The sequence below is a fragment of the Eschrichtius robustus genome, chromosome 14 (assembly GCF_028021215.1).
Source record: "Eschrichtius robustus isolate mEscRob2 chromosome 14, mEscRob2.pri, whole genome shotgun sequence".
Taxonomy (NCBI): domain Eukaryota; kingdom Metazoa; phylum Chordata; class Mammalia; order Artiodactyla; family Eschrichtiidae; genus Eschrichtius; species Eschrichtius robustus.
Genome location: NC_090837.1, coordinates 17,951,897 through 18,210,725, shown reverse-complemented (window position 1 = coordinate 18,210,725; position 258,829 = coordinate 17,951,897). Strand labels below are relative to the sequence as shown.

The window sequence follows — 258,829 nt, the reverse complement described above, 5'->3', positions numbered from 1 at the left end:
TCTTTGCACCAAGGAGAAAATTTCTGTTGGAGCTAAAGGGTCTTAAACATCTCCCAAGCATCTGTCAATCTCCTCTTTTTAAAAGACAGGGAGCCTTGAGCAAGCAATGGAGTCTAGTGAGATTTTGGGGATGCAGTTGAATTTTCCTTGTATTTGTTGTGGTGTTTTTGTTCTATTTTTTGGCATGATACTGGTTATCCATTTTAAATTAAAATCTATTTTAAGGAGAAAGAGAGTTGATTTCAAGTCCGTCTTACCAAAATAATAATAGAGGTTGGATGAGGAGGCTGAGGCAGGATGGTGGTTTGCTAATAGCCAACATTGTCACTGATGGTCAGAAGTGAGGCCCAGAAGGGCTGAGGCAGCCTAAGGGCGCCCAGGGTCAAAAGCAGCTGAGCCAGCCAAGGGCACCTACACAGACTTTCCAGGACTTCAACCTTGGGTTTCACTTTGGGACTCTAAGCCCAGCCAGCACTTTAAACGTGGCCGGAATCCTGGGCTTGGCGGCCAGCCAGTCCTTCTACCACTTCCCAGCTGTGTGACCTGGAGCAAGTTACCCCATTGCTCTGGGCCTCAGTTTCTCCATCTGTAAAAGCAGATTCTAAATCCCAGGGGGCATGTAGTGTTGGGTTCAATCACTGAGCAGGATGATGTGGTAGAAAGAAGCACACAAACCATGTTTCCCCCATATGACCTTGGGGAGGTCACCTCGTCTCTCTGGAAACGGGGGTAGGGGTGTTGTGAAGGTTCTAGGGGGTCAGATGCAGGTGTGTTGCAGGGAGAGGGGCTGAGCTAAGCCTGGGAAGGTAGGTCAGGGTAAGGTGGCACAGACATTTTATTCCCAGGATTAGAAAAACCTCATGGCAGCTAGCCAGCAAATGAGACACGGCCCCTTGAGGAAGGGAGGATAGATTTTTGTCCTGCGCCAAAATCAGCCTCAACTTTGGGGTTGGCAGGATCCCGAGGGGTGTAATTCCAGCCAGGAAGCTGGGGAGCCCAGAGCTGACTGAGGCCCGTGATTTTGCCTCTCTCTGGCTGCCCCAGTGCCTCTCCGGGCGTTTCTGACCTTGAAAGAAGTTTTGTTCTCCAGATAATGTGCTCAGTGTCACCTGGGAAAATCACACCAACCGTCCAGGTGCCCAGAAACTTAAATGAGGCATTATAACCCGAAACCACATCCGTCCAGGCTTCAATTACCTGGAATCCACCTAAGGGAAACTTGAAAGGGATGGAATATTTTCTCCTCCAGCTCAGTGCTTAGCTGTTAACGGCAGTTGACAATTCCTGAGCACTCATCAAGCCCCATTCTAAACTCTTTCAGTGCCTCATTCAGTTTAAGCCTGTGGCCCCTCTATGATAGGGTGGGTAGTACTGTTATCTGAGTTCCCATTTTACAGATGACAAAACAAAGCCTCAGGAAATGAGTGGTAGACTAGGGACTCAAACGCAGGGAATCAGGCTCCTGACTCTGGGACCTAAACCCAAAGTGATATTAAGGAATTAGTTTAAAAGTCAAATACCCCAGCGTTTTTTAGGAGCCACCCAGGGTTAGAATTTGGTCAACCCTCCCACCTGCTCCAGCCAGTGAGCATAGATGGCCAGGGTAGCCGTAGTCAGCCATGGCAGGGGGGGGGAACAGGGATTTGGGTATTTAGAGGTGGCTGCCAGAGCCTTGGTATGTCCCCACAGCCAAATGCCTTCCTCATCCTGGTGTCCATGTCCTCATCTGTGAACTGGAAGGGATTGGTCATTCATTCATTCAACTTTTATGTGCCCAGCCCTATGTGACCTTCACAGATACAGTGGTGAACAGAACATAGTGCCTGCCCTCAAGGAGCTTAGGGTTTCGTGGGCAAGGCAGACAAACAGGATGAAAGAATATGGTCCATCATCCATCCATCCAGTCAACAAATATTTATTGAGCATCTACTATGTTCCAAGAACTGTTCTAGGTGCTGGGGATTTAGTAGTGAGGAAAACAGACAAAACCACTGTCCTCACGGAGCTTGCACTCTAGTGGGAGAGAGAGACAATAAGGAAATAATATATAAGATGCTTGATGTAAATAAGTGCCACAGAGGAAAATGAAGCTGGGAAGGGAGATGGTGAGTGACTGGGGGATGGTCAGGAAAGCCCCATGAGAAGGTGACCTTTGAGTAAGAGCTGAGGGAGGAAGCCATGTGGATTTATGGGGGAGGAAATTCCAGGCAGAGGAGGTGCAGGTGCAAAGGCCCTGTGGTAAGTGTGCACTTGGCATGTTGGCAGAAGCAAAGAGGACCCGGTAACTGGAAGGAATGAGGAAAGGGGGAGAGTGGTGGGCCTTGTAGGCAATGACAGATCTTTGGCTTTTACGTTCTGAGTGAGATGGGGAGTCTGTGGGTGGTCTCGAGCAGAGATGTGACATCACCTGTCCCAGTGTTTTAAAAAGATCACTCTGGCTTCTGCATGGAGGAGAGGCAGAAGGAAGGGCGAGGGAGAAGCAGCCAGAGGCAACTTCAGTCGGTCAGGTGAGAGACATCAGTGGATCCGAGAGAGAGGAGAGAGGGTGGGTGGGGGCAGATTCTGGATCTTTGTTGAAGGAAAAAGGCAGGTCCGGCCAACCGGCTTTGCTTATGGATTGGACTTCGAGTGTGAGGGACCAAGAGGAGGCAAGGATGCCTCCAGGGCTTTTGACCTTGGCACCTGGAATGGAGGAGCTGCCCTTACTTGAGATAGGGAAGCTGCAGGAGGGACCGGTTTGTTAGGAGAGGTGGAGATATCTGAGTGTGGTGTAGCCTAAATGAAGTCTGAGATGTGTATTTCGCCAACCCATCGATCAACAGATGCAAACAGACACAGCATCACACCAAGAGAAAGCCCAGGGCGATGTTGGGGCAGGCACAGAGGAGGGGCACCTGATCCAGCCTGGGTGCCAGGTGACATCCAGGCTGAGATCTGAAGATAGGCAAGTCGGGTTTAGGGGAGGACTTTGACCCGCATCCCTTGTCTCATTCTCCTAGCTGCACAGCCAGGTCAGCCCGACTTCTGGTGCTTTTCCAGCTCCATTACAAGTTGGCTGTGTGAGCTGGTCAAATTATGTTGTAATGTAATGGCTCCAAGCCTCTGTTTCCCCATTGCAGTGGACTGAGTGTTCGTGTGCCCCCCAAAATCACATGTTGAAATTCTAACCCCAGTGGTGATGGTATTGAGAGATGGGCATTTGGGAAGTGATGAGGTCATGAGGGTGGACTTATGAATGGCATTCGTGCCCTTATAAAGAGACCCCAGGGAGCACCCTTGCCCCTTCTGCCATGGGAAGACATAGCAAGAAGACAGCCATCTATATACCAGGAAGTGTGCTCTCACTAGACACCAAATCTACCTGATCTTGGAATTCCTAGCCTCCAGAACTGAGAGAAATAAATTTCTGTTGGTTATAAGCCACTTAGTGGCACTAAGTGTGTGGCACTTTGTTATAGCAGCCTGAGTAGACTAGAACACCCACCTGCAGAAGGATGGCCATGTCCTAGACCAGTGGGACTTAACCTTTTGGAGGTGATGAATTCCTTTGAAAATAGGATTTAAAAGCATGGATGCATCCTTCATGCAGACTTACTTGTACACACACACCCACAACCCCCCCCCACACACACACACACAGTATTGTAATTTCAGGGGCTCATGGACCCTTAAAGCCCATTATGGCTCCTGGACAATACTTTCCTCTCTCCCAATCCTGACCTCACATCCTTCTTCCCTCCAGACTCACCACACTTCAGGTCAAGACCCTCCAACGTGGCCACTTCTTCTCAGGCTCCAGCTTTGACCGTACGTCTGCGACCTCATAACAGGTGTCCTTCCGTTTGAAGGAAACATTCAGGCTGCTGAACAAAGTCCAAGCGTGTGATAAGCTGGCCTGAGGGGTGTGTGTGTGTGTGTGTGTGTGTGTGTGTGTGTGTATGTGTGTATTTTCCTTCCCAGTTCCTTAAATCGACAGGCTTTCACTGGGCTGCTGGGTGGGCTGGGCAAAGAGGGAAAAGCCAGCCCCAAATCAGGATATGGTGAGGGTATGGGGGTTCCTGGGTAGGAGAAGACATGAATAGGGATTAACCGATCTACGATTAAACACCAGGTGTTGAAGTTCTTGCCACTGTGCTCTCTACCTTTCTGCCTTGGTAATTCTAGTTGAGGGATATTTCTCTGGGATCTGGATATCTACCCTGCAGGCTGTGAACTTGCGGAGAGTAGGCACTGGATCTGAAAAATCTTTGTCCCCCATATTCAGCATAAAACTTGGCACAGAATAGGCGCTTGTCTTGTCTTTGCGGTAAGTGATGGAAGTACAACTCCAACTGGCTCAGTTAGAAACGAGAAATGCATTGGCTTACATAACTGAAAATTCTGTGGGACAGCTTCAGGCACAGCTGGCTCCAGGTGAACAAGCAATGGACCTCTCTTTCTCTCTCCATCTCTCAGCTCCATTTTCCGCTGAGTTAGGTTCGCTCTCAGGCAGATTCTCTCTCACAGTGTTGACTTCTGGTGCCTCCAGGCTTAGCAACCCCAGAGAAAAGAAAGCTCCTCTTTGCACATAGTTGCCGCAATTGCTGTGATTAACGCTCACTGGACAAGCTTGGGTCCCATCATTGTGGCCAGGGAAATGGGATGCTCTGATTGGCCAGACCTAGGACCTGGGCTCAAGGATTAGGGATTGAGGGCTGGAGAATGGGGATTAGAGTAAGCATGTCATGAGGCTCACCGCACTAGAACTACATGGACTAAAGCTGGGGGATGGGGTGGTTTCTAGGAGGAAAACCAAGGTGCTGTTAGCAGAGGATGGGCCGTGGATGCTGGGAAAGTGAGAACAAGAGGCGTCACTCTGATGCTATAAATGCTGACACGACAAATAAGACACATCAGTTGGTGCTGTCAGAAGCAGGAAGGTTCAGTGATGCCTGAGACCGAGGCTCAAGTCCCAGCTCTGCCACCCACACTCAGTGTGGCCTTGGTCAGGGCATCTCTGCTTTACTGGGCCTCAGTCTTTACACTGTAAAATGAGAGCCTCTGAAATACACCAGGGTTTTGAAGAGATGGTTGCCAGCGTTTTTTTCCCACTCATTTGGTCACGTATTCTTTTTTTTTCTTTCAATCAGTATTTGTGGAAGGGCTTTGGAGTTAGTCTGAACTGGATCTGAATCCCAGTGTGATATCTCTCAGGCTTGATCGATGCACCTTCTCAGGCGTGCTTAGCTGTGTCCTTCCCGGCCACCCAGAGGCACTGGATGCCATCAGCCTCCGCTCACCTGCCCCTGCAGGCGGCCTGGGTCAGTTGCTGCAGCCACTTGGCCAGCTCAGCCTGCGGTGATGAGGCCTGAGTCGTGGCTTGGTCTTCCAACGACCCCAGCTGTGGTCCAGTCCGACCTGACTGGATCCTTGGCTGGGGGTTGGGAATAGGGTTCTGCTGCCTCCTCTTCTAGACTCAGGTGAAGCTCTGGGTGTAGAACTGGCTTCCCTCATGGCTGCCTGGAGGTGTAGGTAACACAGCCCAGACATGAGTAGCAGTTGGGCCCAATGGTCACTAATGGCAGACAGGAAAGGGGACGGGCCAGCAGATGAAGTTCTTGCCCTTCATCCCTGCATGTTTCACGTGGCTTCTCCAGAGATGCCCTGAGTGGTGGAACTCCCGGCCGTATTTTCTTGGAAAGCTGTGGCCAACTTAGTAAGACACGTCTTATATTTGCTCTCCCTCCTTCTCAGTCTCACAGTCCCTTTTCCTTAACTCTTGTAAAGCTGGGATTTCATCCCTAATAAGGCATTAGCTTATAAATCTTGCCTCAGGCTCTGTTTTCTAGGGAACCCAGGCTGTGATCCTAGCTGTGTGACCTTGAATGATTTACTTAAACTCTCTGAGCTTCAGATCACTCACCTGTGAAAAGGAGATAATATAGCATCTCTTATAGGATTGTTGTGGCGTTTAATGAGACAGCTCAATAAATTACAGCTTTCATTAGTATCACTACTGTGAATGAGGCATTGGATTGTATCATGTGAAAACATTTATTCAACGTTGAACTCCATGAATATTTATTGGGGGTCAGCTCTGATTCAGGTATTATGTTAGTCTCTGCTCCCAAGGAGCTCACAGTCTAGAAAGTGAGACAGAGAAGTAATTTACAGTGTCATCAGTGTCTAGTTGGGGCTAGAAGACTCAGAAGCTTCGGCATGGGGGTCAGGGATGGTAGTCAGGGATGGCTTCTTGGAGGAGTTGACTTTAAAACTAGGATCTGAAGGACACATAGTTGTTACAGATGATGGAGGGCAAAGTGTTCCAGACAGAGGCCATGGCATGGGCAAAGGCCTGGTGTTGAGAGGAAACATTTCAAAGAACGTACTGGCTCTCCCCCTCAAGGAGCAGGTAAATTACAGGAGAAACAAAATGAATAAATATACATCAATGAAAATGTGTGAATATGCTCTTTGCCAAGGAGTGTGTGAGTTCTAGAGCTGTCCTGTTCAATACAGTAGCTGTAGCCACGTGTGGTTATTTAAGTTAATTAAAATGAAATAAAATAAAAAATTCAGCTCCTTGGACACACTGGCCGAATTTCAAGTGCTCAGTAGTCATCTGCGGCTGATGTTGGACAGTGCAGATATAGAACATCTCTGTCATTGCAGAAAGTTCTACTGGACAGAGCTGCCAGAGAGTCTGAGAACAGAGCTGCCGGATCAGGACAAACTTTCTGGAGGAGGGGGCAAACAATGGCAGAGAAGGGGTTCTGGGAGAGTCCCTGGGCGGCACTGTCCTCTCTCCTCAGGAAGAGAAAAGCCAGGGCTGGGAGTGGTGAGTGGGGTGTTGGCTCTGAAAACAATGTACAACCTGACACCTCTTTGGTCAGGGTGTAATCTCTGGGTGTGTGCTGGCTGGCAGCCTCTCACCTGGGAGGGAAGACACAGGAATGCAGACAGAATCAGCTAAGGTGGGGCTGAGCCAGGAAGTCCCGCCCCTTCTGGGGCCAGGAGGGCTCCGGGAGTTGTAGTTTGGCACGTCTGGGATTTCCCCTCAAAGCTTGATGTGGGTAGAAGAACTGACACTGGGCATGGGATGGGCATTTCTTGGGGTGTAGAGTTGGGGGTGAGCTGGCTAGGGCTGGGGACACATCTGAGTTTGGGGTTTCTGTGATAGGTGGCAGAAAAAGGACTGTCTTCTCCCTTCCCCTGCTTAAGTTCTGGGATAGAGAGGAGAGGCCAAGATGGAGGACTAAGCTGGATGGGGAGCTGAGAGACATCCAGTTCAACAGAATCCTCAGCCCACACGTTCTGGTTCATTGAGATTTGCCTGGGAGAGACAGGAAGTTCTGATAAGGTTAGGGAGGAGAGATAGCAGAGGGTATCCTATCAGCTGTTGGTCATTCATGCATTTAACCCAATATTTATTAAGCGCAGTATTTATTGAGCACTTACTATGTACCAAGCCCTGCTCTAGGCACTAAGAATAAGGAGTGAACTAAAGAGATAAAAGCCCCTGCCTCCAGAAGTTCTAGAGAGGGCAGCAGACGATAAACAGTGATTTGCCTTTGCTCATACAATATACACGTAATGCAAAAGTCCTGCTTAAAGGTTGATTTTGAGGCATTTTAACTTTCAATCCAACCATTCTCTGTCCCCCACCACGAAGACTCCGCCCTGGGAGTGGCAGACGTATTTAAAAGCCACTCAGTTGGGTCCTACTGATGGCTGTTCTCAAGACATCCAGATACAGGAGATTATTCTAAGATGTAAGACGTTGGGACTTCCCTGGTGGCACAGTGGTTAAGAGTCCGCCTGCCAATGCGAAGGACACGGGTTCGATCCCTGGTCCGGGAAGATCCCACATACCGCAGAGCAACTAAGCCTGTGTGCCACAACTACTGAGCCTGTGCTCTAGAGCCCACAAGCCACAACTACTGAAGCCTGTGCACCTAGAGCCCGTGCTCCGCAACAAGAGAAGCCACCACAATGAGATGCCCGCGTGCAGCAACGAAGACCCAACGCAGCCATGGGCGTCATGGGGCCACTGCCTCACCACTTCTGGGTTCCATCACTGTGGGCAAGTCTCAGGCTGCTGCTTGATAAAATGGTGATACTTACTCCAAAAGTGCAGATTAAAAGAAACAAGAGATATGATGTGTGTATCTCCTGTAACAGGGGTGCCTTCTTACACACACACACACAAATTGAGAGAAAGACAGGTAAGAGAGATCCCTGCCAATTCTCCTGAAGCCACACAGCGTGATGTTCTTTTTCCTCTCTTTGACTTTATTGAGGTCTAACTGACGTACAATAAATTCATGTATGATTTTAGGTCCTTCAGTTATTAACTCTCCGTACATTTCCTTCCTAAGGAAGGAAGTACGAGTCACAAATACAATTCAATTTATTCGTGCAAATATTGCTTACAATGTCTGTAAGCTCCACGAGAGCCTGTATATTGCCAGATGCTTCACCACGGGGTCCCTGACATCCAGCATACTGCAGGTGCTTAATAAAGACCTATGGAATGAAATGAGTAAAGGAGAGCAAAACAGGCATTTTCCCATTCAGGAGCAGCTTCCTTCGATTCTCTCAACTTGTCCAAAAAGTCTCTATATGCCTCACACCTCAACCCCCACCTCAACACAATGGCAGCAGGCGTGGCATACAGTAGGCGCCCCAGCGGAGTGAACAACCTCCTGCCAGGCCCCTGGTCCTGCGGTCCCGGGTGCAATTCCCCTGATTGCCGCGAGGCGGCGCGAGCGCTTCGCGCAGACACCCCCCCCCCCCGCCCCCCCAAAGCCGGCGCCCGCAGCCCAAGAGATTCAATGGGCGAGGCTCTACCGTGCGCCTCCTGAGTTCCCGGGCTGCATTAGACTCTCGGGGGCGCAGACCCGGCGGCCGGTCGGTGTCCATTGCGGGGGATCCCAGCCAGAGCCGGGGGCTGACCCCGGGAATGCGGGCGGGGATCATGAACAACGTTCTGAGTCCGGCGCGGCGGGATCGAGGCTCGAGGGCCGGGACCGCTTCCGGGAGGAGTGTCGGGGCAAACTCGCGACCTCTGACCTGTCTGACCATCCCCCGGCCCTGGCGCCGGCCGAGAGCACGGGTCCGCTGGCAGCGCTCCGCCCCGGGGCCCTCCGCGCAGGCGCCGCCGGCCACGGTTCCCATGGCGACGGGGGCGCTTCCCCGCCCGAGGCCCCGCCCCCAGCAGGCTAGGCTGCGCTGGGCCGCGGGCGGCGCGGGCAGGTGCCACGGGCTGCGGGCAGGTGGAGGCGCGGCGGGCAGGCGGCGGCGGCTCTAGGGTAGGTTGAGCGGCGGCCGCGGTAGATGGGGGCAGGCCATCCTCCCCCTGTCCCCGGCCTGCGAGGGGGCTGGGGAGGCGGCGGCCGGCGATGGTCGCCAAGTTTCTGCTCGGCTGAGGCCCCGGGAGAAAAGTTGGCAAAGTTGGCCGGGGAAGAGGTGGGGACCCGGTGGATCTCCCGGGGCTTTGGGTCTGCGGGGAGGGGGCATCTCGATTTGGGAGCCGGGAGGTCTGTCTCTCGAGACTTGGGAGTGGATCCCGCGGGAAGATCCCTCACTGGGCAGCCAATGGACCCCACGCCACCCAGTTGAAGACTTGGGAGTCGATCCCAGGAGTGGATTGGGCGCTGGTGGCCTGGGGTCCCATTCGATCCCCAGCCTGGGGGTGACTGTGGACGGTGATTGGAAACTGGGAGCTAGTTGATCCCTCTCCTCTGACCCCCACTGGTCCGAGCCTTGGGAGTGATTCCGAGAGGAGATCTGGTGGCCGGGAGCTGGGGTATCGCTGGAGATCCGTACCCAGCCTGGAACTGCTAAGATCCGGACGTCCGTGCAGGTTGGAGGCCCAGGAGGTGGACACTGGGAAGCGGGGGTGCTGATCGAGGCGGAGCCCGGGCCGAAGGGATCCTGCGGGCACCTGGGGCGGTGGAGAGAACAGCGCGCGGGGCCCCACGGGCTCCGGGGCTCCGGACGCGCCCTCCACGCAGGGCCTGCGCACCCCTCCGCGCGCCTTCTCAGGGCAGAGGCGCCCTGATGGGATTAAGGCTCAATCCCCCTGCTCCCGGTAGGCTCGGGTGGCCCCCACCCCGCTGGCGGCGCTGCCTAGGGCTACAGGCGGGACCCAGGGGAAGGGAAGCGGCCCGTTGACCCCCGAGCCGGGCCCGACCTTTCCACACCCTCCTAGCACACACTCGGCACGGAGCCGCGGCGCCGCGCCCTGAAACCCTGCTTCTCCGCTGGTCGGTAGCCGGTCGGTAGTGGGGCTGCCGTGTGACCTCCGCGCGCCGCCTAGGTGGCCAGCGCTTCCTGCCCGCGGGACTGAACTTTCTCCAAACAGGAGCTGCCATTACCTTTTGGAAAGGAAAGGGCTATACCTGTTGCACAAAGAAAGTGCTTTTTCTTTGCAGCTTCTTTGTGACCTTGGACAAAACACTTAACCTCTCTGAGCCCAGGTCTCCCTTTCGGGCAAAATGGAGTGGGGGTGGGGGTCACAGTCCTCCCTCGCCTGGGTGACTGGCAGGATTAATAGGTAAAAAAGGTGTGAAACAGGTACAGGTTCTGTAAATATTAGTGGGCCCTCGTTCTGTGGTCTCTCCTTTCCCTTGTCTCATCCCCGGCCGCTTCCCCTCGGGTATCTGAAGGAAGGCTCCAGAAACCCAACTTGCTGTCTTTTTAAACTGCAGGATTAGGCAGATATTTAACTTAGTCTTTCTTCCAAAGGGGTTTAATTGCCCCTCTGATCCCCCTTGCAGAGAGGAGCTCTAGGGTTTGGCTAATCAGTAACCAGGGCATTTGGACAAGACTTCTCCCTTGGCCCAGCTTTCCCTTTGCTAATCCATCGAAGCTCCTGGACAAACATGCATTCACCCCCAGACACCGGTGTCTCATCCTTGGGACAGTTCCAGAGGGAGTTGTGCATCCACTAGCCACGGTCCTGGTGGTTTTATGGGGAATCCTTTTTAAAGGATTTGCATGCTTGACAAGGGTGCAATTATCCTAGAGAAGTACAGGGTTTCATTCAGTACAGTGTCTGGACATGTGAGAAGCTCATTCGGTCACCCAGTGTGTGTATTGAGCACGTACTATGTGGCAGACACTAGAAATGGTGGACCCAGGGCAATATAGGATCTGTCCTCCTGGCTTGCGATCTAGCTGTGAGCAATCAGCTTGCCCTGCAGTCCAGTGAGGCAGCTGTACTGATTCTTGATGTTGGGGGTATAACCCTCACTCCAGATTCTGAGTCTGGAGGTGCCCCACCCCGCCTTGGAGGTCCTGGGGGCTGGCTTTTATTCAGAGCTCACCTTGGCAGGAGAATGGAACAGCCCACTATCTGGCCATGAGCCTTTCTCCCCTCTCAGCATCACCAGAATACATCTCTGACCATCTCAGAAAAAGAGCCCCAGAGGAATGTTTTAAATGTGCATTCATTAATTAATTCATTCAACAAATCTTTCAAGACACCATGTCAAAGAGGAGGCACACCCTTAAGGGGTAAATTCTTTGTGAAAAGAGGCAGTTGTCCAGAAGGAGAGAGCTGTGATAATGGGAAGAGGAGCTGATGACTTCTGACCTGGAGTGGGGGATGGTGGGCAGGGGGTTTGTTTCTTGGAGATCGTGCCCATGGGGAGAGGATGGCGTTATGTGCTGGAAAGAGGGAACAGAAAGGCCTGGGCACCTGGACAGAGGAGGGAGCATAGGGTGTTGGCTGGAGATCCTGACAGGGGCCAGGTCAACCATTCCCAGGGGTTTGGACTTTATACCGGGGCAGTGGGGCACTGTGGGAGTTTCTCTGGGGGAGAGGGATGGAGTCAGATGTGTGTTTTGGGAAGCTTGCCCATCTCTTGAGGAGGCTGGATGGGAGATGGTGTGCCAGGAGGCTGGAGACTGCTCGAAAAATCCAGGTGAGAGGTGATGACGGAACTGCACTTAGATAGAGACGGTGGTCAGTGTTGTGTTTCAAGAGCCACGCAGTTGAAGGTCCCTTTCTGGAGGCATGGCAGTCAATCTGGAGAAGGAAATCCCCAGTGAAGGTGGCCTGAATATTTTAAGTGTCAGTATTTCATTCAATTCAGCAAACCTTCCTGAGCATCTGTTGTCACCTGCCCTGGGAGGGTCATAAACATCTGAGGGGACTTTACCTTGGAACCCTCACCACCTTCCTGTGTGAGGGGGTGGGGCTCATCATTCCCATTTTACAGATTCAGGACTCAGTGTTGTGGCAGTGAGGTCTTTGTCAGCCGCCAGTGGCAGAGCAGGGATTTGAACTTGCTTCCAGTTTGCAAATCGCGGATGTTTGGAGTTAGGGAAGTTGAGTAGAGAAGCCACAAATGTTGGTGAGGTTGGGTCAGGGTGCATCAGGGGTAAACCCAGGGAGGCTTCCAGGAGGAGGCAGGGATAGAAAGGAGGGAGTCGGCCAGGGAGACTTGGGGGCAAACCCTGGCGCTGCCCCTTCCTGGCTGTGGTCTGAGGCCATGGTATTTGGTTTGAGACTCAGTGTCCTCATCTGTAACATGGGCTCATGATAGAATACTCCCCTCCCTCAAAGGGCTGTTATACAAGTTGAGAGAAGCAGTGCATGGACATTACCAGGCGTAGTGTCTGCACTGGTCTGTGCCCACTAAGTAGTGGGTATGATTATTATAATAGATGTCATCACGGCGTGTCATTTTATATATATATATATATATATATATATATATATATACTATATATATGTATATATACACACACTATATATATATATACACTATATATATATACACACACTATATATATGTGTGTGTGTATATATATATATATATATATACACACACACAATAGTGTTTCAGGTGGTGCCTGCCTCTCCCAACCTGGTCTGTTTGGTGGTGGTGGTGGGGGGGGGCGGGGGGGATGTTGGATGACCATGGGTGACACTTGAGCTGAGTCTTAAAGGAGGAGAGGGCAAGGATGAGGACATTGCCGGCAGCAGGAGCAGCACAGGCAAAGCCAGGACCATTAGGAGAACTGCGTGCTCATTAGTATACCCAGAGTACAGGGTGTGTTGAAGGAATAAAAGTTAGACCATTGGCAACAAAAATTCTCTTTACACCCCCTGCCACTCCCTAAATACCCAAACAGGAAGGCTTTGGCAGGTTTGGGATTGAGAGGAGGGCAGGGGGAAATCTCTGTCCAGGAGTTTCACATTTCTTCCCCGACTCACCCATCCAGATTATAGGAGTGTGACCCCAGACAAGCCATTCCCCTCCTGGGACCTCAGTTTCTTCCTCTGTAAAATGGGAGGATTGGAGAGAATGTAGAGAAAGCACATAACACGTCAGAACAACTGCTTTTCACTGAACCCTTTACATGTGCTGGGTTCTGGGCGAAGCTCTTTTGTTCTTTTTTTATTCTTCACAACAAACACAGGTGATGCCTGCTTTGGGGACCCTTGATTCTGCAGTTTATAAAACTGAGGCTTTGAGGGGTCCTTCTGCCCAAGACCACTACTGAAACTCCTGTCATTTACAAAGAAGCTAACAAACTTTGAATTGAGAGATACACACACATGCACACACAAATTTTTTTTTCCTTCAATGTGATGGATATTTTATTGAGCATCTTCTATGGGCAATTCAAAAGAGCCTCTGCCCTTAGGAATTCACTCCACAGAAATCTGGTCAATTGGATGGGAGGAAGGGAGGGGGAAGGCAAAGTGAGACAAATATGGAAATGATTATGGATTGACTTCTGGGAAGCAGTTATCACTGCCACATTTGCTAATTGCTCAGTTGAATGACCTTTGAAATGCTGTATAGCCTTGTCTCCACTGAGAATATAAAATACATCCCCAAAGGCTGATCTTTGGATATTTACATCACTGAGTCAGAAGAGATACACACGCACACACACACACACACACTCACACACACACAGTGTAATAATAACATATATATATATTATTGTGAAAATAACATGTAACACACCAAACACTTCAAAGACGGCAAAATGATTTTATGTTAAGTGAAAAGTAAAATCCCACCCAAGACCCCCGATCCCACTCCTCAGATATAATGCAGTCAGCAGTTTCCCTCGACCCTCCAGAAACTTTCCACATACATATGCTCTGTTTACTTCTTTCCAAGCCCTTATCACACTCTGCTATCTTAAGTTGTTGTTGTTGTTGTCTTGTCCACTCTGGAACCAGATGGAAAGAGTTGCATCTTGGTTCTGCCACTTATTGGCTGTGTGACCTTGGGCAGGTGACTTAACCTCTCTGAGCCGCAGTTTCCTCATTGGTAAATGGAGATAATAACAGGTCTTACCTCTGAGGGTTGCTGTGAGGAGGAAATGAAAAGGGACTGGCACATGGTCAGTGCTCGGTGTGTGTTGATTGTTATTATTATTCTTGTGCCTTGTGGTGGTTGTAGTGGAGGTGGTATTGCTTCCTCCCCCTCTAGATGATGCTCCAAGAAGGCAGAAACCCTATTTGTCTTCACTGCTGTTTCCTTAGGAAACAGTTGTGGAATAAAGAAATGAATCAGTATATGTGGACATACGCTTTGAACAACAACAATCATAAGACAAAGAATTTCAAGCAGAAATTAAAAATAGATGTGGACCCATTTTAGACTGTGTTAACTTACTGCACTCTTTTAGAAAACTGAACAATACTTCAATGCATGAAGGTGCTATTAGTTATTGAGCACATGCCCTGTCTAGACAAGCTAGACAATACTAGGGCATTGAGTGGTTTGTTTTCTTGCTATGACACACAGTGTCACGGTGACATCCCTGCTCGTGTGTCTTTGCATACTTGTTGAAGTCGATGGGAGGACACATTCCAAGGTGGGGAACAGTTGGGATAAAGGGTGTTTAAAATGTTGATCTCACCTGCTCAGTTTCCCTCCAGAGTGGCTGTACCTTTCCTACTCCCTCCAAGGCTGGAAACACATAGTCCTTTGTGTCAGTCAGGTTTCTCCATGATAATACTGTGTAACAAACGTCTCCCAAATCGCAGTGAATTTTCTTTTGTCTGCGTTGGGTCTTTGTTGCTGTGCACGGGCTTTCTCTAGTTGCGGCGAGCGGGGGCTACTCTTCGTTGTGGTGCGTGGGCTTCTCGTCGTGGTGGCTTCTCGTTGCGGAGCACGGGCTCTAGGCGTGTGGGCTTCAGTAATTGTGGCACATGGGCTCAGTAGTTGTGGCTCGCAGGCTCTAAAGCGCAGGCTCAGTAGTTGTGGCGCACGGGCTTAGTTGCTCCACGGTATGTGGGATCTTCCCGGACCAGGGCTCGAACCCGTGTCCCCTGTATTGGCAGGTGGATTTAACCACTGCGCCACCAGGGAAGTCCTTGCAGTGACTTTTAACAGCAAACATTTGTTTCATACTTGGGGATCATCAGATGGCTTGGCTGACCTTGGCTGGGCTTGGCAGGGAGGCTGGATTCCAGGCTTTGGGTTGGGTTCCCGTCTGCCCTGTGTATCTTCATCTTGGTCCCCAGGCTGACAGGCAGCAGCCAGCCAGGACACGCTCTTCTGTGGTGGACAACAGATGCTCAGGAGCTCACTGGGAACCTGCAGAGCCTCTGAAAGCCTCCCCTTGGAACTAAGAAGGTGTCATTTGTGCCCTCATTCTCTTGGCCAAAGCAAGTCACATGGCCAAACTCAAATCAATGAGATGGAAGTATGATCCTCTCATGGAGGCTGAGAGGGAGCTCGTATATATCTTCTGAGCAGGAATACAGTCTGCCACATGGGGCAAGGAGGTCCTTGCCAAGGTGGAGGGTCCGCCCAAGAGGTGGCGGTGAGCATCGTGGCTCATGATTTGTGGGGGACACATCAGAACAGGGGTCTGGGTAAGGAGACCTGGTTTGAGTTTATAGCCCAGAACAGGCAGTTCACCTCTCTGAGCCTCAGTTTCCTCATCTGGAAAATGGGAATAATGCGTCTTCTCTGGCAGAGCTGCTGTGAAGCTTGAAACAGTGTTAAATAAGGAGGTGCTTTCTGTGACATGAGGTGCGAAGGTGAGGGATAATCGTCTTGATGATGGTTTTTGCTCTGGACTTTGTTCCTCAAGCTCTGGTACCTGTAGCCAGTGGACTGGGAGATCACAGTGAGACCAAGGGGAGGCTGTGGTGATCAATCTGGCTTCAAATCCCAGCTCTGCCCCTTATGGTCCTCGTGACCCTCAACCAGTCTCATCACCTCTCGGAACCTCAGTTTTCCTGTTTGTAAAATGGACACAGCGTGCTTGTGACCATTAGCAAGAAGGACTGTGGAACACTTGGCATGAAGTAGATGACAAATAAATGGTCCTGTGACTGCGGAGCTGGGATGGGGGTGGGGGTTCCTGATTGGGGTGGAGTGAGGAATTCTGCAAAACTGGATATTGGTTCTGCAGAATTGGTTATAGAATTAGATATTCCCAACATCCCTTGGGAATAATGCAGAGAATCTGGATCCAGAGTGCCTGTGTTCAGACCCCAGCTCCACTACTTTCCAGCTGTGTGACCTTAGGCAAGACAGTTAGTCTCTCTGTGCCTCAGTTTCCTCCTCTGTAAAATGGGAGTAACAATGGTGCCTGCCTCCTGAGGTGGATGAGCAGTAAATGAGTTAATACATAGTGCCCTATAATGAGTGTACATGTGTCATTTTTTAAAATTAATTAATTTATTTATTTTTGGCTGCGTGGGCCTTCATTGCTGTGCACGGGCTTTCTCTAGTGGCAGCGAGCAGGGGCTACTCTTTGTTGCGGCGTGTGGGCTTCTCATTTCAGTGGCTTCTCTTGTTGCGGAGCACGGGCTCTAGGCACGTGGGCTTCAGTAGTTGTGGCATGCGGGCTCAGTAGTTGTGGCTCGTGGGCTCTAGAGCGCAGGCTCAGTAGTTGTGGCACACAGGCTTAGTTGCTCTGCAGTATGTGGGATCTTCCTGGACCAGGGCTTGAACCCGTGTCCCCTGCATTGGCAGGTGAATTCTTAACCACTGCGCCACCAGGGAAGTCCCTACATGTGTCATTTTTACAATAATACTATTGTCATTATTACTAGTATCATTATTGTCTGTGAAGGTCTGGTGAGGTTGCTTCTGGTCCTTGGAGCACCAGGGCCCTGGGGAAAGGAGTGACTTAGGACCCCTGCTTCCCAGCAAGTGTTTTTCCCCTTCTGCTGTAGCTGGAGGGCTGTCAGTGAATGATCACTGTTTACATGACTTTCTGTCCCCAAGGGGAGCCTTGACTATCCACTCAGCCCCATTCCGGCCAGGGAGGGGTCTTGGATGCTCTGCGTTTAAGGAATGTTCACACCGCCCCATGTGGAAGCAATCAGCAGGTTTCAGGGAGCCCATGGTTATGAGTATCGGCTGGAGGCCACCTGAGCTAGGTGCGGGGTTAGAAGTCACACTTACTCCTTCATTCCGTGAAGATTTATCCTGTATCTATCACTTGGCAAACCCCATGCTGGCCATGGGGAAAATGGGATCTGCTTGATGTCAGGGCTGGATTTTTGGAGAAAAGTCGGGTGGCGCCGGCATGGGATACCTGTGTGACCCTGTGTAGGTCGCTTCACCTCTGTGAGCATTTCCGCATTGGTGAAGTGAGTCTCAGATGGGCCAAGGTGTCAGTGAAGGTGAGAGAGGACAGCCTTTGACCTGTGTGTACCTGATGGTCTCTGCCCTGGCTCCTGTGCCTTCAGAAGTTTGGGGAGATGACTGAGTCTGCTGTTCCTCCATCTGCTGAGACCTGGCTTTTGAGAACACTAAATGTTATTTAGAGTGAAATAAAATAATAAGTAGGGAGTTTTTATTCTGTCCCAGGCACTGTGCGCATCATTGTTTTATTTGATTCTTATGTCCCCATTTTACAGATGAGAAAACTGAGGCTCAGAGAGGGAGTCCCATGCCCAGGGCCTCTACTAGGAAGGGGGAATGCTGATCCTTGCAGCCTGACTCAGCCCCTGTGCCCTGAATCCCTCCTTTGCTGCCTCCCTGGCAGTAAAGCAGGCCAAGCTAGACAATCCTAGTGTTCCATCCCATCTGTACTGTCATTGCTGTGTGGCTCTGGGCAAGTGACTTTGCCTCTCTGAGCCTCAGTCCTCATCTGCAGAAAGAAGATGCTAGGATTTTCCCTGTGGGGTGGTTGTGGGGTTAGGTGAGGTAACCGTGCACATAGTAGGCACTTTAAAAATGGGAGCCCTGCCCCATAAAAAGATCAGTTTAGTATTCTTAAAAACTGTCTGTAAGTTATGCCAAGGAATGACTTTATGAATCACTATATAAATCTTCCTTGTTTGTAGTAGCAGAAGTAGTCATAGTAGCAGTAATTCAAAATAATAATTAGCTTTGATGGACTGCTTCTTGTACTCTAGTTCCTTGTGCATTATTATATCCAATCTTTTCTCGGTGCTAGTGTTGTTCCCATTTTACAGATGAGGAAACTGAGTCCCGGTGTGGTGAACCTCCTTGCCCAGAGCTACCAGCTAGTGGCAGCCCTCTTGTATGTGAATCTCCTTGGTGGAGACACAGCTGCACTTTCAAAGGCTCCAGGTCAGGGCTGTGGCTCTGTGTTGACGTTTCTTTTTGTTTTGCTTCCTCAGTGAAGAAAGCCCTTTCTGGGTGCCATCCTGTTTACCTGAGGCGTGGTGAGGCACCGCTGTGGGAAGGAAGCCCAGGGTGTGCGGGGCCCACCGGCAGTGGGAGGCCAGCGGGCACGTTGGGTACACCGAGGTCACTCCGTGAATTCCTGCCACCCCGCCTGCCCAGACATGGAGCCTGGGCCTTAGTGGGCACAGTGCCTGCCAAGCCCTGCCCAGTGCCCTGGGCTGGGCTGGGGAGTGACTCGTTGGGGAACTCCCAGGGCCCTTTGGCCTGGGAAGCTGCCCAAGTTTGTCTCTCCCTTTCATTTTAGGCCCCAGCCCTGGAAAGCTCATGTCTTTGTTTCTAGAATGGATTACCTGCCTGCCAGGGACTTGCTTGGCATGAGAAGGGGTCCGAGGCCATGGGAGAGAATGCAGAGTATATTAGAATGAGTTCTGGGCCACTAGTCAGGACCCCTGAGTACCCACTTCTCTGCTGTGTGTCCTTGGGTAAGCCCCTTCCCCTCTCTGGGCCTTTTTCACAGGGGGAGGGGCAACTGGATGAGTAGATCCCAGAGCCTCTTATTCCTGCTGCGCTTCTGGGAAGAATCAAAACCAGACCTTTGAAAGGTAGGGCCCAGGAAAAAACCAAAAACAACAACAACAAAATCCCACCATTTGTTGAAGACCTACTGTGTACCAACTGCCTTGTTAGGGAGGTATTACATCTACGTCTTCTGTCAGTCCTCAGAATGACTTGGACAGGTGGTATTACTAACCCGTTTTACAGATGAGAAAACTGAGCCTCAGAGACCTGAAGCCTTCCTCAAGGTCTCTTAGCTTGAGTCAAGAAGTGGCAGAGGCTGGATCTGAACTCAGGTCTGCCACCTGGAAAACTGCCAACCCCTATGGTAATAACTCAACGCAGTGGGTCCTCCCACCTCCCCATGACCATGCTGAAAATACCATCTCTCCCCTCAGAACTTCCCGGGAAGTGTATCCCTGTCCTCTTTTGGGATAGTTGGTCATTTTCATCTTTGTTATTAATTAAGCACCTATTGTGTACCAGGGCCTGGGCTGGGCCCTGGGTCTCAGAGCTGCCTGGGATATAGCTCCTGCCCTCCCAGAGGGTACAGATGAGGGGTTACAGGGCAGCGTGCCCAGGGCTGTGATGGCGGGTGTGGGGCCCATGGGGGCACCTGGGTGGGGACCCTGTTCTCCTGGCCCCGCCTCCTGGCAGCCTTGAAGCAAAACCATTTCCCTTGACACGCTCAGACTTGGATGAGATGGGAAGCTGTGGCAACCAGCATTCCAGCTCCTTCTTGGAGAGGTGAGGTGTGCCGGGTTACTGTCGGATTTAACTACAGGGAGGAGATGATAAGACGTCCAAGTGTCGCCTTTATCCAGATGCCTTCATCACAGCCCCTCTGCCGTCCTCCTTTTCCTTCATTAAAGGGGGGGATGGGGTGGAGGGGGGCAGCAAAAAGCTCTGGAGGAATTTTTGGAATGCCCAGAATGCTGGCTGACCCAGCAGAGCAAGTGTGAGCCATCTGCCCTGGCTTTAGTGGGCTCGGCTGGGCGACCTCAGGGGCTTTCTGGGTGTCGCCCAGTTCCTGTGCCAAGGCCCGGGTCACCCCCGGGAAGGTGGCTCTTCTGTGGACCGTGGCAGCGGCCCACCATGATGACACTGCTCGGTTGGGAGCCATGCAGCCCTGGGGTCACCTCATGCCTCTGTTTTGTCCCCAGCCATGGGCGTGGCTTCTTCTTCTCTGCATGGGTGTCCGTGCCATGGAGCGCGGGCGCTGATGCCCATCTTTCAGCCCGGCCGGGAGCTCCCGGCGAGGTCACGTAGGTGAATGTTGGGGTGAATGGCCAGTTGATGTTCGTGCTGGTCTACTGGGGTGGGTGGTGATGTTAAGTAAAGCCCCCACTGTGCGCATGCATCCTTCTGCAGTACCACGGGGTTTCTATAACCTTTACTATTTACACCTGGCCAGCCCTTCTGCCTTAAGGTGGTGGCAGGAGATAACTGTTCAGTGCTCTAACAGTTGATTCTCAGTTCATTTTCCAAATTAATAATTTTTATTCTCTTTTTATCCTTAGTACAATATGTTTACATCATGCTACAGTACATGTTCATTGTCAAACATTTACAAATACAGATAAACAAAAAGGAGGAGGTAAAACTCATACAATCCCACAATCGAAAGATAACCAGGGCTCATGTTTTGCAGTGTGAGTTTTAGACTTGTGCACAGTACATGTGATGGAGAGATGTCAGCACTGCATTCTGCGGTTTAGAGTGTGGGCTTTATTCTCAGGTGGCTTGAATCCAAATCCTGGCTCTGGAATGTCCTAGCTGTGTGACCTTGGGCAGGTCACTTTCCCTCTCTGAGCCTCAGTTTCTCCTCCGTGAAATAAGGTGGCTGTGAGGATTAAATGAGTCGATGTCTGTGAAGTGCTTAGAGAGATGTCTGGGATACAGCAAATGCTTCATGTTTACGAGCTACCGTTTTACACGTATGCATATTTTTTCTTGTTTTGAGTGCTGCGCCCCTTTCTAGCAGTGCTGTAATCTACAACTGGCGGGTTTGGACATTAGGCTGGGGGTACACCCTGACCACCTCATGGCAGGGCCAGGGCCAGCAGTGGGGGCTGCTGAGAACGGGGGTCGGGCCAGCTGGTTTGGCTGACACAAAGCACTCCGGGCACGCTCACAAGCCGGTCCTGATCTTTATCGCTCAGGGATGCTTCCTGTCCCCACTGAGTCCTGGGCGTTTGTCCAAATTAAAGCCGCTGGCTGGTCCCAGCAGCTGGAGGTGGCCCCTGTAAATGAGCTCACCGAGAACCTTTCTTCTTCCTCCCTTGGCGGCCGCAGTGGCTTCAGAAGGATGGGCTCAGCCACAGCTGGGAAGAGGGACAGGGTCGGCTGGCCACCTCTAAGCAGGTCTGAAAGTAGGAAGTCACCTGGCACCAATGGGGACCCTCAGAGAGAGGGAAGGGGTTTGGGGAGCCATCGGGCAGGACAGTTAATGGAGCCTGGCTTTCAGAAGTGAATTTGGGGTTGGCGACATCCATGGGGGGCAAGCGATGGCGTGCTTTACCAGCCCAGTGACCACGGGCGAGTTAAACAACCTCATCCGCCCTCAGTCTTCTTCTCTGTAAAATGGGGCTAATAGTAGGTCTCACCTTATAGGGTTGTTGTACTATGATATGTAAAGGTCCTAGCACAACTGGACCCATAGTCAGCACCTCCTCCTCCTCCTCCTCGTCATCATTTGTACATTTAAAACAGCACGGACTGAGCCAGACACTATGCTAGGTGCTCGCTATGCATTATTTCCTAGTCATGAATTGCCGTTGCTGTTATTAACACTGTTGTCCTGCTGTCTGATTCCACACTGCTTGGGAGTATGTTTAACCACGGCTTCACACCTTTGAGCGTGTGAAGAAACACTCAGCACACAGTCAGTGATCGATAAAAGGCAACCACAGCGGTTATTATTATTAGGTTTGCTGGCACTACACACAGCTGTTGGACAAGAGGCAGCTCCCTCACCAACCCAACGTCTGTAATTGGGAGCGCCTGCCCCGTGAGTGTTCTTCTGGGGCTGACCTTGAAATCCAGGTTTGGGACTTCCCTGGCGGTCCAGTGGTTAAGATTCCACGCTTCCAATGCAGGGGACGTGGGTTCAATCCCTGGTTGGGGGACCAAGATCCCGCATGCCGCATGGCACAGCCAAAAAAAAAAGAAAACCAGGTTTTCCTTGTCCATTTCAGTGCCATGCCCCTGCCCCCATCGGCAGTCCTCCTGGCTGTTTATCCACTTCAGCTGCTCTGAAGGATGGTCGCCGCATCCTGGGGGTACCCCCGGGATCCTCCAGAGTGAATGTTGTACCCACGACACGGTACATCCCAAACGTCTCTCCCAAATTTGGGCGTGATTAATCTGGCTGTTGTTGTGGAGGATGGTACAAAATTTGCCCCCGGAAGCTGTATTTTTAGGGGGTGGATCGTGGAGGCAGGATGTTGGGAGGATGACTGCTCTTGCGGGCTGCCGGCTCGGGCTCTGGCTGCAGTCTTCATCTTCTGCTGGCTTGGAGTGCGGGTGGGGGGTGTCCCTCTAACTGTGCTTCCAGAGGCCGACCGATGCTGGGAAATCTTCAGTTCCAGCGTGTGTCTACTGTGAGGGGGCGGGGTAGGCGGCTGGAACAGGCCGGGACCCCAGCTGGGTTTCCCTTCTATCTGAAATCTAAGATCATACTAGAGAAAGATGCTAAGTACTAAATATAATTCTTTGGGTAGTTCTTAGTACCGAAACAAGACAGAATCATTATAGAACACAAGCAAAAAATTAAAATACAAGATAAAAATCAACCAAAATGTTACCACCCAGGCAGATATCACAGTGATAACAATGAAAATAATAAGTTAATGTCTATTGAGCACTTGCTAAATGCTTTACATGCTTTATCTCACTTCACCTACTCAGAAAAAGGTATTTCTGAGAGATTTGAATTCGGGACCCTGTGCTCATGAACGTGTGGTCAGAACCACCCAAAGGATCTGGTCCCCCATTGATCCTTCCGTCGACCCCCTAGGATGTGCCAGACACGTGCTAACTCACTTCATTCTCACGGTGACTCAGAGAGGCAGGAACTCTTCTTGTTCCCATTTTCCAGACGAGGAAACTGAGGTCCAGAGAGGTGAAGTCCCTAGCCCATGGTCACTCAGGAGGTGGGATGTGAACCCATGTAGAGCCTCTGTTTTGAGGATTTAATGCATCAACTCTGTGTTTCCCAAACTCCAGTCATTCCTGTATCACCTTGAAAATTTTTCATATTTATGTACCACCTGGGACTGTTCCTCAGTTAACGTTTTTCTTGAACTTGACTCACTTTTTAAAGTAACAGCTTTATTGAAATACAATTCACTTACCATATGATTCATTCATTTAAAGCGTACAATTCAAATTACAGTTAAAAATAGAACTACCATATGATCCAGCAATTCCAGTTCTGGGTATTTATCCAAAGAAAATGAAAACACTATCTTGAAAAGACATCTGCACCCCCGTGTTCATTGTAGCATTATTCATAATTGCCAAGATATGAAAGCAACCTAAGTGTCCATCGATGAATGAATGGATAAAGAAGGTGTGGCATATATATACAATGGAATATTATTCAGCCATAAAAAGGAGTGAAATCTTGCCATTTGTGGCAACATGGGTGGACCTCAAGAGGATTAAGCTAAGTGAAATAAGTCAGATAGAGGAAGACAAATACCAGATGATCTCATTTATATGTGTAATCTAAAAAAAACCCAAACAAACCCAAAACAAAAACAAGACCTCCAGTACATAGATACAAAGAACAGATTGGTGGTTGCCAAGGGGGGGCGGTGGGCCTGGGGGTTGAAATGGGTGATCAAAAGGTACAAACTTGCAGTTATGCAATAAGTCCTGGGGATGTAATGTACAGCATGATGACTCTAAGTTAATAATATTGTATTGCATATTTGAAAGCTGCTAAGAGAGTAGATCTTAAAAGTTTCATCACAAGAAAAAAACTTTTTGTAATTATGTGTGGTGATGGATGTTAACTAGACTTATTGTGGTGATCATTTTGCAACATATACACTTGAAACTAATATAATGTGTGTCAATTATACCTTAATAAAAATTTTTTTAATAAAAAGAATTAAGAAAGTATATAGTTCAGTGGTTTTTAGTATATTCACAATTTTAGGACATTTTTATGACCACAAAAAGAAATTTTGTATTCATTAGCAGTCATTCCCCACTTCCTTCCAATTCCCCCAGCCCCTGGTAACCATTAATCTACTTTCTGTCTCTCGGATTTGCCTATTTTGGACATTTCATATAAATGGAATCATACTGTATGTAGTTTTTATTCTGGCTTCTTTCACTCAGCATAATGTTTTCAGGGTTCAGCCGTGTTGTCAAGTGTATCAGGACTCCATTCCTTTTTATGGCCGAATAATACTCCATTGTATGGCTCGATGACATTTTGACTCATTTTTTAAAAACTTAAAAATATTAAAAAAGATGTTCAACATGCTGGTTATATTTGATCTAAAGCATGGGGAAATACATCACTTAAAACCTTTTTTTAAAACTATAACTGGAGATTTATTATATTCTAATACAGATCATTTATAAATGCAATTTCTTTATTCAAAAGTTCCCTCTCTTTTTATCTGTGTACAATTTGCAAAACTATTCTGAAAGCGGAATATATGTGCACGAGTCTGCAAAGACTGCAAATTCAGAATATGGTAAATGCTTTACAAGTTACTTTCAAAAAACTATCTGCTGTATAACTGATTCACTTTGTTATAAAGCAGAAGCTGACATACCATTGTAAAGCAATTATACTCTAATAAAGATGTTAAAAAAAAATTTAATAAAAAAACTATCTGCCACAACTGGGCCTTTACAGTGCCTTTTTCTCTTTTCTTTTTTTTTTTTTTTTTTTTTGATAAAAATATTTCAATGCCAGCCTTCCTTCCGCTGCGTTATCACTGTGGTACATACACACTCCATGCCCTGATGTACTTGGGACCGTACATTGTAAACTCTTAACAGGCCACCCACAAAGTGAGCTGTTTTATCGTGTCGTGTCATTGTTATATTTGGGGGAGGGGGGTGTGATGAGATATTTTCCATTTTGTCCCATGAATGAGAAAAACACAGTCTTCTGCTAGAACAGAGGAGAGATTTAAATTTCAGCGTTGATTGCTCGCATGCTGTACGCTGCCCCCATCCACATATTGGGTTGAACGTATGAAAGTGCCATTTTTGTAGCCCAACAATGGTGGAATATTGTAATTTCATGTGGTACAACCTGAGGATGACCCCACCAGGTCAGCAATATTGGTCCCTGTTTGCAGATGAGAAAACTGAGCCTCAAGAGGGAGGTGACTCAGCAAACACAGCCAGGACGGGCAGAACTGGGAGCCAAAGTCCCTACTCATTTCATATGGCCTCCCTTGGCTCTTGCAATGACACTGCTGACTCACCGGTGGTGGATGGGAGCTTTGGCTTATTTTTTCAGCAGCAGGGACGGGTTTCCCTGCACCATCCACGCTCCCCTCCGTTCCGCGTGGGCTGGCCACGTGCCTACTGCATGCCCTGCGGGAGGCCGCTGGCTGGGAACCGAACAAGTCTACCCATCTCTGGTCTCCAAGGCCCCTGACAACCTGGTCCTTCCTCTCCCCATCCTGAGCCAGCGACTCGGGGCTCTTGGCCCCGCTGCAGCCGGGAACGCTGAGCCCTGCGCATCCCTCCCTGGAGGATTGGTCCATATTTGGCAACTCCCTGTCTACAGAGCAGGATGGCAGAATCCCCAGGGGCGGGCATTGGATCCGGGCCCTAACCAGGCTGTCTGGATTTTTGTGCCTTTCCTTTGGAAGCCTTCCTTTCTAGGGGAGGGAACAAAAGGCCTCGAGTGTGTGTTTCTCTCAAGGTCACAGAGCCAGCTGGGAGCTGCTGCGCAGGGACAAGGTGTCAGGATTCCTGCCACCTAATTCCTGCTTCTTCCCCCCCCGACACCCTCCCGGCCCCCTTGAGCCCCCCTGCTGTTGGAGGCACCCATCCTTGCTGCCCCCCACAGCAGGTGTGAGCTGGCTGGGGGTGCCACACAGCCCTCGAGCTGTCTGCGTGGAGCTCCAGCACCCACTGGCCACCCGCCAGGTGACTTGGGGAGCCCACCGGGCCGGTCACGGCTTGAAGATAGTCCAGCACCCAGCACCCCAGCAGGCGGAGGAATGGGTTTGGCCCTTTCCTCACCCATCCCCCGCATGCTGGGGCCCACCCCTGGCTCAGCCCATGGGCCACCTGCCCCTGGCTGCGCCTGAGTGTGCCGGGCTTTGCAGGAGAAATGCTGCCTCGGTCCTCCCCGCCCCAGGAGGACAAAGCCTTCCAGGGACCCTGCCAGTGGGGAGGGGAAGGGGGAGACAGAGGTGGGGTAACTGGACCAGCAGAGTCACAGCCCAGTGTGGATGACCACGGTTCCACAAAGAGACAGACCCCAGTTCCAGTCTTGCCTCTGGACAAGTCACATCACCTGCCTCTACTTCCGTTTCCTCATCTGCCAGATGGGTGTGATAGGCCTGCTTCAAAGGACTGATAAGGGTTGGGCCTCAGTAAATGGCCATGTAATGGAGGAGGGGGTAGATGGAGCTGAGCAGGCAGGCTCTTGTGTCCAGGAAGCCTGGGCTCAAGTCTTTGGCTTCACCACTTGCTGCTTGTGTGACTCCAGGCAAGTTGAGTCCCCAGCCTCAGTTTCCCTGTCTGTACAATGGGAATGACAGGAGAACCAATTTGAATGTGCTGTTATGAGGATTGATTGAGATGCTGCCTGTGAAGTTCTTATTAGCTGGGCATGTCTTTGGAAGCTGTTATTATTATTATTAATATAATAATAATAATGTTTCCACAGTATCAGCATCGGATGCATCTGAGTGTGTTTATTGGATGACCTTGCAACCTTGGGGCTGTGTTTCTTTGAAAAGGGGGAAACCAAAGGGTGATGGAGGCAGGGGGATGGATGATGTGAACCCTCAGAGGCCCTTCCTGTCCAGAGATTCTGGATAAAATGTTTGTCCAAGGCCAGGGACTCTGTGTTCTGCTGTCTGGGCCCTTGACAAATGGGGTCATTGGCCTTGGTGAGGCGAATGGGTGGATGGTAGGCAGGATCCACCCCCAACTTCCTGCTGGGGTGTGAGTCAGAAACAGAAAGGCCTGAGTGTGTCCGAGTCCCTCTAACCCTGTGGTCACTTGGGGGCACCCACCTTCCCCCCCTTCCCTCCCCCGGGGTTCTGGTGGGGCCCAGGGGTCTGATGTGCTCACAGGTTGTTCTCTGGACTGGTTTCTCACCCTTAGATTCGCAGCGGGGTGGGGTGGGAGAGCTGGGGCTGCTGAAGCCCAGAGAGGGCAGGGTCTTTGACCTGTGTCACCCAGCAAGCCGAGGGCAGAGGGCTCTTGACTCTGGGCTCCGGGCAGGGACATTTTATTGCTGCATTGGCCTCTGTCCTCACTGAGTTTAATTTCTCCACTTTCTCACCTGCAGTACATAGTCTTTATTCCTTACTCATAAGTGGCACCTGGTATTAACCAAACCACGAGGCCAAAAATACCCTCCCCTGGACCTACACATTTTTCATGTGGGTGTCCTCCAAAAGCTCAGAGGGGGGATGGTAATAACAGCCACCACCATCATATAGCTGTTAACACACTGAACACATGCTGTGAACCAGGCACGCTGCTCTGCACTTTATAACGATTAATTCATTTCATCCTCCCAGTGGCCCCATGAGGCAGGGATTGTTATTTTTATACTCATTTTACAGATGTGGTAACTAAGGTACAGAAAGGCAAAATAACTTGCCCAAGGCCACCATGGTAGAACTGGGATTTGAACCCCGGCAGCAAAATCTGGCACCAGATTTTAAAAATAAAAATTATATTAAAATTGTGGTGAAGTACACATAATGTAAATTTAGCATCTTAACCATTTTTAGGTGTACCGTTCAGCAGCATTAAATATGCTACCGTCATCACCATCCATCTCCAGAATTCTTTTCATTTTGCAAAACTGAAACTCTGCACCCATTAAACACTAGCTCCCCATTCCCAGCTTCCCGCATCTCCTGATAACTGTTACTCCACTTTCTGTCTCTGTGAATTTGACTAGTCTAGATACCTTACGTAAGTGGGCTCATGCAATATTTGTCCTTTTGTGTCTGGCTTATTTCACTGAGCATAATGTCCTCAAGGTTCACCCATGTTGTAGCCTGTGTCAGAATTTCCTTCCTTTTTAAGGCTGAATAATATTCCATTGTACATAAACACCACACTTTGTTTATCCATTCCTCAGTCGTGTACCTGGACACTTGGGTTACTTCCACATTTTAGCTATTGTGAAGAATGCTGCTATTAACATGGGTGTACAAATATCTCTTTGAGATCCTCCTTTCAATTATTTTAGGTAGTTACCCAGAACTAGGATTGATGGATGGTATGATAATTGTATTTTTAATTATTTGGGGAACCACCATACTGTTTTCCACAGCAGCTGCACCATTTTACATTCCCACCAGCAACGTACAACCGCATCCCACCAACACCTGTTATTTTCTGTTTGATTTTTTTTTAAACACCAGCCATCCTAATAGGTGTGGCTGGCACCTGATTTTTGTGGGAGATTCTTAGAAGCTGTATTTGTGAGGCCTCAGTTCCTGTTAGAATGCCTGCTGCATCATGGGATGCGTTTTCTGGAAATATTTCGGCCTCTCCCACCCGACTGGGAGCTTTCTTAGGATGAGCCCCAGGGCCGCCACAGGGGTGCTGGCCTGGGTTAGGTGCTGAGGAAACACTAAAGAACTCGATTCTCACTGACCCAGGGCACACCCTGGCATGTGTCTTTTTTAAGGAGAAACGCTTAAGGCCCGGATCTTATTCTTCCAGGATGTTCTCTGGGCACCGTAGTCCCAGCTTCTGGGTCACTGGGGAGGAAGCAGCGGCTGAATACCTGGCACTTGGCTGTTCAGAAGAAATACCCTCCCACCCCCGGCAGCTTTAAGAAAATACAGGTGCTGGGACCACCATTTGGAGGCTCATACTCCGTGGGTCAGGGGTGGGGCCCGAGCATCTGTTTTAAAAAAGAAATCTACCCAGGTGATTCTTACGGGCATCTGGCCCAAGAGGCACGCCCATATAACATGTCACTCGACTCTGGCTAAAGCTGCGGAATTTCTCACAAAAATACCCGAGGGAAATGTGTGTGTCTGCGTCTTCGCTAGAGTGAGTGAGTTAATGAATGAATGAGTGCTGAGTTCCCCAAGTTCTGTCATCCCCACACCATCTTCATAATTTTTGCCCCGTCTCTACAGGCATACCTCGGAGATATTGCGAGTTCGGTTCCAGACCACCACAAGAAAGCCAATACGATAAAAAAGCGAGTCACGTGAATTTTTGGATTCCCAATGCACACAAAAGTTATGTTTACACTATACTGTAGTCTGTTAAGGGTGCAATAGCATGATGTCTAAAAAGACAATGTACATACCTTAATTAAAAAATACTTCATTGCTCAGAAATGCTGATCACCATCTGAGCCTTCAGCTAATCGTAACCTTTTTGCTGGTGGAGGGTTTGAAATATCGCCAGAGTTACCAAAATGTGACACAGAGTCAGGAAGTGAGCAAAGGCTGTTGGGAAATGGCACCTGTAGACTTGCGCAACGCAGGGTAGCCACAGACCTTCAATTTGTGAAAAACGTAGTATCTTCGAAGGGCCAAAAAACGAGGTATGCCTGTATACTTTCTATGTTATTAGTCACCTAATACTTTCGAGCCACCCCACCTAGGTGTACTTAAAAAATCTATGTAAAAATTGGAAAAGCCAGTATCTCTGGCCATAAACAGAAGTTTACTTTCAAGGTTCCAAGGCAATCAAACCGTGTCAGCAGATTTCAACTAAACTCAGTCTCCCTCGGTATCTGCGGGGGGTTGGTCCTAAGAGCCACCCGGGTACCCAGATCCGCGGATGCTTAAGTCCAGTCTAGGACAGGCGGCCTTCCGTATCCGTGGCTTCCTCATCCTCGGATGCAACCAACTGCGGGTGGTAAACACAGTACACGGTGCGCGGTCTGTTGAATCAGTGGATGCGGAAACCGCGGATGCAGAAAGTGCGTAGGCGGAGGCCAGACTGTAAATGCTGCAACCCCCAAGGGTTTTGAGCCAGAGGCCTTGCTCTCTTTAGTAAAAAGTGTAATTAGCTAGTGTTACATAAGTGTTAAGGACAGGCTAGCACCCAGTGGAGATGTTCTCCTGCCTGGAACTACTTTTCCTTCATGAGTCAGTGCTATTTATTGTCCAGACCTTGGACTATGTGGCCTCCCATGCTTCATAGCTGCAGAGTCAGGCAATGAGGGCGTGAGGGAGGAGCCGGGGTGATAGGGAGAGTGGATTCCCGTGGGCGAGGCCCGTGGGCGAGGCCCACCGTCTTGAGTGGCCATCGCCCCGAACTGCCGTGTGGGCGTGGGATTAACCCAGAGCCCAGGGCATCCCTTGCCCCACGGCTGTCCCAGGACTGAAGAGGCTTTTATCTACAGGTTCATTGAGTTGAGACGGGTCCCTGCCAAGGAGGTCAGGTCCTGGGTCGGGCACAGAGCCCAGAGGGCACAGACCTCGTAGCTGGGAGTCAGGAGGGAGAAGAGGCCTGTCCTGCAGGGCTGGAGTCCCTGTGGGGTGGACGTAGGCATCCCGGCTCCTCGGATCACCGGTGTGGAGGCCAGCGGTCTGCCTCCTCCTGGAGTGTGACCTTGGGTGAGTCCCTTGACCTCTCTGAGCTTCCCTTGGTGCATCTGTCAAATTAATTCATTTGGAAACTACTATTGGATGCCTGCCGGGGCCAGGCTCTGAGCTGGTTGCCGCAGGAAACCCGGCAGCTGAGACCCCTTCTCCCTGGGAGTTTATGGGCTGGCGGGGAGGCGGACATGGCAGGGAGGGGAAGAGGAGCAGGAGGCTTTGAAGATAGTCTGGGGGAGGTGCTTTAGCTGAGGGGTCGGCTCACATTTTTCTGAGGCTGGTGTAACAAGTAACCACAATCTGTTGTTACTTAGAACAACAGAAATGTATTCTCTTACAGTCTGGAGGCTAGAAGTCCAAAATCAAGGTGTCAGCAAGGCCACACTCCCTCAAAGGCTCTAAGGGGAACCCTTTCTTTCTTCTTCCAGTTTCTGGTGGCTTCCGGCAGTCCTTAGTGTTTCTTGGCTTGTGTCTGTATATCTGCATTTTCTTTTCTTATGAGGACACCAGTCATTGGATCAGGGCCCACCCTAATGCAATATGACTTCATTGAGACATCATTATGTCTGCAAAGACCAAATAAAGTCACATTCCAAGATTCCAGATGGACATGAATTTTAGGAGGGCACTATTCAACCCACTATGCTGAGGAAGGGCCATTAAAGCTGAGACCAAACATGTGTGTGTGGTCAGGGAGGGTGGGGAGTTGGGGGGAGGGGGTCATTCAGGCAGAGGGAACAGCATGTGCGAAGGCTTTCCGGTGGGAGGGCAGCTGAGGCAAGTGTGATGGGGGCAGGGTAAACAAGGGGAGCTGTCGGGGCTGAGGGCAGAGAGACTGGGGGGCTGCAGCACGGAGCCCCGGAAAAGGGATGGATTTCATCCTAAGCGCCTCTGACGAGTTTAAACAGGGGCATAACGTGATTGGATTCACTTTTTGGAAAACGGTCATCTTTTTTTTTCTAATTGAAGTACAGTTGACTTAACAATGTTGTGTTAATTTCTGTCGTGCAGCAGAGTGACTCAGTTATACATATACATACGTTCTTTTTTATATTCTTTTCCATTCATGGTTTATCACAGGATATTGAATACAGTTCCCTATTTTGTTTTTTTTTAAAACAAGGTCATTCTAACTATAGACGGGGAAGGGGCATGGCAGTGACCAACAGTATACATGCTTTAAGGTTTACCCCAGCACATTTGCTTCCCACGAGTGCTTTAATCTTCAGAGCCCTGGCAGGGAGGTAGGGCAGTGCTAATATCCCTTGAGGAAACGAAGGCCCAGAGAGGGTAAGCAGTTTTCCTAGGATCACACAGCTAGGACGAAGAGCACTCGGGACACTCACCAATGTCTTCTGTCTTGTGAATGCTCAGGCACCTGGAGGTGAAGGTCCTTGGACCTTGAAGGCCCATTTTCAGAGACAGCTGGGATTCCGGGGCAGGGGAAATGCATTGATTTTACACCTGTTGCTGCCTGTGCTGTGTCATTTGCTCAGCCCATGGAAGGTTTAGCTATGCGATGGGGATAAGGTAGCTTTGGCAACTTAGTGTGGAGTTAATTCCCTTACATCTGTGAGCTGCTAGGATCCTCCCCTTCAGAGCAGAGCTCCAGAAGAGAAAAAGCAGGCCAAGGGCAATAAACACTGCCCTGTTCACCAAAGAGCATTTTGGAGGGTTGTGATAAAATCTTGGGCCAAGGCCCAAAGGAAATGGCAGGATAGTTAAGACTGTCCCAGAACCTTTGAGCTGATGTTTCTGTGACATTTGGGGTGTCTATTCACATGGAAAAGAACTCTCTTCTTCTTGAGAAGTAAAAATTCGTATCTATTCAGATGAAACATTCCAAAGTGTGAACATGTTCATTTAACCCGTCCTGGGATTGAAAACATAAATTAAGTGCCATCTCCCAGGTACTGAGGGCGCTAATATCCTACTATGAAACAGGCTTATTTGCTGGATCTGAAATTCCCAGTGTGGTGCAAGGTCATTATTTCCTGTTCGGGTCTCTTGTTTCTTTAGTTCTCTCTTTGTCTCGGTGCTGGGGTCGGGGGTGGGGGGGCGGGGGAGGGAGACGGAGGGTTTGCTCTGGAATGCCCCCCTTCTGATGAGGATTTTTCTCCAACTGTGTTTGGAGAGAGCTGTGGGCTGCTCCCTGGGGAGAAAGCTGAGCCAGACACCGCTGACTCCCTCCCCAAGCCTCGCTGCTGGGATGGACTCCTTACCCAGCAAGGTTGAGAGATGCTGTGTGTGTGTGTGTGTGTATACGTGTTTTATGTGTGTGTGTGTGTGGCGGAGAGGAGTTAAACTTGGTTCGGGATCTGAGGGCTGGTTTCCTTCCTCTCCTGGTGAAAGGCCCTGTCGAATGAATCACATCCTCTCTTTAGCGTTCTGGGCCCACAGAATGTCAAGGCCAGCCTGGTGTTGTCAGAGGGACGCCCACCCAGGGGATGTCAGACTCTGGTTTGGGACTCCATGGAGGGACTTTGGGCCACCCCAAGGGATGATGCCTATAGCTTCCCTTTGAGGCATGTATATTTCATTCATTCATCCATCCATCCATGTGTCCATCCCTCCATCTGTCCTTCCACCCATCCACTCATTGCAAATCTGGGTGACGCTCAACCCCTTGCTGGAGACAGGTCCTTGGGTTAATCATCCACCCTTTGTTATTCCAACACCTGCCTCGGCCTGGCCCTATGCAGCCCCCAGGGACTCACCTATGGAAGAGACAGACAAGCTCCCGCACCCTGGTCTGCCAGCTTCTCCTATAAAGGACCAGATAGTAACTATTTTCAGCTCTTCAGACCATAAGACCCCCATCACAACTGCTGACCGCCAGAGACAATATGTAGCCAAGTGCATGCCGCTGTGCTCCAATCAGATTTTATTCAGGGACACCGAAACGTGGTTTTCCTATAATTTTCATGTGTCACGAAATATTATTTTTTCGATTTTTTTCCCCAACGGTTTAAAAATGTGAAAACCATCCTTAGCTCACAGGCCCTACAAAAACAGATTTGGCCCATGGGTTTCTAGACAGAATCAAAGTGAGTAAACCAACAGAAAGATCATTTTGGTCGGTGAGAAGGGTGGTACAGAGGATACAGCAGTGAGACGGGGGCGCTCCTGTCTGGTGTTCAGGGAAAGCCCCTTTGAAGAAATGACATTTAAGTGGAGAACTGAGTGGAGGGAGAGACAGCCCCTCTTCCAGGCAGTGGGAAGAGCGGGAGCAAAGGTCTGAGGTGTAGGGAGGAGTTGGCGAAGGGGAGGGTGGCACAAGGACAAGGAACAGAAAAGTGTGCATGGCCCAAGCCAAAGGGTGAAGGGGAGAGATGGGTAGTGGGGTCCCAGAGATGAGAGCTCAGCCATTGTAGATTTTGATGAGGACGTTGCACCTTAGATGTTTCCCCGAGGGATGGGAGAGCTGGGGTATTTATACTCCAGCTCCTGGGGCGTCAACTCCTGGCTACTTCCGGCCGTCTTGCACCCAGGCCCCCAGAGCAGGGGAAAGCCCTTAGGCAGAGACTGCAGGGCTTTTGAAAATTGTGGGAGCGTTCAGGGTTGCAGATAGGACACTGACAGCATCCACTGCACTGGGATTTAGTGCCTTTTTCAAGACCTAGCTCAGGTGTCTCCCCTGCAGGAAGTCTTCTCCACTCCCCCCCCACACCCCCGGCAGCCCCTGGTCCTCCTTCCTCTGATCCCCCTCAGCCCCGAGGTCAACCCCCATCCTAGTGCTTCAGGGCTTGATGCTGTGATTCCTCCTTGGTCTGGGTTGGGGCCACACCTTGTTCCCAGATACAGGGTTTGGAAATACCTGGCGATGATGAGTTCAGGGCAGTAAGGCGGGACCCCTACCCTGGAGCGCTCACAGCCCTGGGGGGAGGCGGACAAGTGACAGGTGGCTATGTTTCAGGGGACGAGGACTGGGGAGGCTGTGTCTGAAAAGTGGCTGTTTTTTGAGCTCCTCCTGCTCCCAGACCCTGTGCTTCTCACCCCTGGACGATCCCTGGCGTCCCTCTGGGAGTTCCATAAAAATAGCCATGCCCAGGCTCCACCTGCGGAAATTCTAACTTGGCCCAGGACTGCATCTGGCTATAAGTCTTGATCCAGTCCTTTGGGCTTGGAGTGCCAAACGCCTCTGTATTTGTTTCTTGTGGCTGCTCTAACAAATTATTATAAACCTTAAAGGCTTAAAACAACAGACGTTTATTCTCTTCTGGTTCTGGAATCAGTTTCACTGAGCAGGAACCGAGGTGTCGCTCCCTCCAGGGGCTGTTGGGGAGAATCCTTGCCTTTTCCAGCTTCTACAGGCTGCCGCATTCCGAGTTCCCTTCCTGAATCTCCAGAGCCACAGCTGAGCATCCATCGTCAAGTGTTTCTCTGCTGAGACTGTCACGTGGCCTTTTCTCTTCCCTAGGCAAATTCTCCCTCTGCCTCCCTTTTATAAGGACACATGTGATTGCATTTAGGGCCCACCCGGGTAATCTAGGCTAATCCTCCCATCTCAAGATCCTGAACGAAAGTACATCTGCAAAGACCCTTTTTCTATGTACGGTAACAGGGATCCTGCTTCCAGGGCTTAGGACCTGGATATTTTTTGGAGCCATTAATTCAGCATCGTGCTCTTGGTCCTGAGAACGCACCTCCTGAGTCCCCAGCCCGGGCAGGCGCCTCCCCCGACAGCTAATCTTATGGACTTTTGCAAGGTTGGGCTCCTTATTTCTGCTTTCCAAGTGGGGAACCCGAGGCTTGCGGGGGGGAGAGTGATTTTCTGAAACCAAGCTTGCATTTGAGTCTGACCTCGCATCCTTTGCGCCCTGAATCGTGTTAGCCTTCATTCCTCGTGCTCCAGGGAGGGGGCAGCGACCGAAGTGCTGTAGCTAGAGGGGGTCCTGCTGAGCTCCCTCTTTGGGTCGCAGGATTCTAGAGACTACCGCCTTGGGGCTGGGAGCCTGCTTGTTATGTTTAGGGTGTCTCTGTTCTGACCCCCCTCAGTGGGAAGAATTCCCATTTCTTCTTCACGTGATCCTTTGGGGAGAAAGTCACTATTGATGTTAGTTCTTTAAAAGTGGGCTTTGGGGTGATTTAACTCACCTGAGGATCGCAGTGGGCGTCAGCCTCAAAGACAGGGGAGGAAAGGGAACTGCTCTGTCCCAGTTGCTGCCCTGGGGCCCTCCGTGCCCATTCGGGCTCTGCATCACTATCCCCATTTCACAGGTGAGGAAACCCAGGCTTGGGCAGGGGGATTGCCGTGTCCAAGGTCATGCAACCAGTAAGTGGTGGAGCCAGGATTTGAACCCAGGTCTCCCTGACTCTGCCCTTTGCGCTACTGGTGAATCACCAGGCCCAGCATGCTCCCTGCTTCTGAGTGGTGGGAGGGTTTTTTGCTTTTTTTAAAAAAATTTATTGAAGTATAGCTGGTTTACAGTGTTGTGCTAATTTCTGTTGTACAGCAAAGTGATTCCATTATACATATATACTTTTTCATATTCTTTTCAATTATGGTTTATCATAGGATATTGAATCTACTTCCCTGTGCTATACAGTAGAACCTTGTTGTTTCTCCATCCTATATGTAATAGTTTACACCTGCTAATCCCAAACTCCCAATCCTTCCCTCCCCCACACTCGGCAACCACAAGTCTGTTTTCTGTGTCTGTGAGTCTGTTTCGTAGATATGTTCATTCGTGTCATATTTTAGATGCCACATATAAGTGATGTCCTATGATATTTGTCTTTCTCTGTCTGGCTTACTTCGCTTAGTATGATAATCCCTAGGTCCATCCATGTTACTGCAAATGGCGTTATTTCGTTCTTTATTATGGCTGAGTAGTATTCCATCGTATATATATACCACATCTTCTTTATCCATTCATCTGTTGATGGACATTTAGGTTGTTTCCACGTCTTGGCTATTGTAAATAGCACTGCTGTGAACGTTGGGGTGTATGTATCTTTTTGAATTATAGTTTTGTCTGGGTATATGCCCAGGAGTGGGATTGCTAGATCATATGGCAACTCTATTTTTAGTTTTTTGAGGACCCTCCATACTGTTTTCCATAGTGGCTGCACCAGTTTGCATTCATGGTGGGAGTTCTGAATTGAACTTTTTCGGTCCCTTCTGGTTTCCCTGCTTCATGTCGGGAGGGGGTTCACGCTCTTCCTCTCACCCTCACATGCAGTCCTTCAGCCGGTCCCTTCATCTGTTTTTAAAGCCACAACGTCTCTTCTCTCCGTCCCACTGTCACTGAACCCGCCCAGGCCGCCCTCCTCTCACACCTGGGAGGCAGCAGGGGCCTCCACTCTTGTCCTCGGCAGTTTATTCTCCTCTGGGTGCCCGGAGTGAGCTTCCAGACGGTTCACAGCCCTGCTAAAGCCCACGTCGGAGTGGATTCCCACTCCTTCCCACAGAGGCTCTGCCTGACCCCCCCATCCATCCTGCCCCTCCAGACGACCTCATCCTCCCCCTTCCCCCCTGCCTGCCTCTGGCCTTCCTTTTGGAGGCTCTTTCCTGAGCTGTTTGCATGGCAGGCCCCTCCCCTTCCCTTGGGTCTCAGCTCAGATGCCAGTCACCTCCTCAGAGCCCTCCCCATCCCCCCAGGGTAGAGTTGCTCCTCGCCACCCCGACTCTTATCACACAACCCTGCTTTATTGCCTTCGCAGCCCTGGTCGGCTCCTAAACGATTTCATCCTTTCCTTTTGTCTACTGAAAGCTGTACCGTCTAGAGCAGAGCCCTTGACACTTTGCTTTGAGGCTGCATCCCCCATGCACATAGTCGGTGCTGAATTAATGGATATTTGTTGAGTGAACGGCCCTGGTGAGGAGTTCCAGGTTCCAGTGTGGACCTTGCCTGGGCTTCCTGGATGTCCTTGGGCAACTTTCTTCCCCCTCGGGCTCTCCTCGCCGGTATAAACAAGAAGCTTGGGCTGCGTAGTCTTGAAGATGGAAGACACTGGCCTTCCAGGCCCCAGGAATTCAGGGCTGGTCAGGGCTCTGGGGGGATGGGCTGGCCCGAGGGAAGATGTGGGAGGAAGGCAGACCCTGAGCCACAGGAAAGGGAGAGTCCCTGGGTGGGGAAGAAACTATTTGGGACGAGTTCACTAGGTTTAACCAGAGCTCACGAGCCCCCCTCTCCACGGCCCCCCAAGAAAACACTGGCTGTTGTCTTAGCTGCTATGTTGGTGCCGGGAGGGTGTGCGGGGCGAGTTCCCCGCTCCCCCGCCCCCCCCCCCCCCCCCCCCCCCGCCGGGACCTCTGCCCAGCAGGCTTTGTTTGAGATTTGAACAGAAAAGAAGGCTATCCTCTTTAAAACGCAGCTCCAGAAACCTCTCTGGGCTTTGGGGATCTGGGCAGAAGATGGCAGGGAGCTTTTTTCTCACTCTTTGTTAAACATTAAAAATTTTTTTCTAATGGAACATTATACGTGCCAAACACCAGGAAGAAAAAATATCCTCCGGAAGTAAGCCCACCACCATTGGATAATCACCGTGAACTTTTGGCATGGGGAGTTTTGTATTTTTGAGGGTGCCATGATTACAATTTTTTTTCAAAACCCCAGATGTGTACAGCTTTGAAGCTTCCTTTTTTTCCAGTTAAATCATGCTATTAACTAGTTTCTCCCATTACCCATCTTGGTAAACTTCATTTCGGACAAGTGCATAAAATTTCCAAAGAATACCATAGTCTGTTTAACCAAACCCCAGTCATAGGACATTTAGATTGTTTCACATTCCTTGGTCCATCTCTCCAGCCTCGAGTACCTGGTGTTCTCTGGCCCTGGAAAACCCTGTGCTTTTGGTTCCCTGAAAGGGTCTCCTGCCTTAGGACCTTTGCACCGGCTGTTCTGCTGCCTCTCCCTCTGTTGTACCTTCCTGGTGTGCCCCCTTTACTTTCCTCACAGTTTGTATGGAAACCTTTCTTGGGTTTCTCTTTGAGTTCTGCTCGCCTCCCCTCACCCCTGACTGTGAGCTGCCTGAGAGCAGGGATGTTGCTGACTCTGGAGGGGTTATGGGGATTGTTAGTTTCATGCCCCCTAGATGTTTATTCTTGAGTTGTAAAAATGGGGCCTTGGCTTCCTTTGTGTCTTAACTAGTTGAGTGGCTGGCAGGGTGGGGGGGGGGTGAATAAGTTTTATGATGGGGTAGGGGATACATTTTTATTTTATTTTATTTTTTGGCTGCTCTGCTTGGCATGCAGGGCCTTAGTTCCCCAACCAGGGACCGAACCTGCACCCCCTGCAGTGGAAGCGTGGAGTCTTAACCACTGGACCGCCAGGGAGGTCCTAATACATTTTTATTTTAGCCCCCAAAGCATGAGGCAAAGATGAAAATGACCCCCACAGATGCATGACACCCCATCTAGTTCCTCCACTGACATATTCCACGTATGTGGACCCACATGGCAATGGCGGTTACCATGGATATCCACAGGTGTCATTGTCACCATGATAAATAGTAAGAGCTGCTCTTTCTTGAACACTTAGTTTAATTAATTAGTTTAATTCAGTTACTTCTCACAGCCAGCCCCCGAGAGAGGCTCTCCCATATTACAGATGAGGAAACTGAGGCTTGGAGAGGTGTTGTAATTTGCCCAGGATCACACAGACTAGAAGTGGCTGAGGCAGTATACAAACCCAGGTGGGGTGGTTCCAGAGTCTGAGCTTCTAACAACAGCCCTGGCCCACCACACACACACACACACACACACACACACACACACACGTGCCAGACGTGAGCACACGCCAGCAGCTGCCCTGGGTGCTGGTATTGGCTTTGGGCTACAGAACCACTGCCTCCAGCCCGGCCCCAATGTGAACAGGTCACCTCTGGGTGTCAACAGGATGGCCCAGCAGGCGCTGGCTCATGCCCTGGCCTTGCCCGTCCTTGAGGGGTGGAGTCATGGTGGCCCCATGGTGACCTGGACTTGCAGGTGGGCAGCTTCAAGGATGCTGGCCTTGGACTCCTGCCGTAGCCTGAGCGGCTGATCTTCCCGCCACACCTGTGGGAAGGGCCTGGGGCTTGATGGGTGTGCCCGGCCCTCTTGCCCAGTAGGGGAACTGAGGCTCAGGACGCACAGCCAAAGTCACAAGCCCCAACCAAAGGCCTCCCCTTGACCGCTCAGCCCCTCTGTCCTGCTGAGGGCCTGGCCCAGGCAATGCCTGTCACTCGGGCCAGCTTTGGGGACCCACCCTTCCGTACTTTTAAGATTGTCCCCTGTCTTCATTCCTGCCAATCCAGGAGAGGGATTCAGCCTTTTGGGTCTGAAGTTTGACAAGATGAGTGACCTTGGACTAGGCTTTTAATTTCCTTAAGCTTTAGTTTCCTCCTTTCTTAAGTGGGAAAAATAATGAAACCTGTAGTCATGGGGTAATGGGAGGAATCAAGGAGATAATCTCTATCCAGAGTTTATTTTAGAGCTGGGGACATGCACAGCAGGCATGGGGTGAATGCTTGTTCTGTGGTTGGGCTTGTTATTTCCACCAGCATGGGGAGGTCCGGGACCTGGGCTTGCCCTGTCCATGCTTGTCCCCTTGTGTCCCCTCCTTCCTCGGCGTGGCCACACCGTATCAGCATTTGCAGACATGGGTCTGGGGACCCCTCCCCCTCCTCTACAGAGCAGGACGTGACTCAATGCCTGTGCTGGCGGACACCGCCCTTGGCATAACTGACCACACCCGCAACTGATCTCCTGAGAGGTTGTCTCTGGGGTTTAGGGATGTTGCCAGCGGGTGGGGGTAGGGACCAGGGCTTGGACCCTGCCAGAACTGAGACTGACCCCTGAAGAGCTGGATTCTTTAAGGATGCCCATGCCCGGGTCTCTGCCAGGAAACCAGAGTCTTAACTTGCCATGTTGTGGCTGTAGGCTCTGGGCTTTTAGTGGAGGACATGGTCTCAGATGGAGAGAACACACCTACTATGTGCTTGTAAAATCCTGTCTGTAATTACCGACTTGTGTGAACATTACATGTGTCCCCTGCCACCCCCAAGCTGGCCCTGTCTTGTTCACAGGTGCATCCTGGCTCCTGGTACGGTGCCTGGCACATAGTAGGAGACCAGTAAAAAGGGAGTCAATAAATAAGCAGTGCCAAGCACTTTTACGTCCTTAGCAAACCTCTCAGCTACTTTTGGAACTGGATAGGATCATAAACCCACTCAACAGGCGAGGAGACTGAGGCTAAGGAAGATAAGGAGCCCAAGTGCACAAAGACAGGATTTGAGTTCGATTCTGCATGCTGTGAGCTGCTACCTGAAGCTCTCTTCTGACTCAGACGCGCACTTGCCAGGTGCCGATCTCAAAGCAGCTCTCTCTGCCTCTCCCTCTACCTGCCTTGAAGCCAGCAGTTCTCACCTGGAGGATGCTGACATGTGAGACGCCCTCCCCCGGGAGTGGGGGAGTGGGGGACTCAGCGAGGCTCCTGGCAGGCAGGCGGTAACTCCACCCTCTCCCACTCAGGAAAGCAGATCAGGATGCGAGGGAGGCAGGGAGAGGAAGGTGTTTCTGGGAGAACCCCAAGTGCACTCTCATAGGTGGCCTCAGATCTGCTCATTGTCCCTTGTCCAGATTCAGCCCTTGCCACTTTTTGCCACTTCAGCCCAGCCAGGTTAGCAGAAATTGCCTTTCCCTCAATGCCCTGAGCTCTTTTCCAACTCTAGACCTCATGGTCTTCCCTTGGCTGGCTCCCTCTGATCCTTTAGGTTATGCAGCGGAAATGTCACCTCCTCCAAGAAGTCTTCCTTGATCACCCAATCCATGGGGCTCAACCATGATTCACTTCACAGACCTCATTCCCTTCACCTCCCTTGTCACATGCTGCCATCTTTGTCCTGGCATGTTGGCTTATCCATTCCCCGTCTTTCCCACTTCCCAACTCTAAACTCTGTGTAAACAGGGACCTCGAGTTTTGAGTTCATCAGTATCTCCCCATCACCGAACATGGGGCCTGGCACATAGTGGGTCAATAAATCTTTTGAATGATTGGTAAAAGAGCAACTTGAAAACATTTGGCCAGTGCATACGTTGGCACCTCCCACCATCTTGGTCATCGGTGGGTTGTGGACCATTTCACAATGGGGTATGCCTCACCATCACATCACGAGACCCTAGGGGAGAATGGGTGTTCTGAGCAAGTCCATCTCTTGTGAGTCAGTGATTTTGGGAAAAGACGGGTATCTTAGGTTGGGGTCCCCCAGAAGCAGAGCCTGAGTCAGGGGTGCCAGGGCAAGTGATTTATTTGGGTGGTGGGACACCATTAGGCTTTGCTAACAATCAGGATACCTCTGGGGGCAGCTGGGGCATGAAGTATGCTGGGAACCTCAGGGAGACTATGAAACACACCTCTAAATTGTCCCACCGGCAGTAGAAAGTTGTCTACCAGTGCCAAGGAGGTTTGGGTGGGGCTCTGACAGCATCTGCTACAGCAGGCAGGCTCTTACTCAGTGGCTGGCATGCACGGCCTGGCAAGCTCTGGCGGAGACCTGCCCGCTCCAGCAGACAGAGGGGGATGGTGGCTCTGGTGAACCCGAGCATGAGCCCAGAGGCTGTGACCAGGGAGAGGTTGGTTACTTGTTCCTGTTTCTGCCCGAGATCTGGGGCTATTTGCACATAGTTGCCACTTTGGGCGTAAAAGGATCTCCGAGCGCAGGGAGGTCATTTTCTTGGGTTCATCTTCTGAGGAGGAGTTTTATCATAAGCAGAACTCCTGCATACTGAGCGCCTGCTATATACACTTCCCAAGCCTCTTTGGTTCCTTGTGTTGTTGGAGATGCCGGACGAAGTCTGTCTGTCCCTCCCCACAGCTCGCCACATCTTTCCTGCGCTTGTACAGGAGGCAACAGGTCTAGCCCCGCAGGCCCCCTCCTCGTCCCAGTCTCTCTAAATGGTTAATAATAGTACTATTGATGAGGACAATGATGTGTGTGGCGCCCACAGGCGTTGTCCGAAGCACTTTGCATGTGTGATCTCCTTTAATCCTCACAAAAGCACATGAAATACCTACCCATGATTCCATTTTATACTTGAGGAAGCCAAGGCTCAAAGAGGTGGAGTTACTTGCCCAAGGTCACACAGCTGGTGAGGTCAAGACAGGACTGGACGCCCAGCTGGTTGACTCTGGAAGTCCACGCTCTGCTCCGTCCTACAGAGGGACACGAACAGGGCGAGGAGGATGGGGGGCTCCTGGCTGCCAATCCTGCATGTGTTCCCCCAAGCATGTCGTCCTCTGTGCTCTTAGTAACTGCTGATTACCCTGGGCAAAATTAAGGTCTGGAAGAACTGAGTGCAGGTGGTTTTTAATCCGAATTTAGGAGATTGTAGTGTTTTCTGTCACCAGATCAGGTAGATTGCCTTTAGGGGAGGGTCTTGAAATGACTCATCAGGGAACAGACCCCGTCTGCCCAGGTGGCTCTTCTCAGAGCCCGTGGTTGGGAGGGGTGGCTCGGGGGAGGGCCCTCTCTGCGCTCGGAGGGATGTTTCTTAGCTTCATTGCCGGTGGCTGAAAGCAAGAAGGTTTTGATGGGGGTCCTTCTGTATATCTTTTAGAGATAAAAGTGAAAGGACTCGGGAGCAGAGGGTAGACCCTCCCCCAACACACATGCATGCATGCGCACGCGCAGACACACACACACACACACACACACACACACACACACACACACACACACACACACACACACACACACACACACACACACACACACACACACACTGTGGACATTGCCTCCCCTTACAGCTGGGCTCCTGGTCCATCCTCAGTCTGTCATTGTCATTCACTTTAGACTTACCAGTGGGAGGCAATGCGTCTTCCCGGAGTCCAGGCCGGTGGAGACCCTGGAGTCTGTCTTAGGTAGGGTTTGGTTCCCGAGAACCAAGCTTGATATGGAAAGCATTGATTGGATGGGGGAGGGGTGCTCTCAGGAGTGGGGGAGTGAGGGAAAGAGGAGCGGGCAGGGGAAGGGATGTGGTCTCACCCAAGTTTAGCTTCAGCCTGAACCCCTGGGGGGCTCTGGAGCCACAGAATGAATCCTGCCTTGATGCAAGGGTAAGTGGCCTTTTGTATCCCATATATGTTAGTCACTGGCTATGGATGCCCTGGTTGGTAGGGGGTTTGCAGGGAGGGTTGGAGGTCTTGGCCTGTTGGAGGACAGCTCTCCTGGAAAAGTATGTATCTGTGAACAGACAACCCTCATAGCAGCTGTGGGGAGGGTGCAGCACCAGGGAAGGGGATCTGGTGGAAGGAGAAGGCAACAGTGTCTTCTGGTGGTTCTAGGCTACATTTGTCCCTAATTGGCTGTGTGACCTTAGGCAAGTCACTTACCCTCTCTGGGCCCAGATTTCACCTTCTATACCTGGAGAGAGTTGCGTAGAATCATCTTGGCCCCATCCCATTTTTAACCTCCATCAAACGACTCATTTTCTCCTTCAAACATTCATTTGTTTCAGCAAATGTTTATTGTGTACCTACTATGTGCCAGGTGACTTGCTAGGCTCTGATGATGAGAGAGGGGAGGGAACAGGACAGAGAGGGTCTCAGCCCTCAGGGGGTAAGACAATCAATTCAACAGACTTAAAACAGTAGGATCAGTGTCACAAAGAAGCAGAGAGCTGTGGGGATGAAAGCCTCCCTGGGGTGGGGGCAGAGGTCTGGGAAGGCTTCCTGGAGGAGAAGCATTTCATCAGAGAGCTGTTGCTGCATGAACGCACATGGGTACTGACATCACTCGGGAGAAACAGAAATGACCGGCATTTCCTTGCAGGTCTCTTTCCCATCTGAGGGTGGAATTCTTACAGATCCTGACTCCCTCCAGGTCAAAGCAAACTGAGATCTCCAGGCTGGGTGGAGCTGGGGGAAAGGGAGGGGGCACTTGGTAGGAGATGAGGTGCTGGGGTGGGTGGGAGGCACATCAGGCAGGGCTATGGTGAGGGGCATGGCTTCATTTCATAAGCACCTGGAGGCCACTGGAAGTTTGAGGGCTTGTTTTCTTAGGCATAACTTACAGTAAAGTACACGAATCTTATGTGTAAACTGGACACACGTTTGCATATGAACACAGCACGTAACCACCACTCATATCAAGATATAGAACATTTCTAGGCCCCTAGAAAGCTTCATTATACCCATCCTAGTCAATACTCCCCAAATTGACCTGCCTTCTATCACCATTGACTAGTTTTGCCTATTTCCTGAACTTCAGGTTAGTGCAGTTTTACTGTACGAGTGCTTTTGGGTCCTGCTTGTTTGCTCATCGTAATGTCTATGAATTTATCCACGTGTTTGCATGTTGCAATAGTTTGGTTTTTTTCATTGCTGTATTATATCCCATCATATGAATATGCTGCAATTTATCCAGGCTACCGTGGATGGACACTTAGGTGGTTTCTAGGTTTTGGCTATGACCAATGAAGCTGCTGTGGACATTCGTGTACACGTCTCTTGTGGACCTGAGCACTCATTTCTTTCAGGTAAATACTCAGGAGAGGAATTGCTGGGTCGTAAGTTAGATGCAGGTCAGCTTGAGTAGGTTCTGCCCAACGGTTTTCTAAAGTGTGCCAGTGTAAAAACGGTTCCACTTCCCCCCGGTCAACACATCAGTCTCTGTTGTTTTGGCCATTGTGGTAGATGTCGGGTAGTATCTCATTGTGATTTTAATTTGTGTTTTCCGGATGACCAGTGAAGTTGAGCATCTTTTCATGTGCTTATTGCTCATTTGGAGATTTTTTTCTGTGTGTGTGCAGTGCCCATTCAAGTCTCTTGTCCTTAAAAAAAAAAGCAAACAATAAGCCAGATTGTCTTTTTCGTATTGGTTTAGAGTTCTTTATGTATTCTGGATAGAGTCCTTTGTGAAGTATACATGTCTGTGTGTATACACATGTGCACATGTATAAATATGATATAATATTTTAAATTATATTTATAAACATAATATAGATGAAATACTATATATCATACCATTTGTATACATAATATTTTATCCCAGTCCATGTCTTCCCTTTTCATTCTCTCCATGGTGTCTTCTTTTTATTTATTTATTTATTTATTTATTTTTGGTTGCATTGGGTCTTCATTGCTGCGCACCAGCTTTCTCCAGTTGCCGCCTGCGGGGGCTACTCTTCCTTGCGGTGCGCAGGCTTCTCACTGCAGTGGCTTCTCTTGTTGCAGAGCACGGGCTCTAGGCGCGCGGGCTTCAGTAGTTGTGGCACGAGGGCTTAGTAGTTGTGGTTTGCGGGCTCTAGAGCGCAGGCTCAGTAGTTGTAGCGCATGGGCTTATTTGCTCCACGGCATGTGGGATCTTCCCAGACCCGGGCTTGAACCCGTGTCCCCTGCATTGGCAGACGGATTCTTAACCACTGCGCCACCAGGGAAGTCCACATACCTAGCATTTTTAAAACGTTTCTTTTTTTTCTATCATGAGCACATTTATTTGATCAGAAGTCAGCGCAGCAGAGGAGTCCAGACGGTGGGCTTCGTGGTCTTGGTGTCTCTGAGCCTCAGTTTCCTCATCTATAAAATGGGAGTAAAATACTACTACCTGCCTCAGAGGTAGCCGGGAGAAGTGAGGCTTTGCCTATAAAGTGTTTTACCTGGAAACTGGCTACACATTCAATAAATAGAAACTGTTTTTGTTGTGATTAGTATTGTATAAAATTAAGAAATTATAAATAAGCAAAAAAAAAAAAAAAAGATTAAAATCCCCTGTAGTCTCATCTCCCTCCCACTTAGAGTCACCCTCTCTGAACATTTCTTATATATTCTTCTAACACTTTCTGTAAGCATCCTTGTATTCATATTTATATACCCATCCATGTGCATCTATATAAAACAAGAAATGGGATCTTCATGGTCCATATCTTACCTAAATGTTTTACAGTTTAACTTTTACTTATTTATTTGGTCAGGTAATACATTCACGAGGCTCAAAATGCAAAGTTACCAGAGTGCAGACAGTGAGAAATCTCCCTCCCATTTCTGGCCCTCAATTCACCCATTTCCCTGCCTGCCACCGCCAGGGAATGAACTTAAAATTTATTTTTAATTGTATTCCCCCCTGCACCCCGAAACTCTTTGTAACTGCCTCTGTTGGGCAAGGAGCCCCTTATATCCTTGTAAGTGGCAAAGGTTACCCTAGAAATTGAACCATGTTAGCCTTGTGTGTTGATGGTGTAATTCTGGCCCTGTAGATAGAGGTTTTCTTAGCGCTGTATGCCAGTTGATAAAGATGATGGATTTGGGGGTCAAAAGGACACTGGCTGATCTCTCAAACACGTGACACTCCTCAGTTTAAACCACAAATGCTCTGTGCCCGTAATGAGTGGCTGGAACCTCTGTTAACCAGAACCTTTCATTAACCAAGGCCTCTCCTCTGCCTCCCTCGCCTCTCACCCTGTGTTTAAGGCAGAGAGAGAAAGAGGTCAAAATAAACAGTTCTCGGTGATGCTAAAGGTCATGACTCCGGACAGTGGGTGAATAATTCATGGTTCAGTTAAATAAGGTTGGGCCTGGGGTTGAGGCAGCCAGCCCTGTGGCCCAGGCCTCCTCTGTGTTAAGAAGGCTGAGGATGAAATTAGAAGATCCAGGGACTGAGTGCCAGCTTGTCCCTTCCCGCCCCTGTGACTCTGAGCCTCAGTTTCACATCTGTGTATTGGGAATGTATAGCGCAGTCCAATAGGACTTTCTGCACTGCCCAGTAAGGCACCCAGCCTCCCGTGCCTACGGAGCCCTTCAAATGGGGCTGGTGTGACCAAGGCACTGAATTTAAAATTGTATTTAATTTTAATCAGTTGACATTTAAATTTTAGTAGCTACATGGAAAAGTGCAGTGCCAGGACCTACCTTGTAGGATTTGATACTGTCAAGGTCCAAACAAGCAGGAATGGGGGGGTTAAGAATTTTGGTGGCTCTGGGGGGGCTAACCCAAAGGACTTCACAAAGGCTTGAGCTTTGGGGTTATTTAGGTAGCCATTCAGCTCCGTGCCACCTCCTCCAGACAGTCCTCCCTTTCCTTTCTCCCCAGCCAACTTAAGCTCTGTATGAGTTTCCTATTGCTGCTGTAACAAATTACCACAGTTTACTGGCTTCAACAATGCAAGTTTATTACCTTATAGTTCTGGAGGTCAGAAGTCTAATGAAGGTTGGCTGGGGTGTGTTCCTTCCAGAGGCTCTAGGGGAGCATCCATTTCCCTGCCTTTTCCAGCTTCCAGAGGCTGCTGCATCCCTTGGCTTGTGGCCCCGCATGGCTCTAATCCCTGTTTCCTTCATCACATTTTCTCTCTCTGACTCTGACCCACTTGCCTCTTTTCCATAAGGAACCTTGTGATGACATCGGGCCCACGCAGCTAATCCAGGATAATTTTCCTATCTCAAGAGACTTCCCTTGGTCACATCTGCAAAGATAACAGAGTCACAAATTTTGGGGACCAGGACGTGGACATCGTTGGGGGGCATTATTCTGTCTACTCTAAGCTCTTCCTCCCGAGGGCCTCAGTCTCACCTCCCTGCTGTGGTCACTGTCTGTGGCCATGTCTGCAGCCGTGTCTGCCTCCCAGCTAGACTGTGCTTTGAGCACAAAGATGTTCTGTCCCAAAACTTGCCTGAATACCCAGTCTGAGCTGGACAGGTCCCGTGAAGGATAAAATGGCAAAGTGCATACACTGTGGAGTCAAACAGCCTGAATGGAATCCCAGATCTGCTAACTTACTAAGCAGTTGACCTCAGCCAATCACTTTGTCTTTTGAAACCTCAGTTTACCTATCTGTAGAATGGGGATAATAATAGCATCAGCCCCAGAAGATCATTGAAGAGATTAACAGGGCCCAGTACAGGGGTAGAGGTGGAGGTGGTGGTGGGGGGGGAGTTTGGCATGGGGAGAGGAGGGGATGCCAGCACTTAACCCAGCAACTGTTGGCTGCTGCGAGGATGAACTGGGTGGGATTGAACTGGGTGGGATTGGGAGGGAGGCTGCCTGAGTTCAAATCCCAGCTCCACCCCGTGGGCAAATTGCTAAACCTCCCTTGGCATCATTGTCCTCATCCATCAAGTGGGCCTAATCATGCGACCCACCCCAGAAGGTGGATTAAGTGGGGAAATTCATTTAATGTGCCATCTGGCACAAAATGAGTGCCCAATTAGTGTTAGTGATCTGATGATGGTAATTATTAACACCAAGCTTTCCCAGGGCCCAGCACTTAATAGGTTGGAGGACAAAGCAATTGAATAAACTTGGGATTGTTCATTGGGTTCTCTTTTTGGCAGCCAGGCCAGGTATATTTCTTCAGCTCCACTGAGGCCTGGGTTCTGTGCCAGGAGGGCCTGTCTGTCGTGCCCCAAGGCTGGCAGCGCCAGGCCCTGACAGGTTTACAGGGGTGCTGGGAAGCTGGTCCCAGAGGACGAGGAGGAAGAGTCAGTTGGTTGCCTGAAGGGTATCGGAGGCACAGTTACCCTCCTGGGAAAACCAGGAGAGGACATGTCGGCCATCACTGCAGGTTCATTGCCATGGGCGTAGCCCGGATGAGAACGGCTGGTGGAGGTGGGGTGGGGTGGGGTGGGTGCAGCAGCCGGGGATGGACCTGGGACTGTTTACATCCCTGGGATGCCAGTTCGGTCTTGACCGTCTTTTCAGGCTTTTCTTGCACCTGGTTTTGGGAGGGATGCTCTTTGGTGCCTACATTCTTCGGTGCTTCCCCCTGATTTTAATCAAGGCTTGTGTAGATGACAGGCTGGTATTGGATCGTAGGCCAGCCTTGAGAAAAGTATCCGCTTACCCAGTCCCTGAATCACTATCTCTCCCAAATTCCTTCATCAGAGAGCTATTCCTTTAAATCTAGCTAAAAAACTCCCACCAACCCACACATCCCTCCATCAGGCTTGATGTTCTGTTTGTTTATTTGCTCATTTATTTATCATGCATTTGCAGAAACCTACTATGTATGTGCCAAGTATACTGATGGTGTTTTACATGCACCATCTCCTTTAATCCTCGGAATCCTTGAGGTAGGTATCATTGAACTTAATTTACCCATGAAGAAACTGAGCTTTCAGGGGTGAAGTGGCTTGTCAAAAGCACTACTACATTCACTGTGTTTACTTACAAGACATTTGTCCACTTAACCAATTTGTACCCAAACTCCCTGTGTCCGTTAAGAATGCTTTTGCCTTCATGTAACAGAAACCTTAACAATGGCTTAAATAGTACATTGTTATTTTTCACATAGCAATAACAACAACAAAAATCCAGAGGAGAACGGTTCAGTTAGTTTAGTAACTCAGCTATGTCATCAAGGTCTTTTCCATGTCACTATCCTTAAAGTATCACTTGTGATCCCATGGTCCCAAAATGGTTGCCTTGGTTCCAGGCATCACATCTTTGTTCCAGGCAGGATGATGGGGAGGGAGCACCACAAGATGCATCTGCCTGTTTTTGACTCCAATGCCATGATCTTTCCACTTTACTGGTGAATTCCAGTCACATGGGCTTTAAAAAAAAAAAAAAAATTGATTTATTTTTGGCTGTGTTGGGTCTTTGTTGCTGCGTGGGGGCTTTCTTTAGTTGTGGCGAGCGGGGGCTACTCTTCATTGTGGTGCGTGGGCTTCTCATTGCGGTTGCTTCTCTTGTTGCGGAGCACGGGCTCTAGTCGCGTGGACTTCAGTAGTTGTGGCTCACGGGCTTAGTTGCTCCATGGCATGTGGGATCTTCCTGGACCAGGGCTCGAACCCGTGTCCCCTGCCTTGGCAGGCGATTCTTAACCACTGTGCTACCAGGGATAGCCCCTGTCACATGGGCTTTTGCCATTTCTACATAACCCCTGTATCATCATTTTATTTTTAAACTTTCACTTTTCCGAAAGTTAAATAAAATTTTAAAGGAACCGTTACAAACATCTCTACTGTAAATAGCAAACCAGTGTCACTTGTCTTAAATTGAAAACAACAGTAAAATTAAATACAATGAAAATAAAATTATATTTTAAAATCTGCTGCTGCAGCTGATGGTCTGAGCTTGGAGCTGTGTCTTCTTTCTTAAACCTGGGAGATTAGCAGATAGTGTAGGTGTTAAAGTCATGGTGGCACCAAGCAGAGATGGACTCAGGAACTTCATGAGAAGGCACCCATGAGAATCAGAAAGGAAACAGTTTGCACAGAATGTCATTCACAGAAGCTTCATGCTGTGCCTGGATGTCAAAGCATCCTAAGTGTTACCAAAGACCATCTTGTGTCCCGCATGGGCTGCCTCCCACTGCTGGGGAACCCAGCACTCTCCTATTCTGCCTTCTGTCAAGCATTGGGTAGGTTCTGGGAAGGGGAACCCAGAGCCGGAGAGGTCTGTGTCCTGGGTGGGCTCAGGAGGGATCTGTAAATCTTGCCGGGGGGAGACTGTCAGGCTTATCTCTGATACAAGGCATGATGATCAGGTAAATAGCCAAAGAGGGTTGGAAGACACTTTGGCTTAGGAAGTCAGCACAGGCTTCCTGGAAGAGGTGTCCCTTAGTCTGCTGTAAAAGCATGAGTGGGATTTGGGCAAATGGAAATTGTGCTGTGGGTAAAGGGCTCTCCACGGAGAAGAAATAAGTGAAAAAGATACTCAGGTCGTGAGGTACCTTTGGGAATCTGGGAGTGGAGGCAGGACCTGTAGTACAGATCGATCAGGTTGGTTAGTTTTGGCCTGTGGGTGGGTTGGTGGTGGGGGGTCTTGAATACCTTGTCCAAGGCAATGGACAGTGGGAGACATTTATTTTGGAGCTGGGGAACACATGATCAGACCTTCCCAGGGTTTGAGTTTGAACATAAGGCAGCTCTTGGGCCAAAATAAGCTAATTCCTCCAGAAACCTGTCTGTGCTCGGAGGGAATTATTTATTTATTTTTCTGAAATGCAATATGCACCTCTCAGGCTCCCTAAAGAGAGAGCATGTTATACTCAGATTTTTCTGAGTCCAGCATTGATCTGTGTGTCGTGTTGAACTGAGCTCTGATGTTGAATTTCCTCTGCCGTGAACGTCATTTCTGGGGCGGGGCTTCCTTCCTGCCCACCCTTGCAACGCCAGGCTGGACACAGCCTCTGGGCTGGGCCCAGACTCACGTCTCCCTGTGAGCCGTTCTAATTGCCTTTGCAAATCTTACAGTCAAGTGCGTGATGGTCCGGCCATAAATGAGACCCAGTAAAGCTGCCAGTGATGGCACAGTCAGCCCTGGGGCCCTGGTTTATTTCTCATCTTTATTGGGTCTGCCCCAGGGCAGAGGTTAAGAACCCTGGCCTCCTAAGCTTTGACTCAAGTCAGCATGGGATGTGTTTCCCTTAGGTGTGAAGCTCCAGTCTGCATATATCCAAAGCTCTGAAAAAAGTGTACACCCTTGGAACCAGCCAGCCCACTTCTAGGCAACATTTACCTTGGGAAAGTCATTGCACGTGGGTGTTCGTTCACTGCAGTGTTGGTTTTAATAGTCAGAGATTGGAAACAACCTAAGGATACGATAGTGGAGGATGGATTCGATGTAATGATGAGATATCCATGTAATGGGATACTGCAAAGCATGAGAAACAGCTGTAGAGGTTGTGTAGCTATTGATGTGAAAGGTATTTATGACGTATTTTGAAATTAAACAAAACAAAGCAAGTTCCTAAACAGCATGCATGACCTGATTCCATTTTATTTATTTATTTATTTATTTATTTATTTATTTATTTATTTATTTTTGGCTGTGTTGGGTCTTCGTTTCTGTGCGAGGGCTTTCTCTAGTTGTGGCGAGCGGGGGCCACTCTTCATCGCGGTGCGCGGGCCTCTCACTATGGCGGCCTCTCTTGTTGCGGAGCACAGGCTCCAGACGCGCAGGCTCAGTAGCTGTGGCTCACGGGCCCAGCCGCTCCGCGGCATGTGGGATCTTCCCAGACCAGGGCTCGAACCCGTGTCCCCTGCATTGGGAGGCAGATTCTCAACCACCGCGCCACCAGGGAAGCCCTCCATTTTAGTTTTGACAAAAAGTTCCCACTTATTTTGGAAATGGCCAGATGGATGGACATCAGAATGCTAGTAATGGCTGTTGGCTCTGGGTGGTGGGATATAGGATTATTAAAAACATTTTGCTCATTTATATTTTTGAATTTTTCTGCAGTTACTATGTGGAGAACCTGAAGAGACCTCGTGAAGAGGTAGGTCTCTGCCAGAATAGCGTGAGAGCTTTGGATAATTTAAAGGGGGCATGTCATATCCTTGGGGGAGTCCAGTCTCTCAGGGGACTGAGTTCTCTACAATCTAGAGCAGGGGTCACAAACTTTCTGTAAAGGGCCAGAGAGTAAATATTTTAGGCTTTCTGGGCCATACGGCCTCTGTGGCAACCACTCCGGTCTGTCTTCACACCTTGGAAGAAGCCATCAATAACATGTAAATTAATGGGTGTGTCTGTCTTCCAATAAAACTTTATTTACAAGAACAGGCAGTGGGCCAGATGTGGCCTACAGACTGTAGTTTGCCCATCCTTGATCCAGAGAAAAACAAACAAGCCCAAAAAAGCTGCTTGATTAATGGTTTTGGTGAGTGCTGTAGCCAGTCCAGAAATAGCACAAATAGTAGGAAGGAACAGGCCAATGAAAGTTGAAAAGGCGGATGTTTAAATAAAGGCATAAAGGCAACTTGTAACATTCTTTCTCCAAATCAGCAGTTGCACCTGGACAAGGCATATTGGGGTGAGGCAGTTTGGATTCTGCTTTGGAGTGTCTAAAATGCCAATTAGCTCACCAGAGGCTCTGAAAAGTCCTGTGGGAAGGACAGTAGTTTACACACTGTTGAGCTGGCATTTCCCAAACTCTTTCTATTGATATAAACCACAGGACCCTTTGTGTGGGTGTGAATGTGTACCACCCACATCTTGTGGTATGGGGCCAGTTGGGGAAAAGCCCCCTCAAACTGTTCCTCTGTATTCCAGAGTCTGAAAGGTCAGATGCCCCGAATTCTAATTCATTACAACTTGAAATTGACACAGAAGTCAAGGCTGTACTAATTAAGGCAGTTCTTACAGAATCACACACATTGAGTAGGAAACTTAGCTCTCACTACTTCTGTCAACACTGAATGAGAATTTTATTGAGTCCCCTAACAATCCTTTATTGAGCACCAGTTGTTCAGAAGGAATCGTGGGGGACCAGGGGATGTAGAACATGGATCTCAGAATCTCAGAGAGCTGGGCTCCACGGGGGATGAGCCAGGGGCAGAGAAAAGTTACATAATGCAAACCTGATAAGTCCTGGGGTTGAGCCAAACCACAGTCACAGAATCTGGCAGGGACTTGTCCAAGCTCTCATTGCAAGTTTGTGGAGGAACTGAGACCAAAACTAGGGTGAGAGACATATTGGGTGATTCCATTTCTTTGAAATATCTGGAAATGGCAGCTCCTTATAGACAGAAAGCAGAGTAGTGGTTGCCAGAGGCTGGGGGAGGGGAGAAGGGGGAGTGGCTGCTTCTTGGGTATGGGATTTCCTTTGGGGTGATGAAAATGTTTTGGAACTAGATAGTGGCGACGGTTGCACAATACCTTGAATTTACAAAATGACACAGCTTTCACGCTTTGAAGTGGTTGAAATTATGAATTTCATGTTATGTGGTTTCTACCACAGTTTAAAAAAAAAAAAGTAGGATGATGGAATAATTTATTGTCCAAACCCGGGCACTTTTGAGAATGAAAGGGTTCTGTCCCAGGTACACCAGGATCTGTGATCACCTTGACTAAAATCACCCAGTTCTGACTCTCGGACCAGTGTTTTGTACCTTCCAGTGCGACTCTGACTCAACAAAAGTGCATGGTTTTTCGAAAGTTGTGCCACTCAGACTTTTCACCAAGATAGCCCCACGTTGCCCCAAGGAGAATAAGTGAACAGGCTCACGCTATATGACTGTGTTTCTCCTGTACCTTTGGGCCTTTTCACATGCTGTTCCCTCTCCTGGCTCCAACCTCCTCCTCTGCTTGGCTGTCTCCTACCAGTCTCAGTTGAGATGTCACCTCTTCCAGGAAGGCATCCCTGACTACTCCTCCTTTGGGCTTTTACAGCCTCATTTTCTGCCCCTATTAGAGCACCCCCCGATTGTAATCAGGAATGGCGTCTCCTTTGCTTCCCATTGCGTTCCTGGTGGGGATGGGGGCAGAGCCCAGTGTGTACCGTGAGGGCTTTTTTTTTTTTTTTTCATGAGGGCTTCTAATGGAGATTTGCCTAAAGGACATGGGTCCCCATGAGCTGAGTCACATGGTAATTAGAGCTTAAGCATTAGGTTTCCTTTATATTTGTCTTTAGTTTCTTGTTTTTTTTTTATTGTGGTAAAATATACATAGCATAAAATTTATCATCTTAACTGTTTTTAAGTGTGTAGTTCAGCAGCGTTAAGTACATTCACATTATTACTCAACCATCACCACCATCCATCTCCAGAATTATTTTTATCATTTCATACTAAAACTCTGTACTCATTAAACAATAAAGCCCCATTCCCTCCACCTTCCACCCCCTGGCAACCAACATTCTACTTTCTGTCTCTATGAATTTGACTACTCTAGGTGCCCCATATAAGTGGAATCATCCAGTATTTGTCCTTTTGCGAATGTCTTATTGCACTTAGCATAATGTCCTCCAGGTTCATGCACGTTGTATGTGTCAGAATTTCCTTCCTTTGTAAGGCTGAATAATATTCCATTGTATGGATAGACCACATTTTGTTTATCCATCGATAGACGTTTGAGTGGTGTCCACCTTTTGACTATTGTGAATAATTTTGCTTTGAACACTGAAATTCAACTAAATTTAAATTTTATTAGGATTTTTTTCTCCATTAAGGAAGCTACATGAAAAATATACAACATACAAAATATATATACAACATACAGAATATCTTTAAATAACACAACTCCCAGACAGGGACAGGGTGATCTTTGGGGGAGGGGCATTCTGTCTTTGCTTCACTATGTTCTATTTTAAATTAAAAAAATTTTTTTTTCTCCTCTGGATGGAATTCTGAGATGGCAGTGGATGGGGGATGTAGTGGTGCTGGGAGGATGGGAGAAAAGCAGAAAGCAGTACAAATACGAGACTTCAAGAAGATTCTCAGAGCGACTGGGAGGTAAAGACACAGAGAGGGTTTGGTGGAGGTGTGCAAGTATCTGTTCGAGTCCCTACCCTCAGCTCTTTTGGACATACACCTAGGGGTGGTCATATGGTAATTCATTCTTTCTTTCTTTGGTTGTGCCGGGTCTTAGTTGCAGCAGGTGGGCTCCTTAGTTGCAGCTCACGGGCTCCTTAGTTGTGGCATGTGAACTCTTAGTTGCAGCATGCATGTGGGATCTAGTTCCTGGACCAGGGATCGAATCCAGGCCCCCTGCACTGGGAGTGCGGAGTCTTAACCACTGCACCACCAGGGAAGTCCCCGTATGATAATTCTATGTTTAGTTTTTGAGGATCTGCCATACTGTTTTCCTGGGCAGTGCACAAGGGTTCCAAATTTTCCACATCCTCACCAACACTTGTTGTTTCTGTTTTTTTTTTGATGATAGACACCATAATGGGTGTGAAGTGTCCTTTACATTTGAACATCATAAAAAAGCACTTGTTCTAGTTAAGCCCATGTGGACTTTGGAAGGAATCCTATGGAGGGGAGGGCGGATCGGCATACCTCCTGCTGCCCACGGCAGATCCATTCACTCCTCCAGCTTCAGTTTCCTCACCTGTAACGTGGGCTTCATAATAGGACCTGCTTCTTTTTTTTTTGGCCAGGCTGCGCAGCATGAGAGATCTTAGTTCCCCAACCAGGGATTGAACCCTCATGTCCTGCAGTGGAAGCGCAGTCTTAACCACTGGACTGCCTGGGAAGTCCCAGGACCTGCTTCTTTGTATTGTTAAGGGGACGAAATGAGTCATCTTTGTAAGGCACTTAGCACAGTTCCTGGCACACACTTAGTGCTTAATAAATAATAGTTATCTTTATCCTCAGCTTCTTTCTAAAAAAATTTATTTATTTATTTATTTGGTTGTGTTGGGTCTTAGGTGCGGCAGGCAGGCTCCTTAGTTGCAGCTTGCAGGCTCCTTAGTTGTGGCTCACTGGCTCCTTAGTTGTGGCATGCATGTGGGATCTAGTTCCCGGACCAGGGATCGAAACTGGGCCCCCTGCATTGGGAGCACGGAGTCTTAACCACTGCACCACCAGGGAAGTCCCTGTCCTCAGCTTTTGAAAACTCTGAAAGTGGGCAGGAAGGGAGCCTTGGTACCTCTACATTTTGAATTGATGGGGAGAACACAGCTCAGAGGGAGACTTCCGGTATTGAGGCCTAAAAAGAAATCTGCACAAACAACATTAATGGAAATAAAAAGGAATCTCAAAGTGAAAAGGAATTTAAAAATATAACAATTCCACCCTTGTCCCTGACACTTTTTCTTTTCACCTGTCCCTTTCCCCTTCCAGACCTTGACCATTTGTGTAAACAATCTTTGCCATTGTCACAGCCTTGAATACAGAAAATTACCCACCTGCCTCCCTCTCTCCAACAGCATTCTCATGAGCTCTTCTCACTTTCCTGCACAGGTCCCCCAGTCCTCACTTTCAAGAGATGCAGAACAGCCTCTTACATGTGGCTGAGAGGCTTTCGCCTTTTGTGGAGAATGTGGATTATTTCTAGGTTTTTGCCATGATAGCCATGGCAGCCATCCTTTTTTTTTTTTAAATTTATTTATTTATCTATTTATTTATTTATTTATGGCTGTGTTGGGTCTTCGTTTCTGTGCGAGGGCTTTCTCCAGTTGCGGCAAGTTGGGGCCATTCTTCATCGCGGTGCGCGGGCCTCTCACTATCGCGGCCTCTCTTGTTGCGGAGCTCAGGCTCCAGACGCGCAGGCTCAGTAATTGTGGCTCACGGGCCTAGTTGCTCCGCAGCATGTGGGATCTTCCCAGACCAGGGCTCGAACCCGTGTCTCCTGCATTGGCAGGCAGATTCTCAACAACTGCGCCACCAGGGAAGCCCAGGCCATCCTTTTTTAAAATAAATTTATTTATTTATTTTTATTTTTGGCTGCGCTGGGTCTTTGTTGCTGCGCGCAGGCTTTCTCTAGTTGCGGCGTGCGGGGGCTACTCTTCGTTGCGGCGTGTGGGCTTCTCATTGCAGTGGCTTCTCGTTGAGGAGCACGGGCTCTAGGCATGCGGGCTTCAGTAGTTGTGGCATGTGGGCTCAGTAGTTGTGGCGCACAGGCTTAGTGCTCTGCAGCATGTGGGATCTTCCTGGACCAGGGCTCGAACCCGTGTCCCCTGCATTGGCAGGCAGATTCTTAACCACTGTGCCACCAGGGAAGTCCTGCAACCATCTTTTCTGATCACAAACTCAGGCCGTGTGGTGTGAAGGGATTTTTGTGCCACTTGTGGGCAGACTGGGAACTGGCGATCTGGTCTACCCACTGACGTTGCAACTTTTGTGACATTTCAAATGGCTTCTGAGTCCTGGGTTTTTTCAAATAAGAGTTATCACCCGAAGTTCAGGGTGCGTTATTGCTGCACTTGGATGGGGAACACTGCAGGGGGCATCTTCGTGTGGATGGTTTTCTCTTCCTTTAGATTCCTTCCATAGGACACGTTTTTAGACGTGGGATTACTGAGTCAAAAATAAATGAATGTTTTTGGGGTGAGGTATATGGGGGGAAACACTTGATTCATAGTGAGAAGATTTCCACTGTAACACTACCCCTCACTAGCTTGAGATCTGACTCATTTTCCTCATCTGTAGAATGGTGGTAATAAACTGCAAAGCACAAGATTGTTGAGAATATTACATGGGAGAAGGCAGAAGGTGCAGAGTCACTTAGTGTGGTCCCTGAGTCTTGATGGGGTCTCCAAAATTATTAGTGGAAAGTGAATATTGCCAAATTGCTTTTGTAACTTACATTGTCCCTGGGAGCAGATGAGCGTGTCAGTTTTCCCACACCCACGCCTGCATTGGATACTATTATTTTCTTCTCTCAGGGATGCTCTCCCTTGAGGTATTTTTTGCAAACTGACTTTATGTCCGGTGAAGCATCAGACCCTGGGGGTACAGCTGCGAACCAGACCCAGGACCCTCCTGGCCTGGAGCTCCCACTCTAGAGGCAGTCACCACATATGGGATCAGTGCTGGGCTAGGGAGAGGCTCTGGAAGTTAGATACCAGAGCAGAGAAGAGGCACCTGAACCCACCCTGGGGCATCAGGGAAGGCTTCCTGGAGGAGGTGGCTGCTTGGAGCTGAGATTAGCCAGGCACTAGGAAATGGCAGTGTAGAGGTGGGAAGGTGAGGAAAAGCATGATGTGTCTTGTGACCTGTCTGGGGTTCATGTGCTGCAGTAAGTATGTGAGTGAGTGTGAGAGACAGACAGAGGGATGGAGGGGGAGGTGTCAATCATGAGACTGAAGCTGGAGAGATGAAGAGGATCCAGATCCTGCCAGGCCCTAGGGAAGGAGTTTGATCTTCATTCAGAGGGCAGTGGGGAGGTGTGGGGAGTGACATGGTGGCCCCTGCGTATCAGAGAAACACTCTGGCTGCTGCTAGAACAGATTGGAGAAGACGCCAGCAGAGAAAGTTACTTACCTAACAACATTCTATGCCTCTTGCTTATTTATTTCGTTTATTGTCTTTTCCTATCTTCATGATTGTCAGCTCTGTGGGAACAGGGGTTTCTATATGTTTTGTTCACTGCTGTGTCCTCAGAGCCTGGTACATGGTAGGTGCTCAGTAACTGTGTATTGGAATGAATGAATGAATGAATGAATGAGCTGGGGCCACAGCCATGGGGACGGAGAGGAGAGGATGCATGCACTCCATCGACATTAGACGTTGGTCCCCCTCCATCTGGGGCCTGTGGATGGACAACGCACATGCGTTTACCACAGCCCTGCTTTCCTGGGGAGACCTGGGCATGCACTTGGCCCTTCACACGGGGCACCACACAGGGTGGATTTGCAGATTTGGGAGCCCAGGTCACATTCCAGAAGATGCTGGAAGGTGTCAGGACTGGCTCACGGCCCTCACCAGATTGTGGCATTCCCAGGAAGCGGCACCCAGAGATGGCTGAGTGAATGACTGTGAGCTCCCAGATCGGATTTAGGGGTGTCATTATGAAAGACTGGCAACAGCTGTTCGAATGAATCAATGCCTCTGAATCTGAGAGAGAAGCTACCAAACGGTTGGGTTGTGAATGGAAGGGCTTCTCCTGCCTTGTCCCTGTGAGGTTCTCTCGGATTCCCCGGGAGCCTGTGCGCTCCACGGCTGCACCCCCAGCACCCGGCACAGAGCCTGGCTTGTAGAAGGAAGGTCAGAGGGATGGGAGGAACGAATGCTCATGAACGACGCCTGTCTAATTTCAGCGATGATTGGTCTCGGTGACTCAACCCTCAGGAACATGGTTTTCTCTGCATGAAATCGCAGGAGATGGGAATTTCAGACCTTGCAGATCAATTCAGGGAGATCGAGCCTGTGGACCTGGCGGGTTCAGCAACCTCAGAGGCACACCCACCACTACCCCCACTGCTGCCCCGCATCCTCCGTGTCCTGGTCCACTGCAGCCTCCTGACCTCCCAGATCAGCCTGGCTCCCCGTCTGTCCCCCCATGCCGACCTCCACGGTTATTTGTAGATAAAACCAGACACAGCTCATACCTGGTGTCCCTGCTTTCTCCAGGGAGCTCTTGTTTACCTGGCTCTGGCCATCGTGCTAATATATTTAAAAAGAGCGAGCGAGGCCACCCCAGGAATAAACAGCATCTGTCCTCTGTGTGAGTGGGCTTCTGAAATGTTTTGGAAGAGACTACCATCTCTTAAATTAAGCATAACATATGTGATGCATTTAAAGCAAGATTTTAAAGCGAACATTTCAGTCGGTTTCCTTGTATTTTACAACAGGTTAAAGGAAAACCTGAGAATCATGGGTTTCTAGGTTTGGGAAAGAGTTCAAAATATTATTTAGCCGTCCACTATGGTGGTTTAAAAACTCTTTTTTTTCCCCCCTTTGTTCATTGATTGATTGATTCATTCATTGATTCGTTCATGCAACCATATTTATAGACCAGGCATCTGCCTGGCATTTTAAATGGAAACTTGAGAGGGAGCCCAATATAGAAAGGAGATTACAGATAACAGAGACACCGTTCTGGTTAAGAGGGGTGCGGACCAAGAACCTTTCTCTTGTTTTCCCTTTTTCCTTCCCTGCAATCTGGCTACTGAGATGGGTTCAGAGATCCCAAAGTGGGGGCAACATTTGTGAGCCGTCAGCCCTGATTCAGCAACAGTGCTCTTGGTGGTTCTTCCCAGGAAAAGCTGTATAGAGAAGCATTCGTTCATTCCACCTTTGGGCAGATGAGCCGGTGTGATAGCCTGGGGTTAATGTGGTCACAGCAGGTGTCTGACGGTGGCCTGTCCCAGGCAGTGCAGCAGGTGAAACTGGTGGGGCCTCTCGGCGGGGTCAGCAGGTTGAGCTCCCAGCTGAGCTCTTCGCAGCTCCTTGGTTCTGTCATTCAGTAGCAATTGACCTATGGCCACACCAGAACTTGCCAGAGCCAGAGGAACTAGTTCACCTTGACTGCTTAGTGTCATGAAACTCAGGACTCTGGCACTTATTTAGACCCAGACTGCTTAGTGTCATGAAACTCAGGACTCCGGCACTTATTTAGAATCTTAGAAGGGTGGGGAGCAAGGCCAGGAGAATAGTTCTTCATTCATTTATTTATTTATTCACTCAATAATTATGTGTTCAGTGCTATTATCTGCCAGGCCACTGTGCTAGCTCTTGGGGATTCAGGGTGACTCCTGGGGGCTTCCCATTGATGTGAAATGAAGGATCATGAACTATTAAATGTAGCTGTGTAGCTATGAGTGTCTGTGGGTCTCTCTGGACATGTAAGAGGGAGATTATACTACGTTGGAGGGGAGCAGCTGTGTCTGGACTGCAATCTTAGGGGATGGCCTGCGTCTGTGTGTAGTGACACGGGTGTCTCAGAGAACAGGCACAGCACGTGCAAAGGCCCTGAGGAGGCGTGTGAGGACCTCCAAGAGATGCAATGTCCAAGTACTGCTGAGCAGGAGAACCAGGGGAAATAGCTCCCAAATTAGCCAGCTCTTTGAGTCTTCAGGAGTTACCTCCTCTAAACCGAGGGAGTCTTCCGGGACCACCACTCCCAGTTTTAGGCAGTTAATCCTCCTTTTCCTGTGCTCCCATGTCCCCCTTTATAAACTATGATGTTTATTGCCCAGTGTTGTAATCGCTTGTGTGTGTGTGTATGTGTGTGTGTGTTTCTCACGCAAGACTCTGAGTTCCCTGAAGACAGGGGATATTTCTTATTCATCCTTGTGAACGTGGTAGGTGCTCAATAAACATGTATCAGACGAACAGGGGAGATTTTTATTGAGCACCTACGGTTTGTACTCGGCACCCTTGATGCCCACGTGTATAGATAAGGCGACAATACTGAAAAGCTGCTAGGAGCATGAGTTTTGCAAGCTGGCAGAGATGCCAGCAGCTGCAGTTGGAGCTCGAAAGCCTTTGCGCCGTCTGTGCACATATTGCCAGAACCCCGGAACTGAGGCTCTCGCCCTGTGTCTCCCCAGACCTGCTCGAAACTCAGCCTGCTGGGACGAGCCTCCCCTCCCCCGCTGGCTTCTGCCATGGGAGTGTGCGGACAGCCCCATTGGAGATGAGACACGATACCGCTGGCTTTCTCTGGCAGTCACACGTCCCCAGCCAGGACCTGCTAGCTCGGGTAAGTGGGGCTGGAGTGTCCAGGGGTGGGCAGGGCTCCTGTGGGTTCTGCTAGGGAATTTTCTCTCTGTCCTTTGAATCCTGTTCTTGTCCTCTGTCTCATGTCTGGGCTATGTCTGTGTCCCAGAGGTCACGGGAGCTGGCTCTAACGATGAGCAGTCCTGATTTGGGGCAGGACCCTGTGCACCTTAGAACTCCACCCTGAGTCACTGCAGACGGGTTCCTCCCAAGTCTCCGATTTTCCCATTCTCCATTTCTGTGCCTCTCTTCTGCCTCTAACCCCGTCTAGACAGTGTTCCCCGCTTTGGGGAGAAGGAATCTTTTTAGCACCATCGAGTGTGTAAGGAAGAGAAAATATCAAAATCTGTCTGCCTTTCTTTCCTGCAGGCTGCTGAGTGAGTCAGAACCGGGGGCAGCAGTGTAGCACCCCAGGAAGGGAAGTGGAGGCTTGCGTTGGACTAAAATGCCTTCTACTTTTAGCCCATCTAGACGGGGGCAGGCTGGGGACAATTTTGTAGGGAAAGAGAGCACTGGAGTGAAGGTGGGGTTAGGGTGGGGGATGAATCAAGAACAGCAACTTGTCTGGCACTTTTTAAGACCAGAAAGGAAGAGGACATAATTGTTAAAAAGGCAGAGTTGAATGGGTCCAGGACTTGAGGTCACGTTTCAGCTGTGTGATGGTTGGCAAGTCGGGCCACCTCTCTGAGCCCTTTCCCTTCATCTTTATAAGGGAGATAAGGATAATCCCTGCTTCTCGGGGTCATTGGAGGATGGATGAGAGAGGAGGGCTCCTGCCTTGAGAGAGCAGAGCTCATGACTGGATGAACAAGGGGTTTGTGCCTGAGCTGCTGCAAAACTGGGGCTGATGATCACACACCCACCTCTTAGGGTTCTGAAGAGGATGTGATTTGTAAAACAGAGGAAGCACTTGGCTTCCCTGAGGCCTCGCTCATGGTAAACTCTCGTCCTTAGCTGTTACTCTTCTTACTGAGACTGTGAAGGCAGCCAGCATAAAATAGGCGTTCAACCGAAAAGAACCCAAAGGCAAACCGATCACGACAGCAGGTGGAGTGGAAAATGAGGATGGCTTTTTTTTAAGGCTTCTGGAAGGACTGGGGAGGGGAGAGATAAGGGACCGTCTGGACGGTTAGAGTTCCAAGGCCAGTGACCAACTTTGTGACCGTTGGGTAGTTGTGTGAGGTGGGGCTTGTCACCTACCCTCTCTGTGCTTGGTTGTGACCAGGATCAGCCTGACGTGGGCAGGCTCTGAAATGGGAAAATACTGCGGGGTGACAGGACTCTCACCAGGGTTTATGCTGGGAGCGTGTGGTGTGAATTTGGAGTCTGACCTGGGTTCGAATCCCAGCTTTGCCTCTTTACTCTCTGAGTGACCTCAGGTCGGTTACTTGGCCTCTCTGAGCTGGTTTCCATACCTGTACAGCAGAGATCAATCCCTTTTCACCCTGAAAGCTGGCCTTGAGATTAGCTGAGTCAGGGAAGTCCAAGGGAATGTTGGCGCCTTTTCTGTATCCTTTGAGCCGGAATGAACTTCAGAGTCGGGCCATTTAGTCCACTGCCCTTTGCCCACAGCTGAGAGGTGAAGGCACTGGCCCAGGCTGGCCCAGTGGTCAGTGGAGAGCTGTCGTCCAGACCCGGGACTCTGGTCTCTTGATCCCCGTCCCCCAAATCCCTCTGCTTCAACCCAGACACTGACTGAATCTTAAATTTCCTATTTTTTTTAGTGGTTGCCTCTCCGTTTCTGATGTTCGTCTTCCCCATGGATCCACAGCCGTAACCATGGTGACGCGGGTGGAGGTCGGCTCCATAAATTCTCTGACAGGAGTGCCAGGCCTGGGCGAGCTCTCCAAGGAGGAGGCTCTGACTCGGACCTACTTCCGCCAGGCTGGCAAGGCCCCCGGGGCGCCCTCAGCGCGGCTCTTGGAAGGAAAAAGCCCCCTCAGGAGCCCGGTCCGCTTGCTCCCTCTGCCGAGACTCGCCCCCAAGCCCTTCTCCAAGGAGAAGGCCGGGGACGTGACCTCCTCGTGGCCCAGCCTGAGCAGGCCGTCTCCCACCGGGGGGCTCTCCCGGGACGTGGCGGCAGAGGGGCTGGGCGAGAAGATGCCCGGCTTGGTGGGGCGGGAGGCGGGGAGCGGGGACGGCCCGAGCAGCTCGTCTCTGGTCTCCAAGGCCGCGCTTCTGCGGCCTAGCCCCAGCACCATGATCCTCTTTGAAACCACCAAAGCCGGGCCTACCCTGGGGAAGGGGGTCGGCCGGGGGGCTCCGGAGGCCGACGCAGGCGTGTCTCAGGGGCCCCCTGCTGCCTCCCGGCCTGAGGTGGCCACCAAGCCCGCCTTGCCGGCCCGAAAGCCTGCGGGGACTCTTCCCCGACCGGCCTCCCTGTCTCAGGACACCAGGCCGGCGGCCACCCAAGAGGAGACAGGCCTAAAGGAGCCTCTGTCAAAGGCCAGCAGCGTGGAGGACGCGGGTAGCCCCGCTCTGGAGCCCAGGCCTCGCCTGAAGAGAAGGCCCGTGTCGGCCATTTTCATCGAGTCCATTCAGCCTCAGAAGCCAGCAGGCCCTGGCGGGGCAGCCATGGCGGGGAAGGCGCCCCCCACCCCTCCTGAGAAGACGTGGGTGAGGAGGCCTAGGCCTCTGTCCATGGACCTCACGGCCAGGTTCGAGAGTAGAGAGGCCTTGGCGAGGAAGGTGGCGGACGAGGCCATAGCAGGATCCACGGCCCAGTGGCGGGGGCCCGAGAGGCCTGACCTGGACCCCAAAGTGGATGGGGAGTGTCTGGTCAAAGCAGAGGCTCCCCTTCACGACCCGGATTCCGACTTCCTGCAGGTGGCCAGGAAGATCCAGGAACGGAAGGAGAAGCTGCTCTGCAAGCAGGCGGAGATGGGCAACCTCAGAACCATGGGGGGCTCGGCCAGGGTCACCCCCACCAATGACCAGAATCTTGGGGAAGAGAAAGCCAAGCTGGATGGGGAGCCGGAGAAGGCACCCAGGGCCCCCCAGTCCCCTTCGCCCAGGCCTGGAAAAGGCCAAGAAGTCGCTGAGGTCAAGAGCAGAGCGGCTGATGGGGAAACCCAGGCAGGGGGAGAGCGGACCCCGAGGGGCGGCGTGAAGAAGCACGTCAGCCTCTTTGGCGAGGAGAGCGCCTCGGCCTTGTCATTGTGGTCTTCACCCCCATCAGCCCCCCCTGAGTCCCCACCGGCTGCACCGGAGCAGGGGAAAGCCGGTGTGAGCGTCCAGGAGCGGATCAAAGGCTGGGCCACCGAGAGCTCGGAAGCAAAGCCAGAGATCAGGAAGAAGGTGGTCCAGGCGCGGCCGCTGTCAGCGGATTTGACCAAACTGTAAGTGGGAATATCCCGCTGGCTTCCCCCAGCCTCCAAGGTCCTCAACCCCTTACCAGAGACCCCTCGGGAAAGGAAACAGCAGGGCGCCAGGCTCCGTGCTGCGCGCCTTACGCCCCCTCTCAGTTTACGCACAGCCCCCAGAGGAAGTGTCATTGGCTCCCATTTCTCAGATGAGGAAGCTGAGGTGTGGAGAGGCAGGGCAGCTCCCCTGTGTGTGCTGGCAGCAGGGCTGGGAGCTCCATTTCCTCATACACTTTTCAAGGGGAAATATTGTGCCCATTTCACAGATGTGGACAGGAAAGGTGAAATACCATGAGGAAGTCGGGAGCCTGGTGCAATTCCAGCTCAGCCTGTCTCCATAGCTAAGCTTTCCTTTCCTAAAGTCCGAGGACACCTAATATATGGCCTAAACCTCTGTGGATGGCCCAAAAAACAAAATCAGATGGGTCACGATAACTTGGGCGGGTAGCTTCGCCCCTTGAGCCTCGGTTTCTTCATCTCCAAAACAGAAATGATGCTAAGACCTGCCTTTAAGGATTAAGGCAAAGACTCAGAGAGATAATGCTGAGAGTCACTCAGCCCAAGGGAGCCCTCAACACGTAGCTCCAAATGATATGATTAATCCTAATGGTTAATGATGATTTTCTAAGCTTGGCCTGGCCTCTGATATCTCTTGCTCCTTTGTTTTTCCACAAGTGGCTTCTCGGCTAGGACAGGGAGATGCCACCGGGTGTTTCTGCCAGCTTGTTAATGACATGCATGCCGCTGACATACTTTGTCAGGGATGGAGCTTCCAGGGGGAGCTCTGGGCAGACTGCCCTTCAGGCCCTGGGAACCCGGGCAGCCAGCTCGGCCAGAGTTAGGCCGGTGGCTCTCAGCATTTAGAATAACCTGGAAAAAAAAATACTGATGCCTGGCCCCCACCCCACCTCCTAGAGAATCTGATTCAGCTGGTCTGGGGAGGGGCCCATGTCTTGGTGGCTTTTAAAAGTTTCCCAAGTGATTTTCATGTGCAGTCAGGCTTGTGAACCCCTGAATTCAGAAAACAGAGAAAGGGGGGAATTCCCTGGCTGTCCAGTGGTTAGGACTTGGCGCTTTCACTGCCATGGGCCGGGTTCAATCCCCGGTCTGGGAACTAAGATCCCGCAAGCTGCACAGCATGGCAAAATAATAATAATAAAAATTTTAAAAAACCCAGAAAACAGAGAAAGGGGCACCCATGTCGGGGACCTCACACACCTCCCCTCTCTGCGTCCCCCGCAGTGTCTCAGGTTGTCCCCATCTGACAGGAGGGGAAACCAGGGCTCTGGGCTTAGAAACAACTCATGCACAGCCTCACGCCTCCCAGGAGGCGGACCTTGGACTGCTGCGTGTGGGTCAAGTTTAAGCGGTTTGATTTCTTTCACCTCCCTCTTCTCTGCAGCCCCCAGCCCTGAGCTAATCTTTCAGCGTCCGCTCCAGAGAACTCTTCAGAGATGGAAAAAGTGTAGCTCCAGAACTCCGCTTTCTCCCTCTTCCCCTTTACGGTGGGGAAACGGGCCCAGAGAGGGATAACGCCTGGGCCCAGGTCACCCGGAGAGGCAGAGGCAGGCCCGCGCCCCGACACATCCCCTGACTGCCCACTGCCCCCAGTCCCGTGGTCGGTCTGCGGTGGGGCTGCTATTGTGGGGTTACAGCCATTAATTACCCCTCCTGGGGCATCTTCACTCTTCTCTAAACGCCCTCCTGTAGCTATTAGGGCCTTGGGTAGCCTCTTATCCGCCCTACAAAAGACGACGGGGAGGTGTTAATTATCCCCGTTTTATAGGTGAGGTCACAAGCCTGGCCCGAGCTCCCTCAGTGGGGAGGCAGGAGAGCTGGGACTAGCACCCAGGTCTCTTCACCCAAGCCTGGGGCTCCTGCTGCCCCGATGATGCTGTGTTTAAGGTAGGCTGTCCCCACCGGGCCAGAGAGGTTTGGCAACTGCAAAGGACATGTCCCTTCTCGGAGGAAATTGGGCAGTGTTGCTTTGATGGTCTCAGTGCTGATTTCACCCCTGGGTTCCTGAGCTAGTTACGGGGTGCGGGCTGGAGGGAGCCACAGCTGCCGGCCCCTGTACAAGTAACTTGGATCTCTGTGCCAGGTTTTCAAGCGCAGCTTCAAGCAACGAAGTCACATGTGAGAAGTGTTCTGAGCTGAGCAGTGAGCCTCCTAAAGAACCAAGAGAAAAGGTAAGGAGCCACTTGGCGCATCCTTTTTTCCCAGCAGGTAGTTATACTTATTGGAAAAAGGGCTTTTATGATCTCCAGGACCCAGGAAAGAATCAGAAACCTCTCATGAACCGTTAAGACATTTTATTCCCTTAATGTTGGGACTTTTAAAGTCCCTTCCGGTATGATGGGCTGTGTGATTCCCCGTTGCAAGTATAATCGTCAGGCATTTCTTTTTGTCTGTGCAAATGGGAGGAGGGACATGGCTTTCCTGTGTAAGAGTGTCTGCTTTATTAAGAAATTAATAAAGATGTAAAAATGTTGATAGAAACCCCCCTCAATTTTCCCCCATTATGGTCCCTGCTTCTTTCCCCACCCTGATGTGTCACCTAGGAGAAGAAGAAGGAGGAGAATTACCATCAATTAAATTGCTTAAAAAAATTTTTCATTTAGTCTGTTTTCTTAAATATTTATTTATTTATTTATGTTGCCTGTGCTGGGTCTTAGCTGTGGCACACGGGATCTTCGTTGCGGCATGCAGACTCTTAGTTGCAGCATGCATGCGGGATCTAGTTCCCCGACCAGGGATCGAACCTGGGTCCCCTGCATTGGGAGCATGGAGTCTTACCCAGTGGACCACCAGGGAAGTCCCCATTTAGTCTGTTTAATAAAAAAAAAGCTCATAAAATAACTGCTAGGTATAACGGGTTTGTGGTTGATGCTTTCTGCAGTTTCAATTTTTCTTAAACAGCTTTATTGAGGTATAATTGACATACAGTAAACTGGACATGTTTAAAGCGTATAAGCAGGTGAGCTTTGACATCTTTGTACACCTGTTGAAACTTTCATCACAATAAAGACAATGGACATTTCCAGCACATGCAAGTTTCTTCTTTGTAATCCCCCAAAGCAACCGCTGATCTGCTTTCAGTTACTACAGATTCATTTGCATCTTCTAGATTTTTATATAAATGGAACCAGTGCTCTTTTTTTGGTCTGGCTTCTTTCACTCAGAATCATTATTTTGAGCTTCATCATGTCGTCATGTGTCTCAATAGCCCATCCTTTTTTATCGCCGAGTAGTACTCCGTTGTACAGGTAGCCCACAGTTGGCTTATCCATTCACCCCTTGATGGGCATTTGGGTTGTTTCCAGTTTGGGACCATTGCAAATAAAGCTTCTGTGAACATCTGTGGGCAAGGCTCTGTAGGGACATCTATTTTCTTTTCTCTTGGATAAATACCTAGGCGTGGAATGGCTGGATCACATAGTTTTACTTTTTAAGAAAATTATGCAGAGTTTTAAACACCAGAGCTTGGTTCCAAGCCCATTTGAACCCCTCCCATCATAAACCCCTAACAAAGGTGAGCTGGCTCTGAATGACAGTGCCCACCACTCCTGGGGTGGGCAGTTTGCCCTGTTTTTATCCTTGGATCTTGTGAGTCATTTCTTTAAAAATGGTAGAGAGGGACTTCCCTGGCAGTCCAGTGGTTGAGACTCCACACTTCCACTGCGGGGCACATGGGTTCGATCCCTGATCAGGGAACTAAGATCCCGCGTGCCATGTGGCATGGCAAAAAAAAAAAAAAAAGGTAGAAGGAGGCTCTAATTTAGGTGAAGCCCCCATATTCACATTAAAATATTATAGTGACAATAGCAGTAAGAACAAAAAGGGCTACATGAAGCCAGTGGGGCAAAATGTTGATTGTCATTGAATCCAGGGGATGGGCTGTGGCGAATTGATTATTTTATTCATTTATTTATTATTTTTTTCACTTTTAATGACATTTATTGTTTTTATTCAAGTGAATTTTTTATTTTAATCTGTCATTTCATATGTTTGAAAATTTTCAAAAAAAATGAAGAGTTAATAAAGAAACGCTTGCTTTAAATATCATGAGATTTCATCTCTATAAATGGACTTTTCTTTTGGTGATTTTTTTATTGGGTAAAATACACATAACATAAAATATACCTTTTAAACTAATTTTTAAGAACAATAAATATATTTTTTAAATTAAAAAAACTATGTGTGTGTACACACACACACAAGTGCAAGGAGAAAGTTCTGGACAGTTCTTCCAGGATCCACTCCCCACTGATAACACTTGTTATCCAGGAAGGGGCCTGGGATTTGACTATTTGAATGAGGGAACTGAAGGACTTGAGCTTTGTATATATTGTTTAGATTCCTGTACAACGAAAATGAATTCATATATTACTTCTGCAAAATTTATGAAATGAAACATAAAAATTTAAAATCAATATATTTTTTAAAGTCTTTAACGGCATTCCATCGTCTAGAGTAGAGATTAGCAAGCTATGGCCGTGTCTGCACTATAGCTGTTTTGTAATAAACAATTCAGTGGCATTAAGTATATTCTCAAGGTTGCACAACTGTCATCACTGTCCCGTTCCAGGATTTTTCATCCCCCCCAAAATGGAAACCCCTTACCCAGTCACTCCTCATCCCCCACCTCCAGCCCCTGGCAACCATGAATCTACTTTCTGTCTCTATAGACTTGCCTATTCTGCATATTCCATATAAGTGGAATCATATATGTGGCCTTTTGTGTCTGACTTCTTTCACTTTGCATTATGTTTTCAAGGTTCATCCACGTTATAGCGTGTATCAATACTGCATTCTTTTTTATGGATGAATAATATTCCATTGCATGGATATACCGCTTTCTGTTTATCCATTCATCCATTGATGGACATTTGAGTTTCCAGCTTTTGGCGATTGTGAATAATGCTGCTGCGGACATTGGTGTACAAGTTTTTGTCTGAACACCTGTTTTCAGTTCTTTTGGGTATATACTCAGGAATGGAATTGGTGGGTCGTATGGTTAAATCTTTGTGTAACTTCTTGAAGTAGACTTTTTTCTAACAGAAGAGAAAAATTTTAAATATGACTAAGCAATAATACATGCATATTATAAAAACCCAACAGAACTAAAATGTGTAGGATTAAAAGATGACGTTCTCATCCTCATTTCTTCTTCCTACCCTCACTCCCTCACTCACAGTTTTTTTTAATTAATTAATTTATTTTATTTATTTATCTTTGGCTGCGTTGGCTCTTTGTTGCTGTATGCAGGCTTTCTCTAGTTGTGGCGAGCGGGGGCTACTCTTCGTTGCGGTGCACTGGCCTCTCATTGTGGTGGCTTCTCTTGTTGCGGAGCACGGGCTCCAGGCACGCGGGCTTCAGTAGTTGTGGTACGTAGGTTCAGTAGTTGTGGCTCGTGGGCTTAGTAGTTGTGGTGCACGGGCTTTGTTGTTCCACGGCATGTGGGATCTTCCCTGACCAGGGTTTGAACCCGTGTCCCCTGCATTGGCAGGTGGATTCTTCACCACTGCACCACCAGGGAAGCCCTTCACTCCCAGTTTGATTGATATCTTTTCTCCATTGTTTATGTACACACGTACATGTTTATACACATGTACACATGTAGTTTTTTAAAATGATATTTTATCATAAATATATAGTTCCTCATCCTGCTTTTCTTCCACCAGCACGACATTTTGTGTGTTCTTAGATGTTAGGACATTGGGACCCACACCCCCTTCTGTGGATCCAAGTGCCTGTGTGGTATTCAGTTGTTTGAATATTTCAGAATTTATTTAGCCAGTGCCCTTCAGATGGGCATTTAGGTTGTTTCTGTGTTCTTTTGTTTCACAAACAGTGCTGTATGAACTTTCTCGTTCACATAGACTAGTGCACGTGGGCAAAGCAAGAATCCTGGGAGGAAATCGGCCAGATAAAAGGAAATGAGTGTCTTAAAATCATGACAGATATACTGAGTTGCCCAAGAATCATGCCCATTTGTCTTCTCACCAAGCGTCTGAGAGTGGCTGTGTCTGAGAGTGGCCGTTTCACCACATCCTCACTCACACTGGCTATGCTCAGTCTGTAAGATTTTATGGTGTCTCACTGCTGTGATTTTAAAAGCAGCTATTTCAGGGCTTCCCTGGTGGCACAGTGGTCAAGAATCTGCCTGACAATGCAGGGAACACGGGTTCGAGCCCTGGTCAGGGAAGATCCCACATGCCGCGGAGCAACAAGCCCGTGCGCCACAACTACTGGGCCTGCGCTCTAGAGCCTGTGAGCCACAACTACTGAACCCATGTGCCACAACTACTGAAGCCCGCGCACCTAGAGCCCTAGCTCCGCAACAAGAGAAGCCACCGAAATGAGAAGCCTGCTCACCGCAACGAAGAGTAGCCCCTGCTCGCCGCAACTAGAGAAAGCCCGCGCGCAGCGACAAAGACCCAAGGCAGGCAAAAATAAATAAATAAATAAATAAAAGCAGCGATTTCAATCACTTCATCTCTTTCTTTCCATTTCAAACTGCCCCCCCCCCCACCAGGTTTTGTTTTGGCTGCACTGCACGGCTTGTGGGATGTTAGTTCCCCGACCAGGGATCGAACCCCAGGCCCTGGCAATGGAAGCCCGGAGTCCTAACCACTGAACCACCAGGGAATTCCCTCCATTTCAAACCCTTTAACTTAAATTGGGTTTTTTTTTTTCCCACAGCAAAAGGAAGGGCATGGTGTGGATGTAGCATCTGTCCCAAGAAGCCCCTGGAAGCCTGCGACGACCCGGGAGAAATCCAGGCAGACAGAGCGGAAAGACAGTTCTGACCAAGTCCCTGGCAGCGGTTGGAGCGAAAGTGTGGTGGGGCCTCTGAGCCCTTCTGCCAGCACCCCGGATGATGACGGAAGCTTCCAGACCGTGTGGGCCACAGTGTTCGAGCATCACGTGGAGAAGCACACCGTGGCTGACCCGTCAGGACACTGTCCCACAGCCATGACCCCCAGGGACACGGCCGATGTCTTGGAGCTCAGATCCATGTTCCTTGGGTCGAGAAGCTCTTTCCCGCAAACCACATACCTGAAGAAAGAGTGGTTGGAAAATCCCGACCCAAAGAAATCTGGGTGGACTGCCTTCTCCAACGGTGAGCCCAAACAGCATCATACGTCTTCGCTCCTGGGAAGATACCCTGTGGGCGAAAAGTGCAGTAATAACCCCTGCCTCAAGCTCTTGGAAAGCCCTCCCGCATCCGAGAGGGTCGAGCCCAGGTATGACATCATGCACGCGGTCGGGGAGCGTGCGCACAGCGAGGCCATCCCCACGGCGCCCGAGGAGAAGGCTGTGACGCTCCGGAGCAGCCAGTCTCGGCTCTCGCTGTCCCAGGAGGTCACCCCTGCCGTAACCCCTGCTGACCCCGAGCGCGGGCTGGAAGGCCAGGTGGGGTCCGTCCAAAGGGCCAGTTTGATCTGGGAAGCTCGAGGGACGCGTGAGGTCAGTGGGCCAAAGCCTGATTTCCACCGAGAGCTAAAGGACACGTCTGGAGGCAATTGTCTGTCACCCAGATGGACAGGTGGGGTGGCCATGAGCTGGCAGAAAGCCGCCATGGGGGTCAGTGAAGAGAGAGGCACGGAACCAAGCCCCGAGGCCACCTCTGCGAGGACCATCCAGGCTGCCATCCAGGAGACCCAGCACCAGGGGATCGAAGGGGCCGGAATAAAGCCAGGGGAAAGGGGTCCCCCCCAGGGGGGCCCTCTGGAGCCTCCTTCCAGGGCTAAGGGCGAAGCCTCTGACTTCCGAGCCCGGCCACAGGCAGACGTGCTGCTCCAGAAGGGGCCCCTCGCCGTGGCTGGCGGCCAGGGTGGAGCGAGGCCGGCCCAGGTGCCGGAGCCCGAAGCCAGGATGCGGAAGGTGAGCCCCAGCGACCAGAGGATGGAGAGGTGGAGGCGGCGGACGTTACCCCACGACGCAAAGTTCGATGAATTCAGCTTGCTGGCCCCAGAGCACTCTTCCAAGGCAGAGCAGAGACGGACGGGTTATTTGACCCGCACCGCAGGTGCCTTAGGAAAACCCCAACTAGCCCACGGTTGGGAGGAGCCCCAGCTGGGCAACCCGGGCGTGTCACAGGTTCTTTCAACGGCAAAGCAAGGGTCATCTGTGGAACCCAAGGCGACCTTTTTTGCAGTGACGTATCAGATTCCCGACACTCAAAAAGCAAAGAGCGTTGTTAAGCCTGGGCCCGAAAACTTGATGGAACATTCTAGAAAAATAGCCCCACCTCCATCGCCTCATCTTTTAACATCTACGTTGGTTTCTCTGAACCGTGAAGAGCTGCTGGAGACCATGGGCAGTAAAAACCAGGCTCCAGGCAGAGAGCATGACAGCGCAAACTTCCCAAAGACTCCGAGGCCGGCGTCTCTTGGGGACAGGATTCTGGGTCCTCCCAGCGAGAGAATCTCCGATGCCGACGCTTTATGGGTTCGTCGGGGACCGGAAGACAGCATTGGTTTTCACAGCGACTGGAAGGACGGTGGGAACAAGACGTCCCCGCCTGGTGCTCCCCAAACACCTCCGGCTCTCAAAAGTCACCCGAAAGCCACCCATCTCCTGGTCAGAAGGAAGACGGAGGTGGTCAGCGAGACGTTCCCAGGTAAAATCAAGGACGGCTACAGGTCCAGCATCCTCGACATTGACGCCCTGATGGCCGAGTACCAGAGACAGCCGGCCGCAGGCCCCAGGGAGGCTCAGGAGCTGATGGGGGGTCCGCCCGCAGAGCCCAGGGCCTCAAACCCTGAGAGGCCCGGCCAGCAAGGCGAGGTGGATCGGAGACGGAGGAGCCTGAAGGAGGGCCCTGAAATTGAGGGTCCCCGGAAACAAGCCAGTTTCGCCGAAGCAAACCCCAGTTCTACCCCCGGCTCGGGCAAGCAACTGGCAGAGACCCCGGGGGCAGCCATGAACACCAAGGTCAGCCCTCCTCTGTGGGCTCTGCCGCACTCAGCTCCTCCTGAGAAATATCCAGGGGCCTCTTCTGGCCCTGCAGGTCCCAGGAAAAAAGGCTCGGGGGTCACTGAGGATGAAAAAAAGGCCTTTATCAGTAAACATCACAGTGCAAAGTGCCAGCATCCCCTGGCTGAGTCAAAGCCCACCACCTCCTGGGAGGATCTGGGCAGTGGGGCCACCATGCCACCCAGGTCGTCCCCCACTGACCAGAAGAAAGGGCCCCCAGGGAAATCCCTCAGGAGGGGAGAGGAGGACAGTGTGACCCAATGGGGCAACCACCCATGGGACTGTGGAAGGTCACTGCTGGATGTCAAGAGGGCCCATTCGGAGAAAGGCCCCCCTCTCAAAATCCGAGAGGGCCTGTCCATCATGCAGGAAGCCAGAGAGAGGAGGCAAGAGCAGCCCAAAGGGAGGCCCAGCCTCCCCAGGGAGAGTTCAGAGGCCAAAGACATCAAGACAGGGCTCTGTCGGCAGGAGTCGGGGAATCGAGACAGTCAAAAGGTGAGTACAAACCATGTTGCAGTTTTGTCAAACGTTGTTAAACATGCAGGCCAGGGGTCTCAAACTCAGAACCCACGTGGGTAGGCCGGGTGAGTATGGAAATGAGTGGAGTCAGGCTGGGTGTGAGATGCTAGGGAGTGGTGGGGCTTGTGGCAAATGGAGAGCCCATGCCTTATCGGAAGGGGGCAACCGCTGTGCAGCCCCGGCTGGTTCTTGACAAGTGAGGAAGGTGGTGTTGAGATGGCAGATCTGATTTATCAAGAGAACTGGGAAGATCCAGATTTTTGTCCGTAATCCCCTCCCCCCATTATGAAATGAGGACAGAGTACTAAAAAAATGCTGCTTAGTCCAAACAAAACTTGTCTGCTGGCACTATACAGCCCGTGGGCTACCAGTTTTAAACCTCTGGCCTAGAATGATCACGATAGGTGTCATTTATTGAGCACCTGCTGTATTCCAGTGTGCTGCATCACGTTCATCATCGTATCCCCAGAGTCCAGCATCCTGCTTGATGTTTCGTGAACGTTCAAGAAGTGTTCGTTGAATGAGTGAGCTCACATGAGCCTCAGGACAATCCACACGAGAGGGCTTGTCGTGGTTTGTGTTCCTATAGAAGCAGCCCCCTCCCTGCAAGTTGTTTTAGGAGGTGATCCCCAGAGGAGCTGGTGTGGGGAGGAGAAGTGAGTCAGGGAAGGGAAGCAGGTGATGAAGGTGTGGGCACCTGAGGCTCGTTCTCACTGGAGACCCCTGGGGAGCAGCACAGGTCACCTCTGGGTGGTCCTGTCCAAGGGGCAGGGGACCTGGAGTATTTGTTTCCTAGTTCCCCTCTGTCCTTGCCTGAGGCTGTGTCTGGGGTTTTTACCATTCAGACTCCTCTAACCTGGCTGGGGCCATGCTCAGTGGTGGAGAGGAAAATCCTCACGCAGCATTGGCGTGTACTTGAGTGGTGGGCAGGACACCCACAACGTCTGCTGCAGGTATGATCACCTTGTTCAGATGGAAAAAACGGAGGCTCAGAGAGGTTCAGTAACTTATCCCAAGTCACAAAGCACCAAGTGGCGTAGCCAGTGTTTGCACCCAGGTCTAGCCCGATACCCGAGCTTTCAGTGGAATGAGAGATCATGAAGGTGGGGAAGAAATCTGAGGCATGGAGTCAGCCCTCGGGAAACTTTCGATCTCTGTGTGGAGGTGGGACGTGATTGACGGCCAGGAAAGGATGTGGTGCAGAGTGAGGCGCTGGAGAAGAGGCCCAGGGAGACGTCCCGGAGGAGGCCCTGGCCTGAGCCCACCCTTGAGGGATGGATATGAATTCGGATGGGCTGATTAAGGGAGGTGAGGGCATTCTTGGTAGGAGCACAGCATGAGCAAAGGTTCAGAGGTGGGAAAAAAAAAGGCATGCCCTGGGGCCAGTGTGGAAACTGACTATGGGCCCCTCCCTGTCACCCCCCATCCAACCTAGAAAGGGATGTTGTGGAAATTAAGCGATAGGAGAATTCACCTAAGGTTCAGGGCGCGTAAGTGGTGGAAGCAGACTTTGAACCCACGTCTCTTCCAGTGACCATATTCAGGCTTGCGTTGGAATCTCCGCTCTGCCGCTCACCGGCTCAGCTGTGTGCAGAGCAGGCACTTGGCCTCCCCGAGCCTCAGTTTCCCCCTCTCCGGAGTTAGGAGTTAACGGGGATTCCTTCCTTGAGGCGCTGCGACCAGGCGGAGAGGAGATAAAGTGCCCAGCATGGGCCGGGCAGGCAGCGGGCTCCGCAGATGCGCCTCCGGGAAGGGTTTCGCCTCCCCCCCGCCCCCCCACCCAGCTCCAGGCTGTTGTTATGGGGAAGCGAGAGAGGGAAGAGGCCGTGGAAATGTGACACTGCATCTGTGTGCCAGCGCCTGGCTGAGGGGCCCGCCGGCAGCAGGAGACTCAGGGACTCGTGGAGGGGCCACCCCGGCCCAGCCTTGGACGCCCGCCCGGGGTGCCGGGGCCCCAGGAGCGCTCATTGTCAGGGGATCTGTTTTCTCACAAAGGGGACTGGGAAGCCTTGGAACAGCTCCCGTTTCTCTTCTCTCCTGCCCAAAGATCTTTGGTTCTTGACCTTTAAAAAATAAATAAGAGCAAAACAGAAGTAAAAAATGTTGGTTGTTGAAAATTCAAACCTTACAAGAGTGTATAACGTGTATAGAAAAATGTCCCCACGGACCCCTTTCCTTTCCTGTCCCCCAGATGCAGCCACTGTTATGGTTTTTGATCTCCTTGGAGACTTGCCCACACTCCAGAGTGGCTTACCCATCGTATATGTATTGATTTATAATTGTTGTATTTTTCTTATTGCAAAAGTAGTGAATGCTTGGGCACAATTTAAAATATTATTGAAACATATGGTTTAGGATGGAAAGCTCCCCCAAATGAGGACCCTCTGGTGCACTGGGACCCTCCCCTCCAGGCCTGTTGGTGGTTCTCGGCCATGGGCAGCTTTGCTCCCAGGGCGCATTTGGCAAAGTTTGAGACATTTTTTGTTGTCGTAACCAGGGAAGAGTTTGCTCCTGGCATCTACTGGGTGGAGACCGGGGGTGCTCCACAACATCCTACAGCACAGCCCCCAATACAGAGAATCATGGAGCCCCAAATGTATGTAGATCTGAGGCTGGGGCACCCTGGCCCAGACACGGATAGGTAAATGCATACTGTTCTGTGGAAACATGGCAGCATTCTTCAGAAAATCTCACAACTTGCTTTGTTTTTTCTGTCGTGTATTTAAAATTTTTTTTAATTTTTTTGTAAAATTTTTAAAGATTACTTTCCATTTACAGTTATTACAAAATATTGGCTATATTCCCCGTGTTATACAATACATCCTTGAGCCTATTTACACCCAATAGTTTATACCTCCCCCCTCCCCCCCCGCCTCACGCTTACATTGCCCCTTCCCCCAATGCCCCACTGGTAACCATTAGTTTGTTCTCTATATCTGTGAGTCTCCTTCTTTTTTATTATATTCACTAGTTTGTTGTATTTTTTAGATTCCACATATAAGTGATACCATACAGTATGTGTCTTTCTCTCTTTGACTTATTTCACTTAGCATAATGCCCTCCAAATCCATCCATGCTGCTGCAAATGGCAAAATTTCGTTCTTTTTAATGGCCGAGTAATATTCCAGTGTGTGTGTGGTACACACACACACACATATACACACACACGCACACCACATCTTCTTTACCCATTCATCTGTTGATGGACATTTACACTCCATACCTTGGCAATTATAAATAATGCTGCTGTGATCATTGGGGTGCATGGATCTTTCTGAGTTAATGTTTTTGTTTTTTTCAGATATATACCCATATAACTTGCTTTTAAAACTTTAACAGTAAAAAAAAAAGTGCATATATAATCACCTTATTATTTTTAATGGTTGCAAAGTATTTCATTATGTGACAGCCCAAGCTTTTCTTATCCAGACTTTTGTGGATGGACATTTGGGTTGATTTGAGTTCTAGGGCTTCATTGAGCATCTTGAGGTGCATCTCTGCTTCCTTGGGTGAAGATTTCTTGATCGGCAGCCAATTCTGCTCATGTGCCCCACATGGGGTGTGATTACAATTAAAGTTATTCCTCCCTCCCTCCCTCCTCTCTTCCCTTCGTTCTCACTCTTTCTTTCTTTTTCACTTAACATTTATCAGAACTTTGTCCCAGGCCCAATTATAGTATTTCATTTCATCAAATGATTTATTTTCGTTTCAAGAGAGAATATTTTCACGTGGCTCCAAAAATACTTATAAAGTAAAAATTCCCCCAGACCTCTCATTCTCCATCCTCCCGTTCCTTCTCATCCCGTAATCATATTCTTTTCTGCCCAAATTCTTTTAGAGTTTCTTTCCGAAAATACAAGCAAATGTGAATACGTAAGTCTTGTTTTTCCTTCCCTTTTCCGTAAAAGAGAGCGTTCTCTAAGAGTGGTTGAAACTTTGGTTGCCTATGGGTAAGTCCTAAAAGACAGCAGTGCAGGGGCTTCCCTCCAGACCAATTAGGCTGAAGTCTCTGAGGTGGGGCCTGCCTTTGTCAGTTTTAGAAGCTCCCCTGGGGATTCTTGGGTGGAGGGTCAATGCTGAACCCACAGATCTGCTACCTGCCGTTTTTTTGGGGTTTTTTTTGTATAAATCCTCTTGGAGAACTTTTGCATTCAGCCCGCAGACAGCGAGCGTCCTCATTGTTTTTAACTGCTGCATAGTAGAGGTGGATGATATTTCCCACCTTTTACTATTTACAAACCACGTACGTGCAGGTGTATCTGTGGGTTCAGAATGGCGATTGCCCTTCCACGGGGGAAGGGGGCTGTGGCTTTGCAGGACTGCCAGCGCGCCATGCAGTGGAGCTGTACCAGTTCACATCCTCCCCAGTGATGACAGGGCCCCGTCTTCCCTCAGCCTTGCCAGCCGGCTGGGTTATCAAACTTTTGGAGCTCATGCTCCCAATGAGTGCCCTCCATCCTGTCACTTGTGCGTGAGGCCATTTGTACTTCCTTCCTATAACCTGCTGGCTTAAGTTCCGCCACTTTTCTTTTGGAAAAAGAATTCTTCATTAGGAAGATGAACACTTTGTACTTTTCATGATTTGACTTCTTCCTGGAAACAGCCCTGGACTGCAAATGGGGCAGACCTGGCGTTGGGCAGACCTAGCTTTGTGACTTACCAGCTGTGTGGCTCTGGGCACCTTGCCAGACCTCTCTGAGCCTCAGTTTCCTCACCTGTAGAATGGGAATCCTGCTTGCCTCATGGACTTGCTGGAGATTTATCACAAAGTAACATATAGTCAAGTGCCTGGCCCAGGGCCTAATGTGGAGAAGGTTTGTGGAAGTCAGAGGGATGCACTTAGGGTCAACCTTCATCTCTTCACACATTGCATAAGTGTACGAATCTGGTGTCAGGCCCTGTTCTGGGCACCAGGGTCGCTGGGAGGGCCCAGTCCACTGTATCAGGCTGTGCCGTCCAATACGGCAGCCACTAGCCACGTGTGGTTCTTTCAATTTAAATTAGTTAAAATTAAGTAAGATCCAAAATTCAGTTTCTTCGTCACACTGGACACATCCAAATGCTCAAAAGCCACAAGTGGCCCACGGCCATGGTATTGCTCAGCCCAGATGGAGAACCTCGCCATAATCACAGAGTGTTCTAGTAGACAGCGCTGGTCCAGATGGGCAAGCAGAGTGAGTGAGTGGGATCATTCAGAGAGTGGTAAGTCCTAGGGAGATAGAGTAACCTCCCTGTCACCCCCTTTCTCTAAGGGGCTGTCTCATGGGAAGGGACTTGACAGATGCCATGTGAGTGATGGGAGCACCCCAGGCAGGCCGGGATCTGCGGGGAAGAGGCAGAAGCAGCGAGTGAAGATGCCCCAGCATGGGGATGAGCTGGTCCTGGGGATGCTGGAGGGACTCCAGTGGGCCCTGGGATGCTGGCCAGAGCTGAGCTGGAGAGGTGAGGAGGGGCCAGAGCGTCAGGGAGCTAGCAAAGGGTTCTGAGCTGCTGCCACCATCTGTGTCTCAGAGAGACCCCTGGCTGCCCTCTGGGTGAGGGTGGAAGCAGGGAGGCCCGTAAGGAGGCTGCCGTGGTCCTCAGACAGGTGACAGGGCTTGCACCAGGGTGGTGGCAGTGGAGGGGTTAGCAGCATTTTTTGAGGAGGTGGTAACAGCTTTATTGAGATATAAATTCATGGCCCATGCAATTCACCCATTTAAAGAGTATCTTCTTCATCCCCTAGGAAGCCCTGTACTCACTGACCAGTCACTTCCTGTTCTCCTAATACCCTCCAGGCCCAGGCAACCATTCATCTACTTTCTGTCTCTATAGATTTGCCTATTCTGGACATTTCATATAAATGAAATCACACGAAGGGGTCCTTTGTGACTGACCTCTTTCACTTAGCATAATGTTTTCAAGGTCCGTCCGTATTGTAGCATATATTAGTAGTTCATTCCTTTATATGGTCGAATAATATTCTGCAGTATAGATGCACCCCATTTTATTTATCCATTCATTGGTGATGGGCATTTGGGTTGTTTCCACTCTTTAGCTATTATGGAGGAAGGTGCTTTGAACATTCATGCACAAGTTTTTGTATGCTTTCATTTCTTTGGCTATATACCTGGGAGTGGCATTGCTGGGTTATATGGTAATAACTCCAGGTTTCACCTTCGAGGGGCTGTCAGACTGTTTTCCAAAGCAGCTGCACCATTCTGCATTCCCACCAGCAGTGTATGAGGGTTCTAATTTTTCTGCATCCTAGCCAACATTTGCTATCATCTGTCATTCTGATTCTAGCCATCCCAGTGAGTGTGAAGTGATATCTCATGGTGGTTTTTTTTAAATTGAGATATAATTGACATGTAATGTTATATCAATTTCTGATATAACATGATGATTCAGTATTTGTATATATTGCAAAATGATCATTGTGGTTTTGATTTGCATTTCCTGTTGAGCGTCTTTTAACGTGCTTATTGGCCATTTGTGTACCTTTTTGGAGTAATGTCTATTCAGATCCTTTGTCCATTTTTAAATTCGTTTGTTATTTTATTATTGAGCTGTAATTATTCTTTGTACATTCTGGATACAAGTGCTTTATGAGACCGAATGATTTGCAGGAATGTTCTCCCATTCTGTGGGTTGTCTTTTCACTTTTTAAAAATTAATTAATTAATTAACTTCTGGCTGCGTTGGGTCTTGTTGCTGCGCATGGGCTTTCTCTAGTGTGGCGAGCAGGGGCTACCCTTCTTTGCGGTGTGCGGGCTTCTCATTTCGATGGCTTCTCTTCTTGCGGAGCACAGGCTCTTGGCGGGCGGGCTTCAGTAGTTGTGGCACGCGGGCTCAGTAGTTGTGGTGCATGGGCTTAGTTGCTCCGCGGCACGTGGGATCTTCCCGGACCAGGGATCGAACCTGTGTCGCCTGCATTGGCAGGCGGATTCCCAACCACTGGGCCACCAGGGAAGTCCCACTTTTCACTTTCTTAATGGTACCCTTTGAAGCATCAAAGTCTTTCATTTTGATGTAGTCTAGTTTTCTTTTGTTGCTTGAGCTTCTGGTGTCCTATCTAAGAAACTCTTGCCTAATCCATGAAGGTCATGAAGATATAAGCCTATATTTTCTTCTAAGAGTTTTCTCCTTTTGGCTCTGACATTTAGGTCTTTGATCTATTTTGAGTCGATTTTCGCATATGATGTGAGGTTTGCAGCATGTTTTGAAGGCAGTGTCAGCTTTGTTGATGGGACGGAGAGAAAGAGGAGACAGAGGGTGACCCGAGGGTCTTGGCCTACCCAGCTGGTGACGGGGACAAGGTGGGGAGGAGCGATTGGAGGGGAGGAATGGAGAGGCCTGTTTTGGGCACATGAGGTCTCAGATCAGCGTGAGCAGTGACTATATAGATGGTAAGTGGGCAATGGGATCTGCAGGTCTGGAGTCCCAACACAGAGAGACAGAATCCGGACTCGTCCGTGTGTACACGGGATTTATTTAAGCCATGGGGTGTGATAAGAAACCCCAAGGGAGTGATGTAGAAGAGGAGGCTGCGTGGCTGGCCTGGGTCACACTTTCACATGTCCCTCTGAGATGCAGGGAGCCTGAGAAGGAATAGCCAGGGAGGTCAGAGGAGAACCAGAGAGCCTCATAAGGCATCAAAAAAGAGGCTGTGAGGCAAGGGATCAGGAATCCAGCCATGCTCTTCACTCATGCTGTGTGTTCTTAAGCAGATGCCTTCCCTCTCTGGGCAGGGACAGTGTGAGGTATGTACAATCCACATTCTAGAGTCCCGTGTTTACTGGCTTGTGACTATCCCCTTATAAATAAAAATAACAGGATTCATACCAGCACACCTACTCCATTGTATTCATGTACCATTTCTCTGTATAGGTGCACATGTGTTTGGATGCATGGAAGGATGTCTAAAATGAGGTCACCAAAAGTTGCCAGTGGCAGTGATGAGGCAGGCTAACATTTACGGAGGGCTCCCCACATGCCAGGCATGGGGGAGACTAAGATGAAGCCAACCAGGCACCCAGGTCTCACACACGTCTGCCCCCTGGTGGCAGCACTGAGTCACACGCTTTCCACGGGCTGGTCCATCCCTGAACTGAGGACGATTATTAGGGGTCTTTCCCCACATGGTCAAGGCTCAGAGAGGTTAAGGCACACAGCTGAGGTAACACAGTTACTAAGTGGCTGAGGCTGGGCTGAACCCAGACCTGCTGATCCTACATATTACCCCCGTTCACTGAGGTGGACCACCTGCCATGGGATGGTGCGGGGGGGTGGGGATGGAGCACCTGGAGCTTTAATTTTCTTCTTTGCCCTTTTAGGTCAGAATGGACTCTCTCGGTGTGACATATTCTTTCTGCAAATAGGGAAGCCCCAGTAAAGTCCTCTTCTTGTGTCCTGTGCCTCAGGTGCCACCGGGGAGGGAGGATGCCCTTCAGGACAATGAGCCGCTGCTCCGGCAGGTGACGCCTGTGGCCGCGGGCCCCCGGAGAAGCCACAGCTTCTGCAAGGACAAGAGGAGCGGGCCCTTCGTGGTGAGTGGTGCTGGCGTGGCCAGAGTGGACGCAGTTGGGAATGTCCCAGGCTGGCCCCAGGGCCTGAGGGGGACGGGGACGGGCAGGTGACTGTCCGGGAGCCTGGTGCTGTCTGGCTGTGCCATGGTTCATGACGTGGAGGGTGTTTGGTGGCTCTGCTGGGGAAGCCTCCTCCCCTCGTGGTTTTTTGGCCCCTTGTGGAGGGGTGGCCCCTGCTGCTTGGCGTGGAGCAGTTAGGAGAACACGTGCTGGGGTCCGAGAGCCCTGGGTTCGAATCCCAGCACTGTCTCCTCCTCTCAGCCTCTTTGAGCAATTTGTATTAATTTCTCTGCACCTCACTTTGTTCACTGGGAGAACAGGGCTGTGATTCCTGCTTCTTTTGCGCCGCTGGGAGGATGGAGTAGGATTGCGTGGGGCCCAGCACATGGTAATTCAGACAGTGATAGTTAGTGTGGTGACGACAGGAGGAAGGTGGGGTTAAGCTGCTTCTGGAGCCGGTTCGCCTGGGTTCACATCCTAGCTCTGCATGCAGATGGGCGTCTGGCCTCAGTTTCCTCATCTGTAAAATGGGGGTAGTAATAACATCTCCTTCACAGGGCTGATGTGGGGTTCAGATAAGATAATTCGAGAAGTGTTTAGCTTGGTCCCGGTAAACACTTTAATAAGTGTCACATTACCATTATTATTATCGTTGTTGTTGTTGTTATTATTCTTTTTTTCGAGTGTCCTTTTGGCTGTCACTGAGCTCTGTCTCCTCAGCCAGCACTTCCTCCCACTCAGCCTGTTTCCTCACTTGTGGAAGCAAGTAGGTAAATGAGGTGGCGGGACCCCAGGTGAGCCCCCTTCGCTGGAGCCTCAGTGTCCCCAGCTGGGTTCCAGGGCTTCACCACGTCTGAATTTCCGTGATTTTCTTTTCTGGTTTTTTTTTTTTTTTTTCACTTTTGCTCCATGATCCTTGGAGATCTGCTGAGCTCTGCATTTCCTCCTGAAGTCCCACCCAGGCCCTGGGCCTTGCGTGGGGACATCTGAGATAAGCCGTTTTTAATGAGGCAACACCAGCTCTGTGCCTGAGGTCATTCTGAGTGCAAGGCTGCATGCATTTCAGTGGTTATCTGTGCCCGGTCTCTGAGACGTGGGCTCCTGCAGCATTGAAGCCTGAGGTCCATTCCTTCTAGCTTTATGGCCACGGGCAAGAGACTTCACTTCCCTAAACCTTGGTCCCCTCCTCTGTAAAATGGGTGAAGACGCCGCCCCTGGCAGGCTTCTTGCCGAGACATGATGGGAGAGTTAAAAGGCCTGACTGTGGGGCTGGGGGTGACAGCTCCCATGCAGGGACTCAGATGTCGGCTGAGAAGCCCTGGAAAATTCCTCAAGTGTCCAGATCTCAGCCACCGATTTCTTTCTCACCCTTGTCTCCACTCCCTCTCAGGCACTGACCCAGCTTATCTGATTGTGTGTGTGTGTGTGTGTGTGTGTGTGTGTGTGTGTATGTATGTTTGTGAGAGAGAGAGAGAGAGAGAGAGAGAGAGAGAGAGAGAGAAGACAAAGGCCATGGAGCGAAGAGCATTCAAACCCTGTCTTTTTACAGTCTCTGCTTGCTGGCCCCTCCCCTTTCTCCCTCTGTCACTGAGGAGCCTTTGTCCATGGAGTTGTCAGGTGGCTCCCTCCTTCTGGCCCCCAAGGCCCCTGCCCCATTGCTGCCTGCTTGATCACCTCTCCCCTGGAGGTGGATGGGTTGGGGTACTGAGCCTGAGCAAGACAGAGCTGGGGCCCCAGACCTCGGTTCCCTGCTTTCAGGACTGACACCTGCAATTCCAGGTAGTGGCCACCAGGGGGTGGTGGTGTTCAGCTCACTTTCTGATGGCTCCAAAAGCCTGTCTGGGGGTACCTCAGCATTGGGGCTCTGGAGACTGAAAGAAGTAGGTTCAAGTTCTGGCTCTGGCACTCTGTGACCTCAGGCAAGTGGCTTGATGGACCCCACTGAGCCTCAGTTTTTGCTTCTGTAAAATGAGGCTGGTCCTAAGTGGCTTCCAGAGTATTTTTGTGAGCAGTAAATGAGGTCACTCAGCCGTCAGGAAAGTAAATTCCCAGTTAATGCCTTGGCTGCGGGGATCACTGTTCCCGCTTTCCTTTTCCTCTCCTTCTCTTCCACCTCCCTTGCCCCCTCCTCCTCCTCCTCCTAACTCCCCGTCCTCCTGTCATCTCCCTTTTTCTCTCCTAGTCCAACTCTCTCATTATGAATGGGGAAACTGAGGCCCCGAGAGAGGGCCTGACATAGGCAGGGCAACCCTGCAGGTGAGGCCTGGGGTCCTGAGCCCTTGGCCCTGCCAGCTGCCCCTACCTATCTGGAGGTAGGAGGTGGTCAGTCCTGCATTTTATACTCCGTGGTACATTTGGGGATTCATTCACTAGTGGATAAATGCCATCCGCCGTTACTCCTGTCACTGTTTTGATTGATGACTTTGTACTGTTGACTTCCAGATGAGATTCAGGTTCATCTCCCTTTTTTGAGTCTGTGCTCCAGGCCTTGTCAGTCCCCACTCCCCACTCATGTTAGGGAATATGAATCCCATTTTGCAGAGGAGGAAACCAAGTCTCAGAGAGGTTAAGCCACTTGCCCAAGGCCACACAGTCAGCAAGCGGGGGAGCTGGAATGCATACTGGGCCTGTTTCACCTCCAGCCTTGGCCCTGGGCCCCTTCTGCCTCAGGCCTGTGCTTTTGGCCTGGGACCGCCCTGCCAGCCCCTCTCTCCCCTTGGGCCTGCAGTGCTTGGTGCATCTCTCACAAGGAAACAGGACAGCCAACCAAGCCCCGGGGCTGAGAATATGATATTTGTCCAGCACAGGGTTGGCCACCCTCCGAAGGGTGCCTGGGACCCACTGGGGCTGATGCCCTGCTGATCTGCAGAGCCCCACCCACCCCCAGCTGGTCAGACCCTGAGCATGAGGTCAGCCCGGTCCCACCCGGACGCTTCATAGAGGCGGCAAACGAGTGAGTTTAGCACTCGGGGCCTCTCTTTTTTTTCCTCTGTAAAGTGGTGGATTGCAGGAATAACAGTGCCCACCACAGTGCCCACCACAGTGCTTACTGGGTGGCGTAGATAGTAGTTTATCCGCATTTTACAGGTGGGAAAACTGAGGCTCAGAGCCAGTAAGTGCCTCTCCCAAGGTCTGAGTCTACCTCATCGTGTGGTAGGAGGATGGGGCTGAAATGAGATGATGCTTATAAAGCACTGATGGAGAGTAACTGCCTGATAAATGTTACTGTGTTTTGGTTTTGGGTTTTTTAAAATAAATTTATTTATTTATTTTTGGCTGCGTTGGGTCTTTGTTGCTGCACGCGGGCTTTCTCTAGTTGCGGGGAGCGGGGGCTACTCTTTGTTGCGGTGCGCGGGCTTCTCATTGCGGTGGCTTCTCTTGTGGAGCACGGGCTCTAGGGTGCGCAGGCTTCAGTAGTTGTGGCACACGGGCTCAGTAGTTGTGGCTCGCGGGCTCTAGAGTGCAGGCTCAGTAGTTGTGGTGCACGGGCTTAGTTGCTCCGCGGCATGTGGGATCTTCCCGGACCAGGGCTCGAACCCGTGTCCCCCGCATTGGCAGGCGGATTCTTAACCACTGCAACACCAGGGAAGTCCCACTGTGTTGTTAATTATAATTTGCTGTCAGCTGTTTTTTTCCTCTACATTCTCTCGAAGAGCTGCTCATGGAACGGGAAGTTGTCCCCTCTCTTAGGAGTTTTATTTTGCCGTTGAGGAAACGGAGGGCAGGGGAGGGGCGGTGTTCTGTCCGGGGTCCCATGGCGGCCGGGCTGGGCTGGGACTGGAGTTCTGAGTCCCTGGCCAGTGCTCTGTGCTCTCCCTGCTCCCCTGCTCCTTTCAGGGCCATCCTTAGGACCTCCGGACTGTGTGGCAGGTCCCAGTCCTGCGCCCAGCCTCCTCCCTCCCCCATCCAGGGGTGGTGGTGGATGGGCGCACCCTCTTTTCCTCGTAAAGTGAGCCTTTGGCTTGCACTCGTGCTGGGATTGTAAAACACGGTGACTCAGTCGTGGACCACGACCTTGGATCATGGTTCACCCCAGAGGTCCCTCCCGTGACCGTGAAGGCACAGATTGACTGGCTCTGGGGGTTCCCTGCGATGTGGCAGATGGGCCTCTGGTAACCTCAAGAATGTTCTCCCAAATCCCCAAACCCGTCAGTCAGCATTTGGTGGCTCATCTAGTGATGAGTTCACCCCCTCATGGGCCTACTTTGTGCCAGGCCCTGAGTGAGGGGACCCTGGAGAGTCTCTCACTCAGTTTCCTGGGGTCCACAGTCCAGGCGGGACTGGAGGTGGCCCAGGAGGGCATAGTTAGGTGAAGGCAGGCACTCAGGAAGTAGGGACAATGCATGCAAAGGCGTGGAGGTGAGGTGAAGCAAGAGGCGGGTCTTGGGGTCAGTGACTAGCCCAGTTGGGCTGAGATGGAACATTTCGGGGGTTCAGTCTTTATTTTGACAAATATTTATCTGCATGTTATGAATAAGACACAGGTAGATAAGAAGGTAAGTAAATAAAAAAAAAAAAAAAAAAAAAGAAGGTAAGTAAATAACTGCCATGGGTTCTAACAGCTCTGGTTCACTGAGCCCTTACTGTGTGTGCCATGCGCCCTGTTGCGTGCTTCACCTGCATTCCCTCATTCAATTTGCTCATGGTTCCAAGTTTCCCCCAAGATTAGGGAGTATATCTCTCCATCTGGGGAGGTCTCACAGAGGAGGGACAATTGTTTTAAGTGTTCAAAGATGAACAAGCGTTTGCCAGATGGGTGTGGTCTGGGAAGAAGTGGTTTGCCCCTGCTGGAGGGAGCAGCTTGGGCCAGGGTTGGGGGGTGTGAAACTGTGTTCTATTCCTGAGTGTCATGCAGGGTCCAGGAGATGGCCTGGAAGTCATTCCTGGACACCCCCCCCCCCCCCCAGTGTGTGTTTTAATCCTGAGTTCAGACTTTTCCCACACCTCCTGCTGATGAACCAGTGGTTCTTACTTTTGAGCAGTGGCACACCTCCTGGCAACTCTGTCATCATGCCATCATCTTTGGACAAGGATCGGCCAGGGCAATCCCTGAAGCTTTGAAAGCATTTGAACCTGATAACTTTATTTTTTTCCTTTTTATGATTTCTCTCTTTTTTAAAAAAAATTTTTATTGGAGTATAGTTGACTTACAATGTTGTGTTAGTTTCAGGTGTACAGCATAGTGAATCAGTTATACATATACATATATCCACTCTGAGCCTGATAACTTTATTATAACGACTGGAGAATGGGGGCACATTTTTTTGAATTCTAATGACAAGAATAGTAATTCTTGTGAATGCGATCAACTTGAGATAAGAGGGAACTCTTGATGTGGCCCCAAAATGGAGACATCAGTGGTCCTGGTTAGAGGTTCTCTTTGAATTTCAGTTGGTTGACTGGGCTGTCAAAAGAGAAGGAAATAAAAGCAAAATGGAAAACCATATATGAACTGCTAGAAAGAACTCATCAAAGATTGTGCTTAAAAAACAAGTTGTACATAAAGGTATGATGGCTTTTTATTTGCTGGGGATGTGAATTCTCCTCCCCGTACTGTGTTGCTTGGTGTTCCCACATATGAGGTTGGGCCTGTGTCCACGTCTTGCTGAAGTACCGGGAACGTGGCTCACTGGCTTAATTGAAAGGCCTAATTTGCCTCACGCAGCAAGATATCTGGAGGTGGGCAGCGGCTGACTTAAGTCAGCACCTCTGAGAGTCTCTTGGGCTTTCCCTCCTGCTTCGTGCCTCATGGTCCCAAGGTGGCTGCCACTTTTCCAGCCACTCGGTCCACTTTCAGGTGGGAAGAAGTGGGAAGCCAGAGGTGCCATGTCAGCTGAGTTTGCAAGAAAGCAACAGCTCTCCCTGGAGCACCCTCCCAGAGGGCACTAATGGGTCACACGGCCACTGCTAGCAGCAAGAGGGTCTGGAAAAGTCAGTGTTCCACGCTGGAAGTTGGCCACATTGGAAATGGCCGTTGGTCGTTCAGATAGCATTGTCGGGAATTCCGTGGTGGTCCAGTGGTCGGGACTCCGCACTTCCACTGCAGGGGGCATGGGTTCAGTCTCTGGTTGGGGAACTAGGATCCTGCAAGCCGCGTGGTGCAGCCAAAACAACAACAACAAAAACCAAATAGCATGGTTTAGTACAGTCTGGCTTCCTTGTCAAGGAAGCCTTGGGCCTCCAAACCAGGATACAGGACAAGAGAGAAAATCTACCCAGCATCTGTGTGCTGTGATGTGAGATGTGTGCTGGGCACTGGGCTTCAGGGATTGGAGGACACAATCCCCGCCCTCCAAGGCCCCCAGTCTGCTGGGGAGCAGGCCTCAGGAAAGGGAAGGAAGGCTGAGGTGGAAGGAACAGGCCGGGTGGGAGCCGGCCCAGCGGCCAGAGTGACTCCTTCTGCCTGGGTGAGTCTGGATAATGGGCCAGCTCTAGGAGCGTGACGCGGAGCTGAGTGGTGAGGATCTGGACAGCAAGCTGGGCTCTTAGGAGGCCCAGGAATCCTCTGACAGGTGGCTAATTTCACTTGTTAATTGCTTCTTGTCTTTCACTGTTGAGTCCAAAGGGCTGGAGAAGAATGGAGTAATTTATATCTCAGCTGGTTAAAGTTCCTTTTCTGAATTAAAACCAGCCAGACCAGAAAGCTTTTGTTTCCTAGGTCTTAAAATGCAAATGACCAGTTGTGCCTGAGATTTTGTATTGGGAGGATTTTGTATTTATTCATTTACCCAGTTCTCTCTCCACCCACTCACTCATCTACCCTCCCAGCCATCTACCTACCCATCCATCCATCCTCCACCCAGTTATTAATTCATGTTAATTCATGCAAAGCTCTACAGATATAAAGATGAACAAGTTAACTTGTCTTCAAAGTGCTCACATTCCTAGACTGTAAACCCAGGATGGTACAAACTAGTTATTTGTTGATTTAGTCACTCACTCATTCATTCAACAGAAATGTATGAGTACCTACTATGTGTCATGTGCTGTTTTGGGCCCATCAGGTACAGCAGTGAACAAGACGTGTGGTTCCTGCTCCCGGGAGCTAATACTCCGGTGTTGGGTAGGACAATGTGGGGTTTTCCAGGAGCTTCGAGGGGGTTAGCTGGGGAGTGGTGGGGATGAGCCCGTTGACTAGACCCAGCTGAGAAGGACCCTCAGGGTTAGAATAAGGGGCGTGGTGTTCACCGGCCAGAGGCTTGGAAGAGCCAAGGGAAATTAGGACCAGGGTTAGAGAAGGTCAGAGGAGCGCCTTGGAGCTTGGGGCGCCCTTCAGTGGCCATTGCAGAGAAGGGTTGGAGAGGGTAAACTGGAAGCTCGGAGACCGGTTAGGAGGCTGTTGGAACAATTTGGGCAAGACGATTAAACAAAAAAAAAAATTACTGTGGTTAAATACACATAACGTAAAATTTACCATTTTAATCATTTTAAGCTTACTATACATCTATAATAATGTATGTCATTAGATACATTCTCAGTGTTGTGTAACCATCACCACCATCCATCTTCAGAGCTTTTCTCATCATCCTGAACAGAAAGTCTGTCTGTGCCGTGAAACACTAACTCCCCACTCCCCGCCTCCCACAGCCCCCGGTAACCTCTACTCTACTTTCTGTCTCTATGAATTTGCCCTTTCTGGGTACTTCATATAAATGGAATCATACAATGTGTATCCTTTTGTGTTTGGCTCGTTTTATTTATTTATTTGTCCATATGGTGTAGCACGTGTCATCACTCCACTCCTTTTTATGGCTGAATAATATTCCCTCGTATGTACAGAACACATTTTGTTTGTCCGTTCTTCTGTGGATGGACACTTGGGTTGTGTCCACCTTTTGACTATTGTGAATAATGCTACTAGGAACATTGGTGTGCAAGTATCTGTCTGAGTCCCTGCTATCCGTTATTTTGAGTCTATACCGGAGAGTGGAATTGCTCAAAAAACTGTGGTAATTCTACGTTTAACTTTTTGAGGGTTCACCACAGTGGCTTCACCAATTTTACATTGTCACCAGCAATAATGCACAAGGGTTCTAATTTCTCCACATCTTCACCAACACTTGTTATTTTCTGTGTTTTTTTAAAAAATACTGTCCATCCTAATGGGTGTGAAGTGGTATCTCCTTGTGGATTTGATTTGCATTCCCCTAACAACTAATGATATTGAATATCTTTTCTTGTGCTTCTTGGCTAGTTGTGTATCTTCTTTGCCCATTTTTGAATCTGATTGATATGTATATATATATATATACACACACACACACATTTGTATATTCTGGATATTCATCTCTTATCAGATACATGATCTGCAAATACTTTCTCCCATTCTGTGGACTGTTTTTTCATTCTCTTGGTAGTGTTCTTTGATGCATGAAGGTTTTCAATTTTGATTACATCTAATTTATCTACTATTTTTTCTTTTGTTGGATAGAAAATAATTTTTAAAATTTGTGTTATAATATGCATACCAAAAACAATTTTTTAGTTGAAGTGTAATATGTATCTTAAGTCAGAGAGCCTGGGTTTGAATCTTAACTCTGCTACTTCTCAGGCATGTGACCTTGTGTGGGTTAATATCTCTGTGCTTCTGTTTCCCCATCTGTAAAAGAGGGATAATAATAGAGCCAACTTGTTAGAAATGAACTGAGTTTACATGAATTAATGTCAGAAGGCACTGTGAACAGTGGCTGACACCTAGTAGGTGTTTTTTAAGTGTTTGCTGTTATTACCATGACTGTATATCATATATTGAGTTTCTACTTGGCAGTCCCTGCGCTGAGTGCTATACAAACGTTATTCCACTGTCCCGTTGAATCCTCCCAAACCCCAAGAGATTGTCCCCATGTTGTAGATGAGGAACCTGAGGCCTGGGCCCTTACACTTTGTTGAGTGCCATATCCTGGCATTTTTCCCCTGAGTGACCCCACTGTATCCTGAGGTGCTAGGAAGATGCCCATTTTAGAGATGCTGACCTTGAGGCTCAGAGAGGGGAGGTGACTGGCCCAAGGGCACACAGCAAAGGAATCGCAACACCTGGATTGATTCTTGGCCTGTGGACTCACCCCTTGTGGCCGGGGAGGGGTGAGGGCGTTTTTCGGGGACAGGGGAGTCCTGCTGGGCTGAATTCTGTTTCAGTTGTGCCACTGGAACTCCCGGGGTTCTGTGGGTTCCCGGGCACCTGCTCCGCTTGCGAAGCCTCCCTACTGGGGCCAGGCGGGCAGCTTGTGGGCGCTGGGAGGAGATCCTGGGACCTGTTCACCTTGTCCACGTGTTAACCCATTCCGTGCCACGGCACGCTGCCGCCATTGCATAGGTGAGGAAGCAGAGGCCCAGAGGGCAGAGGATGATCTCGTCCTTTTGTTTCACCTCCTTGAGAAAGTATGCTGACGTGCCCTTGCGTGAGAATGATGCTAATACTGGAATAATCTTGATTCTCGTTTCTTTTTTTTTTTGTAAGAAAGTAAATCATTAACGAACATACACTTTCAACTGCTAACAGTCACAATTACTTGCTTCAGCTGTACAGGCGATTGAGACACAGCACCCTGGCAGGGTTGCTGGGGCCACACGATTTCTGCTTCCAGGGTGCACACTAGTGCTCTTGTGTATATGTACACACACACGCGCACACACACACACACACACACACACACACACACACACACACACACACACACACACACACACACACACACACACCTGCAGGAACCCCGAATAAGCCCCACTTGACCCGGATTCTCATCTAACCTTGTTCAGCTGCCACTCTCTGGCTTCGGACACCTCGCTGAGCTTTATTTCCCTCATCTGTGAAATGGGGTGAAGCCCACTCCGTGCCCCTCACAGGCTGTCATGAGTGGATGAGAAAGACATTGGTAAATTGCCAAGTTGGACTTAGTGGTCCAGGGCCCAGGCAGAGTTCAGAGTTCATTCCAGAAACGTTTGCTGAGCACCTACCGCACGCTGGAGAGAAGCCAGGTTCACATCGGTTCCTGGAGGATAAAATCCCATCGCACTCAGGCTCCAGTTCGTGGGCACAAAGGGCCTAAAGGACCGTGTGTGGTTTGGCCCCTGGCCACCCACATGACCTCTGCTCCCAGCACTCAATCTCCGCTCACCCCACTCAAGCCACACTGGCCTCCAGAAAGTTCCCTTCACACGCAGGCGTGTTTCCACCCAGGGCCTTAGCACAGGCTGTTTGCTGTCCTCCAGATTCCCTCCTGACTTCCCTCCTCTCAGGGCATCTCTCAGCTCAGTGTCACTGCTCAGTGGGGCCTTCCCTGATGCCACGTCTCTAGAAGGACCCCAGACACCTGTGTCACATGCAGTGTCCCCCCGTCACCCCGTGTCTTCCTCCCCCATCAGAGTGGAGGCTCTGAGAGGCAGGGAACACCCAGCACGGTGCCCGGCACATAGTAGGCATGCAGCGCGAGGGTTTACTCCACTTCTGGTATACTCACAAACTTGTGCATCCATCAAGCAATCAATTTTAGAAGATTTTCATTACCCCCCAAAGAAACCAAGCACCCCTTAGCAGTCAATCCCCGGGCCCCTCCTTGATACAATTTATTGACCTCCTAGGATGTGCCAGGCACCGTGTTCGGTTCATTCTCACGGTGACCCTATGAGGTGGGAACTATTCTTGTTCCCATTTTCCAGTTGGCAAAGCTGGGGCCCAGAGAGGTGAGGTCACTTGCCCACATCATGAAGCCAGGAGGTGGCAGAGCTGGGATTTGAACCCACACGGAGCTTGTGCTTGGAGGATCTAACACACGGATTTGATGTTTCCCAAACCCTAGTCATTCTCATGCATCACTCTGAACATTTTTCATTTTCATGAACCACCTGGACTAATACATAGTTAACGTTTTTCTTGAACTTGGCTCACTTTTCAAAATGTAACAGCTTTATCAAGATGTAGTTCACATGACATACAATTCACTCACTTAAAGGGTAGAATTCAGTGGTTTTTAATATATGCAGCCATCACCACAGTCACCTCTAGAATGTGTTCCTCACCCAAAAAGAAAGCCGTACCCATTGGCCGCCATCCCCAGTCGGTCCCCAGCCCTAGGCAAACCCTTTCCTGTTTTCTGTCTCTAAGAATTGCCTGTTCTAGGTACCTTGTATAAATGGAATCACACAATATCTGTCCTTTTGGGTCAGTCTTATTTTACTCAGCGTAGTGTTTTCTAGGTCCATCCGGGCCATGGATGGATACCGCGTTCCTTTTTACGGCTAGATGGTACTCTGTCATGTCAACATACCACACTTTGATTATCTGTGCGTCGATTGATGGACATTTGGTGTGTTTCCACTTTTTGGCACTCCCCTCATTTTTACAGTCCCCTTGTACCGGTTTCATTTCTTCACTATTCTAACCTCTGTCTGCACTTACCATTTATTTGGTTTCTGATCTCCTGTCTCCCTACTGCAAACGAGAACTGCAGGATTTCCGGGCTCTTGACTCCTTTGTTCAGCGCCATGTTGAATGAATGAGTGAGCAAGTGAGCCAGAGGGTGAGTCAGCAGCCGAGCAGGGAGGACAGATAGGCGTGTGCACAGCTAACCGGCCCGGTGAGAGAAACAGTGCTCGGACGCCCTTGACTTGGTTGTGGGGAAGCCAGAAGGGCTCGAGGTACAGTGAAACTGGGTCTTGGCGGTGTGTAGAAGTCAGCCAGGTAGAGAGAGGCAGGAAGGGCAACCCAGGCAGAGGGCTCAGCCTGAGCAGTGGCCGGGGGGCTTGACCTCTTTTGCCTGTACAACAGAGATTTGTTGTCCTTGCCACACTCCTGGGAGGGGACCCCTGTGCTCGCAGGGTGGCCTTGTCACTGAGCAGAGAGGAGGGCTTGGAGCAACGCGGAGAATTTAGTCAGGGGGGTGGGACAGCGCTCCTAGGACCCCATTCCTTCCACCTCAGAAACCCCCTGACCTGGTGATCCCTAAGTGCCGGCCTCAGATAGATGCATTCAGGGCTTCTGAATCCAGATTTGTGGGCAGTGTCCCTCGAGATCCTGTATCAGGGGCTACCCTCAGAAGCCAGGCCAGGCAGGGATGGGAATTTAATGACAAACAGCGTAGAGGGCGGGGGCCCTCCCAGGGTGGTCCTGCCCAGAGTGGCTGGACCACCCGATGTTCCAGGCAAAACTGATGACGGGGATTTGATCTCATTGTGAAATCTCACTGTCTTTATACATGGGAGAAAAAAAATTTTTTGAACCACACCCAGCCGCCTTCAGTTAACACAGGCGGTATTGGCAGTCTCGATTCACATATGATCTCGCTGAATCTTTGCCACAGTTCATGGGGAAACAGAGGCTTGGGAAAGTGGGCAGGTGCCACCGGCGGGCTCGGTCCAGGGAGGTCAGACTCTTTTGGAAGCCTCCACCTTCAAGGGGCATCAGAAATGCCCTGAGTGTCCTCCAGGGGTGGTCTTGCTACAGTTTCTGTCCTCTCCCCCACCCATCCTCCTCCCGGACTAAAAGAAAGCACCAGCTTCCTGATGCAGTGTTCGCAAGTGACCACCAGAGGGCAGGATGGGGGCGATCTAAATGCTTTCAACATTTTGCTTTATTAGTAGTTTTTAAACCCTTTTGCACTAGGGCCTTCATTCTAAAACCGAAAAAGCCAAGTCTTCCACGGCCATTTAGATTATTATTTTAACGCTTGTCACTGATTTTGGAGCACGTGTCACTCAGCTTGAGTCCCCATCAGGTCTCTTGTCAGTTTTGATTTTGCAAGCCAGTCAGGGCTGCTGGGCTGAAGTTGGGACATTCATCTGCAGCCCTCACAGCCCTGGCCACCCCAGTTTGTTTTCACTGCTGTTGTTTCTCTTTTGAATAAGTTATTTTTTGGGGAAAAAAAGTTTCCCCGAAGTTTTATTTCTAAAAGAGGTGTGTGTGGGGGGGGGTTGTATGTGTCCAGGGGGTGGGTAGCCCATAATGAGAGCCCTATGAATATAGAAATGGCATTTCTGACCTAAGAAGATGTATTTCCAGAGATGCTAAATCCTCTACTTGAAGACAGGGTCTCCTGAGAAGAGGAACGTTCGGTCGTATCTCAAGCCTCGGCTCCATGCCACTTCCTCTAAGAAGCCCTCCTGGGTTGCACCCTTTCCTGTGCACTCCAGGCCCTTCAGCCTCCAGTGCCATAATTTATTCCCAGGTGCTTCCCTCCTGTAGACCCTGAGCTCCTAGAGGGCAAGAACCTGGCCTCCCTCAGTCTCACGCGATATCCCTACCACCTCACACTTCATCCTCAAGGCTTTCAGTGAGCGAGCACTTGAAATCTGCTAGGCACTCTTCTGACCCCACCTCACCTCATCCCCCAGCTGCCCTGTGAGGGAAGAAATTATTATTTTTGCCGTTGTGGTCGTTGTTATCTTTTTCACCGACCTCGTTTTACATCAGAAGGAACCAAGGCACAGAGAGGAGAAGCAGGTTGTCCAGGACGACACCATTTGGCAGGATCAGAGCTGGGATTCGAACCCAGGCCCATCTGAGTGCAAATCCCTGCTCCTGGCAGCTTCGTGCCCCAGCATAGTAACATCACTGCAGGTACTCAAGCAGGGCTCACTAAGTTAGCAGGGGGGGCTCTCTGGCTGGGGTCTAGGCGCATGCAGCCCCGCACACGCCTGCCTGGGGCTCTTCCTGCTGCTGCCCCCCACCTCCCTCGGTCCTTTGCAAGCTGCCTCCTCTTCCTCCTGCTCTGGCTTCTCCTCCTCTTTCTTCTTTCTTCTCCTCCTTCTCCAAAAGCTTATTGAGGTAGAATCTACGTCCTATAAAATTCACTCGTTTTTTAAGCGTACAATGTAATCATTTTCAGTAAATTTACAAAGTTGCACAACCATCACCACTGCCTAATACCAGAACCTTCTCGTCACCCCATTAAGAAACCCCGTACCAGTTAGGCCCTGGCAGCCACCGACCTACTTCTGTGTCCATCATTTTGCCTTTTCTGGACATTTCCCACCATGAGGTCTTCAAGCCCCCTGGTTTCTCTCCCTGAGCATGGTGGTTTTGGTGCAGCCAGAGTGCTTCCGCCCTTTATGTTGGCCTGGCTCCCTCTCAGTGCTGGTGTCTTCCCTGTCCCTCCCTTCCCTGTCTGCCCCTCCTCACAGTAGAGAGAACCCAGGGGTCAGGCTGGGCGAAAGCGGATGAAAAATGTTCTGGTTTGGTTTTTTTTTTCGGGGGTGTGTTTTAAGTGATTTCCAACGTCCTGCAGTTGATAACGCCCTGTGGGTTGGCCGTGCCCTGGTGGGATGGGCTCAGAGTGCCTTGTTTGGGGTAGATAACCCCCTATCCTGCAGGGCTGACCCCAGCTTGGACCCCTCCTTGTTGCCCTGCCATCCAGGGCGGCTGAACTTGATATACCACCAGTCGGTCATGGCCAAGGTGATTTGAGCCCTGACTGAGAGCTCCAGGCTCTGAGCAGTTTATTACACATATTTCTTCATTTCCTCCTCCCAGCGACCCCGTGGGACAGGCACTGTCGTCATCCCTATTTTACATAGAGCTGGGGCACAGAGAGGTTAAACAACCAGCCCGATATCACAAAGCTGTCTAGTGGTGGGACGAGGATTCGAACCCAGGCAGTCTGCCTCCAGCATCCACACCCTTGTCCTGCACCCCGGCTGCCTCTGTGAGACTAGCCATCCCCTCCCTGGGTCTCAATTTCCCCTCTGGACAGTCTTCTGCTCTGTCTGTGCCCTGACCCTTCAGGGGATTGTCAACTCCTGGAAGATGGGGGCATGCGTATGGCTTCTGTGGGTCCCTTTTGGTGGCTGAGGAGCCGCCGTGCACACAGTAGGTCTGCCTTCTGTGTGTCGTGGATTCCCAGATCTAGCTGTGATCTCCTTGTCAGCAGGAGAATTGGGAACCCTCTGCCTTTCAGGAAGCGGTTACAGAGCACCTGAGTGCTGGGCTGCGTGCCAGGCCCTGGGACCTCCTTGCCTGTGGGGAGCTCACAGCCCTGCGGGGAGGACAGGCTCTCATCACGAGAAGCGCCTTCATGTACTCTAAGAGGAGGCCCAGTGACTCAGGCTTGCTCGCTCAGAGGGCTTCCTGTGGACGTGCTGCTTGCACTGGCCTTGAGCGATGGTTGCATCTCCACAAATAGAAAGGGCATTCCCGGCGGAGGGCCCTGCCTGAGGGTCCATACACGGTTGAGGAATGGGTGTCACTGTGATGGTACGCGGAGGCTGTACGGCTAAGGGCACTGAAAGCCCAGCCAAGGCTGTGGGGTGCAGGGAATGTGGCAGGGCCAGTGGCCCATGTCCTCATGCAGGAATGCAGACTCTTGGGCCAGGCCAGCCTGCTTTTCTAGGGACGACGGAAATCTGCATTGCTACCCACCGTTCTTCTGACGCTTAAGTGTTAGCAACTCGTTCAAATAAAACAAAATAGTGTGCCTACCTCCCCCTGCCCTCCGCCCCCCAAAAAAACCTGACAGAAACAGAGTCACTCCTGGGGGCTACCAGTTTTCATCCCTGTTTTCCTTCGTGAACGCAGATGTTGATTTTTAACAGCCTCCCGTCTTTTTTATAGGCGAGAGATTTCTGCTCAAGGCTAAGCCCTCTCAGTAGGTCGACATGGTTGCTTGTACGTTCAGTCTTTTCTGGAATGAATGAAGGACCTTAAGAAGGATTGCCCGAGGACCTCCTGTGGCCGGGTGTCGTCTTGGGACGTGGGGAGCCAGGCTGACCAGGGTGGGGGCCCCTGGGGAACTGACCTTCGAGGAGGGGTGGAAGGAGGGGTCACCGGGATGCAGAGTGTTCCTCCAGAAGAGGCGTCGTGGGGCCCTGTGTCTGGGGGCCACCCTGAGCCTGGGCTGGAAGCTGCTGGAGGGGGCAGGATGGTTAGCTCTTAAGCCAGAGACCCCGGCATGAATAGGAGCGAACTAGGTGGAGAGGAAGGGGAGTGTGTTTGTTTTCCGGGGCTGCCGTAATGAATCACCACGCACTTTGTGGCTCAGAAACAGTAGATACTTATTCTCTCTCCGTTCTGGAGGCCAGAGCCTGAGGTTAAGGTGTCGGCAGGGCCACGCTTCCTCCAGGGATTCTAGGGGAGGATCCTTCCTTGCCTCTTCCCGCTTTGTGGGCCCGAGGCGTTCTTTAGCTTGTGGCCATACCCCTCCAGTCTCTGCCTCCGTCCTCATGTGGCATCCTCCCCGGAGGCTGCGTCTTCTCTTCTGGACACTTGCTGGATTTAGGGCCATCCAGGGTAATCCAGAATAATCTCATCTCAAGATCCTTAATTTATTAATAATTACATCTGCAAAGACCTTTTTCCAGATAAAGTCACATTTACAGGTTCTGGGCGGACATACCTTTTGGGGGGGCTACCATCCCATCCGCTACAGGGAGGAAGACTTTTTCCGACTGAGGAATAGCATGAGCAAAGGCCCTGCGGTCGCCTGGCGCACCTGATTGGGGTGGGGCAGGTGTGGGGTCAAATGGTAAAAGGTGAACAGGGGTCTGGGGTGGGAGGGATAGGGAGCCAGGGGAGGCATCCAGGGTGTGTGAGGGGTGCCTTGGTCACCACTGTGCATGCAGGTGGTTCCCCTGGCCAGGTGAGAAGGGTCCTACAGGGCAGGGTGGGACCAGCCCAGCTGACCAGAAGGCGATAGCCCTGACTAGGTAGGGGTCGCTTTGGGCCTGGAGTGGAGGTGCGGCAGGGGGCCCCCTGCTCCTGGGAGTGTGACCTGGTGACTGTGGCCACCTCCAGGCTGAGAAAGCGGGACTCTGAGTTGGGGGGGGGGGTGCGTCTCCATTACTGGTGCCTGCCCACCCCCACCCGCCTCGTCGGGGCTCAGCTCTGTCTCCACCTGGGACTTGCCAGCTCTGACTTTTTCACTTTTCTTTTTATCCTTAGCACCCCTGCCCTGTCTCCTGTCTTTCTGCCTCCACCCCACCCCCTTCCCTGCTCGCACCCCGCTGCCCTGCTCTCTTTGTCTCCTGGCGGTCTCTGACTTTCTTCGGGTTCATCTCTTTTCCTGCCTGTGTGTGTGTCTCCATCCCCCTCAGTGACCAAGCCCCTTGCCCCCATCTCTGTCATCCCCTCTGCCCTTTCCAGCCCATTTCTCTCTTGGCCCATCCCCGTCAGGCCTATGCGAGGCTGAGCAGCTGGCCGTCAGCAGCCTCCACGTTCCTGGTGGTGGACGGTTATCCTCTAGGACAGTCAGAGCCAGCTAGGGGCACCTCCCGCTGTTCTGTTAGCCCCCCAGCGAGCAGGACCCCACTTTCCAACTGGACCATCAGCCAGTCAGCCAGAGAGCAGGGGCCAGGCTGTACCTCCACCTGCGCCATCAGCTGGGGCCAGCCCCCAACTGGCTGTCCGTTGGGCAGTGAGTGGCGGGGACCCCTCGCCTGCCAGATGTCGGGCGCTGAGTCGGAGGAGCCATGGGCCTGCTTCTGAAGAGCTCTGAAGTTCACGCCGTGGTTTCCTCAGCCGCTGAGCTCAGCTCCCCGCTGGTGTCCCCGGGGGCTTCCTGTCAGCTGCTCTGCCCCGAGTCGGGCTGTGGGCCTGATGTGTATGGCGCACGTGGTCCCTGGGGCCGGGGGTACCTATGCGCCACCCCCTGCCTGGGCTCTCGTGCAGGGCTCTCGCTGTGCACCAGTCCGGTTCCGGTTCAGACGTGGGCTGACCTGACGGAGGTGGTGTGGAGCTGGGGCTCTGGGGCTGCCCCGCCGCTCACCTCAGCAGCTCCCTTTGCTCTCGAGCCCCAACTTCCTCGTGTGGCCTGTGGAGGTGATAATGTTTCCCCCAGGGGAGCACCGTGAGGACTAAACGAGATGCTCTGGTATTATTCTGCCTCATCCGATGCACAAAACCCTGAAACGCAGGGATACTCCATCCCATTTTACAGAAGAGGTAACTGAGGCTCAGGAAGGTGGGGTGACTTGCCAAGATCACACTCTTTCGAAGGAAGTTCCCAAGAAAGGTCACCTTGGGTCAGCCTTAGGTGTGCTATAATTAGCATTTTTAGTTGCTGAAAAGGATGCTCCCCCCACCCTCCCCCCACCCCCAGCTGGCAGATGGTGACTCTGGGAGCCGGTCTCTCCCTTCCTCAGCATCCCCCGCTCGCACCCTGGGCCCCCCGCCCTCGGGAGTGGACAGAACCCAGGACTGGTTGGGAGGCCTGGGTTCCAGCCTTGGCTCAGTTTCCACCTCTCTGTGTGACCTCGACCAAGTCCCTATCCCTCTCTGGGCCTCCCTTTTCCCCCTCTGTAAAATGGGGACAACCAGGGCCTCCTTCTAGGGCTGCTCAGAAGCTTAACTGAGTCAGAAGGAACTTGACTGAGCTGGGAGGGGCTGTGTGAGCCGATGGGATCCTGAGTTGATTTAGTTCCTTTATGTGGAAGGATTTGGGGTGGGGGGGGGCTCCCCCTCAGTGTATGGTTTTGGGGAGGAACTTGTCCTCACATGACACACTCACACACACGCACACACTCAGTTCTGGGGCTTCATCCTTGCTCTTCCCACCGCTCAGCGGAAAACCCCCAGGCCCAGAGCTCCCCCAGGAGGGTGCAGGGTCCAGACCGCTCAGCTAGATTAGGGAGGGGCCACCCCTGGGCCCGCCCCCCCGGAAGAGCCACTAGAGATGCTCCAGGCGGGGCCCCGGGACCCGAGCAGCAGCTTCCCCGTGCCCTTGGCAGGGCCATCCTGCCAGTCCCCTGGCCACAAGCCGGCCCCTGAATGATTCATGCCACCTTGAACTTGACTCCTGGCGTGACAAGCCGAGCGGGAAGAGCCGCCCCCTCCAGAGGGAGACTGGAAGCGTGCACGATGCAGGCGGCATAACCCCCAGGCGCCAGAAATGGAGTATTATTACTGCCCCAGCTTGTTGAAGCTCTTGCGGTACCTGTGGGTGAGTGCGGCCGTCCGGACCCGTATCTCCTTTTTCTTCTCCTCCCGACTCCGGCCAGCTTTGCTTCCTGGCTCTGTCTGGTCAGCAGTGTCTCTGTTTTCTTTAAGAAGTGGTGGTTTTTTCAAGGAGGAGGGGGTGTTGGGAAAGGGATGGGGTTTGATTTGGGAGGCAGAGGGGGCTCATAGAAGAGGACGGAGTCCTGCCCAGGGTGGGTCAGTGGGCACGGCGGCCACCCCTCCAGTCCTCGGCCACCCCTCCAGTCCTCGGAAAAACAGGAAAAACAAGGGGAGCGTTAGTGATCTTTCCAGAAATCGACATTTCTTTGATTTACAGGACTGTTCTTTATTCTGAAATTACATCCTACTTGCCTTTGTGTGCATGTAAAAATGTCTCATCTTTTATGAGTTGGAAAGAATAGATTTTGTTTTTCTTTCAGTGAACTTACTAAGCAAAAGTAGAAAGTTGGAACCCTCCCATTGCGGCCTCTCCTCTATATAACAGAGAAAAAAAAAAAAAAAAAAAAAAACTCCAAACTTTTTTTGGCGAAATGCCAAAAACAGGGAACCCACGTGGAAGCGCTTTGTGGGGTATAAAGTGCTTTTCAAATCTTGTTTTGACTCTGAGATTGACCTGCTGTGTGTCCGCAGGCAAGTTGCTTCCCCTCTCTGGGCCTCTGTTTCCTCATCTGTGAAACTAAGGGGTGGGCAGTAGATGGTGGTGGGTTATGTGACGTTCATCAGGGCTCCGTGAACAGAGGGGCTTAGTGGGGAATCGTCACAGGTGGGTCTCAGAGTTTTCCAGAACATTTGCCACCCGGCTGAGAACGCCCAAGAAAGTAAGACTTGGGAAATATTATTTTTCCCCCTGCTGAATGTTTGCAAATACTTCAAATGCCGAGTCACCCAGGGAATTTTCCGGAGCTCCTAAAAATACAACTTTAGGAAACATTGTCCTTCAGCCGCTCCCCACCCCAGCCCAAGTCCCCTGCAGCAGTTGAAAAACAGGAGACACCCCCCCACCCCCGCCGAGTCCTTCTCCTTTGATCACTGACTTTTGATTATTGTTGTACTGTAAACGTAAGGGAACATTAACTGGTTTATTTTTTTTTAATTGCAGAAATAATTTATGGGCATGGTAGAAAACTTGGAAGATATTGAAGAACATGAGAAAGAAAATAAGCAGTCCACAATCATTTGTATTTGGGGATTCTGCTGCCCACTGGGGCCTCACGACCTTGATGTGCTGGACACACAGGCGCTGGGCTTCAGTGTTAGGGAGGCTGTGATATTGTGATTTATAGTAAGAAATACATATTTGGTCTTTGTTCCTGTCTCTGGCACAGGGCTCCTAAAACCCTTGGAGTTTCCAAAGTGATAAAAGTGATAAAAGTGTCTAGATATTCACACATGAGTTTATGTTAATGAGATGACTTTTGGCCTGCACCTAAGTAAGGGTGGGGGCTGGTTGCCAGGGAAACCAACTACATGAGCTCTTCCTCTTTCCCAGGAAGCCACGTCAGATGGAGAGTGACCAGCTAAGCATCGATTATTGTAAGGGTCCTGATGGGCAGGGGGTAGCCCTCCCCATCCCTGCTGTAGACTCACGTAGCATAGAATATACATTCACCCATCACTCCATCAGCCTGGGCCACTAACTGCTCTCGGTTTTCTGCTCCATGTCACCTCTTCATAATGTTTCAAAATTTTGGAATACTTTTAGATGTACAGAAAAGTGGCAGAGATGGTCGGGGGAGTCCCTGTATACCCTTCACCTAGCATCTTACTGTAACAACCATAGTATATTGTCCAACGTAAGAAATTAACATTGGTGCAGTACTATTAACTAAACTCTAGGTTTTATTCCAGTGGTTCTCATCCAGGGACGACCTTCAGGGGACACTTGGCAATGTCTGGTGACATTCTTTGATTGTCGCAGCTGGGGCGGGGGGGTGCTGGTGGCATCTTGCGGGTGGAGGTCAGGGATGCTACTAAAGATGGTGCAATGCACAGGGCAGTCTCCCATCCCGCAAACAACCACCACCAACAGTGACCCGTTCCCAACAGCAGTCGCACCAAGGCTGAGAAAGCCTGCTTGATTCGGATTTCACCAGATTATCCACCCATGTCCTTTCTCCGTTGCAGGATCCAATACGGGGTCCCACGTCGTATTTTGCCTCTAAACTTCATCCATTGCAGTGAACGAACGAGTGTAGAATATGCACGTCTCACTTTATGTGCCCACTGATGAGGGGAACATCTGCCCACATCTGGAAGCCCTCTGTAAACGTGTTGCTTAGTGACCGCTAACTACCTGCGGTCCTTGTCGTCAGCCTTGATTTGTCAGCCGTTCTCCCACGGTTGGACACCTGGGTTACTCCCAGGCATTCACTACACGCACAACTTAGTGATCGTCATTCTCAGCCTTAAATCTCTATTCACTTTTCAGGTTCTTTCCGAAGTCAGCTTCTTAGAATTGGGGCCAAGCGTGGGCTGCAGCAGGTTTCTGCAGAGTTCGTCGTTTGTCGGTGGGATGTCGGTGGCCTCCTGTTGGTGGCCCGAGTCCCCCACGTAGCTGCAGTTCTGTTCTGGGGGGGAGGGGCGCTGCCCCCACCATCAAGCCCAGTCACTGCCCAGCATCAGCTGGGAAGTCGGGGAGGGAGGTTAAGTTTCTGCTTTAAATCATTAGTAACTGTAGCTGGCGGCTACCCCTGCCATGGCTGTTTTGAGTTACTTAATCTCCTTTGTTGCCGAGATAACCCAGCCAGACGGTCCCAAGGCTGGTGGCCTTGCTGGGGCACTAGCACCAAGTTGGTTGCTTGTGGTTGTCAATTGCAACAATAATAATAACAACAATGGCCACCGTCACCACCACCATTCCTACTGAGCGCTCCCAGCGTCCGGGGCCCGTGCCTTTCATGGTTATCTCATCCTCACGAGAAACCAGAACCTTATGTGTGGGTCTCATTATTATCCCCATTTTGCAGTTAGGGAACCTGAGGCTCAGAGAGGTTAAGCTGCTCACTGAAGGCCTCCCCAGCTAGGAGGTGTCAGAGCCTGTATCTGAGTGCGGGTCTCTCTCTATGACATTTTAGCTACTTCATTGAGTCTGATCTTCCTGTTTCTGAGATGGGGAAACTGAGGCCCACGGGTTGAGGCGACTTGCCAGCCTACAGGAAATCCTTCGACCTGAATCAACTTTTGCGAAGTGGGGTATTATAGAGGGATGTTGCACTGGACCAAGCTGGGCTCTGGAGGGGAGAGGCCTGGCTTAGAATCCCAGCTCCACCAACAGCAAGTCACATTTGCCTCGCTGAGCCTCAGTTTCCCCATCTGCACGTGGATTGTGCTGAGGATTAGCTAAGACAAGCGGCATTAGTATCCTTGGCACAGGGCTGGACTCGGAGGAGGCACTCACCATCTAGATGTTCTTGTTTGGGGGTGGCGGGAGGGCTCTGATAGAATGGGAGACACCCCCGCCCCCAGACTTCCCCAGGCTCCCCAGAGGCTGCCTGTTCAGCCAGCCCAGAGAGCCTGAGCACTGACTCCTGGCTGGCCACCTTCCTTGACTCCATGTCACCCACGGCCAAGAGGGTTGCCAGAGTGTCACTTCTGACAGCTTCTTCAGGAAGAGGCTGTGTGACGGGGAGACCAAGCCCAAGGGCGGACGCCTGTGCTGTTGGTGGCGGGTCCCTTTCCTGCCCCTTTCAGACGCCTCCTTGCCAGGGTCTGTGGTCCAATGGCTCCATCTCCGTGCAGTGACAGGGAAACCACTTTGTTTTCCATGGTGGTTGCTGGGCTTCATCTCCCTGCCTTCGACTCCATGGCCAGATTTTTTTTTTTTTTTTTTGGTGGAAAAATGTCCAAATGTCTAAATGTGGTTAGACTGGCCGTTCTCTCCCCAGGGCCTCCTTGTTGCCTGGTTACTCAGCTTTGTCCCTCACTCAGCCTGTCATCACCTCCAGGAATAATAATACCAGTCATGAGACAGTGACGTGCATTCCTCTCTCACCCTCCAAACACTTGCACGTGTGGCATCACAGTTAATCCTCCCGACAGCCCCGAGAGCCGGGTAGTATTATTTTACAGATGGGAAGCCTGGAGCTCCAGGGGGTTGAGTGCCCACCTGATACGGACCAGCTGGCAAGGGGCAGGGCTGGGGTTTGAACTCGGGAAGTCTGGCACCAAAGCTGATGTGCTTGGTTATGGCATGCGGCTTCCCTCGGGCAGGAAGGATGCCCATCTTCACCCAGCCCCGGGCACGGTGCCCAGCACATAGTAGGTGCTCAGCAGACAGCGTGTGGAAGGCGTGGTGAGGACTGGATGGCTGTGGGCTTTCTTGGGGCGCCCGGCACTCCACACACACCTGTCCACTATTACCATTGCTACTGCTGTTATTTTTACTACCAGCTCCTGCGTCTCAGATCTTGGCGGTCTCACTCTGTGCTAAGGGTCCGGTTTGGCTTTGCAATGTCTGTGGCTGAAATAGGAGAACTGGCTATTTTTGTGCTGTTGGAGCCAGGGCTGAGGCTTGGGCCCCAGGCAGCTTGTGTCATGAGACTCGAGCCCCGGGTGCCTTGTAAACCCAGTTGCAGGGCGGAGAACTGGGGTCTTGGTGTCATAGCCTCCTGGCTTCCAGTCTCCACCGAGCAGCTTGCTAATGGAGTGGAGAGCTTCAGGCGAATCACCTAACCTCTCAGAAAGTCAGTTTTGCTGTCTGTAGAGTGGGAATGATAATACCATCTCCCTCGTGGGAGGTCCTGAGGACTCAGTGAGGCAATGCCAACAAGCCCAGGGCACAGTCGGTCCTGGATAAGTGTTAGCAGCTGATGCTGGTGTAGACAGCTCATGGGTCCTCAATTCAATTCAATTAAACGCCTGTGGCAGGGCCTGCTCTCAGTGTTTGAAATAATCCGTGAACCAGACGGTCACAGATTCCTGCCTCGGGGACTAACGTTCCAGTGAGGGGTTCAGGCAGTAAACAATGGGCGTGTTACATAAGAACACTGTATAGTATGTCAGGAGTCAGGGTGACCGGGAAAAGAAGGAAGTAAGCGGGTGAGAAGCTCAGGAGGGCTTGGATGGGTGGGCATGCCCCAAGAAGGTGACACTGGAACTGAGACTTTGGAAGAGGGGAGGGAGTAGGCCCAAGGAGGTTGCAGGAAGAGGCAGCAGCCAGTGCAAAGGCACTGAGGTCCATGTGGGCACAGACAGTTCTGTGGAACCAGGAGGAGGCCAGTGTGCCTGCAGCAGAGAGTGAGCGAGGGGATGGGAGTTGTCAAGGTCATGCAGGGCCCGGCAGCCACTTGGAACACTTTGCCTTGTGCTCTGAAGGGGACGGAGCAGTGGAGGGTGTTCGCTTGGAGTGGGAGGGACACAGTCTGACTTGGGTTTTGAACAGACAAAGGCAGAATCAGGGAGACCAGCGAGGAGTCTCTGCAGTTGTCCAGGTGGGAGATGACGGTGCCTCAGACCAGGGAGGTGGTGAGAAGTGGACAGATTCTGGATCTGCTCTGAAGGTCAGGCCACGGGATTCGCTGATGGATTGGGTGTGGGTGAGAGAGTCATACAGACACTGAGGATTTGGGGGCTGACGAAGGGAAGGATGCAGCTGCCGCTGGCGTCCGTTAGGAAAACTGCAGAGGAAGAGGGTCCTGGGGGCAGATCAGGATTTGGCTTTGACTTGTCGAGTTTGAAATGTCTGTTAGACATTCCCCATCCTTTCCCCAGCCTCTCTCTCCCTGTCTGTATAACCGAAGGTAATTCCTGCCCTGCCCGTGTCTGAAGGTTGTTGAGATGCTTTGGTGGGAATTTGAAAGGACCTCCGAGGAGAATGAAAATGCCAAGCCCATGCCGGGAGATTCTTTAGCCCCTGAGATATTTCACGCTGATGGGCTGAAGTGAGCAGCGTTCCCTACTCTCAGACGGAGTTGTCTCAGGCTGGCAGCCCTTGCTGTCCCAAAGGAGCCGTTGCTGGGTTTCAGACATTCCAGGGATTAGAGCCATTAGAAGGGACATGCCAGTCCTATGACTGCCAAAAGGGAATGATAAATGCAAGGTAGAAGCTCTGGAGGGGTGGGAATGTGGGCAAAACACTTCCGGGAACCAGGAGTCTGGGGTGTAATTGCTGTGTGACCCTGAGGCAATTGCCTGCCCTCTCTGGACCCCAATTTCTCTGTTGGTATAGTGAAGTATTGGGCTGGATTCTCCTTAAGGTTTTTGTGCACAATCTCCTAATTCTAGGGATCCAGTAAAGAATGGAACTTTGGGGTCAGACAGACCTGGGTTCGAATCCAGGCTTCCCTGCAGTGTGACCTTGAGCAGGTGGCTTCCTGTCTCTGAGCCTCAGTTTTCTCACCTGGGGATGAGTAATCCCCCTTTCTCAAATGGGGATTATGTCAGCATCTCATCGTGGAGACCAGTGGGGGGAACACCTGGCACATAATAGGCACTAAATAAACGGGGGCCGTTATCTTTTTACATTCCTTCCCAAGGGAATTCTCCGAACTGACTTGATACAGGAAGTGGGCTGGGGGACTCACTGGAAGAATGATTTGCAGATGGAGACGCTAGAGGGCACTCCTGTTCTAACAAATCACTTGAGCGGCTGCCTTTTTAAAGCAGGTGCAGGGCTACCCCATTTCCACACCTGAGCGTGTGTAACCCTCTCCAGAGAGGCAGGTGCTCTGATTATCTCCATTTTACAGATGGGGACACCAAGGAAACCTAACTTGTCCAAAGTCGCACAGAGGGGAGGCCTCAGAACTGGGTTTCTAGGGCAGGGTTTTTCCCCGCTGCAGCCCGTGGTCTCTCTCTGCCCCTCAGGTCTCCTGCCGCCTGAGTCCTAAGGCCAGTGAAGGCTAGGGAGTCACAGAAACGGTGTTGCCACCAAGATCAGTCTCGGTGGGATAAGCCAGGCCAAGGCCAGCCCCTGACCTCCAGTTATTTCAGCTGGAAAATCCAATATGAAGAGGGTGGGGTATAGTATGGAGTGTAAACGATGGAGCAGATTTTGCCAAGTTTTGCTAAATCCTAGGATGTTGGTTCTTGCAGAGAATCTGCATCTGTTTTTTTGGTAGCAAATCTGGCCTCAGTCCATCAGCAATGGAGGGATGAAAAGCTTGATGCAGACCGGTGCCCGCTCTGCCACCCACTCTTGTCCCTGGTGGGCAAACGGATTTTCCAGAGCTGAAAAGGCACGTGGATTTGGGAGTTTCAAACTGAATGAACACATGGTTTCCATCCTCGAGGCAGAACGGGTGAGGGAGGAGGCAGCCTGGGCTAGCGGGACAGCGTCACTGACTGAATCGGGAGCCAGGACGCTGGGCTGCTGGGCTGTGGTCCTGGACGTGAGACCTTGCTTGTGCTGGTCACTGCCCCTTTCCCGGCCCAGTGTCTTCACCTGTGGGATGCAGTCATCGGCTCGTCTCAAAGTTGGCTTGCTGTGCTGTGCGTGTGTATTGAGTGCCTTTTCTGGGCTGGGCCCCGAGCTGGCTCTTAAAGCCTGAGTAGGACGGGGGGGTGGGGGGTCGGGGGGAAGGACATTTAGGTGGCAGGACCAGCATGTGTGGAGGCCTGGAAGTTCTGGAAGCGGTGGGAGGTTTGAGGTGTCTTTGTTTGGAGCCAGAAGAAGACAATGTAAGTATTTCCTCAAGGGTGGAGTAGTGCGTGGATGAGAAGGCTGTCAAGGAATTTGGTCCAAATTAAGAAAACTCTTTGCTTTCTTTTTAAGAAAACCTGGTGGGGTTTGTTGTTTGTTTTTTTTTATTAATTTTTACTGGAGTATAGTTGCTTTACAACGTTGTGTTAGTTTCTGCTGTACAGCAAAGTGAGTCATCTGTACGTGTATGTATATTTCCTCGTTTTTGGACTCTTCCTTCCCATTTAGGTCACCACAGAGCACTGAGTAGAGTTCCCTGTGCTATACAGTAGGTTCTCATCAAGGAAAACACGGTGCTTTATGTAGAAATTCTGAGGTAGGGAGGGACAGCTGTTTGCAGATGTATTCTGTTTAATGTCATATTAATATTTTGCATTAAGCCTACTTGTATTAATAAAATATAAGCACATTCATGTTAACATCATATTATTTCACAGTTACAATATAAATACGATAATATAGTAATAGGAGATCTTCATGTACCTCTTCCTTTGTGTCAGTGTATGTATTTGCTAGGGCTGCCCTATCAAAATACCAGTCTGGGTGGCTTAAACAACAGAAATTTATTTTCCCACAGTTCTGGAGGCTAGCTGTCCGAGATCAAGGTGTCGGCAGGTTTGGTTTCTCTTGAGGCCTCTCTTCTTGGCTGCAGGAGGGCTGCCTCCTGGTTTGTCCTCACATGACCTTGCCTCTGTGCACCCCAGGTGTCTGTGTCCAAATTTCCTCCCTGTAAAGACACCAGTCTCATTTTTACTTAATTATCTCTTTAAAGGCCCCATTTCCAAGCCCAGTCTCGTTCTGAGGTACTGGGATTAGGGCTTCAACATATAAATTTTGGGGAAACACAGTTCAGCCTATAGCAGCCAGGCAGTAGGCAAAGCACTTCATATTACTTCGTCTTATCCCTCACAACAGTCCTGGGAGAGAGACACTAATGTCATCCCCATTTTACAGGTGATGAAACCGAGGCTCAGAGAGGTTATGTCACTTGCAGAAGATCACACAGCTGGTTGGCAGAGGAGCTGGGATTTGCTCCCATGCTGTCTTGCCTTGGAGCCTGCGCTATGTTAGTATGTGTTTATAATTTGACTTGAATCCTAGGGAGGCCTTTTTTTTTAACCTTTCACATTCTATTGAATGTACCCAATATTTCCTCATTGCCTCTCTGTACTCTGCCCTGTCCTTGTTTTAGGCGTAATTGGAAAAGACCCAGAGGGGGAGCGAAGGCCCCTGCCAGACCCCAGTGCTGCCCCAGCTTGCCTGGGCCCTCGCTGGCCTGTTGGCCACCTTCCCAGGAGGGGCGTGCCGGGGGCTGCCTGCTCCCCGCTCTGCCCCCAGCCACCCGTGTTTGCCGAGAGCAGCCTGGGGCCCAGTGAAAGCAGCCTTTGTCCTCCAGCCGTTCCTCCCAGAGGGATGACCCTAAGTCCCAGCTTGGGAACAAAGCAGCAACCTGCCATGTGAGTTCAGGTCAGCACCAGTATCCTGTGGAGTCTCCCAGGCTAAACACAGTGCGGGGAGGGGGCGGCCTTGGCTACGGGGTTGCAAAGTTAGGTGGGATCCAGAAGGCGGCAGAGCACTCCTGTGTCCTGAGCGATGATGCCAGGGGCTCCTGTGTGCACAGAACTTTACAGTTTATAAAGTTGTTCCATGCTTTTCCGGGTTGGTGGAGCCTCCCCGATTGTGCACATCATAAAGGGCAGGGACTCGGAGAGACAGGTAGTAGTTTTTACAAGGAACCACTTCAAAACATTGGGGTGTAAGCCAACCACTGTTTACTCTGCTCATAACATTCGGTGGGTCAGGAAATCGGGTAAGGCTCCGTGGGGATAGCAGCTCTGTGATATTTGGGGTGTCAGCTGGGATCCCCAAACAGCTGGGGGCTGGAATCATCCGGAGGCCTCTTCACCCACCTATCTGGTGCCTGTGATGACTTGGAGGCCGGACTTTCTGGGACTGTTGTCCAGGCATCTGCTGTAGCTTGGGCTTCCTCACAACATGGAGGCTCAGGGCTCCCAGAGCAAGTGGTGTGGCCAAGAGGGCAGACCTGCATTGCCCTTTATGATGGACACAGCCTCAGAAGTCACATAGCGTCACTTCTGCTGCTCTCTGTTGAGCGAAGCAGTCACAAGCCCCCCAAGATTCAGGAGGAGAGGACATGGATCCCCACCTCTCAATGGGAGGAAAGTCAAGGAATGTGCAGCCATGTTTCAAAGCCGCCACAGCCAGAAATGAAAGTAAAATTACTAGGTAATGTTTATTGAGCACTTACTATATGCCAGGCACTGTGCCAAGGGCTTCCCATGGATGAACCTACGTAAGCCTCCCCACAGCCCCAGGGGTCAGGGGATTCGGAGCCTGATGTTTTCCTGTCAAGCTTTCAACCTGAGCAGACGGAGGAACCCAGGGAGATCAACAAGGCTGCCATTTGTTTGGTGTTGAACATGTCACAGTGGGAAGTTGTGGGCCGGTTTGTTTTTTTTCCCCTTCCTCCTCTAAACTTAGAATATTCCTTGAGTTCTTGAAAATTCTCACTTAGCTGTCTGATTCATCTCCTCCTCACTCACCAATTCTTCCCTTTAGTGTTTATTTCAAGCAGTTTCTCTCTCCCTCCCCCATCACCCCTTCTCCACCCTGCAGCTCGTGGGAAGGGGCATAGCAAACTTCCCCGCTGCCGCCTCTCCCCGGGCTTTTGAGGAACCAGGGGGTGGGGCCTTGCGGTCCTGCCTGAGGAACCAAGCCATCACTCAGCCTCCTGTGTGCGCCGGCTTTGCTGTTCCTCCGCGGCCAAGCCTGGGCTCACTCATCTGCCTCCCAAAGGTCTGATGTACAATAGGTGCCCAATATATGTTTGGTGAACTGAACATGTAAATGATGGAGGAAGGAAGAACGGCTGGCTCTTCAAGGGTGGAGGTTCTCTCCTGTGCACCTCTGCATCCCTGGCACGCAGTAGGCACTCAGTAAATGTTCATTGTACCAAATGAAGGAAAGAAGGAATGGGTGGATGAGACTGGGAGCAGCGACTGGGCCTTACGTTTGTATCCTTGTCACGTAATGCAGTGCTGGACGCCCATTCATTCCCTCGGTGAATGAATGAATGATTGACTCCAGTGAACTCTCCACCAGGAGGGGATGTGTCTATTTCACATCTGTATCCACAGCCGGGCACACAGCAGGTGCTCAGTAGTGCCTATGGAGCTGAATGAAAGAAAGAGGGAATGAAAAGAATGACTAAGTGAAACTTCCCATTATCAGGGACCTTGCCTTGTTCATCTCTGTCTCTCCAGTTCTCAGCACAGAGTCTTGTATACAGTAGGTGCTCATTCAATGTTGAATTCAATGAATGAATGAGTGAATGAATGAAAAGAGAAACTTCCTGAGGGTAGGGACATGTCTTATTTGTTTCCCCACTTCCTAGAATGGGGCTTGGCACACAGTAGGTGCTCAATAAATGTCTGTTGAACTGAACGCTTGGGTGAATGAGCGAGTGAGTACGTAAGTGAGACTTTTGGAGCGTAGGGCCTGTGTCTTGTTCATTTCTTTCCTCAAGTCCTAATACCGGGTCAGGCATACAGCAGGTGCTTAGCAAATGCTTCCGCGCTGCCCCGACCTTTGTGGGAGTGTCCGTCCGTCCCTGAGAATGGACTGAAAGGGGAAGGCCGACTGGGGGGACCTCGCCCGTCTCGATTGGCCCGCACCCTGCCCGCCAGGCCCCACGGCCGGGACTTCCTGTTGTTCCCGTCTGCACAGGTGAACAGGAAGTCCCCGGAGGCCTGCCCGAGAGCTGCTTCCCATATTTCCTTCATGCCGGGCTGCCCTCGGTGGGACCCAGGCGCCACACCGGGCCCCAGCGCCGGCTGGCCGAGGAACAGTACCCCCCAGGGACCCCACTTCCTGACCACATTAGCACTTCTATTTTAGGGCCTGCTGAGTTTTTGCACAAGGCAAGTGAAGCCTGAGAGAATGTTCCACTCGGAGCCAGCCCCTAAAATCACCTTGTTCTTATTCTGGCCTGTTAACCCCCTCACAGCTGAGCAGCAGGAACAGAGCAGAGAGTCAAGGCTTTGGGGTCTGAGAGAGCAGGGTTCAAATCTACCTCTGTGGCTTTAAAGTTGAGCCTCAGTTTTCTCATCCGTGAAATGGGCTTTATAAATACCCACACCACCACCCCCCCTCCTGTTTTCCCATCTTGGCCACATGTCTGTTGCTCTTTCAAGCTCCCCGTGCTGAGGCTGCCCACTCCCGGAGTTATGATTTCAGTAGATTCCCAGCACTGTGTTTAAAAAACTGTCTGCCCCGCTTGATTCTGAGAGGCAGTGGCTCAGGCTAGGTTCCCTAGAAACAGAGCTTGAGATGGGGATTCACGTGTCCACGATTTAGTGACGGAGAACTAGAGTCGGCCTGATCCCTGGAGGAGTTCTGGAGGGGCGACAGCACCACAAAGTCAGTCCCTGCCTTGGAGAAGCAGGGTGGCTCTCCCTCCACCAGCTGAGGTCCGCTGTTGGAGAAGATAGGGCAATGAGCGGTGGCAGCCAGCACCCCAGAACCTGGGGGAAGGGGGTCCCAGCCAGTACCGGGGGTCTGGGCGGGACACTAACAGCATCTACTGCTGTCAGGCAGCCTGGAAAGTTATGGACCCAGTGCAGTGAGATGCTGGGTGTGGATTGGCTGGCATGGAGAAGTCGATGCCTAATAAGTAGTAACTTGGTAAAAATGAAGAGCTCTGAAGAAGATGGAAGTGGGTATATGGGTGTAATGATGCCGTTTGTTCCTCCAGCACGTACTGGTTGAGCGTGAGAGGCCAGGCTCTTGGTGGGCACACAGGTGTGGACCCCAAATTCCGTGCCTCCAAGGAGGGGTGACACCCACATAAATGGATACATGGGTAATGGTGCTGTACCTGTGATGTCTCCACACATTGGTGGGGAGGTTAGGCCCATTTTTAGGGGGAGGAAATTTAACACAGATGATGGATGTCCAAACATTCAAAATAGTTTATTTTTCTTTGGTTTGAGAAAGTAATACAAAGACACAGTGAACATTTCCAATAGTGCAAAATAGCATAGCGTTCTACAGAAAAATGTGTCTCCCTGCTACCGCCAACCTGCAGTCCCACCCTGCTAGAAATTGGTGACAGTTTCATGCGTCTCCTTGCAGAAATATTCTCTGCATACATAAGACTCTCTGTGCATGTATCTGTATTTCCTGTGTATATACACATATTTTTTAACACCATTCAGACCTTGCCATACATAGTGTTCTATGCCCTGATTTTTCTTTTTTTCATAATGATGAGACCTTTCCCTCTCAGCACAGTAGGTCTCTCTCATTCATTCTGATGGCTTTATATTTTTCCTCTCACCGTATTTATTGAACCAGTCCCCTCCCGATGGATATGTAGGTTATTTCCAGTTTTGTGCACCGTAAACAACACTGCAGCGAACATCCTTGTGCAAACGTCTTGGTGCCCTTGTGTGTTGCATCTGCAGGGGAAATGCCTAGCCATGGACTTGCCAGGTCATTTGAAGGTTGAATAGGGTTTTCCAGGTGGGCTGGGGCTGGCAGGAGTGGGAGTGAGGGTGAAGGGGAGGTGTTCAGGTATGAAGAACAGCATGAGGACATACAGGAGCTGACAGCTGAGAGCAGGGTGGCCTGCCTCCATCACAAATGTGGTCTGGGTTCCAGCCTGATGTTCAGATGCCACATCATCTGCCAGAGTTTCACTCCAGCTCTGAGAATCTAGGGTTGTAGGTGGCTCCTTATGAGGGGTCTGACACCATGCAAGGCACTTTTTCTGTCTTCTCCTTGGGTTCACGTGGCACATCATCAAACAATATTGTTATCACAGTTTTATCACGGGCTCAGAGAGGTGCAGTGACTTGCCCAGGGTCACACAGCTAACGAATGACAGATCTACATGATCCCATAGGTCAGTCCTTCCACATATACCATGTTGCTCCCTGCTCTTCCTTGCTAGGAATTCCTTGCCAGGAATGCTCTTTCATTGGATGTCTATCCTGTTGGACCACAGCCTCCATGAGGGCAGGGATCTTCATCTGTCTCATCCCCTGCTGTGTCCCCACAGTCCAGCACAGGGCCTGGCACACAGCAGGCATGCAATGAATGTTTGTTGAATGACCAAGTGAACTAGTGAAGTTCCGGTCCATTCCATTACAAGCAAAACTTTTATTTGCTTATAACAGTGTTTATGATGATGATGATCTGGTTCCTCTTCTCAGAAATAGACTCACATTTTTTAAAGAAATGAAACATCTTTCTTTGCAAACCAGTTTATCTCGTAGGAATCTGACATTTTGCATTTTTTTCCTCTGGGAGCCAAACGAGGATGTCTATTCTGTAGAATGTCACCAGAGAAAAGAATCTGAACATTTCCTTTTGGAAATTACTGCATAAAAAGTTAAAGCGAGATGGAACTGTACTTGAAGATTTCAGTTGCCATGGCTACCTGATAACACAGCGAATAGTGTTCTTACATATGGTCTCCACTAGACCTTGAACCGCTGTATCTCAGTTACAGAATTTTGGCTTTTAAGTGCGTTTAATGCAGTGAGGCTTTGAGAGGCGAGTCTTGCTGCTGGGTGTCCGCTGGCTGAAGTGCTTTAACCAGCAAGTATTTTTTTGAGCCTCTCCTGGGCCCCATCCTTCGGGGCTTGTCTTCATCACCATCCTGCGGGTGCTGGAACTACCACCTCCACTTCAGAGATGGGTACACTGAGCCCCATAGAGTTTTGTATGGTGTATATGTGTGTCCATTCACTATTTATTTGTTCGTTCATTTATTCATTTGTTTATTCTCTCAGCAACTATTTATTGAACCCCTTCTCTGTGTCAGACACTGGTCTAGGCACTGAGCATCCCTGCCCCAGCAGAGTGTGTGTTCCAGTGGGAGAGACAGATAATATATATGAAAAGTAAATACTGATAAATGTATGAAGACAGTAGAACAGGATGATGTGGCAGATAGAGGCTGGGAGGAGGTGTGGCTGTAAAGGCCCCTAAAGGGATGTGGCTTTTGAGCAGAGATCTGAAAGAAGGAGCCCACCACGTGGGGATCTGGGGGAAGAGTGTTTCAGGTGGTGGGAACAGCACATGCAAAGGCCCTGAGGCCGGAACCAGCTTGGAGGGGTTGAGGCCAATAGTGGGGTCAATATGGCCGACCTGGTATTGAGCAGGGGGATAGGGGGAGGCAGGTGTGGGCCTGGAGGGCCAGGTCAGAGCGTTTGGAGTTTGCTCTGGTCTTAGTGGAGAGCTGAGGGCATGCTTTTGGTGGCGGCTGATGGGATAGGTTGGAGATGGGGGCTGGGATCTGGTGCTGAGGAGGGATGTCGGGGTCAGGGTGGGGATGGGGATGGAGAAATGATCTGGTTCTGGCTGTAGTTTGGGGAGGGAAGAGGGAGGGGAGGAAAGGGACCGTGGAGGGTTTCCAGTTTTCAGGCCAGGACAGCGAGGTGAGTGAAGGAACTTGTGTGGAGAAGGCAGATTTGGGGCCAGGCATCAAGAGTTTCCTCCTGGTGTCTTTGAGGCACATTTGAGGCACCATTAGATTTCCAAGCAGGGAGAGAAGTGGGATTGAAGGAGGTTTCCCTTTGGCTTTTGAAGATGAGTGATGTCGAGGCTTTCCTGATGGGCCTGGTCCAGCGGAGGGGGAGACTCGGGTGCTGCAGGGGACAGAGGGGTGGTCAGCTGCAGGGGTGATGCCCTAGAGTTGGTGAGTGGGGTAAGAGCAGGGGCTGGCCTGGCAGCTGGAGGGAGGCAAGGCGGGCTCCCAGATGCGGGGGCCAGAGGGGGTGGGCTCACTCTCCTCTGATTGCTTTGATTTCTTTCAGTGAAGGGAGAGGGACTCACCAATTGGTGGAAAGAGAGAACTGATTGTGCTTCGGACGCAGGCTCCTGGGTTCAAATCCAGCCATTCGTCCCCCAGCAAGTTGCCGAGCACGAACATTCACTGAGCACTTCCTACGTGCTAAGTGATCCCTCCACAGAGGTCACTATTATTATCCCCGTTTACAGATGGACGAGGAAACAGAGGCTCAGAGAGGTGCAGCAGCTTGCCCAAAGTCACACAGCTCTTTGGCAGACAGGCCAGGTTTTGATGCCGTACAACCTGGGAACCAGGTCTAAGGCTCAGGTTTCTCATATTTCAAGTGGAGACAAGACCACATGGGGCTGTTGGCAGAGCATCAGTGACCTAAAAGATACGATGGCACCTGCCCCGCACCGAACGCCGTGCTCAGCCCACGGCAGGTGCGTGAGTGATGACCACCGCGTCCTGGCCTGTTTCTGTTCACTGGGTCTCCAGTAAGTGCCACTTGCTGCTGGCATCTCGAGGCTGCACAGCATTTTCATTGCTTCCAGAAGTCCTTCTGCCAAGGGATCTCATTAAGTCCATTTTGAAATGAGAACACTTGGCAGGGGAAGAGAAGGTAGTTAGCATATTTATTATTCAAATTTGAAATAACTTGTCTGGTAAGAATGGAGAGGCACTGGGATCTGGCCTGAAACCCCGCCCCCTTCCCCCCCTGCCCTCGGAGGGTGCAGGGCCTGAGGGAGGAAGGCCGGGTTTCTGCCGGCCTGCTGGCAATTAGCCTGTCCCCGGGATCCAGTCTGATGCGGGAGGAGGCCCCGAAGCTGCAGAGCCAGACCTGTCCCCGGCCCGCTGCAGATGGTGGTTGGAGAGCCGAGCTGGGAATGCTTCCTGTTCTTTCTGGGATGCGTGAAAAAACAAAGTCTAGGGCTTCCAGGGAATTCCGTCTGGTGTGTGCCCTGGGTCTCATTAGATGGGAAGAGACCTGGCACCCCAGACACCAGCTCTGGCACCTGGGAAGTCCCAGAAGAGCTGTGGGTGCTCAGCACAGCCCACAGGGTCCTTGAGGCTGGACGAATTAAGGCCACTTGTCCCCGAGCCGTGCCCAAGGGCTGCCTCTGGGGCCTTGTTTGCCAAGTTAGGAACGTTTCAGAGACCTGCTTTCTTGTCCTCGGCTGTATTATGGAGCAGGCAGAGCTGAACATCACCTTCACCCAAGACACATGAGGTCTGGTGTGGGGCCTCTGGCTTCTCAGGCTCCCACCTTCCCTCTTCCCCTGCTTTTCTGCTGGTCCCATTCGGCCAAGACTCACCCACCCGTCCCTTACCCTCAGGGCTCCACTTATTGTAAGAGCCACCACTGTTATTTTGTATGTGTGACAGCTTTGTTGAGATATAATTGACGTACAATACAACGTACATATTTAAAGTGTGTAATTTGATGAGTTTTGACATATGTGTATTCCCGAGGAACCACCATTACGATGAAAATAATGAACACATCCTTCACCCCTAAGAATTTCCTCGTGCCCCTCTGTGATCCATCCCTCCCTCCCTGTCCTCATGCAACCACTGATCTACTCTCTATCACTATAGATTAGTTTGCATTTTCTAGACTTTTATGTAAATGGAATTGGACACCACACGCTCTTCTTCATCTGGTTTCTTTCACTCTGCATAATTATTTGAGATTCATCCGTGGCATAGTGGGTATCAGCGGCTCATTCCTTTTGATCACTCAGGACTGTTCCACTGCATGGATGTACCGGTGTGTGCATCCATTCATCTGTTGACAGACATTTGGGTTGATTCCACTTTTTGGCTCACGTGAGTAAAGCTGCTCTGAACATTCTTGGTCAAGGCTCTGTGTGGACACGTGATTTCATTTCTCTCGGGTAAACACCTAGGAGTGGAGTGGCTGGATCATGTGGTAGGTGTATGTTAAACTTTTTAAGAAGCTGCCAAACTGTTTTCCAGTGTGGCTGTACCATTTTGCATCTCATCCCCTGAGAGGTTCAGTTGCCCTGCATCCTCACCAGCACTTGGTACACCGCTGTCATTTTATCAGTGAAGATGCTTTTGAAGATGCTGAAAGTAGCAAAAGAACCCCCCACCCCCAATAAAGATGGGTCAAACCATAAGGATGTGTATTACTTCACATAATTCACCTGATGGTAGAGGGGATGTAGTGCAGGGTTCATCACACTGTGGCCTGTGAGCTAAGAATGAGTTTTACATTTTTAAAAGATTATTTAAAAAAAAATCCCCCAAACCAAAAAATATGTGACAGAGACCACATGTGGCTGGCAAAACCTAAAATATTTACTATCTGGCCCTTTAAAAAAGTTTGCCACATCCTGGATTAGTGGATCAACCCAGATTCTTTCCATTTTTCTACGCTCTCTTCAGCGTCTTGTCCCCTCGTGGTCCCAAGATGACTGCCACAGTTCCAGCCATTCCTGGGAGACTTGACAATATCCAGCTAAGGAAGAGGGGGTGTATTGGGAGGAAGACTTCTCCCTGAGTATACCCAGCAGACTTCCCCACAAAATCTCATTGGCCAGGATTTGGTCCCATCCCCATGCTATTGCTGCAAGAGAGGGTGGGAAGTTAGTAGCCAGCATTTTCAAGGCTTGGCCAGGAAAGAAGAATGCTGTTCATGGCTGTATTTTTCTGTGCCAGTTCTTTGATTAGTTTCCTGGTGCCCAATTGTCTTGAGTGAGTTTGAGCTGGTTATGAGGACCCTGTATGTCCCTGGCCTTGGTTCCTTCATCTGAGATTTGATGTCTCCTTTAAGGGCTGATGAGAACTGAATGAGATTTATGTAAAGTGCCTAAAGCGTTGCACATAGTCGGTGCTGGAGGACAGTGTGGTATAATGGTCGCCCAGGGTCCTTGCTGTGTGACCTTGGCCAAGTAACTTGCCTTCTCTCAGCCTTACTTCTCTTGTCTGTAAAATGGGTATAAGATGGCCCCCCTCCTTACAGGATGATGCTGAAGAGTCTATGAATTATCTGATTCAAAGTGCTCAGCCTGGGCCTGGCGTGTGGTTAGGCCTTGATAAACATTAGCTGTGCACCAGGCCTCAGGATGGGCCCTGGAGATACAGAAGGGAATTGAAACAGCACTGACCTTCCAGTATCTGCAGCCAGTGGGCAGAGGGGTGTGGAAATTAGCCCTTTTATTTATGGTTAAGAGAATGCTGTGATGGGGAAGTTCAGGGGTTGGGGAGCCCAGAGGAGACACTGAGCTGAGTGGGAAGGGTAGCAGGGAAGGCTTCCTGGAGGTGGGGGCATCAGTGTGAAGTCTTTAAGGGTGGGTAGGAATTGACCAAGGAGGAGAGGAGAAGAGAGGATGGGACTGCAGTACAAATGTTATAGTGTTTCTCCCCTCCCCTCCCCTCCCTCCCTCCCTCTTATATGCACCCCCTGCCACTTCTCCTCCCCTCCTCGCCCCTTCTTTCTCTTCTTCACTTCATTCATTCATTCAGCAAACACTTACTGAGAGCCTCCAGTGTGCTAGGCACAGGGACAATAGCAGATATTAAGACATCCAAGGTTTCTGCTCTCACGAGCCTTGGTTAGAGAGATCACATTAAATAAACGATCAGGAAAACACCAGGTAGTATAACAGAATGTGTGAAGGAAAGGGTGCTAAGATAGAGAGGGTCTGGCAGCTCCTTTGTGTTGGGTGGTTGGGAGGGAGAGTCCCTGAGGAGCTAAGATTCAGAAATGAGAAGCATCATGGTGTGCGGGCTACAGTCAGTTTGGGGCTGCTGGGCGGTACCTTTCCCGGCAGGAGGCAGCTGGGTGGAGGGAGCTGGGGGGTCTCACCTTCATTGCCCTGGCGACGGGAGGGTTCCAGACAGCGGTGAGTCCAGGTTGGCCAAGGTCCAGGACTCTGCCAGAATATGCCTCGTGCCTACCAGGTGGGTACTGTGGGGGCCTATGGGGCGACACACTTCTGTCAAAATGCCAAGGCTGCCTGGCCGCCCCCCTTCCTGCCCTCCTGCCCAGCACAGCGTGGCTCCTGGAACAGTGTGGGCAGTGCAGAGGAGGGGCTCTCTACAAGCCGAGAAACAAGGCACAAGATAATAGACCTCTAGCCGGGTCGGGAGAAAGCCGTGCCTGTGTGGAGGCCTCAGCCAGCAGGGACCGAGTGGGGACCATTACTCACAGCAGCTCTGAGATGAGAGGAGGGTGGCCGAGGGCTGGCGAGCTGGGCAATGGGAATGATAGAGGTGGGCCTGGGAGGCCAGAGGCGCCGGCTCCCCAGTGCCCACTGTCCCCTTGCCCACCAAGCCACAGCTCAGAGCACAGGCCTCCAAGCCAGACTTCACCACTAAGTGACTGTGCAGCCTTCAGCCTCTGCTCTCGCTGCCTCAGTGTCCTCATCTGTATAATGGGGATAGTTGTTCTGCTCTCACGAGATAGAACACACATCACATAACCTTCAGCACCACCTGGGAAGGAGGGGACCATTTTTATCCCATTTTAAAGACAAGGAAGGCGGGGCTCAGAGAAGGCAAGCCACTTGCCCAGGGTCACACAGTGAGGAGTCAGTCATGGGAGGCCTGCCCTTAACCATGTGTGTGTGGGGATGACATGAGATGGTGTAGGGCCTGGCCCGTCGTTGGTGCTTAGGAAATATTAACCGCGTCCTAGCAGTGTTTGAATAGATGTTGATTTGGCGTTTGGGAGAACATTTTTCTTCAAAAGTTTGTTCTCAGAATGTGAGCACTCCAGCTGTAGACAGCCCCGTGGGAATCTGACGCCATCCCACCTACCTTTGCCAGGGGCCTACTTTGTGCACCTTTACCTGGGAGGCAGGTGTCATGATTTCCATTTGTGAGATGAGGCACCACAGGCAAAAGGAGGCCACGTGAGCGCCCCAGGCCACGCGGTGTTTGAGTCCGCCTGGGACAGGAGGCTTTTGAGAGGAGGCAGCTGGGGTTTTGAGTTGGGCTCCCCGGCCTCCCAGAGAGGAGGGGAGCGCTGCCTGGGGACCCCCAGTAATTGGGGGCAGAGCCTGGTGGCCTCAAGCCTGGGTCAGTGGGCCCAGGGCCCACCCTCTTCTCTCCGTTCAGCCGGAGCAGGTGGGATACAGGGGGCTCTCCAAGGCCGCCCAGACCTGGGGGTCCTTGGAGCTGCCGAGGCGGCTGAGGCCATCTCGGGAAACCTTGTGCCCATCACAGTCAGGCTTCACTTGGGGTTCACGGCCACCCGAGTCTGAGGAAGTGAAGCAGAGAGGAAGAAAGAGGAGCAGGGGTAAGGCCCTTTATCCTGCCACCACCTCTTCTGCACCCCAGATCCAGCCCTGTTCTGCCATGAACCGGGGTGCTCACGGAGGCAGGGTAGCCCGGTGTTTAGGAGCCCCGGCTGTGAGCTCAGCCTGACCTGGGCTTAAGCCATGCTCTGCACGCGGCAGCCATGTGACTCGGGCTAGGGTCTTCCTCATGCGGTGTCTCGGTGTCCTCATCTGTACAGCGGGGATCACAACCCTTCTGGCTTATGCAGGTCAGGGAGGTGATGGCGTGCACAGTAGGTAGGCCCTCGGCGACTAAGAGCTACTCCAGTTCGCTATCATCCTTACTGCAAAGCCCAAATAAAACCGCTCTGGGGGCCAGGGGTGGGGTCCCCAGCACCTGGCACAGCGCTTGGCACATAGTAGGTCCTCATTGTAATGCTTGTTGAAGTCAGAAGGGAGGAGGGAGGGAGCAGGGAAAGGAAGCCTTCTTCTCATTCCTCCAGCCTTTTATTATCCTCGGGGAGAGCCTTCAAATCTTAGGGGGCACTTAGCCCAGGATAGCGGGCTCACTGCTCAGGGATAAATTTCCCAGGGGACATCATGAATCCCTTGTCCCAGTTCTAATTCTTGTTCCCCAAGAACATCGTGCTCTCTTTCACTAACTGATCCAAAAATGTGGAATTTCAGCTGCTCTGGTGGAAAGAGACGTGTTGTCCAACCCCAGGCAAGGCGACCAGACAAAGACCCCCTTAGGGTCCCCTTCTCCTTCCCAGAAAGCCCGAGGAGCGGGTGGCAGCGGTCCAGAAACCACTGCCCCAGAGCCACTGGGCAGCCAGCAGCGTGAATCAGGCGGGGCCCTCAGCCTCCTCCTTTTGAGGAGGCTGAGGGCCTGCAGCTTTATTAGACGCCTAGCTCTTCAAAGAGGGGCTGTAATTACAGACTGGCCTTGCCACGCCGGGCGGGGCCACACAGCGGGCTCTCCCCAGTGTGGAAAATGCTACTTTCCACTTGAGCTCAGGGTGGGGCCTGGTAAAGCAGGGAGATGAGTTCCTGGCTGTTTCTAGAAAGATTTCCTTTCCAGATGGTTTTTTTTTCCCCCCTCCCCTTCCAAGGTTAATTAAGGGCATCTTAGGTCATTAAAATGACTGTTTGAATAAGAGTGTGATAAATGAACACAAGGAAATAGTCTTGGGCTTGGTTTATAAATAATCTGGGATTGACTTGTCAGATCAAGTTATTTCTGTTTTTTTTTTTTTTTGTTGTTGTTCTCATATCAGAATTCTTTTCCCTGTTGCCTTGGAAACAAGCCTAGGGAGAGGGATGCTGGGAGTTGTATGACGGGTTCAAACCTCAGTGATTCCCTCGTTTCACACGGTGGGCACGTCGAGTGCCTGCTGAGTGCCGGATGCTGAGATTCAAGGGTGAACAGGACACATACCTGCTGCCCCTGGGCTCAGAGTCCAGTGGGGAGACTGACGGGTAAACTGAGCTACAGCTCAGATTGTTAATGATGCTTGGGGGTCATACGGCAAAGTGGGAGCCCAGAGGTGACCACCCCCCGCCGGGGGGCATGAAGAATCAGGGGAGGCTTCTTGGAAGAGGGAGTACCCTAAGCTGAGCTGTGAAGGACAATAGGTGCTGACCAAGTGAGGAACGGGTAGAATGTTGTCCTAGCCAGAGGGAACAGCATGTGCAAAGGGCTGAACAAGAGGCAGCAGAGCACATCCCAGAGACCTTGTCAAAGTCCAGCTCGTGAGTGACTCCTATGGAAGATCATGGCGCCTGACATAGATTTATTGTGGGTCTGGGACAGCCATCTGCCTGGGCCTGGTTCTTCAATGAAATGAGAAGTTTGGCTGTTGGTCAGCTCTCCAAAACCTTTGCTCCATCCCACAGGGAGAGAAAAGAGGTTTAAGCTGGGTCGACAAGTCAGCCCTTCCCACATATGGTCCCTGGAATTAGTCTCTAGGCCAGTTGTCAAGAAAGGAAACTGATTTACAACCAGACAAGTCCTTCTGCAGGCATTTCCTGACCCAAGGAGGTCTGAAGACAACCAGAGAAGTGTGTGGAATAGTTACTGCCCTCGTGCATGGGGCTTGGGACAGAGTTGGCTATTTTAAGGGGTCTTAGAGGTGTGGCTAGAGTCTGGCTTCTGCCCTAGAAGGAGGAGGGCTTTGGAATCAGACAGGTCTGGGTTCAAGTCCCAGAACCCCACTTGCCAGCTCAGTGACCTTGAGCAAATACCTTCAGCTCTTTAAAACCTCACTGCCCTTCTCTGCAAAATGGGGATAATTAATAAAAGGACTCACCCTGTAGGGTTGTTGTGAGGGTTATGTGAGGTGAGGTGTATGGGTGACCAGTTCCCGGCACACAGCAAATCCTCAATTAATGGTTATTATTATTTCTACCACACCACCTCCTTATCAATATAACATTAGTATGTTTCGAGGCCCAGGACGCCTACTTCTGGAATGTCCAATCTTTTGGGAAGCAGGGTGTGCAGAGAGTCATGTAATTGAGACCTCCTGGGGGAGATTTGGAAAAGACTGAAGTTGCTGAAGGTGGTCTTGGGGTGCGGGGACGTCCAATAGAGGTGGAGAACAGGGGAAGGCAGCTCTAGGCAGGGATACGGGGGATACAGCATGTGAAAAAGCCCAGAGGCAAGACTGAATACGGCCATGCCCAGTGGCCTTTGCACATGCCATTCAGCCTTCTTGGAATACTCCTATTCATCTTTTAAGACCCTACCCAGATCTCCTTCTTCCAGTTACAGTAAATGATCCTCAGTAAATGATCATCTTCCCTTTGCTCTTCTTTCCTCAACTTCCTACTTTCTTGGTTGGGTTTCACCTCCCCCACTTACATTCCCATCATAGTGTGTTATTCACTAGTCTGTTATAGCCCTTGGTACTTGTACTGGAAAGGTTTGTTTTTTTTCTGGCTTTTTCTTCCACCTGAGGGATTCTCTAGAGTGTTCATGTTTGTATCAGATTTGGGGGAGAAAATGCTACAGCCTCAGATTTGAGGTGGCCTGTTGGGACACCCTCTCCCCTTAATGGCTGAGATCAGATAGCTATCCCGAGCTCTTCAGGGACTATAGGTCCCTTCAGGGTCAGCACGGAGCTCACACAAAGTAACGGCATAGGGAACGTTTGTTGAATGCATGAATGACCGCGTTCTGATTTCTGTGACGGCACACACTTGTCTGGAAATGGTGACCTCTGGGCCCCACCTCATACTGTGGATAAAATTCCCCTTTATTTCCTGGATCACAGCAGCTTCTCCAGAGTATTTTGGATTAATTATGTAAGGAGATCGCTTTCTTTCCTTTTTGATGCCCAGCAACATCCCAAGAGTTTCCTGGAGAGAACAGAAGAGTTTGCAAAAAAAGTCCTCTGGCAGGGAAAGCGCTCAGGCTGCCCCAGTTTTCAGAGAGTGACGCTTTTTATAGTCACACTTTCAGACCACATTGTACCCAAGGGGAGCCGGGAGCGGGGAGCAGGCAAGCAATCTGGCTTTCCAGCTCCCTTCTGCACCCATCTCCCCCGTTGTGGAAGGAGGTGGGGCCTTGTGATCCCGCCTGCTGCTTGGTCTCCTCTGCTTTTCCCGACACTTGTCTTCCATCCAGGCTGATTTGCCGAAGGCCAGTCCTCCTCTACCTTGTCCAAGGTGCGAGGCTGGGGGTTGCACACTCTACCACTTAATAGCTGTGTGACCTTAGGCTGCTCATTGAATCCCTCTGCCTCAGTTTTTCCATCTGCAAAATGGGAGTAATAATCCTAGTACAAACCTCATTTCATTGTTGGGAGGAGCAGACAATGTAATACAATGCCTGGCACACACAGTAAGTGGTTCCAACAGCATCAGTGACAATGATGACTTTGATGATTTCATCTCTGAAAATCAGAGAGGTTCAGTAACTTTCTCAAGGCCACACAGCTGATAAGAGCCAGAGGCAGGTCTACAAACCCTTAACCATGAAGCTATATTGATTTAGCATATCCTGGGCTGGGGCTAGGGTGAGGTGACTGAGGCACACACCTAGGGCCCAAAATTTAAGAGAGCACCAAAATAATGGGTTATCAAAATAAATAACTTTTAATGCAGTAGTTTTTAAAAATCAAAATTAATTCAAAAATCCATGGTGAACAAACTGTCGACATTATACATAAAGACAGGATCAGTGTCACTGATTTTTTCTTTTGCCTCTGACTTCAGTATGGGTCGGCACAGCACTGAACGAGTCTCTTTCTGTTGGACGATAAGGTTTTTACGAATTTTTCACAGATATAACTGTGATGAACACCCCTGTATAGCAAAATGTTTGTATAGATCATTCTCATTTCCAGATAGATTGCTGGGTGTGGAATTGGATCATGAAATGCAGGATCAAAAGGCAGGCACATCCTCCCATCCCAACATTTTATTATGAAAAATTTCAAATATACAGAAAAATTGTACAGGACGTACACATATACCTACCAGATAGATTCTATAATTGCTCACATTTTGCTATATTTGCCTTAGAAAAATCTAGCCATCCATCCATTCCTTAGTGTATACTTTCTTTTTTTTTTTTGCTGCATTTCAAAATAAGTTATAGATATCAGTACACTTCAGCATGTGTGTCATTAGCTGGCCATTGTTTTTAAGAATTTTGATCGTCAATGTTAAATTCCCTTCAGGAAATAATATACCAATCTCCATTTCCATCTGTGGGTAAATGTATCTCTTTTACCACAGCCTGACCAACACTGGGTATTATCACTTTAAAGGTGTTGTAGGTGCTGCTTTGATGTAACGTTTTTCCTCCGGAAGGTTCTCAGTAAATTTTTCCCACCTCTGTGTCCAGATGGTCTCTTAAAAAGTTGCGTCCCTTTCCAGATCTTTAGGTATTTCTGGTGTGGCTTTTCTGGGGTTAGATGGGGAGGACTCAGCTCTTTCTCATGACTGCTCCCACCCTGGAAGTTCCTGGCCCTCTGGGCAAGTGGCCCGCCCACTGCAGGAGGCTGGCTACGGACCAGGTGAGGAAAGTGGGCAAACCTTGGTGGCCAGAAGCCCTGGGACCCTGAAGGCTGTATGGGGTGGTGGGTGGGGCCAGACACATGTATGGAGGTAGGATCTGGGGCCCTGTGCACATTTTTCTCATTTGCATCATGGGGTGCAGGCTGCTACAAGAGCCCCTTGTCCCCCTCCCCTCTCTCTCCTCATTCTGCTCCAGCCCTTGGTTTGCCAATGGCCCAGGCACTATCCTGCCTCTGGGCATTTGAATCGCTTGTGATTTCTGTGGGTCAGGAATTTGGGAGCAGCTTGGCTGGATGGCTCAGGCTCAGGGTCTCCCGTGAGGTTGCAGCTGAGGGCCACAGTCATCCAAGGGTTTGCCTGGCGACGTGGGATCTGCTTCCAAAATGGCTCACTCACACGGCTGGAAGTGGGTGCTGCCTGTTGGCTGGGGGCCTCAGACTCTCTCCACGTGGGTCTCTCCACAGGGCTGCTTGAGTGCCTTCACAACATGGCAGCTGGTAGGACCCAGCTTTGGAAATCACACACTGTCACTCCTGCCTTATCTCTTGGGCACACAGACCAACTCGGACTCATTGTGAGAGGGGACCACTCTGGGGTGTGAATAACAGGGGTCAGGGATCCCTGGAGGCCATCTTGGGGGCCGCCTACCACCCTGGAAGAACTTGGCGGGTGACGTCGCCTCCCTGGGCCTCAGTCTCCTCCTGTCAAATGGGTTCATGTGAGGATTCATGAGTTAATTCCTATGAACACTTAGAATGGCATTGGACACTCAGTCACACTCTCAGTAAATATTAGCCACCGTTATAGTGTCCTACTGGACTGGGAGCCCTCAAGGGCAGGGACGCCCTCAGTCTCTGTATCCAGTGCCTGGCCCGGGGAGGGCAGTCTCTGAATGTTTACGTGAATGAGTGAAAGAATGAATGAGCAAACGAACATCTGTAAGGACTGGGAATCCAGAGAAGAAGGAGATCTGCGTCAGCTGCATTGTCAGAGACACCTCCGTGAAAAACTTTCTCAAGTGAAGCCCTTTTTTTTTTTTTTTAATTTTTGGCTGTGCTGGGTCTTCGTTTCTGTGCGAGGGCTTTCTCCAGTTGCGGCGAGGGGGGGCCACTCTTCATCGCGGTGCGCGGGCCTCTCACTGTCGTGGCCTCTCCCGTTGCGGAGCACAGGCTCCAGATGCGCAGGCTCAGTAGTTGTGGCTCACGGGCTTAGTTGCTCCGCGGCATGTGGGATCTTCCCAGACCAGGGCTCGAACCCGTGTGCCCTGCATTGGCAGGCAGATTCTTAACCACTGCGCCACCAGTGAAGCCCCCTCAAGTGAAGCCCTTTGATCGGTGTCTAGGGATCAAATATTTGTTCAAAACTGAGATGACGTGGGTGGGGGAAAGCGCTGGGGATGCAGTCAGACTGATCAAAGTTTCACTCTTGGACTCGGCGTTTGAACGATAAATATTTACTGAGCTCCAACTCTGCACCATGTGCCATGTCAGACCCGGAAAATGGGGCAGGGGCGGGGATGAAACAGCCCAGACCCATGCTCTGGTGGTACCCTTGCTGTGTGACCTTGGGCAAGTGAATCTACGTCTCTGAGTCTGCATCTCCTCATCTGTAACACAGAGGGTGGATCCCTGCTGGAAGGAGAAAGCTTCTTCCACAAGTGTGCCTCCCCTTAGGATCTGGCTGCTGCTCACCCTTCCGGACAAGCACCCCCTCCAGTCTCAGATGCTGCTGCCTCCCATTTCCCACCTCGCCCCCCAGCCACTGCAGCTCCACAAGGGTTAAAGCCCAGGAGCTCATGTGACCCAGTATAAACCATGAATCATTCCTGTTCATCCCTGTGCCGCGCCTGCCCACCCAGGATGGGGCAGATGCTGTGCCCCAGGGTTGCCATGGCAACTCTGCCTGTACTGAAGTACAGCCCGGCCCAGTTCCTTCCTTGGGGGACCTCGGGGGCTGTTTCACCTGGCTGGGTGTTGTCTTTTAGGGAGGAGGGAGATAAGGCTGGAAAGGTGAGAGAGAGAGAGGAGCTTAGGGAGGAACAAGTGGAAAATAAGACACAGGGGGAGGAAGGAGAGGCTGAGAAACTGACAGAGAAATGGACCGCCAGAGGGAGACAGACTGACTGCCGGCCAGAGGTCCCCAGACGCTCGCTGCCTGTCACCCTAGAGGCAGTTTCCCAACTGTTCAGCCTTCGCCGGGCCGCCTGATCTCCGACATACGTGCACACAGGCGCCCGCGTGCACGCACGTGCAGCCGCATCTCCCCGTGCGCCCGCGGTCAGGGCACAGGGCGGATAGGCTGCCGGGCACGTGCAGTCACCGTCAGCCCCGCGGGACGGTGAGCGAGTTGGGGCTTGGAGAGGAAGAACAAATGGGGGCGGACGTCAGCTCCCTGGGTGGCCGCCTCCCCGAGGCCCCTCCGGCATTCCTGGGCAGCGAAGCCCCTCGCTGAGAACGGGGGCTGATGTCATCCTGGGCTGCCGAGCCAGGGGACCCGGGGCCCTGGTGGCTGCCTCCGGAAATGAGCTAGCTGCCCGCCGGCCCACAGGTTTGGAACCCCCGGCCGGAGGACAGGAAACGTGCGTGGGCCAGGTGAGCAGGGCCCCGCCGCCGCCGCGGGTGCCCGGGGGGTGCCGCCTACCTGGGGGAAAGTGAGGACCCAGGTGCCTGAGGGTGCCCGGGGGCCACCGCCTTTTCCTCCCCCACCTCGCGGGGACCGTCACGCCCTGGAGCCGGCGCGGCAGCCCAGTTCCTCAAAGCTCCTTGTCACCCGAGCCCGCCGGCCAGCCGGTGAGCGCTGGGAACTGGATCTTGGAGCGGCCAGCGTGTTTACTCACAACTCCGGGGGGGCGGACTCGCAGCCTGACCCTGAACTGCCTCCGATTCGGAGCGAGCCCCGCGGATGCCGCCGGCTGCTGGCTCAGCGATGTTTATCTGCTCTCGGGCCGGCTGAAGAGGGCTGCTGGCTTTCCTCTCCAGGCAGCCCAGGACTCCCGGCGGCGCACAGCAGGGAGAGGGGAGAGGACCCCGGCGTTTCACCGCTTTCCTGCCTCCCCACCTCCCGGCCCCATGGATTACCTGGGAGACAAACTCACGGTGGCCCAAACCCACATGACCCAGTGGATGGGGACCGTCCGGAGGTCCTTCCAGGAGGCCCTCAACTTAGTGACCAGCACGGTGGGCCCCGAGCGGGCGAGTGGGGAGCCCTCCGGCCGGACCTCCTTCAAGCGCACCTCGTCCTTCCGACACCTCGCCTCCCGCAGCCGGGAATCTTTACGCCGCTTCTCTGCGCGAAGCCAACAGAGATTTTCTTCCCTGAGGAAAAGGCAGCCGGACTCGGAGCCCCCAGATCTTGTAAGCTTATTATGTTTTGTAAAATATTAAAACAACAGTGAGAACTCCTCCCCTCCAGAGCTGCCCCTCCCCCACTCCAGGGAGGTGGTGGGGTTCCCATAGATCCAACCGGGGAGGTTGCCTCTTCCAGAATAATTGTCCGTCTAGCCCGACCCTGTCCTGCTCCCGCGCCTGGGAAAGAGGCGTGTGGTGGCAGTCCCCCTGACAGTGGACTTGCTCGCTCCCCCAAAGCGGTCAGGACATTTATACCGGATTCAACGTCTATGTGGACGGGGCTGGCACATGAGTCCGGCAGGCTTTGCCGGTTGATTTATCTGCAAGTGCCGACACTCCAGCCCGACGCAAATGCTTCCTACTTTGGGGGAGGATTAGTTGGCACCTGCTTCATCTCCTTACACCCTCCAGGGTGACCAAGTGTCCATGTCATATTTGTGAGGAGTTGTGACTTCTGTGGTCTTATAGTCGAGCAAAATTGCGAGGTCTCATCTGATTACCCGAGGTGGTGGGCAGATTTGCCCACTGACAAGTGAACCTTGGTGTGAATGAGCCAGGACAGGGGACCTTAATCTGGGTCCTGAGATTCCACCATCTCTCACTCAGGCAAGCTTGATGGGGCTTGGGGACCAGGGTGGAATGACATCTAATGATTGAAAACGCGCCTTGCATCCAGGTTTTTTCTCAAGGACCTTATTAATGATTTGAAGAGGTGGAACTGAGCCCAGACAGGAAAAGGTACCTGCCTGGGGTAGCACAGTGAGTGAGTGGCAATGCAAGTGCCGGAACCCCCAGCTTTGAACCCCACTCAGGGCTCTTTCCAGCCAAGCTTCCAGTAAAAAGATTTCTCCAGACCTTCCTGATAACTTCAGGGAAGCCCATATCACTGACCCTCAAAGAGAGGACCTGGTGTTTTCACATAGGAGACATCTGCCACCTGACTATGTGACCCAGTTCGCAGGAGACTAAAGATGGGTGAAGGGCTAAGCCAGCTCCTTCCCTGGGTTCAGCCTTGTGATGAGTCCCGATGGTCATTTTGGGACCCAGCATTTAGGTATGGAGCCGAGGGGTGCACCAGGCTCTGAGCCAGCCCTGTGTGCACGCGAGGTCGCTGAGATCTCACACCTGCCCTCAAGGTGCACGATCCCGGCATCCCCTCGGCTGGCCCAGAGAGGTGTGGTGATTCTCCCAGGGTCACACGGCAACCAGAGCAGTCAGGTGCTAACATGTGCCTCATTAATATGACATCTCCTTCCCTTCTGGGTCTGTGCTGCTCTGTGGCCCTGGACGAATCAGTGGGGCCTAAATTTATGAGACAGATCCCCCACCCCAACCTTTGGAAGGGGTGACTTAGCCCAGGGAGAGAAAGCCTCTCGTTCATTCTTTCTGTCCCTCTGTCTCTGTCTCTGTGTGTGTCTGTCTCTGTCTCTCTTCTCTTTCACTCTTGTTCCCTCTCTGGAAATTCATTTAAGGGTGTGGGGCTTGGTAACATTCAGTTCTCCTGCCCTGTGACCCTAGGCATCGGCCCGAGTCCCCGCAGGCCTCATTGCCCTGCTCCCCCGCTTGGTGAATGAATGAATGAATGAATGAATGGCGATGGACCTTGCAGCGTCTTTGTCTCCTCTGTTCACTGTTGCCTTGCAGTGCCTCCATCAATGCTAATGCGTGCTGGATGAATCTGGGCTGAATTAATCTGGTACCTTCCCATTTAGCATTTGGCATCTACCAGCTGGCATTGGGGTTGAAAGCTTGAATCAAAGTCGGCCACATCCTGGCGGAGGGACCTTGACCCGTTCTCAAGCCTCAGTTTCCTCCTCTGTCAACTGGGGAGAACTCAGGATCATCAGGAGGTTGAAATGGGTACCCATCGCAGGACTGGGCACATAATAGGTGTGCATTTGTAGCTGCTTTCTGTCTGTCAGGTGCCATGATGTCCTGACTCCTCGGGATGAGGGCAGAGTTGGGATGGAGACACAAGCTGTTTTGCAGAGGGCCTGGGTTTGACTCCTGGCTCTGCCACTTCCCAGCTGTGCAACCTTGGGTGGACTGTTCCCCTCTCTGTGCCTCAGTTTCCTCATCTGTGAAATGGGGGATTATCCTCATTTCCCATTTACATTTCCCATCGTTATCACTTAAGGGCAGTGACCTGCCACCAGTAGACGCATGATGCCCATGGCCATGGTATGTGGGCCTTAAAAGTTAGCTACTGCAACAACCAAAACCTTTTCTCCCAAACCATCCCTTCAAAGATCCCCAGCGAACTGGAAAATCCACACATTCCCCTTTCACTCAGGGACTTCGCTTAAATATTTGTTCTATGGGAGGAGGAAACTTTTTAAAGCCACCGACAATTAAGAGTTCAGGGCCACCTGCAGGAGCCATAGCTGGGGCTGGGAAGGGGACGGGGTGGGGGGGGGGCGGGATTTCAGTCTTTGGGACTTGAACTCTTACTCGATTTACCTAAAGAATCCGTTCTGTTCCAAATCCTGCCTCAGGCTCCTATTTACTCAGAGCCGAGTAGAAGAATCTCTGGCAGGCAGAAAGTAACCCTCAAAGGCGTGCCCCAAAACATTTTTCTAAAGGCAGCCTTGAAATAATTTGCTAATGGCCTGCCTGGGCCTCTGCCGAGTAAAAGGGGGAAGAAGGGAAATAATCGCATTGTCTCTGAGCGACAAAGGCAGGAAGAGGCATGTCTGTGCTGCAGCCCAGAGTGAGCCTGAGAACAAGCCCAGCAAGCGAGGTGGACTGCAAGTAGAGGCCAGGCAGAAAATTCCAGAACCCAGGCACAATGGCAGTGCCACAGAGGCCAACGGCTGGAGTGAAAGTGGGAAGTGGGGGTCTCCAGGGCCGAGGGCTGTTCTGCAGAGAGGGCTTTGGAATTGGACCGACTCGGGGTCAAGGCTCAGCTCCTCCATGTGCTGGCCAAGTGACCTTGGGCAAGTGGACCCACCTCTTTCAGCCTCAGCATCCTCATCTGTAAAGTGGGGGTTCGCCTGGGGTTTGTCAGGTGGGTGGTCCAGTGGGCCGGACTAAAAACCAGCACAGCCCTGGCACCTGTTACGCACCCGCATACAGGAAGGGCTTAACGAGTGTGGGTGCAGGTGCCGTGATGTGAGTCCCACCTGACCAAATGGCCAGACTGGTGCCTTTTGCAAAGCAAAATAAGAACCTGGCCAACCTTTTGTGGGCATTTACTGTGTGCCAGGCCCCCGTAAGCATGAGGTGTGTATTATTTGTGTCCCTTCATTCACTCACTCACATTTTCGTCCCACCAGTGTTTATCGAGCACCTACTAGGGTGCCAACGCTGAATGAAACAGACACAGCTCTCGCCTTTATAGAGTTGCCTTCAAGGGGACAGAACATAAAACACGTCAGCACATAAATATGTCATGTAGGGGCTGAAAACGAGGGAACCGTCTTAAAAGATCAAGGGCTTGTCTGTAACACCAAACTCTTTTGTTGTTGTTGTTGTTAATATTTATTTATTTATTTGGCTGCGCTGGGTCTTAGTTGCGACACACGGGATCTTCGTTGCCACGTGCGGGATCTTTGTTGCGGCATGCAAACTCTTAGTTGCGGCATGTGAACTCTTAGTTACGGCATGCGGGAATCTTTTAGTTGCGTCATGCAGGCTCTTAGTTGCGGCATGCATGCGGGATCTAGTTCCCTGACCAAGGATCGAACCCGGGCCCCCTGCATTGGGTGCGCGGAGTCTTAACCACTGTGCCACCAGGGAAGTCCTGACACCAAACTCTTGCCATATGTCAGTTTTCCAGTCTCACCACTGTTGGTACCTAGGGCCCAGTCATTCTTTGGGGGGCAGAGAGCTGTCCCCATGTATGTATATAGGATCATCCCTGGCCTCTCCCAACTAGATGCCAGTAGCGCCCCCAAGCATGATGACCAAAAATGTCCCCAGACATTGCCAGGTGTCTCCAGGGGGCAAAACCGCCACCCCCTCCCCCTCCTCCGGTTGAGAACACTGCTGTATGTAATTTGGTTGGGGGACTATAATTGTATTTGGAGTATCCTCCCACTGACCTGAGCTGGGGAGGAAGGCCAGGCACCTCCTGCTTGCCAGGAGTTTGTCTCATCGAATCCGCACAGCTGCCCCTGAGGGACATGGAGTGTAGCCCCCATATTTCATGGATGAGAAATCAGAAGCACAGAGAGGTGAAGTCACAGGCCTGGGGCCACACAGCTGGGATCGGTGAGGCTGGAACCCCAACACCCCAGCGTGTGTCGGCTGCGCTGGGCCCAAGGCGGCCCCTGGCCCCGGGGATTCACTGCTTAAGCACCAACGCCCTGTGCTGGGTGGGTTCAATCCTGAGTGGGAGTATTTGGTTCTGCGTCAATTATGGCGAAATGGATGCATAAATATTCAACAGGGCTCAGCGTCTTCCCCCTGCCGTGAGCATACACACACACACACACACACACACACACACACACACACACCCCTTTTTTTAGCAAGTAGGAGAGAATTAGAAAGGAAGAGGATGTCTGTGACTCTCACCATCAAAAGCCCCGATTTCTGTCAATACCTCCTCCACGTTGACTGCCTCTTTAGGCTGCCACGATAAATGACCACACACACTGGCGGCCGAAAACAACAGAAATTTGGAGTCCGAAAGTTCAAAATCAAGGTGTTGTCAGGACACACACCCCTTCTAGGGCTCTAGGGGAGGATCCTTCCTGCCTCTTCGGGCTTCTGATGGCTCCAGGCATTCCTTGGCTTGTGGCCACATTGCTCCAATCTCTGCCTCTGTCTCCACGCGGCTTCTCTTCTGTCTCTTATAAGGACACTTGTCATTGGATTTAGGGCCCTCCAGGTCATCCATCCTGAGCTCATCTGGAGATCCTTAACTTCTTTAACATCTGCAAAGACCTTTTTTCCAAGTCAAGTCCCATTCACAGGTGCCAGGGGTTAGGATGTGGACATATCTCTTTGGAGGCCACAATTCAGCTCACTCACTGCTTCTACTCTGGCCTCTTGCCCTCCAGGCCATTCTTCACCCAGCAACCCAAGGGGTCAAGTTGTTGCCCTGCCTCACCAAGACTTAGGAAGCCTCAGCTTCTTACCATGGCCCGCAAGGCCCTGTGGGATCTGGCCCTGCTTCCCTCCTGACCGCAGCTCTCACCGCTGTCCTCCGAGCTCATTCACTCCTGCCACTCTGACCTCCTGCTCTTCTTCAGTCACGGCATGCTCCTTCCAGACCCTGGGCCTTTGCCCTCACAGTTCCCTGTGTTTGGAATGCGCTTCCCTCTCTCTTCATCTCTACAGAGAGGCTTCCTGACAGCTAATCCCCACCGTGTTTCCCTCCACCCTGTGCCCTGTAAATGTCCTCCTGGTACTTATCTCAGTCTGAACTTGCTTCATTTCACTTGTTTGTTCTGTCTCCTCCACTAGAATGAAAGGCCTGCGAGGGCTGGGGTTTGGGTCGGCCTGGCTCACCTCGGTATCGCCCATGCCTAGAAGAGCGTCCTGCACATCTAGCCGCTGACGTCATGTCTGCCTTCCTGAAATCCACTCTCCTTTATCCCTGTGTCTGCCTTGTGGCACCATCTCCATATCACAGATGGGTAAACTGAGGCCCAGAGAGGATCAGTGATTTAGCCTTGGTACCCACCTTCTCGGAGTTGACACCAAGATTCCAGCCCAGGGTGGTCGGGGGTTCTTCCCTTATAGAGGTCCAGGTGGGAAAATCTGAGATATAATGGGGATAGAAACTATTATTCATTCATTAAGAATTTTTTGTCCATTATCTCTTCTTTGCCAGATGGAGGACAAGATAGACAGGGTCTCCACCCTCTCAGGGCTCACAGGAACAGGGAGACACAGTAAACAAATAAGTCAGCGAATGAGTGAACAAGATACTCTCTGGTATGTGTCAGGGCTCTGAGGAAAAATGTCACAGGGTATGGGGACTGGTGGGAGTGTGATTTAGGAAGAGAGGTCAGAGAAGTTTTCTCAGGAGGTGATGTTTTAAGCAGAGACGTGACTGAAGGGAATGGGCCTTAAGAAGTTTTGGAGGAGGAACATCCTGGCAGCGGGAAAGGCAGGTGCAAAGGCCCTGAGGCATGTTTGAGGAGCAGCAGGGAGGCCAGGGTGACTGTATCAGAGCAAGTAAGTTGGGAGAAGGTAGAAGATGAGCAGTTGGGGGCCAGGTCGTGCAGGGCCTGGGGGCTCTGGTAAGGATGCGAGATTTTAGAACCGTAAGGTTACGAGCAAGGGAGCAGTAACGAGAGCAGAGTAACCATTGCCGCTGTTAATTATCGAGTGCCTACTCTGTGCCAGGCACAGGTTGTCACGTTTCTCCCGGAGACCTGGGCTTCAGGGGAGTAGGGTCCAGCTGCTACCACCCCCTCCTCCATCTCCTGGCACCTGTGCCGATGCTGCCCACCACTGCTGGTCCAGAGTCCTGCCAGGTGCCCTGGCCTCAGGCCCCGCCCCTTAGGGCATGGAACTGGGGTGCTGGACTTCAGCGCAGCCCCCGAGCCCAGCGCCCAGTGACTGCACCTCTGCTCCGGTGTGGATGGGCAGGCAGGATGGGCCGACCGCACCCAACTCTAGGTCTGCTCTTCACCCTGCAGGCAGCAGAATGATGTCACCCAGAGAACAATGGCCCCTTCATGGGTCCAGACGGGGCGAAAGGCTGGGCCCAGAACCGGTGCCTCTGGGAGAGACCTGGAGTGACGCGCAGAGCAGGACAAAGGCTTGGCCGCTCCACCGGGCTCTGTTTGTGTGAAATTATGTTGAGCTCCCCGCCCCTCCCCCCACACTAGAAAAAGGGGGGTGCGCTCACAATACATGGAGAGTACAGAAAACCCGAACAAGAGCAGAATCCACCCATGATTTTAAGGTCCATGGAAACCACTCTTGGCATTCGAATGCATTTCCTTCCTGTCTTTTTTCCTCCCTTTCTCAAGCAAAATCGCCCACCTTCTGTCTCTATCCTTGGAAAACATGTGCCGGTTTTATGTGTCTGTAGTAAAGACTGTTGTGAATGCCCAGGCCACACTCCACAGCGCACACACTCCTTTGTTTATTCACCCCTCTGCCTGGGCATTCGGGTCGCTCCCCATTTGGGGCAATCAGGAAGGACTCTGCAGGGGTGGCCCTAGGTGGGCACGTCCTTATCCGGATTTCTGAGAGGTCAGCGAGGTTAAAAGAAGCTCCTCTTCATCTCTGTGACCCCACGGCCCCTCTGTTACTCTCACTTTCTCTCCCTCTTTCAGCGTTTTCAAATCTCAGATGTTTTGTTCAGACAAAATGCCTCTGGCTTTCCTCATCAGGAAGTCAGAAATTTCAGGAAGGAAATCTGGGTCGGTACATATCACAGGGAATGTTATATTTTTGGATTTCATGAAGAATGGGGTCTCTGCAAGGAGTCACCGAGATTATTCCTTACGAGTGGGAAGGATGTATTGGGTCAGTTACAGTGGGCCACTGGTGAATGTTTAACATGAGCCAGGTCTTTACGGGTAAAGCCCTGATTTGTATGCAGCATTTGCCTATTCCTCTGGTGTAAATACTCCCACCAGGGCCCACTGCAAGCTACCAACTGGCCGTCAGTGAGCATGGAGCTGGGAAAAGATGTGCGGTACACCATTAGTATACACAGTAGTCTCCCATTATGTGCGGGGGATACATTCCAAACCCCCAGTGGATGCCTGAAACCCCGAATAGTACAATACCCTATATACACTATGCTTTTCTATACATACGTTCCTATGATTAAGTTTAATTTATAAATTAAATTAAACTTTTAGGTACCGTAAGAGATTAACAATAACTAATAACAAAGCAGAACAATGATAACAACGTACTCTAATAACAGTTATGTGAATGTGGTTTCTCTCTCTCTTTCTAATTGTACTCTACTCACCTTTCTTCTTCCGGTGATGATGTGAGATGGTAAAATGCCTACATGATGAGATGAAGTGAGCAGGATGACGTAGACAGTGTCACGGACCATTGGGCTGCCATTGATCTGACGATACGTCAGAAGGAGGGTCATCCACTTTGGGTTATCCTGGATCATTGAGCCATGATGATGGTAATGGATGGATGTCGGGAGCAGATGAATCCAGTGGTTGGGGGTCCAGGAGGGACAGTGTGAGATTTCATCACGCTACTCAGAAAGGCATGCAATTTAAAACTTATGAATTGCTTATTTCTGGAATTTTCCATTTAATGTTTTTGGGCTGAGGTTGACCGTGGGTAACTGAAACCATGGAACGTGAAACGGCAGATAAGGGGGGGGACTAGGGTATAGTATGTTCATTGTACAGATTCAATGTACATAAGTGACCTCAAGACCATAGATAATAGTAAACCGTAGTAATTAGGAAGTGATAAGGTTTGACTACTCCTTAGCTTTGCTTTAAATAGGGTTTATTCAATCGTTAGTTTATATCATTAATTTTTCGTAATGGCCGTGTTTAGCAACTGGCTCAGAACTGACTCCTGAAAATTTCACAGTTGTGTCTGTACCACTGTTGGTAAAGAGAGTAAGTCGTGGAGTCTCAGAGCTGTGGGTTTGAATCCTGGTTCTGCCTCTCACTTGCTGTGGGACTTTGGGGAGGCAACTTAGTCTCTTTATGCCTCCGTTTCCTCTTCTGTAAAATGAGGCCCACAATATTAGTCGACTCCGCAGCTGTGCTGGAGATTACACTGAGGTAACGCACACAGAACACTGAGCACAGTGCGAGGCACGTAGTAGGGTCTCAGTGAATGCTTTCTGTCCTCCTCCTCCTTATCATCGTTTAGTGTTTAACAGTTGGCAAAGCACATTCAGACACTGGCAGGCAGCCTCCAAGTTGGCCCCCAGAGCTTCTTGCCCTTCAGTATTCACAAAAAGCCCCCTCGCACCCCACGTCGGGGTGGTCTGTGTGACCAGGAGAATGCAGCAGAAGTGGTGGTGTCACACCTGAGATCCGGTTATACTGAAGGTGGCTGTCACTTCCCTCCTGGTCACTCTTTCCCTTTCTCGGAGCTTTCCCTCTGGGGGAGCCAGCTGCCTTGTCTCGAGGACACTTGGGCAGCCCTGTGGAGAGGCCCACGTGGCACAGACTGAAACCCACCAGCAGCTGCGTGAGTGAGCTTGGCAGTGTTTCCTACAACCTGCAGAGGAGACTGCACCCCCAGCTGGGAGCTTGACTGCAACCTCATGGCATCCTCAGCCAGAACCATTCGGCCAAGCCCCTGCTGGACCCTGACTACCAGAAACTGGGAGAGGCAGTGTTTGTTGTTTCAGCTACGAAGGTTTGGGGCTATTTGTTATGCAGCAGTAGATAACCAGTATACATTCCTTCTCATTCATACCTACCACAACAGACAGTCTGACGGTGGCCAAGGAGTGTTACTTAATCCCTCATCTCACAGATGAGTAAACTGAGGTGGGAAGAGCTCAAGGGACCTGCCCGAGATCTGTGATGCAGTAGCCCTTGGTGTTCCCCACGGATACTTTTCTCGTCTTGGGGGCTCTTGCTCGTAAGGGAGGCTGCTTGGCCAGTGTGGGCTCAGGGTCCCGGGGGCTTTTGAGCGACACATCCTTTCAGGAGTTGGCCAGACTCTCCCGGCGTGGGAGGGAATCCATTTCTTGGATCCTAAGTGCTCATCACTCCGTTTAACTCATCAAACATTCATCATAAAGGTTGGGCCATAAACAGCCGCGAATTCTCCACATGGATTTGAGAGCAGGGAATACAAGAGTGGTTTTTCTCCTGCATCAATTTCTAGACCCGAGGAGCCCTCTCCAACTGTCCTGCTCCCTCGAAAGGCAGATCCTAAAACATAAATTATCACCAAGAGTTAAACAACTGCAAAGTGTGTGGATGTTTACTTTTGTTTTTTAAACATAGATTTGGCATCCTTGTCTGTCCTTTCTTGATTAAGGGGAAAAAAAGTGGGGAGATGCAGGTAGAGTTAGGTCAGTCCAGTTAAGAGCTTGGCTCTCCCTTTGGAGAGATCTGAGTTTGAATCCCAGCCTTGCCACTAATTAGCTGTGGGACCTTGGGCAGGAGACTTTACTTTCGTGAGACTCAGTTTCCCTGTGAAGTTCTTAGCACAGTGCCCGGAGCCTAAAAAGTGCATAATAAAGATTAGCTGCTATTATTCTTCTTATAACATTGAAATATTAGTCAGCTTAGGGTATATTATATTGTGGTAACAAACTGCCAACTCTCAACTCTTTTTTAAAATTAATTAATTTTTTATTGAAGTATAGTTGATTTACAATGTTGTGTTAGTATCAGGTGTACAGCAAAGTGATTCAGTTATACATGTATGTGTGTATGTATATATATATAAATTTTTTTTTTTAAGATTCTTTTCCGTATAGGTTATTACAAGATATTGAATAGAGTTCCCTGTGCTGTACGGTAGGTCCCAACTCTCAACTCCTAACACAAAACTTTTCTTTTTTTTTCAATCTGAATTTTTTTGAAGTATTGCTTTTTTCCCCAGTTTTACCGAGATGTAATTGACATATAACATTGTGTTAGTTTAAAGTGTACATGATGATTTGACATGTGTAGAAACTGCGAAATGATCACCACAGTGAGTTTAATTAACACCCATCACCTCACATAGTTACGCATTTTTTTTCTCATGATGAAAACTTCTAAGATCTGTTATCTTAGCAACTTTCAAATACACAGCGCAGTATGGTTAACTTTGGTCGCCTTGCTGTACATTACGTCCCCAGGATATATTTATCTTACAACTGGAAGCTTGTATCTTTTCACCCCCTTTATCCATCCCCCTCAATTCCACCCCGCAAAATGTTTATTTCTTGCTCACACGAAGTCCACTGCTGGCCGCTTGGCTCTCTGCAGCTGCCGTCTCTCCAGGCTGTTCGAATCTAGTAGCGAGGCCATCTGGGAAAATGTGACTTCTGTTTAGCGGCATCAGAGGGAAAAAGCTTGAGAGTCACACCAGGGCAGAGGCTGTCTTGTCCCATTTCCCAGGTGGGGAAATGAAGGCATAAAGGGTGACACGTCTTGAGCACTTACCCCGTGCCAGCCACTGAGCAAAACGCATGCCTTATCACATCCTTGCAGAAACCCCACGGGGGGTCGTATTATTTTTGGTATCCCTGATTCACAAAGGATAAAACCTAGACCCAGGGGGTAGGACGTGACCTCGCTCACAGCCTGGACCCCAGCCCACGTCTGCCGATGCCTCATTTCTTGTCCCTCAGTGGACCTCGAGACCCGCGTGCCTGTGCTGAGAGACGCCCCGGTGCCGAGCCGGGTTTCACACCACAGCGACACTGACACTTGGGGCTGGATCCTTCTTTGTGATGGGGGGCTGTCCCGCGCTTTGTAGGAGAATGAGCAGCACCCGTGGCCTCCAGCCAGTCCTTCCAGACTTTGCCAAATGCCCCTTGGGGGCAAAATCGCCCGCGGTTGAGAACCACTAATGTGTATGGTGAGAGTCACAAGCTATGAGCTGAGGTCCCTGCCAGGCCCTGCGTAACCAAGTGGCCTTAACTCTGAGTGAAGCCAAAACATTAGTAGTCGGGCTTTGGAATTTCCTAACTTTTAGGTAAGATACCCTTTGACTCCTGGTGTCATTTGGGGCAAGTCTTTCCACAGTGATAAGCACTTTTCTTCAGCTGCGAGGTGGAGCAGATGAAGTCTGCTGATGGAGTTGTTGGGAGAGTGAGTCGAGATGCTGGTTGGGTGCCCTGGCACGGCACTAGCACACAGTCAGTGCTTTATGGTCCTTCTAGTTATGACCTGTCACATGGGGTTGGGGGCTGGTGCACATTTCCTAGCAACCGAAGATACTTCTCCCGGTCTGTTGAATTTCCAATCCTGTGTCTTCAGGCTCTACATCCAAATATTTGCCTTCTGCCAAAGCCAGACATTATCCGGCAGCCCACACTCCTGTCACTCACCAGCTTGATTTCTAGAAACAGCCCTTCCCCGGGCACACCTATAATTTAACATCTGTAATTCCTCAATTAGTAGTTAGCAGTCCGTTCTGTTCTTCTCAGTAATTGCCTTCTGCCCTGGGGAGGGTGAGGGATGGATGTGGGGGCCGTGTTGAGGCAGCTGCCGCCCTCACCCACCACAGACATCTCAGCAGGAAGTGCCTGGAAGGTTCTGGAACCCCTGGCGCTGGGTTTGAAGAGTGTACCAAGGTAGCTGCCCTGGTGGATGATGGGAAACCGAGCTTCAGTATCCGTAAAAATTTTTTCATGAGCCCTGGGAGCAAGTGTAAACAGGCCGCTGAGGGGCAGGGCGCTGATGTGGAGTTCCTCTTCCTGGAGAGGCTCCTGAGCCTTGATTGCCAGAGCGTCTAGATTGTTCCGGTCCACTCCTTCCATGTTACAGCTGGGGAAGCCAAGGCCCAGAGAGGGAAAGAGACCTACACAAAGTCACACGGCGAGTCGGTGACAGACCCAATGTGGGAGCTTGGGGTTTCTAAATTCAAAGTTGGAGCAGTCAGAGGTCGTGCAGTTCTCAACCCTGATATCCTTCAGAGTTGAGCAGCAGATGTTTGTTGAGCTCCTACTGTTTGCAAAACTCTGCAGTCGGCTGTGCGAGGCACTGAAGATAATGAGATGCAGTTCCCACCTCGGAGAAGTTTTCAGAAAAGTGACTAACATGCATATAGCAGCTGCACAGCCTCGAACCAACCTCTTGTCTGCAGCCCAGGCGGTGGGCCTCACTTTCCCTCTCTGTACATGGAGGCTCCGGTGTGACCTTTTCAGGCCTCCCTAGTGGAATCAGCCTGGATTCAAATCCCTGCTCCTCTGTGTGCTGGCGTGTGACTTTCAGCCAGACTTTGAGGAAGCCTCGGTTTCCACATCCGCCAGAAGGGGAGGGGAATTCCACGCGGTGATGAGGGTAAAGCGCTCAGCAGAGTGCCTGGCCCGTGGTAAGCCCTCGGTAGCTAGTAGCTGGTAATCGTGATGGCTTCACTCTACCTGGCCTCGCTCCCCAACCACCCGGGGCTGCTCCCGGCTCTGCGAGAACCTTCCCTCCTCCCCATCTGTGCACCAGCCAGCAAGGATGGAGCAGGGGCACGGACTCCGCTCTCTGCTGGCGGTTTGAAAAGGTTAAACCTCTCCTTCAAACTGCGCTGTTTTCTCTCCAGAACGACCCTCCACCCGCAGGTGTTCTGGTTGTCAGGAGAAGGACAGAGCAGAGCAGGTGGGCCTGGCCTGCAGTGACAGAGCCAGCGGCTCCCAGCCTCCTTTGCTTCCACTCAGCTTCCGCACCCTCCTCGCAGGACACACCCCACGAGCCCTCCCCACCTCCGCCCCCGAGTTGCTCCCTGGTGATGAAAGCATATCAGGGTCATTAACAGCCACAGCTAATTAGGAAAGAAGAGACAGCACAGAGTTAAATAAGGGACCTTCTGAGATGTGGCTGAGGGCAGAACAGTTGGAGATCCTTCATATATATTTTTCCCTTTCTCATGAATAAATACAAGCCCTTTTGGGGGAGGGACTGAAAATAAGAACGGAGGCCGGCAGAGCTCTGCTTAATGAGTTTCCTAATCTTTTCATATAATGGGGAGCCCTGTGGATTTTCAACAGCTCGGTGCCATCTGTGGAAACGTAAGCCTTCCAGGTTTCTGAGCTGCACTGTGCCCTTCGGTGACATCTGAGCCCCGAGGCAGGGGAGTGGAGGAAGCAGCACGGGTGGTTCGAATCCTTGTGCCGCCACTTCCCATATCTGGGACCTTGGCCAAGGGCCTTGACCTCTTTGAGCAGTGGTGTCCTTGAGTGCAAAAGGGAGCTAACACTGTGAGAACTGAACTCAAACTTCGGTGGGCGCCTTGGATACTGGTTCAGTAAGTAGAATCCCAGGTGGAGGTCTTCTGGGTCTTAGGTGGGCCTCAGAATCTGCCTGCATTTCAAGAGCCCCAGGTAGAGACGGTCACGTGGGCACCACCCTTGGAGAAACAGTTCCTTAAAGCAGTTCCCTCAGTCCGCAAATATTTATCGAGCACCTACTGTGTGCCAGGCATAGTCGGAGGCCCTAGGGATCCATCAGGGAACAGTATGTTGTTACTGAAGGGCCGGCTGTGTTATTTGCTCTAGTGAACCTCTTGTGGTTGGATGAATGAATGAATGAATGAAAGAATGAATGGCTGCCTGAGTTAATATTGTTCTGATCATAGATGTGTCTTTGCAGCTTCTTCCAAATTCTTTCTAGACATTCTTGCTAGATCACAAAGCAATACTGAGATGTATTTGCCCTTTCACGTCCTCAGAGCCCAGCAGTACACCTGGCACATCTGTGACACTCAGTAAGTACCTGATGGATGGGTGAATGAATGAGTGAATGAATGGACACATGCATGAATGAACTCTAAGCTCCTGGGTACCCACCAGCCAGATTAGTTGGGTGGATGACTAGGGCTCAGTGGAGCTGTGTTTTCTTGCTAGGAGCAATGGTCTGGAGAGGCTCCAGGTTGTAAATCGGAGTTCCACATTCAAGGTGTATCCATGGGGTCATGGCCGTTCTCTCCAAGGACCACAGAAGCCCCGGGGCCTATGGTGGTCAAGTCTCAAGAACTTGAGGGTCAGTCCATGTCTTGACCAGCCAGAGAAAGTCCAGCTTTGTTCTCACTACTACAGTTTGTACCCTGCTTTTCTGCGCCCACTCCCTAAGCCGTCTTTCTGGACCCCAAGGTTCTCACTGCTACGCTGTGCTCACAGGTCTCGGTTTACTCGGCTCTGCGGAGCTGGAGTCGGGCAGCCTTCCAGAGAGCTAAACCGGAGCCCTTTCTGAATTCCCAGGGCGTGTTGCCAAAGGAAGGCTCCTGAAGCCTCCTCAGGAGTTAGTTGGGACTCCATCCTCTGCTCATTTATTGAGCCAACTTGTATTAAGGACCTGCTGTGTGCCAGGCACGGTGCTGGGTTCACGGACCTGACTTGACTTCACCCTCAGGGTCACCCAAGGGTGTAAGCCAGAAGGGAGGGCACACTTAGTGCCCCGGGCCCTTGCGTGCTGAGGCTGGAGCTTCTCCCTACTACTTCTGTGCACTTTTCGTCCCACGAGCTGAGCTGCCGAGGTGCTTTATTATGTCTCTCCCCCGAGAACAGAAGTGCTGTGAGGACAGGGGGCTCTCTCTGTTTTGCTGAGTCAGAAAGAGCTAGTTAGTGACAAAAAGCAGACTCTGGAGCCTGACACATCTGTTCGAATCCCAGCTTTGCAGCCTACTGGCAGTGTGTATAGGCAGGTTACTCTGTGCCTCGGTTTCCTTATCTCTAAAATGGGGATAGGGACTTCCGTGGTGGCTCAGTGGTTAAGAGTCCGCCTGCCAGTGCAGGGGGCATTGGTTCGTGCCCTGGTCCGGGAAGATCCCACATGCCGCGGGACAACTAAGCCCATGCATCACAACTGAGCCTGCGCTCTAGAGCCCGCGAGCCACAACTACTGAGCCCGCGTGCCACAACTACTGAAGCCTGCGCGCCTAGAGCCCGTGCTCCACAACAAGAGAAGCCACCGCAATGAGGAGCCCGTGCACCGCAACGAAGAGTAGCCCCCGCTCGCCGCAACTAGAGAAAGCCCACGCACAGCAACAAAGACCCAATGCAGCCAAGAATAAATAAATAAATAAAGAAATACATTTAAAAAAAAATGGGGATAATGATAGTACTTCATAGGGTTGTTGTGAAGAATACATCAGTTGACATATGTAAAGCACCTAGGACAGTGCCTGGCATGTAGTTGGCTCTAAAAAGTTCTTAGTATGGGTATTAACATTATTATATTTGCAGCTATAAGAATATTATAAATAAATACACAGAATATCATAAATATTTTGAGGGATGATTGACACACAGCAAAATGCATATATCTTAAGCACCAAACTTGATGAGTTTTGACAAATGCACACACCCATGTAACCCACAACTCTATCAAGATCTAGAACATTCTCACTCCCCCTCAGAAATTCCTTCATGCCCCTTCCTGTCAGTCCTCCTTACCTGGAACTTAATAACACTTCTTGAATGAATGAATCAATGAATGGAGATCCATTGGGTTTGATCCCAAACCTCTTATGCCGATGGTACTTGTAACCATAGCTGCATAACTTGATTAACTGTTAGGTAAATGTAGAAATAGGAGTGCAAAAAGAAAGAGAGTTGTCATACTATGAAGACTTAAACTCATTGAAAACATTCCATAAAGGTGAACTGCTAAAAAAAGAATGACTATCCTGTCGGGGCGGAGGAGACTGTGAAAGACTGGGGTGAGAAATCCAGGCGTCTAAGTGGATTCTCCATCCCAGGATGCCCAAGTGTCTGGGCCTCCACTCAGAGCCCAGGCACCTCCCTGGCCCTGCAGCACCGGGGACCCATCCCCCTGGGCTCAGAGCCCCTCTCCCCACTGCCCTCCAAACCTGTCCCTCCTGGGGAAACCGAGAAGCTTAGCACCCCAGACCTGCGAATATGGGAGGGGGAGGAGCTTCCAGAGCATATTCTGCTAGGGGTTTTCACGGGGGTGGAGGGACCAGAAGGAGAGAGGTGGATTCCAGGGCCCCAGCCCTCACACCTTACCCACCACATCCCAAACCCGCTTGCTCCCCTATCTTTGTAATATACTGGGCTTCTGTGATTTGGCTTCTAGAGATTTTTCTAAAGCTAACAAAGGAAAAGGAAAGTGGAAAGCGGGTGCTGCGGTGCCAGCCACTGCCCTCAATCAGAGACGAGGGGACATTCAAACAGGGCTAGTGCCTTGCCAGTGACATACAGCGACCCCGTGACAGGGGCTGTTCCAAGTCTGGCTTCCGACTCCCAGTTCTGAGTCTTTCCCCGTGGTCCCAGCTGGGTGTTGTCCAGCCCTGGAGAGCTAAGTCCAGGGGGCGCCTGCCTACAGCCCATGTGATGCCCTTTTTGGGATCTTAGATACACAGGTGCCCAGCAGGTAAGGGTACCTGGTACCTTGTCAGCCCGCAGTGGGTGCCTGGTCCCCTGGCCTGCTTCTAAGGGGAGCTGCTGTGGTTCGGGTCTTTGGTTTGGCTTTCCTCCCTCCAGGGCCTGGCAACCAGCACAGGGGCTGCTCCTTCCCTCCAGGGAGAGGTGGCGATGAGGTCACCTCCAGGCCCCTGGGCTGCGTGGCTGGTCAGGTGAAGGGGCCGTTGGCACCTGCTCGGGCTGATGTCACCCTGGGAAGCCATTCAGTGCCGAGGGCCGCCTCCAGCCTTGGCTGCCTGCCCGCCCTGTTGCCTGTGTCCTGTTCTGTTTGTTACGTGGGGCGGGCTCAGGGAGGGCCCGGGGCTGGGGGAGACACAGTCTTCTCCCTGCTCTCTGAGGCCAGGGTGGCGCCATCCCTTTTCTTTTGGAGGCACCCCAGGCTGTGGGGCAGACTGGTTTCAGGTTCAAATCCCAGCTCTGCCACCTCCAGGCCGGGTGGCGGTGGGCAGGTTGCTTTGCCCCTGTGCCTCTGAGCCTTCGTCTCCGAAAAGGGGTGATGGGGCATCACTCACCGGGGTTGATCTAAGGATGACCGAGGATGCGTGGGGATCTGCTCTGCGCGGTGCCTGCCCTCGGGAGCGCCTGTGAGCTGGTGTTCCAATGGTGGGGATGGTGACGGCTGTCCCTCCTGTGTGGGACGTGGCTACGAACGCCGTTCGCGTTATTCCCAGAGCTGATTTAAGTCAAGCTTTTCAAAACAAAGCAAAGCAAAACCCAAGACACACTTGCTCCCTTTTGGACCCCCACTTGTCTTAAATCAATGTAACTTAACAAGACACAGATCATCTGTAAGCAGGATTTGGGTCGTTTCCAAAACCTTCCTTCACTCTGGCAAAGCTCTCAGCCTCCCAATTTGCAAACCACTGTTAGAGAACCACAGTTCTCAAAAAATGCGGGTACCCAGGGCCCTGCCTCTTGAGAGTGTGGCCTAATTGGTCTGGGATGCTGTCCAGGATGCTGGAGTTTCCACAGCTCCCCAGGTGATCCCAAGGTGCCACCAGGGCTGGGACCCACTGGGTCAGGCAGCATAACGGAAAGAACACAGGCTTCAGAGTAAGAATGACCCAGGATCAAACCCCAGACCTGCCACTTAGCTTCTGGGCAACTGTGGGCAACTGCCTCCATGTCCCGGAGCCTCAGTTTCCTTATTTGTTAATGTTTCTAGAGGCTGCTGGGAGGGACCTGAGGTGGATATGAATGGTACCTCTCATGAGGTTGATGAGTCAAAGGATGGACATTCCACAGACGTGTTTCCTGGAAATCAGGGCAGGGCAGGGACCCTAGACCCTTGTCCAGCCAGCCATCCCCACCTTGTCAACACTGGGGACCCCCATTACTGGCTTCCCCCCCTTCAGTTTTATGGTCTGGGAGTTTCCCAGAATTCTTTGTTGCTACACTGGACTTGATTCGTGTTCCATGCATAAAGATTACCAGAGACAATTCATTTAAGAATCACTTGGTTAAATAATATTTCTAATGCAGGACTTTTCAGAGCCTTTAATTATGCAAATATGCATTAGGAACCTCCAGAGATGGTCGTTGGCTTCCCGTACGTCTGAGCTCTCTCCATCGGAGAGAAGCGCTGTAGATCTGTTCCCTGACTCGAGTGGGAGAAGGTCACGGCAGGGAATGGACACACCAATTGTCAGAAGTCCGCTTTCAGAAATGCTAAATCTGGGGTTAGGGAAACGTGCCTCCAATTGGGAGAACTGGGTAGCATGCGTTGAGTACAGAATTCACAAAGGGTTTCTCTGGGTTGGTATCTTGCATAACGTACTTTGGGAAACACGCCCAGTCCTTTTTTCCCCGCCTCTGGAATTACATACATAGGCTTCCATTAAAAGACTCTGTTCTCCAAACTGCCTTTATAGAGTCAACATTAATTCATTCCCTCCTCGATTTTTATTGGGCAGAGAGGAAGGTACATGCATCGATGTGTCCATCACTGCCATCTGGGCATTGATGGGACAGTCCTAAGAGGCCCTGAGATTCCAGAAGAGGATCTCTGTCCGGCCAGGGCCCTTTGTTCAGAGAAGGGGGCTGAGAGGCCCAGAGGTAGAAATGACGTGGCCAAGGTCAATCCAGAACTGCGCCCAGACCCGGGTTTCTTTTTGTTTGTTTGTTTTTTAACATCTTTATTGGAATATAATTGCTTTACAATGTTGTGTTAGTTTCAGCTGTATAACAAAGTGAATCAGCTATGTGTGTACATATATCTCCATATCCCTTCCCTCTTGCATCTCCCTTCCACCCTCCCTATCCCACCCCTCTAGGTGGTCACAAACCACCAGCTGATCTCCCTGTGCTATGCAGCTGCTTCCCACTAGAGAATGGACTTCAGACCCAGGTTTCTTGCTGTGCTCTGTCGTGGCTGAGTACCTCGCATGCTGTTTTTACAGCCTGAGCCTGGTTGGCCTCCAATTATTATTGAAATGAGTGGAGGTTTCCGGGAACAGAGCAAATCCATAGAGTTTAATTAGTGAATATGCCAGAGGGCTTGGCATCTGGATTCCTGTGTTTACCACAGGCTCGGCTGGCAGGCATTTCCTACTGCGAGGGGCAGGGTGGAGCCCATCTCCCTGCCCACCCCTGCCCTCCTGGTGGAGATTGAGAGAAGAGGGAGAGAGAGAGAGAGAGAGAGAGAGAGGGAGAGAGAAGCTGAAATCTGATTCCCCCACCCCCTTCACAGCCCAGTTCCTGCAGAAGGTTTTCCGTATTGTTTTCAGAAGCACCGGCATTTTGTTTTTAGCATTCTTTATCAGTTTGTCGAAACGAAATCGTCCCTCAGAGACCCTGGAAATAGAACGAAGTGTCTGTGACGCCGGCAGACCTAAGCAGAAGTTGTGCTGTCAGTTCTGCCAACCAGCACCTTAAACCAGACCCGGGTCCTATGGTGACCAGTAAAGCCGAGATAACCTCGGTGTCCTGAGCTCAGAGGGGGAGGCCCCCGAGGGTTGCAGCTGAGCCAGCCAGGATCTCATATCCAATGGTCACGGGGCTCAGAGTCCGACAGCCCTGAGTCTAAATCCCAGATCTGCCACTTGTCAGTTCTGTGTCCTGGGGCAAACTCCCTAATGTCTCTGAATCTCAATGTCTTCTTAGCTAAGATGGGAATAATAATTGTATACGCGCACACACACACACACACACACACACACACACACACACACACATACACAGATGTACTGTAAAGATTAAAGGAGCTAATACAGGCAGAGCACTCAGCACAATGTCTCATAGTAAACACTCTATAAATGTTAGCAATGATCTTAATCATCGTTATATACATTCCATTTTAGAGGTGTGACAGCCGGGTCCTGGAGAGATCCATCGACTTGCCAAAGGGTTGGCCTCACATCACCATTAGATGTGTGTCTGTGACAGTGCCCGCAGGCCCTGCCACCTCCTTTATACTCACAAAGATTTGAGGGATCTCAGGCACTTGGGGCTGTTCTTTCGAATGTCTTTCATCGCTTGGACCCCGTGCACCGCTTCTAGTAGCAGGAGCTGCTTGTTTTTCCCTCTGCCTTCACACTTTCGAAATTACCTTCCCACTCTTGCAGTCTAGAGAATTGAAGCCAGACGTATGACTAATCAACGCCTCTTAAGTGGGGACATAGGACCTTTTAGATGTCATTAAAATGGCAGCCACCAAAAGACGAAGGTGCTTCTGCCCCTCACTTGGCCGCCTGATGGGCGGCAGCTCCAGAGATGGACGAGGAGGGCATTTCCTTCTGGGCCATCCTCCTGGGCCCTGCCTCTTCCAGCTCCTGGGAGAGCTACAAACAGCCACGCTGATGGCAGCTGACTTTCCCTGAGCGCTGTGCGCCAGGCACTGTTCCAAGGGCTTCACGTGCTTTGATGCTTTGAATCGTCACAAACATCCTGCGAGGTAGGTGGTGTTATCCCACTTTACAGTTTTGGGAACTGAGGCTCAGGGAGCTGAAATGACCTGCTCAAGGTCACACAGCTGGGAGGACACAGTCGGCATTGGACATAGGCCTTTGGACTGGAGCCTGTGAGCATAACCTTGATGCTATCCCAGAGCTGTAACCTTTGCAGTTAACTTGAGCTCTGAGTTGGAAACCGCCCTTGTCCTATTTCGAGGAGGATGAGGGGAGGGAGCTGATATTCCTTATGTAGCTACTCTGGACTTTATGTGCCAGATGGTATGAGCCCTATACATATATCTCTCATTTCATTCTTTTTTTATATACTCCCTCCTCTCTCTTCTCTCTCTGCCTCTCTCTGTCTCTCTCTCTCAAACACACACACACACACACACACACACACACACACACACACACACACAAACATGCACACAATTAGCATTATGGTCCCTCCTTTTTCAGTGAAGAAATCAAGCCTCAGAGACCTCATGGGGCTTCCCCAGATCACACAGCCAATGAACATCAAGCTTCGAACCCAGGTCTGGGTGCTTCTGAGCCCATACTTTTTTCCACATTGAGCCAGATTGTGGCGTTCCTGATCCTGTCCCCACAGAGGAGCGGGATTAATGTGAATCCGGAGCTTGGCATCATAGAAATAGCCCAAGACCAGAAGTCAGGAAGCCTGGAACTTAGTCCTGGTTCTGGCAGGACCCTGCTGTGGGGCTGCAGAAAAATCCTGCCCCTGCTTTTGCCTCCATTATCCCATTTATACCACAAGGGGTTGGTCTCGCTGGTTTTTAAGCCTCCTTCGCGTGCCAACATTTCATGTGTATTCTGATTATAGCAAAAGGTGCCTGGATGTGTATCGTGGAGAAGACGAAGCTCAGGGCAGACCTTTGAGAGTGTCCCTGAAGTGGGGGAATGAAGCACCTCTGTTCTGCATGGGTCTCAAGGGTTTTACTTAACAACAAAAGAGAAACTTTTCCCCAGTAGCCGAATAGACAGGTCCCATCACTGGGATACACTTCATGAAGCTGTAGACATTAGGGAATCTGAAGTGGTGAGCCTCCTGTCTCTGGAGGAAATCAAGCAAAGGCTGGGTGCTCTAGACATGAGGTAGAACTAGAATGACCTCTCAAATACCTTTCAGCTCTGTAATCTGGTGATTCTGATAAAAGATAACCAGCTGGTGAGCCTAGAGCAGGGTACCAAATAGGTCTCTGCCCACTAACTAACTCTAAACGATGCAGTGGCTGCCTGGGGTGCTGTGTTGGGGATTCTCAGGGCTTGTCAGGGCTCAGTTCTGTAATTGATTATTAATGTCTGCCATGGGCAAGTAAGGGAGTGTTACTGACTTTCTCCTTTTCACTCTTTTCTAAAGAGTAATGCTTTCTGTTTCCAACACGAACTTTTTACTGTATTTTTGAAAATCTGGGGACAGGAGGGCATGGTTGTCAGCAGCCATCCACTCCCACACCCAGAGTTCTCTGTTCTATGTTGCCAGGCCGGTGGGGTCTGTCTGTAAAGGTCAGAGGCTTTAGGAAAACGCCATGGACTCATGGAATGGTTGCTATTCACCTTGGTTTCCTTCAGGCTGGGAGAATTTGGCAGTAGCCAGTAATTGAGGTTAACAGAAACCGATAATAAACAAGAACACTTGAGATTAATCTCTTCTGTTTCTTGGGACGGCACCATCGTATACCTGCCTAATTTTCAAAGCTTATTACTGAGTAATCGGTGAATCGGACGTGTGCTGGGGAATCAAGACAGGCAAAGCCCGTTTTCCTGTAAGTCTCTTTTTCTCTTTCTGCTCAATTACTGTTGTTAGCCATTATGTCCTCATCAAGTGATTTCCTTTCAAAGCAAAATAAAAGTTGCGCATCCCTTCCTGGGAGAATTTTTCCTCCTGCCAGGACCTGCGTATAGCTGGGAAAGTTTCCAGCAAGCAAACAATTCACAGTGCGGGGGGGTCGGGGGTGGGGGTGGGGGGTGGGGACACCCACAGAGATTAAGCCACTTATGCCTAAGGTCACACAGCCAAAAAGCAGCAGAGCTGGGCCTGTCTGCCTTAGAGGCACCTGCTCTTAAATATGTCAAGTGCATGTCTGTCCTGCAGTAGATGTTCAGTACACGATGGTTTATTTTTCTCGTCCTTGTCTCGTAAGTTGTTCGTCTCTGTATCTGTCAGGATAGGTTAGGTTATTCTGCAGTAACAAACAAACCCCCCAAAGTTCAACAGCGTAAAACAGAAAAATAGGTTTCTTTCTTGAGTGCTCCACATGTCCACTGACACTGGCTATGTCTCTGTTTCACGTCATCGTCGCTCCGAGGCCCAGGTTGATAGAGCAGCTTGCCAGGGACATGACCAACCACAGGGAAAGAGGTAGGGCCATCATTGAGGGAAAGAGAATGTGGCAGTCATCACCGGCTCTTAAAGGTTCTGCCTGGAAGTAAATGACATCACTTCTGCTCACACGTCATTGGCTAGGGCAAATAACATGATCACACCTGTACTCCAGAGGGAGTATAATTTTTCTGCAGGGAGAGGCAGTAGATATGTATGCGTCATATTACAGTCTGCCTGCCACAGTCTCTGCATGATCTCTGTGGGTTCGTTTGTAGAAATGAGTTTGCGCAGTCTCATATTTTTCCTTTCCTATAGCACGAGCCACCCTTTTGGATCAATTCTGTCCGTGTTGCTTGGATTTATTAAGAAGCCCCAAGTTGAACATATACCCATTTTCCAGTACAGCACAATTCCTGATTCTGACATCTCCATTTATTTACTCCTCTGTTGGTTTCATCCTAGGGGTGGACTGCCAACCTGCAATGGTGAAAGAAACCTTCAAATATAAGTCTTTCAAGGGAATTCAGAGTTCTTTAAAGAAATGCAAGACTGTGTCCCTCCAACCCACAGAAGTATTGCCAAGTGGGTTACTCCACATGGGCAGCACGTAAATCGAGTGCCTACTGTGTGCCAGACACTTCTGTGCCTACATCAGAGTGGTCTGTGGTTACAAGCTGCCTCAGGAGGGTTCCAGAGAACTCAGGGAGGTGGCCTGTCTTTGGGGGCTTGGGAATTCCACCCCCTGCCTGTTCTTCACTTTGAGGGAAAGGGACAGCCAGCTTCAGTGGTTGAGCAGAGAAAAGCGCCAGATAGTTACACCCCCTCCACCAGCCCCTGACTGAGAAGCAGGAGGAAGAATTAGTACGGGGTCTAGGCACAGTCTTAAGGGGTCTCCTGAGAATCTGTGTTCATCTCTTCTCAGTTGGGAATGCCGGGGATCCTGCTCTGAAGGTACTTACAAAAGGAACGCCCATTGCCCGTGGTGCTCAGAGAGGCAATTACATAGTAGGAAGGGGGAGCCTGGGCGCTCTTGATGTGGCTTGCCTGGGAGGGCCGCAGGAAGACGGGGACTTGGCGGTCTGCAGCCGCCAGCCTTGCTCCTGCGAGGAGGGGTCCCAATCGGAATCAGCCGATCGGGGCTAGGCATCTCCCCACATTTATTGTATTTAAAGAGATGGTCCATCAAAGTGGATTTCCATTTTCCAACTTCCTGAACCTGAGTTCCAGTGGTTCTGATTTAGAACACGAGTTCCTGGGTCTGCCTGGCAACTGCCGAGGTCTGGAGTTCAGTAGTCCTGGGTCTGCCTGGCAACCTGCCGAGGTCTGGAGTTCAGTAGACGTGAATTGGAACGCTGGCTCCACTATGTATGTAAGCCCCTCTCCCTCTCCAAACCTCAGTCCCCCCCGCCATACCCCCGGCTTTAAATGAGGCAGTGGATGGTCCTTGCCTTATAGGGGCAGAAGAAGGGGAAAATGCAATGGGGGTGAGTCACGTGGCAGCACCCCCCTAAGCTGGGAAACATCACAAATGTGGTGGGTGTTTGTTCAAGATGAAGAATTAATGAGCTGCAAATTCCTCCATCAAGCATTTCTGCGGGCAGAGCTTTAACATCTACAGTACCCCGTAATTCCACACTCAAGTCCCGGGGGGCGGGGGGTGGGATGTGCACTGTAGCGACAGCCCCTGGTTGCCTAGCAATGGGAAACCCATCCCGGTTGATATTCTAATTTGTCAGAACGTTTCAGCCACTGCAATGGTTCCGACGTCCAGTTACACGAGAAGGAAAAAATTAGCAGCGTGCACAAACCTGTCCACAAGTTGTAGAATCCAACCCCTTCCCAGGGGCTTCTCAAGCCAAAAGCGAGACTGGTTCTTTCCCTGTAGGGGGCGAGTGAGCCCCATGGGTTTACAGCTCTGTCCCCCTGAACCAGCACCACTGCCATCTTGGCCTGTGGGTCCGGCTTTGAAATGGTGTTTGGGGCTGAGACCGGCGGGATATTGTCTGCGGCTCTCAGTCCGTCTGGGCTCCCTTTAAACCAGGCAGGTGAAGCCCAGGGAGCCCCGGGGAGCTGCTTTGACTCCCACCTGACGATTTGATCCCCACTCACTGCTGGTCACTTTCATTCTAGGGGTTTACACACACATCTGGCTCGGCCGACGCTCCTTTGCAGGGGCCATGTCCTCCCTGGTAAATATAACGGTGCCTGGCCTCCGGCTCTCCACCTGGCCCAGTTCAACAAATGACATTCCCTGTATACCCACCCTCGCAGGCCACTGGACAAACTCCTAGAGCAGTTCTAAGGTTTGGCAAAACTGAGTGTGGACTTTGGGCTGGGACGCTTTTCAGAGTCACGTGTTCTCCGGTGTAAGGAGACTGAAACTCGCCAAAGCTAAGACAAATATTTGTATGGTCTTCCACAATAGCTGAGTGAAGTACGGTTACTGTCCCCATTGTACAGATCGGGAAACTGAGGCCCAGTGAGGCCAAGGGACTGACCCAGGGCCCTACTGCCAGGCAGGGGCAGAGCAGGGCTTGGAACCCACGCTTGTCTACACAAGGGGTTCCCACTCGAAACCTCCTTCTTTCCCTGGGAAACCCCACGCAAGCCCCATTCGCTGTTAGTTAACCCAGACCTTGCCAGGGTCCCCGCGTGGCTAATATTAGGACCTGATGATGTTACAGTGCAAGAATGGAGAAGGAACAAGGAGTGTGTCCCCCACGGGAGGCTTGTGGCCCTTTTGCTCTCACAGTGTTTGACTAACCTCCTTTTAATCCCCCTTGGCCACGCACACCTGGGAATCCTTTCTCTTTAGGGACCGTGAGTGGATCCCAGTGGTCCCCAGAGCCACCTGACAGCCATGGGGCCCACCTGAGGCCTGGGTCCCCGGTGTGGGTTCCCTAATTATTGCTGGAAACCATCCCTCGCCTGTCAACATGCTATAAATAGGAAGCTGGAGGAAGAATTGAAAAAAACGCCACTGGCTCTTTTCCCCAGTGTGGGTGGGTTGAGTTAAAAAACCATCAGGCCGCCGGCATCATCGCAGTGTTGGAAAGCCTGAGGGGGTGGAGGGTGGCCGCCGCGGCTGAAACTCAGAGGTGGCCCAGGACTCGGCCACCTCCTCTTCTGTTTTCATTCTCATTGGCAGCGCAGGCTGCAGAATTGGATTCTGAAGCTGAGAGTCCTCCAGTGACCTGCCCCTTGGGCAGTGACAATGACTGTGATTTCCCCAAGGCCACAGTGTAGCCCAGCCTGACCGTGACCCTGCTGACATGTTCCAGGGGGATCGGGAGGGACTGGTCCTGGCGACGCCCTGACCTTCCTCCAGGAGGGAAGCAGCAGAAACAGCCTCCAGCCTCTCGTTTGAACACCACCTCCACCCGTGGTGTCACCTGCCCAGGCCACTTCCCCCTCTGGGCCTCGGATTCCTGGACCCTAGGTGAGGTCCCAGACAGCTCCAGTGCTCTCGGTGGAAAACCCAGGCAGGAGAGCAGAGTCACCTTTTGCCAGTGGTGTGCGTGAGAGTGTGCACGGGTGCATATGCAACTCTGGTTATAAATTGTGTATTAAAAAAACCCCGGTGAAGGGGGGAAGGTTACCTGTGCAGAAAGTGAACTTCACGTTGGTCGGAAGGTCCTTTGCAGGTAGGACCATCTCAGCAGTGTTCGGTAGAATCTAATACTAGTACAGTATAGACAGTAATGTATAAAAAGTTCTAGTAGTCACAACCAGGCATGGGCTCAGAGAGGTGAATCGAGTTACCCAGGGTCACACAGCTGGTATGAGGCACAGCCAGGACCAGAACCCAGGTCTGTCTGACCTCAGATCCACTGTGACGCTTGGACTCCCACATCACGTGGCTTTTCCAAGATGAGTTGCTCGGAAAGATCCCTTGCCTGCACTTCTTTTGTGGCAGGAGGGGGGGCCAAAAAAAAATCACTCTGCTTTTCCCAGACTTCCCCCAGGCCTCACCAACAGATCACTGAAATGTTATTTATCATGAAAACATCTGGGAACAATAGCAGTTCCCAGGGCCAAGCTTGTGCTGTTGGCTGTTAAAACGCTGTTTAGAATTAAAGTGGAGGCGAGGAAGGTGTAACCCAGGAGGCTGAGTTGATGGGTTGATGCCGGGCTGCCTGGGTTTGACTCCCATGGGTCTCTGGGCGGGTCACTTCGCTTTGAACCTGTTTCCCACATCTGGAAGATGAGATCCTGACCATGGGTAATGTGCTCCCCTCTCCCCATGGGAGCAGAATATCGGAAGGCCCCCAATTTGTTTTTCACATCTGGAGATGACATTTATGAATGCCCCCAGCGTGGGTCTCCATGTAGACAGTCGGTGCCCAATCAGTGTTTAAAAATAAAATACAAGAGAACAAAGTGCAGTGGGGTCTGTTGGGGAACCAAGAAGCTGGATGCACCAGGCGGACCTCAGCCCTGGCCGCCTGCTGCCTCCCTCCCACCTGGAGTGTCCAGACCAGCCCGGGCCTCCGATTATCTTGGCCTTGCTGCCCCACGGGGGTGAAGGAAGCGCCTAACACTCTGTGTGCTTAATTCGCGTTTTTATTTGGGAAGCTGGAGGTTTAAGAGTGGGAGAGGGAATGCTAGACTTAGAATGTGACTGGGGAAATGGGGGAGGGAGAGTGGGGTGCTTCAGCCCAGGCTCCTAAGTCAGCTCACCAGGTACCAGAAAACACCGTCTGCGGTGGCGGCAGCACTTGTAACAACAGCTGCCTCATCCTCTGCACTGGCCCATCCCTCCTCCTGGATATCTGCCTGGCCGCCGTCGCCTCCTGCAGGTCTTTGCTCAAACGTCTCAAAAGAGACAGTTGCCCTGATGGCCTGTTTAACATTGCAGCCCCCGCTGCCGCACCCCCCAGCACTCCTCAGCCCCTGCCCGGCTTTATTTTTCTCCACGACACGAATCACCTCGCAGCGCAGTCTGTAGTGCAATCTGTTCTGTATTCTGTCTCTTTCCCCCACCCCCAGGATGTCAGCTCCCCCAGGGGAGGGACTTACCTGCTGTTCAAGGTGTCTGCGCATGGCCGGTGCTCAGGTGAATGACAGGAGGGAGGAAGGGCTTCCTGTGTCCCTGGGCCTTTGCACTTACTATCGTGTGTAATCTAACTGCCTGGAGAGGTGGGTTCTGTAGTCCCCATTTTTATAGATGAGGGCATTGGAACTTGGTTGCATAGTAATTTAGTACCTCGGTGCCTTCTTTATATCATCCACAGTCTTGGGGCTTGGTCCTTCCCTCCCTCCTTCCCTCTCTCCCCTTGCTCTCTTTTTCCCTCCCTCCATCCCTCCCGACTTCCTCAAAGCACCTGTATTGTGCTGGGCACTGGGTCTGGCCCTGGGAAGAGGGAGGTAAACCCAATTTGATCCCAGCCCTCAGCAGCACGAGTCTTGGGGTGGGGTGGTCAGAGCTGACACAGGCCCCTGCCGCCCAGGGTCCTAAGTGCTCTAGGAGAGTTATGAGTCAGAACTGCTTGCTCCCCTGTGCTCCCCTGTGGAGATCTGGGTCTTAAAGGTAGAGTAGGAGCTCCTCTGCAGACCAGGCAGGGACAGGCATTCCGGGCAACACAGCATGCTCGTCGCAGAACCACACGTGGTCCAGTCTCCCTGAAGCAGGATCTAGGCAAGGAGGAGCGGCCAGCAAGGGGCCTGGAAGGTGTCCTGGGGGCTGCAGGTGCCCAGCCAAGGAGCTTGGACTTTATCCAGCTGGCACTGGGCCAGGAGAGATGTCAGCCCAGGAGCCTCCAGGAGCCTCCAGCTCGCCTGGCTTTTGCCGCTGGGAGCCTGGTAAAGGGAGGGAACGATGGGGGTTGCTCAGCTGAGGTTTCTGCCCCGCCCAGGATTCTCCGTCCTGTCCTTCGTCTCCATTGCATCTCACTCCCCTAATTGCTCCGGGTTTCCCCTCCAGAGAATAACGTTTGCAGCCAAGGCCTTATTTCCCGGAAGCCGAGGATAGTCATTGCTGCAAGAATTCTTACAGTTCCTATAAATCCCGCCAGCTCCTCTAAAGGAGTGTCGACCCTGGGTGGTGGCACTGCGGTGATCTGTACCAGGAATTCCGAAACACTTAATTCCTAAAAGCCCCTCGTGTCATCCTCTTCAGCTCTGTGTCTCCTGCTGGTTTCAGAGCCAGAGAGGTGATTCTGACTTACGAGCATCATAGCAATTGCGGTCCTTTCCCGGGTACCTACCACTCACCCAGCCCTTCACACAGAACATTAGCCCATGCAGTGCTGGCATCAGTGATGGACACTGGAGTGGTTCTCTGCTGTTACTGAAGCCCAGAGAGGTGAAGCAACTTACCCAGGGCCACACAGCTTCTAAGAGCCTGGGAAACAGGACTGGAGCCTGCGTCTGTCTGCCCCAAGGCACCTGTCAACCCGGCATCCCTCTTCCCTGAGTCCCTGCATGGTCTGTAGCTAACATCCCAGCCCCTGCCTCTCTCCTCTCACTTCTGACTTGATGCCCAAGGAATAAATACTGGGCTCCTTGAAGCTTCCTTGTCACTTCACATCCTATTCCTTTACCTTAACCGCCCCTCTCCTTCCCCTGGCTAATTCCAGCTCCTCGTGAAAGACTCAAGAGTCACTGCCTCTAGGAAGCCTTCCTGATCTCCCCCAGGCCCTTCCTCTGGCTGCAACCATTCCAGCCCATTGCCCTTCCTGCTCCCTGTTGAAATGATCTGCTTACACATCCACTTCCCCAACTTGATTTTAAGCTGCCCCCGGGCAGATATCTGAGGTGCCTCAGCATCGTTAGCAGAGAGCTGGCATACAGCAGGCACTGAATAAGTGCTTGTTGTCCTGGGCAAGCTCCAGGCAACCTCTGAGCCCCCTTTCTGCTGGAAAGTCCCAGATCCTGCGGCTTGTGCGATGGACATGTTTCTTTCTCCACCTTTCCCCTTTTGGGTGGTGGCGTTGTATAGGAAGGGCTGGATAGGGCACCACCAGTTGGCCCAAGAGGGTGGCCGCTCCCTGCCTGGCAGCAGAACCCCTGGATGATGTTCTGACCCAGTGATGCAACCCCAGTGATGGCCCCTATTTTACAGAGGGGGAAACTGAGGCCCCATGAGACTCACCTGAGGTCACACAGCTCATTAGAGGCACGGCCAGGGACCCGAGGTCTGACTGAGCCCGGGCCCCTTCTCTGTGCTGAGCGGAGGAGGTGGGTGGGAGTCCAGGGCAGGCCCAGCAGGACTGGGCAGTAGACATTCTCAGGCTGTTACCCTCCCTTTCTCTAAGGCCTCATCTGTCTGCTCCTCTGTCCCCAGATACTCTCATGTTAACACCAAGGCTGGGAAACAGGAAGGACCCTGCCCTGCCTGCGGCAGTTAAATCCCCGGGTGGGGACAAGTCTGCGTCTGTAGGAGACTAAGCACCAGCTCTCACCACGACAGAGAGAAGGTGAAAAGGGGCTGAGCAGCATTCTGCCCCCTCCCCCTGGGCCAGACAGCCATAGTGCTTGCCTGCCTGGGTGTGTTCTGGGTCCTTCTCCTATTTTAAAAAAACTACACAAAACATGCTCACTGTAGAGAAATGAGATCACAGACAAGAAAGAAGAAAACAATTACTTAATACACCACCCCTAGAAATATTCTTTATAACATGTCTATATCCTTTAAGATTTTTTTGCATATATGTGCAAAATGTATACATGTATATGAATATGATATATACACACGCATATATAACTATATTCATATTTTGCCTATGTGCAATATATATGCAAAATATATACATAGATATATAATATATGCACATATGTATATAAATAATCTTTTGCATATATTTGCATATACATGCTATATACATGTATACATATATCCATGCAAAAATATATATGCAATATATATACATATTTTTGCAGATAGGTCAACAAAATGGAATTATACTGCAGGAATGCTTTTGTACCTAGTTCTCTTACATTTTCTCTTCTAGGACTAACTTCTCATGTCATGAACATGGACCTGCAGCCTCATTTTCAGTGGCTGTACTATATTCCATTTTTCCAGTTATGCCCACTTTATTTAGTCAGGCCCAGATTGATTTTTGGACACGTAGGTTGTTCCCAGTCTTTTTGCCTTGTAAATAATGCTGCAGTAAACATCACTGGACATTCATCTTCATGCACCTGCATAGCCGGAATAACTTTTAGAAGCCGGGTAACTGGGACGGAGGCAAAGAACCCTTGCAGCACACTGATTAAATCCCTCTGGTGTCAGCTAGACCTCGGTGTGAGCACACGTGCGCGCACACAGGCAAGTTGCTTAATTCCCCTGAGCCTCCGTTCTCTCCTGTATAAAATGGAGCAGCAGATATGCAACCCTTATCCATCGTTCTGAAATCCACCAAGCTCTCCTTTGTAGCAAAACCACCCTGTACCAATGTACTGACATGAGGTTATTAATAGTATTTACACACGGTGTGACTATTCATACAGTTTGCTGCAGAAATATTAATACGTTTGATTGTGGGGTGTTGCACTACCCCAGTGTTTATCCACTTTTTTGGGTATTTTTTTCATTATCATCCCCCAAAGGCCCTTTTAAAATTTTTTCTTAATTACCGTTCCAGGAAATTTTAATATCATGGTTAATATTGTACATCTGTATGTGTACTGTATGCATATCTGTGCCAAGGTTCCCCCCACCAAGAACCAATTTTCACCCCCTTAGGGACAGTATCATTCCTGTAGAGAATGCAGGACCTAGACCAGTAATTCTCAACCAGGCGCGACTTTGCCTCCCAGGGACATTTGGCAATGTCTGGAGACAGTTTGGGTTGTCACAGCTCTGGGTTCGGGCATCGGTCGGTACAGACCAGGAAGGCTGCTAGCCCCCTCCAGCGCACAGCGACGGCCCCCCTGCAACGGGCCAGAGTTCTAAGGTTGGCAGACCCTCCTCTAGACCCCACTGGGGGTTCCTCCCAATATACAGTATGTGCACTCGCCTGTTGCCTTTCTAAAATCTGAATTAGAATGCGTCTGGCCCCTGGTTTAGGGGTCGGGGCCAGCGGAGCTGTAACACTAAAACCTACTTCACAGGTCGGTGGGAGGACCCTTTGGGGGCTGATGCAGTAAAGTGCATTTCTTGGCACCTGGCCGTGGTCCATCTCACCCAGGATGAGCCAAAGTGCCCGAGTGCCAGACGTCCAGGGTCCCGCGCCTGGATGCTGTCTCCACATTGAGAAATACACATTTGGGAGCCTTTCAAAATCACTAGGTTTGCCTTCCAAGTCCCGTTAAGTGGGTGCTGGCCCCAAGGATGCCCAGGGCTTTTCCAGCATGTCTGAAAGCTTGCATGGGCACCAGCTCCTTGCAAATGGGTCTGTTATTTTGTTTGTGGGCTTTGACCAAGGTGCAGTGTCTGTTTGAACGTGCCTCTGGGCTTGGCCAGCAGCCAGTGGTAAGCTGGCCTGGAGCGGTGCATGGGGACCAGCCCCCGAATCCTGGAGCTCGAGACGGAGGCTTCCGAGCGCTCTCACCCACTTGTGACCCAGTGAGCCACGTGATGAGCAAACGGCAGCCTGAAGCAGGCAGTTCCACCCCGACTTGGGTGCTGCTAAGAGTTGGCCAAAGAGACACCATCCACCGGGCATTTTCCAGGGCCTCTCTGGCTTCCCGAGGGCTGGACTGGGAAGCAGAGGTGGATCAAGTTGTGAGTTAGAACAGGCGGCGCCCTGGACCCTGGGCAGGGTCTTTGAACAAAACCACAGGCTGGGCTGGGCACCAGAAGGAAACGGGGCCCTTGGCTCTGTTCCAGGCGATGGAATGTCAGCCCAACTGGTTTTCCTCCTCCACTGGAGCTGGGCACTCATAAACAAGGGAGCTGCCAGGCCTGTCAACAGCAGAGAGGTCCCGGGCTCGGCCCCTGCCCCTGCCCTGCCCTCACTTCAGGGGAAGAGACGCCCCATCCGTGCTCCGTGCCATCTCTGCAGACCAGCCGCTTATCCTCACGGTGGGTCCTTAAGCCTCTCCTGCAGGGCTGCTCGGCAGGGTGGATGGGATGGGTCTGTCCAGTCCCCAACATACCCCGCTGTTAGTAAAGATGGTACTTCGCTTCACCTTTCCCCAGGCTGTTTTGTCACCTGCACTGTCTTCTCCATTCTCCCCCACCAGTTCAATCTGACCCACTTTTCAAGGCCTGGGCCATGTCACATGCCGTCTGTCACCCGCCACTCCTGAGCCCCTGTGTGCACTCTCCTCCCCTTCTGTCTGGCGCCCCGAAGTACTTTGGGTACCTGGGATAGGAAATTATTAATCATGGGACCCAAGATGACCAAGAGGGTGATCTAAGGTGGAATTGTCTGCCCCTTGTTCCTAGTCAACTTTCTGTAACAGCTTTGACATCTCCATATCAGCACTTAAAGTTCTACTTCATTGTTTTTGATGGCAGCACGGATTCCCTTGCAGGGATAAACCTGTTTACAGATGCCCTTATGGAAAGACAACTGGGTTGTGTTTGCTGTTAACCAAAAACCAAATGCTGCTGCTGTGAGCATCTTTGGGTGTGTGAGTTGATGTATGTATGTATTCGTGTGTGTATTTTATGTTATCTGTGTTTATTATGTATGTGTCGTCTGTATGTGCAATGTGTATTATGTGTGATTGTGTGTGTTGTGTATATGTATTTGTGTATATATATATATGTGTATGTGTGTATGTGTTTGCATTTGTGTGTATGTATGTGTTTTTGTGTATTTTTTTGGTGTACGTGTATTTGTGTATATATTTGCATATGTGTATATTGGTGTGTATGCATCTGTGTGTGTGTGTGTGTGTGTGTGTGTGTGCGCGCGTGCGCATCTCTCTGGGTGAATCACCGGAAGCAGGGGTAATGGAGCAATGCTGTAAGATTGTAATGTGCCTACAGATTGCGGAGGAGGTGGTGGGTGTGTCCTGCCCGGGAGAGATGCTGGAGGATCTGGGATCCTGAGGCAATGGACAGACACACCGGCTCCCCGCCTCCTCCCCGGGTTCACACTTACGTCAAGGCTGCAATTCTGTCGCCTGACAAGTTGAGCCATCGCCTGAAATAAACATGAGAGAGATGTTTTGACATGTGATGTTTCAAAAAAAAAAAAACCACAGAGTCAAATTTGGCTGAGACTGTTTTAAGAATCCCTCCAGGAGGAACCAAGTCAGGGTGGATGGGAGCAGATCCCATGAAGAGGAGATGCTAGGAAACATGAAAGAATTATATATTTACATAGAATCGTACATTTTAACGTTTATTTTTAAAAACTACCAACAGCAAATGTTACAAAATACAGAAAGAGGTAGAATTTTAAAACTATGTCTCCCTCTCTCCCCCTCCCCCCGTCACTCGGTTCCCCTCCCAGAGGCAAGTGTGATGACAGTTTTCCTATGTCCTTCTCACATATTCTATGCATTTGCAAATATTTACGTATATATTTTTCCTCGCTCCACCTGTTGCTTCCAGCCTTGCCTTATTCACTTGACAGTGTATCTTGGAAGTCACTCCATATCAGGCACATACATCTTCCTCATTCCTTTCAACAATTAAAGAGTATCCCATGCTATGGTTGTTCTGTAATTTTAAAATATAAAAATACATTTTAAAAAAACAAAATTCCCTTTTATCTTGGCTCATCTTAACCTTAGAACTGTAGACCTTTTATTAATAGAACTTTAGACTTAAAAGGAAATTGAATTTGTCTGTATAAAAGTATCTCAGGACTTTTAGAATGTTCTATGCCCCTTCCCCTCCCCCTGCACGAAGGTTCCTGGTTATCTGGGGGGGATTGTCCTCCCTCCCTGGATCAATCTCTCCCGTTTTGCACCTTAAAAAATTATCACAGTCGCCAGTCCGCTTTCACTGTTTGTCAGCATGCTGAACATGATGTTTTAGAAAAGAGATTGGTTTTTTAAAATGTAACAAAAATTAAAATTTAAGGGCATGTATGAAAACAGACAGTCCTGGGATATGTCAAGAGTCTTTAAGTAGACAGTAATACCGTTCATGGACATGAGAGAGGGGTCCGGGGATCATCTGTGGATCATTCATTCACTCATTCATTCATACACTGATTCATTCATTCACTGATTCATTCATTCATTCACTCACTCATTCATGCATCCGTCCATTGTCAGTTGCTCCCCTGACCACCGTGGCCGTCTCTTAACTTGGTGCCAGGGTTTGAGGGTGAACAGACCCCAGTGCCTGCCTTCAGGGAGCTCACAGCCTGGAGGAGACCGTCAAACAAACAGTAAGTACAGTCCAGCACAATAAGCTGTATGATGAGCTGAGCACAGGGGGATTTTATGGGGTCCCAAGGGGAGGCCCAGTCCCGCTGCCGATGGAGGCAGTCAGGAGAGGCTTCTTGGAGGAGCTGATGCCTGAGCTGTGTTTCAGGGACACACTCCAGGCAGACCTGGGCCAGCACTGGCCAGCGGCTGAGGGACTATACCAAGAAGTCTCCCAGAGGGGCGTTTCCTGGGTGCAGGGACAGCAGGAGTTGGTGGAATGGGGCATAACTGGCCATAGACTTGGAGCCGCCTGTGTTTGAATCGGGTCCCTTCACTCACTCCTGAGACCCCGGGCGAGTCGCTTCACCTCCCTGTGCCTTGGTCTTCTCATCCGGAAACTGGGGAGAATTCACAGTTCCTGCCTCTTAGGGCTGTCAGGAGGACTAATGTCGGCAGCCTGGCACGCAGGAAGAGCCGTGTCAAGGTCCCTTCTTGTTGCACCTGTCCATCTGCGAAATGGGCGTGTGAAAGCATCTGCTCTGGGACTTACGCTAGACGGTGCACATAAGAAATCTGACTTGGTGCCAGGCGTGCAGTGGGTGCTCCTTACACGTTCCTGGTCATGACTACTTTTATTGCCTCTTTTCCCACCTCCGACACCCAGAGCACAGGGTGCCTGCCGGGTTTCTGGAGTCTGGGAGACCCCGCCTCCGAGGCCAACGAGAACCTGGGCCCCCCAGCCCAGCTGTCCTTTCTGTTTATAGACTTGGAGGTGGAGGCCGTCGGGAGAGCCAGGAAGCCCCCCCCCCCTACCACGGAGCCCTGTGGGGCACCCCCCGCTGGAACCAGGCACACCTCCTGAGGACCAGCTGCCAACGTGTGTTCCCGTCACTTTAGGTGACACACTTGCCCCCTAGAGTCAGCGTGTCTCTGCCGGAGCTGTCATTTTGCAGCCTGCGTACCCGGCTTGGCCCTGGAGGAGGGCAGGTGTGCTGGGGTCAGTTCACTCCGTGATGGAGGGGAGCAGCTGACTGATGTCTGGGTCAGGAGAGATGTTGAGGGGTCTGGTTAAGGCAGCCCCTTTGCTCTCAGCTGAATGACAAGGCTGTCAGGCCTCCTTGTTAGAGTGTTTGTTTAAATGATGTGCTTCTGGGAACTAAGCAGTGGACGTCATCATCATCATCATCATCTCAACTGCAATCTATTTGACACTTACCGTATGCTGGGCGTGTGCAGCTCTCACCACATGTCTTACAAAATCCCCCCAACTCCCCTAAGCACCCTCCCCATCCCCATTTTGCAGATGGGGAAATTGAGGTTTTGAGAGGTTTGCTCATAGCTACCAAAAGGCAGAGCTGGATTTGCCCTGGTCTGCCCCATCTCAGTGCCTTCCCCACCTCCAACTCATCAGAGCCCCGGGGTAGGTTCATTTCCCATCTGCAACCTAAAAGTTTGTGCTTTCCGTTGCTAATCACCAGGCACTGCTAGCTTCTCCATAGAGTGTTTATGAAAACTGATTTTATTCAAGGCGTGAACAGCATCATTTCATCATCAGTCAGGTGGGGAAACCCAGCAAGGGTGTGAACAATCCAAACGGGCACTCCTTTAAAGGGGAGGAAACCAATGCCTCTTCACCAGGAAACAGCTGACAGCTCACACAGGCCGGCTTGGTGAGCTCCGGACATTAGCCACCAGGCAGAGGTGAGCCATCAAGTGGCAGAGGGCCCCTGAGACCTGCCATCCCTAGCCACTAAGTCACCAAGAGAGGAAACCGAGGCTCAGAGAGGTGGGGGCTTTGCTCGAGGTCATCCAGAGAGGGAGCCAGCGCTGAGCCTGGCACCTTTGCTCACCACGATGGGTCAGGGGACCCAGTCCAGGAACAGGTGTGTTCCTGTGGGGGGAGCCGCGGCACCACCGCCCAGGTGGGCCGGTTCAGCCCCGTCACTGAGGCCCAGCACGTGTCCGGCACTCCCGCCCTGTGCCCATCTCCGCGTGCCTCCCAGTCCCAGTTGTGTTTTCTCCGTCTGTCTTGCTCTCTGTCTTAGCTGTGCCCCCATCCAAGCCACCACAGTGTGCCACACAAAGCCACACCTGGCTATACCTGACTACACCTGGCCACACCTGGCCAGACTGCACTGTTGTTCCCAGAGCCCATTGAGAGGGGTCAGAAACTGGTGTCCCACCAACCTTCCCCGGGAAGCACCATGCCCTGCCGTGGGGCAGGGGCAGGGGCACAAGGCCTGGCTTGCGTTGCCACCTGAGGTGACACTGTGGACTCCCAGGAGCCCATCAACTGCGCCGACGCCTCCTGGCTGGGACACAAGTCCACAGGGAGGGGACACCGTGCGGGGTTTGCTGACAGCACTGGGAGAGCGTTCTAGGGCTCTGTCCTGCCCTGTTCCTGTCCGTTTCCTTCTGGCCTGACTGCCTTACCTTGTTCTCCCTTCTCTCCTTTTTGGTTTTTCATTCCTCCCCACCTTCCCTCTTTCCTCCCTTCCTCCCTCCTTCTTTCCTATTCAGTGAGCACTTAACTCTGTGCCAGGAGCTGTAACTAAGCTCCGAGAATCCCATGGTGACGAGACGCAGCTCTCCCCTTTTGGAGGTTGTGTGTACTGGGAGCAACAGGCATCCAAGGAACCGTCCAAGTGCTGAGAACCCCCAGCCGAGGCCAGGGCTCGGAGGGACAGGACAAGGACCTAGACTCGGGCGGGAATCTGCTCGGAGGGGCCACCACGCACTCTGCGGTGTGAAGGAGGCCGCCCTTAGCCAGGCGAACAGCTGTGCTGTGAAGGTGCACGGGGCGTTTGGGCGTCACTGTGGCTGCAGCACAGGGGAGGGAGTGAGGGTGAGAAGAGGTGGCCAGGAGAGTGGGCGCTGGACATCCAGGCCCTGCGGGCCACGGTGGGACAGACAGTGCTCTTAAGAGCCTGGAGCAGGGGGTACAGGGTGGATGGGAGACACACTGGGGGACTCGGCCCATCCTTGGCCTGCTGCCCGCCTCCTCCCCTCTCCGGGCCTGAGGCCCCACCCTGGGTGCAGCTAGGGAATGCACCGTGGTAACCAAGCACAGGCCAGGGGATCGGGACACCTGGATTCGACGCATGGCCAGGCATCCTTTCCCCTCTCTGGCCCTCAATTTTCCCATCAGTGAGATGGTCATTGAAGGCCCTACAAAGCTCTCCATGTCAAGCCAGAGCTTGGAGAATGCAGCAGTTTGGGGGAGTATTTTGGGGCTTAGGTGTCAAGCAAACCAAGTTCAAATTGCAGCTCCACCACATTTTAACTGTGCCACCTTGGGTGTGTCAGGTCCCCTATCTGGGCCTCAGTCTCCTCCCCTGTAAAATGGGTCCATTACGGTTCCTACCACATAGCGTTGTTTGGGAGCATTAGATGGCAAAGTGAAAGGTCATGATAATCACCAGCGCTCGCAGTAATGTTAGCCCTTGATATTATTGTTAGTATTATTGCTCAGCTGTTGTGCAAGTCTGATCTGGGCACAAGGCAGGGAGGTGCCACCAGGCCCCGGGGGCACTGGGACAGAGCCAGCGTCACCCCAGCCTGGGTCCCATGACACCAGAGCACCCTGCACAGCTGAGAGTGTCCAGTTGCAGAGGGGGGAGGGGGACGCACATCTTGAATTGCCCCGCCAGCCGCAGGCCACCGAACACCGTCCTGACTCAGGCTTCTTTCCCAGGCGGATGTGTCAGACACCCCAAAATACACGCGAGCATAATATTTTCTCTTTTCCTCACTCCTTCCCTAATGACACGGCCTTTTCTGGGTAAGGAGCTCACACCTACTCAGTGCAGAAAAGTTATTTTCAGAAACATATTCCTCCAGCAAATATTTATTCAACAAGTACTCCAGGCCTGGCATGGTTCTAAGCACTGGGGTGCAGCAGTGGATGAAGGAGTCCCCATTTTCATGCAGCTGACAGTCTAAAGGGTATAGATCAGGGATCAGCCAACTGCCCGTGGGCCAAATCCAGCTAGCCACCTGTTTTGTAAATAAAGTTTTTTTTGTTTTTTTTTTTTAAACTGGGAGGTGAACAAGATCTAGGAGAATTATTTATTTATTTATTTATTTATTTATTTATTTTTGGCTGTGTTGGGTCTTCGTTTCTGTGCGAGGGCTTTCTCTAGTTGGGGCAAGCGGGGGCCACTCTTCATCGCGGTGCGCGGGCCTCTCACTATCGCGGCCTCACTTGTTGCGGGGCACAGGCTCCAGACGCGCAGGCTCAGCAGTTGTGGCTCATGGGCTTAGTTGCTCCGCGGCATGTGGGATCTTCCCAGACCAGGGCTCGAACCCGTGTCCCCTGCATTGGCAGGCAGACTCTCAACCACTGCGCCACCAGGGAAGCCCTGTAAATAAAGTTTTATTGGAACACAGACATTGTGCTGCTGACATGGTAACGACAGGAAAGCTGAAGTTGGGACAGAGACCCCATGGCCCACAAAGCCCAAAATATTTATTATCTGGCCCTTTATAGAAAGAGTTTGCTGGGCTCTGATAGAGATTAAGAAATGAAGAGCCCCCTTCTGATTTGTTTTAAATTCGTGATGTCTACTATATGATAGTGTTGGAGGAATGATTTAATTAATTTTATTTAATTTTATTATCTGATGATATTGGGATAAAAAAAATCACAAGTGTGGATACTAACTAAAATCATTATCAATAACAGAAAGACAGCCCGTTTCCTCACCACATACTGTGCCACTGGTATCAGTTTTCTGTGGAAACTTCTGGAGATTTCCTTTGCTTATTCTCACATGCATTTACATATTTGTTTTTACAAAGCTGGTATTAACACATGTGCTGTTTTGTTACCTTTTTTAAAAAAATAATATTTGCTAGTATAAGGCAGACGTCTTTCTGTGACAGTAAATATTCTTTCTGAGCATCATTTTCTTTGGCTGTGTTTATTCCATCATGTGGATATATCATATTGTATTTCACCGATCCCCATCTTACTGGATATTTAGGACAATTCCAGTGTTTTGCAATGTTATGTCCAATATTTTGCAATCTTTGCTCTCCTGCGGGGAAGTGTCTGTGTTCATAGGTCTTGGTGAGCGTGTCTAATGATTTTCTTGAGATAAATTTCTGGAACTAAAATTGCTGAGTCGAGGGTATGCACGTTTTAAATTTCAGGACATGTGTTGCCACTTGTTTAAACACAACCTTCAAAGGCGTCTGTTAGGCTGGTCTCCCCAGCCTGGGTGTTAGAAAACTGTCCATTATAGGTCCTGGGCTGCGGCAGTCGTGTTTGCCTGCAAGACGAGGGCCTAGAATTTTCACCTACCACCAGCTTGGGGCTTGGTGAGCTAGCCTGAACAAGTGGTTTTTAAACCCGCCAAGTTCTCGAGGCTTTTTTAGAGCATTTTAAAGTGCATTTCCTCATCTGAGCCTCTTGAAGCATCCTGGACAAGGTTGGGGGCTGGAAGGAGCCCAGAAAACTGGGTTCCAGGCCCCCCAGCTCTGCCTCTCACTCCCCGTGAGCAATCCCTGCCTCTGAGTTTATCATCTGAAAAATTTTATCATCTAAAAAGGGCCAGCTGAATGGACTCAAGGATCCTTGGAGATCTAAATGTTAAGATTCGCAACTTACCCGGTGGTCCAGTGGTTAAGACTTCGCCTTCCAGTGTGGGGGGTGCAGGTTTGATCCCTGGTCAGGGAGCTAAGATCCCACATGCCTCATGGCCAAAAAACCAAAAAAACATAACACAGAAGCAAAATTGTAACAAATTCAATAAAGACTTTAAAAAATGGTCCACATAAAAAAAAAATCTTAAAAAAAAAAATAAATGTTAAGATGTGATGACTTGGTGTGACAAATGACAGCTGAAATTTGGATTGTGGCTGGTTGATATCCATCGGGGGTGCATGTCAAAAAAAAGACCTGCCCATGACCCAAATGCGGGACTAATTTGGACACGTGTGCTCCTCAGACAACACTTCTCTTTATCCATCATGTATTTTCAGACCACCTTGTAGATATCTACTCATCCGCAGACAGTGAGGGCTTTTATAGCAGCCCGAAAGGCAGAACTGATTTGGAAGAACACTCTGCCTTAAAGCTAACTTAAAAACCTGACTTTCAGAAAGTTTCAGAAGAGTTTTGGGCCCTTTCTGTGGTTGATCTTGAGGCCTCGTAGCCCTGGGAGTGAAGATCAAGCCTTGTTGATCTGAAGTGCCACTGGGGTCTGCTACAGTAACGAGACATGAATAATTTGCACTGAGCACAAGGTTACCAGGATACTAGTGGGATAAAGTACTGACAAATAGCTTGATTTCTTAAGCCTCATTTGCAAGATCAATTCCCTTAGATGATCCTAACCCCTGGAGTACTCCAGATTTGGGGGCTCTGTGTTAAAACATAGTGACTGAGATGGCAGTCAACCAAATACTTAACATCTGCGTTGTCCAGACATTGAGGTACAGAGAGGTTAAGTAACTTGCCCGAGGTCACACAGCCTGAATACAGGATCTATGTGATGGAGCCTGGATTTAAATCCAGGCATCTGGCTCTAGAAATAGTATTCATCCAAGGGAGACTGAAAAAAACCAGGTCAATTATAATGAATATAATTTGGGAAGTTCTACAGCAGTGCTCTTCAGTAGAAACTTTCTGCCATGATGGAAATGTCCTGTTTCTTGTGCTGTTCAATATGGTAGCCAGTGTGGCTATGGAGCCCTTGAAATATAGCTAGAGCCGCTGAGGAACTGGATTCTTTGTATTTTTAACATCTTAATTAAATGAAATTTAAATAGCCACACGTGGCTAGCGGCTATCATATTGGACAGCACAGATGTAGAGACTTGAGGTCTAGGGAATGGTGGGAGCTGGCTCCTGAGTCAGCCTTGGGTGAGGGGAGTTCAGGGAAGGCTTCCTGGAGGAAGAGCCAGCAAAGCTGGAATCTGAACGACAGCCAGGTGGTGGTGGCTGCTCCAGCCGGTCTGAGGAACTGAGGAACCTGAGAGGAGGAAAGTGGGCTGGAGCAGCCAATGGGAGGGGCTGGGAGGGCCTGCGGATGGGGGAGGGGCAGGGGATGGTGGGGAAAGAGCCCCACTAATGAAAGTCCCACAAGCCATCCTTATGGTGTTTGGACTTGACCCTGGGGAGCTACTGAAGGGTTTTGAGCAGAGACCCTGCAGGCTTAGATTTCAGCTTTGGAAAGTGTAATGGGAAGAGAATATATGGGGACGGGGGGGGAGCAGAGGTGAGGGAGGCAGCGGGACCCCAGAGCTGGCCAAAATCTTCCTGATGGAGACTTTGGAGGGCTTGGGGATTGATCCGACACGGGGATGAGAGTGACAGAGGAGTCAGGGATGCTGCTCTCTGGAATCCTGACTCTGGCTTTAGGCAGTGGAGGGAGAAGACCTCCATCCCTGCCTGCAGGGATTACAGATCCCTGAGCGTGAATCTTAAACCTCTGAGGGAGGGCCCACAAATGGGGATGCATAGAAGCCAGTGTATTTTGCTGAGCACCATTTATTCCCCCCACACCCTGCCGCCCAGAGCCTTCCAAAGGAGGTCAGGAAACATTCCCCTGCCTCCTGCCCTGATTCCACCCCTTAGCATCCTTCGGAACTTGCCATGCTGATTTCCAGAGGCCCCACCTGCAGATCCCTTCCTCCATCACTCAGCACCGAAAGATCCCCATCTCTTGGGGGTTTTGAGGGCCCGAGAAGAATCACATTTTGCCAAGAGTCCGTCCACCTGCCTGACTCTGGGGAGGGCCGTGAACCTGATTCTGATCGCATCAGCTCCTGTGTCCTGAGCACCTATATGCCAGGCACTGAGCTTAACGCGTTCCAGGGCTTATCTCCCTGAAGCCTCCAAACAACCCTTGTTTTTCCACTGAGGAAACTGAGGCTTGGATGGGTCGAGTCCCTTGGCCAGACCAGCCAGCTGGGGCGGAGCAGAGACAGCAACCTCTCCCCGCCCCAACCCTGAGTTGTAAGCTGTCCCTGAGCGGTCACCTTTCTGCCTTAATGTGAGCTTGGCACACACGGGGCACAGACCGAGCATCCACCTTGCAGCCATCTGCAAGCTGCTGGGGACAAGGATGTCGAGTCCACCAGAGGCAGCCCCCCAGGCCCCGACCTCTGGCCTCCGAATCCGACCCATGTGGTGGGTTAAGTTAGGGAATGGCTGATTCTGTGACAACTTTGAAAGCAATAAGCAGCTGGGAGCATGCTCAGATGACCACTTCCATTCCTGGGTCCCAGGGGGAACTCTCTTAAGGGTGCTGGGCGTCTGACCATGTCAGGTGACCTTTCAAGGCAAAAACATCCAAGTTTCCCCACCTGGGGACTGACTGAATCCCTCAGGCGTGCTAACAGCCACCCTCGCATGCTGCTGTGGGCTTGCAGTTTGGGTGGACTGTTCCAAGGCTGGCTTGTATATGCTACCCCTCCACCCTGCGATTCTCTGCCTAGGGAGTTCTCCTGTGGGAGTCATCAGAGATGTGTCACTTCAGCCCCAAGGATGTTCATCGTATTGTTGATTATAACGGTGAACAGCAACCTAAATGCCATGACACTTGGGGATCGATTAAAGGAACAATGCTGTGTCCGGGCAGCAGAATATTCTTCAGCCGTTAACGATGGTGCTCTAAGTGAGTTGACGCAGACGAAATTCTGGGCAGGATTATGGCAGAATATGGTCACTGGCTGATGGGTGACTTTTAAATATTATTTTTTGTGCTTTTCTGTAATTTTGACATGTTTTGCAACAAGCATTTGTGATTTTGGTAACGAGGAAAAGGAATCTACAGGCAGCAATCTACAGTGTGTGAGTGTGGTTGTTTACCAGGGTGACTGAGAGGTTTATCCTGATTCACCGGGGTCCTTGCACATACCTCACCCATAGCATCCCCTCATGGGGTACGCAAGTGTCCACAAAAGGTGAGAGAAAGAGAATGATGAAGGAGATGGGCATTTATTGGGTGTTGCCTGAATGTCAGGTCCTGCCCTTGGAGCTATCATGTGGGTCTTCCCGTTGGCATCTTTCCACGTCCCTGTGCCCCAGAGAGGGAGACAAAAGCCCTGAGGTCACACAGCAGAGCTTTTTCCCGAGGCGCCTGCTCACTCTGCAGGACCACACATGTTCGCTCTGCTAAGGATGGTTCCATGGAAGCTGTGAAGAGGCGTGCTCCCCACTGGGAGGAAGATAAGCTACTGCAGGGCAGTCTGCCCACCGCCACTAAGCACCTACTGGGTGCCAGGCAGGCTCTGGGTGGGGAACAAAGGTGACGGAGTGTCCGATCTTAAAGGCTGCCTCGGCTGAGTTACAGAATATGTGTAGTGACCCCCACCCCTGGTTCCCAAGTGCCTAGCACATGGTAGGTGCTCAGTAGATGTCTGTTGCATAAATAACTTATATGTCAAACTTTACCTGGCACAAAAATGAGTCCAGAGTAGGCAGGGAGAGTGCAGGGGAAGGCAAGATCACTGTGGGTTGTTGCAATGGCTTGGGGTGGGAGGGATGGATAGGAAGGGGGAAAGGTACAAGAAAAGCCACAGAGGCTGGAAGGTAAGGCTTGTGTGGGATGCAGTGAGTAGGTCTCGGTGGGTGGGATGGGGCGTCTGTTTGGCGCAGGGGTAGGAGATGGGACTGGACAGGAAACTTGGGGCTCAATTACAAGGGGTGTTGGATCTCAGCAGGAGGACAGTAGGGAGCCGTGGAAGGTTTCTGAGCAGGAGATGCATGCTCCAAAGCACATTCCAGCAGAACATGCCTCCTGACGCCAAACGGAACGCAAGGAGTGAGATGCTCCTGTCGGTGTTTCTGGAATTGGGGGCCAAGTTGTTCTCACCCCCTCGCCCCGTGACCCCCAACTCTCTCCATATTCCTCATCCAAGCCATCAAGAGATGGTGACTGGGAACATCCTTCAAAGCTCAGAAGCCAAGGCCATTTGAATTGCTATTGTGCCAATGGCCACCCAAGGGGCTTGAGTTTTGGTTTTGCCTTTAACATTCCAGCTGCTCCCCAATCAATAACACAGGGGCCCAAGTGTCAGCCAGTTCAACAGTCAGTCACCAGGGATGGGCTTTTAATTTGTCGAGTGAACAAGTTAGGGAGGCCAGCACTTTGATGGAGATCTATGGGCTTCCCAGCATGTGCCAGGTACCAGGTTGGGCCCTTTGGCCAGTGCTGTGGTTAGCAGGACCCTCTCCCTAGGGCCCAGGCTGAGGGCAGAGACCAGTCACCGAGCAGGTGGTGACAGAACCGGGGATCCGGGCTGCGTGGGGCACAGTGGTTGCCAGTTTGGACTTGCAGTCCAAGCCCCCTGCCCGAGCTTGAGTCCCACCTCATCATTTACTGGCTGTTTGATGGAGGGCATGTCACTTCACCTCTCTAAGCCTCAGTGTTCTCGTCTGTAAAATGGGGATTGTAACGAGCTCCACCTCATGGGACTGCCATGGGACTGCAGCTCAGCGAGGTGATATGCAGACAGCTTGATCAGCACCGGGGACAAGTTAAATGCTCCACGAAGGCTGTGCTGGCGACGCTGGTGGTGGAAGCATGGCGACCGTGGGAACGTGGTGGCGGGGGACGGATGGGGGAGCACCGTGACCAGACTGATAAGTCCTGGGAGCAGTGAGGATGGAGAGGAGTTTGGCCAGGGGTAGGGTGGTACCCACACAGGGCGCGGGAGGGTGACCCCTTCATGTCAGTTTGCCTGGCTTTGGCACCCGCCGTCCTGCATCCTGCGATGTCTTGGGCAAACCCGGATGGTAGGTCACCCTCGTGCCCAGCGCAGACGTTTGGACCCGCTTCCGAGAGCGGTAGGGAGCTGAGGTGGGTTCGAGCAGGGGGCGATGCGGTGTGAGTTACCAGCTGGGACCAGGTTCTGAGCATTTTCCCTGATAGAAACCTCTGGCTTGTCCTCGCAGGATCAGCTGAAGCAGTGTTTCTCCAGGCGGACCCCCGAGGCCAAGGACACTGACACCCTCGTGCAGGAAGCCGACAGCCAGTATGGGACGTGGCTGGACCAGCACCGGAGCGGGGAGAGGTAGGGCGCGTGGGGCGGGGCCTCCGGGCGGGAGTCCGGGTGGCCCATCTGCCTCCTGATTTCTCTGTTACTAAGTAGGACCTGTTTGGTCTGTAACTGTAAGAGCAAACCATTTCTTTTTATAAAACAAATTTAGAATGTACAAAAAACTTATTTTAAAATGATATATGAAATATCCAGAATAGGCAAATCCATAGAGACAGAAAGTAGATTTGTGGTTGCCAGGGGCTGGGGGGAGGGGGGATGGGAAGTGACTGCTTTACAGGGACCAGATTTCCTTCTGGGGAGATGAAGATGTTCTAGAACCAGAGAGCGGTGATAGTTGCATAACATTGTGAATGCCCTACTGGTAAATTTCATGTTACGTGTGTTTCATTACCATAAAAAAAAATTAACAAAGAAAATGAAAATCGCCTCTAATCCCAGCACACAGTTATCTTCATTAATGTTTTTTGTTGTCTTTCTAGACTTTTTTCTGTATGTATTTGGTGTGTTTACAAATATAGGAGCATATTACAGATACTGCTTTATAAGCTATGTCAGCATTTAGTATCACCGCTGTTAGAGGCTTGTAGGGCCCCTCAGGTGTCAGCCTGGCTGGGAAGGAATATTATTATGACTGTGGCAGAAGCCTGAAGGTTACTGAGCATCGCCTGGATTCAGGAGGCAGGCAGGTCTGAATTCCAGCTTCACTCCAGCTGGCTGTGAGGTCCTGGGTAAATTAGTTATATGTGCCAGATTTCACGCTCCTTCCCAATAGAAAGGGAACGACGCTCATAAAAAGAGCCAAGATGTGTTGAGCGGACAGGCCGAGCACTGTTGTAAGCACTGAAACATAACATTTAATCCTATCGCCCCATCTTGCAGAGGCAAAGACTGAGGCACATGGGGTTGTCAGGAGGGTAACCTGTGCAGCAGTTGGCATATTTCCCGGCACTTAGTAGGAGCTTGATACATTGCACCTGTTCATTGTTTTAAAAATGCAATTCTTCTTCTCGCCCTTGGCGGGGGGGGGGGGGATCGAACACAGCAGCGGCTTCGTGGACACCGGGGGTGGGCTTGCCGTGTTCTCAGCTCACCCTTCCCACCGGCGGGCCACAGGATCGCACGGTGTTTTGTTTTGTTTTGTTTTATAGATTTATTTATTGATTGATTGATTTTTGGGTGTGTTGGGTCTTCGTTTCTGTGCGAGGGCTTTCTCTAGTTGCGGCGAGCGGGGGCCACTCTTCATCGCGGTGCGCGGGCCTCTCACTGTCGTGGCCTCTCTTGTTGCGGAGCACAGGCTCCAGACGCGCAGGCTCAGTAGTTGTGGCCCACGGGCCCAGTTGCTCCGCGGCATGTGGGATCTTCCCAGACCGGGGCTCGAACCCGTGTCCCCTGCATTGGCAGGCAGATTCTCAACCACTGCGCCACCAGGGAAGCCCCCGCACGGTGTTTTGAAGTCAGGGAGACCTGGGTCCACCCCGGCATGGCCACTTACCAGCTGTGTCACTGTGTGACTCAGTTTCCTCATCTGTGGGTTTCACGCCCAGGGATATGGTGTGTCCATGGGTGAGCTGGACTCAGACCCAGGTCTCCCATCTCCTTCCCCTGCCCCCCACCCGTCAGGAGCGGCCACACCCCTCTGCTGGTTTATGTCCCATAGCTGGCATTGGTACTAAAGCTGGGTGGAGGTTGATGGAATTGGAAGTGGGTAAGAAGAAGGGAAGCACAGGTTCCTTCCAGTATCCACGAAGGCTTTTTGTTTTCTTTCCTAACCTGTGATATGTGTTAATCAGTGAGCGAGTCTGGAAGCCTGGGTGTCCTGGTTTTGCGGTCGCTGTGTGACCCTGGGAGGCCCCTTCTCCCTCTGGGACCTGGCATCTCCCCTGTGTCCTGGGGTCGCCCCCTCCTGTCTCTCGGAGGCACTGCGGCTCCTCCTCCGAGAAAGGGCCCAGGAGCTGCTGTGCTCCCAGCCCTGAGCAGCAGCGCCACCTGCAGCCTCCGCAGTGGTATTTCCCTCATTTTTTGTGGATTTGCCTCAGTCGCACCCCACACCCAAACATCCTGCCTATTCCAAGGAATAAATTCTTCCCCGAGCTGACGAAAAGCATGGCTGTGCTCCTGCAGTGAAACACCAGTACACCTGGGTTGCAGGTTCTGCCCAAGGGTGCAGCTCAGGGGTGTTTCAGGGCAGACCCTCCTATCAGCGAGGTGGTGTCTGGTGTGCCCGTCCCCCCTTCCTTAGGGTAAGGCTTTCCTGTGCTCTTGGCTTTGGGGTCTTTTCAAGGGGGGAGCAGGGAGCCTATTTAATTTAATGGCTTGATTTATTGACATATTTTCTATCTTGTGTGGTTCCAATTATCCAAGTGGTACTTGGAATACATTATGGGCAGAAATTCCAGGAGGAGAGGGTCATGGACCTGGATTCTGGGGTCAGGTCTGTCCCTTTGGGCAGGCTACTTCACACCTCTGTGCCTCGGTTTCCTCATCTTTAGCGAGGTTAGTATTTAATTTCCTGAGGTTAATCCTACCTCCTAGGGTTGTGGACGTTGCAGGATTATAGGGTAATCATTGTAGGATTGTGAAGAGGATGGAACGATACAGTTTTTAGCACAGGGCCTGGTACATAGTAAGCGCTCCCTAAATCTTTAGTGAGTGAGTGAGTGAATGAAGGATTGGATGGGTGAATGAATGGATGGATGAAACAATGCAGGAGATTCCCCACCTCCTGCTCTTCCACTGGTGACTGCCGGTGATTATTTGGTCTACATCAGTGCTGTGCAACAGAAATACAATGCAAGCTGCAAACTCGAGACACACATGCAGTTTCAGTGTTCCAGTAGCCACATCAGTAAAAAAGAAACAGGCAGAATTAATTTTAACAGTATGTTCTATTGAGCCCAATATACCCGAAATACTATCATTTTAACATGCAATCACTATAAAGTTATTAACGCGGTATTTTACGTTCGTTTTTTTTTTCACTCAAAGTGCTGGGAATCAGTGTGTACTGATTGTACTCAGGGCCCAGCTCAGCGCTCACTCGCCGCATTTCAAGGGCCCAATGGCCCACATGTGACCAGTGGCTCCCGTATTGGACGGCGCAGGGTTAGAGGGTCTTGAACGGGACATTCTGCACCCATTCTGCACCTGTTCAGGTATTCTAGAGGCACCATGGACAGCACCTGGCTGGGCCCAGAGTGGTTCTCCTAACTGGGATGTTCTGTCTCTTGTTTCCCGGCATATAAAGCACACCCCACACCCTACCTTCTGCCCCTTCCCTTCCTTGAAATCCAGGTCTCTGAAACAACCTGCCCGACCAGGCCTCCCTCCCTTCCTTCCATTCTCATAGCTTGGCCCCCGAGTCCCCATCCCCGGACAGCAGTGCCACGTCGGCTCAGAAGCAGCCCCCCAGCAGCCGCGTGTCCTCCGTGTCCTCCCAAACGGAGGCCACCTCTGCTGGGGACCAGCACGACTGCTCCAAGGACCAGCAGAGCACCAGCGTGGACCGATCCAGCACGGACCTGGAATCCACTGACGGGATGGAGGGGCCGCCCGCACCGGACGCCTGCCCCGCAGAGAGGGTGGACGACTTCTCCTTTATCCATGTAAGTCAGTCGTTGGGAGCACACGCTGGAAACAGTCATTTCTTCTCAAAGGGACGTTCTAGCATCTCCCGATGAATTACCCCTTTCCCTGGTAGAATCTGTGTGCCAGGGCCCCCTGTGGTGGGTGCAGAGGGCACAGTCTGAGATGGGACTGAGGTCTACATGAGGCTTGTACCTGCCACACACCAGCTGTGTGTCTTGGGGCAACTGTCTTCACCTCTCTGAACCTCGGCTTCCTTATCCACCTGTAACCAGTACAGTGGGCTCCACAGCTCTGAATGCAATCACATGTGTACAAATTAATACTGAGCTGAGCCCTCACCTGTTAGGTGAACAGGCCATCCGGCCTCTCACCCCTGGCGGGGGGGAGGTGTCTGCCTGAGGTCTGCAAATCTAGGCGTGCAGCCTGGACTTCGCTCAGACCGATTCTGCTGGGGGTTCTTACCAAGGTCTTGCCAAGTGGGACCATGTCCCTGGAGCCAGGGAATCTAAGTCTGTCTGTAAAGGGGAGCCTCCTCAGGCGTGGGCAGCCCTCAGAACTCAGCTCTTCTGGGGCCCACGGAGAGCCACCCCACAGGACGCTAGCCACCCAGGTCCAACTGCCTCCTACCCAGCCCCTTCTAGACCTGCAGGGGTCAGGCAGATTGTCCTTTTCAATCCTTGAGACACAGGGGTCTTATTATTCTCCTTCCCTGACAATAGGGCTACCTGCCCACCCTCCTCAGGATGCAACATCTAAATGATGCAAAATCCAAAACGGACCCTGTCTCCTCAGTGAAGCCTCACGTCCACATTCTTAGAGATGGCTACACAGGTGCCCCCAGAGAAGGACCATCACTGCTTTGGGTGTGGGGCTTCCTTTAGGGCCTCAAATGGGATTCTCCTTCCTAAATATGGTCAAGGTCTCTCTCTGGCATCTCTAAATAAGGGCAGAAATGGGGAAAGGCACACACTCAGTCTCCATTGGGGCACCCCACTATATAAACATGCACAAGGTGCAGATTGTCAGGATTTAGTTAGGTGATTTATTCAGTTATTCATCCAACAAACATTTATTGAGCTCCAGCTATGTCCCAAGCATTGCTCCAGCTTACATGCCCATACGATGTCACTGTGCCATAGTATAATTCTCCTGATTTACCTTCTGGAACGCCAAGCCCAAGAGGCAAAACCCCTGCCCCACTTTTATTTAATTTTATTTTTTTTAACTTATCCTTTCACATAACCAGAGACAACACTATTTTCTTTTTTTTTAACATTTAAAAAAAAATTTTGGCCACACTGAGCAGCTTGCAGGATCTCAGTTCCCCGACAGGGACTGAAGCTGGGCCATGGCAGTGAAAGCGCCAAACCCTAACCACTAGACCACCAGGAACTCCCTCATTTTTGCTGATTAGGGAACAGAAGTGGCCACTGAGTGATTGAAATGCCAGTGTCCCTAAGCACAGGTCCAGCCAATTATTTAACACCGAGGTCTCCCACAGGCAGTGTTTGGAGGCTGAAAGGGGAGGCGAGACACTAGGGAAGGAATCAGCTTCTGCACCAGCCTGAGGCTGCAAGGGTGGCCCTGGGGAACGGAACCACACCCCCTTCAGCAGCCCCTGCGTTGCTGTGGCTCCCTCCCACTTTCTCTGGGTCTGAGAAACCCGCTCTATTTAGTAGCGACCGGAGATATATGCTCTCCTCTTGAGGACGGCGGACCCTTTATGATTTCCATCTCTCCCCCACTTCCACCAGCCCCACACAAATCCCCCCACTGGACAGCATCGCAGCCAGTTTGGGAAACACCTGTGCAGATATCAGCCCCCTCCTCCCGCCCCCAATGGGGTGTCTGTCACTTACCAACTCTGGGAAATGAGTCACTGAAATTAGCTCATTATCGCTAACTTAAAAGGCCCTGGGTGACAGAATTTCTCCAAAGTGGACTTGAGAGGAAGAATCCAACATTTCATGCCAGGACCTGAGCTGGCCAGGAAGAGAGAAGCCCATCGTAGGAATAGCTCTCGGCTGTGAGCCTGGGTCAGGTGCTGCTGGAACCAGGACTTTCCATGCCTGGGCTCCCTGAATTCTCTCAATCACCCTAGCAAGGGGATACTATTATCATTCTGTTTTTACAGATAGGGACACCCAAGCTCAGAGAGGGTAAGTCCCCTGCTCTGAGGTCACACAGCTGGCATTTGAACTGAGCGGGATTTGAAGCCCAAGCTCCGAGCTCTTCACCACTATCTCTTTGGAGATCACTGAGCCAGAGGCTGCCCCAACTTCTTGCTGGGCCTACCCAGGTGGTCTGCCCCCAGCCCTTTCAGCACAAAAGTTGGTGATGTTGGAAACCATCACTGACCCTCCACCCGCCTCTGCTCAGAGTGTGATGCTTGAAAACAAATGCCTGGTACTTAGTAGGTTGCTCCACCGGTTCCCACCTGCACCTGAATTACTGTGGGTAGAGGAAGGACCACACTGAGAACCTCTCAGCTCGTGGACCCTGTGTGGAATAAGGTTGTTGTAAGGATTTAGTTAGGTGATGTGTTCAGTTATTCATTCAACAAACAAACAAACATGTATTGAGCTCCTGTTAGGTACTGCTCTAGCTTACCTGCTCAGATGATGTCACCAGGAGGGGAAAGCCATTTCCATTATGTGCCCACTGTGTTCCAGGCACTGTGTGGGGCACTCAAGGTTTATTTGATTCTTGGAATCAGCCTACATGCTATATTTCACAGAGAAAGTAGGCTTAGAGTGTTACATTCCTACTGAAATGCGGAAATGCTGGCCCAAGTACCACCTAAATAGCATTGTGTATCGACACAGCTATGCACACCTCCCTTGGGTGATGCCCCCATTTAATGTTTCCCATGCTTTTTTTCCCCTCTTCTTCCCTGCCACTCCCACAGCAAACCTCAGTCCTCGACTCAAGTGCCCTAAAGACCCGGGTGCAGCTCAGCAAGAGAAGCCGCCGCCGGGCTCCCATCTCCCACTCCCTCCGGCGCAGCCGAGTCAGCGAGTCGGAGAGCAGGTCTCCTTTGGAGGAGGAGGCCAACAGCACGTGGATGTTCAAGGACTCCACAGGTATGCCCCCTTTCCTCCACAGGTAGCACACTGGATAGCAGGAAGGATTTAGGTTAAACCCTGGAAGAGCTTTCTAACTTTGAAGTCTGTGGGATATTAGAACACAATAACATAGGAAACTGTGGTTTCTTATTACACCAAGCTTATTAGAAACTAAGTAAAACATTTTTTTGAGGATGATATATTAATTGGGGCTCCACAGGTTGCAAGGAACTGAGACAACTTAATAGGATTTCACTATTTATGCTGTTATCCTTATTAAATTCACCCTTATCCTCTCTTCGGGTTTGTTTGCTGGTCTTTTTCTAGATTCTCAAGTTGAAAGATCAGTTCATTTATTGTCAGTCTTTTTGGGTTTCTAATAAATTATTTAAGGCTATGCATTTTCCTCTAAGGACTTCTTTGGCCACATTCCGTGTCAAACCTTGAGCTGAATCCTAAAGAACAGATAGGAATTAGCCAGGGGAGGGTATTCCAGATGGAAATATCAACAGGATCAAAGGGGCAGAGGTGTGGAAAGAACATTCCATGGGTGTGGCGGGGGCAGGGGCGGGTCGTCTCTCCAAGCGGTTCAGTGTTTCCCAAGCCAGAAATAGCGGGAATCAAGCTAGAAAGGCAGGGCCAGTTCGTGGAGAGTTGTAATTCCTTGCTAAGGAGTTAGACTTGATCTGTAGATGGAGAGCCATGGAAGAGTTTTAAGGAGAAGCAAAATCTCAGAATGGAGGCTGCCAGTGACTTTAGTACCCTTTTCTTTGCAACAGAGGAGAAGTCCCCCAGGAAGGAAGAGTCAGATGAGGAGGAGAAGACACCCAGAGCTGAGAGGACGCCCATCAGCCGACCCCAGAGGATGCCCGTGTTTCCAGGCATGGACCCGGCAGCGCTGAAGGTACCAGACTTCATGCCCAGAGCTATGCTTACCTGTGGCAGCAAAACAGACAGGCCCATGTTTCTCACCCTCCTCCCTCCTTCCTTCCCTCTCGCCTTCCTTGCATCCCTCCCTTCCTCCCTTCCTGTCTTCCTCCCTCTCTGTCTAATTTTTGAAATAGTTGAAGATTCATGAGACGTTGAAAAACTAGTATGAGAGACTTCCCGTGTACCCCTCCTCACCCAGCTTCCCCCAGTGCTAAAGCATCCCGTGGCCATGGTACATTATCAAGACCAGGACATCGGCCTTGGCCCGGTGCTATGAACAATACTACTGATTTATTTGGATTTCTCCAGTAATCCTGTGTTTCTGAATCTCCGCTTTCTTCCTCCAGCCCCCACACCTGCTGCTCAGTTTAGTCTTCCAGCTAAGCCTCCATGTGCTCATCTGTAAAAGGGGTTAAAAGTCCACCTTAGGCATCAGGCCCAGTGCTGGATGTCTGGGAAACAGGAGTGAACTAGCCCAGGCTTCTTTTCTTGAGGAATCTGGTGTGCTAGGGGTGGGAGGCACATAAAATGATTATTTTGATTCCAAACAATGTGAGAAGTCAGCACTGGAACCACATTAATCTGTCTTAAATAGCACCGCAATCCCAGTTGGACTGTGGAATCCTGAGGGCAGGGCTGGGCTGTCTCCCCACCCTCAGCTCCACCGAGCATCTCACAGGTCCTGGGAGGCAGCGGTACTTAATGCAAGCGAGAGAGGGGCCTCTTTTATCCCCAGGCACCATGTGCTTGCAAACTCGCCTTATGTCCCCAGCAACCCTAAAAAAGGTAGCTCTTTACTCCCATTTTACTGAAGAAGAAATCAAGACAAAGAAGCCTAGGTTGTTTGTGGAATTTCTCAACCCCACACTCCGTGTGGCCAGGGAGCCTCCTGTTAGGGGCTGTGAACTTGCCACTCCTTCAGTAGATGGCAGCTTTGCTTTTCATGACATTTCTGGCAAGAATAAAAAGTTGATAAACAGCGGATGCATACTTGCCCCTGTAATTCATTTTACAGGCCTTCAAAACATGAATGTCTTGCAGCAACTGTCCTGGGCCAGAGGTTTTCTGACTTCTTTTTTGAAGCATCGGAACAAAGGCTGCCTTACAGGGCAGCCTAACGCAGGGGGCAGAGAAAGGCCCTGCTTACAGGAGGGAGCAGAGGCCCTAGGGAGGCTGCCGGGCTTTTTCTCGAAAGAGCCCTGGAGTTGGAATTGGGCAGACCTAGGACGAATCCTAGTTGTTGAAAACCATGTGACTTTGGGCCAACTGCTCAACCTTTCACCTTTAGGCTACTCCTCTATAAAACAGAGAAAGCCAGTCTCCACCCTGGAAACGTGTGTCATGTAACTTACGCCTGGTGGAGTCCAGACGCTGGATGCCCAGCGCACAGAAGCTGCAGGGCCGACAACGGTGATGACCACTATTGCTGGGGGCTCCGCCAGCACTGACTTGGAGACAGATGCCGCCTGCCACCATCATACCCCCCCGCAGCCCCCAAAGGAATTCTGGGCACACCATTCCAAGCCATCCCATTCCCTGCGTGCCCTCCAAAAATGGTGGGAATCCACCCTGCCTTTTCCCTGTGCAAATCTGATAGTCAGAAACCTCACTTACTCATATTCACAGGAGCGAAGAGCTTAAAAGAGCCGGACCTCAGCTGTAAGATGCATCTCTTGTCTCCATCTCGGGGTTCTCAGGAAACTAAAGGAGGTGGAGCATCCTGTGATGAGGACACCACACATGGTGGCTTTTCAGCCAAAGATAATGTGATTGTGTGGATTTTTCATGGTTGTTTGATCCCAGTGGTCAAGGGTGGCCTCTTGGACGACAAGCCTGACCTCTGATTTTTCTTGGCCTCCACGGTCAGGCAGCATCTCCCCCACCCCTGAGTCTGCTGTCTGAGTCCGTTCAGATGCTGGGAGCCCTGCTGTCTCCATGCAGTGACAGTGCCGTAGGATGGGACCCTTCCCCAGACCAAGGGCGGGTTACAGACTCCACCCCTGTCTTCTCTCCCCAGGCTCAGCTGCACAAGAGGCCAGAGATGGACAGTCCCAGCGATACCCCCAGCTGGGCCCCCCAGCCCAAGACCCCCAAGTCCCCCTTCCAGCCTGGGGTGCTGGGCAGTCGCGTGCTGCCCTCCAGCATGGAGAAGGACGAGAGGTGAGAGTGTTGCTAACACATGAAAGTTAGGGATTATTCATGATACGGTTATTGTAATAGAAGAGCTATGATGGAGCAGGGGTTGGCCAACTACAGCCCACAGGTCCAATTCAGCCCACTGTCTGTGTTTGTAAATAAAGTTTTATTGGCACACAGCCGTCATTTAAGGATTGTCTGCGGCTGCTTTCCTGATGCAACTGCAGACCTGACACATTGACACAGACACCGTATAACCTGCAAAGTCAAAAATACTTACTATCTGACCCCGGTGATAGAGGAAGGCAGGAGAAGAGTTCAGAACCCAGACTTGAGGAGGAAGGGTGTGGAAAAGGCTTCCAAGAGGAGGGGATGCCTGAGCTGGGTCATGGCAGACAAAAGAGGTGGCCGAAGTCACAGCACATGCAAAGGTCCAGAGGCCTGGTAGAACTGGGTGCTGTAGGCTGTGCATGTTATTGGAGCACAGAGTGGGCCGTGGGAAGCAGGAAAGCAAGAGGATGAGAGGGAGAGCCAGGCTGAGGCAGAGATGGTACCTCTCTTGCTCTGCGGATGCCAGAATTGCTCTGGAGTCAGCTGAGGGCACCAGTGTTTCTCCAGGGCTGGAGGGACCCCCAGACCAGGAGGCCTGGTTTTGAGCCTCCACCATCAGGCAAGCCTTGCTTGGGGTACTCAGACCCCTGTCTGCCCAGGGGACCTCTCCTTCCTCGCAGACCCCCACCCCACCCCCAGCCAGGTCAGCAATGTCCCTGAGCCCTCCAGGAATGTGGAGTCAGGAGCTTTCTCTGAGATCAACAGAAGTCAGGTCTTGTGTGTACATGTGTTTGATTATAAAAGTAGTACATGCTCACCTTAGAAATTGTAGAAAATATAAAATGAGTATAAAGCAGGGAAGAAAATCACCCACGATCTGATACCCCGCCCCCTCTGCCCCCCCGCCAGAAGACTACCATAGTGACGTTTGGGCCTTTCTCCTTCCATTCTTTTTAAATGTAGTCGAGATTACAACATACAATATACATAGCCTCTTTTCCGGTTACATGTTTCATGTGACGATTCTCCCATAGCCATTAAAGTCTTCATAAGTATGATTTCTTTTTCTTTAAAAAATTTTCAGATGTTTTTGTTTGACTTCACTGTTCTTGTTAAAATGAAGTGTTCTCATTACGAGCCATTCTGAGAAACAGAGAAAAATACGTAAAGAAGAAAGTAAAAAATAAGACACTCGAAAATGTTATCATTTGGATGGTGATGACTCAAGTGTATTCACGTTGAGAAAATTCATTGAGCTGTGTGCTTGTGATCTGAGTGAGTTCTGGATGTGTGTTCTTCAATTTTAGAAAAAGTTAAAACACATCGTACCTCCCCCAAATAATTATTGTTATTATTCAGTAAACATAAGATCTATCTATCTATCTATCTATCTATCTATCTATCTATCTATCTATCTATGTCTTACAGGCATTGTTTTAGTCAGGGTTCTCCAAAGAAACATAACAATAGTATGTATACACAGGGAGAGAGAGAGAGAGAAAGATTTATTTTAAGGAATTTGTTTTCACGATTGTGGACACTGACAAGTCCAAATTCTGCAGGGTAGACAGGCAGGCTGGAGACCTGGGGAGGAGCTGGTGTTGCAGTTCAAGTGCCAAAGGCAGTATCTTGGCAGAATTCCCTCTTCTTCTGGGGAGGTTGGTCTTTTTCAATTAACGCCTTCGACTGATTGGATGAGGCCCACCCGTGTTATGGAGGGTAATCTGCTTTATTCAGAGACAACTGGTTTAAATATTAATCTCATCTAAAAAAATAAAGTAAAATACCTTCACTGAAATAGCTAGTATAATGTCTGACCAAACAGCTGGGCGCTGTGGCCTAGCCAAGTTGACACACAGAATTAATCCTTATGGGCATGTACCTGGGTAGAGAGATGGAAGGATGAATGGATATTTGGGTGGCAAATGGATGGATGGAAATAATTTTACGTAAGCATGACTTTCTGCTGCAGATTATTTCACAGAATGGATGTACCATGATTTATCTAACATTCTTCATTTTGGAGCACTTTGGTTAATTCCTGTTTCAATCATGTCGACATGGGCATCTTTGCTGCCTGCGAATGTGGCTCAGCCCCCACCCACACGCGGCAGGAGAATTGGGTCCCTCAGGGAGTCCTCGGTCAGGCTCACACTTGACTCCCACTGCCTTTGCTGTTTCAGATTGGAAGAGCCCTCTCCCCAGTGGCTAAAGGAGCTGAAATCCAAGAAGAGGCGAAGCTTGTATGAAAATCAAGCTTGAGCAGGTATGAGGGGCTCTGGAGGGGAGACCCGGACAGAGCCTCCAATCCGAGGAGCAGGGAACTTGGGCCGGGAGGCAAAGGCTCAGAGACTTGGGACGCTGTGCCCTGGAAAAGAGAAGGGAAAACGTGGTTGAGGGTGTTTTGGGTTCCCGTAAAGAGGGTGGCAATGATCTGCTTCTTCTTAGCGAAAAAAAAACACAGTTGGACGGCCTTGGGTGGGTGGAAAGGGTATGGACTCTGGTCTCATGCCCTTGGCCAGCCCTTCTCACTGCATCTCAGGCCCCCTTTATAAATTGAACGGGCAGGACAGCTTAGTCTGAAATGTCCCCAATTTCTACATTCCTATACAACCTGTATAATTAAAAATTAATTTGAAAAAAAGAAAGAAATTTAAAAATCGAACGATTAGATATGCCCTAGTGTGGGCCTCAAATGATTTAACTTCTTGAACTTTAGTTTGCCCATCTGTAAAATGGGGTAGCAGCGCCCGTGTTGCTGAGCGGTCCAGAGGGCTCCCTGAGAATGGACCGGAAGTCCCTGGGGGAGGAACACATGGCTCTTGCTCCGTCAGAGTCAGCGCTGCTCTGAGCAGCACAGGAGACCCACCACCCCTTCTCCACAAACCTGCAATCCAGAAAGCTCGCAAAACAAAGCATCTCCATCCCTCATTTAGTGACAAAACCTGACCTGCATGGATAAAATATTATTTAGACTCTGTTTTCCCCATTTTATATGAATATCCATACATAATACTGCAAGCATATTATGTGCTTAATTATGGGGGTGTTGCATAATGTACGTGTGTATTATATGTTACATAATATTTACATATAGGCATATATATGTCTGTATATATGTATCTAATAAACTCAAAATTTCTAAATTCCCCGATAAATCTATGCTCTAGGATTTCGGATAAGGGATCAGAGCCTGTGTTTATTTGGTGCTCAGTGCTGCACCCACGATATCTCAGTTAAGCTTCCGGCCATCCATTTGAGGACACCTATGCTGGCACCCTGACCTGACCCTAAATTTCACGTTCATTCCATCAGATCCAGCCGCCTGCCGCCTTCCCCATCCCACCCCTCAAAATAATTTTTTTTTAAAAAAAGTCGTCTTTCCTGGCCTGTAGCTTGTGGGGTGGCCGTCTTGGGGAGCACCAGAAAAGTGTTTAGGGCTCGATGATGGGGAGAAATGGCGTCTCACGTTCCCCCTGCTGACACCAGGACTGTCCCTTCCTCTCCAGACAGGGGGCACTGCCACGTCTAATGAACAAGCCTTAACTGTCAGTACCCGAAGACGAGGTCCCGCTGCTGCCGTTGCTTCCTGCACACACCTGGGCCCTTCCGGTCGGTCGGTCTGTCGGGTGGAGAAGGCTGCGCAATGCCCCCCCCCCTCACCGCAGGCTCTCCCGGATGGATTGGGGCACGTACTCCGTCTCCCCAGACAGCACTTCAGGCTGGGAAGGAAGCCAGGCGGCCCAGAAATGTCCATGCTGGTGGTTTTGTTTTGTTTTGTTTAATGTAAAAATGTGCATTTCTACCCATTTTAAACCCCTGCAGCAGCTCCAGGAACATGGATGTAAGGCTGGACCGTCTCCCCTGGGTTCTGAGTCGTGAAAGCGCCTCTTCCCCCCGACCCCCACCCAGGGCTGGTCTTTTTTTGAAAGGACATTTCCAAGGAAGATGAAACCATACATTTCCTGCTGTAACTGTGGTCCCAGCAGTACCACCGGGTTGGGGGCTTTGATTGCTCCTTTGGCGAATTCCTTCTCCCTCTCGAAGAATCAGCGGTTCTGATCTTTAAACACACCCACCCTCATTCTTTCAAGTGTATTTATCCTCCCAGTGGGGCTGCGTGCAGAGCTTGCCTGTTCCATTGTACATCACGTTTTGTTTGCTTTAGAAGGCGATAAAGCAATAATCCAGCCAACTTTCTTTGAATTTTGATATGTATATATGTTTTTATGTTAAAGAACAGGAGGAGAGGCGTGTGAATAGTTTGCTTGAAGTATCCAATCATCTCAGGTTATCTTATCCCTACCCCAAGCTTTTTAAAAATTCTGATTGTCACCCTGGTGTACATTTTCCTGGTTCCTATTCATTCGAGCTCTGATTTCTGTAGGGTGACCTTTGTCCCTTGGCCTCAAGGTTCAAAAAACTGCAGCCCAAATGGCAGTGCCTTTCCCTCCCAAACATCAGACCCACCCAAGAGGCTTTTTCTCCAAAGTCCCTTTCTGAACATGACCTGAGCTGCTGGCATAAAAGATCCATTCCCAGTTGGTCTCAGGACAAACGATGAATGAGAGGTCCTTTTTGTTTCTTCTCACCTCTTCTTTCTACCCAACCTCCCCCCAATTCTACCTGACCAGGTGCTTTTTCTAGGTCCAAATGCAGGAAGGGAGGGTCTTGCTGAAAGCCCTTCTCTGGAGGGGAGTCCCCCCGACCCCCAGCCCAGGAACTCTGGACAGACTTGCTAGACGCTAGGTAACCAAGTATAGGCTTGCCTTGCCTCTTTTTTTCTTGGCAACTCTAAGCTCATTCCCAGGAATCTCCAAGACCTCTGGGGTCTCCAGTCATGTCTACTCTGTCATTTTTTTTGGAAATCCTCCGCACCAGCCTCCTCCACCTCTTAAGCCCAAGGCTCCAGCAGTCATCCCAGAGATAGCCGGCCCACTGCCGTGTCTGGAGTTGCCATAAACTTTGTGCCAACCTTGCCCGGGAGATGCCCATGTGTGAGAGAGTTGCTTGGGCAGTTCACAGGGCAGCCTGTGATTGCTGAGGGGCACTGGGGCTGAGCTTCTTAATGGATCTTTGCTCAGCAATGGACTTCCCAAGAGGTGAAAGTCTCTCCTAATAAATCCATTCTTTGCAAATGGTGTCAAAACTTGCTTCCCTTCTCCCTGGCCACCCCTCCTTCAGTCTCTATTTGTCTCCTCAGATCTTCTTCCTCCCTTATCTCCCTTTACCACCTCTTCCCTCTCTTGGATATGGCAGGATGGAGACCAATCCCGTCTCTGCAGGTTAAGACAAACACCCGGGCCCGAGAGGGGTTGTGGTTCAGCACCATGGACAGTGACCGAAGTGGGGGTGAGAGGCCCTCCCTCCCTGAGTCCTGTTGGCTGAGCTTCGGCTACTGGATGGGCGGTTGTTGGAGCCTGTCACCCGGGCAACCTTGTGCATCTGGAAACCTCATGCATGTGTGTCTGGAGATTTGGTCCTGCTTGATCGTAGTTTGTATTCTCTTCATTCCCTGAGTTTGCGGTCAGTCCGTTCTCTCTGGCCATTTGGGGATTTAATCCTTTCAGGAACTGCTTCAGTTGATTTTTCTTTCTTACTCTTTAAAGATCCAGTTCATGTTTTATTTCAATTTTGCTGTAGCGTCCAGGTCAGTAGGTCCTCTTTAAAAGACACTCCTAGTGTGCTTTGACCCTGATGTCTTTTCTCGGCTGCTGTCTTTCTTTGCCTTTCTCGAGGTGGGAAGGCCCCCTGGTACCATCTTAGGCTGTAGGAAGCGACTTGCTCTGTTCAGTCAGTATAGCGCTACTCACCATGCAGAACTCTCAGTTTTGAATTAGTCACGTTTCATCCCATGCATACCCAACAGGAAAGCAAAACACTTGTAAACAAGATTGACCTGGAGGTCTTCTACCTAACCTCCCACACCTGGATTGGAAATAAAAATCCATGTAATTCCTTGGTGATGAGGACATACAGAGTCCACCCCCTTGAAACTGACTACAGCAGCCTCATCCCCTCACCGTTGAGCAGACAGTCACAGTGGGTCAGGAGCAGCCTACTCAGGGCAGGCTCCCGTGACCCCTGGCTCCCGCTGTGATCAGTACAATGAAGTTTGCAGCAACTGATGCTTAAAGCCTTTGCAGATAGCCAGGCAAATGGGTTATTTATTTCTCCTCTTTCTAAACCAGGTGAGCTCTTGGGGGCTAAGCAAGGGGTTGTATGCTAGTTTCTTGAGTTTGCCTGGAGCCACCTTTGGAAATCTGTCTCCTTTTAAACTAACTTAATATGCCTTAATCATTTGTATGCAATCAGGTCACCCGCCCTCATCCAGCCCTCCTCCCCTGGGCCTTTGGCTTTCTTTAAATGAGAGTTTTATACGGAATGCATCAAAAATAAGGTGGATAGATAGGTGATTTTTTAAAGTATCCTCTCTCTCACTCTCTCTCTCCCCCTCCATCCCCCCACACCCCCTTTGCACATCAGCATTTTGAGAGCTGGCCTTTTGATAAGCCCATATCTTTCTCCCCTCCAGTAGATCCCCTTCTTCATGGTCTCTTGCCTAATGTAACAGAAGCCTTTGGCCTGTAAAATTCCATGGCGAGGCCTCAAAAAGCAGTGTTGTGGAGAATCTCTCAGTACCACCAGAGAAACTCCAGTGGAAGAGAAGCCTCACTAAACTCCAGTGGAGTTTAGGATGTTGGGGGCTTTGAGTGATGCTGGCCTGACGGCCTCATGTTGTCGGGATTCGGGGAAAGGACAATCAGATGGGGAGGTTTTGCAGGGGACAAGCAAAGTCACGTGCTTTCAGACGAATGTGTTTTCCCTTGTGCTTCCCAGGAAGAAGTGAGGCCAACTCTAGGTATCGGAATAGAGGTGAGCCTGAGGTCTTCAACCTTAGAGGCTGTGCAGGGGATTTGGAAAAACCTTAGGCATGATTTCCATGAAGGAGACCTCAGCTGCTCCCACCTGGCGCTGACAGCTGCCTTGTCCATTTACATTTTTCATCACGATACCCCCAGACTGCCCCAGGAGCTAGGCGTCATTACAAAGCTAAAAACCCACAGATGTGTCATTGGATCACCTCCAAAACAAAATGCTTGCTTAAAGGTGACGTGGGCCTGCGTGGAAGACAGCGTCCCACCCAAGGAGAGGACTCTCAAGCCAGCCGCTCCCTCTCTCCTCCTCCATCCCTGTGGTCCCTCCCACACAGCCCTGTCCCTTAATACAGGAAGCTAGATGATGGTTGTCTTTGTGTAAACTAGCATTTCAGGGTGAGGTCTGCAGGGAGGTGGGGGAAAAGCTCTATCCACCGGGAATTGCGCCCCCTCCAATTTATGCCGTGGCGAGTCACTACAGTAATGGAGAATCCTTCTATCGCCTCTGACTGTGCCTTTCCTCCTCCAACATGTGATAATATAGGAAAGCAAAAAAAAGAGCCCCATGGCATCGTGATTCCATGGGGTAGGAGGGAGCCACTTAAGGGAGAGCGGACCTGCCCCACATCTGGAAGGGGGTCCACCTTGGGCCCCACCCCCTTAGGGAGTGATGGATCTGAGCCCTGTGCTGAGAAGCTGCCAGGAGTTACCCTGTTGGAATTCTGGGCAAGTCGAGGGTCTGGAAACATAGAACCGCATAGAAAACCAGTAGGCATGAATGTGCTGGGTCTTGGTCTGTATCTCCTTTGGCCCCCATCACCCCTCTAGAGATTTCTTTCTTTTGTCTAGGTTGGTTCCTGCAGGGAGGGGGCCAGAAAGCCAGGTTCCTGGAAAGTCAGCCTGAGATTTCCAGCAAGGTAACCTCTCAGCCGCTCCCTGTTGCCCTCCCAGAATCTCCTTAAACAGTCACCCTCACAGCTGGCACCACACCATCTCCTCCCATGAATCAACCTGGCACTGTTTTAACAATCTCCGGTGGCGTCACGCCTGCTAAAAAAAAAAAAACGTGATGCCGTTGTCTAAAGAATGATCTCATTCCACATAGCCTTATAGGTCCTGTAAATACGGGGCTCATAAAAGTCACCTGTTGTGTTACTGAAGATATTTTGTACTGTGTCGTTTCCTAAATCATACCAACATCCTACAAGTCCTGCACTTCCCAGACGATTATGATCCTCAAAATGCTTTGTAAGGTGGAGGGGGGAGTGGAAATATATATACATACGCTATGTATTTTCCTAACCTTTCTTCTGGGTCCCTTCCTCCGATATTTGAGTCACGATCGAAAAGGAACTCGAGTCCTGTGTGCAGGAAAGTTGAAGCGTCCGGCCAGTTGGTGTCCTTGCAGTTGCCTTATGAATTCACAGGCTCCAGGAGTTCTGAACAGAAGGTGGTCGACCGGCACTTTATCCAGCCCCAGAAATGATCTCTAATCGTGTGACTGAGAATTCATCTAGAAAAACCTATATTTTTAACATCAAAACAAACGGGGCTTCCCGGACCTCACAGAGTATTGGATGTCTACCAGTGCTTTTCTATTTTGTAACTGTAAAGAGGTTTCATACGCACAGCAGAGCAGTTGGGAATCTGGTCGACTGCCCTAAAACAAAAATGACCTTTGCATGTACAAAGACGTTGCATTCAGACTCTGAAAACAGCAAATAAAGCTTTGACGCGATCTGCACTGGAGACGTCAGCGTGTCGCGGTGTGTGAATGAATGGACTCCCCCACGCATGCATGCCTGTCCCCAGCTGAGTCAGTCTCTCCGCTGTGCCGAGCTGGGGGGCCAGACAGCGGGAGGGCGCAACAGGGGTCCTGGGAGAGGGGGCCGATGGAGACAAAGCAGGGTCTCCATTCGACGTGGGGTTGGGTCCTCATTCGGCCTCCTCCTGGCTGTGGGGTATCTCTGAACCCTCACGGTTCTGCAGAATGGGGGTGGTGACAGCGATAACAGTGGGCAAAAGTTAAAGGCAGTGGCTCTCACCTGGGTGGATTGTGTCCCCCGCACGACATCTGGCAATGACAGGAGATGTTGTTTTAGTTATCACAAGGAGGGAAGGGAGGCGCTACTGGCATCTAGTGGGTGGAGGCCAGGGTTGCTGCTCAGCATTGTACACTGTGCAGGACAGCCCTCCCACCCCATCGCACAGAATGACCCGGCCCCAAATGGCAATAGGGCCAAGATTGAGAACTCTAGGTTAAAGAAATGTGACCCAGGAAATCTGGGCGTATAGTAGGTCTTCAGGATCCTAAAGGAACTGATGGGGGTTGGGGAGTCAGGCCTGATAGGCTGTCGCACCTCTGTCTTCCCCCTTATATCCCAGGCTGCATCCCAGGTTAAGGGGTTGAGACCAGCTCTGCTTTCCATGAGCACCAGCAGGAAGCAGCCTCTTGGTTTGAACTGTCAACAGTAGGCAGGATCCTCAGTGACTAAAATCTAGAAGGTAACGCTGTGCTGAGTGTTTTGCTTTCGTGATCTCTCAATGGCTCGAGGAGAGAGAAGCTTCTCCATTTACAGATGAGGAGACTGTGATTCTGACCTTCATTCACTCACCCAAGGTCACACAAGTCCACCTGTTTCCAGAGCCCAGCTGTCACCCACATCTCCAGGGATGCAAGGAGGTTGGGTTTTATGCTGACTTGAGAATGTTAGCTAAAAACAACAACAAAAGAAAACCCTCTTGGTTAACAATTTACCCCTTTGCCCTCATTATTTTATTCATTCAGCAATCATTAAATACAGGTTCCCCTCCACTATCCGAAAGTAGAGCATTCCTCTGAAACCTTTCCTAAGCCGCAATGGCATAAATTGAAGAAGCAATTACCTGAGGACACATCTTGTTTACAGATGCACAGAAGAAATGGAGATAAAGCACAGATGCTCTCAGACACAGTTCAAAGCTCTGGCCGCTTGACGCTGAGATACTGAGTGTGGTTCCCACAGAAGGCACTTGGTGGCACCACTCGCTGCTTGGGGCTCACCTCGCCACTGTCGTGGCTCGTTATAAAATGAACACCGAACGTGATTTTTGTTTTTCACCCTTTTTTTGTAAAAGCAAAAATTCTCTGGATTTCTTTCCGTTAAAAAAACAGGTACTAATGTAGGTCTTTTATAAAAGCAAAGTAGCTTAAGGCAAACTTTCGAAAAGCCAGGAAATTCTGTAGCTATCACAGGCAAAATTATACTTTGTTAGGCACACACACAAAATGCATGGATCTTTTTTTTTTTTTTAGTCATAAATAAAGGGACTATCATGATCATCTTTATTTCTATTTAGGCTAAGAGCTGGGCCCTGGAGGAGGCCAACCCCTTCTCCTCCTCTCTGCTGTGTGACCCTGGGTGAGTGACTCCACATCTCTGAACTGTTTCCCCCTCTATAAGGTGGAGATCATAATTCCTCCCCTAAAGAGGGCTGCGTGAGGATCGAACGTACTGCTCATGAAGCTGGCCCAGTGCCATGCACATAGTAGGTCTTCAATAAATGGTCACTGTTATTCGTCAATGTATAACGAAATGTATAACGAAAGTGAATCTTTGTATAACGAATCTTCTGTATAACAAAAATGAATCTTTGTTGGGTCTGTTACCACATCTCGTGGAAATGTTTGGATGGATTTACACCCACCTTGGAGGGTATGTTCAGGGTGATCTGACTTAAAATTTAGGCCACATGGCACATGGGAAAATTGAGACATTCTGGGACCCCTCACTTTAAGAACTGGAGCCATTCCAAGGATGTCATGCACCCCAATAGGAAGATGGTGGAGCTGAGAAGCCAAAGGAAGGAAGTTGAGGACACTGAGATCTTTACACCCCGATGCCCCCTACCTGGTGCTGCTGGGCTTCCCACAAAGCTGATGCAGTCCGTCTGCCCCCAGGAAGTCATCAGAGGCCACGGCTGAGGGCCTCCCTGGGCCTGCTATTGGGGTGAAGTGGCCCGCACAGAATCAGGTGGACAGCGCGCTGCCTCAGCAAGCCAGGATGTGCTGGGCTGTCAGAAAACGCCCATAAATAGGACGGTCCCTGCAGAAGCAGACTGAGTCTGCAGACGGCATCGGCCCTTCTGTTCTTCTGGCGACTGCAACAGGTTCATTCTGGGTATGCGGGGAGAGAGAGGCAGGCCCGGACCTTGGTGGTCTCCGGGGGGCGTGCACAGCTGGCCCCCTGCACCACCCGGGGATCCACGTGAGGGCTGGAGCCGAGAGGGAGGACGCAGGGCAGGCACCAAGCCAGCTGGTGTCTGGGGGGGTGGGCAGGGTCGAGCCCTTGGCTGTGAGCTTAGGGCAGGGGGCCTACAAAGACTGAGCACTGCTGAGGAGGGGGAGTGGGCAAACTGGGGGGCTGCCACATCGGCTGAGAATCCTTCATGAGCTGGACCTCCATGAGCTGGACCAGGCCCTGTTTTCTGCTGAGGCTGGACACAGGCAGACAGGCAGCCCGCAGGCTACGCATCCCTGGGCCTGTGTCCTGAGTATATGGGCCACGCAGCCCATCTACTTCCAGGAACGTGGGGTGTAGCTGAGGTGCCTTCTGGGCCACTGTGGATGTCTGAAATGGGCATGTGTGTGTGCAAGAGAGAGAGGGGGCTGTGTTTGTGCAACAGGTGGGAAGTGACTGTGTACAATGACCACGGGAGCTTGTGTGTGTTTGTGTGTGTGTGTGTGTGTGTGTGTGTGTGTGCACCTGTGCCTGTGCTGATAAGCAGGAGAACAGTCCTACGTGTCTATGTGTGCGGCATCAAGAGAATCCTTCCACGTGACGAATGCAGGCCCAGTGGTGTGTGGCACGTCCCTAGGGATGAAGGGGAGCTGTCTGTCTGTCTGTTTGTGTCTGTGTCTCTTTAAGTGGCTGGAATAAAGTAAGTGCTCCATAAATGCATATGAAATGAATAAGTGAATGCAGAGAAACTGGACTGGAGCCGGTGTCCCAGGACCTGGTCCGGCATCATGCTTTCTCTAGATGTCTGTCTGTCTGTCCATCTCCCACCAGTCTGTGGTCTCCTCTTCCTCTCCATCACCCAGCACAGGGCCAGGCACCAACTGGGTTCTCACAGAATCTTTGGCAAGTGAAGGAGTCAGTGAACAAAAGACTATACTGCTTGGGGTGCAGAGGCAGGAGAGATTCCTGTAGAGGAAACCCCGGCAAAGCCCACCCTCTGAGCAGGGTCTGGAGGTGCTGTGTCCGCACAGAGCTCCGGGTGTGGGGGAAGGGCACGCGCTTTGGAGCCCAGTCCCAGCCCCAGCTCACTGGGCCTCGGGATTGCCCTCTGTAAAATGGGGATCCTGACTGTCCCGGTGCCTGTGGTCCATAGTGGATGCCAAGGGGATGTTTGCTGAATGACTGAATGACCACATGTAGGTTGTGAGCAATGACCACATCTTGGAGGCAGCCAAGTTCTGTAGCTCAGCCTCGACTCCAATCACGTCAACACCTGGTTTCGCCCAGGTGCACCTGGTGACTCTTTTGCCTTTGAAGCCACAGGTGTTCCTGGGGCGATGGCGGAGCAGCACAGCGCGCCGGAACAGGCTGCCGCCGGCAAGAGCCACGGAGGCCTCGGGGGCGGCTACAAGGTACCGGGCAGGGAGGGGGTCCCGGGGGCTCTGGGCCCAGGGCTGCTCTTGGTCCTCGGGGTCAGCCTCCTGGCCAGGCAGCCTCTCTCCAGAAAGGAGCCGCAGCCCTTCCGGCCAGCTTGGACCACGAGCACATCTCCCCGGCCTGCGATAAATTCGCTTCATGGTTCTGCCCCATCTTTCCTCTTCTGTGTCCTTGTCTGCAAAATGGAACTGGTCACGCGCACCCTGCCAGTCTCAATGCGGGTTTCGGGAGACACGGCGCTGACTCTCCTGCCTGACCTTGGTCCGGTCCCTGGCCCTCTCTGGAACTCAACAGCCCCATCTTTAAAATGGGGATGGTACCCACACTTCTCAGTGTGAGAGCTCAATGCATGTGCCATTACCATGGCCAGCTAACGGAGGAATCTGAGAGCTGGGATTTGTTGGCTCTGTCATTTTTTTTTTTTTTTTTTTTTTTTTAGTTTTTGGCCGTGCTGTGTGGCATGTGGGATCTTAGTTCCTTGACCAGGGATCGAACCCGCGCCCCCTGCATTGGAAGCGCGGAGTCTTAACCACTGGACCGCCAGGGAAGTCCCGGCTCTGTCCTTTCTAAGCTATCCCGGGGGCTTTAATTTGAGATGGGGTCCGGGAATGAATTGACTAAGGAGATAACTGGGGGCTTTAACCAGAAGGGTGCACACCGGGAGGGGAAGAGCAGCAAAGAGGCCTGCCTGCCTCTGGGCCTGGTTCGTGGGTGAATCAGCCTTGCCCTGTGGACCCCCAGCTTTCCCCTGGGGAGAGCTGCCCAGAGGCAGCCGCCCACCAGAGAAGAGGGTATCACTGCCGGCCCTTCCTGGCTCCTTTTGGCATTTGGCTTTCCCCTGACCACGCCAGTGCTCGGGAGAAAAGAGCCAGCTGGCTTATTGAATCCATGCCTCCACTTAACTTGCTGCCGCAAGGACGCTTTCTGAGCCTCCCTTGACCTTTGTATAAAATGACCAGAGCCAATGTTCCCCAGGGACCTGCTACAAAGACAGATTGTGCTTCTAGGCGGGTGAAAGAGGCAAAACCTTCCTCTGCCTTTGCAACCACTTCCTCTGGGGTATAGGGACAGGTGAAGTTCAACTGTTGCAAACTGGAGTTTTATTTGTCCTGAGCAAGACTTTTTAAATGGAGAAATTTCACATTAAGGAAATTACAGATTTCTGGCTTCTCTTGAAAAGCTTAGAAGGGGGCCCACAGTCCCTCCTAACCGCAGCGGCTTCATTTCCCTACAGTTATCCCTCTGGTTATTTTGGTCATTTTGCTTTACTTGATTTTGCACTGCCTCCGGCCAGAGAGCAGAATTGCAGTCCCTGGATTAATGGGGGGTTCCTGGAGGTGTTCCCCTCCATGGCCACCAGGGGGCAGGGCAGACCTGTGGCGGTGCTGGCTTCAGGCCTGTACCAGGCAGAGCTGAGGGAGCGGATGGCAGTACCTCCCTCCAAGGCCCTAAAGAGGACCTGGCAGGACACAGGCTGGGGCTGGGAACCCTGCCCCGGTGGGATGCTCAGGAGGCTGCCCTTCCAGGTGATCGTGTACGAAATGGAGAACTTCCAGGGCAAGCGGTGCGAGCTCTTGGCCGAGTGCCCCAACCTGACAGAAAGCCTGCTGGAGAAGGTGGGCTCCATCCAAGTGGAGTCGGGGCCGTGAGTACCTGCACCCCGAGCCCCTCCTCACAGCCCTGAGCCCTCTGGAAGTCGGGAGGTCCAGGATCAAGCTCTAGATCTGCTGTGGGGCCTTAGGCAACTCCCTTCCCATCTCTGGCCTCAGTTTTCCCACCTGTAAGATAAGAACATTGAACTGTGATTTTCTTGGAATCCTTCTAACTCTCCATCTCTGAGGTCAGTAGCAGGGCGCTGTGGAGAGAGAACAGAGGAAGGCACCCAGCACCTAGCTCGGTGCCTACTAGTGGGATTTAATAGTTTTAATAGTTTTAATAATGATGATAATATCTAAATTTTAATGTGCTTTATATCACTGAATCCCTCTTGACAGATGAAGAAACTGAGGCCAAAGTGGTCACGTGTCCTGTCCACGTCCATGTGGCAAGCAGGAGTCCCAGCTGGACCCTGAATGCTTCAGGTGGAAAGTCCAGGCTCTGGTACTACCCACTTGGGTGATCCTGGGCAAGGTGCTTCACCCGCTTGGCCTCTGTTTTCTCATCTGTCAAATGGGATAATAAGGGTACATACTTCAGAGAGAGTTTTTGTGAAAACGAATGGAAGGATGCACATAAATAATTACAATATAATAGTCATAATAGCACTAACAATATAATAGTAAGAAGAAGAAAAATAAGAGGAGGAGGGGGAGGGGCAGGAGGAGGAGGAAGAGAAGGAGGAGATGTCTATGGAATACTTACTGTGTGCCAGACATTGCATTTAAAATGTTTCTGAGAGACTTCCCTGGTGGTGCAGTGGTTAAGAATCCGCCTGCCAATGCAGGGGACACGGGTTCGATCTCTGGTCCGGGAGGATCCCACATGCCGCGGAGCAACTAAGCCCGTGCGCCACAACTACCAAGCCTGCTCTCTAGAGCCCGTGAGCCACAGCTATGGAGCCCGCGCTCCTAGAGCCCTTTCTCCGCAACAAGAGAAGCCACCCCAGTGAGAAGCCCGCACACCGCAGTGAAGAGTAGCCCCCGCTCGCCGCAACTAGAGAAAGCCCGCGCGCAGCAACGAAGACCCAACGCAGCCAAAAAGAAAAAAAAAAAATTTTAATAAATAAAAATAAAATAAAGAATAAAATAAAATGTTTCTGAGCAGCCTACACAGAGGCTGCACATAAAATAGATTCTCAGTACTCCTCCCCAGGATGGTTTTCTGACTCAGAGTCTCAACTCCCAGTATGTTCTAGCAGCTCCCTCAATACCAGGACCAGGGGTCAGTAGTAGCGTTGGAGGGAAGGTGCAGGGTCAGAAGCCAGCAGCTCTTGGGCACCCCCCTCACTAGTGCTGGGTCCTCCCCGAGGGCAGCAGAGGTGACCCAGGCCTCTTTCCTCCCGCAGGTGGCTGGCATTTGAGCGCAGGGCCTTCCGCGGGGAGCAGTATGTGCTGGAGAAGGGGGATTATCCTCGCTGGGACGCGTGGTCCAACAGCCACCGCAGTGACAGCCTCCTGTCCCTCCGGCCTCTGCAAATAGTGAGTATAGCTCCCAGAAGCAGGACATGCCTGGAGCTCGTGCGGCAAGCTCCTTTCACGAGCTCAGCCGAGGGCTTGGCTGGCATTCTACATGAATAATTCTGATCTCCTGCCACCCTCTCTGTGCCTCGGTGTCCCTATCCGCTAAATGACTGAGTTTTTAACCAGACCTGAAAGGTCCCTCTTGGTCTTACGGCTCTCTGGCTCTAAAATTCCTAAGGAGACCAGCTCTGGGGGTGGGCGTTATTTGACTTAATTCTTTCCTGGAGCCTCCCTGCTCCCTGTTCTGGGCATGGGAGCAGCCGGTTCACCTCGTGGTCTTGCCCCCAGGATGGTCCGGATCACAAGCTGCATCTCTTTGAGAACCCGGCTTTCGGCGGCCGCAAGATGGAGATAGTGGACGATGACGTGCCCAGCCTCTGGGCTCACGGCTTCCAGGACCGTGTGGCGAGCGTCCGGGCCATCAACGGGACGTAAGGGACCTGATCCCACTCTTGCCCCTGCCCTGTCCTCCAGTTAGCATGCCTCTGGCTCCACACAGAATCTTTGTTCACAATTGCCTACACAGCTGACGTTTCCTGCTCCTTCAGGTCTGGAGGCCCTTCACTCAAGTCAGTGCGTCTACACCAACCTTGCTCAAAGCCCCATTCAAGATCTCCCATGATGCGAATGTCCAATTGCTTGCATTCCTGTACCGTTGGATATCCAGGAAGCCTTGACTTATAGACAGTTTTATCTTTTTTTTTTAACCAAGTGAAATCTGTCCCCCTTACCTGTCTCCATCAAAGTCTTCACTCCTTTTCTGAACATCCCTAGGCCCTTGAACTCAGATATTTTTTTCCTTTTCACAATCCTTGTCCTTACCAGGGAACCCAGCCTGTATGTGGGTGTGGCTTGAGTAGTACATAGGAGAGCAGGTTCATCACCGCCCTCCTTCTAGGCTTGATGTCTCTGTTAATGCAATCTTAGGATCACCATCCCTTTGTCCAGCTGACTGTATCTCACTTGCAGGCTTGTGATCTGGGGTTGGGCCTTGAAAGGTGCCACCTCTACCTGATAATAATGTATTCAACAACTTTTTACTAAGTTATCACCTATGGTCAGGGTATGGGGGCAACAAGAACTATACAATTCCTCCCTCAAGAATTTCACAGTCTTATAGGGAGACAGACAAGGAAATGGTATTCACAATTCGTTGTGATCAGAATTGTGATGGGGGATGTACAGGGGCTCTGAGGGTCCTGATGAGGCACTTGATTCAGCCTGGGGGTGTCAGGAAGGGCTTTCTGGAGGAGGAGATATCTGAATTGATATGTAAAGGATACTAATGAAAGAGGAGATGAAATAAGGTTGAGGCAAGGACAAGCATTCCAGGCAGAAGGAACAGCATGTGTAAAGGCTCAGAGACAGGCAGGTTCAGGGAGAATAGAATAAGACAGGCTGGAGTGTGGGGTATAAAGAGGGAATGAGAGATGAGGCTAGAGATGCTGCATGAAGAATCCTGTGGGCAGGACTAGGAGTTTGAGTTCATCCCGAGGGCACTGGGGAGCCAGGGAGGGATTTAGGCAGGTGGAGAGCATGATCAAACGCTGGTTTTAAAAGACTCCGTCTGGCTGGAGGCAAGAGATTGGACACTGACCATCCTCACCCCGACCTTGGTCTCCCTGCAGGTGGGTTGGTTACGAGTTCCCCGGCTACCGCGGCCGCCAGTACGTGTTTGAGCGGGGTGAGTACCGCCACTGGAACGAGTGGGACGCCAACCAGCCACAGCTGCAGTCTGTGCGCCGCATCCGCGACCAGAAGTGGCACAAGCGGGGCTGCTTCCTCAGCAGCTGAAGGGCGCCCAGGCCCCAGTGGCCCAGGCCCGCCCTGGGGGGCAGCAAGGGCAAGAAGAGGCGGCTCCAGGGCCGGGGTGAGGGCCTGTCTGGCCACCCTCCCCCAGAATCTGCTCAATAAAGCCTGGGGCCGGTCCCCCACCTGCCATGTTCCTCCGTGTCACTTTTTGAGGGGGCTGGGCCCCAGGTAGAGCCCAGGGGAGGGGCAGGATGAAGGAGGCTGGGGCTTGAGGGTTCTGAGAGCCCCAAGGGAGGGCTGTGAGCTGTTCTCCCATTCGAGGCTCTGGTCCTTATCAGGCAGAACCACACGCGCATCCTGCCCTGATATTGTGTCTGTCTGTCTGTGTCTCCATCTGTCAGTCCGTCCATCCAACCATCCTTCTAGTCTTCCTTCCATATTTCTATGTTTTCTTCTGTCCATTGATTTATCCATCCCTCCTTCTACCCACCCATCTTTCTACTCATTCTTTCAATTCTTCCCCCTATCCTCCCATCAACCCATCCCTCCATCCCTCCATCCATCCATCTTACGTCCCTCCCTCCATCCACCCATCCCTCCATCCCTCCACCCATCCCTCCATCCCTCCCTCCCTCCCTCCATCCATCCATCCATCCATCCACCCATCCATCCATCCACCCGTCCACCCATCCATCCATCCATCCATCCATCCATCCACCCGTCCATCTGTCCATCCGTCCATCCATCCATCCATCCATCATCCATCCACCCATCCATCCATCCATCCATCCATCCATCCATCCATCCATCCACCCATCCATCCGTCCATCTGTCCATCCATCCATCCATCCATCCACCCATCCATCCATCCATCCATCCATCCCTCCATCCATCCATCCCTCCATCCATCCATCTTACGTCCCTCCCTCCATCCACCCATCCCTCCATCCCTCCCTCCCTCCCTCCCTCCCTCCATCCATCCATCCATCCATCCATCCATCCATCTACCCACCCACCCCTCCCATCCATCCATCCTTGCCTCAATCCTTTCACCCATTAATCCATCCATCCTTCCTTTCTCCCATCCACCTGTCCATCATTCCCCCTCCATCTCTCTGTCGGTCTCTATTTTCACTAACTTATTCAACAAATTCCAGGCCCTGTTCAAGGCCTGAGGTCACAGCAGTGAACAAAGCAAAGTCCCACCCACACAGAGCTCACCTTCTATGAGAGAGACAGAACATAAATGAACAGGTAAAGTTTGAATATAATGCCAGGAGGTGGGAAGGGCTAAGGACAAGGAAGCAGGATACAAGGATGCAGAGTGATGGGGTCACGGTCAGAGAACTCTGAGGAGGTGACATTTGAGCTCAGACCTGAATGACCCATGAGAACATTCCAGGCGGAGGAAGACCAGGCTTGAAGGTCATAGGCTGGAGTGCGGCTAAGTGATGGAGACACAGCAAGGAGGGTTAAGCAAGACAGGGGGAGGGGGTCAGAGAGGGCGTACGGTCGGCATTTAGGACTCCACAGACTCTGGGAAACTTTGACTCTTCTCCGGGGGGCAGGAGCCACGGAGAGTTTGAACGAGGCGAGACATCGTCTGTCTTTGGGTTTAATAGGAGAGCTCTGGCTGTGGCACAGAGCAGAGACGGTGGGACCAAGGGGGAAGCAGGGAGACCGGTTGGGAGGCTCCTGCAGAGATCTGGGTGAGCCGTGATGATACGGTGCCCCCGACCCGCTCTCTTCCACGCATCGGTGACTGTCCCCCTGCCCAGAGATCTTCTGCAGCCTCGGCTCAAGGGCTGAGCCCCCATCCCACCCGCCACCCCTGACCATCACTGCTCTGAGCCTCAGTGGCTTCCTACGGCCCAAGGCGGGACACCGTGGCCGTGCACGTGAGTCTCCTCTGCCGCCCGCTCCCCGCCCCCGTCCCCGCCATGGGAATAGGAGGGACTGTCCCGGCTGACAGTCAGGCGACAGCTGGCCTCCCGGGACCACCCCTCCCACCTCCAGGAGCCAATTCCGACCTTGCTCCCCTGTTGCCCCTCCAGCCCGTCCCAGCCTCCTGCAGCCTCCCCACGGCTAAAGGCCGCTGGTATGGGGGAGGCCCGGGGGGGCCCCAGGAAGACATTAAAAAAAAAAATGGGGCGATTTTCAGTCACTTCAGCCTGTGTGCTTAAAAAAATATGCACAGCTGAGAAATCACCTCGAATTATTCTTACATTGGTGTGTAGGGGAGAGCTGGGGTGGGTGAGGGCACCCAGCAAGGAGGCAGGTGGAAGGCAGGGGTTGACTCCCTGGAAGTGGGGATGGCAGCACCTACCCTTCTTCACCCTTTCCTCCCACCAGGACCCACTCCTTCCTCCCTCTCACAGAGAGAGGCCTTGTTATGCTTTATCCATCAGTGCTTACTGAACAACAGACCCAGTGCTAGGGCTTTTTATTCATCATCATCTCGTTGAATCCTAACGAAGACCTTGGAAGGCACAGTTATTAATCCTATTTAACAGATGAGGAAACTGAGGCTCAGAGAGGCCGTATCACCTTCCCAGGGCCACACAGACAGGAAGTGGTAGAGCCGAGGTTTGAACCCTGTATTTTGATGCTAGAACATCTGTTTCTGAGCCCTGCACACTCTGATGTATCCATCAGGGGCAGAGAGACATCACAGAAAAGGAAACAACAGCAGTTGCCACAGCAACAATTTTAACAAGAATAATAGTAGCCACTGCTCTCCAGCCCCTACTGTCACCGAGCCCACTACTGCTTTATAGAATCAGCTCTCATCTGTGATGGGTGATAATGACCTCCATTTGCAGAGAGGGATACTGAAGCCCAGGGTGCTGAAGTAAATTGTCCCAAGTGCCACCACATTTAAGTGGTGGGACCAGAACTCAAGTTCATGTCCATCTCCAAAGCTCAGGTCGCCCTGCCCACCAGCTGTTGATGCTGTAGTTGAAGCCTTCTCTGCTGCTGCAGCTGCTGTCTGTGAAGGTGGCCGCTGTTTATTGAGCACCTGCTGTGTTCTAGGTTTGGGGCAAGAGGTGTCCATGCCTGGTCTCAGTTTACACCAGGAAGGCCCCTGGCAGGCTCCAGGGTCATGGGTCAGTGGAGGCAAGGAGGCCAACGCAGTACTGGGGACAGTGCCCCCTCCCTCCCTCCCTCGGGCCAGACTTGGTCCCAGGCACTGCAGCTGGGTTAACTCTAGAGGTGGGGTTCAGCTGGACCCCCATATTCAGGACAGACCCTGTCCAAAGCCTTAAACCCATAATAACCATCTGTGTCAAGGAGAGCTTGCTCTCTGCAAGTATTCCCATGCATTATCCCATTCAACCCCACTAAAGGCCTCGGAAGCACAGAGAGGGGCAGCCGACTCCGAAGGTCACACAGCCAGGGAGCAGCAGAGCTGAGATTTGACCCCAGGCCTACATCACCCCAAAAGGCTGCTCTTAACTCCAACCTAGACTTAAATTCCATCTAACACAGGGGCAGAGCCTGAGAGGGACAGTGAAGCAAGGGCATCCCTCAGTGACAAAAGGTCAAGGTTCAGGGCCAGGAAGTCACTTTACTTAATTGAGACGCTTTGTAGACTAATGGTTAGAGGCAGTACGCCTGAGATGGGCTTTTTTTTTTTTTTTTTAATATCTTTATTGGAGTATAATTGCTTTACAATGCTGTGTTAGTTTCTGCTTTATAACAAAGTGAATCAGCTATACATATACATATATCCCCGTATCTCCTCCCTCTTGCGTCTCCCTCTGAGATGGGCTTTTGATCCACATCACCCAGGTTTCTTTCCAGGCTCCACCACTTACTGTGTGCCTTTGGGCAAGTCACTTAACCTCTCTGTGCCTCCGTCACCTCGTCTGTAACATGAAGTTAATAACACTATCTATCTAGGTTGTTTTGAGTATTAGCATAAGATTAACTGGCAGAAAGGGATGAGAACAACAGATAAACAAAGTGTGGGCTCTAGAAATATTCATCCTCCTCCTCATCATCATTAAAAATGATGACCCTAGATATGGGCTCCGTGGCTGTATGAAGCAGAGAGACTTGCCAGTAACTTGCCAGTTACTCAGTAATGGGGGGTCATCCTAAGGACGCCAGAGCAAGCAAGAAAATAAGGAACCTAGGCTCCGTGGCCAGGCTTGGGGAGTCCAAGCTGTGACAAGGCTTCATGGGGAGAATGGGACCCGGGGGTGAGCAGGGCTCATGGAGACAGGACTGCAGCCCAAGGATTCCTGGGAGCCAGGTGGCGGACTCTGTGGGCATCCTCCTAGGGGTCCACCATTAGCGAGCCTCAGCAAATGCATCCCCCCCACCTGCTTCTCCTGGGGTCCTCCTGCCACTTCCTGCTGCCAGCTGCCCCCTCTCCCCAGCCTTCACCCTGGATGTCTTTTATCTGCCCCTGGATGGTAGCAGACGCTATGTATTTTCCCATACCCCTTAGAACCTGAAATGGTGGTGTGTGAGGGCCACTTCCAGCTGCCAGCATCTGCATGCTTGTGTGCCGGGGGGCAGCTGGTATTCTGGGGAATTAATGCCTACTAGGAGCAGCCCTCATCCAATAGCTAACAGGAATTAGTGTATAAATACCCCAGCTCCCTACCCTCGGGTGGGAACTTGACCAAGCATTCCTCCCCATTTTGGAAAGAATCATGGCACCTGTGACGATGTTGCCTGCAGTGTTTGCATCACTAATAAATCACCTCTGGGCCAATCCACATGTCTTGCTGTATTATGTTCAAGAAGATTCTTCATGGGCATATGAAAACGTCAAACTCACATTCAGTTCAATATTAACTTCTTATCCAAGCTTGTCCACTATGAGTAGCACAAATACCTAACTCCTTGTTTACATCATTCTGGTATAACTGTGTCCAAACCTTTATCTATTGAAATACATATTATTACACATTTTATTTTATTTATTCTTATATATTACAGTTAGGACATTTTATTATGAATTTATTCTGAAAGTATGTACATAGGTGAGTTATAGTTTCAATTTTATTTCAGGAAAGGGCTGTCACACAGTAATTGTCATGAGAAGGGAGTGTCGGTGCTGAAAGAGGGACAAGTTCTCGACTTGGTGGCCTCCGAGGCTCCTTGTAGCTCTGGCTCCTTTGTATCTAAGGATCAAACTGTGTTTGGGGACACCAAGGCCTGTACTCTTTGTAGCATCAAGAAGGTGATTTCAACTAAAAATAGAGTTACCATATGATTCAGCAATCCCACTCCTGGGCATATATCCCAACAAAACTCTAATCCAAAAAGATACATGCATCTCTATGTTCATAGTAGCACTATTCACAATAGCCAAGGCATGGAAACAACCTAAATGTCCATTGACAGATGAATGGATAAAGAAGATGTGGTACATATATGCAATGGAGTACTACTCAGCCATAAAAAAAACCTGAAACAATGCCATTTGCAACAACATGGATGCAATTAGAGATTATCGTACTAAGTGAAGTCAGAAAAAGACAAATACCATATGATATCACTTATATGTGGAATCTAAAATATGACACAAATGAACCTATCTATGAAATAGAAAGACTCACAGACATAGAGAACAGATTTGTGGTTGCCAAGGGGGAGGAGGATGGGGGAGGGATGGATTGGGAGTTTAGGACTAGCAGATGCAAACTATTATCTATAGAATGGATAAACAAGGTCCTACTGTCTAGCACAGGGAACTATATTCAGTATCCTATGACAAACCATAATGGAAAAGAATATTTAAAAAAAGAATGTATATATGTATAACTGAATCACTTTGCTGTAAAACAGAAATTAACACAACATGGTAAATCACCTATACTTCAATTAAAAAAAAATCTTAAAAAAAGGTGATTTCAGACTTTTAGCTTCCAGAACTATGAGACAATAGATTTCTGGAAGTCTTTTTGTGACATTATTTTTGTTGTGGTAAAATAATCATAACATAAAATTTACCATTTTAACCACTTTTAAGTGTACAGTTTAGTGGCATTAAATACATTTACATTCTTGCGCAATCATCACCACCATCCATTTCCAGAAGTGTTTTTCATCTGGCCAGACTGAAACTCTGTACTCATTAAATCATAATTCCCCTGTCCCCCCTCCCTCCAGACCCTGGCAACCACTATTCTACTTTCTGTCTCTAAATTTAACTGCATTAAGAATCTCATATAAGTAGAATCATACAGTATTTGTCCTCTTGTGTCTGGCTTCTGTCACTTAGCATAATGTCTTCAAGTTTCATTCAGGTTGTAGCCTGTGTCAGAATTTCCTTCCCTTTTAAGGCTGAATGATATTCCATTGCAAGGATAGAACACATTTTGTTGACCCATTCATCTGTCAGTGAACATTTGGGCTGTTTCCACTTTTTGGCCATTGTGAGCAATGCTGCTATGAACATAGGTGTACAGATACCTGCTGGAGTGCCTGGTATATTCCCAGAAGTAGAATTGCTGGATCATGTGAGAATTCTATGCTTAATTTTTTCAGGAACCGCCATACTATTTCCCATAGAGGCTGTACCATTTCATCCCCAAATTCTGTTGTTTCAAGCCACTAGTTTTGGGCCCTTGGTTACGGCAGTCCCTACTACGTGTTAGGCACGGGGCTTTGGGGATATGATGGTGTATGGTCACGCCACTCAAGGCGGCTGTTCTCTTGCTCTCTGTACGTCCCCTGCTGGACCAGCCCCTGCTTCACCTGCACCTGCTCACGTGACCGTACCTGCCCCCCAGCCCCCAGCTAGTGATTGTCCTAATCCTTGGCCCAGAGCGGCTCCACCTGCTAGTTTATTAAAGGGGAACACCTGCCCACCTGATGGTCATTAACCTGAGGGCCGTGAGGGGCGTGCCCAAGCTGCTGGTTTCCCTGGTAACTGATGAGCCCCCGTGAAGTCAGTTCCCCGTATAAACGGCAGCCTCCCTCCCCACCCCGCAGCGGTGATGAGTGCCGCCATGTTCTGTTTGCCAGCTGCTGCGCATGGCGGGGTGTCGCCCCAGGACCCTTTGCTTCGGACGTGTAAGGTCCCCTGTCTAGTGACCGTTGATGTATCAAGCTCAAGGCTGGGGAATTGCAAGGCTCACAGGCCCGCGGGCGCAGCCCAACAGTTGGCCGGCCAACCAGGAGGCCGAGGAAACTCCCGTGAGCGCCGAGCTGTCGAGAAGTAAGGACCGGGAACGGAAAGCTGCGGGGGGGTGATCCCGAGGTGGCCGTCCACCAGCACGCGGGGCCCTGTGGCGGCTGGCCACCGTCAGAGCTGCCTCTCTCTTCCTTAACATTGATGCCCTGTTCACCTCAGAGTCTCTTTCCAGTTTAGAAGTAGCAGCTCCACCCTCGGGGTTCATCTGACTGCTCGGGGATGGCTGGTGAGTACAGAGGAAACACAAGGTCCTGGATTATCCATCAGATACTTGGGTGTTATCTGGACGGGTAAGACAAGCCTACCCCCGAAACAGCACCCCTACGCAATTACAGACACAGGCTTTAGGGATATTAACTCAGGGACAGCCTTGTGAATTGGACGTGGCCAGTTACCCAGAGGGGTTTGGTTAGGGTCTGTGGCAATGGCAAAATAATAAGAGAACCCTTGGGTTTCTGGTCCCAGCTGTGGGAGTGGGCAGAGCAACGATATAGGGGGATGGGACCACAGCTACGTGCCGTCTACAACGCGTCACCTCAGGTGGGAGCTGACCCAAGTCATCGAGCGTCACAGCCACTATTCAGGGTCTAGAACAGCTGTGCGTGACCTACAGGACCCCCGTGGACATGGATAGCCACCAAGGACCATGAAGTCCAGGGATGGGCTGATAAAAATGCCATACACTCGCTTTTCCACCTACCTTGCTACCCCACCGCTGCTGGGCTGTGAAGGGACCACTTAAACGATTGAGAGCGGAGCTTGCTCTCAACACGTGGACCAGGAGGCTGACTTGAGCCCTGCGAGATATCACTGAGCATCCCAGGAGCATTGTCCCAGCGCCTACGCCGTGTTAACCTAGAGGCAACTAGTCAACACCGCCCAAGCTCAGCTGTTGACCCCGAGGGACCAAAGGACCGTTGCCAACCACCTGTCAGGACAACAACTCACTTCTGGCCTTGACACAGGATCTACCCCCGGGGAACAGTTATAAAGTGGCCTGGGACTGGCAGGGTTAAGTCCCGGTGGTTTGTGTTTGCCGCTTCGTGGGGAATAGGATTAGAAAGGGGCTTACAGATTTCCCCTGTCTTCTCTCCGGCCCCACCTAAGGCCGCTAAGGTAATTAACCTGGGCCCCTACTGGAGAAAGGCACCATTATATTAACCCTGTGGTCTGTTGTGAAACTTCCTCTCTGGTATTTGGCACTGGCTGTGCGGCCCGAGGGTGGGCAGCTGGTGTGGTCCTGCAGGCAGGGCAGAAACCACAGGCGGGGTGGGGTTGTCTCGGTGCTCTTACTGTTTGTATTTCGCGATGGTCATGATATTCCCCGTCTAGTGCCTGTTGAACACCTTACGTTTCTTCCCTAGTCTGAGGGGAGGGACTCTGTTCTCAGACTGGGCGACAGTGGGGGCCTCCCTGCGAGATGAGTCTGATTGCTGATTGCCGTGGTGGTCCTCCGCTGGCCTTACATGAAAAATTGACCCGATGAGCACCTGGCTTACTTGTGATACTCCTTAGCTGCTGGTGTCTAGATTGCATTTGTGGGGTTCGGTTGCGGTGCACCCCGGCCCGACCCCAGGGATATCGGGGAAGTGGGGTGGGCCAGGACTGCAAGGGTTGTGCAGGGGATGTAGGGGTGGAGAGTAGGCTCAGGCCCCTCAAGGTGGCTGTTCTCTTGCTCTGTGTCCATCCCCTGCTCGGCCAGCCCCTGCTTCACTCACATGACCACCCAATCCTCTTCATTGTAGGGCTTCATTAGTCCCTGGTTATTGATGAGCCCACCTGACGTCAATTCCCCCTATAAAGGGCAGCCTCCTTCTTCCCTGAGTAGCTGGAGATTTCTGCCATGTCTGGGCAGCCATCGGCTGCACATGGTGAGGTGTCTCTCCAGAACCGTTTATGTCCAATATCCTCTGTCCAATAAACCACTGATGTCTCTGTCGCTGTCTCTGGACTCTTTCTTTGGTCTCAAGGCTGGGAAACTACAAGGCTCACAGGCTTGCGGGTGCAGCCCAACAAGTGGTAAACCCGGCAGACATTGGCCCTTCCCTCCTGATGCTTATCTTCTATTTGGAATGACAGCAGATAAATGAGTAACATGATGTCAGGTGGTGAGAAGTGCTACAGAGAGACACAGCATGCCCAGGGGGCTGGGGGGTGTGTGTGTGTATGTGTGTGTTGGGGGCATGGAAGGCGGGGGCGAGCAAGTCCCCTCACTCAAACCCAGTTTCCAAACCCCCGTGCTGTCCCCTCTCTCCTGCCTGACCTTGGATTCAGTCAGGACACAGACTGTCTACAAGGAGGACATGCAAACTGGAGGAATGCGAGTTAAGGCCAAATGCCCATGAGGCAGCGATGAGGCCGGCAGGAGGGATGTGAGAGGTTTCTCCACACCACGGGGCCCAAGGATCCTAAGGGCACCCCACTGAGGAACAGTGAGTGCTGGGACAGTCAGGGGCCTTCAGAATGAAGATCCCTCTCCTCAGCCCTGCAAGATCAGGCCTCTTCCCACCTTGGCCGCCCAGCCCAGGCCCTGCCCCATCACAGACCACCCTGTAGCTGCATTAACCTGTTTGCAGGTCTTCTCAAAATACCGCGACAGTGCCTTGTACCTGGTCCCCTTCTCTTTGGAACCCTCCTCCCAACCCGGCTTCCCAGGCGAATTTCTCCTCATCGCTGAGGACTTTGACTCTTCCCAGGAGCCTTCCTGGGTGGTCCAGGCTGGGGTAGGTCCCCTCCCTGACACTACCCCCTAGAGCAGAGCTTGGCGCCAAGTGCATGCCTGATCAATATTTGTTGAATGCACGGATGGATGGATGGATGCTGGACCCTGCCAAACCACCTTCCTGTCCTTGTTTTTTTTTCACCAGGGCCACTGAAATTTGCCTCTGTCTGCCTCCCCCAGGGCTCAACTGACCACATCAGTGAACCCAGCATGCCCCTGGTTCTGGCAGCTGGACGGCTGATGCATGCAAAGTGGGCATCTCCTTGCTCAACCGCCTGACCACCCTGGCGCGGCCGAATCTGAAAGCTGATGACATTATTGTGCAGAGACACAATGTCTGTGGGCATTTGCTGACCTGGGCTTTGGTGCGGGCTTAGTCCAGCATTCTCGCCCCGCTTTCCGCAGGGACGCAGCGGTCACCCGCCTTGGCACCGGCACTGCTGGGGAAGGTATAAATGCCACCTCCCACCGGCCGGCTTCACGGGCACTCTCGGGCTGGTGTCACTGGTAAGAATGCCTCTCTTGCTTGTCTTGCCTTTTCCTCTCATCCTCCTCCCTGCTGGAAAGTGTGGGAGACCTGGGTTCAAATCCAGAGGCTGTCACTTTCTGACAGGGTGACTTGGGGCAAAGACCTCAAGGTGCTGAGCCTCGGGTTTTCTTTTCTGTTAAATGGGGAGGGGGTCGTAAAACCTCCTTTGCTGTGGGGCTCAGAGGTACATAGGTGAGCGGTCTAGCGCAGTGCCTGGCACAGTGTGTATTTTGGTGGTGCTCCTTATTAGTATTAGACAGTCCATCAGCATCCTCGTTTCGCCAGTGGAGGAGCATATAACTGAGGGTTTTGCAAGTGGAAGGAGTAAAACCACGGAAGGTTCAGCTTCATTTCTAGGGCGGTGAGCCAGCTCTCTCCATATCCACAAACACTCCCGGGCACCGGCTCTGTGTCCCGCCTTGGGACAGCTAGGAAGCAGCCCCCCTCTCGGGGAGCTCCCAGCAACAGGTGACTCCAAAGGCACTAAAACTGGGTGGAAAGGACGCTAATAATGCCATAATTGCTGCCGTGCACTGAGCACTGAGTGCGTTCCGGGACGGTGGCCGAGTGCTTGAGGTTTTCTGTGTTATATGATTGGATCATCACAACCTGTTCATAGCTATGACCAGGCACCATCCTGTCCCCATTTTACAGAACAGGAAATTGAGGCACAGAGGGGATGACCTTCCCAGGGCCTTGATGCTGGTAAGCAGCGGAGGAAGCACCTGAGCTGAACCACCTGAGCTTAATCTTTAGTCTGAGGATGCCGCTGGGGCTGTAATGTGGGATCTTGGGCACAGTGACAGACCCAGAGGGCTGGTTTCTTAGGGGAGAAGGGCAGGTTTGGCTCCCAAGCTGCTTAGTTGAATGTCCTCTTTTTGGGGAACATCCTGGCCTGGCCTCTGGTGTGGAAGGAGCTTCTGGAAGCCGGATGTTATCTCTGGAGAAGGAGACAGGTTTCCCCTCTACACTGGGAAAACACAGGCTACGTTCTCTGCCCATCCTGTGGGAAGGAAGAAGAAACTGACACTCTTCCAGAATTTTCTGACGTTCTTGGCGGCTGCTGGTCACAGTGCCTGAACTTCCATAACACTCACGTCGTTGCTTTCTTGTGGCAGGAGTTCCATAACGCACTTGTGTACTATTTGGGTGGTGGAGGGGAGGATAAGACCAATGGTGGAAAGGAGCATTCTGGGTACTGGATGTGGGGGGGTGGGGGCAGAAGTCAAGGAGGAAGTTGGGGATGAGGGGTGGGGGCCCAGGGGACTCTGTGAGATGGCAGATTGGGAGCTAAAACCCAGCCAAGCACAGCCAGTGCGTGGGGTTTATCTGCCCACGTTATATTCTTTGAATCAAGAAATTTCTCCATAATATCAATCGATGCATAAGAAATTTATGCATAATAGCATCAATTATCTGGGGCCAAGTGGGTCACCACTCACACTCTAGTTTCTCACTTTATTTTTTAGTAGACCTCATTTCTCTGTCCCCCCTCGGAGCTGGCCTGGACACAAAGAAGCGAAGCTAAGGATGGACGTTCAGGCAGCCGCTGGCTGTCTCCACTGCCCTAGGACAACCTGAAATCAGGGAGACAAAAAAACAGGACGTGGGGCTGGAGTGATGTGGCCCCAGGACACGCCGCCACCACCACCCCTGTCCCCCCCCAATGGGGGAACCGAGGGCCCAGAGAGAGGTCCTCACTGCTGCTTCCCCCATGCCTTGCCTTCCAGGTCATTCCTGCACCGGACAGCCCACCATGGCCTCAGACCACCAGACCCAAGCGGGCAAACCTCAGCCCCTCAACCCCAAGGTGGGTACCACGTGGGAGGAAGGGGTGGCAAGCACGGTGCCTCTCCCAGACTCGGTTTCCCTCCTGTAAAGTGGGGTTGGTGTCTTCCTTTCTGGGGCTCCCCCTCTCTGGGCCACAGTCTCCCCAACTTGCACACCGGAGGGGGTGCTGATTCAGAAGGCCCCTCCCCAGCCCACGACTAGCATCCTTCTGGCTTTGGAGACTTAATTTTCTCTGCCTTACCCTTTACCCCATTGCCCAGGCTGGGTCCCCAAAGCCGAGGCAGACCCTCAGTCCAGTCTGAAAGGGGGCTTGTGAATGGGAGGTGGGGTGGGATTCCTGACTCCACACCTGCTGTGTGACCTTGACCAGTCACTTGACCTCTCTGAGCCTCAGGTCCCTCCTTCAGAAACTGGGGAGCGTTGGACTCATGGCATAAGGTAATTGTGAAGAGGCAAAGAAAGCAGGCTCAGCCTAATGCTTGTCCCCCTAACGCCAGCCTTCTTTGTTTTTTCCTCCTAAGGGCGGTGGGATCTTATCCCAATGTCAGGGGCTTGTCATACTGAATCTGCCCTCAAACTTCTACCAGCAACAGTCCACCAGGCTGCCCTCCTGTTTCCCTCTGCCTCAGAGGCCCCAGGCGTAGATTCCGTCCTGGAACTGCCTTTTTGTCTGATTTGGGCCCCCACCCCAGCTCACCCCAATTCTGTCCCTTAAGAGGCTTACTTTCTAGAAGAAAGACAATAAATAAACTAATAAATATATAACTTCAAGGAGTGGAAAGTGTTAGGAAGAAACAAGAGTGGGTTCTTTAGGGTCAGGGTGGACGAGGAACGTGTCAGCTAAGGTGGTCAGGGAGGACTTCTCTGAGGAGGTGACATTGAGCAGAGCTCCCAGTCAAGTGAGGAAGTAGTGAAAATTGGGGAGTTGGGGGTAGGGGAGAGCATTCTTGGCAACGGGCACAGTGAATGCAAAGGCCCAGGGGTTGGAGTGAGATGGGTGCGTTTGAGCAGCAAGAAGCCCAGTGTGATATGGCTTGGAGCAGCGCTGTCCAATCGATTTCAAATGGGAGCCACTTGTGGACTTTAACACTTCCTAGTAGACATGTTAACAAAGTAAAAAGAAACAGGGGAAATTAATTTTCATACATTTTATTAAGCCCGATATATCCTAATGTACAGTCAGTAGAAAAATGATTAGAGAACTATTTTACATTCTTTTTTTCCTACTGTATCTTCAACATCTGATGTGTATTTGATACCCATAGCACATTTTAATTCAGATTAGTTGCACATGTTCAATAGACATCTAGTAGTTGCTGAATTGGACAGTGCAGGTTGAAAGGATTAGGTAATACGTAAATTTTTAGCGTCCATTTGTTGATACATACAACAACAATGATAATACTGAGCTCCTGGGCTCTGAGGCCTTTCAAATGCATGGGGAGGCTGACCTGCCTTGCCCTCCTTGCTCCTGTAAGCCCTTGTCTCCCAGGCCAGTGTCATAATCCACTAGCCCCTGACTCCCAGGTTCTTGATTCTTCTCAGTAAACCTGCAGAATACGCATGATTCCCCATTTTACAGATGGGACAGCTGAGGCTCAGAGCAATCACGTGGCTTCCTCAGGTTGCACAGCTGGATGCAACAGAGGCGACATAGGAGCCCAGTTCTCCTGACCCATCTGTGATCTTGTCAGTGATCATAAAGGCTGAACTGAGCCCATGGAATTTGACTCTGAACCTTGCTGGGCCTCCCTCCCCTGGCTTTGTCTGGCTAATCCCCGGCCTGGGAGAGAGGGGTGTGTTTACCCAGCCAGTGCTGACCACATGATTGTGCAGCTGCCCCTCCTGGAGGCCCACTTCCCTGAACCCCGCCCCCCTTCATCCAGAGGCAGTCCCCTGGGGGAAGTGTGGCTGGAAAACGTCTGCCCCCAGGTTCTGTCTGGAATCCTGAAAGGAGGCAGCTGCTCCCCTCCCCCACCTCTTAGCACTTGGCTGTGAGGCCGTGAGCAGCCCTTTCATTTTGCTGATCTTCACTTTTCCTGATGGGGATCCTGCCGGCCCTTCCCTGGGCTGCTGAGAGGCAGGTGAGGCAAGGGGAGTGAAGTCCTCTTAAGAAGTATCCGGAGGATAGCCTGCAAAACCTGTGGGGGCTTAAGAAAAGGGCACAGGTATGCGTAGTCTTATGGGTGAAATGGGGGTGAAGGGTGGATATGGCAGCACTGGTCCAGCTCTAATGGGGGCAGGAGAAGCTTAAGCAGCATGGTCTAGCATCTTATTACTCCTACTCTGGTCCACAGACCAGTGGTATCAAAATGCTGCTCTACAGGAAACAGCATCAGACAAGCTTGGGCTCTAATTTCAGCTCTGCCACTTACCCACTTGGGAATCTTAGCATGTCCCTTAATATAATTATGCCTTCCACACGCAGAGCAAATATGGTGTGCTAACCATTACGCTCCTCTGAATCCTTCCAACAACCCCATGATGTAGGTTCTGTCTTTATTTCCCATTTTACAGATGGGGAAACCGAGGCTCAGACAGGTGAAATACTGGCTCAAGGTCTCGCAGCTGGTAACTGGAGCCAAGACTGTCAGACTTTATATTTGGTTCGTGATTCCCAAGTGTGGAACCCTTCAGCGTCCTTCAAGGCTCTCTGAGTCCCCTCCCTACGCCCACTCACCCCCACTGCCCTGTTCTCCCTCCTCCCCATCATGACGGGGGTCTGACTCTCTCCTCCTGTTGCAGATCATCATCTTTGAGCAGGAAAACTTCCAGGGCCACTCACATGAGCTCAGTGGGCCCTGCCCCAACCTGAAGGAGACCGGCGTGGAGAAGGCAGGCTCTGTCCTGGTGCAGGCTGGACCGTAAGTACCTGGGGGCCTCACTTGGTCAGGGGTTGCCAGGGTGAGGCAGTCAGGCTGTGGAACGAGCTGGAGGGATCCGCTCTCACTGAGCTCCTAGACTGTGCAATCAGGAGACCAGGATTGGGGTCTTGGCAGCCTGTGGAGAGAGCCTGTGGTTTGAGTTCAGATAGAGCTGGGTTTCAAATCCTGGTTCCACCACTTCTGTGCTGTGTGACGTTGGACCAGGAACTTCTCTCTCTGCGCCTCGGTTTTCTCCTCTGTAGGAGAGGATAAGCATGTCCTCCTGGGGATGATGGGATGGAGCTCATGTGAAAAGCCTGACACCAAGGTCATCCACTTCCTTGAGGCAGGGAGACAGACACAGTGACTCCCGTGGACCTTTTTAGAGCTGCCAATCTCTGGCTCTGGGAGTGTCCTCACTCTCCTGGGAGGTTTAAAGCCGGATGTCCCAGCTCTGCAACCACCCCTCCCTTCCCAGGTCCTGGTGATACTTGGTTTTCGCAGATACGCTGACACATTTGGGGGCCAGCAGGCTTGGGACCCCTGGCCCAAGAGAGAAGGGGAGGTGACTGATGAGGTCTGACTCTGCTGCGCTCAGGTGACATAGTTGAGCACAGCCTGCAGGGGCCTCTCCTTGTGGTTCCCTGACTGTTCCTTCTCTCCAAGAGCCTCCGGAATCAGGGGTGGCCACCAGTGACCCCCAACCAACAGGTCAGTGAGTCTAGTGTGGGTCCTGGATGACCCGCACCACACCTCAAGGTTCACCGGGAATTGTGCAGTGTGTGATGACCGTAATTGAATCAGAGTCTGCTGGTGTGGAGAACACGGCCAAAGGAATGGCCCTGCCCAGCCCCACTCAGCTGATGCGCTCAGAGCATCAGTGTGCCTGACAGCATGTCTTCCCGGACGGCTGAAGTTTTGACAATTGAAGCAGCACATCTGATTTTTCAGTTGTCTTTTTTTTTAGTATCTGGATGGAAGAATTTCTCAAATAGACCTTACATTCCTCCTCTGCTTTCTTTTAAAAAATATAACTTTGATAGTTTTATTAATTATTGTTTATTGTTTAAAATTAAGGAGCAATGGTTTAGTGCAAAAAAGCCATACGACTCTAATCTTACCACTCAGAGTAACCATTAAGATTTTCATATAAACTTCTATTTTTCTCTGTATATATTTCATCAAATATATAGTAGATATATACTTAATCAAAAGTCAGATCATGCTTTACATACTGTTTTATAAGTCATTTTGAAAACTTTTATCTCAAATTCTCTCCATGTCATTAAGTAGCATTTTATGTCAGTGCTTTTCAAAGAGATTTTTGGAGGTAAATCTGTATCAGAATCACAGAAGGTGGGGAGGCTTTGAAGTGCAGATTCTTGGGTCCCAGCCCTGCCCCATTGAATCAAACTCTTGGGCCTGGAGCCCAGGAATCTGCATTTCACAAACCCACCACCCTGTGATATTTCTGCCCAGTTAAGTTTGAGAACCCGTGTCCTACTTCATTGTTTTTCATGCCTTTGTATCATTTCATTACGGGATATGACATAATTTACTCAACCAGGCCCTGCCCATTGGATGTGTAAGTTGTTTTGATTATTTGATATTATAAACGACACCGTGATGAACATCGTTACCCATGTATCTGTGAGCTCTTTGACAACTGTTTTCTAAGGACACGTTGCCTAAAGCTGAATTGCCAGATCAAGAGGGCGTCCTATTCTAAAAGCAGCAAGAAACACCATCTCCCCTTCCGTTAAGGACTTAGATTACTGTTCCAAAGTTGTCACTGTGCCAGGCTGAACTGTCTGCCTCTGCGATGAACGCCCCAGAATGCCAGGCGTCATGAAGTCGGTGCCACCTTTTTCTTATTGTCCCCTTTCCTCTATTAGCCATGCCTCACCGGCAGGTAATCCTTCCCTTTAAGGATTTTCTCTTCTACTGTGGATCTAAGACTATTAGAGTTTTGTGTAGCGTAGGAGTCCAGAGACCACCATCAAGAACCAAAGAGGAAAGAGACCCAGAGAGAAGGGGTTGGTATGAACAAGCTACGTGAGCTTTAGATACAGGGATGTTCTGCAGTCTGTTCTCGGTAGTAAAAGCTGATTGGGCACATTTCTTCCCAACTCCATGTTCACTGATGTCACCCTGAGAGCTTGACACTGGCCACGGTGGGAGTATTTACACCATGGAAATTAGCAAACGCTACAAACAGGATTTGTTTTGTTTTTCAGAGCTGGCTATTGATTTACCAGCATACCATTGGCCTTAGGACACGGGTTCTAGACATCTGTGTTTGTTGCTAGGCCATCTTTTAGACTTCCTCCTCATTTCTTGGTTATGTTCCAGATGATTGAAGTCAGCACCCTGCTGGGTTCTGGATAACTGAGGTGACGCTGCTCTTGGATTTGCTGTGCTTGGAGTTAAATGAGGCTGCTACTCATTTTGATGAGTTGGGCAACTGTGAGCTCTGGGGCCCAAACGAGTAGCCAGGGTCCCACCAGAGGAAGCCTGGAGTGAGCCTGACCTGCCCTCTCTCTCTCTGTCTCCACTGCAGCTGGGTGGGCTATGAGCAAGCCAACTGCAAAGGGGAGCAGTTTGTGTTTGAGAAGGGTGAGTACCCCCGCTGGGACTCATGGACCAGCAGTCGGAGGACAGACTCCCTCAGCTCCCTGAGGCCCATCAAAGTGGTAAGCCCCCGACCCTCATCTTCTTCCTCTCTTTGCCCCCCTTGGAGCCAGCGGTCTGGGGACCAGGAAGGAGCCTTCACCTCTGGCATAGTGCCCCTTCTGACTGGCGGGGGACTTCCTGGCTGTGTGACCTCACATAAGTCACTTCACTTCCCTGAGCCTCAGTTTCCTCACCTGTAAGATGGGGATATTAGTATCTACTGTCCTGAGATACCAGCAGGCTTAGCCTGAGAATTGCCACATCGTATGACTTCAGGGGCTTCATTCAAGATGCTCCAGGGGGCGCTGTTCACATTCTATTCTATGTGGATGGTGCTGTCCAGGGCTGTGTGATTTCTGGCACAAAGCAATCGTTCCATAAATGATTGCCACCATAAATATTCAAAGAAATTCTGGGTTTCGTGGTGGAGGAGAAGGCAGTTTAGCTCTTGTTCACAATTCATGCCAGTGTAACCTTTCAGAGCTTCTCTGATCCTGATTACTAGTATGTGAACTCTTTGGAGGGCAAAGGGCCCAGCGATGCTCACTTATACTCCCAAACCTCCCCAGCCCAGTCTAGTTCTCCCCAGAACGAGATGGAAAATCGGAGAACATTGGACTTGGCATTCCACAGACCTGGGTTCCTCTGCTGGCTCTGGCACTCCCGGCTGTGTGACCTTGACCAAGTCACTTTACTTCTCTAAGCCTCAGTTTTCTTATCCACCAAACAGCATAAAAGTAGTTTAAAGGATGAAAGGAGATGACTAAGAAAAATGTCACAGGAACAGGAGGCTGGGAAGATATGTGGAGATGAAGGAAAGCCAAAATATTTCAAGTGTCTACTAGAGGCACGATAAGCCTATGTGTGTGTGTGTGTGTGTATCATGGGTGTCATTTATTTTTAAAAAGGGGAGTTGAGGCGTTGGGAGGGAAAATGCCATTTCAGAATCAAATATTCGCCGAAGTGTAGAATCTGGAGCGTCTGTTACGTGAAAATAGCCCAGTAGGATCTTAATGAACAAACACTGTTGGATGCCGTTGCCATAGACACTCACGTGGTGGGGGTCTTGGGCCAGAGGGCTGCAGGTGGAGCCTGCTGGTCCCAACTCCAGGGACCCCTCACCCACACTCGCTTTCCCCCACTCCCTGTCCACAGGACAGCCAGGAGCATAAGATCATCCTCTATGAGAACCCCAACTTCACAGGGAAGAAGATGGAGGTGATAGACGATGATGTGCCCAGCTTCCACGCCCACGGCTACCAGGAGAAGGTGTCTTCTGTGCGGGTGCAGAGTGGCACGTGAGTGCACACCCAGCCCTGGCTCGCCCCGCCCCAGGGGCCCAGACCCTGGGCTGCTAAGTCCTGCTCTGTCCTGAACTCTGGGGATCTTGTACATTCCTGACCTCAGTCTTCTCATTGGAAAATGGGCATTGAAATCATCAGCCTACACATGGCTTTCGGCCCCTGAAGTTCCATCCTGATCTGCCTTTTGGGCAACACCCTACCTCTGGAGGAGAGAAACCTTGGTCTTAACCTCAGGTCCAAAGAGCAGGACAGTAAATGGTGGGGGGGGGGCAGGGTAAGGCAGAGGTGGGGAGGGTGTGGGGGGAGCAGAAGCTGGGACTGAGTTGAGTGGTCTTAACAGAGCTGGGAGAGGCAGGAAGCCCAGCCTGTGCTGGCCTTTGACGGCCTGAGTTCCTGAGATTGGAAATAGGAGGGATCCTTCTCCACCAAATTAAACTTCGGCACATAAACCTCAACCATCAGCATTGGGGAATTTCTCAATGTGAAAAATTTGGATTCCGCGGGGAGTCTGACGATGGGCTTTGGGCAGTGGCGTGCTGGAGCTGGCTTGTACCAGCTTGCAAAAGCTGACTGTTAACTTTTCAGAATTTATGTGAGCTGGTTATTTAATCATTGGTAACTTGAAATGAGCCATCGTGAAGTATTTACACCTCAGAAATTGGAAAATGTTACAAATCAAGACTTTTTATCCCCCCCCCCGCCAAGAGAGCTAGTTTACCAACACATACTGGCTTTCTGGGACTTGTCAAACTCCTAGAGCGTGCAAAGTTCTGTATTCATGTCACCCTCCATTTACTCGTTTATTCATTCATTGATTCAATTTGTCGAGTGACGTCATATGCCAGGCACCGTGTTAAGTGATCAGTTAAGTCAAGGTAGGTTAAACAGACCTGGCCTCTGCCTTGTGTAACTAGCAGTCTGGTTGGGGACAACTGTTAATAGTTTAGGAATCTGCACGAATCTGGCCTCCTTCCCCGAGGAGGGCACTCTTGAGCTGAGATCTCAAGAAAGTAGGAATTATAGAGGTAGAGAGAAGGAAGGACATCCCAGACAGTGAGAACAGCACATGCAAAGGTCCTGTGGTGGGAGGAGCCTGGTGAGTCTGATGGGCTCTACAAGGGACGGAGTGGCTGTGCTGCAGAGATATAGGGGCCCAAGTCTGAGAAGCAGAGCTAGAGGTGTCCACAGGGGCTGGATGGGCAGGTCCATGTGGGCCAGGACTGTGTGATGCTTTCTGGGGAGAAGACTGTAATGGTCATCAGGTACTCAGAGTGAGTGACCCCTAAATGGTGATGGCTTCAAAGGGTGGAGGGATCATGGAGGGCTCCTGGGACCTAGCCTGCTGTCCTTTGGCCTTGCCAGGGGTTGGGTTAAGAGGCCTGTCTTCTTCTAAGCTTAAGTGAGCTTGAGATCACCCCTTCCTCTGAACCCAGTGTCAGGCCTTCAGTTAAAAGTTGCTTCTGGAGGTAAGTGAGCTCCCCATCAAGGGAAGGAAGAAAGCAGAGGCTGGTCCCAGGAAGAGTGGGGGTGTTCCTGCTCGACACCCAGTTAGTGTGAAATGATTGAAAGGCCCCACCCTTGCTAATGGCTAAACAATTCTCCCCCTCTCTCTCCATCTGCATCTGCTGTCTCCCCACGTCCCCTCTTCCCACCTCTGGCCCTGCAGGTGGGTTGGCTACCAGTACCCCGGCTACCGCGGGCTGCAGTACCTGCTGGAGAAGGGTGATTACAAGGACAGCGGTGACTTCGGGGCCCCCCAGCCCCAGGTGCAGTCCGTGCGCCGCATCCGTGACATGCAGTGGCACCAACGAGGCACCTTCCACCCCTCCAACTAGTGCCTCCCATTTCCTCCTTCCCAGGGGCCTGGTCAGCTGCCCAGGATCCCACCAGACATCCTGGCGAGTGAATAAAGTGTGACTTGCAACTTGTCCACGGCAGTGTCTTTTATCCCCCATGGGAGCCAGGGTGCTGCGTGCACTTATCCCCGTGCGAACCAGGGTGCTGAGTGTAGTGTGTGTGTGCATGCGTGCACTTGTATGAAAGAGACACAGAAAGAAGAGAGAACCAGAAAGTGACTGGGTGAGGGGTGGGCAACCTCTTCGAGAATTTTCAGCTCTGCAACTGCTTAGCTGTGTGACCTTGGGCACATTGTCCAACCTCTCTGAGCCTCCACTTCTTCACCTGACTTACAACCCTCTTTACCCCATGAGTGGCTGGCTTGGCTGACCTCTCAGTCCTTCTTGTGTGGTTGCTGAGCAGTCACTCAAGGGCATGTGATGGATGCTCCGGCCCTTAAAAATGTACCCACTGCCTGCCATTCCCACAGAATTGCCTTATCACCTTGAACCTGGGAGTTTTCTTAGATCTGCCCAGCAGAGCCCCAAACCCTGCAACCCCCACTCCATCCCGGAGAGAGGTCACAATGACCTGTTTGTAGGTTTGTGTGTTCCTTGGTTCCTTTGTTCACAACTTGATTGGGGTTGTCACTTAGCATAGCAACTGGGGGCTGGGTTCCTGCATCCAACTGGCCTGGGTCCTAATGGCTGTTCTGGAGGCTTGGCCAATGATGGGGCCTCAGAACCTTAATGCCTCCACTTGGAAAAATAGGGAAAAAATAGTGCCTCCCTAACAGGGTTACAGCAAGGACGTCATGAGATAGCCCAGGTGTTCTCTATATAAATGTTAATCACTGGTTGGTTTTCTGTGCTGCAAATATCCCCTCCCAGAGAGCAGCTTCTTTTTACTTTGTCTTTGGTATCTTTTGATGCAGTAGTTTTAAATTTTGATGTGGTCTAACATCAGTCTGTTCCTTTATGGTTTGTATCTGCCGTGTCTTCTTTAAGAAATTCTTTCTCACCCCACTTCTCACAAATATGTTCTCCAGATTTTTTTCCTAAAAATTTTAAAGTTTTGCTTTTCCCACTTAAATTCTCAGTCCTCCTGGAGTTGATTTTTCTGTATAGTGTGTGCCAGGGACCTAATTTCTTTTTTCTCTTTTTTTCCACTTTGAACCACCGTTGTCCTGGGGTAATGAGAAATCCATTTCCCCCACTGTGGTGCGAAGTTGCCTCTGTGTCCCATAGTAGATTGACACATATGTGTGGGGTCTGTTTATGGGCTCTTTTTTTTTTCTGTTCCTTTAGTCTGTGTATCTCTGTACTCTTACCATATTATGTTAATAGCCATTGCTGTGTAATAAATCTTGCAGTGCCCTACATCATTCTTCTTCAAGGACGTTTTAGATAGGCTTGCCCCTTTATATCTCCATATAAAATCATTTTCTCAAATCTAGAAACATGGGAAACCATATTGAATGAGCTAAAGAGATTAAAATGATTACCATGAAGGTGGGAACTAATCAGTGCTTAACAAATTTTGCCAGCTTTGATTTGTTCCTTCATTCTTCAGCCAACGCTCACTGAGTACCTGTCTTGTTCCTGGAATGGACAGAGTAGGGGATACAAAGGAGGTAAGACAAAGCCCCTGCCCCCAGGAAGCTTCTACTCTGGGGGGAATGGTAATAGCTTAAGAGTAGAACCTTGATGATGATTATGAGTTGAATTATACCCCCCTCAAAATTCATATGTTGAAGTCCTAACCCCCAATACCTGAGAATTTGACTTTATTTGGAAATAGGGTCATTGCTGAGTCAATCAGTTAAATTTATTTGAGGTCATACTGGAGTAGGGTGGGTCCCTAATTCAATATGATCGGTGCCCCTATGAAAAGGGGAAATTTGCAGACAGACACACACGCAGGGAGAACACCATGTGAAGATGCAGGCAGAGATCAGAGTGATGCAGCAGATGCCATGAAACACCAAAGATTGCCAGGAAACCACCAGAGGCCAAGAGTCATGGAACAGATTCTCCCTCATATACCCCCAGAAGGAGCCAACCCAGCTGACACCTTGACCTTGGACTGCTAGCATACAGAATCACAAGAGAATAAATTCCCATTGTTTATGCCATTCTGCTTGTGGTATTTTGTTCTGGCAGCCCTAGGACACTAATACAGAGATGGTAAGATGAAGGGGCCAGAGACACCAAGGGAAGGCAGGAGTTACTGCCCAGGACATCAGGGTAGACTTCCCCCAAAGTGGGGGTGTTCAAAGAAGAGCTGGCACTTTCCAGGTGAATCTTGGGGAGAACAATCTTGGTGAAGGAAACAGAGCATGCAAACTTAGGGAAGCAAGAAAGAGCAGGGTATGTTCTGGTATTTCAGGTACAGCAGGTACTTCGGGGCCTGGAAGCTTCAGAGGGTTTGCTAAGCACAAGGTCCCGAGAGACTGGAGAAGGATGATGATGATGGTGGTGGTGGTGATGGTGTTGTGATGGTAATGAGGGTGATGACAATGGTGGTGATTGAAGGTGATGGAGATGATGATGACAGTGATGGTCTTGTTGATAATGGTGATGATGATGATGGTGGTGGTGATGGTGTTGTGATGGTAATGAGGGTGATGACAATGGTGGTGATAATGGTGAAGGTGATGGTGATGACGATGATGGTGATGGTCTTGTTGATAACAAAGCTGATGATGATGATGTGTGTTTGTGGTAGGTGGCACCAAGAGGGTTTCCAGTTATCTATCTGAACATATCAAACTCCCCCAAACTTAGTGGTACAACTACAGCCATCATTTATTTGGATAACACACATGTAATCTGGGCAGGACCCAGTGGGGCAGCTTATCTCTCTCCAAACAGAGTCATCTAGGGTGGCTCAAAGGCTGGGGTGAGTCACATGGCTGGGCGTTGTACTGGCTGTTGGCTGGGACCTCAGCTATGGCTCTCAGATCAGACACCCCCAACACGTGGACGCCCCGTGCAGCTGCTTGCCTCTCCCACAGCCTGGTGGCTGGGTTCTCAGAGCAAGTGTCCCAAGAGAAAGGTGAAAGCTGCCTGGCATTTTAATGACTTAGCCTTAGAAGTCACATGGCATCACTTCCTCCCTGCTCCATTGGCAGAAGGGTCCCTTAGGTGGACCCAGGTTCAAGGGGAGGAGACAAAAACCCCACCAGTCAATGAGAGGAAGGTCAACGTATGGGACGAGGTATATTATGGTGTCTTTACCAAATGCAATCTGCCCGTTGGGGAAGGGAGGTACCAGGAACGGCCTTTCACAAGGCAGGGAAGAGGGCTGGGTTTACACGGCCAGGACACACTCTGTCTCTCAGAACTCATCCTGCTCAGTAAAAGAACAGGCTGGACCTGACAGCTGGTTGGGGTCACTGCACCTCCCCCTACATCTCTCTGTGTTTCTTATTTGTGTGTGTGTGTTCCTCTGTCTCTCTCCCTTTATCTCTCGCTATCTTCTGTCTCTCTTGGGACCTGTCTTTATTTCTGCCGGTATCTCTGCCTCTTTCTCCATCTTTCTGTCTCTATTTAACTCTCCCTCTGCCTCTCCATCTCTGCTTTTCTCTCTTTATCTCTAGCTCCCCATTAATTCCCTATCTTTCCCCTTCATCTTACTCCCTCCCTCTCTAGGTGTCATGGGTGGGCTGTGGTCTGCCCGCCTCTCCCCGCCCCCTAGCGTGGGCTGCTCTCTTTTTTCTCTGGCCTCCTCAGGGCCCGCCCTGCCCCCTGCTTCCCGCTCTCCGGGAGCCATTCTCCCTTTCAGCCACCAGGTGTCAGCAAAGCCTCATCCTCAGGGCTCCTGCCTGCGGGGCCCTGATTGGTCGCAGCCACAGCCGGGCAGCCACAGGTTGTTGCACATCCGGTGATTTCCTCACTCTCTGACCTACAGCAGCCCGTGGATTACTTCCATTTTGCAGATGAGCAGCTGAGCCTCACAGAGTGCGGAATGACTTGCCCAAGGCCACGCTGGGAGAAAGCGGAAAAGCTGAGGTCGGAGCCCAGGGTTCTATCTGAGCCGCGGTCATCAGCCTCTCTGGCTGCCCTTGAATCCCCACACTCCAAACCCTCCACCACCCACTCTGGGGGCCCCTTTCCCGGCTGTCCGTGCTCGCTGTGCAGCCCTGCGCCCATTCTGGTCTCCCTCTGGTGCTGGGCGGGTGGAAGGTCAGGGGATGCCCTTTGACTCTCCCAGTCCTGGAGACGCCGATGGGCGGAGTGCCCTAACCCCGGCTTTAAAAATAAGGAGCCTAAAATAGTCCTTCCTGCGCCTTCTCGCTGGGGACTTTGATGCTGGCTGGCTGTGCTGGGCTGCCGGGTCCCAGTGTCCGGTGTCTCCTCTGGACGGGCTCTGCAGGGAATATGGGCTGGAAGACAGTCCCGCCTCAGGGCCACTGTCCAACACAGCAGCATGCTCCCCTCTTGAGGACGGAGTTGATTGGCGGTGGACTTGGGCACCAGGAAGCTTTGGCAGAGCTGCCCTGAAGGAGATGCTTGAAAGGGAACAGGTATGTGATTTCCCTGTGCTGGTCTCCTGAATTTCCATCACCCTTTGACCTCTTGAATTTCTGTTAAATCCACCCACTTCTCACCAATCCCTCATCCAAGCCTGCATCCTCTCCTGTTCACACAATCCCAGCAGCCTCCTCACAGGTCCCTCTGCACTCCCTCTGCCCCTACAGTCCCTTCTCCACACAGCAGTCAGAGGGAATCTTCTCAAAATGCAAATCCAATCATGACACCCTCCTGCTTAAACCTGCCATGGCTCCCCATCACCCTTGAGATAAAGACCCTAATCATTGACTCACAAGACGTTTGAGGGTTAGTCCTGGCCTTGTCTCTCCAGCCTCCTACTACATAAATACACTTTTTTTCCCGTCCCTTGTACTCATCAAGTCACAGGGCTTCCCACTTTGCCTAATTAGCCCTCACGCAGCCTTCGGATCTCAGCCCAGTGTTTTTTCCCTGTCTTCACAGGTGAGGCCAATCCCCTAATGACATATGATTTTGTGCTCTGCTCACCTGTCTTCTGAAGGCCTAAGCACACATGTGGCTGTACATTTCTTTGTCTGATTCCTTAATTCATTTCCATTCCCTCCTAGACTGAAGTCTCTATGAGGGCAGGGACAAGGTCTAATTTTGCATTCTATGTATCCAAGAGCCCACACGTAGTTGAGGCTTGACAGATATTGAATGAATGAATGAGTGGGTGGGTGGTCCAACCCAGAGATCAGCGGTGACTGACAGGACAACCTCCTTAGAATCAGTCCTGTCCAGGTAAAGACTGTCTGTCTAAGGAAGATCAGGCAGCAGCATGGAAAGCTCCTCTTGCTGCCTGGGCTTGTGTGAATCCCTCCTACCCATTCTCCTTGAATTGGTGACCATCCCCCATGAGTCCTTCCAGAGCGCAGACTCTGGAATCCATCACAGGGCAAGATGTGAACCCTGACCCTTCACAGCTGTGTGGCCTTAACCAATTGAGCCGTAACCTTCTCATCTGAAAACAGGGTGCCTGAGGCTTATTCAGCGTCAGGTCCTTCCAAGTTATGAGTCCAGAGCCCGGTACCTAGCTGCTCAGGAACAAAGGTAACTTTTCTCTTTTAAACTTTCAATGCTTCCTCCTACTCCGGTGCCATCCCAGGCGTCTCGGTCTAGAGAGTATAAGGAAAAGTATCCAATCAGTGCCTACAGTCTAGGGCCAGGGCTCTTAACCTCACCTCTCCTGATAGGTTGTGGGTCCCGGGACTGACTGTCCTGTGCATTGTGAGATGTTTAGCAGCATTGCTGGCCTCTGTCCGCTAGATGTCACCCTCGAGTTGTAACTCCAAACAGCCAGATAGCTCCTGGGGGCGAAATCACCCCAGGCTGAGAACTAAGGATTCTAGTATTAGGGACTCATCCTGCGGGAGGGGGGTAAGTATATTTTTAAAGATGATAGTGGATGGGGTCACAAAGGGTAGGACTTGGGGCAGGGCTGCAGACAGGGAGAAGAGCCATTAGGACAAATTGTGACGGTAGGTGTGTTCTCCATGCCACACATGAGATAGATTCAGATAAACTGTCAAGAGCTGGAAAGGGGCCAAGTCTCCCACCTCACAGATGGGAAAACTGAGGTCTGGAGGCAAGGGCTTTGTTACTGGCAAGCAGAGAGGCTTAGGCGCCTAAAATACACACACATAAATGTCTAGGCATTTAATATGTACATATATATTGGATACATATTTGACATATATTGTATATAGCAACTCTATTAAAAGCAGACATGGAGTCACAAGCAGGAAAGGCATTTTAGACTTTTCCGCTGTGTACCATGTGTGGACACCTGTGCACGCTCACACAGAAGTGCAGCCCAAACTTCTTGTTTCTTTTTGGTAATTCTGGGAAGAGAAAGTGGAAGGAATTTGGGGTGCATTTGCTGCCTGTGGTCTTTTGGTCTTGAAGCCCTTGGGGGGAGGAGAGAAAGAAGGGGGGACAGGGCAGGAGATGCAGATGAAACAGGTATCAGAGGGACATCTGTAGGCTAAGTAAGAGGACAGTGCTATTTTTTCCTTTTGCTTTCTCAAACTGTTTTGGTGGCAGTAATTTGGTTTTCAATGAGAAGGGCTGAAGTTTGCCTTCAATTTTACAAGCACACCACCATGACAGGAGGAAATTATGAAGGGGAAGTAGGGAATGACCTGTCTTCTAACCTTTTGACGCAGCCCTTCAGACTTTTCCTGGGTGGCCCTGGTGGGCCCTGGGGGATTTTGAGCAAGGGACTGACACAGTCCCTGGATCGGCATTGGAGAGCACTCCCTCTGGCCGGTGTGTGGAGCTGGGGAAGGTGGGGAGGGGCTGGAAGCCCTTTTCTTTGGACTGACAAGAGGGGGCAGCAGCCTGCCCTGTTCGGGTGGGGTAAAGCATGGGGTGAAACTTAAGGGCACCCACTCCTTGTAAGGGGCACTTGGGCGCCCTGCCACCTATTCACAGTGTTCCCTGTGGTCCAGGCCATTATACTTTTCAAAGCACATTTGTTTATTTCTTGCTTCCGACATTTCTTTTATAAGAAGTAAAACGTTACCAGTATTGTGCAGTGTGCCCCCCTGAATCCATAACCTTTCCCTCCCTTGCCTTAAGGTAACCACTTGTATGTTTCTTTTTTTACTTTTACTTCCTATGTGAATATCTATAAACAATGAGTAGTATTGTTTCTAGACTTTCCATAAGCGTTATACTCAATGTATCCTTTCGTAACTTGAACTTGCCTCTCAATATCATGCTTCTGAGACTTATTCATGTTGTAACATGTAGTAGATTTAGATCATGCATCTCAACTGGCGGTGGGGGGGTGTTTCATGGTACAGACATAATGCAAGTTACTAATCCCGTCCAGTATTGATGGACTTTGATGTTCCTCCTGGTTGGGTGTTACTATAAACTAAGCTGCATTCACAGCGTACTTTAACCCCTCTTGGAGTGGCCCTCTGGCTGTTGGTGCTGAGAGTAAGAACACTGCAACTGAGCTAAATAACCCTTGTTTCCTCATTCACAAAAATAAAGATCACAGCAGTACCTACCTTCCTGGGGTGTTGTGAGGATTGATGTAATAATGTTGGTGAAGCACTTAGAGCAGGGTAGTGCCATGCAAGTGTTTGATAGAATTTATGCTGTTATAACTTGAGCTTAGGACAAAGTGTGAATGGAGTTATGTAACAGCCTTCTCTTCCAGGCTGTGTGACTTTGGACAAGTCATTCAACCTCCCTGGGTCTTTCCTTCATCATCTGTAAAACAGGGTGTCGTAAAGATTACGTGAGATGATGGGTGCCATATCATAGACACTCTGCAAAGATCCGCTTTTCTTTCCTCACTTCTGTTTCCTCACCCTTGAGAGGTTCTTCGGCACATGTTATTATCCTCTTGGACAGATAAGGAGACTGAGGCTCAGAGAGGTAGAGAAACTTTCTGCAGATCGCACAGCATGTCAGGATGAATGGACTTTATCCAGGCAATGCCCCTGGATTGGGTCCCCCGGCTGTTGTGGTAGACCTCCAGGCCCCTCCTGCCTCCTCCCCAGATCCCATGACACCCCTGCACCATCCCACCCCCAGCCTAGACCTGAAGCTTGGCCACCCTCTGTGTTCTTGCCACCCGGTGGAACTGATACAAACAGTCCTCCACATGGCCCCTCAGAAACAGCCGCCAAAAGCTCCCGTATCGTGGCAACCACAGAATCAAAACAAGCTCTTAAGAAAAGATCGTACAGGACAGGGAGGTAGAAAGCCCACCCCGCAAACCAGTCCCCCCTCTGTTGATTCCCACCGCTGGGCTTTCATCCTGCAGAGCTGACTTGGTTTGCGTTGTATCTTCAGTTAAAGGAATTCCCCCCGTGTTGTTTCCCTCTAGCTGACTAGGGCTGGGAGCCAAGAAGGGGGGTTTAAAATACGCAAAAGGGAACAGCACAGAGGAGAAGAACCATCAGAGAGTGGGTGCCCTGGGGGCGGCAGAGCCGAGCGGGCGCTGTGCCACGTCTGGGCCCTCCCTGGCTTCGTCTTGGTCCTGAAGTCACTGGGGGCAGAATGGTGACACCTCAGCCCCTCGTGCGTGCCCACTGATCAGCCCTTAGTTGGCTCCTTTTGGAATTTCATCCCAAGTCCCAAAACATAAAGCTGGGAAGGCCCTGGAAGACCATCTGATCCAGTGGTTTCCTTTTTTTTTTTTAAGCAAAGAAATTGTTTTCTGGATAATCTAGCATAAGTCATGCCAATAGGCAAAGCAGATAAGAGCTTGTTGGGGTGGAAGGGGTGGGGCTGGAATTCTGCCCTTTTCGGGGCTCCCTCCCCCCAAGGGAGCCCTTTAGTATCTGCATCCAATGTCAGTGCCCTACGGGCATACAGGACAAACCCAGCCCCTTCATTTACAGATGAAGAAACTACTATTATGATGGACAGTAATTATTAGCTAACTACTATCTTTTTTAATTGAAGTATAGTTGATTTACAATGTTGTGTTAGTTTCAGGTATACAGCAAAGTGATTCAGTTCCATATATATGTGTGTGTGTGTGTGTGTGTGTGTGTGTGTGTGTGTGTGTGTGTGTGTGTGTATATATATATATATATTCTTTTTCAGATTCTTTTCCCTTATAGGTTATTACAAAATATTGAGCTAGGACAAAGAGGTGGCCTGGTGTGGAGGGAAACTCACAGGGTGTGCAGGGTTGGAGCTCTGGGTCCAAGATGTGCATCAGGCATTTGTCCTGGCTGTTGTGTAAGAGAATGATGGTGAGTGGCCGGTGAGCATGCGGGGAGGAGGAAGGAAGCCTTGAGATCACTCTGGGGAGATCACACTTGGAACTAGGGAGCTACAGCAGATGCTTGAGCTAGAGAGTCAAATCCTACCCTTGGCTACACTTGAGTGTTGGGACAACAGGCCCAGAGTATTTTGTTAACAGTAATCACAGCTGTGCTAGCCACTGCTCTAAGCATTTTATAGGCACGATTTTCATCATCACAAAACCTCCTTCTTGGAGGTGGCATTAGCGTCCCACTTTACAGATGAAGTTACTGAGGCTCCGAGGAGTGAAGGGATTTGCCCAAGGCCACACACCTGGTGAGTAGTGAACCTGACATTTGAACCCAAGACTGGCTGATTCCCACGCCACATACTTTTATCAGTTAAGTACAGTGACTGAAATGCTATGTAACAGATGACCACAAAATCTCAGTGCCATGGAACAATAAGTGTTTATTTAGCTCACGTGTCTAATGTGTGTGGTTGAGCCAGGCTGGGCTCAGCTGGGTAGTCTATCCTGCTCCATGAGTCTCTCATTCTCTCCTGGGGTCACTGGGCTGGCTTGGGCACATTCCTCTCCTGGCAATGGCAGGACCACAAGAAGACAAGCAGGAACATGCACAGCCTCCTGGGACCCAGGCTCAGAACCAGTGCACGGTCCCTCCTGCCTCATTTTATTCATCCAAGCAAGTCACAAGACCAAGCCCAGGAACTGCAAGGTCCCTGGGGAAGAGTTGGAATATATGGAGAGGGGAAGAACTGGGGCCAATATTGTGCACTACAACAGTGCCTATGCTGGAGAAAAATGTATCCACACACTCTCTGACACTCTTTTCCAAAGGTGGAACCCTTGAGCGTGGGCTGGGCTTCCTGACTTCCTTCTAATGAACAGAGCAAGTTGGAAGTGACAGTGTGTCCCTTCCAAGGCCAGGACACTGGGACTCCCTCCTTGCCCTTTGGGGGATCATCACTCTGGGGAAGCCAGCCGCCATATTGTGAGGATACTCAAGCAGCCTTGTGGAGAGACCCACATGGTAAGGACCTGGGGACTCCAGCCAGCAGCTGCGGGAGTGAGTCTTCCTGGAAGCAGGTCCTCCGGCCCCAGTCAAGCCTTCAGACGACTACAGCCTACTGACATCCTGATGGCAACTTCTTGAGAGACCCTGAATTAGAACCATCCGGCTAAGGTACTCCTGAATTCCCGATCCACAGAAACTATGACACAATAAGTGTTTTTATTGTTTTAAGCTTCCAAGTTCTGGAGCAATTCAGTATGCAGCAACAGAAAACTAATGCAATGCCTAATCATTATGCCAGCCTGTTGCTGCCATTTCAAATGAGGCTTCGATGGAATCTGTTTTGCCTGCTGCCCGGAGGACCAGCAAAATCCCAACAATTTACCAAGATTAAGAAACCAAAAATACTCATGGTAAACTGTGGTTGTTAAGAAACATCTGTTCTTGAGATGCCCAAATTGGGCTGTTCTCGAAGGGAAGGAAAATATATCAGAGGATGGGGGTGGCTGTGAGGGGACTGATGCTAGCGCTTTGGCAGACTCAGCTTGTCACTCAGGTCCCTCCTTGCAGCTGAGGCAGGGAGAAGAATCCGAACAAAGGTCTGATGGAGCTGCTGTAGCAAGGCACTGAAGGCTCCATCCAGCTGCGAGGGAGGTACTCACACTTATCACATCCTACTGTGTGCCAGGTACAAGGTGGGCACTGCAAACCCTGTATGTGAGGAACAAGGGTTGGGGTATTAGAAGACTTTGGCTTCATGACGCGGACTAACGAATGAGAGGCAGTATGGACTTGCAGTTAAGAGCCCATGGACAGGCCTGCATTTGAATCCCAGCAATGATGCTTGCTAACCCTGGGGCTTGTAAGAGGCCAGTCGCTTAAATACTCTGAGCCAGTTTCCTCATCTGTAAAATGGGCATAATAACTGTGCCTACTTGACCACTAGTTGTGGTCTGCCCAGCTTTGCTTTGTAGGACTCCTCCCATACTCCATGTGTTCTGTCCATCCTGGTACCCTGCCGCTGTAGCACATCCCCTTGGCCACAGTGATTGGTTCAGGAATAGACATATGACCCAAGTGAGGCCAATCAGATGGCTGTAGGGAGATGTTCTTTCTTTCTTAAAGTGGTAGGTTTAGAAGGACAGGAGCGTGGGTTGTCAGTGTCAACCATAACATGTACCACGTGAAGAAATCTTGTCTAAGACCTGGGAAGAGATGAAAGAGCCTCATGACATTGTTTAAGCTCCTGGATCCAGCCGCACCTGAGGTCTACACAGAATTTTTTCCAGATGTTTACATTAATCAAATTTCTCTAGAGAAACAGAACCAATAAATACACACACACACACACACACACACACACACACACACCCCATTGGTTTTGATATATCTAACTATAGATATGGATATAGATATAGATAGAAATTTATTACAAGGAATTAGCTCATACAATTATGGAAGCTGAGCAGTCTCAAGGTATGTAGTCAGCAAGCTGGAGACCAGAAGAGCTGATGGTGTAAGTTCCAGTCCAAAAGCCAGTAGACATAAGACCCAAGAAGAGCTGATGTTTTAGTTTGAGTCCAAAGGCAGAAGACCAATGTCCCAGTTCAAGACAATCAGGTGGGCGGTGTTCCCTCTTACTTACGGGAGGGTCAGCCTTTTTGTTCTATTTCAGGCCTTCAAGCGATTGGATAAGAGCCACCCACATCAGGGAGGGCAATCTGCTTTACTCAGTCTACTGAGTTAAATGTTAATCGCACTCTCACAGACACACTCGGAAGAATGTTTGATGAAATATTCTGGCACCCTGTGGCCCAGTCCAGTTGGCACATAAAATGAACCATCATGGTGGCTGAGTTATAACGTCATCGAATGCCTTCCCCTGTTTGTTTTAAACCCATTCGAGTCGATAGGACTTGCTTGCAGTCAAGAATCCTGACTGATAGAAGTTCTTGTTTAATAGGGATATTTTAAAAATGAATGAGCTCTTGCACAGTGCCTGAGAGATAGTAAGCACACAAAAATAACAATCATTGATGCCTGTTGTAGAGAAGCTTCAAAGGAACAGGATTTTCCATTTTGTCCCCACTTCTTCCCGCAATCCTGAGGTCAGAAAATGGGCTGGCATTTCTCCTGCTTTCTCTTCACCACATCCTCTCTTTAGAGTTGGCCCATTGGTCCTGAGTAGGTGGAACAGACCCTCTACCCCATGGGAAGACTCCATATTCTAAGTCGTCTGGCACAATAATTGATAAACTAAAAGATGAAGAACGTGGAAAAATCCTTCCTCGAGGCTATGGTCTGGGACACCATCTCATTTTGAATGTCAAAAGCTGAACATCACCTCTGTCTTTCTCTTTTCATTTTCTGAAATAAATTCTAATCTCCCCCCAGACTAATGGATGCCTTGGGCTGTACAGATCCAAAGCTATACTCAGGGAAACAAATTGAAAAGTACATTAAAAACTTTTAAACTAGTTATCCCTGTAACATATCTTTCTAAGAATGGTGGATATATTGTTTTTGGCCACCAGCATCCTTTCCTTGATGGACCCATGCCTCCCTCACTTCCTATGGTACCTGGAGGCTATTAATCACAGTCTTGCACCCTCTGCACCACCGGGGAGAGCATATCCTGGGGCTGAGCCAATCCTAACACCATGGCCACGTCCTCTTGGACCCAGCAGTTGGTCCTGAGGTGGACATGTGATTGAAGCAGAGCCAATCCAAATCCTTCTTTGGGTTCTTATATCCACGATGAGAGAGAGGCAGAGATAGAAAGAGACAGGAGCGGGGCGGGGGACGGCGGGTGGAGAGAGACAGAGGAAGAGAATGCGAGCGCCTTTTCCTTTTGGACTGCAATCCATAGGGAAGAGGCTTGGGGCTGCCTGTGGCCATTCTTCTTGGCTTGAAGAGAGGTCAACACACAGAGGGGAGAAGAGATATGGAGAGAGAATTGAGTGCCAGATACATGGGAGGATATCACCTGAGCCCCTGGATCTAACCATGCCTGAAGCAAGCTAAAAATTCCCCCTTTCCCTTAAACCTGTTTCAGTTGAAACAATGATCTATTTCTCCCTCCTTAAATTCACTTTAAAAATGGTGAAGAAAACTGCAGACATGCTTCTCGTAAAGAGCTCCAGCTTGGGCCACCCTCTTGTAGTTTGGAAGTCTGCCCTGCCCCACAAGTGCAGACATTGGAGTCAGAAGACGGAGATGTGAGCCCCAAATACCAACTCTCGGAGCCTCAGTTTCTTCCTCTGTAAACTGTAGATAATGGTACCTACCTCCTCGGGCAGTAAGAGGCTTAGATAAGATCACGGTTGTCAAATGTGCATCTCAGGGCCTGGCACAGAGAAGTGCCCCACCTGCAGGAGCGCCCATCCTCCAGAATGCCAGCGTGCTGCTCCCTCCCCTGCCTGACCCAGTTTTTCATCCAAATTTGGCCACAGGCCCAGGCCCTGGCCTATTTTAGGCACACCTCTTTTTGTTGCAGGAAAAAGAGACCCACGCAAGTTACCTTAAAACAGGGGGTTTATTGTGGAGACAAATGGGGACAGGAATGTGGAGGGTGTGGAGACAGGAAAACCCTTCGGACTGGAACCGTTTTGATGTGGAATCTCTTTTCTTTGCGCCTTTAAAAGGAATCGTGCTACCTGCCCTGTCCTTACAGGAAGGACCCCTTCCCAAGCCTGGGTATAAACAAACCCAGGGAGGCTGGTGACTATCGTTGTCCAAAGCTAAGACTCCTTAGCACTCTTGTGGAGGGAATGGACTTTTTTAGTTGCTCATAATTTGGATTCAGATTTTAACAGTCCTCAGGACCAGCAGGGCTATTGTGAGAGAGGACGTGGACAGGGATTTTGGAGTGAAGTACAGAGTGACTGTCATTTATCATCCAAACCAAGACGCTTTGAGAATGAAAGGTAGCACCACAGTAATTACACAGGGCTGCAGACATAAACCAAGACTGCAAGCAAGCTAGGACGTACGGTTGCCGTGAGAACGCAGAGGTCTGGGAAGGAGGGGACTGAAAAAGGCAGGTGCCCAGGATGCAAAGAGGTCTGGGAATGCGGCTGCTGCCCAGGAAGTGACAGGTTCATGAGTCCAGGGCTGGATGGCTAGGAAGGCAGCCCTCGGGTCCCCAGGGACCATGATGTAGCGCCTGCCCTGATGGTGTTCACGCTCATGGAACTTTGCTCCATCAGCCCACAGCCCCCCAGAGGGAGACCCAGACCCTAAGATGCTTGAAACCCCTAGGAGGTCTCTGTACAGGTGATGGAGAGAAACTCCCCACTCAGCTAAGCGGAGGGGGGAAGATGGATGGAGCATGTGTCCCTCTCCCTGCAACCTGGCTCAGTGAGGTAGCTTCTTCTGTGACACGTGGCGTTTTCCGTATCATATCTGCGCACTCAGAGCTCAGTGCACGCGAGGAGCTTCCCCACTTCCTCCAGTTCTCTGATTTCTGGTGACTGTGCCTCTCCCTGACTCTTTCCCTTGTCTTCCTGACTGACCTCTAGCCTGGACCTTTGGCAGTGAAATCACCCCTTGTCTCAAATCTCAGCAACCTTGAAACAACACTTTTCCGCTCCCCAGGAAGGACCAGAAGCTTCTCACCTTCAGGGGATTTCAGACCCCTCCATGTATGTACGTGGTAGTTCTTCTCATCCCTCTTTTTATCCCCCCCAATTTATGTGCCCCAGGGCCCCCCCCCCTTACTCATACTCATTCATTCTCTGGACTTTCAATGACTCCATCCCCTGGATGGAGCATGCGACCTAAGCTAAGCCAATTAGCACGTCCTGTCTCCCTGGCCACTGATTGGTCTAGGTATGCGCCCAATCAGAATTTGTTACACGACTTGAGGTCCTGAGAAGAGCCTGGGCCATCTTTTCTGATGCTCTTGGAGGGGATGAAGAATGGAATGCAGAACAGCCAACACTGTTCTTGGTGAAGGATCTACACATGGAGCCAACCCCAAGGAAGTAGAGCTAAGCGGAGAGAGAGAAACTGGATCCTGGTGACATCATTCGAGCCCCTAGATCAAGCCACACCTGAAGGTCTGCCTCCGGGCTGTTCAAACACAGGCACCAATAAATTCCCTTTTCTCAGGTCAGGTTTTCTGCTACCTGCAATTGACAGAACTCTAACTGCAGGCTGAGTCCCAGGGTCCAGAGGATGCTCAGATCAATGGTAAAGGGCTAAATAAATTATGCAGTTGCTCATACGAAGTTCTGAGCTCTGCCCTCCCATAGTGAGAATTTCCAGGCTCCAGTTAAAGGCTCCAGTCCTTGTCTTCCTAGCCACTAACCCATACTCTCTTACAGAAGAGGCTCTTGGCAATATTGTGAAATAGGTCAAGATTGTTTCTAAAGCCCCAGTGTTCCACCTGACCACCCTCTGAGGGTCTACAGCACCTATTTCATGAATATGTGCCCCCCCCACCCCAGAATTTAATGGTCCCACATCACCCCTCAAGGTCCCCAATCCCAATGTTGTCTCGAAGACCTCCTGACTTCCCTGTGCTTTTCCTGCACTGTACTCCCCTCACCCTGGGATCCAGCCGTTCTGGAGTCTTCCCTGGTCTGTGACTTTTTCCCACATCGGGAACTTTGCAGATGCTGGTTCCTGTGCCTGGAATTCCCTGTTTCTATTTCTTTACCAAGTTTTCTTCTATTCATCCTTGAAGTCTCAGCTGAAATGTCACTTCCCCAGGGAGTCCTCCTCGGCCTTTAATCTAGGTCAAGCCGGCCCGTTTTACATTCCCGTGGCACCTTGTACTTTTTCTCTTGTAACGGTACCTTCATGCTTAGTCACTCCCCAGGGCCTATCTTGAGATCTGGTACAAGGTAGGTTTTCAAAAACATCTGGATGGGTGAGTTCAACAGGCGCCGAGCCCCTCAGCAGCGGGGAGCAGGGGTCCAGAGAGAGAGGCAGGACCTGCTCAGGGTCGCACAGCCAGCCTGTGGCAGTGTGGACACTTGGAGCAGGACGGCGGTCAGATGCTCTGAGGAACCCCGGTAATGGCCACCCCTCCTTTGTTGCGAGCGCCAGCTCTGTTTACATCCCTAAAGACCTTTTCTGAGATTCCGTGGCTGCAGGCCATGTGCTGATGGCCATGGAGGGCTGGAGCTCAGCAGGAGATGTGGCTGGACTGGAGCCCGGCGGAGACGAGCTGGGTTAATGTTTATCCTGATCCCAGAGACATGAGTCATCAGACCAAGAGCAGGTGCAAAGAGGGTGACTGTGCGGGGAGACCCCATGTGCTTTGGCCTTGATATGGCTACGAGGCCCAGGACAAATGGGGGCACAAGGCCCTGGGTGCAGAGATTTCCCATCCTGATGCTCTGCCGTGACCAGGGGACACACTTGGGTTCCAGTCCCAGCTCTGCCACTTGCCAGCTGTGTGACCGTGGGCAAGACACCTTACCCTCTGAGTCTCCGCTTGCCATTCTGTGAAACAGGAATGTTCATAGAAACAACCTCAGAAAGCAGTAATGAGAATTAAATTAGAAAATAATCATCCTGTGCTTACAGCAGCGCCTGACCCAGTATAAGCATTCAAATTGCATCCCCTGGGCATGCCTACCCAATAAAGCAATTCTACTATTTATTGCTTTGTTTACTTTGTTATTGTCTAAATCCCGCTCTGGACTGTGAACTCCGTGAAGGCAGAGTTCACCAGTGAATTTCTGGCATGGTGCTGAGCACATAGAAGGCACTCAATAAATATTGAATGGATGGATGGATGAATGGATAGATAGGTGGGTGGATGGATGGATAGATGGATGGATGGATGGATGGAAGGATGGATGGATGGATGGATGGAATGGTATCAATGGATGAATTTCTAGAATGAATGTAAGCTTTGTAAGTTTCTGTAGACCTATGACTCATCTGCTCATGTCCCAGGTTCTCCTCCCTGCCTCATCCTGGTGTCCATGGCACAAGTTGCTGGGAGTGTAAAGAACAATAGAGTAAGCATACAAGACTCTTCTTGTGGGTATTATTTTTAGTTTCCATGCTGCAGAGGTCAGAGTGTCAAAAACAAAGAAAAGTCTTTTCTCTCTCAAGGAAAGAATTGGTCACATCTGCGTGGGCAGCAGGTAGAGGTGGGTTTGTTTGGTTTAACAGCTATTTGACTCAGACCTCTTGCCAGCGGGAGCGGGTGACCTTTCCTCTAAGCTCTGGGCCGCGAGCCAAGCCGGGGAGGGCAGTTCCCTTCGTTCTCGAACACTGTCAATGCAGCTATGTCCTGCTGAGATTCAGTTCCCACTGACTGCCCTGTTGCCACCACAAGTGCATCTGAGAGCTCGGCAGAAATAAGAGTTCCATGGGGCTGGGGCAAGGACAGGAGTGGGGAGGGGACCACATACCAGCCATCTACCTCATATTATGTTAACTCTTTGGGGTAGACCAATATAATAATAACCCCCAAAGGGGCCCGTCTCTCTGGGTTCACACTCCTTTGCAATGTGCTACTGTTGTTCTTCTCAGGACATACAGTCTATCTCTCCACCCTCTTGGACCTGTGACTTGCTTTGACCAACAGGATGTGGCACTAGTGAGGCTGTGTGCCTTGGAGGCTAGGTCTTACGGGGTGCTGCAGTTTCTCTTGCCCTCTGGGAACGTTGAGACCACTAGGCTGTGCGGACTCACCTACCAGTGGATGAGATGCCACATGGAGGAACTCAGAGGTGACCCATTAGACAGACAGCATCAACTACCAGACATTGCATGGGGCCATCTCGGACCCTCCAGCCTGGCTTAACACCCCGACCGAATGCAGCCGTGTGAATGAGACCAGGCAAAACTGGCAGAGGAAAAGCAGAAGCAATTCAGAGAATCATGAGACACAAGATATTGTTTTCAGGTACAATTTGGCATGGTTTCTGTGGCAACGGAGGCTAATGAAATGCTGCTGTAACAAATAGTCCCAAACTTCGATGGCTCAAACTATGAAGATTTGTTTCTCACTTGCATCCCAGTCTGCTGTGGGCGGGAGCCCCTTTCCTTGCAGTCATTCAGAAACTCAGATGTCTTCTACACTATAGCTCTGCCAGATTCTAAGGTGCTGCCACTGAATCGCTGGCCAATGGGGAAAGAGAAAGCACGGAGGTGGCATGAGAGGTTTAGGGGCCAGTAGCTTATGTCACTTCTGACCCTAATCCATTGGCCAGAACTCAGTTTTATGGTCATCCCAATGGCAGGAATAGGGAAATGGAGTAGCAAACACTAGCCAGTCCCAGCCCCTCTGTGCCAGGCTATGGGCTCAGTGCCTTGAACTCAGCATCTCATGAAATGCTCACAGCCCCACTTTGGGGTGGGGCTCTTCAATACTCACCCCCAGTTCTGCATGGCCCTCCAGCTTGAGCCAGTGAGGAAAAAGACAGATATCGTTTCTGCTGTCGTGGAGCTTTCATTCTAGCGGGGAAAGTTGGTCAGCAAATAAGGAGACTAATACATAAGTAATTTCAGAGAGTGATACATTCTTAGAAACGTATCAGAGTGAAAGTTTAGAGCGAGAGGTGCTATTTTGGAAAGGGTGGGCAAGGGACCCCTCTCCAAGGAGGTGACTAAGACCCTGCTGTGGAGGCTATTAGTTGCCTATTATCCACCCTCCCTTCTACCTGACTAATAGTCCCACTCTAGTGCTGGGTTCAGCCATATTCTTGGCTATTTAAGCATGTTTCCTAGCCTTCCTTGCAGACAAATTGTGTGATGAGGTGTAAGTAAAAGTTGTTAGATGGAGCTTCCAGGAAAGTTCTTTAAAAGAAACAAACTTGACTAGGAGGTGAGAATAGTTTTGCCATTTCCTTTTTCTTCCCTATGATGCAGATGTGATGTCCGGCGCTACAGCAGCCATTATGGACTATGAGATGAAATGTTAAGAATGATAGAACAGAAAGACATAGGAGCCTTGTGTGAAGAAGCTTTATCAGCTATGAATAGGATGGACTGAGAGGTTTCTGCAGAGAACTGAAGAACCCACTTTCAAGAGCCAGCTCTTCCCTTTTTGGCCTTCTGATCTAGATCTAGGTTCTGTGACCCTAACTGCCCTCAGCCCCATCTTCTTTCACTGCCAGTTGGGCAGATTTATCCTCCTCTTGCTGTCTTAACACACTGCTGTACGACCCTCCCTGTAGCAGCACTTGAGCAACTGCCCTCCCTGGACCCTTGCATGGGACATCTAAGCCAGTGTGAGCTCAGCCCCTTGCAACTAGTAATGGGTTGATCCAGGTGAAGCCAGGTTAAAAACAAATGCAAGGTGATGATAGTCAGTAAGACTGTATCATATACTTGAAAGTTGCTAAGAGAGTAGATCCTAAATGTTCTCACCACAAAAACGAAACGGTAATTATGTGACCTGATGCAGGTGTTTGCTAACACTATGGCAGTCATCATTTTGCAATATATAAATGTATCAAATCAATATGTTGTACACTTTAAAATTATACAACATTATGTGTTATTTATATCTCAATAAAGCTGGGGAGGGGGGGAACCAGTGCAAAAACTCATTAAGCGGAAAACCTCTCACTAGTGGCCAGGGTGATACAGAAGCTGAGAGAGGAGATTTGCTGCTAGGCAACCAGGCTGCATTTTGTGGGAGTTGGGGGTAGTTTTGTGCATTTGTGCCAGTGCCCAGGATCTGTCACTCAGATCCCTCTGCCTCCACATTGTGCTGCTACCCTGAATCGACCCATTTAACTCCCTCCGCCCACGATCCCTACACTCCCCCGAATTGTGGAGCCTCAGGAATCACCCCAATTTACCCAATCCTAGGAATTTTCCTCTGAGCCAGCCATGACCCTCAGACTGAGTAACCACCGATTACACAGCTCAGGAAGAGATCAGACACAGGTATGTAGAATAGATTTGTGCAGTTCACAGAAGATTCTTTTTGAATTCCTCCAAAGCCTGCGATATGTACAAAGGAACCTGGAGTCCACCCATCTCTGGACCTTTGCCTGTGTTGTTCCTTCAGCCAAGAATAATCTTCCCCCAGCTTTGGGCATGACTGGCTCTTTCTTCCCCTTCAGCTCTCAGGTTCAACGTCACCTCTTTAAGAAATAAAAACACATTCACACAAAAACTTGTTCTCAGCAGCACTATTCATAATGGCCAAAAAGTGGAAACAACCCAACTACCCATCAACTGATGAAGGGTTAAATGAAATGTACTGTATCCATACAATGGAATATTATTTGACAAGAAAAAGGGATGACATACTGACACATGCAACAATGTGGATAAGACTTGAAAACGTTATGAAGAAATCATTCACAGAAGACCACATATGGTATGATTCCACCCATAATAAATGTCTAGAATAAGCAAATCCATAGAGACAGAAAGTAGCTTAGTGGTTGCTGGTGGGTAGGGGAAAAGAGAGAATGGGGAGTGACTGCTAATAAGTATAAGATTTATTTTGGGGGTGATGAAGTATTCCAAAATTTGATTGTGCTGATGGTTGCACAACCTTGCAAATATGTTTAAACCCCCTGAATTGTACACTTTGGAAGAGTGAATGTTGTGGTATGTTAATTATATCTCAATATATCTGTTTAACAAAAAGTCACCTCCTCAAAGAGGTCCTCCGTGATTCCTCTCTCTGAAGGTGGTGTCCCTTGATTGTTTTCTAACTCCGCCCCCTTAATTCAGTCCCTCATCCCATTGGCCACCACCTGAGATTATGTGGTCTGTTTACATGTATATTGCACGTGTGTGAGCATGTGTGTGTGTGGTTCTCTCTCTGTAGGAGCAGGCTCTGAGAGAACAGGGCCATGTCTGCCCCATCAGAGCTGTGTCCCCAGTGCTTACACAGGGCTGTTTGTTGATTGAGTATTCGTTGATTGATGGGGGAATCTTAGCATGCTAGAGCCGCAAGGGAACGGAGTGCTTATCCAATCCTCCTTGTTTTCAGATGCGGAGGCTAAACCCTGGGGGAGGGGCTCCTTCGACGTCCTAGCTTTCCATGGCTGTGTTTCAGTTTTCCCCCAGCTGTCTTCCAAAGATTTGGAAGTCCCCCAAACCCCTGCCCATGTGGAATAGACAGACTGTTCTCAACTTAGCCATTAAATGACAGAGATAAATGATGTTGAGGGTCCCGGTTGAGTTAATAGACACACACGGACTTCTATGGCGATAGATGGTGTGTGGCCTTATTCTCTATAAATGCCATCCGTGTCACAGCTAGGGCACGGCCACCGCCAAGCTGCTGTCAAATGCTGCCACGGGGAACGGGGGCTTCGGCCAACTCAGCTCCCGCCGTGGGAGCTGGGTGACAGGGTACAGTAGCCAGACCATGCCCCATCACAGCAAATCGCTCCTCAGTGAGCCAGCTGGCCCCCAGCCCGAGGAGCAGTGGGGTCCTTTGTGCCTTGAAGTAATTAATTATGCCATATGGCAAAGAAACACAACAAGATTTATAGCAGAGTCAGTGACAGATGGCCCTGAGAGAAAAACACAGATCTGTACAGAGATGCAGAGATGTCGAAACGCTGGCCCCAGACCGTGGGAGATGGGGTGTGTGCGTGTGTGTGCGCACGCGTGCACGCGTACCAGGGGAGGGAAAGGACATTTGGCTGGGAGCTGAGGCTCTGCCACTTTTTAGAGACTGTCCGTCAGAAAGCAAATACTTTATTCCCCTGTGGAATTTTTTTAATTTACCCCCCTCCCCGTGTAGGGGAAGACTGGGGCTTTGGCTGCCAGGGCGTCTGTGTGGGAAGAGGGACAAATGCGAATGGAGAGATACAGGAAAGTGGGAAAATCCTGGAGAGGATGGGGTTCTTCTTCCATGGGTCCCCTTCCGGCTTCAGCACTCCGAGTCTCTTCTGCATTTTGATCTGAGGAGTGATCCACCCCCACCCACTGCCCCGTCAGCATCTTAAACTCAACAGGTCCCAAACAGAACTCATCCTCTCTCCCTCACCCGGCTCCTACTCTGCCCTCTTCTCCACCCAGCTTCCCAAGTTCTCCTTCTAGAACACCAGTCTCCCCAGGTCACCCTCCTGCTTAATACCCTCCCCCAGCCTCTTCCCAGGGCCTCAGGGATAAAGTTGACCTTCTCTGTAGGGCACCCAAGTCCCTCCACAATCCCTAGCCCCTGGATTCATCTCCCACCATTCCTCTGAACTAGGCATCCTATTTCAAGTCTCTGTGCCTTTGTCGATGCTGTTCCCTCTCTCCGGAATGCCTTTCCCTGCCATGCTTGCCCAGATAAATTCTCATTCATACCAGCCCACACATTTCTTCTTCTGTGGCCCCTTCTCTGATCGACTTGAACAGAGTTCATCACATTCTCCTTTGTGCCACCACTCCGTTTTGAGCACTGCTCATTCATGGTGTTTATCACGTGGTTTTTACATGTGACTCCCCCGCTAGATTTGAGGATCCTTGCTTATTATTTCCTTATCTCTGAACATAACACAACACCTGGTACCTAGGAGGTACCTTTAGGCTCTCCCCAGTTGTGGGTCCTCCATAATAAATATTTCCACACTAGAAAGATAAAAGAGTAGATAAGGTTTTAACTCTGGGGCCAGGGATGGTAGTCAAAGGAAGAATCTAATGGAATTTCTTCCTCAATGTTGGCTGTGGAATGATCACATTAATGTCCCACTTATGGCCTCCCTGTACCCACATCCTTTGTAATTAGACTTAGAAGTCCCCCAACAAGAGGTGGAGTTTAATTTCCCATTCCTTGAATCTGGGCTGTCCTCGTGACTTACTTTGACCAGTAGAATGTGGCAGAAGTGCTGGTGCACACATTCTGACCCCAGACCTCAAGACACCTTACAGGCTTCCTCTCATTCTCCTGGAACCCTCCCAGCTGTCATGTGAATAAGCTAGCCTGCTAGAGGATGAGACATATGTGGAGCAGAGATGCAACATCCCAGTGGAAGCCATTCCAGACCAGCCAATCTAGCCAATCAGCTACGCTTGTTCTGAGACTTTGATTTGGGGGGACAGTTTGTTACACAGTGATAACTAACACATTCTCCAGCATGAGCAAAGACACATTATGTTGTTACTAGTAAACTGTGAACCTTGTTTGGGAAGAAGTTTAGAATGTGGCAGTAGGGCTAGGGCTTTTAATTTTGTTGCTGGTAAAAGAGAAGGGGATACATATATATATATATATATATATATATATATATATATATATAGAGAGAGAGAGAGAGAGAGAGAGAGAGAGAGGGAACAAGAAACAGAGGGCACAGCTGTTACTGATCTTGCCATCCCACCAAGTGATGGGTCTATGGGTTAGCTAGAACTCTAAACCCTAAGTTGTCCAGTGTTTCTCAAACTGAGTTTCACAGGGCATTCATCCTAAGGGATGTTAGTAGATGTTACTAGGAGAAAAAGGGAAGATATTTTGGTCAAATGTGTTTGGAAAACACTGGTTTAATGAAAGCTGCACAGGCTCCTTGATTGAATGCTCTGCTGGTACCTTTTAAAAATCTCATTGTATGTTGTAAGGGTGAGGAGGAGGACTTTAGTGCCCAGTGTCTTCCGGGCAGATTTGACTTCTTTTCCACTAGAGTTCTACAGGATACACTTTGAGAAAAGCTGAACTGGTATAAGCACCTCTCTGGTGTGTAGGACCAAGCTATGGCTTTCTTGAAAAGTGATCAGTCAACCTTGACCCAGAGCTAGGAAATATCTATTTAGACAACTGGTAGGATTTTCATCTCCGTATCAATAGCTGGATTCCCTAAGCTTACATCCTTTGGGCCTGCAGAACATATGTAATCTTTACTCACAAGTGTCTGCCCTTCCCAGCTCTGAAGATGATGACCATGTCTCCTTGCTCTCCAGGTCCCAACTTCTCTCCTTTAAACAAAACTGTGCGTGTTTCTTCAACCACATCTCACAAGGCTGGTTTTAAGCTCCCTTCATCTGCCTGCATACTCTCTTTTACTGTCCATTATGATTTAAGGAGAACCAGAACAAAATTCAGTACACATCATCACCTCCCTCATTTAGACCTTATACTTCTGTTAACGTGGCCTTAAAAAGCTTTAGCTTTCACGTCCGTGACAATGCACTCTTGACTTGCATTGAGTTTGTTCTGAACAAAACCCCTTATGTTTAAGTGAGAGGAGCTTTTGCAAAATCCATCTTGTACTTGTGCAGTTTTTAAGACCTAAGAATAAAGCTTTATATTTATCCCTTATAAATGTCATCTTCTAAGATTTGCCTCTTAACTTCTGTTTGGATCCTGATTCTGAAATCCTTCATATTTTTCAGTCTCTTGTAGAACTCTGCCTACATCACACAGTTTAGCACATGACCTTTGAAGTGGTCTAATAATAGCACCACGATTTTTCTCTTGGAAACCCCCTTCCTCACTCCTCATATAAGAATTTCAGGAGGAGTTGACCCTACCACCATCCCAGGAGGAGCACGTGACCAAGGTCTGGCCAATCAGAGTATGGTACCTCTCCCCATCACTGATGGGTTAATGGTTGGACACATGATGAACACCAGCAAGAACTAATTCCTCACCTTAGGCTGGAGGGACTGGGAAAGGGGAGGGAAATGCCTCATTTTCCACCAGCTGTTGCCAGCTGTCTGGTCATCACACAGAGGACCTATCTGAAGGTGAAGCCAATACAGAGGGAGCTTGGAAGAGACACAAAAATAGGGAGGGATTCAGGACCTCATGACATCATTTGACCAGTGAATGCACAGTGCAGGTGGTACAACCCCCCATCCCCCAGGAGGAGTTGGGAAAGTCATCCAGTGTTGTTGGTTGTCTCAAAGATATGGACCAACTGGAACTCTTTGGAAAGCAGTCTGGCACTTTTTATTACGGCTGAACATATACACCTATCCTATGATCTAGCAATTCCATTTCAATGTATATACCTGACAAAATGCCTACATATGTTCATCAAAGACCTGCTCAGGAATGTTCACAGCAGCTTTATTCTCTAATAGCCAAAAAAAACCCCAGAAACAAATCATATGTCCCTCAGTAATAGACTGGGTCATACAATTGTGGTGTTTTCATACAATGGAATACTATACAAACATAAGGATAAGAAAAAAACAGCTTCATATGCAATATACATGAATCTCACAAACATTTTCTCTGGTTGCTCTCAAATATTTCTTTGTCCTTAGTTTTCAGAAATTTAATTATGATGTGTCTTTGGTTTGCTCAACTTCTTGAATCTGTATGTCTATGTGTTTTGACAAATGTGGGAAGTTTTGGCTATTATTTCTTTGAGTATGTTTTCAAACTTGCCCTCTTTCTCCTCTCCTCCAGGACTCTGATGACACAAATATTAGATATTTTGTTATCATTCCATAGGTCACGGAATCTCTATTTCTTCCAGTCTATTTTCTGTTTGTTGTTGTTTAGATCTTTTCTATCATGCTATATTTCAGTTCGATGATTTTTTTCCTCTATCCCTCCATTCTGCTGTTAACCAATCCACTGAGGTTTTTACTTCAGTTATTCTACTTTTCAGTTTCTAAAATTTCCATCTGTTTTCTGTTTATATTTTCTATTTCTTTGCCGAGATGTCCTATTTCTTTGCCGAGGATTTCTATTTTTTCACTTGTTCCAAGCATGATCATAATTGCTCATTGAAGCCTTTTCATCATGGTTTCTTTAAAATCATTGTGAGATAATTCTAACATCTCTCTCGTCTTGGTGTTGACATCTATGGATTTTTTTTTTCATTCAGTTTGAGATCTTTCTGGCTCTTGTGATGACAAGTGATTTTTGATTGGAACCTGGACATTTTTGTATTATGTTATGCAACTGAATCTTATTTAAACCTTCGGTTTTAGTTGGCTTTTTCTGACCCTGTTCTGGCAGGACAAATGGTAGGGATGCCACCTAGTCGCTGCCAAAGATGGGGGAAGTCCAGATTTCCCACCATTGACCCCCAAGGAGAGTAGGGTTCTTACAGCTACTAGGCGGGGAGTTCTGGCTCCTGTTATGGTCTCCGCTAACAGTGAGGTGGGGGATGGCCACATTATCACTGGGCAATGACGAAATTCCCGGCTCTTCATTAGGCTTCCGCTGACGTCACTGCCATGGGGAGTGGGCAGGACTCTTCAATACTGCCAAGCGGAAGTGGAAATCCAGGGAGGGGCTCATTGCTGGTTGGTGGGATGAAAGTCCTGGCTTCTTACTTGGATCTCTCCGATACCATCGCAGCTGGAGTGTTGGGGTGCCTTGTGAAGCTTCATGAAGGTAGAAGTCTACACTCCCCCCTGGTCTTTGCTAGTGTGGGTGTGGGTGAGGCTACCACTGTTTCTGTGTTTGTATACAGTAGAGTGATTATTGCTTAGAAGTCTTCTGTCCTATGCCTCTTTCCTGGTGCTTTGCCTACAAAGAGCTGGCTTTTGTTAGGGGTTTTTTTCGGTCTGTACTTATTGCTGTTTTGGGGTTGCCAAATTCGTCAGCTCCAACTCTGGGATATTACGAGGCCAGGAGAAACCTCAGGCTGTTACCAACCCAGAACCTTGGACTCTTCCATCAATGGAAATTGATAAGAGGCCAGATGAGAGATTCAGGCAAGGCTTTATTGGGGCCCATACTGCAGCACAAGGGAGAGGGAATAAGAAACAGGTGCCCTTGCTCGCTCCCAGAGGAGGGCAGGCTGGTTCCTTAAATGGGGAGAGGGTGGGGGCCGAGCGGTGGGTGGAGCAGGAGGGGTGGCTTAGGTGGTCTGCCCACCCCCTGGCCGTGCCGTGTGCACGGATCATGCGTAGTACCTGCTTTTGCGCCTCAGAAAGGCAGTTGGTTTGTGGCCTTTTTGTATCTTATATTGTTCCTAATTACCCCAACTGCGCATGCGTGGAGTTATTTTTAGTCACTTAGAGTTTCTTTGTATTGTTATTCCAGGAGACATTTGTCCAGGTGCAAGCACTCCAGTAAAGGTCTCAGCTATCTCAAGGCTACTCCCTGATGTCCTTCCCCAAGTGCTGAGGTTCCTAGCCAGTCTTCCTTCGTCTCTCTACCTTTCAGAGTCTTCTTATGTTTGTTTTACATATAACAGCCAGGGTTTCTAGTTGTACTTGGTGGGAGGTATCGGAAAAAGTATGTCTCTTTCATTTTCCCAGAAGCGGAAGTCTTAGTTTCCATTGTTTTAAAATAGGAAAATTAGAATGCATTACATGTCAACCCCAAATCCCCAACCAATTTCCTAAAATGTAACTAAAACACAGTAAAATTGTGTTGGAAAACTGACAAGCTCTCATTTAGGATGTTAAACACCTACTACATCATCACATAATATCACTGCAGTAAACAATTACTTTGGTTCAGTGACTGCCTGGGGTAGGGTGGGGGGAGGAATGGACTGCAAAGAGGCACAAGGAAATTTGGGGATTCGTGGCGCGTCTTTAATTTGATTGTGGCAATGGTTTCCCAGGTGTATACACCCGTCAAAAATTAGTGAATTGCATACTTTAAAAGGATGCAGACTATTGTATGTTAATTATATTTCAACAAAGGTGCTAGAAAAGAAAATGAACAGTGGTTTTGTATGTTGTGGCTTCTCTTAGCAGTTGTGACATAAACTTGCATACTTTTTGTTGCCATTGGACGTACTTCTCAAACCAATCCGAATGTTCCAACAATTGTATTTAGAGTGTAGCATCGGAAGTGTTCTGTACAGCATTTTGTTTAAAATTTTGCATTGAACTTTAGGGACATACATACAATTTTTTTCCTATATAAATATCAGCATACATTGAGAGATATATATGTTCCATGAAGTTTGAGTATGAAAAACTAAGAGGCATTCTATTGGGAAATGATAATTCAGAACTTTCTGTGGGATATGCATGTATGCATGAACATACCTATGTAGCCATTACGTTAAATATAAAGAAAAACTGTTGACAACATTGGGCTAAATTTTGTCTCATCTCTTAAAAGTAGAAGCTTTTGGTTACTTCATTACGTCGTCCAGCGGAGTTGTGTGTGAACGTTTATACGCTGACATGTGTATTTTTATTACAAATATCTTTTTTCTCTCCTTTATATTACAGACAGGGCACAATATTGGATTTCTATTAAACTATGTGATAGGTGGATTATATTATCTGTGAATTTTATGTCAGAATTGTAAAGGCAGCATGACAAATCATTTGTTATCAAAAGATGTTGGCTTAATAGTGTTGATAATCCCCGATCGAACCAGACCTAAAGATGTATTATCCCAAGCTCTTAACCACCACACTGACAGTTTAAAATTAAAATGGACTCTTGGGGCTTCCCTGGTGGCGCAGTGGTTAAGAATCCTCCTGCCAGTGCAAGGGACACGGGTTTGAGCCCTGGCCCGGGAAGATCCCACACGCCGCGGAGCAACTAAGCCCGTGTGACACAACTACTGAGCCTGCGCTCTAGAGCCCGCGAGCCACAACTACTGAAGCCCGCATGCCACAACTACTGAAGCCCGCGCGCCTAGAGCCCGTGCGCCACAAGAGAAGCCACGACAATGAGAAGCCACAACAATGAGAAGCCCGTGCACCGCAACGAAGAGTAGCCCCCGCTCGCCGCAACTAGAGAGAGCCCGCGCGCAGCAACGGAGACCCAATGCAGCCAAAGATAAATAAATAAATAAATTTATTAAAAAATAAAATAAAATGGACTCTTGAATTTTATGGGCCAAGGAATGCATTTGGAAAAGCTGATTTAGTTGGTATTTCTTTCTCCACTGGGAGCACCTGACTCATACAACTATAGAAGGTTTCTTCTGATTGCTTTTTGTTCCCATGGTCTGTCTTCTCTCACGGTCAAGGCTGTGAGCTTTTTGAAAGGAAAGGTTGCATCTTTTCCTGCTTATGTCTTCTGCACCTTGTAGCAGAGGAGTGGGTGTGGTGAGAATTGAAGTTTGTTGGCCTCTTATGTGTCCAGGGTCTGGGTACAGCCACGCCCATAACATATGCCGTGCCCACCTGCGCCAGGGATTGTGCTGCGTGCTTCACAGATATCACCTTGCTGAACACGCTTTGTTTTTTTCAGGTGAAGTATAGTTGATTTACAATGTTGTGTTAGATTCTGGTGTACAGCAAAGTGAATCAAGTAGATAGATACAGACATTCTTTTTCATATTCTTTTTCATTATAGGTTATTACAAGATATTATTTTTCATATTCTTTTTCATTATAGGTTATTACTATATTACATTATAGTTCCCTGTGCTGTACAGTAGGACCTTGTTGTTTATCTGTTTTACATATAGTAAACCCCTAATCTATCCCTCCCCTCCCTTTTCCCTTTGGTAACCATAAGTTTGTTTTCTATGTCCGTGAGTCTGTTTCTGTTTTGAAGATAAATCCATTTGTATCATATTTTAAATTCCACATATAAGGGATATCATATGATATTTGTCTTTCTCTTTCTGACTTAATTCACTAGGTATGATAATCTCTAGGTCCGTCCATGTTTCTGCACATGGCATTATTTCATTCTTTTTTATGGCTGAGTAATATTCCATTGTGTGTGTGTGTGTGTGTGTGTGTGTGTGTGTGTATCTCTCACATCTTTTTTATCCATTCATCGCTCATGGGCACTTAGGTTGCTTCCATGTCTTGGCTATTGTGAATAGTGCTGCTATGAACATTGGGGTGCATGTATCTTTTCAAATTAGAGTTTTCTCCATATATATGCCCCAGGAGTGGGATTGCTGGATCATATGGTAGCTCTATTTTTAGTTTTTTAAGGAACCTCTATACAGTTCTTGATAATGGCTGCACCTTGCTGAAAACTCTTGACAACTGTGCCATATAAGTAGTATTATTCTGGTCTTGTAGACATGGGAAAGGCACGCTGAGAAAAAGCTTGTGCAAAGTTGTCCAGGCAAGGAGCAAGGTGTGGGATTCTGCAGCCCATGTGAAGTGGGCGTTATTCTCCCTGGAGTGCAAACAGTGACACTGACAGGGAGGCAGTGCAGCATAGTAATCAGGAGGATGGGCAAGTCATTTCACCTTTCTGAACCTCAGTTTCCCCACCTGTAAAATGGATTAATAATAGTAGCTTCATTGTAGAGTGGTTATAAGGATTTAATGAAATGATGTATGTCAGTCACTTCATGGCACTTGTGTTTACTGGACATAAATAAATGTTAATTTCCTCCCTCTGTTCCTTCCCAGTGGGAAATTTCGCTCAATTGTGGCTCAGTAAATGGCCTTGGAGATGTCACTTAGACCCAGGTATATCTAATCCTTAAATCAAAAATATATGATCTTTTTAAAAAAACCCTCAAACTGTACCCCTCCCCCCATAAACATGTGTGATGAATATCTCTCCTGGGCACTACAATGTGCATGAAATTTCCATTTTTAAGTGGATGTTTCTTATTTTTTTGTTCTCAAAGTTCCTTCGGTTGTAACAATCTGATACTAAGACACAGTTCTTAAACAGTCCACAAGAGACCATGGGGGAGAAAATATTCTGTCCCTGAGGAGGAAAGGAGATGGCCCCAGCTCCATCCTGATGGTACTCACGGCTGTACCTGCTTTTAACTTGGGTTTGAATCCCAATTCCTCCACTTACTAACTAGGTGAGCTTAGCCAACTTACGAACTAGGTGACCACCTCCTTGACCTCAGTTTCTCCATCTGTAAAGTGAGAATCTTGATGGTATACTTCCTGTGAGACTGACATCACCTAAAGTAAGGGACATGCCAGGCACAGGGAAATGTGAACTGGCAAGAGGTAGGGAGTGGAAAGTGCTCACCACCTGAGGTTGGGATAGAAACGGCGGTTTAAGAGATGGTCTGCTTTCCGAGACCACACCTGGCTCTGTGCCCAGGTGCCACCCTCCGCTGACACAGCCCCTCCCGGGTTCCCTAAGCCTTGCCAGCCCTGCAGTTTCCTCACCTTTCAGGCGCCAACCAAAACGTCAACAGATGACATTCCTGGGCGTGTGCTACCCTATACTCTGTGGATGCTCAGTGTATTTCTCCAGGGCGGTTGTAGGTTTCCGGCAGCATTGGGGAGTGCAGGTCTCCTGGTTCTGGATCACTCACTGCCCTGCGTGCCGTAGATGCTCAATAAATGTCATTTCCCAGGGGACTCATTAGGTGGTGAGATGAGTTATAAGAATGTTAACAATGGTTATTACAATAATGATCCAATAATAGTTCATTACCAAGACCCAGGTACTGCACTGGGTTCTGTCTACAGCTGAGCTCTGGGGTAGGCACCGTGGATGTAAATTCCACCTGGCAAAAAAAGAAACCGAAGCCCAGAGAAGTCATAGAGCTAATGAGATGGGAATTTGATCCAAGTTCTTAACTGCTGTGCTGACCTGAGCCTCTTAGATTGACCATTAAAAATGAAAAGAAAAAAAAAAAAATGAAAAGAAATAAAATTCTGACTATAAAGGCAATGCATTTTCACTAAAACCTTGAAAATCACAAAAAGAACATATCTTTTTAAAAAAAATTTTTATTGGAGTATAGTAGATTTACAATGTTGTGTTAGTTTCAGGTGTACAGCAAAGTGAATCAGAGATTATATATATATATATATATATATATATATATATATATATATATATATATATATATATATATATCTCCACTCTTTTTAAGATTCCTTTCCCATATAGGTCATTACAGAGTATTGGGTAGAGTTCCCTGTGCTATACATTAGGTCCTTACTAGTTATCTATTTTATATACAGTAGTGTGTATATGTCTACAAAAAAAGGGAACATATCTTTCCAATATATATATATGCTATATAATTAGAACAATTAAATATAGCACATATAAATATATATATAACGTATATATCATGCACATATATTTATATGTGTTGTATAATAAAGAATTTGGCTGGTTCTCGTCCACAGTTCCTGAGAGAGATAGAGCCTCTAAACTCGTGGAATTTCCCAAGCGATAGGACTGTCTTTGTTAATCCTGGGAGGCCCCAGGAGCAGCCTGAGTTTATGCTAATGAGGACTCAAGATTGGCCCCTA

At 50.4% G+C, this 258,829-nt stretch overlaps 3 protein-coding genes across 4 annotated transcripts; all 3 read left to right on the top strand.

The window, feature by feature from the left end:
- The first annotated feature begins 52,987 nt into the window (after nucleotides 1–52,987).
- On the top strand, nucleotides 52,988–192,414 carry KIAA1671 (KIAA1671 ortholog). 2 transcript variants are annotated; one of them, XM_068562631.1, is made up of 13 exons: nucleotides 52,988–53,024; nucleotides 62,466–62,617; nucleotides 64,359–65,972; nucleotides 68,098–68,185; nucleotides 72,702–75,476; nucleotides 83,903–84,028; nucleotides 178,346–178,464; nucleotides 181,799–182,054; nucleotides 184,946–185,120; nucleotides 185,882–186,006; nucleotides 188,050–188,192; nucleotides 190,403–190,485; nucleotides 191,729–192,414. In XM_068562631.1, the coding sequence occupies exons 3-12, from the start codon at nucleotides 64,414–64,416 to the stop codon at nucleotides 190,479–190,481; spliced, it is 5,445 nt and encodes a 1,814-aa protein (XP_068418732.1). In that variant the 5' UTR covers nucleotides 52,988–53,024; nucleotides 62,466–62,617; nucleotides 64,359–64,413; the 3' UTR covers nucleotides 190,482–190,485; nucleotides 191,729–192,414. The 2 variants fall into 2 exon arrangements, with proteins under 2 accessions (XP_068418732.1, XP_068418733.1); XM_068562632.1 differs by lacking the exons at nucleotides 52,988–53,024; nucleotides 62,466–62,617; nucleotides 64,359–65,972; ... (1 more) ...; nucleotides 72,702–75,476; nucleotides 83,903–84,028 and adding an exon at nucleotides 102,683–102,930.
- An 8,240-nt stretch (nucleotides 192,415–200,654) lies between these two features.
- CRYBB3 (crystallin beta B3) lies at nucleotides 200,655–205,727 on the top strand. The gene is made up of 5 exons (XM_068563390.1): nucleotides 200,655–200,729; nucleotides 202,281–202,399; nucleotides 203,759–203,891; nucleotides 204,222–204,364; nucleotides 205,562–205,727. The coding sequence occupies exons 1-5, from the start codon at nucleotides 200,655–200,657 to the stop codon at nucleotides 205,725–205,727; spliced, it is 636 nt and encodes a 211-aa protein (XP_068419491.1).
- A 12,121-nt stretch (nucleotides 205,728–217,848) lies between these two features.
- CRYBB2 (crystallin beta B2) lies at nucleotides 217,849–226,559 on the top strand. Its single transcript, XM_068563439.1, has 5 exons — nucleotides 217,849–217,902; nucleotides 220,629–220,747; nucleotides 223,308–223,440; nucleotides 224,576–224,718; nucleotides 226,391–226,559. Exons 1-5 carry the CDS (start codon nucleotides 217,849–217,851, stop codon nucleotides 226,557–226,559), a joined length of 618 nt encoding a protein of 205 aa, XP_068419540.1.
- The last annotated feature ends 32,270 nt before the right edge of the window (nucleotides 226,560–258,829 follow it).

Bases quoted from the DNA above. Each gene is read 5' to 3' on its own strand.
- KIAA1671 (XM_068562631.1), top strand. From the start codon at position 64,414: ATGGTGACGCGGGTGGAGGTCGGCTCCATAAATTCTCTGACAGGAGTG. The intron at 68,186-72,701 runs GTAAGGAGCCAC...TTTTTCCCACAG, and splicing joins CTAAAGAACCAAGAGAAAAG to CAAAAGGAAGGGCATGGTGT. The intron at 75,477-83,902 runs GTGAGTACAAAC...CCTGTGCCTCAG, and splicing joins GGAATCGAGACAGTCAAAAG to GTGCCACCGGGGAGGGAGGA.
- CRYBB3 (XM_068563390.1), top strand. From the start codon at position 200,655: ATGGCGGAGCAGCACAGCGCGCCGGAACAGGCTGCCGCCGGCAAGAGC. The intron at 202,400-203,758 runs GTGAGTACCTGC...TTCCTCCCGCAG, and splicing joins ATCCAAGTGGAGTCGGGGCC to GTGGCTGGCATTTGAGCGCA. The intron at 204,365-205,561 runs GTAAGGGACCTG...GTCTCCCTGCAG, and splicing joins GTCCGGGCCATCAACGGGAC to GTGGGTTGGTTACGAGTTCC.
- CRYBB2 (XM_068563439.1), top strand. From the start codon at position 217,849: ATGGCCTCAGACCACCAGACCCAAGCGGGCAAACCTCAGCCCCTCAAC. The intron at 220,748-223,307 runs GTAAGTACCTGG...TCTCCACTGCAG, and splicing joins GTCCTGGTGCAGGCTGGACC to CTGGGTGGGCTATGAGCAAG. The intron at 223,441-224,575 runs GTAAGCCCCCGA...CCCTGTCCACAG, and splicing joins CCCTGAGGCCCATCAAAGTG to GACAGCCAGGAGCATAAGAT.